General features: G+C 39.4%; 2 protein-coding genes and 1 long non-coding RNA gene across 9 annotated transcripts; 1 reads left to right on the forward strand and 2 right to left on the reverse strand.

Moving 5' to 3' along the window:
• Nucleotides 1–2,447: 2,447 nt before the first annotated feature.
• LYPD6 (LY6/PLAUR domain containing 6) lies at nucleotides 2,448–129,984 on the forward strand. 7 transcript variants are annotated; one of them, XM_008531806.2, is made up of 6 exons: nucleotides 2,570–2,831; nucleotides 26,196–26,287; nucleotides 98,743–98,918; nucleotides 106,118–106,216; nucleotides 124,927–125,082; nucleotides 127,019–129,984. In XM_008531806.2, the coding sequence occupies exons 1-6, from the start codon at nucleotides 2,784–2,786 to the stop codon at nucleotides 127,036–127,038; spliced, it is 591 nt and encodes a 196-aa protein (XP_008530028.2). In that variant the 5' UTR covers nucleotides 2,570–2,783; the 3' UTR covers nucleotides 127,039–129,984. The 7 variants fall into 7 exon arrangements, 6 of the variants coding, with proteins under 6 accessions (XP_008530050.1, XP_008530028.2, XP_070435806.1 ...); XM_008531799.2 differs by having other exon boundaries at nucleotides 2,580–2,831; nucleotides 124,927–125,057; XR_546813.2 differs by having other exon boundaries at nucleotides 2,677–2,831; nucleotides 124,927–125,153.
• Nucleotides 119,864–145,494, reverse strand: LOC139076604 (uncharacterized). The gene is made up of 3 exons (XR_011528343.1): nucleotides 145,409–145,494; nucleotides 121,089–121,163; nucleotides 119,864–120,943 (listed from the first exon to the last, which is right to left on the reverse strand). It is a non-coding gene; the product is annotated as an uncharacterized lncRNA (long non-coding RNA).
• Nucleotides 145,495–199,253: 53,759 nt separating this feature from the next.
• MMADHC (metabolism of cobalamin associated D) lies at nucleotides 199,254–216,229 on the reverse strand. The gene is made up of 8 exons (XM_008531790.2): nucleotides 216,044–216,229; nucleotides 215,484–215,543; nucleotides 210,341–210,485; nucleotides 207,757–207,974; nucleotides 205,173–205,278; nucleotides 204,459–204,589; nucleotides 200,693–200,779; nucleotides 199,254–199,777 (listed from the first exon to the last, which is right to left on the reverse strand). Exons 2-8 carry the CDS (start codon nucleotides 215,490–215,492, stop codon nucleotides 199,583–199,585), a joined length of 891 nt encoding a protein of 296 aa, XP_008530012.1. The 5' UTR covers nucleotides 215,493–215,543; nucleotides 216,044–216,229; the 3' UTR covers nucleotides 199,254–199,582.
• Nucleotides 216,230–288,358: the final 72,129 nt, after the last annotated feature.

Raw genomic sequence — 288,358 nt, forward strand, 5'->3', positions numbered from 1 at the left:
GTGTGCTCCAGGAACATAAATATGATATATGTTTTCTTCATTGTGGCTGGCACATAATAGGAGTTGGATTAATGGTCGTTGAATAAATAAAGTGCTTGCTATTGGAGTAGAGAGAAGAGGAGTTGCTAAGCCTGCCCCTGTCAGTTTTGAAGACTTCATAAAAAAGGTAATATTTGAAGTAAGTCTTGAAGCAAGGGGAGGAACTTGCTGTTAGGGGTGGGGGTAGGGCTGGTGACGAAGAGAAGGGCAGCATTCCAGCACTGTACACTCTTAGCCATGGACATGTGAAGTCACATAACATGTGTGGGAAGGACAAAAAGTTGCAGTGGGGCAGGATCATCCTGCCTAGGGAAGTGTCGGGGCAGGAGATGAGGCCAACGTGGAAGCCTGGGGTCAGGCTGGGAGGGAAAGGCCTTGCCAGCCAGGCTAGGTCTGAACTTCATAGCAATGGAGTTACAGGGACTGAAGGATTTTAAGCTTTTAAGGGACATGATCACTTTTGTCATTCTTAAAGAGAGATCGCAGCATGGTGGCTGACTGATTAGTAGAGCAGTTAAGGCTGTTGCTGATGCCTGGGTAAGAGATGATAAGGGTGTGGCAGCAGCAGTAGACATGTTGAGGAGGGACTGACCTGAAAGCTATTCTAGGAGACAGAATTTATGTGACTTGGTGATTGATAAGATTCGGAGGGTAAAGAAGGAGTATTTAATATTTTAGCTCTTCTGATGCCTGAAGAGTATTGTATGTTGGGAGTTAATGTATTTAAAAATTTTTTTCTTGATCAATATGTATTACATGTTCTCTAGAAAATACATAAAGCATAAAGAAGGAAACAAAAAATCATCTATAATCCCAGCACACAGAGATAAACACTGCTGAAATTCGGAGTGCATATCTTTCTATCCTTGTTTTAAAATACATTTTGGAAAAGAGATCCCAAGGGTTCTATCTCCACCCGGAACTCAGAGCCTCATGAACTGCATTAATATATTGAACTGCATTTTGAACCCAAATCATAAGTTTTAACTAAACTATGAGCTGAGGCAATTAAAAAAAAAATCAAGTGAACTAGGAACACGGATGGGAACTTCAGAAGGAGGAATTTCTTCCCTGGAGACGGGATAAGTGGCAGCGCTGACACTTATTAATAAGTACCAGACTCTAACTCTCAGAGGTAGCCTGCCCAGTCCCTGAGGGGCATTTCCAGGTTCAGTTTGATTAATTCCTGTTCAATTCATTCAACATGCTGAGCCCTGCAGGAAGACAGCACCACAAGGAGCGCCTCCCGTGTTCCAAGGTTCTAAAGGAGCGCTGATTATTTTTGCCCACTTGAACCTGGAGCTTGTGTAAACCTGTGTACATAAACGAAGTAAGAAAAAACTTGCTGAGGTTCAGGAGGTGTTAATCAAAAATATGTTGTCGGAGGCCCTTCCAAACAGAGAGAATGGGAAGGAAGTTAAAAAAAGAAAAATAATAAGGATGCTTTTATGTTGAAAGGGGGTAAGGAAGAGCAGAGGCAGGAAGACTCAGAGGGGGCTTGCCTGAAAAGAAGCTCGAAGAATAGAAAGTCCAAGGAGGAGAGAGAGGGGCCTCAAGGATGAACAAACAGAGCCACAGGGGCAGACGGTCCTCGAGCGGGTAGCCCTGCAGGTCAGGTGCGGGCGCAGGCGGGGCTGCGGAGGCGAGCTCCCGGCTCCCGGGCTCACCCGCGGAGTTCCTCCTCCAGACCTCCCCGGGGACCTTTCCTGGTCAACCCGCTCCTCGCCAGCGCCGGCGGGGCTCCGAGTGGAGGCGGGTGGGGGCGTGCTTCTCTTCCACTCTGAGGCTCCGGATTGATACAAGTCCAGGAGAGTCACACATGATTTACAATAAGGAAGAGAAAATCAATACCTCTTGAGAGGTTGGGGGGCGGGGGGCTTCACTGGGGGGAGGGTATGGTAGAGGGTGGGAGAATTATGTCCACTAAAACCCACACCGGATTCCCACTTTCTCACGGAGATCTGCCTCCCAGACTCTCTCCCCTGCTCCATCGTCTGGCCCGCAGTCTGGGTCTTCTACTGCAAACGTCCAGTGGTCCAGGTCTGCCCTGGGTTCGGAGCTCGCCCTGCTCTTCAGCTACTGTTCCTAAGTGCAGCGAGCTTCGCGCGGCCATAGGGGTGGCGGGGAGTAAGATCTGACCGGGGCCATTCCACACTGCCAGGCTTTCCATCCCTCTGCTGCTAGCCAAGGTGAGGCGAGCGGCTCAGGGGGTCGCTAGCAGGAAGGAATCGTTGCAACCTGAGCAAACACTGCTCGTTTTGAACGCTCACTGGGAACGAGCTTCAAGGGCAGGTCTCAAATCCTCCCTGTTCCGCCCGCCGGACTCGGCTGACTCACCCCGCCGGCCAGAGCGCGGGCCCAGGCGCCCCACCTAAGGCCAGGCGGTCCGCTCCAGCGGGCCAGAGTTTGCAGACTTGGCGCTCAGGCTGACTCTCCCGGAGTTGGGTCTTGCGCGCCGGGCCAATGAGCGCGCCCGGCGGAGGGCTCGGCTCCCCCCGCGCGCGCTGATTGGTCCGCGGCCCGCGAGGCCGGGCTGGCCGGCCGCGGCTGCGGGCGGTGGCGAGTGCCCGGCGCGGGTGGGAGTGGCGCGCGCGCCCCTCACCGCCCCCCGCCCGTCCCGCCGCGTCCTCTCCCTCCCTCCGCCCTCCCGGCGCTCCCTCGCTCCCTCCCCGCACTCCCCGGCTCCGGCGCGCGCTGGCGGGGCTCCGCATTGCACACTCTGGGGGCGCCGCAGTGTTCGTGGGATGGGGCAGCGGGCTGCCGCTGGCGGCCGGAATCCGCGTGCAGCCCGGGTGAGTAGAGGCGGGCTTCCCGGGAGAGCACAAAAGGAGAGCCGGTTGGTGCCAGCAGCCCGAACTGATGCGGGGGCCTGGGCCAACCGGGCAGTGGGCTGAGTCCTTGGAACTACCCAGTGTTTGGACAGCCCCCCGGGGGGAGCGGAGCTGGGGTCCTCGCCTCCGCATCCCGCTCCGGTGTTCTGCCTCCGAGTAGGCAGCCAGCACTGCGCGCAGCGTGGGCAGGTCCAGAGGGGCGTGTGTGTGCGTGTGTGTAGCGCTGGCGCTCAGGGGGTGGGATGGAAATGTCTGGAGCTGCCAAGTTCAGCGCTGGAGGAGTCTTTCCCAAGAGTAATTCAGCACCTTCCCAGGGCCAAGCGTGCGTCCACCAGGAAGTCCAGCCTGAGGGAGTTCCCGGGCGGGGAGTGGCGGCGCCCCACATGTTGCTGCGGGGCAGGCGCGGGGCGGGCGGTGGCCGTGGCCTGGCTGCGCCCACCCGGAGCCGGTGCCCCAGGTGCGGTGAGCGGGGGCGCCTCCAGCCATTGCGAGAAGGCGCCAGGCCCACTGACCACCCACCTGGGCGCCTCGGCGAGGGGGCCGTCCGTCCACCCAGCCAGGGCTTCGCCTGGGCTTGACTGGGCGACTGCTTTTCTCTCTGCTAACAGCAGTTCGGTTGATTTACATTTGGATAAACAGTCAATTTCAGCCTAAAACTCTCTATTTGTGGGTCTGACTCACTCTGACCCCCACCACAGTCTCACCATCTCTCCGCCCCTCCCCTCCCCCGCCCGCAGTATCGACCCTACTCCTCTCTGCGCGGTTCAAAACTTGGTGGTTGAACGTGATTGCATCCGGCATGGTCCCTGGCATCTTAAGTATCATAGTCATTTGCCATTTCCTAGGGGACTATAGGACTTGTTATAATTTGAGGGGGGCGGGGCCGGGGGACTTTGGTAGCAATCTACTGGTGGAATAGCACTGGCCTCCCAGAGCGTATGACAAAAAGAATGTTAAGCTTCTCTTCTCCCTCTGGTAACCTACCCAAGGTGTGACCTCCAAAATTCAGTTTTCTTTGTGGGAGGCTAGGGAGCTTAGATTCTCCAGGGGGAAGCTTATTTCTTGTTAAATTGACTTACGTGGCATACACTGTGTTCTGCTCTGCTCTGGCCAGCCATTGCAGATGCCGTGATGTTATTAGAGCAGTTCTCTTAAAGCCATTACATTTTCTGTCGAGTGAGAGGCCTCGAGGAAGCTGCTTAAAATTTTGAAGCTGCACCTTATTTCTCTAGAAGGCATTAATGGTTACTGTATATGTGCTCACGTGTATCAAGTTTGCAAAAGATATTTGTGCAATCGTCCATGAAATGGCTCAATGCACATTTATGTTAAACCCATTTAAATGTAAAGCATCTATCTGTTTTCAATTTTAGTTTCCACCTTGACCAAAGGCACCAGACTGAGACAGGACTTGAAAGAGGCTTCCTTGTTTAAACAGAGGTTTTATAGAACTCCAGTCCTGAGAGCACACAGTAAGCTTTCTGAGCTTGTAGGCACGCAAAGGCTGTTAAAAATTGTGACTTGGTTTCTCAGGGTAAAAATATCCGAAATGCTTCCAGACCAAAAAGGTAGATAAGATTCATGGGCTTATATTTTGAAGCTGTTGACAGTCTTTGTAAGATGAATGTTTATATCAACAGAATGCATAAATGGGGCTGATAACAGGCAAATAATGCCAAGTAAAAAACCATACCATATATTGCATCATGCTGTTCAGTTTACAGGGCACATTAAACTGCTGCTAAATCTGTTATTAAAGTGTCTGTGAGGAAGTCAGATTTTTATCACCCCCATTTTACAGATGGAGTAACTGAAGCTTTCAGAGATTAAGTGAGTTTTCCAAGGTGAATAACAGAGTTCAAGTTTTTTTCCCAGTTTTTCCCTCCCTTGCTCCCTCCTCCCTCCCTCCCTTCATTCCTTCTTGCTGGGCTACATTCTTTGGTGTTTTCCTACTTCTAATTTCTGCACTCTTTTTACTATCAACTCATGGCTTCAGGACCATTCTGTACCAATCCCGAAAGGCTTTGCTCTCTACCAAGTATCACTTAGCTCCCACTAAGGTGTGGGCTGATAAAGATTTAAGGAGAAAGCTAATAATGGTTTTAAGGAACTACCCTTTTCAAAGGGGTATATTATTTTTATTAATGAGTTGTTAAATGTACAAGCAATCGAAACCCTAAAGAATGAGGTCCTAATGGTAGTATTTCAGGAAAGTCAAGTGACTAATAATGGCAGAGATGTTTGAAACATCGTGAGTCTCCCACTTTATGAGCAGAAACTCCTCATAAAGTCTGTAGACAATTACAACGAAGCCCTAATAAATGATTATTTCATTAGTGCCATTCTTATTTTAAAAAGAATTGGCAAAACAGGTTACTTAAATAAACCCAGAACCACTCTGGAAAAAAAAATACCCACTTATCAAAAGTCCTGAAATCCTTGTTAGCTTGTTTACAAATGCAACAGAAGACAGTGATTAAAGAGAAATCATGTTTTTACCTGTATTGCTAGCAATAAGGAGTTTACAGGTATCTGCCTATCTGATTATTAAAAATCCATCATTTGCACATCTGTTTTTGGAAAATTATTGTTCATAGTGTTTATTTGTGACGTTGCATAATATTTATTAAGATAGAGTTAATTTTATTTGCATTAAATAGGTAGTATTGAGTTTACTAGTAATAAATCTTGGTTAAGTATGTGGGCTTTGGGTTCAAGTTCTGGCTTCACATACCCTGTGAGGCTTCAGAAAGTGATTGTACCTCTCTGTGCTTTGGTTTCCTTATGTGTGAAGCATGGGTAATAATGATACCTACCTCATGCAGTGTTTCAATTTATCCATGCAACCATATTTAGTAAGCACCTACTATGTGCCAGTACTGCTCTAGGTGCTAGGGATACATGGACAAACTCCTTGCCAGTGCAGTTTATCTAAGAGTTAATGACATGTTGCATGTAAAGTGCTTAGCATAGAACATGACCCCTAGTAAATGCCCCATGATTGTTGGCTGTTGGTATCATACATTCATTCAGAGAATGTTCACTAAGTGCCTAGCAGAAGCAATGTGGATTGGAGCATATAATGATACATATTTCAATGATACGTATTTCAGTTCAGTTAAATATTCCAGTGGGAGGGGGAACTCCAAGGAAAGACATCAAGTACACAATCAGTTCTCTAAAAGAGACTTCAGTGCAGATGTGTTACGGAAAAAAAATGGAAGGAAATACTTAAAAAATCAAATTACCCATAAGAAAGTGGGGAGTATTTCCCACTTATGGCAACTTATGATGAGAAAAAGAAAGATCTTGTATTCAAGCTCTTTGAAACACTAAATATATAGCAAAAAAATAAAGGGAAGAAAAAGAATGCTTACTTAGATACATGTAGTGGAAAAGGAATATTTGAATTTAATATTTGAATATTAAATTGAGCCCATGAAGGGTGACAGATCCCAGGCACGCTGAAAATGAGATAAAAAGTGAATATGAAAAAAATCTTTGCAATGGATTCCCAGAACAATACTGAAAGATTCTTAAATACTGTGAAATGAGAATTGTGGAAGCACTTGGCTTACCTTATACCAAATATATACTCAGAGATACAAAGAGAACATAGTGTAAATGAATTCTTTGCTTCTGCTTTTGCCATGTGTTATTCCTACACCCAGGCTTTTCAAGAAATAAACACGTTGGAGATAATACATCAGGAAATGGCCAGTGTGCAGGATATTCCAGACCTAATCAACAGACTAGATACTAAATTCCTAAGACCAGATGGCCATTACCGCAGTGTGTTGAAGAACCTTTGTCTGTAAGTGACAGCTCTCTGGGGCGTTGGCTGGCAGCCTTGGGGGGCTTCTGTCAAGGGAAGGGTTTCAGGGAGGACCCTGGAGCCATCAAACCAGATCCAGGTCCCAGTGGACAAGTGGGTGATTATTATTCAAAGCAAACACAGTTTAAAGCAGATACAATTTATTTTGTAGAAAGGGGCAATAGTATATTAGAGTTAAAGAAGGAAGTATGTGTGTGGCTACAGTGTTGTAGAAAATGTGTTATTTTTAAACTTTCAAAAAGCCTGACCAGGTTTCAAATCCCAGTTCCCTCCCTATTTATGAACGTTTTGTTTGGCCAAGGAACAAAGAGTGGAGATAAATAGATGTTTCTCTGAGTGGACAAAGAGGCTCTTTGGGCAAGTAGTTTGAGGATGGTTTTATTTAAACTTTTATAAATGTTTACAGATGGTATGCAGTTCTTACGGGTAAGTAAAAACCAAGCTGATAAAGTTGAACCACAGGAATAACTTAAAAGACAACCTAAATGGGAAGAAAAATAACAGAAGATTAAAGTCAAAATGGAAGATTAAAGATAAGTGTCCTTGGGAAAAGCAATCCCAAGCACATTTATAGGAGATGGTTTTAAATTCTCTTCTCATCAGCAGTCAACATAGCTGGATAATATTCTCTCGGTTTGGATCCCGGGTGTGGACATGGCACTGCTTGTCAAGCCATGCTGTGATAGGTGTCCCGCATATAAAGTAAAGGAAGATGGGCACGGATGTTAGCTCAGGGCCAGTTTTCCTCAGCAAAAAGAGGAGGATTGGCAGCAGTTAGCTCAGGGCTAATCTTCCTCAAAAAAAAAAGGAGTAGGACATAAAATTATGTATTAGTGTGATGCCGTTTTAAAAAAGTGTAGTTGTCAGGGCCACCCTGTGGCTGAGTGGTTAAGTTGGTGTGCTCCGCTTTTGGGCCCAGGGTTTCTCTGGTTCGAATCCTGGGCATGGATGTGGCACCGCTTGTCAGGCCGTGCTGAGGCGGCATCTCACATAGCACAACCAGAGGGACCTACAGCTAGAATATACAACTATGTACTAGGGGGATTTGGGAAGAATAAAAAAAAAAAAAAAAGAACAATATTGGCAACAGATGTTAGTTCAGGTGCCAATCTTTAAGAAAAAAATGTAAAAAAACGTGTAGTTGAGTAAGTTTATATAAATCCTCTCTACCTACCTGTTCATCCATCTATATAGAAAGAAATGAATCAACATATTGACAGTGACTGTCTCTGGGTGTTATGGGATTGCAAATGGTTTTATTGTCTTTTACTTCAATATTTCACAAATTTCCTACAATGAACATGTATTGCTCTTATAAAAAAGCTGTTATGAAAATAAGATGTATTATAACCTTAGATTTCATATAGTCTTACTCTGAGAAAGGCTCTTTTGATTGTCATTTCTATGTCTTCTGCAATTCTGTAGTTGAAAATTTTGCCTTCTTTTCACCCCTGAAGTCCCTCTATGTAAAAGGCAGCATATTTAAATAATTTTTTTGTATTTGGTCTTAGGGAAAAATGTGGCTGAAGATGAAGGCTGGTGCTTTCTTTAGTGAGAACTGGGAAATAGAAAGGGATTCCATTTTTGCAATAACTATCAGGATATGAAGAAGCAAGTTAATGGAAGCACTGCTGAGTCCTTCCTAGTGTGTAAGCCCCGTGAGGACAGGGACCAAGTCTCTTTCTTTTCTTTTTGGCTCCACAATGCTTGCCTTGGTGCCTAGCACATAGCAGTCTCCCAGTACATACTGTTGAATGTTTTGAATGGAATGAAAGGGCTGAAAGCTCCTACAGAGTCGCAGAAATTGAAATAAGAAGAGATCCTAGGGCCCATTTTGTCCTTGAGGTTGTATGATTCACTGAAGTCTTAGCTATGATCTGTAAGTCATCCTGAGATTCCTTGTTGCATATAACCCCTGGGCTGCAAAAGTGGTATGTGTTGGTCATCTAGGATCCTCTGGCTTATTCTTGACTTTTGACCCAGGTCCTGCCGCTTGCTTCCCTCTCTTATTTCATGTTGTTCCTGTGTTTTTAGACTGGAGTTTTGTTTCTTTCCTTGGCTCTGGACTTTATCTTTATCTTGGGTCTGGGCTTGAATTCACCACCTTCCTTTCCTGCTTTAGTGCATATGATCCCAGTGAGCTCTGGCCCTTCCTGATAAGCTAGAATCTTTGCAAGATAAAAATATGTACCCAAACTATTAAATATTAACAATTGACTATTAGCACCAGATCCCTAGAAGAAACCTAGGAATCCTTGTATGTTGTTCTCCAACATCAGCTTAATAAGGTGCTTATGCAGTAGTATACTTGGTATTGTCAGAAAGAATCTTAGCAGAAGGATGGATGATTTTATCTTGTTATTATGTAAAATTTGGTGTATATGTGACTGCATGCAACTTTTATTCCTCAAAAAAGACAGACGTGAAGGACCCAGATAGGAGCCCTCAAATGATTAAATCAAGCCTCAGGATTGTGGATGAGGATTTGGGGGAGGTGGCCATTATCTGATGACAGAATATAAAGTTTTCTAGTTTGGAAAAATAAAAGCTCAAGGGATAGGACCGTTGTCTGTCCGTTATGAAGGTTACTGCAGAGCCTGCTAAAGGATCTTCTTGGATTCAGCTGCTCTAACTCCAAGACTACCATTGGTCACCTGTGGCACCCGTGTAACCAGAAGGCTATAGGACAGGAACCACTGCTTGCCATCCTTTGTAGGAGTCCTTGTAGCAGTCCACATAGCACAGCTCAGGTGTGAGGAGGTGAGATCCACACTGACAGGTGCGGGAGCCATCCTGGCTTAGAAGCCTCATGCCCCCAGAAGCTGATATCTCTTGTGACAACTCCACAGACAAGCTTCCAGGATCCCATAAGGGATGTACCCAGTTTCCAGAATCAGGACCCTCCGAGAAGCCCTGAGTATGAGTTCCCCATCAGGTAATTTTAGTTTTCTCTCAATCTACCAATTAAGGATCATAGTTATAACTCGCGACTAGTTACCGTTAACTAGTAACCTAGTTGACATTTTTACCCTTATCAGGTTGCTACAGAAGAAGAGCTAGGCAGATACCAGAAGTCAAATTTTCACGCACACAGTTACAAATAGAGTGAACTTGGATTATTTTTCATGAAAATAAAAAACTAGAACTAGAACTCATCTGTTGGTGTTTGAAAGCAAGGAGTTTTAGACAGAAAGTAATAAGCTCAAAGACTATGTAATACCCCTGTCTCCTGTCCTGCATTCCCACCTGCTCATCCTTACTCTCTTTTTTGCCAAGAGGGGATGCAGGCTAAAATTAAAAATAGGTTCAAAAACATTTTGGTGTATACATGAATGATTACCATATAATGGGTTGTTAGGTGAAATGAAAGTATTGGGTGTGAATCTTCATGTTTTGATAGACCTTTTAGAAGCCATAGATGTAAGAAACCATAAACCCAGGATTATTCCCCTATCTCTGCCATTTTTTTTGAAATCATGATTGTTACTTGAATTATCAAAACAAGTATCTTTAAGCATTCTAAATGCTTAAAGAACAACACAGTTAATGTGTTTGAGTGGTGGGATTTGGGGTGAACATTTTCAAAAACGTATTTCTTAGTATTTTTATACCCTAAAAAGCAGGAGAAATAAACCTCACATTATTCTCGTCTCGCTTTTTTCCTTTTTAGTACCCAATAGTATAATAAATTAGCAAATGTGCACATTATTTAAGTTTCCATCAAGACATCTAGAAAAACTAGTTCCTTTATGCCATTAAAGCAATTTAGATAATGTATGCACTTACTTGCACTTATAAAAAGAGCATTTATTGCTCTCTGCTTTTTATTTGCAGGATTCTGCCTGTTTGTGAGGGAATATGTCAGTTTTCCATTGGCAGAGAGGCTGTGTGGAAGAAAGGATAGAGGCCTGGGCTCTCCCGTGTTGTAATCCTGGCCCCACCAGTTGCCAACCGTATGACCTTGGGCAAGTTATTTAGTTTCCTCCAGTTTAACTGGTTGCCATTAACTAGCTGGCTGACCTTTAGCAAATTAGTCACCCACTGTCTGGGCTTCATTTGCTTCCACTATAAAATCAAGAGGCTGCACTAATTTAAATTCCCAGATGAGTAGGAACCAACATATATTTTTTGACATTTAAAACTACCCATTAAATGCTGATCTAATAAAATAGTTTTGAGCAACTGAAAGTGTGGCATAATGTTGGTATTTAGACCAAACTAAATTAAAAGACAGAGTTCTTGACTTCTAAGAGCATGAGATCCATAATAAATAATTGAAAAGATGGAGCACATCTCCCTGGAATCTTGTTGTGTAGATTTTCACTGTTCTTTGACTTGATTATCCATGTGGAATACATTTAATTTCTTAGAATTTTTCTGTCTTGAAGAGAGAAAAAATCAACTTTCAAGTGTTCTAAAAATATTACCACTTAAAAATACTGACTTGAATAGAGGTAATATTCTGCATTTACGTGGTGTCTTTCCGTACAAGATCAAAGGAAGGGTATTAGAAGTACATGGTTTTTCTTTTCTGTATAACTTCATAGAAGAATTTTCTTTTATGGAGTTCTTTTAATTCATATTCCCAATCACCCAACCGAGTGAATTCACAGAAACTTTTGTAGGCGTTCTGACTCGTTCTTCGTCAGGAGTGTCCTTCCATCCATTATTTCCCAATTGATAATCCTTTTTATTCTTCAAGGCCTAGTTCAAATGCAGCCTCCCCAAGGAAGCCTTTTCTCCTGATTCCCTGGTCCATGTAAATTTTACTCGTTTACTTATACCTGCATTTTGTACTGACATACTGTTTTTTACATCCTAGCTTATTGTTTACGTAATGTCTTATTTCTCTTGAATGCTAGCATGAGTGTATTGTCTTGCACAGAGTAAGCTCTCAATAAATATGTTGAATAGAATTACAACTTTCATAGAGAAAAAGCTGTGAAGATTGGGGAGAAGGGGGGAAAACCATAAAAGATTGGTTTACATGGAAGGGATAAGTTTTGTATATTATGACAACTGCTGCCTAATTTTAGTCTTTGGATGCCCATGAAGAACAAATAGATACCACACACTGTGACTATTATCCTCAGAGACACTTCTCTACTTTGGTTTCCTTAGGAATACCTTCTAGGTACTGAGAGTCTTTACGGAACAGACCCTAAGCCCCACATCACCATGACCTAGGACTTGGGAAAGTTAGCTCTGCCATCTTCGCAGGTGGAAGTAAAAAGGTGGCTGCTTCACATTTTCATAGTAAGCTGTCCTGTGCTTTTAAAAGTGTATAGATAATTTCTATTAAAAAAAAGAGAAAAAGTTCAAAGAAGAAAATAATCATTCCCCTTTTTATCACTGATATTTAAGTATTCATATGTAATTTCTTTAGTACCTTGATAGTCTTCTTTTTCTCGAGTTTCCATGGTGACTACCTAGCTATGTATATAGCTCATTTCAGTGTGTTTGATACTTATCCTAATAGAATAAAATAGAGGACTATATATCAAACTTGCTGTATGTAGATAAAGATATACAAAGTCCTTCTGTGATATTGGAAAACTCTTTCAGGAGCCGACTCCCATATGGCCCCCTTCTAGTAGAAGTGAATAACACATAGAAGTTAGGGCTGGTGCTTTTTAAACAGAGAACTAGACAAGGTTAGATCTGTTTAATCTCTAATAGCCAATGTTCTTCTTCCTGTTCCATTGTCATAGACTGGAATCACAGCCAGCTGAGTTAAAATGTTATTTTTTTATTGCAGTAAGATTGGTTTAGAACATATAAATTTCAGGTGTACATCGTTACATTTTGATTTCTGTGTAGATTACAGCATGTTCACCACCCAAGGATTAATTACCATCCATCACCACACACGTGTGCCTAATCACCCCTTTCACCCTCCTCCCTGCCCCCTTCCCCTCTGGTAACCACCAATCCAATCTCTGTCTCTATGTGATTGTTTGTTGTGTTTTTATCTTTTACTTATGAGAGAAATCATGTGATATTTGACTTTCTCCCTCTGACTTGATTTGCTTAGCATAATACCCTTAAGGTCCATCCATGTTGTCACAAATGGCCGGATTTCATCGTTTCTTATGGCTGAGTAGTAGTCCATTGTGTATATGTACCACATCTTCTTTATCCATTTGTCCCTTGATGGGCACCTAGGTTGCTTCCAAGTCTTGGCTATTGTGAATAATGCTGCAGTGAACATAGAGGTGCATGTATCTTTACGCATTCATGTTTAGGTGTTCTTTGGATAAATACCCAGCAGTGGAATAGCTGGATCATAGGGTATTTCTATTAATTTTTTGAGGAATCTCCATACTGTTTTCCATAGTGTCTGCACCAGTTTGCACTCTCGCCAGCAGTGTATGAGAGTTCCGTTTTCTCCACATCCTCTCCAACAATCATTATTTCCTGTCTTGTTGCTTATAGCCATTGTGACTGGAGTAAGGTGCTATCTCATTGTAGATTTGATTTGCGTTTCCCTGATAGTTAGTGATGTTGAACATCTTTTCATGTGCCTGTTTGCCATCTGTATATCTTCTTTGGAGAAATGTCTGTTCAGATCTTTTGCCCAATCTTTAATTGGCTTGTTAGTTTTTTTGTTGTTGAAATGTATCAGTTCTTTATATATTTTGGATATTAACCCCTTATCAAATGTATGGTTTGCAAATATCTTCTCCCAGTTGTTAGGTTGTCTTTTTGTTTTGTTTATGGTTTCCTTTGCTGTGCAGAAGCTTTTTAGTTTGATGTAGTCCCATTTGTTCATTTTTTCTTTTGTTTCCCTTGCCCAGTCAGACGTGGTATTTGAAAATATGCTGCTAAGACCAACGTCGAAGAGTGTACTGCCTATGTTTTCATCTAGAAGTTTAATGGTTTCAGGTCTTACATTCAAGTCTTTACTCCATTTTGAGTTATTTTTTGTGTATCGTGTAAGATAACAGTCTACTTTCATTCTTTTGCATGTGGCTGTCCAGTTTTCCCAACACCGTTTGTTGAAGAGACTTTTCTTTCTCCATTGTATGTTCTTGGCTTCCTTGTCAAAAATTAGCTGTCTGTAGATGTGTGGGTTTATTTCTGGGCTCTTGATTCTGTTCTATTGACTTGTGTCTGTTTTTGTGGTAGTACCATGCTGTTTTGGTTACTATAGCTTTGTAGTATATTTTGAAATCAGGGAGTGTGATACCTCCAGCTTTGTTCTTTTTTCTCAGGATTCCTTTGGCTATTCGGGGTCTCTTGTTGTTCCATATAAATTTTAGGATTCTTTGTTCTATTTCTGTGAAAAACATTGTTGGAACTTTGATAGGGATTGCATTGAATCTGTAGATTGCTGTAGGAAGTATGGGCATTTTAACTATGTTAATTTCCAATCCAAGAGCATGGAATATCTTTCCATTTCTTTGTGTTGTCTTTGGTTTCTTTCAACAATGTTTTATAGTTTTCAGTGTACAGATCTTTCGCCTCTTTGGTTAAGTTTATTCCTAAGTATTTTATTCTTTTTGTTGCAATTGTAAGTGGGATTGTATTCTTAATTTCTCTTTCTGCTACTTCATTGTTAGTGTATAGAAACACAACTGATTTTTGTATGTTGATTTTGTGTCCTGCAACTTTACTGTATTCATTTATTATTTCTAAAAGCTTTTTGGTACATTCATTAGGGTTTTCTATATATAAAATCATGTCGTCTTCAAATAGTGGCAATTTCACTTCTTGCTTTCCAATCTGGATGCTTTTTATTTCTTTTTCTTGCCTGATTCCTCTGGTTAATACTTCCAATACTATGTTAAAAGAGTGGTGAAAGTGGACATCCTTGTCTGGTTCCTGTTCTTAGAGGGATAGCTTTCAGTGTTTCTCCATTGAGAATGATATTAGCTGTGGGTTTCTCATATATGGCCTTTATTGTGTTGAGGCATTTTCCGTCTATACCCATTTTATTCAGAGTTTTTATCATAAATGGATGCTGTATGTTGTCAAATGCTTTCTCTGCATCTGCAAGATGATCATGTGATTTTTATTCTTCATTTTGTTAATGTGGTATATCATGTTGATTGATTTGCAGAAGGTGAACCATCCCTGCATCCCTGGAATAAATCCCACTTGATCATGGTGTGTGATCTTTTCAATGTATTATTTCATTTGCTAGTATTTTGTTGAGGACTTTTGCATCAATGTTCATCAGTGATATTGGCACGTAATTTTCTTTTTTTGTGTTGTCCTTGTCTGGTTTTGGTAGCAGGTAATGTTGGCTTTGTAGGATGAATTAGGAAGCTTCCCCTCCTCTTTCATCTTTTGGAAGAGTTTGAGGATAGGTATTAAGTCTTCTTTGAATGTTTGGTAGAATTCACCAGGGAAGCCATCTGGTCCTGGACTTTTATTTTTTGGGAGGTTTTTGATTACTGTTTTGATCTCCTTACTGGTGATTGGTCTATTCAAATTCTCTATTTCTTCTTGATTCAGTTTTGGAAGGTTGTATGATTCTAAGAATTTATCTGTTTCTTCTAGGTTATCCAATTTCTTGGCGTATAGCTTTTTGTAGTATTCTCTTATAATCTTTTCTATTTCTCAGGTGTCTGTCGTAATTTCTTCTCTTTCATTTCTGATTTTATTTATTTGAAACTTCTCTCTTTTTTTCTTGGTAAGTCTAGCTAAAGGTTTGTCAATTTTGTTTATCTTTTCAAAGAATCAGCTTTGGTTTCATTGATTTTTTTCTTTTTGTTTTTTAGTCTCTATCTCATTTATTTCTACTCTGATTTTTATTATTTCCTTCCTTCTACTGATTTTGGGCTTTGTTTGTTCTTCTTTTTCCAGTTCCTTTAGGTGCATTGTTAGATTGTTTATTTGAGATTTTTCTTATTAGTTGAAGTGGGCCTGCATTGCTATAAACTTTGCTCTTAGAACCATTCTTACTGTATCCTATGAATTTTGGCATGTCATATTTTCATTTTCATTTGTCTCCATTTTGATTTTGCCTTTGTTTTTTTCATTGACCCAGTCATTGTTCAGTAGCATTTTGTTTAATCTCTACATATTTGTGGTTTTTCTGATTTTCTTCCTCTAGTTGATTTCTAGTTTTATGCCTTTGTGGTCTGAAAAGATGCTTGGTATTATTTCCATCTTCTTAATTTATTGAGACTTGTTTTGTGGCCTAGTATGTGCTTAATCCTGGAGAATGTTCCATGTGCATTTGAAAACAATGTGTATTCTGTGGCTTTGGTTGGAATGTGCTGTATATATCTACTAATATCTACTAAGTCCATCTGGTCTAAGGTGTCATTTAAGGCCAGTGTTTCCTTGTTTATCTTCTATTTGGATGATCTATCCATTTGTGTAATGGAGTGTTAAAGTCCCCTACTATTATTGTTACTGTCTAATTCTCCTTTTATGTCTGTTAATAATTGTTTTATATATTTAGATGCACCTATGTTGGGTGCATAGATGTTTACAAGTGCTATATCCTCTTGTTGGATTGTTCCCTTTACCATTATATAGTGGCCTTCTTTGTCCTTTGTTACACTTTTTGTTTTAAGGTCTACTTTGTCTGATATAAGTATTGCTACCACGGTTTTCTTTTCATTGCCATTTGCATGGAGTATCATTTTCCATCCCTTCACTTTCAATTTGTGAGTGTCTTTAGGTCTGAATTGTGTCTCTTGTATGCAGCATATATATGGGTCTTTTTTTTAACCAATCAGCCACCCTATGCCACTTTTTTTTTTTAAGATTGGCAGCTGCACTAATATCTGTTGCCAATCTTTTTTTTTCTCCCTTCTTCTTCTTCTTCTTCCCAAAGCCCCCCTAGTACACACTTGTATATTCTAGTTGCAGGTCCTTCTAGTTGTGCTGTGTGAGACACTGCCTCAGCATGGCCTGACGAGCAGTGCTAGGTCAATGCCCAGCATCTGAACCAGTGAATCTGTGGGCTGCTGAAGCTGAGTGCATGAACTTAACCCCTCTGCCACGGGGCTGGCCCCAATCCTTTACCTTTTGATTGGAGCATTTAGTCCATGACATTTAAAGTAGGTATTGATAAGTATGTACTTAGTGCCATTTTGTTACTTTTTTTTCTGGGTCTTTTAGTAGTTCTTTTTGTTCCTTTCTTCTCTTGCTCTCTTCCCTTGTAGTTTGATGGCTGTCTGTAGTATTATGTTTGGGTTCCTTTCTCTTGATTTTTTGTGCATTTATTATAGTTTTTGGTTTGTGATTACCATGAGGTTCATATGTAATAACCTGTGTGTATAGCAATGTATATTAAGTTGATGGTCTCTTTAGTTTGACTTCTTTCTAAAAGCTCTACTCTTTTACTCCCCTCCTTCTATGTTTTATGTTTTTGGTATCATATCTAACATCTTTTTTTTTGGTGTGTGTATCTGTTACCCTCTTATCATGGAAATAGGTAATTTTAATACTTTTGTCTTTTTGACCTTCTTATTATCTTCATAGATGGTTGATCTACCTTTACTGTATTTTTGCCTTTACCAGTGATTTTGTGGCTTTTTTTTTTAAAAAATCATTTTCTTATTCCTATTTGTGGTCTTCTCTTTCCCACTTAAATAACTCCATTTAGCATTTCTTGTAAGACTGGTTTCTTGGTGATAAACTCCTTTAATTTTGCTTGTCTGGGAAACTCTTTCTCTTTCCTTCCATTCTGAATGATAACCTTGCCAGGTAGAGTATTCTTGGCTGTAGGTTTTTTCCTTTCAGCACGTTAATTATATCGTGCCACTCCCTTTGAGCTTGTAAGGTTTCAGCTGAGAAGTCAGCTGATAGCCTTAAATGGTTTCCTCTGTATGTAACTTATTTCCTTTCTCTTGTGACTTTTAGGATTCTCTCTTTATCTTTAATTCTTGACATTTTACTTACAGTGTTTCTTGGTGTGGGCCACTTTGGGTTTATCTTGTTTGGTGCTCTTTGTGCTTCCTGTACTTGGATGTCTGTTTCCTTCCTTAGGTTAGGAAAGTTTTCAGCTATTATTTCTTCAAATAGATCCTCTGCCCCTTTGTCTCTTTCTTCTCCTTCTGGGACACGTGTGATACAAATGTTAGTGCACTTGATGTTGTCCCAGAGGTCGCTTAGAATGTTCTTGTTCTTTTTAATTCCTTTTTCTTTTATCTGTTCAGCTTATGCGATTTCCTCTAGTATTCCGTCCAACTCCCTAATCTGTTCTTCTGTATCATCTACTCTGCTATTGAGTCCATCTAGTGAATTTTTCATTTCCAGTATTGTATTCTTCATTTCTGATTCGTTCTTTTTTATATTTTCCAATTGTTTGTTGAAGTTCTCACTGAGTTCATCCATTCTCCCAAAATCAGTGAACAACTTTATAACCTTTTGTTTGAACTCTTTGTCAGGTAGATTATTTCTGTTTTATTTAGTTCTTTTTCTGGGGTTTTGTCCTGTTCCCTTATTTGGAACATATTCCTTTGCCTCCTCATTTTGCCTCTTTCTCTGTGCTTATATCTATGTATTAGGTAGGTCAGCTACATCTCCTGATCCTGGAGAGGTGACCTTATGTAAGAAATTCCTTATGAGGCCCAACAGTGTGCTTCCCTCTTGTCACCAGTTGCAGATGTTTCAGGAGTGTCCTGTGTGGGCTACATATATCCTTCTGTTGTGACAGGGTTGCTCTTGCTGCAAGTGCCCAGGGAGGCTAGGCTCTCCCTCTGGCTGGCTGGCTGTAATGCTCAGCTGTGTGTGGCTGCTATGGACCCTTCAGTAGCTTTACTGGGCATGGGGAGCCTCAGCACAGTTGGCTGCAAGGTCTAATAGCACATTCCTGTTTCAGTTTTTCTGTTAAGTGAGTAGGCCCCCAGCATGGTTTGTTGCTAGGCTCAGGGGCTTATAATTGCTGTAGGCCTTCAGCCTGCAAGGCTCTTGTCAGCTCTCTCAGGATTGCAGCTGAGTGGGGCTGGCCCTGGCACTCAGTGGGAGCACCCAATTGTTTCATGCTTTGGAAGGTGGAGCCGATCCCCTATGTGGCTGTATGAGACGCATAAGTCTTCTACAGTTGACCTCCACCTGCAGGGCCACAAACACTGTCAACACAGTCCTGCCCCATGTACTCACCCTGACGCCCTGAAGTGGATCCCGTCACCTCACTGCAGAGGCCCCACACACTCCACCAATGCCCCACACACTCCACCCGCTCCTTGTGTATACCTTGACCCTCGGAGGCAGATCCACTTGCCGGGATGCAGAGGATCCAGGCACCCAGACTATGCAGGCCTATAGGTTGCTCGAGGGCTTGCTGTTGGGTGGGGACAGTCCCTAGGGCAGGCTGCCTGCCCTGGCTGACCTGGATGAAATCAGTGCTCTGGTGGGTGGGGCAGACGCCTGTGCCAACAGGCCAGGGGAAGAATTCCAATGGCTTCTGCCAGCATCTGTGTCAGCACGCCTGTACTAGGTCACAGTAATGGCTGCTGCCAATGGTCAGTCCCTGGAGAGGTCTCACCTCTCACCAAGATGCACCCAGAGCCTATCAGGTGAGTCTCTTTTCACCAAAGGACTGTGCACTTTTCTTTCTGGTGATTTTAGGTTGCTTTCCAAAAAAGGTGAATTTGTGTGTGGGCCCTTTAAGAGCTGGCTTGTTTCCCCTTATGTCCAATCGCTTTTCTGGGGGCATTCCCCATTGTTAGTAGCCAGCGAAGCCAGATATTATGACACTTGTCTCAGTAGTGCTGAGTCCAAAGGATGCTTATAGTGGTAGCGCTCCCCTGCTCAGGTACCCCACTGCTCCAGGGAAGACTGCATACCTTAGGATTGCTCCTGGCTAGCAGTGAAGCACTGTGGCTTGTGAAGATGGCTTTTTTTCCTCTCCAGAAAGGAATTTCTCCCTCTTCCACCTCAATCAGGACTGTCCCTTGTTGCGGGGGTTCTTTCCATTCAGTTTTCAGTTCTCTCTCAGGGGTAATTGTTCCAAGAGTAGTTGTCAATTTGTTGAGTCCATGGGGGGAGGTGAGTTCAGAGTCCGCCTACACTGTCATCTTGACACCAACCCCCTAAAATATTGTTTTAAGGAGCACCAGTTGAGATGTGGCTGGATCAGTATCAGCTCCACCCAATTCTGAGAAACAACTAAGGGTTCACCTTCTACTGTTGCCAGTGTGGTTATTCTTGGTTTAGGCAAACTAGGCAAGTGAAAATCAACAGGATGCAAGAGATATTTTTCCCACGAAAGCTATTCAGAGGCTAAACTTTGTAAATGAAGGATGATATGTATCATATAATGGAATAGAACTGTAAAGAAATCCACTGTTTTTATGGTATTTTCTTCTCTGCTTGTAAACTATCTGGGGGAGACCTTTGCTAGAAGGGTTAGTTTTCAACTAGGCCAAGCAAATTCAAGAAATGTAGAGTGGTATAGCGCCTAGAAGACATTGCAGACATGCAGGGAAACTTATTTCCTATAGTTTCTGGGAAGTTCTGACGTTGCATGAGGGTTTCAAATATCTCCAGGAGAAGGAGTGTGCTAAGTAAGGTTGAACATGGAAAATGGAAAGGAAAAGAGTTCAAGAAAGAAGGACTAAAGTAAGGAAAGGGTCACTTACTTTATAATGGATTTAAGAAAACTTTCCAATCCTATCTGATTCAGATCTTACCTGGGGAACCCCTAAAATGAACAGAAATCAATTTGGGGAGAACCACAGAGCTCTATTTACCTTAAATTATGTGCCCTGTTCCTGCCACTGCCTCCATTCTAGCCGCTCCCTTGGTAAGGCATTGTCTCAACTCTAGAGTCTAAAAGATCATGGTTGAAAGGCTTCCCTTAGGGGGAAAGGTATGCTTGCAATGAATGAATCCCAGCTGGTTAACAGCTGCATATTAATCAAGTAGGCAAGTAAAAGTTGAGGGAATATAAGAATTCAAGGGGATTGAGACAGACTCAGAAGAGGCAACTATTTTGTGGTGAGATATGAGTGGAAAGGGAAAATCTTGGGGTCATTGCTTATTTCCCACTTTTTAATCTAAACTCTCATCATGCTACTTGCTGAATTATCAATCACCAATTAATTACTGGATTTGGGCCAAGCCAGTTAACTTCTTTGAATGTCCGTTTCCTCATTTGTAAAACGATTGTAAAAAATCAGCACTTCTAGAGCAGGATCTGCAAGAAGAACTGCTGGTTCTGTGGATGTTGAAGGGAGAAAAAAAGTGTCTGTGGTCGAAGATGTTTGGGAAACAATAGGTTAAATAATAATTTTTTTTTCTTTTAATGGCAGGACTTCTCGGAACTTTTAGTAACTGAATGTTCATTCTAAATATCTGTGAGGAGGTGGACTATTCAGTGAATCCCAAACCTGTTTGACAGTAGAACTCATTTTGAAGGTGCTTCTCGAGGGTCAGTGTTCTGTGCACAAAATATTGGACTTGCTGATGTCTGAGGTCGTTCCGGGTTTTAAATTCTGTGAATCTACAATTAGGGAATCTGTCTCTCTTCCTGTTTCTTTTCTAGCTACCCTCTTGCTTATGATCTAGAAGCTCTTGTGTTGTCTATAACCTTTTTGATCAAAAATGTACTCTTGTTAGAAAATCTCTGCGTCTGCTTTAAGAGAAGAAAACATTAAGATAGTGCAAACCTGCAAGCTGTGCATTTTCCCCTTTATTTTTATGTTTTAGACTACATCAAGTCACAGGCAGTCAAAGCACAAATAATGAATTCCCCAAACACACACACACACCACCTAACAAAAATATTGAAACATTTATATTAATAGAAGGGATAATATTTCAGAAAAGAACAATTTATAAAAGACCCAGATTTTATTCTGACAGAGGCATTTCTGAGCAAAGCAGTGCAATTAATCAAGAGCTATAGCATAACAATGACAAAGATGAATACTGAATATATAGAAAATGTGCACTATTCTTTCCTTCATCTTCAGGATTACAGAAGACGTTTATTACACCTTGTGCCACCAACACCCATCTTGGATTTTCTGTGTGGCTCCTGCCAGATTACCCCTGTGCTTGACGAGATGCTGGTAAAAGCTGGGTATTCTTGGGAGGGAGTCGAGGCAGGTATAGACGTCTGGGACACAGCGTGGCTAAGTCTGGATTGTGCCTCCTCCTCCTGAGATAGCTCCGCTTCCAGAGGTCATTGGGGGTGGGGGAATACAGAGTGGTCATCTGTAATCTCTTAGGTTAGAAAGAGAAAGGATTGACACTGGCTGTTTTTCATAATATTATCATTGCGTTTTATGAATTCTCTGAAATTAGAGTAATCTGAGTCTCTACAGGTAACCTACAGGTAATCTACAGCAGACAATTTACAGCGGGCTGTGAATTTGATTTCCTTTATATCTTTTTAAAGAAATAATTTATTAGGTAATGTGAGGATACAAAAGCCAAAATATAATAATTTCCCTTTTAGAATTAAATTAATACCTTATGCTATTTCTAAGGTGATTTATCCTCCCCCCTTATTTAAAATTAAGAATCTTTGTCAAATGTTCTGTTATTTGAATTCAAGCTTATCTCTGATGAAACATCAATATTCCTGTTTAGTTTTTCTTGTCTTGTTAAAAAGATTGGAATTAGGGCTGGCCCTGTGGCCTACTGGTTAAAGTTCTGTGTGTTCCGCTTCCACGGCCTGAGTTCGCAGGTTAAGATCCTGGACGTGGACCTACTCCACTCATCAGCCACACTGTGGAGGCATCCCACATACAAAAAAACAGAGGAAGATTGGCACAGATGTTAGCTCAGGGCTAATCTTCCTCAAGCCAAAAAAAAAAAAAGGAATTAGTTGTATACATTCAATTATATTTTTAAACTCTAACTTGAATTTTGAAATTTGGTGAACAATTGCTAACTATATTTTTCCCAAGTGATAAAAGATGTTTTGTAATATTGTCTTGATTCAGAGGTCACGTGTGTCCTCACCTCCTTGAGTTGTCTTGACGAGGGTTCCAAACCACGCTGTGCCCTAGTTTTTGAATTCAGCTCTCTCATCTTTAGAGGCCGCCTTTTCTGTTCCCTTAAACGTATGAACGGTGTGTTAGTTCATCACTCTTTGCCAGCCCTGGCACAGAGTAGGTGCTCGGTAGATATTTGATGAGCGGAGATTCTCTCTTCTCAGTCAGTGTTTGCTGAATAAATGAGAAGATTAGTTAATGAGCAGTACTTCCTATAATTCTCACCACTGTCATGCCAGTAATGTAACCATTACCTGGCATACAAGACTATTTTTCTTAACAATTAAAAGTAAGTTTTTAATAACCCCCACACATGATGCTAATTAGTGTTTAATGTTTAGTTTCCTGTTTCTAAAGATACACAGATAAAAGAATTCTACTTAGATATTTCTGTACAGATTTTAAAAACATAACAGATGATCCATGTGATTGGTTCTGTGCTGCAGAAGCTCAATAAACTTTGGAAGAGACCTGAGTCCTCTCCTGTCAGACTGAGATGCTCTCTATGGGACTGAACCTCGGTGCCGTAAAACCACTAGGCAGGGTTTGTTTTGGCATGTTACAGCATTGCCCCTTGGGAACGCTCAATCATTTTATGGAAGAAGGATTTCCGTAAAGCTTTCTGCATAATTTTCAAGTCATCTTACGTGAATCTAGTTTGCGTTTGGCTGTACTTGATTGTTGATGTTTTATAGGCAACACTCTGGATGTGTAGAAAGACTGAGTCTTCCCAGCCATTTTTCAGACTTATTGACCGGGAAGTCTCCTTTATTAAAGACCAGTTGTTTGGGACATGACTGGGTTTACACCCTTCTCTTTTCACAGGGCGGAGAGAAAAGGCTCCTCCTTTTCCTGTTGCGTTCCTGCGGTTTCCATAATTTCCTAACAACACCAACATCATTGTTTGACAATGTGGAGTTGATTTATTAAAAGCACCTGTCCATTTAATAATCCACCTAATGGCAAAAGAGTTCAAACGTCTTGTTTTGGGGTTTGGCATGTTGATTTTCTTTGCTGTAATTTACCCAGTAAATGACAGTACTGAGATTTCCTTTCTCATCTTTTTTGGCCAAGTATTTGTGTCATTTTTTTGGCAGGACTTGAGAAACTATCTCTTATTGATGATTTTGAGAATTGTTCATACTTGAATAGAGATTATGAGCTTAAGTTTAAATAGCTTTGAAATCTTTAAAAAATAGTTACATCTTTTAATATTGCATCAACACTGTCTACGTTTAACTTGCCTAACAATTTGAATGACCTAATATTTTACATTTGCCAATGCAAACAGCAACAATCAAGCAACAAGTACTTTTTTCTGGGCCCTATCCAGAGGTGTAAAAAGGAAGGGTAAGACATGGCAACTGTCCTCATGGAACTTGGAATTGGCTTCCCTCTCTGTTTCTCTCTTTAAATCTTTGAGGACCAACTTGTGCCAATCACAGTTCAAGGTAGAAAAACAATAGTGAATGGAAGCAGCAAAAGTCTGGGGATAAAGCAGTGAAAAAGACTCACAAAGATCCCTGTCCTCATGGAACCTACATTCTAAAGGGGTGGAGGCAGAAAATAAATGAATAAGAAAATATGCATATGTTAGATGGTGATAAACACTATGGAGAAACTAAAGTGGGGAGGAGGGAGAGAGAGTGTCAGAGGTGGGTGAGAGGCAGTTGGTAACTTTAAATATGGTGGTCCTGGAGACCCCACTGTGAAGGTGTCACATGAGCACCTGGACAAGGTAAGGGAGAGGGCCATGGGGACCTCTGCAGGAAGAGCCTTCCAGGCAGAAATACAAAGGTGCTACAGTGGCATCGTGTCACACTTGCTCTCAAAACAGCAAGGAGACCAGTGGCAGGAGTGGAGTAAGCCAGGGGAGAGTAGTAAAAGGTCAAAAACATAAGGGGGCAGGCTGTCCATCACGCAGGGCTTAGAGGTTATGGTAAAGACGTCCTTCCTTCCTCCCTTCCTCCTTTCCTCCGTTCCTCCCTTCCTCCCTCCCTCCCTTCCTCCCTTCTTCCATCCTTCTTTTCTTCCTTCCTTTCTTCCTTCTTTCCTTCCTTCGGAGAACCTGAATGATTTGGGGAGCCACTGGAAGAATTTGCACCAAGGAATGACCTGGTTAAATGTATAATTTAAAAGATTACTGGCCACTGTGAGGACAAATAATAGGAGGGAGCAGGCAAGGTTGAAGGGGGCTGTTGTGATAATCCAGATGATGTTGTCTTAGACCCAGGTGGTTGCGGTGGAGATGGTAAGAAGGGGCATTGTTTGTCTATTTGGAAACAGTGGAGGAGACAGCATTTCCCAAAGGGTACGATATGGGGCATAAATGAGAAAGCAGAGTCACAGATGGTTCCAAGGGTTGGGGTCTGCTACCTGGAAGAGTGGGGTTGTCTTTTACTGAGATGGGAAGGCTGAGTAGGGGCAGATTTGGAAGAGGATCAGATCAGCTTCAGACACCTTGCATTTGCGATGTCTCTTGGGCTTCCAGATGGAGATATGGAGTAAATGGTTGGGAATACGAATATCAGTTCAGGGAAGATATAATTTGGGGATCTTTATTATCTCTGTAAAAGAAATGAAATGGGAGCAGATCCACAGGTGTGAGGAGATCAGATCAGCATCAGCATGTCAGAGCAGAGTGAGGACAGTTAAGTTGTAGTCGTATGGGTCCTTTAGTATTTGCTATAAATGCAGAGAAGTCGGAACTTGTGGACTACAAGAGATGCAGCAACTTTCATGGAAAGTGTGAGAGTTGGACTGGTCTTTGCAGATGGGTAATATTTGGAGGGGTAGAAATAATGGTGGGGAGGCATTTTGGTTAAAAGGCACCAGAATTAAACACTCCGCAGTCTCTTAGGAGGAAGGTAGTGAGAGAGAACGTTCCAAGATCACGGCAAAATTTTCTCACACATGGATGGAGTAGGACTTCCAGTTTCTGTTCAGTCTGTTTCCTAGGATGATATGCAAATGTAGTGAGACTTGGGTCCCATTAAAATCTTGAACATTTCCCAACACTTTGCTAACAGCTTTTCTTTCTTATCCTTGCAGCTGGTGCTGCCTTATATTTTATAGTAACTTGAAACTGACATGTGGGGAATTTTAAGTACATGTGTTATCAAAACAGATGTTTCACAGACTTTATAGAGGAGGTCATCTCATCTTTCAGAAAGCAGCCTGGAATTTGAATTTAGTTCCTCTCATAATTTTATGTTTTCTAAAGTAACTATGTGGGAAATGTAAAATTTATTAGCAACTTTTTCTTGTTCTTGGATTTTCGAGAAATGGCAATTTCAGTAAACCTGAAAAAAAAATTATATGTTGTGCTACCTAGAGGAAGATTATTGAATAGCTTTACTTTCCTGGTGATAAATCTAAGGCACGTAAGTATTTTAATGCTTTCCCTGGGACTTTGGAGTCGTATTTTATACAGAAAAAAAAACCCCACGTTCTTTTTTGGTGCAAAGTGAAAATTAAAGCAAAAATGAACTTCATAAAATAATACAAAGGATGCCGTCTATAGAACAAATGGTTAGAGAGATTTTTCCTCGTGTTCTCTCTCCCCCTCCTTTTTACTAGAATCCAGATGAGAATCCAGTCTTGTTTTTATTCTGTGTAAAAGTTTCTCATGGAGTTTCAAAAGCTCCAGGATTTTGGCAGAACTCCCTGAGGTAAGAGCAAATGATGTTTTTCTTTGTTCGTTTTACTTAAAGAGTGCTTTTATAACGATGTGGTGTTAATTGTTTGGCATAATCAGGTGTGACATTTCCATATCCCTATTTTTTTCGTTGGGTTTCAAGGAGGTACAGAGTACATTTCCAGCAGGCCTTGTCAGTTTATCGGTCAAGACCCCCAGGTGTTGGCTAGAGAGCAGCAGTCAGTGGGCAGCACGGTGGGCCCTCTAGCCCTATCCAGTAGAACTTTCTAGTCTCTTCTGTGGTGACAGAAATATTCTGTATTTGCACTGGCCAATAGAGTAGGCACTAGGTACATGTGCTATTGAGTTCTTGAAATATGGCTGGTGCAGCTGAGGAACTGGATTTTTAATTTTATTTAATTTTAATTTACTTAAATTTAAGTGGCCACTTGTGGCTGGTATCTACTGTATTGGACAGTGCAGCCTAGGCTGACAGCTCGTCTTGGGCTTTCTGGAGCACGGGGTGGGCAGATGCCCACCCTGCCCTTGCTGGGGCCTCTCCACTACCCTGATGAGTGTCCACAAGCAATCTTTCACATATGGACACAGCAGTCACAGTTATTTCTAGTGACTGGAGATAGTACAGGACTTTGTGAAATATCTCCCTCCTGTCCTTCGTGGGGGTGGGGAGAAGGAATATAACAAGGAAGAATGATGTTAAATGAGATGAGGTCATTGTTGTGGTCTTAAAGACCCTTGATATTAAAAAATAGCCTGCTTAAATATTTGAATATTTTATTACTGATTATGAAAGACACTTGTGCTAGGGAATAGATTTTTTGAGGTAACATTGTGAGATAATCATTTTACTAATGTCTTGTAAGTAGGAATTCTGTGAGGGACCCAATTTCTTACCCTGAAGAGGATTGCTTGTGAATAAGAAGCACTCTTAAGGTTTTATTAATTTCTTAAATTTGAGTGGATTATTGAAGGCCTGCTATGTGTTTTTGCATAAATACCGACAGTGTGTGTATTGCTCTGTGATGAGGATTATTAAGGAGAGGGATAAATAGCACAGGATATTAAAATGACTGAGATAGGGCCGCTGGAAGGCCAGGAAGAAGGGTTGAGTGTGTGACCAGGACAGACAGTGGGCCCAGCCTCAGACTTCTCAGTTGGAACGTTGGAGTTATTGAGTGTGCCACATTAAAATTACACTGCAGGATCCTGGTGGGTGCTAGAAGGTAGAGAAAGGAAGCCTTTTGCCTCTCAACAATCAGTTTTTACATCTGAAGAATTCCACACACTAGCAGCCTTACTGCTGCCGTGATGAGCCGTCCACCTCCTGTCTTAGGAGCAGTCCCCACTGAATTTGTGGAGAAAGGTGTTTAAAAAGATTTGTTGATTGATATTTCTGTGGTCCTTCTGCCACTCTCATTCGTAAAACTAAATGGAGCTCATGTGCCAGGGACTATGCTTCACTTGCCATCTAAACGAGGAGGAAAAAAATGTGTACATGGAAGAAGAAAACTAACAATAAAAACGCTGTGAGATAGATCCCAAATGAGTGGTGCAGACAGTAAATGCCTTATCCCGTAGTTGTCTTAAACACATAAAGGGCCGTCAGGTGGAGGAGGTATTAGACTCACTCTCTGGGGCTCCAGAAGGCAAAACTGGCGGTATTTTCTTTAATTGAAGGAATGGTTTTTGAAGGCCTATTTGTGCAGAGTGCTCTGGGCAGGGAGAGCACAGGGTGAGCGGCAGATGAGGATGTGACAGTGGCTGCAAGTTGTGGGGAGATTTGTTTCAGTCAATGGAAGGGCAAGCTTCGGAACATAGAAGAGGCTGCTGCGAGGGCGTTAGCTCCCTTCACTGGAGGTCCCCACGGAGACTCCTGGACTCTGAATGGGAAAGAGAAGACTCAAACTGGTGGAGCAGGGGTCAGCAAATTACTGACCGTGGGCCAAATCCGGCTCCCTGCCTCCTTTTGTAAATAAAGTTTTATCAGAACCCAGGCATGCCCAGTTGTTTAACTCTTGTGCATGGCTGCTGTCACACTCCAGTGGTAGAGGTGAGCAGTTATGATGAGACCTTCCGGCCCACAAAGCCTGATTTATTTACTGTCTGGCTCTTTATAGAAAAAGTTTGCTGGGCCTTAAAGAGGATGGATCCAGTGATATGTAAAATCCTTTCTAATTCTTTGAATGTAAGGGATTCCAAAAAGAAACAAGCCTTGTGGGAAGTGTGGAGAAGGGTTCCTGTGAGAGATGGCCTCTCAGTTGGCCCTTGAAGGAAACTGGCTGGTCCTGGCAGAGGAGGCCTTTCCACGTGACCACTTGGGCACATCTCATGGGGGTTAAGTCAGTGTTCCTTGGATACAGTGTACAAACTCATTCCAACATTCATTTATTAATTTGTTCATTCAGTCAGTCATTCTTTATGCCTCCAGCATGTTGTTAGCCAAGGTGGACAATAATCTGAAACACTTCTCTGCCTGCTCTTGGTAAAGTAAGTGCAAATTCTGGCATGAGCTGTTGGCATTTTGATAATAACTTTGCCAGTATGGAAATGCTCATTAAATTCAGTGTTTATAATTGACTTTTATGGAGTTATTTTATTTTAAGTATAATAGTCTTACCTAGACACAACTTAGAATTTATTCATGTGTTCGGTTTAATTGTAGGATGTAAGAAATGATTGTTCCACAATGCATACCTCACTGTATTTGCAGTGTTAAGGATAGGATGCACATTACTATTCATGCCTTTTTAATTGATTAGCCTTTAAGGCTTCTGAAAGCCTTTAAAAGTTGTTTTGTCAACATTAGACCAGCTGCTGTGTAATTATGGTAGCTCTTCTTGCAGTTAAATTCTTTTAATAACGTGTTCAATCTGCCGATGCCAAAGTGCTTTGAACCTGTGATATATACTATAGAGAGCTTTTGTTTTTACTTACAGATGGTTGGTGCTATTTTCTGGGCAACTCTCTAGAATTTTCACAGAAATTTTAAAGATGAATTACTTCAAAATGGGAGGCAAATGAATTTGAACATCAGGTTACTCCTCCCTCTATAAAAATTGTTCTTATGTGACTTGAATTTTGAACTTGACTCATAACAATCTAAATATGCTCATTAAAAAAAAAAATTCTCTACCTTGAAACCTTTTAAAGCCTCTTTTCTCTGACTCTCCAGCTTGTAAATCAGAACTTTTTGGCACCAGTCAGATGATGGCAAAAGCAGTGGGGTTGGTGATAAAGACTCTGTTTAATGAGGAACCAGGCTTGGTGGTTCTGCCTTGCGTGCAGGGGGCTGAAGCTTTGCTTAGAAAACCAAATGCTACTTTAGCAGTGTATTTTGCTCTTTTTTTTTGCTGAGAAAGATTTGCCTTGAGCTAACATCTGTTGCCAGTCTTCCTCTTTGTGCTTAAGGAAGTTTTGCCCTGAGCTAACATCTGTGCCAATCTTCCTCTTTTTGCTTAAGGAAGTTTTGCCCTGAGCTAACATCTGTGCCACTCTTCCTCTGTTTTGTGTGTGGGTCGCTGCCACAGCATGGCTGCCAATGAGTGATATAGGTCTGCTCCCTGGAACCAAACCTGGGCCACTGAAGCGGACCATCCAGAACTTAACCACTAGGCCACGTGGCCAGCCCCTGCTATTTTTTAAAGTTCTCTCCTGAAGTCTGGCATGAGAAAGTATACCTAGGGGTAGGGACTGGTATTAGAAAGATGCAAACAGAAGATCCTGTGCTTCTTTCCTCCCCTGCCCCCTCAAACCCTGCCATACATACACACATAACGCACACAAACATACAGACTTCATGCAGCATTTTTAGGGACCGGTTGCACTGGTGCTTAAGGCAAGTAGGAGGTGGGAATGGTGATAATGGTGGCTGTGGAGGTTGCTCCTGGTAGCTCTGGCTGTTTGGGTAACTTCCTCCTTATAGCATTTTAAGAGAGAAAGGCAAAGCCGTTTAAACTAGAGACACAGAGCATCAGCACCTGGAGGAACAAGAGTCTGTATGGGTCTCCAGCTGGCTCTTTATGGCCCCTTTATCCAATTTGTATTAAGGAATGCATCTATGTTGTTGGAAAGCCATGAAGTGAATCCCTCAACCACCTGTGCTCACCTTTTCTCACCTCTTTGTGGTGTAAGGGGGCTGGGAGAGAAATTGGCCTTTTACTGGGTGAAAAAGCCAATCTGCTTCAAGTTTGAATGGAAGTTCAGGAATATTAATGATCTGCAAAATCTGGGGAAGAAGCTAACTGTGACAGCATTGGCTTATATAATGGCAGGGCCAGCCGAAAATTGTGCGTCTTGTTCTCGCTCACTCACAACGTGCAGGTTTGTTTGCTTTAGGAACTCTTGAGCCCTGAGAACTGAGCATTTGAGAGATTGGAGGAATCATGGACGTGTAGGAAGAGAGTACTTGTGTGTTATGAAGTAGCTGTTGAGACGCTGTTATGAAGAGAACTTGAATTTACTTAAAGTTACCTAAATTAATTATATTTTTTTCTGTGGCACAAAACTTGTTTCTGGTAAATGACTTAATCTTTTCAAAGTTATATTAAATGTTAATTCAGTTTTTTAATATTTTTGGCTGGCAGAATAGTCCACGTGGGTGTGACCAAGAAAACTAGCGTGACTCTCAGTGTTCTATCTCTAAATATCAAAACTTGTTAATATCATTATACAGTTTTTTGTTAACATAATCTTTTTGCTAGGGTACATAGTTTACATTGATATGATAAGAATTAAATCTGCCTTCAAGTGTCAATTCTAATTGCTTGCTTGAGACCTGACCTTCTAATCAATCTTATCACATAAACATTTTATATGCTTTCACATATAATGCTTATCACATTAGCATTTTATATGCTTTCTCAAAGTCTTGTATGTAGTTTTAGAAAATTGTAAACTTTCAAAATTGCTCTAAAGGCTGCAAAATTGTTTTTGTTACTCTCTCACAGTAATCTGACATCTCGAGATTGCGTTGAATCAGGGAGAGGAGATGTTGACTTTAACCTTCGGTACTAAGAAAAGACCTGATAGTCATAAACCTACATACATATGTATACATGTATCCATACATATGAGTAATCAGTTCCCAAAGAACCTCACTATCCACGAGACAAAGGACTTGTGCACGCTCAGATGGTGGAGCGTCTGGGAGGTCTGCTTCTCAAACTAGCCATCCCTCTAAGTCTTCTGTTATATTCAAAAGTACTCAGGCATAAACTCTTTTTATTTTTTTTATTGAGTATTTAGATTCTTATATATAAGGAGCAAAAACTCAACTCAATTTAGGAAGATTTATATTTAAAGGATTGTCTCATGCGTGGAGCAGAATGGATCTTTTTCTTCCCCCTAACTGATTCTCTTTGGATTCTGTAAGGATTGGCCTTTGCACTCTGGGTCTGTGAGTTTAATTAATAGTAGATTTTTATGGTGATGGTCTGTGCCAACCCTCCTGTACATGGTTAAGTGTAGAACAATGGAGGGAAGAATCAGGCATTGAAACCGCAGAGCTATAGTTGGGCCTCACTAGCAGAGACTTGAATGCATCCAGTACTCTCTTCCCATCTCTTGGTTTCTCTCAGCTTGTTGGTTTTGTTCTTTCTTACTGCAGACCCAGGTGTGGACGAAGTGGGAAGAATGCCCTCAAATGCTCCTGAGACGTACACATCTCATAGTTTATGCCACTACATAGGACTTACTCATTCTCTCTCTGGTCCCAGACTCAGCAGTCCTGGGGAAGAGAGCTGATTGGCCTAACCTGGGACAGATATCCACTTGGGCCAATAAGCAGTGGCTGAGGCGGGTAGGAACACATTATACTAGTCACTGGTGGCCCCTTTCCTGTGTCTCAGTAAAAGGAGAATCTTTAGGCTGGAGAAACTTGGTACCCCTGAGATGTTTTCCTTTTCCATACATGGACACATCACTTCTCTCTTCCCAGCCGTGACTACTCAGCCTGTTCCAGATACTTTCTTTTTTCCTATCACTTCTATGTTGCATGCCATTGCTTTTCACGATTTGGTAAAGAACTTGAGGCAAGACAGGAGGACAGGAGGAGAGTTCCTGGGTCTGTGATTTAGAGCAGGTGTCTTCTGATCGTTTCCCTTGGGCCCTAGTGCTGCTCATCTTCCTTTTCATAATTTGGGGAGAAGTCACAGCTCGGGAGAATGCCAATGAAAAGGTCAAATGATGAAGCTTGCAGTCTGCTTTTGGCCCAGGAGATAATGTCTTTTTCTAAAGGCTAAATGTTTTCTCAGGATGAATGGATCAGTCATGAGTCCAAAATTTCATGACTACCTTAGGAGATATTTGATTCTTTATGTATGCATAACATATGTATAATAGCTGGAGAAAATGTACTTCTGATTTTTATTTCCTATTTTGTTTTCATTATCCAAATTCCTTTGTACAAACTTTTTAGGCTAAAAAAGTTTTCTAAACCCATTTAACATATAACTCTTCAAAAATTTACTAGGATTCTATGTGTGTTCACTTAAATAGGAATCATTCTTTTACCCCCAAGTTAATAGTGCTAACTCGCTGCTGTTCTGCTTCTGACAGCCATTCAGATGTGATGGATTCCGAAAGGAGATGCAGTTGATTTCTAAATCTTGTATTTTCTGCTGCTGCCTCGTTATCCCACTCTGATTGGCATTTAACCATTGAATTAGTTTTTTCTGCTCCTAAGGAGAGCTTCAAGAGTTTTAACTTCAAGTGTTTGTATTACAATGTGATGTTTGCATTATAATTGACACTGACTAAGCACTTTTTGCTGGAAAAGGCATTGTCTCTTAGGGTTGAGGGAGGATTTGGACACACAGTTACCTGATGCTCTCTTTCAGGGTTCAATTTAGTGTGCTTCTGGGTGGCTCTTATAGGTGAACACATTCATAGCAGTCTCATCTGGCACATGTTAACGTGCTTACTTTATTTCTCCCGTCAATGGTGATCGTATTCCCGAGAGCTGTTTCTCTGGGCTTGTTGACTGATAGGGCTGTAAATATATTCCTGAAGGGTGAAACTGTAGCAGCTTCAGCACACATGAAACAAAAACAAATGTCCCACTGTTTTAGTGTTACAAATTGTAATCCCACTGCAGCATGAAATTTAACGTGGTGATAGTTCAATTTCTACGCTTTCTGTTTTTTGACATGATGGCAGGATAAATTGGATTAAAAAAAATTAATCAAACATGTTTTGCTGACCATATTGTGTGCATGGTTCATTCTTTGCCCCCTAAATTATGGAGTATATTATATTTCAAAAATAGCACTACCTTTAAAAGTTCCTACCTGTAATTATTGGTAGTAAATAAGCAAAAATTGTTTTCTGGACCTATAAAGGATTTTGAAGAAAGGAATATATCTTTGTCTTAAAGAGACCAAGTAATGCCCTTGATGTTTCCTCTTCTATTATCATATTCATTCACTCAGCCAACAAACATCAGTTATATATCTGGCCTGTTCTACTTCTGGAAAATTAAAACTTAGTAGCAGGATATAGACATATAACAAATTTACAAGGAAGAGTGTAGAAGTCATGATTGAATGTGCAGTGAGACACAAAGGAGGGAGTGACCAATTTAGAAAACTGGAAGATGACAGCTGAAGTGGGCCAGCTGAGCAAGATCTGTGTACCTGGGGAGGACAAGAAGGAAGAAGGAAGAATGTGAACCAGGATACACAGCATAAACACAGCATGGTCAATTGGAGGGAGTCACATGTTTGAATAAGGTTAAGGTAAAACGTATAAGGATGCATGTAGCTACAAGTTGGACACAAAAAGGTAGGCCAGAGACTTAACCATATATATATATATATATATATATATATATATATATATATACACACACACACACACACACACTGTATATATAAATATATATGTATATGCCATATATATATCTTATTTGGACACACACATATATGTATGTATATACATATACCCATATACATGCATGTACATATATGTACATAGGTATATATGTATTTATGTGTGTGTCTATATCCAACTAAGGAATATGAATTTTATTTTAGATACTAGTATTTTTCAATCTTTTTGTTAACTGTTCTTAAATTTAAGAGGAGTAGGAATACTCCTGTGATTCAATCTGGGGAAGTATAAGAATCTTGTAGGATGGAGAAAAGGGTACATTAATAATTTGGAAAACCCACAAGATGATTGTGCTAAGTCCCTATATCTACCCCATTGAGAATTATAGCTAAAGGCAATGGAAGCCACTGAAGAGTTTTAAGTGGGGGCTTATATTGTCTTTAATATCAGTGACCTTGTAAGAGTACTGTCATGATCCCCCATACAACTTTCAGCACCCAATTAGAAAACTCATTTGTTGTCCTGTTGGCACAAACACATTTTAAAGACTAATAGGAAAGGAGTATTTGGGGACAGAACATCAAAAAGATAGAACAGAAAATGGAAGCTATTATTCGTAGCTTTATATCTTTGATTTCCGTGATGCAAGTCTTTTCTAGGACCCCTTGGGGGTGCCCAGGCCAAGTGGGAGAGCAGTGGAAGGAGAGTATGGCAGGTGTAGTGCCTGATGCATAGCAGGCATGCAGTGATTGTCAGTGCCCTGTCCTCCTCTTTCAAGCTCTAGCCCTTCTTTGAAAATCAAGACCCGTCAGATTTTCTGTTACTGGTTAATGTGAAGAGTGACTGGGAGAGGGGGTTGAAACTGAGAAGAAAATAATGACTCAGTATTAGGCCTGTATAATGTTAGAACAGAAAGGGAATTTAAGATTATCTAGTACCCCCGACCTCTCACTTCACAGATGGGGAAACCAAGCCCCTGAGAGACTGAACAACGTGTCCAAAAATCGTAAAGCTAATAAATGTCGGGGAAGGACCAGAGCCCAGCTCCCCTGACTCCGAATATTAGATCTTTGTAGTCATTTCTTCGTGCTTTTCTTTTTTGCTAAACCATCAGAGTTAGCTCCATTAGAGGTTCTGATGAGTGTGTCTGAGACGTATCCCTCCATAAACTATCCCCTCTTGTCTTTTAAAGATTGGCACCTGAGCTAACATCTGTTGCCAATCTTTTTTTTTCCTTCTTCTTTTTCTCCCCAAAGCCCCCCAGGACATAGTTGTATATTCTAGTTGTGAGTGCCTCTGGTGGTGCCATGTGGGACACCACCTCAGCATGAGTTGATGAGTGGTCCACGCCCAGGAGCCAAACCAGTGAAACCCTGGGCCAGCAAAGTGGAGTGCATGAACTTAACCACTTGGCCATGGGGCCGGCTCCTCCCCTCGTTCTTAGTGGCATCAGTATCCACCAGTTGCCTGAGCTAGTCATTTGAACATCACTTCTGTCTCCCTCTTTTTTTTTTTTCTTTTGTGAAGAAGAGTTGCCCTGAGCTAACATCTGTTGCCAATCCTCCTCCTTTTTGGCTTGAAGAAGATTAGCCCTGAGCTAACATCTGTGCCAGTGTTCCTCTACTTTGTATGTGGGACACCTCCACAGCATGGCTGATGAGTGGAGTAGGTCTGCACCTGGATCTGAACCTGTGAACCCTGGGCTGCCAAAGCAGAGTGGAACTTTAACCACTCTGCCGTGGGGCTGGCCCCCTGTCTCCCTCTTGTATTCAGTTGATCACTTGGTCTTGTTGATTTCACTTTGGAAATGTGTCTCAAACCCATCTTTGCTTTCATTGCCTGCATTCTTTCCTTAATTTAGTCTTTTTTCCTTTTTTCTCTGCACTTTTGAAATAGCCTTAAATTGGGGTCTGCCTTCTGCAATCCACTCTCCTCACTGCCTTGGGAGATTTCTTTGTAAAACATAAATCTGAATGACGGGTTCAGCAGCCTTCAGTGGCTTTTCATCTGTGAAGTCCCTCTCCCATCACAGTATGGCCTCAATGTCCCTCTTCAACATTTTCTTCTGTCCATTTTCTCCTCCCTTCATCTCTAGGTTCTGATCACACCAGTCCATTCAGTATTCCCAACTTTTCCATGTGTTTTCCTGGGATGCCCTTCATACCACAAGTTTATGCACGTATCAATGCCCAATTCTATGCGTGTATCACTTTCTCTGTGAGGCCTTCACTTCCTTTCTTGGTTGAGATAAATGGATCCATCCTCTGTTACCCCCGAGCACTTTATTTATACTTCTCCAATAGCCTTAAGTGGTGTCGTCCCATGTGCACTAGAATTAGTTTTCTTTTTTTTAAATACATCTGTTTTATCCGATAGTCTGTGAACTTGAGCTCAGCATTTGTGTCAGATTCATTCCTTTGACACCTATGGTAGGCTGAATAATGGTCTCACAAAAATGTCCACATCCTCATCCCTGGGACCTGTGAATATTACCTTACATGGCCAAAGGGATTTTGTAGATGTGATTAAGTTAAGGATCCAGAAATAGGGCTATTATCTTGGTTATGCTGGTGGGCCCAGTGTAATCACAGGGTCCTTATGATAGAGAGGCAGAAGAATCAGGGGCAAAGAACACGATGTGAAGAGAGAAAGAGGGGAGAGAGGAGACAGTCAACAGAAGCACAGGCTGGTTGTGCTTTGAAAATGGAGGAAGGGGCCACGAGCAAAGGAATGCAGGTTGCCACTGGAAGCTAGAAAAGGCAAGGAAATGGATTCTCTCCTAGAGCCTCCAGAAGAAATGCAGCTCTGCCGACACTGGATTTTAGCCCAGCGAGACCCATTTCAAACTGCTGACGTCGAGAACTGTGAGATAAGAAATATGTGTCGTTTTAAGCTACTAAGTTTGTGGTAATTTGTTATAGCAGCCGCAGGAAACTAACACACCACTTAACACATACCTGACATGGAGAAGGGCTCAGTGTATCTGCATCTTATCTGATTAAGTGGAGAATTATTCCTGATCCTCAAGAAGTGACCCTCGTAATTATGGTGGCCAATGTTTTGTGAACCTTTTGCTGTGTGCCAGTCACCGTGCTAGGCACTTTATGCGTGATCCTCATAATCACGCTAAGGCCAAGTGCTTTTATTATCCCCACATAGTCAATGAAGAAACTGACACACAGAGTGTTTTAATAATTTGCCCCAAATTACACTGTCATAGTTAATGGCACTAGGACTTGAAGTGAGCACTGTGGCTCCTGGGTCTTGGTTATACCACCATCTTGTCTAATCCTGTCCTCATATCACGTATGCAGAATCTACGTGTGCTATCCTAGCATGATATGGCATGAAGAAAACCGGAAGAACTAGATTTAAATATTGATATCTTCAGTAATCAATGGGCTCTGTAAATGTGGGCATGTCAGCTAACCTAGTTTGTGTGCTTGTTCTTGTCAAATCTTTCTTTTCCTGCTTATGTTATGGGGTCGATGTGAGAACTGAATGATAAACCATGTATGAAAGTGCTTTGACAAGTATCAGGCACTACACGTATGCTGTTTATCATAATGTATTTGGTTGCCTGTGTATCGTCCACCGATTCCCCTGTACCAGTATTATCTGGCTGATTAGCTATGAGGTCTGACTCATTTGGCAAGTGGATGCTTAATAGTACTTGATAAATGCATTTGATAAAAAAAAGCTCTTTTGCCTTTTTGGTTATCATTGTTATATTTTGGCTCACTGATACCTGAGAGCTCATAGTTTGTTCTCCTGCTAGAACTTCATTTTGTTTCCTTCTTTAAGTGGATCTTTCTCATTGCCCTCATGAGGGAATATTTGTATCTTGTAGCCTAGGAAAGGTAGGACTCACAGAAGACTTGCGGTGATTTCAGCAGCTTTTCAGTGGGGTTTTTTTGCATAAGAGAACAATTAATCCCTAGAGAATGCTTGTCGTTTGCAGTGGAGAATCTTAGGTTGGTGATGAGTTGCAAATCCTGGGGAGTCCTGACTCAAGAAGATGGGGAGTTTAGAAAGAAAGCCAATGAAGTGAATTTTATTCTCTTTCTCCCTGTGCTGCCTTAGCCTGCAACATTACTTGTTCCTTTAAGATACTTTAATTGCTAATTGTTTGCCATTTGATTTTGAGATTAGTTGAGATCACCAGGATGATGGAAGACTAACACCTGACCTGACCAGACCTGAACTGATTGGCAGGTTCTCAACTTTTTGAAGTATTAATGAGCAGCAGGATGGCTGGTTTTGGTTGAGATGACACCTGATTTTTTGTCGCACCTTGTTTTGATTTATTGTTTCTTTTGTTTACCTGTCAGATATTCCCGCCCATAACATAGGGTCTGCAGAGCACAAGTGTTTTATGCAGTATCAAAGCAAGCCAAGCTGTCCTGAGTGATAGAATATCCAAACATAGAATGAGACTGTGATAGGCATCCTTATGGATACATTTTTGTTCTTCTCTTTGATTATTTCCTTGGGATAGGTTCTTAGACATAGGATTATTCGACCAAGGGTATGAACTTAAAACAAAAACAAAATTAAAACTGAACCAAACAAAGAACAATTTAATACGTATTAACAGATTGCTTTCTCTAAAGAGTGTACTAGTTTACACTCCTGCTAGTATATGTGAGAATCCTTACCTCACTGCAACCTCGTCAGTGCTCACTGATTCAGTAAATATTTTTGGAGATCTCACAATCTTCCAGGTTCAGACATTTTTCAGGGTTTCAGAAGCGCCCCCGGTGATTCGAAGTGTGGCCGGCTGAGAACTGCTGGTTTAGTTGATGGGAGAAAGATAAGACTGGAGGTTTTTCTCTCATCACTTCTTTGTGGTTTGAGTCTCTCTCACTATCCCCTTAAAGTAGAATCAATGAGTCTCATTAAGTCATTCCTGTTTTGTTTTGTTTTTTACATAGGACATGCTATTCCTAATGAGCAGCTCCTTCATACTCTAACACCATCATAAAGCAACAGTTCTCAGTGGTGTCAACTATAGGCTTATTAATGTAACCCTTTGCCCATCAGTACTGTCCAGTGTTCAGATGGATGAACTGCTGGGTGCTGCTACCTTTCAACTGAACAGCATCTTCTTGTTTGCAAAGTGCTTCACTAATATTATTTCACTTATCTATGGCACTAACCTTGTCAACCTGACATTTTCATTCTTTCTGCAGAAAAGGAAAAAGAACACAATTAATAAGTAGCTGTTCTCTAAGGTCAGACCACTAGTATCATGTATTAGGAGCTGACTCAGCCCACGTCTTCTGACTTCAAGATCAAGATTCTAAACCTGGGTCATAACCTGCCTTTGGGATTTCTCTAGTTCTGCTCTTGTTTTAATTCACAAATGGATCTGGTTATTAGATCGTTATTAGGGTTATTTCATTTAGTCTTTGCAGATTCTACCGTGCCTTTCTTATACTCATTTTCTTGTCTATATGCTCATTTAGAATTCTAATCATCTAGAGTAGTGTTTCTCAACTTCTTTTTTCATTATCTCTCCCTCCCTCAGGAAAAAACCCTTTAATTTAATTTAAATTCTTCTTAATGAGAGAAATTAAATCCTGAGGAATAAGATCTTGTCAAGTATGTTTGAGCTTTGGAGAGCTACAAACTATTGTTATGTGTAAGATTTTGTTTTGCCTCCTAACAACCAATTTTCATCTTTTTAGGGGCTCAAAAATGCTGTTAGTGGACAAACCAGTTTAGATGACCTTAACCCAAGTTGTCGGGGCAAAGAGGTGGGTTGCAGGACTTAACAGATGGAGCTGGCATCTACGTGTAGCTAGTGGGACACGTGTGAAACTGACATTACTGTATAGCTGACGGCTGTTTAGAAACCTATCAACCAACTAATTACTTACAAAGAAGCAGTGCTTTAGTGTGAATTGCTGATTACTTAAATATGCCTTCCACATAGTCAAACCAGCTGGAATTTCAAACTTGCCTTTCTTTTCCATATCCTGTATAGATCATGTATATTGTGCCTACCCCCTCTGCTCACTGCCTGATTGTTTTGAGCTTTGTATGGGCTCTTCTCTACTTGTTATCACAGCTCTAGGCTGAACTTTTAGATTTATTAGTTTCAGATTTGTGGCAGTTGCACATGCTTCCATTTATAATTTTAGAGAAATAAATGCTGGCACATTCAGAGCAGAAAAACATTGTGTTGGTAGATAAGGGCCATCCATACTAGGTTTGACTCGCTGCCACCAACTCTGACATCCTCTGACCCTTGGCACGGAAAGAATGTAAATGAGCAGGAGTCAAGGGCCCCAGGTAGCTTCTGTTTGTTTTTGCAAGAGAGCCAGATCTAAGTGATTTGAGAGGATGCCAGATTTTATAAACACAGAGCCAAAGTAAAGAACAAGGATGGCAGGGAGGGGCCCAGGAATTGGGGAGGTGTACTTGCATTGAGTAGAGAGCGGCAGAAAATGAGGCTTTCGTTCATTTCTATGGGTAGAATTTTTAAGATTAACATGCTAATTTCTTTATTGAAGTCAAGCAAGATTTTAAGTCATTTATCAGGGCTCATAGAGTGCCTATTTATAGAAGTCAGAATAAAAGTAAATGAACCATGAATGCTAACATGCGTCCAGCAAATTTAATAAGATTTAAAAGTTAAATACACCAGTGGAGCCTGCAGTTTTCTCCAGAGCCCCATTACAAGTTTCAACCTTATTTCCCTTTTTCCCCCCTTCATTTTACACAATGTCTTGTGTGGATTCTTTTAGCCTCAGTGTTTAGAATACTAAAATGATTTAAAAGCTTGTATTTAGAAGGAATTTCATTTTTAGTTAAACATTTAGTTGATGATGGCTTCCTATTCAACCTGCTGAAAAATGGAAGTTTTATTTTATTTTTTTTCAGGCAGCTAGACTTTCAGTAGGGATAAAGGAGATTGTATTAGTTATCTTTGTTGTATAACAAACTACCACAAGTGGGTAACTTAAAACAACAAATATTTATTATCTCACATTTTCTGTGGGGTATGGCTTGGATAGGTTTTTGTTTCAGGGTCTATTACAAGGCTGCAATCGATTGTTAACCAGGGCTGGGGTCTTATCTGAAGGCCCAACTGGGGAAGGATCCACTTCCAAGCTCACATGGTTGTTGCATAATTCCGTTTCTTGAGGACTTTTGGATTGAGGGCCTCAGTTCCCAGTGGCTTTAGAAGCCACCCTTAGTTCCTTGTTATGTGGGCCTCTCCAGCTTGGCAATTTGCTTCATCAAAGCCAGCAAGAGATACTGTCTGCTATAAAGACATTCCATCACCTTTGCCATAGTCTTTTGGTTAGGAACAAATCAGTAGGCCAGCCCACATTAAAAGGGAAGAGATTACATAGGGCATTAATACTGGATGGGGCCACCTCTGAACCCCATGCCAAAGAGATGCGTGGCTCCCTTACAACAAGCCTTTAGGGTCTTGGGCTCTTTGAGGGAAAGGACCTTGTCTTTTCTGAGTTAAAATATTTACAGAGCCTTTGCCAGGGGATGGCCAGCACTGTCTGCTGAACCACGTTCTGCAGCCCTGGGCCAGCACTGTACAGGGGAGGACAAGACCACTCTAAATAAATGCGTATAGAGGACCACCTCCTTGAGGTCTCTCAGGCAAGAGAAAGAAAAGCCCCAGAGCTCTCTCAAAACAATGGCAGAAAACACACCTTTCTCTTCTCCTTTTCAAAGCTGTAACAGAAGGATGAGAATAAATTCTGGTTCTGGAGATTCTGGCTTCTTCTCTCATTGATTTCCTGCTGGGTGTTCCAGGACAAGATATCCAGAAGGCCTGTTTTGAATGGCAGACCCTATGAATACAAATATAGGAAAGACATTGTCTCTTCCCTTAAGAAATTTACAGTCTTGTGGACAAGACACAGTTGGAAGCGAACGATTATCAGATGGCATCAAAGGCCTATGAAAAATTATACAGAAGGGACTGGGAGCAGAGAGGCTATAAACATAATCCCAAGGTGCAGGTGGGTGGGTATTAGGTGACATTCAAGGAAGCCTTTCGAGAAGGGGTGGTGCTGATCTGAATTAGTTGAGATAACCTTTGAAGAAATGGGGGCAGGCTTTTCAGGGAGGGTGGGGCATCAGGTGTGAAGGCTCAGAGGCAGGGACCTCAGGAAACTGCAAGTTGTTCATTGTGGATGGAGTTTAGGGGTCCACTGGGAAGTGGTAAAAGATGCGGCTGGCAAGGAAGACAAGAGTCTTAACCATCATCAGAGTTCTTGGATGTTGTTCCAGGGAGTTTGGACTTTACCTTGAAAGAATCAGGGGATAATCAACCAGATTCGTGTTTTAGAAATAGAGAAGGATTGGAGGGGTGTTAGGAGACAAGAAGGCCAAATAGGATGAAGTGATGGGGGTCTAAAATAAATGTCAGAATGGAGAGGAAAGGATGTATTCAAGAAATACTAAGGGTGTGGAATCATTAAGACATGGAGATTGTGCTGATTGTGGAGGATGAAGCAGAGGAAGAAGTGAAGCTTGCCTCAGATTTCTGACTTAGGTGACTGCGTGGATGGTGGGTTGATTCATCAGTCTAGAAAGTATGGGAAAAGCAATGATTTTGAGTTCACTTTTGTAATTATTTATTATAAGGGCCTTGTGGGAGATCCAAGTAGAGATGAACAATCTTCCAGGGTATACAGGTCAGGAGCTCAGAAAAGAGATCTGGCCAGGTGACTTAGATTTCAGAGTTATTTTCCCAGAGGTGGTAGTTAAAGCCAAGAACATGGAGGAGATCACCAAGAGAGTATACAGACCCAGAATAGAAAAGAGCTGAGGGTGGCCTCCAGTGACATGTGCAATTAGAGGGAGGAGGAACTGTAAGAGAGGAGGAGAAGGAAGTGGTGTGGTACTCAAATTCCTGTGGTTGTGGGCCACAGAAACCAACACAAGTGAGCTCGAGCAAAAAAATATCTTTACAATTTATGAGAAGGCTAATGAAGTATCTGAGGCAGTTGGGGTTCTGGAACTAGGGACTACAAAGTGACTAGGAGCACAGCAGAACTCTGTCACTCTTAATTTCACATATCTCAGCAAACTTGTTTCTTTTTTCTATCTGAACACCATCTTCCTTTGCTGCTCTGTGCAAGTGATAAACCAGTGGCTCCTAAGTTTAAATCTTCCCCAAGGAGGAGACCACCAGTCTGATTGGCTGCCCCTCAAGCCCAGTTTCAGTTTTCTAGAATAGTTAATCTAGTTTTTCTATTTTAGGCAGGTGCCCACGGGGCCGTGCTAACATGTGCCCACTCCTGCCAGAGTCAGCCTTCAGAGAAAGAGGAGTGTGGTAAAAATCGTATATACCGTGGTCTGCCCAAAAGCCAGGAAGACAACTAGCAGGAGGTGGGGTCAGGAGGGCCAGACAAGGAGAGAGTTCCAAGGAGGAGGAAGTGGTCCATGGTGTTAGATGCCACTGACCCCGCGGAGAGGGAGAGTTGAGGAAGAGGAATGCCTTTGAGTAGCTAAATCTGTGAAAATAAGAGGGAAATCTTTTGTTAGTTGGTTGGTTTTTATTTAGATGGGGAAGGCATAAATATACTTCTCTGTGGAGAAGAGGCAGAAAACCATTCAACTGGGATTGAGGAAGTGGGAGGGGATGCAAGTAGAGGGAGGAGCCCAGAGAGGAAGGGGGCCATTGCTCTCACTGAGGTAGGAGGGAAAGAGGGATACAATGTGGACAATTTGGAGGGTGGTGGGAAAAGGGTACACTGCCAAGAAATTAAGTCCAGGTCCTCCAACCAGGAATTATTCACACTCTACAAAATGCCAGCTGCTTCTCTCATTCCTTCAATAGATTGAATGTCTTTGCTGACAAATGCATTTGGTATTTCACACACCAGGGGATTGACACCGAGAGCTGTGGCCAGGAGTCCCCAATGGACCAGAGTCCCTATCCGGTGCTAACGCATCTCCATGCCTAAGTAAGCCCATGAGTATCTCATGAGGAGCGAAGATTAAAATGTGAGTGCAGCTGATGGAAATATGGGTCAAGGGCTGGGTGCAGCTGTACAAGTTAAAAAACTTAAAGTGTGTCTTTCCCCTGTCTCCTCACGGGGGTTTTCCTCCTCACTGGGCTGCGTCTTGGTTGCATGAGAACAGCGCAGGGCTGCGATCCTGTCTTAGATGGGCTTGCTTCCAAGTTCCAAAACAGTCACTGACAAAGAATATAGCTGAGGATGACTGACCCTGCCTGGGACTTGCCCTCCCACCTCTTGCTTCACCTACCAGAGGATCTGGAAGGTTTTTCCATGCATCTTAAGCCAGGCTACATGAAATTTACTAAAATAGGGATTCAAGGGAAATTAAGGGAGAGAAAGGAAGACAAAGTAGACTTATGTTATATGTCATTAAATATTTTAAAGAAACTTTTTTTCTAGGAAGTATTTCGGTTTAGTTCATCAAAAAGAGGATGAGATGATGGTGATTTAACTCAAATTACTTTCTTATCCTCTGCTTCCCTCCACCCTCCCAACACTTCAAACTGAAGAGTGAGCAATTCTTTTTCTCTTTTATGTCTAGGAAGCAAAACTATGGCTTGTGGCAACAGTCACCAACATTTTTTTGAATGCCTTCCCTGTGTCAGGAATCGTGCCATCAAAACCCCTGCGTTTCACTTAGGTGGCATCAGCAGGTCTTACCAGCTGATATGCTTAGCAGATTTTTTTTTTTTTTGAGGAAGATTAGCCCTGAGCTAACATCTGCCACCAATCCTCCTCTTTTTGCTGAGGAAGACTGGCCCTGAGCTAACATCCGTGCCCATCTTCCTCTACTTTATATATGGGACGCCTGCCACAGCATGGCTTGACAAGTGGTGCACAGGTCCACACCTGAGATCTGAACCGGCAAACCCCAGGCCACTGAAGCGGAAAGTGGGCACTTAACCGCTATGCCACTGGGCTTGCCCTATACGCTTAGCAGATTTTTAACTGTGGTGCCAAAGGGTGCAGAGCCCTAGGCTCTCTAGTAGCAGGGAAGCTTGGTAAGACTTGTTTTGTCAATTCTTCCAGACTTTGGTAAAGTCTCCAAAATACTCCCTAATTTTAAGTTTAGGATTTTAAGTTTAAAATTCCTCTTCTTGATCCTGGGGAGGGGTGTTGGACCATCAAGGGAGCAAAAAAAGTCCCTGGGCTTCTGCCTCTGCCCCCTGCCACCCACTCAAAAGCTTCAGAAATTCCAAACTCTGAGGGAGATGTCTCTTTGGATGTCAGGTGGCAGAATAAGCTCTCCGGAGGGGCTAATGCATTCTAGGGATTTGGCTTCCTGGGCTGTTTATTGGAGTTGGTTCTTATTCTGGACAGAGGGAGAAAATCAGGTACTGAGCCTTGGAAGTAGAAACTTGATAGCCTTCCTCCAGGGTGAAGTTAGAATGTTGAATAGGTGCAGATGAGCCTTAATCCAGTTTTAAGCTGCCCCACTGTAGCCCATCCTATTTAATTCCTAATACTTGTAACACAACTCCCCTGGTAAGACCTTAAGCCTGATAAAGTCCCTTTCCTCTGTTAAGACTGTAACTATAGACTTTGCTTATGCTGTCACATTTTTGTCACTTTGAAGTCTCTGAATTGAAAGAGTACTCCTTGACTGAATTTGCCTAGCAGATCAGTTAGCCAGATTGTCTCAAAGCCTGTGAGTAGAAGAAGTACTAGTCCCTGTGTCATCTTAAGTACTGAGGGACAATTCATGAGGGCAACTTAATCTGGAGTACTTTGTGGATTTCGTTCTCATTTGTTAATTAATAAACTCTTCTGGGGAGTTGAGACTCTAGAACTGAACACCTGGCTTCAGGTGACTCCAGGATGTTACTGTCTTAAAGCTGGGTCTAATCATTAATTTGCAGGAGCATTTGAAGAGTTTAATTTAGTTGAAGCATTTTTTTTTGGTCTTTATAAGCCTATTTATATGAAGTTCAAAAACAGGCAAAACTAATCCATTGTAATAAAGGCCAGAATAGTGGTTGCGTCTGGAGAAGATGGGGACAGGGCGGGGCCGTGAGCTTTCTGGAGTGCTGGAAATGCTCCATGTCTTGCTCTGGGTGGGAGTTACACAGAGACATGCATCTGTAAAAGTTCATAGAAGTATACATCAGTGAAAAAGAAAAAAATTTCTCATCTAGGAGTGTCTACCATCATTCTCCAAGATCACAGATTTTGTTACAGATCCTTAGTGTAAACCTTTGGAGGGTTGCAAGATTGGGGACAAGAGTGAAAGCAGTGACAGTGGCTTGGGAGGCTGATGCAATGGTCCAGTAAGAGACAGTGAGCCTTGGATTAGACCCTGGTCGGGGAGAAAAGGAGATGGAGGGATGAGTAGGGTGTGGGAGAAGGAAGTATTGAGGATAACTCCCAAGAGTCCAGAACAGCAGTGTGGATGGAGGGGTCATTGCTTGGAGATCAAGAATTCAGCTGGAGACATGTTAAGTTTCAGATGCCAGCCTTAGAGATGACAAGTAGATAATTAAATAAATGATTCTGGAGTCATAAAATAGGTTTGGGCTGAAGTGATAAATTTGGGAGTTGCTGGTGTAGTATTTAAAGCAATGAGAATGCATGAGATCACTTTGGTCGAGAGCATAGAAATGGAAGAAAAGATATTCCAGGACTCTGCCCTGGGGGATTGCCGCATTTAGAGGTCAGGCAGGGGAGGAGTCGGAGTCGGAACAGAACGCTAAAAAGGAGTGCTCGGGAGGTAGGAGGACAGCAAGGAGACTGTGATGCCACCGCATCCAAGGCAAGAGTGTTTCTAGAAGCAGGGAGTGAATGCTGGTGAAAGTCAAGTAAGCTGAGGACTGAAATCCTCATTTGGATGTAGTAGCATGGAGGCCATGGTTCACCTCAGCAAGAATGGTTTATGTGGAGGTGTGGTGGCAGAGGCCACACTAGTGTGAGGCAAAAACAGATTTTGTTTTCCCTGAAGGATATTTATTGCTGTAGCTGTGTATTCAAAACATCAATCCTTATGTAACATTTAATTGTGTAACGTTTAAATTGAAGTTTAATTCTAGAGCACAATGTAAAAGGGATTGATTGGGGTACCAGTTTCTTAGTTATTTTAGTCAAAGAAATTGAATTTAGAAAGTACTGTGGGAAATTATTTTTGAGTCCATATATTTACTCAGTAGGGTTTTTAAAGAGATCATTTTCACAGCCCATTCCTGCCCCCACCCAGAAATGAACTGCATGATACTTGATTCATGTTGCTTTAAAGGGCAAAGTATTGAGTGAACTTTCTTGGGAAATTTACAATTTCTCTGGGTGATATTGAGGCTAAATATACCCCCTGGCTAAATGACCAGCCTCTTTTCTGAAACCTATTATAGAAATCCCGGTAATTGAAAGAAACCAGCACAGTTGGTGCTCATGTCACATTATTTCAGAAGTCAAACATACTGTTTTGTTCACTTAAATAAATAGGTTGAGAAAAAAAAAAAAGTACTATGGCCAGGTCTTCAGTGTAGGAAGTGTTTGTGAATTTGATGTGTCATATTGCTTTGGTCAATAACATTGAAAAGTACAGAGTAGAAGTGTGATTCTTACATCCTGGAGAGTCGTGGTGACACCTGGCCTAGGATTCTGAGTGCTTCACTATATTGGCATGAAGGCAACCGTTTGAGTATTACTTAGAGCCCAGCAAGAACTGGATGCCCAAGGGATATTAAATGTTGAATAATATTACACTGAATGGAAAATCCATCCCTGACAATCTCCTTTCTCTTGCTTTCTGTTTGAGTTTCAGGCTCTTAAGAGAAATGATCTGTATTAAATTTCATATTCTTATTCCACTTAGGAGGTACTGCTAAGAATTGCAAGGTCAAATCTATAGTGAGGTTCTTTATATACTGGTGCCAAGGGAGAGAGAATTAACGTCTGTTTAATGGGAAGGTGGTACATCTTAGGCTTTTACTATGGATGGTTAACATTTTTAGGATGAGATTTGATTTCACAGCATAGTCATATTTAAAAATATTTATATATATATATAGTTGTTTGTTCTTTTTTCCATGTGCTGGAGATGACTAAGGAGAGAAGTAGTAAAGAGCTCAATTGGTTTTGGCACTGTGCCCAGGCTTCAGGGGCAGTTGAATGTCCATCTTGGTCCAGGTGAACTTGAGTCTTCAAGGATCTAGAGAGACTTTGGGGGACTCATCAGAAAAGCTGTTTCACAGACCTCAGGGCTTACTTTAGATTAGAATCACAAGGCCTTTGTGCATCTTTCTTAGATGCGGCTGGGATATGTGTGAATTCATTTTGGAGGTGGCCTAAACAGAACTTGCCTTGATTTCTTGAAGATTTTCATTAGCATGAAAGGCCCTTGTAAGTGCCCATGCATATGCCATGTGTATTTTTGACTTCCAGGTATATCAAACTAAATCATTCTGGGGAATGTGAGGCTGTCATGGAGCTGTTGGAGGCAGATGTGGTGTGAGTGGGGAGAAACTTGAGTGAGAGGTTTCTTTTCCTCTGAAGATCAGTTGATGATAAGAATGATGCGTACTGTTTTTTGTTCGCTTGCTAAAGATGTGATCCTGTTCTCTGTCTTGGTATGATAAAAGTAAAGCCCAGAAAATTCGTATATCTTCTTTGACCCCGGTCCCAACCATCTGAAACAAGATTTAGAACATACCTTTTCTAAACAGAATCAGGAAAGTGGAGTTCTGCTCTTTGTTCTTGATCCACCCTTTTGTTTCCCTGCCTCTTCCCCCAGGCTTTGTTGTAGGCCCATTGCTATAACTGATGCCAAGACAATTGGAATTCTCTCCCACGTGCCAACAAGGGACCATATTGTTATTATTATTGCTGTTATTATTCTTATTGTTACTGTTATTTCAGAGAGGCAGGGAGTTGGTAGGGGTGACTCCAAGAGGACAGTGTGGCTGGGATGCAGGGAAGCCCTAGGACTGAGATCTGAGAGATTATACAGGATATTATTACTGAGAACAATGCCATAAATGTGCAAAGCATACAGAATTGGGCATCTGGTTCCAAAAATGCTACCACTGCAAAATTACAATAGCAGCATTTTCTTAGCACATAAGCCAAGTGTTATTTTAGCTGAGAGGAGGCAGCTGAACTGGAGATAGTGAACACACCTAAACAAATGTGGCCTGGGATGGAGCTGCAGAAACACAAAAGGGCTGCGTGCTGGCGTGGAAACCGCCTGAGGGCTGAAATAACAGAAACTAAAGTTAACAGTGTCCGCCTGCGACGTGTGGTTTGCCCTGGGTCTGTTTTGGAGGCCTTAGGAAAACAGCCCTGCAGATAAATTCTCCAGATTTGCAATCCGAAACCTGTACAAAAGAAACAGCTCTCTGTAACTTGGCAATTGAAGAGCTTTTTGGCTGTTAACTCATATTATGCAATCTCTTTGTATGCCTGCATTTCATCTGAATACCATTAAAATAAATAGAGTGGTCCCTCACCTACTCCACACCAACCCCAGCGCTTTTTTGCTCCATTGCCTCTGAACTCTTCTGCTTAGGAGGTGGGGCCCTTATAATCTGGAAAAGCCACTAGAGGAACCGTTAAAGAACACGGGCTTAAGTCAGATGAACCTGAACCCCCATCTGTAAAATGCTACTAATAACTACTTGGCAGAGCTGTTCTGAGAATTAAATGCAATTAATCATATTATTTAGTTGTAATCTGAAAATATATTATCATTAGATGCCATACATATGTAAAGGGTCTAATAATAATACGTTACCAGGTGCTCACCGTGTCCCACCCACTGTCCTGCCGGCTTTGTGTGCAGTATCTCTTTTGGGATAAGCAACTTAGTCCAAGATCACACCACTCATTAGGAGCAGAACTGAGATTTGCCATCCTTAGGACTGACAGCAGAACCTCCAAGTAACGATTGCTACTGTCCCCTCATTTGGAATCTGGCATTTGATAGTTTAAGTACAGAGTAAATTCATTTAATTAAATATAGGGCAGTCCAAAGCGTGTGTGTTTTTTTCTCTTGGTTTTGTACAAACCTGCCCACAGTGCCGTCCCCAAACACCATACCTTCTCATCTCCTTTGTCACACTGGTGCCAGGAGATGGCCTTAAATCAGACTTATACGGTACATGGTTATGCATATATGAACCATCCACTCCAAGATTCTACTGTCTTAACTGGGTTTAAGGCCACTGCTGCTAAGAAAATCGATGGGCCCTGGTTTAGAACTTTGTCTAACAAGAAAGATGAAGAGTCTGTTCTACTTTGAACTAGGCAAGTGATTTTTCTATAGCAAAGTAGATGACTTGATTTTATTTTCTTTTCTGTGTTCCTTTTTTGGAAAATGTGCTGAATCATGTGGCCTCTGGAGTCTGTTGGCAGGTTTTGGTTTGAGAAGACTAGGCAGAAATCTGCCTGCTTTGCTTAACGACCTGAGGAAACCACAGCTGCTGAACAGGTCCTGGGGTACAGTGGGCCCTGTGCACAGGAGCAGTTTTATCAGACTTTAAGGAGTGCAGGCCACAACAGCATTTCTCCTAGACGTGGGCTCCAACCTTTTGAAGACACAGTGGCTCTCACAGGGCCAATAATGATGTCAGCATAGAACAGCAAAGCAAGGGAAGCTGTGTTACGGCTCCTCCGGTCCTGCCAGTCTTTGTGTCATCACCCCTTTGTTTGCTGGCTTTGTTGTTCTTCTCGCCTGGGAGCCTCCCTCAGCCTCTACGTTCTTTCGTCATATACGCACTGAGTCTGCCACGTGCCACACCCTGGGCTGGACCCTGGGGACTCAGTCGAACACAGTTCATGTCTACCTTTCGTCTCTTCTTTTTTCTGTGTACCTTCTAAAGCTGGGGACGTCTTGTTTTAACCATTCTTGGGAATGGCTCTCCTAGCTATCTCTAATTCATAGTAACAGTCAAAGGATCTTCTATGACCAAGCTTTTAATAATAGTACTTGTCCTGTCATTTCATTTTAGTTCTCTTGTTTTTAAGTGTTCAATTTAGCAGCAATATTTTAACTTCTAATATTCATAAATTTATTAACAAACTTTTTTTTAACAAATATTTTTTGAATGCCTGTTATCTGCAACATACAATGTGGTGCCTGTTTTTAGTGAATAGTGATTTTGATGTACACAGATCTTTTAAATGAGAGTTTGCAGAAGTTAAAAGGGAAGCCTTGCACGTAGTGATTTGCCTTGCATTGAATGAGCCGGCCACCTTATTTCGTCCCCTCCTGTGACATAGCCCCTTAGCTTGCCCTGCAGTTGCCGCGTGAAACCTCTGACCAGCCCCCAGGGAGTGATGCATGCAGACGATATTTAAAGCCATCGGCCTGGAAGAGATCACCAAGGCATGAGTGAGAATTAGAAAAGAGAAGAGGTTTAAGTACTAGCATTTGAAAAACTCAGTATCATGAATCTGGAACAAGGAGGAGGAAAACAGAGAAGCAAAATGAGAAAAAACTACCATTGAGAAAGAAAGAAAACCAGGACAGAGAGGTGTCAGAGCAGCCAAGGGAAGGGAAGGTTATGAAGAAGATGTGATGCGTTGTGTCAAATGCTGTGCATAGGTCAGGTAAAATGACAACTGAGAACTGACTATCGATGCAGCACACTGGAGGTCATTGGTGGCCTTGATGAGAACTGTTTTGGTGGAATGATGGGGCAAATGCTTGTTTGGAGGGAGTTTAAGACAGAATGGAGGGAAAGGAACTGGAGACAAGTATAAACAACTCTTAAAGAGTTTTGCTGTAAAAGGAAGAAAAGAAATAGGCTGGGACTGACAGCGGGACTGGAGTCAAGAGGACTCAATTTGGTGGTGGTTTTGTTTCTTTTTGATTTTCGATGGGTCAAACAGCAGTCTGTTTGTCTGTTGCTAGTACTGATCTGGTAGGGAGCAAAAAATTGCAGTATCAACAGGAGAATTGCTGGAGTGTTATTGAGTGGGTGGGAAGAGATAGGATCTCCTGGAGAGGTTGCTCTGTGGTAGGAGTATGGATGTTTCATCCCTGGAGCAGAAGAGAGGCAAAGTGTATGGGCAGAGATTCTGGCAGGTGAGGAGAGGTGGTGGTGAGAGTGTGTGGAAGTTCTTTTCTGATTTCTTCAGATTTCTCGTGGAAATGAAAAACAGGTCACCAATAGACAGTGATGCTTGGGTAGAGAATGGCAGAAGTTTGAGGAGAAAAGAGAAAGGAGATGTAACATTGTCATCCAGGAGAACAGGAGTGTGAATGGACTAATGTCTAATACTGTGGACTAATTGCTAATGCTGGTGATGTATTATCAGTATTAACATACATTTGTCAGTGCTGTTCCATTTACCAGGTGCTTTCTCATGTGCTGATTGTCCCAACAACCCTATGAGGTGGCAGAGAGAGTTGGATGTCCTAAAATGACACAGCTTGAAGTCCAAGTGTGGGACTCAGATCCAGGTCTTCTGAATTGCAGTCTAGAATTCTTTTCCTCTGATAAGCTTCTCTTTTTTAATGAGTGTTAATTAGTGATGATTTCCAGTTATGGAAGTTCTTCACAGCATCCCTCTCTGTCCTTCTGTGTTTTATTACTCTGAATAGTCCTAGAGAGGAGAGACCAGATTAAACATTCTTTGTCCATCACTATTAAGTGTTGAGTTTCATCATCTTCAGTCGTGGTCCAGTGTACAGCAAATTTAATAGTGAGAAAATCCTTGCAGAGTTTAAAAATGAAACCTACTTAACTTAATAGGAAAAGCATAGCCTTGTTAATGGAAATTCTGGTTGCTTTCCAGATCATAAATATATGTTTAGAAATACTTTGGTTTACATGGAAAGTTATAATTTCCTTAAGTGCAAAGTATTATTATAAATAGGACTGAGGTATGAAATTATTCTTACTCTGCAGTGACATCTCATATGATGCTAATTGTACCATATGCATAAGTAATGTTGGGGTAAAATATCTCTCATTTTCCTTTAGGTATGATTAGAATTTCTAAGATGGAATTGATTGTTTTCCTATTATATTAGAAGTGGTTTAATCAATTTCAACTGCTACAGCTCCTCCTCAAAATGCTAACTCTTAAAAGAAACTCTTCAGCACACTCCACCTTCTGAACATTTGCTCACTTCTTTTTACCCTCTTTTAGACGTGATTCTGTGACCCTAAATCATGGTTGTGAAACTCACATTGACATCAGTCAGCATCTCGTGCAGTGTTATTGAGTATGCCAGAAATGAGTAGAATTTCTAAATCTTTCAACAGCTTGATTCAAATCTTGTATAAGATTTAGTTAGTGTCAGAACAACTTAACTATGCATGAATTTTGGTCTTACATAAAAACTATAGAAATTGTAACCATTTCCAAATGTCTCTAGAAGAGTAATAGATACTCAAATTGATAGCCTGTTAAAATGCTGTTACTTCAATAATTTAAGAGAAAATTGGGAAACGATTGTGCACTGAGCTCCTCTAGAATTCTTTAAGGTAGACTAGGTTTTCTTATTTTGTTAATAATTTACATATGGTTTTGTCTGAATACAGAGCAATAAGCCTTAACTAGAGTCTCTGATGATTTTTTTAAAATATTCTCCAAGGAAAAGGATAAGAATAAAAAACTTTGAATGTCAATATCCAGTTTATAAGAAAATATTCTAATGAGTACTTTTTTGGGTATTTTTTATTGTGGTAAAATACACATAACATAAAGTTGATCATTTTAACTATTTTAAAGCATACAATTCAGTGGCATTAATTACATCCACACTACTTTAATTAATTACAAGTAGTGATCTACTATGCTCCTTCCAAAACTTTTCCATTATCCCAAGCCCAATAAGTGCTTTTTAAATTACAAGAAAATATTGGAAGTTTTCTGTACCAGCTGACTCACCTTGAATAATGCCTCAAGTTTTCATAGGTCAGTGAATGTGTTTTGGATCAAAAACTACCCGATATTAGTGTTCATTTTGTAAAATACTCATTCCTTACTAGGCTGGGCTTAACCACAGCTTTGGCCTTGCTGATTATTGTTAAAATTCAGTTTTTCAGGTAACGTGATTGCTTTCATGAGCCTTCTCTTAGTCCTTTTATCAAAGTACCAGAGAATTAAAGTTGACATCTGTTAGTTTAACATCAAAGAGATTTGACGATCATGTGTGTTGCCACATGTACAGTCCAAAGATTAAAGTCAGTTTAGTTTAAAGGGACCCCAAATAACAGATGACTAAAGGAAGCAGCACATGGAAACTAGAAGGAGAGAAACATTCATCTTAGTCATTATGGTTCAAAGCCTTCCATGAACTGTATAAATACCATAGAAAGGAGTCAGTTTGGTAAATTACAGAGAACTGAGCATACTTTGAGTGAATTTATAACTTTTCAGTTTAAGGCATTATTGCATTTGCTTTGAGATAACAGTGGTGATGATTTCCTAGTAACTGGATATAGACCAGTAAACAGTACAACTGAATTTCCCCATGTACCATGTATTTACTATGGCCTACACTTCTTTCTCAACCTATAGAACATATTCATCCTTAAGGATCTAAATGAAGCGCCATTTCTTTTGTGAAGCTTTTCCCAATTCCCACAGACCGTCACTGAATCTTCCTTTATGGTCCAATAGTACTCTGCGAAAACATCCACATTGTACCAAACATCACATTAAATTTTCATTTTCTAAACACTATAAGCTTCTCAGGGGTAGGGGCTACATCTTATTTCTGCCTATATTCCCAACGCAATTACTGGCACTGGAACGGTGGAAACTTGTTAAATATTTGTTGACTGACTGACTGACTGAATGCATGAACTAATCAATCTAAGCATCCATACTGGAGTTTTCATTTTCTGACAGCATCTCAGTTATAAGATGTTCATATTTTATTTACTAAGGCAATTGGCAAAATGTATATAGGGTCCAATTTTATGTGTTTGAGATAGCATACATTTCCATTTGTGACATAAACTGAAGACAAAGTATTCTGATCACAAACTCCTGGATATTTGCCTATGAGTGTAGAAAACTCAAAATGGCAACCTCTATAGAAATTCCTGGATGATTATATTTGTCATGAGAATTGAGAAGGGACTACTGGGAGATTTCGCCTCCATGTCCTCTGTAGCAGAGTAAAATCTCTATCATCTGCTTTGTTCCTATGTAAAGGCCCAGCACTGGTCCCAGTCACGGACACTGGTCGGGGAAACATTCCACTTGATATGATGTTTGCCACAGTTGGGTGCTGGTATACAGAGGAAAGAGCACAAAGGGAATAGTCTGTCTCGAGGTGTCCCCATGGATCTCTGTGACTAGACTTCTCTCATTCCATTTGTAATTTACTCGCAGCATCCTTCTACCTTCAAGTGGCTTCATGGGGCCCATCCTTTCATTTTCTTTCTCTTCCCTTTGCTTTTTTCTTCTTCTTTTCTTTTCTTTCTTTCTTTCATTTTTTTTGCTGAGGAAGATTTTCCCTGAGCTAACATCTCTGCCAGTCTTCCTCTACTTTGTATGTGGGTCATCAGCACAGCATGGCTTGAGGAGTGGTGTAGGTCTGTGCCCAGGATCCAAACCCATGAACCCAGGCTGCCAAAGTGAAGCATGTGAACTTAACCACTTGGCCACAGGGCTGACCCTGTTTGTTTTTCTTTTGATCCCTCCTTTTCCCTGAAGGAGAGCTCATGAAGTTCTAGGTGGCAGAGTGTGAGTAAGTGAAGATGGATATTATAAGTGCCTCATTTTATTCCTGTGTATAAATTCACAGGCTCTTTCTGCTTGCAGCATTCAGAGCAGAAACATCTGAAAAGCGTATTTCTTTCACTAAGCCCCCAAGAGAACAAATCCAGCAGGGACATACTGGATTTATCTGAGTTGAACAGTGTTAGCCAGAGACAAGCCCTAGTGTGCAAAAAAAAATTGGCAATTTGGATAATTAGCAGCAGAGTCCTAATATGGGTCATGTCTGCGTAGGGCTACCTTGGTGACCTTTTTGTTAAGAATTCAGGGACTTAAGCTGATCTTCTCAGCCAGTCAGTTGGGGAGATTTATTTTCTTGGAGTGACATGACCAGTGAATTCAGTGAAGGCAGTTAGACTGGTTCTGTACAATTTTACTGAAGTTTTTCCTTTCCCATGATTAGCAAAGAGAGAAATCAAGCCTTATTTGTTCTCTTTCCGGAAGAGAACAGCTATAGGAAAGAAGGAGGGGGAGAGGGTCCGCTTTTCTTTGGCACTGAAAAAAATGCACGTTTGTCTTTATATATACAGAGAGACAGAACGAACACAAGAACGACCTGCTTTGGAGAGTGGGGTGGACTTGGGGCTCCCTTTCCATGAATTGGGCAAGTAAGGCAGCTCTTGGGTCTAGAACATTGCCACTGTTCTCCAGGCCACTCTTCCCTGGGTGCCACTCAATGAATACATCTTGGCAAAAGTTCAAGAATTTTCCCCCTAAACCTGTAATTAACTATTATAATCGCCTATGTTTGCCAAAATGAAAATGTCCTTAAAACCTAAGCCATATATTTGAACCTTTGAATCTTCTGTAAAAAGATAAATAGCATGTGGGGGAAGTTACCCTTTCTTGAAGAATGAAGACTAACCTGAACTTAGTTATAATTATAAGGAAAGGAGAATCTTCAGAACAGTAATGGCAGGGTAATAGATTTTGCTTCCTGTTGCACTTAGATGTAGAGTTTTTTGTTTCCATTACAGCTGCCTAGGAATTTCCCCCTCTAGATTTCTCATTTACCATGTACTTTAAATTTTAATAATGCTTACTGCCATGGAAGGTCCTGATTTCTGCTTCTCACTGATCTCATCGTCTTGCCTTCAGCTGCTAGAAGCTCTTCTCTCCAAAAAAAAAGCCTAAATGCAGTGCATAGCCTTCAGCAGTGAGGGTGGAAACAGGTCCTTTATTACCAGACTCAGAGTGGGGGCCTGAATACCTGCTTCCCAGGTAGAAACTGCAGGCTTCGCTTACAGGCATATTCCCAACTGCTGAAAACAAGGAACTGGTTAGTGCAGGATGCTACTGGCAGTGAAGAACTGTGACTTCTCATTTAGCAAAGAAAATAGACATTTTAGAACAAATCTGAAGGCTAATGGAATTTCTGAAAAGGGAGAGAGTGGAAGTAAGGTGCACTGGTGGGAGGTTCTGGCAGACCAGACTGATGTCCGCTCTCTGCATGGCAGCTTTGCAGCCAAGCAGCAGATGGCTGCATGTGATCCTCATGTACACTGGCTACCTGTTGAGTATAAACAGTGAAATAAATTGAGAACATGGAAAGATGGGTTGTATCAAGACATGGAGCATCTTCCACTCACCTGTGCATGTAGTGCAGAAAATCAAGACTTATCCACCAGCCATCATGATCCTGGTTATGGAAACATAGCCCTCTGCCCTCACCCTCATCATAAATCACAGGAATGGTGTTTCCTGACAAGGCGAGGGACTGCAGTAGTAATTGATGAGACCAAATGGAAAAATGTCAGTGCACTCAGTGTGACAGTGACACTGTCCCTCCAGCAGCATTGAGGGGCCTCTTCCAGAGAGTCAGCTCCTTCCTTAGTTTGAGGTTCTCTATTTTTGTGTTAACTCTCAGTTCCCATATGAATATCTGAACAAAATGTTTCTTCCAAATGAGTAGAATCGAGGGCAGATGTAGGGATTGAGTGTGGAAAGTAGGAGAGGGAAGAAAACGTAGTAATGCTTCTAGTTCTGTGAATTTAGTCCTCTTCATGCAGAAGCCAAATCATTTTGAGTCATAGAGGTCCTTGGTTGGGTTCCAGGTGGAAGGAAGCAAACTGGCCTCTAATTCCATTCCCTTTCTCACCTTGCTCTTTATTAAAGTAGCGCTGCCCAGAATAAGTTAATTTCACTGACCAGTATAAGTTAATTCATTCTTTCATTTATTTAATTTATGTTCACATAAGATTTACTACATGGGAGGCACTGTGTTAGATGCTGGCAATGCAAAGATAAATAGGACAGATTGCAGGTTGGAGGAGCTCCTGGTCGGGTGTGGAGGCAGGCCTGCTGATAATGGCTACAGCCCTGCACACTCCGAAAGTAGTGTTAAGGAAGCTGGGTTCTCAAGGGGGCAGCTGTTTGAGCTGAGATGGAGGGATGAGCATTCACTGGGCAGATAATGAGGATGAGACACTCCCAGCAAGGGAAACAGGGAGTAGAGGGTAAATGTGAGGATGTAGAGGGAGCTGTAAGTATAAACAATGAAATAAACTGAGAAAATGGGAAGACATCCTTTATCAAGACATGGAGCAACCTGCCAGTTGTCTTTGCATGTAGTGCACAAAACCAAGGTTCATCCATTCGTCACCCTTGAGCCATGGAAGCTGGGGACAAGTTCACAAATGTCCTTGGTGCTACATTAAGGAATTTGAATTCCCTCTAAATATTTGATAGGGAGTGTTGAAGGATTTGTAGTTGAGAATCACATGTCCATATTTTTATTTTTGAAAGTGTTCAGTTATAAATGACTGAACCTAACTTAAACTACTTTATGTCAAAAGAGGATTTTTTTTCCTTTCACGTAAGTGGGAGGTCTGAGAGGTCTTCTGGCTTCAGGTACAGTGGAATCAAGGTGTTAAAGTGATGTCATTGGGACTCTGTTCTCTCTAAGTCTTTGTGTTTTACTCTCTCCCTTTATATATGTCTCTCTGTCTCTCTGAGCCTTTCTCTCTGCAAGTCTCTGTGTCATTTTTACTCTAGATTCTTTTTCAGCACCTCCTTTATATGAATTGGCTTGATTCTTAGGAGGCTTTCTTCACATGTTAACAAAGGTGGCCACTGACTTCTTAAGTTTTATATATATATATATATATATATATATATATATATATATATATAGTAGCAATATAGGGCAAAGTGCTTTGGGGCAAAGTGCCTGGTTGGCTTTGGTTGACCACATGCTCATTGCTGAACCAATCTTTGAAGCTAAGGAGATAGTTCCATCTAGGCCAGGGTCAGATGCCACCCCCTTTACAGGTGTTGGGGAATTAACCTCCCTAAACTACTTGGGATAGGCTTCCCTCTTGGCCCAGGGTTCTATCAGCCACAAAAAAAGGCAATGGGAAAGTAACACAAATTCTAGCTACCGCATTCCACTACAGTATGGAGGAAGAATGGAGGGCAACACAGGGAAAAGAGTAAAATTGAAATACTCTCTTTCTTCTAAAAGTTCCTAATAATGACTTCAATTTTATTTAAATAATTAAGTATGCTGAACTATCTTTCTCTCACCTTATTTTTTTCTAAAGCTGATTTACAGAGAGAAAGGGGATTAAAGGTTTGAGTGAATTTCTGTGGAGATGGACGATAGTGTGAATTGATACTCATAGTGTACCACGATACACAAAACGATAGGATTAACCTGGTGCAGGTTCCTGAATGTGAATCATTTCACATGATTTCAGAAAACATATTGTTTTATCTGAAAACAGATGAATATCTTATGGAGTAGAATGCAATCGATACTTTTTAAGAAATGAAATATGAGTCATCAAGGAAATTTCTACTTTCTATTTTGGGCTGAATCTCAGGCCCCCTTGGATAGGCACTTGCTCTACTGTGAAATTGGGGACAGTTGAGAGGAGAAGGTTGGGAAGCACTGGGCTCCATCTTCCTGAGGTGAGGAAGGCCACACGCAGAGAAGTCCTCATGCATAAATGATGTGTCAGGAAAACACACACGGAATTCTCCCAACTCAACAGCAGGGGTGAGGGGGTGGAGAGGTGGGGGAGTCACGGGTGTGATGGGAGGGAGGAGGGAGAAAGGAGGGAGAATGGTGTAATTCTTGCCTGAATGCTTGGGTTTCTTTTTACAAAACAGATAACTACATTTGAAATCTATTCTTCACGTATTCTTAGCTTCACTGGAGTCTGCTACCTTAAATACCTTTTCCCCTTCTCTATATTCTTATTTTATGAGCTGCTCAACCAAACTTGTTTTCAGTAACATTCAAGTTAGTGTTACTATGACTTATATTAAAAGGAAGATTAGAAATTCTCAAGAACCTGGTGAACTTAACCCTTCCGAATGCTAGGTACACTATCTCTCTTCTTTTCTGGAAGCACTGGAAGAGTTCTAGAAGGTTCCTTATCCAACAGAATGGGTTAGTACTGTATTGCACACACTGTTGAGCTTTACAGTGGGCATTGTCAGATCAAGTTACAGCATAAGACTTAAAGGTCGATTATACCATGGTTTTAGGGGGAGAAGAAAGTGGCTGGGAGGTAAAAAATACCCTAAGCCTTAGCTTTTAAAGACTTAGGAAGTTGTAGTTGCCTTGTGACATTTGAGCCATCACTTTTCTTAACTTCCATTCTGATAACAATCTCCTTAAACTTTTCCTAGGAAGCTCTTTCCTGGCAGAAACACTGTCCTGTGTATGCCTGAGAGAGAAGGGCCACTTATACAGGGTGGGGGACTGTGGGTGGTACCCCTGTCTCTTTGAGATGATTTGCTGATGTTTTCCTGGGTTTACTAAAATCAAGACACCTGAAGAAGTTAAAATTTCAAGACATAAAAATGTTATAGTCACAGCTAGGCATGAAACTGGCTTCAGGGGGATGAGAAACAAATTAGAGAAATATGAAAATTAGGAACAGAGAAGCCAAAATGGCCCCGTGCATTAATGAATGGCCTGAGGGAACGTCTGTGCTTGTCTGCTTCTTGGCTTACAAACTGAACCCAGGCACATTTTCATCACAATGGTTCCGTTTGAATAGCAAGAAAGGTCACCTGGATTAAGGGTTTTGACCTGTCACTGCAGTGGGGCTTTGGTTTGCTATCTTTGTTTTTGGTCTTTAAAGTCTTTTTGTTCAATGCAAAATTGATCTCTCCCTGAGCCAGGCTGGAGTGGAGGTGGACCAGTGTCATGTTTCAGTTTCATCCCTCCGCCTGCTCCTGACTACCTCTGTCCTGTTAGGACAGGAGCCCCAAGCCCTGTCTCTGAGCTGCAGAGCAGGGGATCACTCTAGTACTGGACAGCTGCATTCACGTCGCTGGTATGGTGGCTCCTCTTGAGATCACCATAGTGGATCCCATGCTTATCTCTGGCTCTTGACTCTTGAGCACTCAGCCTCCTGGCATTTTCCCAGGTGGAATAATATATGTGGAAACACTTTGAAAAGCATTATATGCTGCTTGTTAATTAAATGCAATTGATTATGTTAATTTGCTTTGAATTCCTTGTCAGTAGACATTCTATCCAGGTAGCTCACCTATGTTTTAGACCTTGAGTAATTTTCAGAATGTTCTATGTTGAAGACCTGAAAGAAGCTGTGGCCGATTTTGAAGCTCTTTAGCCTGACTAATAGAAATGGCAAGCAATAGGATATATTGGAGTATATGAGGAAGACATTTGGTGTAAACCTATTTCGGCCTGACTTTGTTTTTTCCCAAAAGGGCCTGACTGTGGCCATTGAGCATGCATTGTATATCTGCTTTAACATTTACTATGGCAAGAACAAATGGCCTTAAGATAAAGGTGCAACTTCCCCCCCACATTGGCATTTCCTTAGGGATAAGCATCTTTCCTTAGACTAGGAACTGATTGCTATGCTCACCTTTGACCACCCAGCTCACCTGTGAAAACCCAGCTCAAGACAGCAGACCTGCCGCCCTGCTGTGTTCACCAAGACAGCAGACCTACCTGTTGTTTCCATCAATCGCTGTGCCGACAGAGCAGTCACGTGACTATTGTAAAAGGGACATTTCAATCACATGTGAAGCATCCTGTTTGGGGGTATATAACCACTCTGTGCACCCCACTTCTTTGGTGCCCTTTCTTCCTTCGGGAAGAAAGGTCCTGGGCCATGGTCCTCAGATTTTAGCTCAGTGTCATTGTGCAGGTGTGTCTGACTTCAAAGCCAAAGCTTTCTATTATGCTCTGCTGCTATGTATTTACAAAGAAGAATCCTGGAGTGATCAGTAGTAACCCACTCTCAGCAGGAGACAACATTTTTGAGCATTCTCTTGGATGTGACACCACCTTTATTCATTGAATGATTGATTGATTGATTCTTTCTTGCTGTATACCAGGCACTGAAATGGACTCTGGAGTTTTAAAGGTGAGTAAAACTTGCCCTTGCCCCTGAGACTCTCAGGGACCAGTGGGGGGACCCCTTGTTCAGTGTCACTCAGTTAGTGTCGGGGGTAGAAAGTGCTTAAAACCGTATTTGAGCCTTCTCTTATATCAAACTTTTTTTTTCCTGATTATGAAGAACAGTTCTTGCCCTAAAGTAACTTGACTTAGGGGACGGCATAGACTGTTATGGATCTTTGTATGTTTGTATGGGGCTTTTAAAAAAAAAATAATTTTGTTACTGAAGCTGTTACTGGCGCTTTACATTGAGGTCGGATTCCACAAAAGGAGCTAAGGTGCGTGATTATATTTTACATTTATATGGCCCCTCACAACCTATAAAATGCTTTCCAGATACGTTATTTGGTTTAATCCTTATAACGGCAGATATTTGATTCCTGTTCCCCAGAAGTGACTCCCAGAGGCCACTCAAGAGTGTGTGATGAGCCAGATGCAACCCTGTGTCCTCTGCCTGTGACACACCATGTTTTCAGTGAGAGGAAGAGGTGTTGCTGGGAGAATGAAACTTTCTGAAAGCAGAGAAGGTGTAGGTGATAGAAGGAAATGTGGTATAAATATCCTGACTTGTTTGTGGGGAAGTAGAGGAGAATGGTGTGCCTTTAGCAGGACAAATGGTTTGACTGACTGGAGTGAAGGAACTGGGCAGAGGGAAGCCATAAATGGAGGTGTCTCAGTCAGCTCGGGCTGATGTAACAAAATACCACAGACTGGGGGAATTAAACAACGGAAATGTATTTCTCAAAGTTCTTGAGGCTGGGAAATCCCAGATCAAGATGCCAGCTGATTTGGTTCTTGGTGAAAGCCCTCCTCCTAGCTTGTAGGTGGCCACCTTCTCGCTGTGTCCCCACATGGGAGAGAGAGGAGAGCGAGCTCTGTGGTGTCTCTTCTTATAAGGATGCTAATCCCATCAGAGGGCCCCACCCTCAAGACCTCATCTAAACCTAAATACCTCCCAAAGGCCCATCTCCAAATACCATCACATTGGGGGTGGGACTTCAACATATGACTTTGGGGGGACACAATTCAGTCCATAGCAGTGGGTGTGATGGCAGAGAGGTTAGAACTTATAGAGGAGGAGCGCTCTCTCTGACAGTCAGGGCACGGTATGTGAGCGTCTAAGTGTCGGTGTAAAAGGCACAATCAGTGTGGTTGCAGGATACAATTTCTCAGTGGTTGTTTGGACTGAAAGTAAGAGGAGGGTGGAATTTCTGAGTGCTCTGCGTACCTCAACCTTTTTCTCAACATCTCAGAAATTCACATGGTGTATTATCAATCCCCCTGAGGAGGAGGGAAGCTGTGATCACATAGTAGTGTGTGTTGTTCCCATCTGTATAAGCAGGGTGCTGCCATACAGAGCTGTTGTGTTATTTATTTATTTTTTGAGGCTACACAAAGGTCTTGACTGTTCTTTTGAAATCCCTTAGGTCCAAATTTGACTGCCTGGGAAAGTTCCCTGTCAATTGAAAGGATACTGCTTTATGTAGGAGCCCACTAGAAAAAATAATCTTTGCACATTGGCTCAAGTGCATGATGAAAACTGTATGGTCTTTTGTTCTTTCAATAAACCCAGCTGATGCAGGTATGGCCTTGCATAAGTCGTTTCTTACTTCTGAAGTTAGGATGATTCAGAGATAACTATGAAAGCCCTTTTTCATGGTAATTATAATCAGAGTTCTGAATACATTTACGCATCTATGACTTTTCAGCTTTACACTTAAATAGCTGTCATCAGAAGTATTTTGAGGGCTGATTTAGCTTGAAGAGTTTCCATTTAAAACCCATTCTTGTGTTCCTGGCATTTTCAGCAGCAAGGCGAGTGAAGTCAGTCTGGTCATAGATGACTATGGTGAGTGGATGAATTCAAAGCTCTTCACTGAGTGAAGGTAACATGGTTATTTCCTCCTCACAACTAGAGAAGCATAAATTTTCAAAATAAATAGCCTTGTACTTGCTCCTTCAGCATATTAGAAGGTACTAAATAACTAGTTTATCAAGAATGAAGGCCCACTGAATTCCTGGGCACAGAGGATGGAGGGTGGGCAGGGCAACCTCCCCAGGAAGGAGTTGGAGCCGAGTGTGGTCCTGCTCACATTGTGTGGGCAGCTGTCCGGCAGCAGACCCAGGGGTGCGTTAGGGAGCTGCCTTTTTGGACACGGTGCTACTCGAACATCAGAGGATTTTATGCACAAATCTGAGGAAGATTAAGGGATCTGGGTTGCACTGTACTGTGAGAGAAGATGAGATTAGCTTTCCCCAGCTAGAAAGACTGGATACGTTTTTAAGAAGTGTTTTAACCACAGGGATTTCTAAGTTCTCTTGGAATCTATTACCATCTATTAGCTCCTGGGGCTTTGAAGTACTGACTGCTAAAGACATGGCAGTAATGGTGATTTGCTTTCCTTTGTGGTGGGGTTTGAATAGCAAGGTGCCAAATGGGACTGGAACGGCTTCTGCAGAACTGATGATGGAGGTAGGGAGATATTACACAAAGCCTGCCTACAAATTGAGTGGCTCGACAGTCTAGAATAAAAAGTGTGGTAATCAGCTTACACTGTCACGTTTCTATCAGGAGTACTTAAGACCTTCTGTTTGGAAAGTCAGAAGCAAATATTTTTGCTTCATCTCTTAATTCACGATGAGGTCGTCTCTTCTCACTGTACAGCTGTACTGAGAAAATCAGCCGATATTCTTTTTCCTCTCCTTGAAGGTGGCTTTAAAGCCATTAGTGATTCTATGAGCTTCTCTTCACTCTGGGTCCCTGAGGTTATACTTTTGCTACAGCTAGACAGAGTTGTCAACAGGTGACCTCTGAACTTCTGGAAAGAATAATAGCGATCATTATGTGTCAGACATGTGCTGTGGGCTTTCATTCTCTACCTTATTTAAACTTCCCAAAAAAGAATATGAAGACCCTCTGACTTGGCATCCATTTAAAATATATTTTAAAACTAAATTTATATCCTTCAATTTGTATTTCATAATTTTGATCCCTTATTGATAATGAAATTTATTTTTTCCTGATTATATAAAAATCATCTGAAATTCATGCTTCTGTGATAACCACAAATAACATTTTGGTGCTCATCCTTTCTTTTCTCTCTCTCTTTTTCTAGACAGACACACTAGTGTGTGTTTATATGTGTGTGTGAATAATTCTTGACAAATTAGATCACATTATACATTCTGTATTTGTTATGGATACCTTTTAAAAATTACATTGTTTGTTCCTTCCCTCCCTTTATAGCCATGACTCACCCACTCTCTCATCAACCAGTATTGAACAACCTAGTTTATATATCTCCGCATTTCTCTCCGTGTGTTATATAACTACCTTCAAATATATGTCTTTATATTTTGTTTTCTGCAAAAAACCATCCTCTCAAGCAGTGTTAGTCATGTGCTTAGGATTCATTATTCACAATTCTAAATGGTACACAAGACATTCCCCAAATGGAGGATTATTGTAGCATATATTCTCTGAATCTTAACTTTGTCTTGCTGAACAAGTACATCATAGATTTCCCTTCTGGAGATGGCATAGAGCTAGCTTGCTCTGTTTAATGACTTCATAATGGGATCTGGGGTAGGAGCCCCACTATTTCTTTTTTCCATATGCATAGTCAGTTGTACATGTGCCATTTATCAGTGAGCTGTTCTCTCCACACTTTCTTGCCTAGAAGCTTCTAGTCTATGAGTATTGCCAATGATCAAGTTAGTTTCACTCCAGAAATGATACTGAGATTCATTTCTGGGCTCTCACTGCGTTCTGTTATTTATTCCCATGCTATGTTTTGATTCAAATGGATTTAAGTCTGGTATGGCCCTCTCCTCATTATTCATTTTCAAAAATTTCTTGCCAGTTTTTGGACATTTAGTCTTGCCTAAACATTTATTATATCCACTTTAAAAACTGGGGATTCTAATTGGCATTGCATTAAATGTGTGTATGAATTTTGAATTTATAGGATTATCTCTAAGTTTTCTTTTCATTTTTGATGCTATTATATTTTTAAAAATTTCCATTGCAAATATGGAGAAAAGCTCTAAACTTTTCCAGCCATCTGATGAAACTCCTTCATTGATCATAGTAGTTTTTATTTTTAAACTGGAGTTGGAATTTCTAGGTATATAAATGTATCGTTAGCAAAAGGGGAAAATTTTATCTTCCCATTTACTCTATTTATATTAACTATTTCCTTTTCCTCAGTTCACTGTTTAACTGTAATGATAATAGCAAGCATCCCATCTTATTCCTGGCATTTGATTTTTTGGAATGTTTGCAGTTGATTTTCGGTAAATAGATATTTTCACATTCAAGAGGTTTCTTTCTACTTGTGTTTTACTTGGAGTTTTATTAAAAATGGCTATTGAATTTTACCCAATGCTTTTTTAGAATCTGTTGATGTAACCAACCATTTTTCCTCTATGCATTTGTTGCTATCATGGATGATGTTAATGGGTTTGCTAGTGTGGAAACTACCTTTCCAAAGTAAACCCTACTTGATCATTGGCAATATTCATTTCATCTACTTTTGGATTTTACTTGCTAATATTTAATTTAGAATTTTTGCAAAATTTATAAGTGGAATTGCTCTGTCATTTCTTTTATTGTACTGCCTTTATCAGATTTGGTTTTAAGTCTAAACCAGTTTTATAAAATGGATTTAGGGGCTTTCTCTATGTTTCTATAGACTTGAATAATTTAAATAACATATTTCTATTCTTTCTAAGTTATATAGAACTCACTGTAAAATCATCTGCTTCTGTTCTTTTTTAATGATAAGAATTTAACCGCTTTCCCAATCTCTCTGACGGTAATTGGACTATTCAATTTTCTATGTGCTGAGTCAGTTTTGTTAATTTATATCTTGCAGGAATTCATACCAAGAACTTTAGAATGCTTCTGTTTCTTTCACTCCTTCCTCCCTCCAGTCTTGCTCCTTCCTAGCTCCTGTTTTCTTTACTTCTTGACTATTACTATACTCTTGCAATCTTTTTCTTATTTCAGAAATCTTTAACATTTAATTTACACTTTCTCAGTCATGTATCATTATCCATTTAGATTTCACAATATATTTGCCAGATATGCTTCTCACCCATTTTTCCTCCTTCCCCTTGTCCTTTATCTTGAGGTCTCTGCACTGATTCATTCTTGGTGCATTAGGGTCTTTCTCAATATTTTTTATATGTGGTTTTACTATTACATGTGCTTTATAATAAGCATGACGTTTATTTGTTTTTGAATCTTTGCATTTCTCCAAAGATTTTCTTTCTAGCTGTATGACCCTCGGAAAGTTATTTAACTTCTCTGGGCCTAGTCTCCTTATCTGTCAAATAAGGATAATAATAATACAAATGTTCTAAAGACTAAATGAGTTAGTATAAGCATTCTGGTTATCTATGTCTATATAATGAACTACTCCTAAACAACACTGTAAATAGCAATTTATTATTATCTTTCATGGTTCTGTGGGTTGGTTGGGCTTAGCTGGGCACTTCTTATTTGGGAGCTCTCAAATAATTCTTGTTGGAGTCAGATAACAGCAGGGGCTGGAATCATCTGAAAGTTCTGCTGGGCTAGATGTCTAAGACGGCTTTTCACTTACACGTCTCAGTTCTCCTCCATATAGCCTCTCTTTCCGTCAGAGTAGCCTGGATTTCTTACATGGAAACCCAGAGCTCCAAGAGGCAGAAAACTGAAAGTCTCCATAATGTCTTGACTTAGAACTGGTACAGCGACACTTCTACCAGATTCTGTGAGGGGTGAGACTAGATTCCATCTGGAGCTGGAGGAGTGACATGAATAGAGAGGGAGGGAGGGAAGGAACTAAGTGCAGCCACCGTCGCAGACAAACCGTCACAGTAAGTGAAATGCTTAGAATAGAATCTGGCACTGAGTAAGTGCAATATAAGTGTTAACGCAACAATGCTATTGTTGTTATTAAATTACTTTTCGTATTTCCTTTGAGAGTTGAATGACATCTTGTATGGGAACAGAATTCTGGGAACGTGATTCTTTTCTCTCAGTGGTGGGCAGATGAAGTCTGATACCAGTCTAATTCTTTTTCCTTTGTAGGTAACTTGTTTTTGTCTAGAAGCTTTCAGGATTTTTTATTAAAATCAGAAATAAGACAGCTATAACCACTTTTTAAAAGACTTGTGGAGGTTCTAGAAAATATAAATAAAGGAAAGAAAGGAATAAATATTGAAAAAGAAAAGATAAAATTTCCTTTTTGCTTATGATTGTTTTTAGAGAATCCAGGAGACTATATTAAGAAAAAAAAACTGGAATTAAGGAGGGAATATGGTAAGATGAGCAATTACAAGATAAACACATAAAAACAATAGCTTTTCTCTATTCTAGCGAGTACCAGAGTTTGCACTGATATATGTCTTTTATAATCATTCTTAACTGAGAACTGGACAAGCTCTTTGAGCCTGCCAACTGAAATCTTTTTGCAAAGTAGAGAAATTTTCCTCTATAATTTCTTCAGTTTTTGCCTCTCCTCCATCTGCTCCTTTTTCTCTGCGTGTTCTTGTTTGTATGACTGTGATATGCCAACTGCCTTTTCTTGGGAAGGTTTGTCCTTTTGTTATGAGGTTCTGATTTTCCTATTTTGGAAGCTTGTCCTTTATTTTATGATCTGATGGGGATGGCAGGAGGTGGCTGTGTGTGCGTTTTTATTTTGTCTTATGGCTGCCCTGGAAGTGCTTCCAGTGGGATATCAGAGGGAGGCCGCTTTCTTCTCATCAGAACACTCTCTTTTGCTACTAAGGAAGCTGTGGGTGGTACAGAGAGGTTTCCCTGGGGACATCAAAAGAGGACAGACAGACGGCCAGCTGGACCCGCCCCAGGCTCATAGGGTTGTTGCTGTTCCAAGTGTTTCAGTATCTTGACCTGAACTCTGAGGGTGAACAAAGCAATGAGGAAGCTGCGGAAACCAAGAGGACCCAACCCCAGAGAATAATAAGCAGAAGACAGGCAGTGCTGCTCAAATAGAATGGATAGATGAGAAAGATGATAATTCTAAAAAAAAAAAAAAAAAAATTCCACTGCCAATAAAAAGTTTCCTAGAATTTAAACAAGGTGCTTTTTAATATTCAGTAGATGGGAAGGATACCCAAGAAATTGCTAACAGAGAGGGAGCAATGGGATGGCTGGGAGACCAGGGTGAGAGATAACTTCCTTTTCATCGACATTTGCCCCTACGTCAAAACGACACATCAAATATGCTTGCAGTTATGCAGTTGAATGGAGAATGGAATGGGCTATAAAAAAAGGAAGTAGTGGTGCTAGGATAGGGTGAAAATTTTCTGTTTCTGAATTATAGGAGAATATAACATTTAATTTGGAAGGAAAAATGTATTTTTATTTTCATTATCTTCTGATGAAACCACAAGAGTATTCATGGCACCTGTGACTTTGTTATCAATTGAAATAAAAAATATTTTCACATAACATTAGAGTTGTTGCATACATCTTAAAATATCATTTATGCTCATCTCTGCTTGAAATTATCATTGTTATTAGTATTACCACTAGAGCTTGATATTTAATGTCATAATAAAGACGCATATATTGCTGTATCATGAGTTTGTGTATTTTGGTATTTTGATATTGGTATTTAAATATAGTCAGTTTCCTTTGTAATCCTATCTATTTCACTTTATGCATTTAAAAATACTGTTTTGGGAAAGGGTCCATAAGTTTCACTAGATTGCTGAGGGGTCCATGTCCCAAAAATAGTCAAGAACCTATGGGTTATAGGGACTATTGGGGTAAACTACTGGCTTGGGAGATGAAATGGAAAAAATAATTCAAAATAGAGAGCAAAAATATATAAATAAATAAGAGGTCAAAATCATTAGAGGGACCTTAAGAAACTTGGAGGATAGTCTAACACTTTCAAAACAGGCAGAACAGAATCCTTCATCATAAGGGGACAAATCTCAATAAAGGGTGGTTGGGAACATTATGTCTATTTTGGCTTTTGTCGTTGGTTTATTTGTATGTCCTTTTAAAGAAAAACACAACATTGGCAAACCTTCATTGGACCACAGTTTTTGTTTTCAAGTTGAATTTTACTGGTCCACAAAACTCCCCAGTCTCAGAATCACTGATGCTGGTCAAACCCCTTATTGTACAGGTGGAGAAGCCAGCGTGATTGTCCGCGGTGGGCAGCTCATTAGATCAAGAACCAGGACTGGAGCATCCTTGCCCTCTATCTCCAGGCTGCTCGCAGCCCACCTCAGCTGAAGATGGCTCTGGTAGTGCTGGTAGGGAGGTCCCAGGACAACGCCCGACACTTTTATACCTGAAAGAACACGCAGTGATCCGTCCCTGCAGCACGTGGGAGCAGCATGTCCTCTGCCTGAGCTCTTCTTGCTGTTTGCTTCACCCTCAGGGGTACCTGGCTTTTAGCATTTTTACTGGGGTAACAAAGAAACAGATTTTAAAACTCTCGTATGGTGTCCTGCTGATTGTAAGTCTCAGGCGCTGTTTGTGTAGCAAAAGGAGAGCAACGTCAGTGCTTGAGATACTGATTGTGTGTAAGGAGACAACAAAAGGCTGTGTGTGTGATTGGTGTGTGATAGTTCATAATTCTCTTTCTGGAGGAGAGCGGAACAAATCTTGTTTAAACAAATCTTATTTAAACCCTGGGATTAGGTATTCATGTGAATTTTTTGAAGGAAACTGGCCATTGTAATCTTATTTTATTAGCTCTTCATTAAATATCATATTTAAACTTTCCAGTAACACAATTGTTAATAGTGTTTGCTGCTTAATTATAACACCATTTTTAAAAAGTATCAAAGCCTCCTTAATTTCATGTTTTGAAAAAAGTGAAGGATTCAGAGAGTTTGCTTTTGGATGTTAGCATCTGTTCTAAGATTTGGGGCCTTCCCCAGAATATGGAAACAAACAAATAAAATAAATAGTAATGCATAAATAGTACTGTCTACATGTATGAGATGGGTTTCTGTTTGCAGACATCTGGAGCTGTCCTCACTCAGGGGCTTAACTACAGGGATTTATTTTTTTCAATAACAAGGAGACTGGAAGTAGGCAGTCCAGGGCAGACATGACAGCTCCAAGAGACCAGTCCCATTCCATCTTTCCTCTCCTCATGCTCCCCCAAATGACAGCCACACCTCCGAGCTTCTTGTCTATACCGCAGGCAGCAAGAAAGGTGAAGGGCAAAGAAAGGAAAGTAAAAGCCAAATCTGAGCCAGTTGCATTCCTAGAAGCCCTACTGTGGCTTTCACTTACATCTCATTAGCCAGGAATGTGTCACATGGTCACCCTAGTGTAGGGAATTATGGGAAGTATATTTTGAGTCAGGCTGGATGCCACCCTGAGCAAAATTGAACTTCTGTTTGTTACGTAGAAGGAGTAATTGGATTTTGGATCTGCAGCCTAGCACAAACTGCTTCACCATCCTGCTTTGTCTTCATTCCAGCTATTTCCTGCTCCTCTGTCAAGTCTCTGTGTCTCCTCCTCCAGGAAGCCTGCTGGGAGCCTCAGGAGGGGTTAAGTGGTCATTCTTTGAGCTTTGATGGCACCCTTTAGAGGTATAGTTAACATAACACCTAACTTATCCCTGTCATCTGGAACCATCTGCTTTATTTAAGTGCCTCCTCATTACACTTCTAAGTGCGAGGAGAGTAGGGTTTCCCTCCAGGTTTTACTACCAGCTCCTAAAACAGTACTTGGCACGCAGTAGGTGCTTAGTTAAAGTTTGTTGAACTAACTGTTGAAGATGAGTTAAACTTAAAGAAATTCAGGGATGTCAGAGCACTTTTAGTTTTTTTAAATTCTTTTTTGTTTTTCCCTTTTTTGAGGTACAGAGTACACATTTATAAGTATGTTACCAAACCAGGTTCGTTTTGCCTGCTGCATGATTATGCCAATCACTGAGAAGATGAATTTGCAAAGAGAAAGGATTTAGTCACAAGGCAGCCAAGCAAGGAGTCAAGAGAACCAATTTCACATCTGCCTTCCCCGAAAATGGGGACTAGGGCTATTTATGGGATAAAGGGGTGGGGTGGTATGAAGTGGGCACAGATGATTGGAGGTAAGGAGAAGTGAGGTAATTGATGATCTGTGCAAGCGTAGTCAAGCTTCATGGCTCTTCATAAGATGCACACTCACAAAATGGCGGTGTTATCATGATCTGAGGGTGGAGTTTTCATCTCCTTAAAGTCAAAGAGTCACTTATTGGTCATCTGTGCAAGCCCAGTTGATGAGTTGGTGGTCTCAACTGGCCTGAACTGAACAAGGAGTTGACTCTTAGTTCCTGAACAAAACTTATGCACCCCACCTATTAGGATGATGACCCAAGCATCAAAGATGTTACCTATAGGGTGGACTTTAGTAACGTATTATCTAACTACTTTTGCAAAAAGACAACTAACTGAATGTAGTTAAAGCAAGCAGGCCCACGGTTTCTAGTGCATCTATTGGATACATTTTTAGATGTTTTTAATCTTTAGATGTTTAGATGTTGTAAAACATACTGGTTGTTGATGCCAGTGTGTGTGGGTATTTGTATATGTGTATCTGTGTGTGTGTCTGATCTGCATCTGGGTGTAGTTGTTAAATACACCAGTTATTTCCTATGGCACCAGTGCTTTGACAACTGTGAACCAAGTAGGCATTAGAGACCAAGTGGTCTCAGACATAGAATTCCAGTGTTGTGACAAAGGTGCTGCTTACCCCCCAGGGATAATGGAAGACGAATGAGGCTGTTTATCTGAAAAGTGTTTTGAACTCTTACCTCTCCATGAGAAAGGCCCTATATTAATCCCTGGTACAGTTAATCCTCTATTCCCCCTGTCAATAGGAAAAACAGAGTGCAGATTGTCTAAAGGTCATTGATTCTTGATTTTGGAACTGAATGATAATGTATTTGTATGTTGGCAGGAGACCAGCCTCCTGTGTGGGTAAAATGAGGCTATTGTTAATGCGACTCGGTATTTCATGAATTTGCATTATCAGCTTTTGTCTAAACCTTATCAAGGGCAGGTGACGTGGAATGCATTTGTATTAAGAAGGGCCGAGGCATGTGTGATACATTTGTATCTATGGCTGTGTCAAGGCCCATCTATTGTTTTCTGACTAGATCATAAGAAAGCTATATATATGGATCTCAGCAGCTTTGTAAGTGTTTTCACTGGGTTACATTTCAATGTTTTACTGAAATGCTTATGTGAAGAGTATCTCCAGATCTTTAGCAGAACTTCCAGATGAAGTCATTAACCATTAGGGTTAATGAATGAATGGTTGGTCTAAGATCCCAGTGTCCCAAAGTGGGGTCCTGGACCAGCAGCATAAGCATCACCCAGGAACCTCTTAAAGATGCAAAGTCTCAGGCCCCACCGCAGACCTGCTCAATCAGAAACTCCGGCAGTGGGCCCAACTATCTGTGTTTTAACAAGCCTTCTGGGTAATTCTGATGCAGGGTCAAATTTGAGAGCCTAAGGACATAAAATCAAGATGTTTTCAAAGTGTCTTACATCATGTCTCTCAGGATCCACTACCAGGTAAAAAAGTCTCCTTTAATAAACAGGCATGAAATCTTTTTCTAGACAACAAGAATGACATCAACCTTCATGTTTCCATTTTTGCCTCTTCCTTCAGGAAACTTGGAGCTATGTTACTTGCTCAGTCATAGTCAATGCATTTGCCTGGGCTTTTTATTTCCTTCCTTTCCATGAATTTTATTTACTTCTTTTATTTAACAGCTTTACTATGAGTCTTTTATTATAGGTCTTCTCAAATCCATTTTGCTAGTAAGTGGGTTGGCAGTGTGGGTAGGATATAATTTGAAATAAATTGACTCACTCACATAATGATTGACAGAAGTATTTGACTAAGAAATGAACTAGATAGTAGGGGAAGCTAGCATGGAATTAAACATATCTTGCAGAAAACAACATGCATGCCCTTGAATACTTATACATGGTAAGAAAATGCAAACAGTATAGAAAGATATAAAAGGAAAGTAAAAACTTCTCTTACTGAAGGCCTTCTCCCCAAAGATAATCATTAACAATTTCTTGGCTATCTTTTCAGAAAATAAAGGTTATGCATAGAGCCCACATATATAAGTACATGTATATATGCATTTCCGTTTTAGAAAACACAAAAAGGGAGCCAGCCCAGTGGTGGGTGTAGTGGTTGGGTTCGCTTGCTCTGCCTCGGCAGCCTGGGATTCGTGGGTTAGGATCCCGGATGTGGACCTACGCACTGCTCATCAGACTGTTCTGTGGCGGCATCCCACATACAAAATAGAGGAAGATTGGCACACATGTTAGCTCAAGGCCAATCTTTTTCACCAAAAATCAAACAAATAAACAAATAAGAGAACACAAAAAGGACCACAGTGTACATTCTCATCTGCATCTTGCTTTTTTTTTTTCTTCATAATATATCATATGGGTCTCCTTTTTTTTTAAAAGCTACACAATGTTCCTTTTTATGGTTGTACTTCAATTTATAAACCTACCTCTTATTACTAGATATTTAGGTTATTAGGAACATTTTCGCCTATATTATCTTGGCACACTTTTAAAATATATCTCTGGGAAAATTGTTGGAAATGGAACTTTTGGATTAAAAAGTGTGCACATTAAAAAAATTGATAGATACTGCTTAATTACCTTCCAAAAACCATAAACTAATTTACTTCTCAAATGAGATTGTCTTTTTTCCCCACACACTCGCTAACATAGGGTATTATCAAATGAAAACATTTTTACCCATTTTATAGGTGAGCAAATAATATTGTTTTGAATCATTGTTTCGATTCACCTTCTTTTAGTTTTCTGATAAGATTGAGCATTTAGAAAAGATTTATTAGCCAATTTTAATTTCTTTTTTGGTGAACTGCTTTTTAGAGATGTTGTTTTTCCTTGTTTTTCTTGACCTAATTCTAAAGTTTACATGCCTGGAGATGCTTAGAATCACCAGAGAAGGTAGGTTTTTTTTTTTTTAATGAGGAAGATTGGCCACGAGCTAACATCTGTTGCCAATCTTCTACTTTTTGCTTGAGGAAGATTGTCCCTGAGCTAACATCTGTGCCAGTCTTTCTCTGTTTTATGTGGGATGCCGCTACAGTGTGGCTTGACGAGTGGTGCTAGGCCCACACCTGGGATCTGAACCTGTGAACCCTGGGCTGCTGAATCTGAGCAAACTTAACCCCTATGCCACCAGGACTGCACCTGATTTTTTTTTTTTAATACAGATTTTTCTGATTCTACCTTAGACTTCCTGAGTCTGTTTCTCTAATAGTCCATTTTTTGAGATACTGTTGATAATCAGTCAGATTGGACCATGGTCTGTGAGCACTGTCAACACAGTGTCCAAGAGAGGTCTCTCACACCCATAGTGTCTCTGCTCTTTTTTCCAGTTAACAGGAAATAAGTATTCAGTATTGCATTGTGGGCACTATTATTATTGGGAACCAAAATACTCTGTCAACTTTTGCTTTTTTTAAGCTAAAAAATTATATGTAAAAAGTGATCTTCATATTAGGATCCAAACTGTCTTTTGTGGTGGGAATGAAAAAAGAAGATAGAGAATAAGTATTTAGAGGAGAATTTCTATTTGTAAATGATGTGCCACTGAAATTTGCTTCTTTCATAATTGTTAACTAGTCATGCTCCTCATACTGCTGTCTGAGCTGGGAAGCTCAGACCTGCCTTTTAAGACTAATCATGGTAACAATATTTTGCTAGGTTTCTGGTATTTTTAATTTCCCCTGCATTGCTTTTGTTTTTGATAATGTCATACTCATCTCAGAAAATCTCTCCATGGCTGGCATTTTCCCTTTTCCCAGACTTTATAAAGGATTAATGTATCATTAAGCATCATCCACCATTTGACCTTATGCTCACACAAGGCAAGTTGAGGATATTTAGAACTCTCCAGCTGGGTCCTCTGGATATCCTCCATTACTTACTAATCCTGAACCCCAACATCCTTACCACGCAGGCTTTCCTTGCCCAGGCGAGACTGGCGTGGGGGAAATAGGAAGTTGAATTTGTGTGTTACTAGACACATTTTCTTCCTTCTCATTTGTCACAACATTAGACAGGAAAACAGATGAAGAGAACAAACCAGTCCAGAATTTCTCATGTATAAAGAAAAATGAAACTTGATTAGAAATTTTAAAAAAGCATGGGAAAAAAAGAAAAATTTCATCTTTTTATTATGTTACAAACCTACCAAACCGTAGTTTCTATGGCCCAAATTCTTTCAGTTGTTCATCTCCCACTTATTTTCCTTTCTTACCTCATTTCTCTAAAATTTGCACTTTCCATTTGTTCTTGAAATCAGTTAACAGTTAATCTATTCCCTGGCATTAGGGCTTCCTCTGGGAGTTTACCAATTGATTGGCCTTTTAATCCAGCTGTTAAAATTCTCCCAATACTCACTGACACAGAGCAGTTTCAATTTGTGTGTTTTAAAGTGTTGGCCAGGGTCATTAGGAAAGTGAAGTTCACATACCTGCTTTTGGGACTGGAATAGTACCAGGCAACTGACTGGCAATGTCATCGTGGGCTTGGAGGGGAAGAAGGGAAGAGGTATTTGGAACAGTTGCCAAGTCCACTCTCATTCTGGGCTCCATCCACGTGCCACACCTTACAGCACAATGAAACACACTTCGGCCCAGGTTAATGCAGATGTGCCTAAGTTAGGGACAGGGGCTGAAGGGTGGCTAGTTGTATCTTTACAATGTATAGACATGTCTTCAGCAATCCCAGAATCCATGGCCAAGTTTTCCTGGAACTAGCTGGTGGTGTATTTGTGGATCTTTACAAGTTTCTATTGCTGGAAATAGGACGTAAAAAGCAATGGAACTTTGATAGGGTAGATGTTCAGTTAAGAAAATTGTATTACACTTTTTGTTTTCTTTCCTCAAATTAATTTGTGTTTTATGCCACTATTCAGAAAAAGAAATCTCAGAGTGTGGGAATGAGGTACAATTTTGAAGTGATTTTATTAAAGCAGTTACTAAATATTATTAATACTTAAAAAAATGCTCAGTATTCATATTTCCTAAATCCTCACTTTCTACAATTTTATAATAAAAATATTTCTTATCCATTGAAATCTTTCAAATAGCCAAATTATGGTTTAAGGCTTTCTTGAAATTGTATTTTTTTGTTGTTGTTTAAAAGATGTTAATTTTCTTTGAGAAATCAAGATGTTTGCCTTTAGTAGAGAATAAATGTATTAATAAAATCTACTTCTCAAATAATATAACATTGTACTTTTTACATTTCTGTCTTTCCTGCTTAATTATGATTTTCTTGATGATAATGCTGGCTCTTTTTCTACTCTGAACCTCCATACTTAGCACAGAGCTTGGCTCATGATTGGTCCTCAGTAAATATATTTTTTTTTTGAAGATTTTATTTTTTCCTTTTTCTCCCCAAAGCCCCCCAGTACATAGTTGTATATTCTTCGTTGTGGGTCCTTCTAGTTGTGGCATGTGGGACGCTGCCTCACTGTGGTTTCATGAGCAGATCATGTCCATGCCCAGGATTCGAACCAACGAAACACTGGGCCGCCTGCAGTGGAGCGCGCGAACTTAACCACTCGGCCACGGGGCCAGCCCCCTCAGTAAATATTTGTGGAACAAGACAATGAATTAGTTGCCTCTGTGGTGAGGTGAATACAGTCTGTGGTGTCACGGAGTTATGAAATACCCATGAAGTGAGAGGACAAAATTTAGTTTCTTAAAGGAGAGAGTAGCGCAGCCTCTGAGAAGCATCATCGTGTGCTGAGCCTCGAGCATTCAACCCTGCTGGTGGGTCCATGGGGGTTATGGTCCGGGTCGCTGAGGTGTTGGAAAGTGGTGGACATAAGCTGGCAGGCGTGAACCACAGCAGCCAGTGGGTTTCCTTCGTGTGCCCTCCTGTTGGGTATTGTTTTAATTTTGAATCAGTTTATAACCTTTACCATGCAGCAATCTTACAGTAAAAATCTGGATTTCAGATCTTGCCTCACTAACCCTCACAGCAGCATTCTGCTGGAGCTGGGTAGTGGAGTTCGTTATAGATGGACACACTCTAGACTCTGTCACTGTCTAGTGGGAAAGAGACACTTTGTGGGATGCATGTCGTATGGGACAAATACATGGAACCTTACAACTCGGCGTAGGATGTGGAGGAATCTGCGCTCCGTAGTCAGGCAGATTTCCTTGAACTGTTCATGCAAAAACAGCAATAGTGAAAACAGGGCCAGGCCAAAGTCTGGTGTTTATACTGACTGCCAAACCTCAGTCCCTAGAGAGAGAGCAGAGAGGGAGGGCATTCTAGACAGAGGGAGTAGTGTGGATTTTCCTAGGCTTGGATGCAGAAGGAAGCATGTCCATTAATGTAGTGTCTGTGGAGCACACAGCAGGCAGGAGGTTGCTGGGAGGAAGGAGGAGATGAGCCTAGAGAGATGGTACAGGCTGATTATGAAGGACTGTGAAGCAGATGCTGAGACAGGATTAGATGTGCAAGAGACTTACTGAACACCTGTAAAGGAAACGGGGCTGGAGCTGGGGGAGGCTGGAGAGCTGTCAGATGCAGTACAGGCCTGACCCTTGTGAAGGAACAAAGGAAGGGAGAGAGAGAGGAAGGAAGGAATAATGGAAGGAAGGAAGGGAGGGAGGGAGAAAGGGAGGAAAGGATAGATCTTAGACTACAGTACAATTCCAAGAAATTTTAGCAAGGAAGATGCAGAGTCCTTGAGACAAAGTCCCCTATCAGAGGAGTCCCATGTCTTCCCAGAATGAGCCTGCTTTAGTGTCCCTGCCATGCTCAGTCATTGGCTAGGAGAAGCCTTTGGAAGTGTGGCCTCGGTGTGAACATGGTCATGGATTTTGGAGGACAGTAACTAGGGCCATAGGTTAATTGTGCTACCCACAGTCAGAAATCATGAGGCTTAGACATTCTCTTGGCTGCTACAGTCTGCCCTTTATGCCACACAGACTCCTTCTCCACACAAGTTCAAGGAGTAGCACCTACATGGTTCCTGTGGGCTGCTCTTCCTGAGAGGGAACTCAGACGACAAAGGTTAGTGGGACAAACTATTCCGTCCTCGTTGCAGTGGATTTGGGGGCTGCAACTGGTACTTATCCTCTCCTTCCTAAAATAGCCATTCTGAGTTCCTCACATCCTTGATTATCTCCTTGGTAGGTCTTGATGGTTTACCTAATGGTATGACCCAAATCTGCTTTCCTGAGGGGTATGGAATCTTGGTACTCATGCCCTTCTCAGGCTAAGATTGCTGCATGTGTCTGTTCACAGTCACAGTGGTGTAAGGGAGTCCCAGGAAGCACCCATGTGGATCACTTATGTTTCATATGGGTTCCTCCTTGCCTTCATTGTGTAAAAGCAGTCCTGCCTCTTCTTCCTATTTAGGGCCAGTTATCCCTGCCTGTGTGGCATGTGTTGGTCCTTGGGCACGAACAGCCAACGTGCCCTGGTGGCATCTGAAACTTGTAGTTCAGCAGGACCCTTGCTGTGTCCCTTGGCAAGAGTGTGTCCCCTTGGAGACCAGGACCTCCAACAATACAGAGCTCAGAGTTGCCTGGGTCTTTGGGAGGGACAGTAAGAGGGGCCACTCCTGCTTCCACCTCTTGGTTTTTGGACCCATGTGTTCTTCCTGTTTGGCACACAGCATCATATGGAGGACTCTGATCTAATGCATATGCTGCATCCCAAAGGATGGCACCCTGTCTTTTCAAAGCATTGCCTCTGGGTTGGTGCTTCGGCTGCACCTTTGGAAGGCTATTCCAGCATTTGGTGAGGCCAGCTGCTTCTGAGTGATGCAGTCTGTGATACAACAGTGGATCCCATGGTCTTGGGCCCAGTGCTCTACATTGTTTCTGTGAAATGGGTCCTGATCAGATGCTGTGCTGTGCAGGATTCCTTGCCTGTGGATGAGACATTCCATAAGCCCCCAGATAACAGTGCTGGCTGAGGTTCTGTTGGGTATGAATGCCTACATGAATGAACAGGTCCAATAGAACCCACCTCATAATGGGCAATTCTGGATACATGACTTGTTATCACACGAGCAAGCATTTTGTCTTTAGCAGGGCTCGATAAAATGCAAGGGGCTGTTTCTTGAAAGGGTTACACTTCTCTACTGCAGATGGCATGGCCCTGATCCAGAATCCCAGGGTCCTATTTTCTGATTCTCCCACGAGGGCTTGCCATAACTCTATACTACCTTGTAGATACCGATAAAGAATTTAAACTATATCTTGCGAGCAGTGGGAAACACAGTTTCTAACTGTTGACCTATGTGATTAGATCTCTGTTTTTGAAAACTGTAAGACATAAAGGTTGGGAGGAAAAGAAACTGGAGGAAAAGAAACTAGAGGAAGGCAGACCAGCTTTGAAGCTATTGCAATAGTCCAAGCAAACATTAAGACCTGAACTGAAGTTCTGGCCATAGGCCTAATAAAGACAATGTATTCATGAAAAGTATTTAGGAAGTAGGATCAGTAAAACTGGGGGAAGTTGCACGTCAGGAGAAAAAAAATGTTCAGAACAATTCTGGGGTTTTGGGATGCGCTGAGTAACCAAAAAGCTTTTCATGTGGTATATTTTTGTCGTTGCACTTTAGAGTAAAGAGTCTGCAAGGACTGTACCACTGAAAGAACCTTTAACTGTGCTGAGCCAAAATGTTAATAAGCTACATTTAATCAGCTGGATCTTGAACTGAACCCCAATATTAATTATCATTGAATCAGTTTTTTCTTCCAAAAATACTGAGCTGAGATAAATCAGAAATATAGTGAACCAGAATATCAAATGTTGTTTTCATCTGTTTTATTTACTCTATAACCCCAGCACCTAGAACAATACCCAGTATGTATTAGACACGATAAATATTTATTAGAATTAATTCTCCCAACTAAACCAATAATTAATTTGGAGTTTATGATGGTTTTCTTGTCTTTATTTATTTTTTTTTTTGCCACATTTAGAGCATGACTTGTTAGTGGGAGATGTTGAACTTGCAGTGTAAATGAAGACTGGAAAAGACATACCTGTTCGCAAGTCTCATGATAAGTAGAGATGGGTTGTATTAAGTCATGGAAAACTCATATATTTCCTCATTTTACCTGGACTTGATATTTTGCCTTCATCAAATCCTACAGGAGGAAAGGACCAAGAGAGATTCTTCTCTTTCCCTCTTGATTGCAAGCAGAGGAAAACAAAAGATCCTGGGAAATACTTACCTCATGACTTTATGACCCAGTTCCAGGGAAGGGAAACCTTCAGCATTCTTCCTAGTCTAACCAGTGCAAGCCAGGGTGCTTTCATTTCCTTTTTTCTGCATGTCTAGGAGTTTATTCTCAGAAAATAATGGGGAATAGACCATGTGATGTAGTAGCAAGGATGCTACACGCACATTGTTTAGAATCCAAAAATTTGGAACCCTCTGAAATTGGTAATAATGGAGAATTGATAGAGGGGAACATAGCCCTTCAGAATTACCCACATTTTGATCTTAAAAGATTTTGTAGTTAAAGCAAACTGAGTTATGTAGAGACCAATTCTCAACATATAATAGAAACACTTCTTTTCTCTAATTCTCTCAAGACTTGGACTGTTTTTCATATCTCCATCCACAATCTTCCCATTGACTTTAGTGACTTGAAAAGAAACCAGTAGATTCAGAGAAGCCTTAGGAAAAATGGCTGGTTGGCCAGGTGGGTCTTCCAGAGTCCCTGGTTTCCGTGTCTGCTTGTCTCTTCATCCTCCTCATTTGGGGTCCAGTGTTCACGTTTCCTTTACGCTTCTTAAAACTAAAATGACCACTTTCCCCTAAAGTGATACAGTCTTAGTATGTCCAGGATACTTGGAGCAAGGATACAGGATACTCCTCTCAAAGGCAATTCTTTTGTATGCTGTAACTTCTAAATTACTGATGGCTCTTTGAAGCAGGGCGTATGGAGCCAGACTGCCTGAATTCAAATGTCCACTCCCACATGTTCCACCCACGTGACCTTGGAGCAGTTGAGTTATCCTTTCTCTTCCTTAGTTTACTCCTCTATAAAACTGGGATTAAAAAAAAAAATCATAAGCTAATTGACAGAATCATATATGAGCTAACATTTTCAGGCATCAAGTAAAAAAGAAAGAAAGGTGGGGGTAGAGTGGTTCTTTGTGGTACTCCTGAAAATATGATACCTAGGTCTACTTCACTTCGTTTTTATCCCCTTTCATCCAGCACTAATGATCTGGCCAAGAGTGCCTTCCATAGAAGCAGTTATACGATATTTTCTGATTTGATTTAATTAAAACTTATGTGTTGGTTTTTAGCTGGGTAATAATCATTCTACTTCACCCTAACCTAATTGGTCCTGAGGTTACAACTTCAAATGACTCTCTTTCATTTATTTATGATTAATTTAGAACTCTTCTATCCAATACTGTAGACACTCTTCACATGTAACTATTTGGTTTAAATTACAATTAAATTCAGTTCCTCAGTCACACATTTCCATTGCTCAATAGCCATATGTGGCCAGTGGCTCCCAAATTGAACAGCACAATATAGAACATTTCCATCCTTGCAGAAAGTCCTATTGAACAGTGCTGACTTAGACCCTTGCTTTACATAGAATTTATGTAGCATTTATCATCACACACAGGCTGGCTGGAAACCTCAGGTCCTTATAAGCATGAAAACAGGAATTGGAGCAACCAGTCATCCTGTATCCAATCCCAGTCCTTTTAAGATCTTTGATCCAGTTCCTTTGCCTCTTGTACGATAATTCTCTACAATACATGCTTTTTTTCTTTTTTTTTGCCACCCATATGAAAAAGACCTGGCAGCATGCAGTGCAGCTGCATAAATTTATGGTTTTGATGTTGGAACTATGTTATCCTAACTTTGTGGAGTGAAATCAGGATAAATGTATTACTATTCTTCCTGTTTATTCCCAACTCCGATACTTGTGTTTATTTCCTTTCAGTTTATTCTCAGCCCTGCTTTCCTTCTATGAATAACGTCAGAACGAGTGACTAGAAAGTCAGAGAAGATGGAAAATTTGCCACCTCTGAAGAGATGGGGATCACTTCACAACCAAGGTTTAGCCTGACGATCATAGTCACTCGCAGTGGAAATCGCAGTGTGGGGTCCCAGTGAATTGAAGAAATCTCCGTGTGTCAGTGCAGATGAGGAGACTGAACTGTGGGAGAGTTTTGTTACTCAAGTTCACTTGGCTCTTTGTAGCAGAGCAAGAGTTTAAGCTCAGGTCTGCAGTCTGCGAAAGCCATTCTCTTCCTGTCACTCCACACTGCCTCTGAAAATGTTGGCGTTGTTTCCTTTCTCAAAAACTCACCCATCTCTCTGGCTACCTTCAGAGTAATGGTTGTGAGCGTGTGTTTGTCCCAGGAGAGGCCTCAAGACATTTCCTCTTCTGTTGTCATAAAAGTTAAGTGTGCCAGGTTGGAAAGGTAGAGTGCGCTTCACCCTGGAGCATTTCAAGGGCTCCATGGGACAGTCACTTCATCAAGAGGATGAAAACCATTTTGGGGAAGTTATTACAAAGAAGCTGTCAGGTTGGAGCCAGAGCATCATAGAAACCAGGTGTGAAGCTGTGGTCATTTTATAGGTCACGGCCCGCCCACTTCCTTTCCTCAGTACTCTGAGGAGCTCAGGAAGGATGGATAGAGGAGATCTAGTGAAATAAATTACACTGATTGTGTGGGACTGCTTCATGGTCCCTTATCTGAGTGCTGTGGGGAATTTTTCAGTGCAGTTTGCTGGTGCCCGTGGATGAACAGAATGCATTTCACGGCTGTTTCCTTCCACCAGCAACTTGCAGAAGCATAATAAAGTTTCCCAAACTTTGCTGCAAATTAGAATCACCTGAAGGGCTTTTAAATCCCAATACCAAGGTCACACCCCATACCAGTGAAATCGCAGTGGGTGAGAGCCAGCATCAGTAGTTTGGAAGGATCTCTGGTGACTGTAATGTGCAGCAAATTTGGAAACCTTGGCCCATTTTTGACAACCCCCTTCGCTCTCTTACTTACCCTCTCTCCTTTTATCATCCTTTCCCCTGCTCTTCATCTCTCCAGGTTTTCACCTAAACTGTTGTTCCCCAAGGAGGGCCAGCCTGTCTTCCTGGGAAGTACCAGCAAAGCCATCTTTCTGCCCTGCCCATAACACAAACAAAAGAAATGGTCTTTGAGGCCCCTTCCCTCCAGCAGGAGACACTGTCCCCGTCTTGGTGTCTTTCTAGTGCTCACTGACTGCCCTGAACTCTCTTCTGGGTCTGGCTCTTCCTCCATGGGATGCTGTCTGCCTGCTAGGTCAGGGCTTCCCAAAGTGGGGTCTGCTGCTCCTGGGCAGCAGCAGATGAGTCCTCTGGCACCTGCCAGTTCTGTAGGACATTTAAAAATATGTGTCTTCATTTCTTGGTGCCCCAGTATTCTGATCTGTAAAATAAGGTAGTAATGATGCCTATTTCATAGTGTTGTGGAGATTAAAGTACTTAGAGAGGGCCTCACCCGTGTTGTGTTGAACCTATGAAATTGCTATTTTTGTACGTCAAAATGATAGAATAGTGGCAATTTCATATGGTTCACCCCTTTCGTAAGTGCCCAATAAATATTAGTCATTTCTGTTATTTTCTATTTTATTTAATTAATGGACAGTCATGCATTGCTTCACAATGGGGATGTGTTCTTAGAAATGTGTCCTTGGGCGATTTCGTCATCGTGCGAACATCATCGAGTGAACACAAACCTAGATGGTCTAGCCTACTGCACACCTAGGCCAGATGGTGCTAACCTTAGGGGACCACTGTTGTATATGCCGTCTGTGGGTGACTGAAACATCATTATGCAGCACATGACTTGTTTAATTTGAATGTAATTTCATTGATATTTGGTAATTTTTTTTACTTTAAAGCTATTACACGAGCTTTAAGGAAATGAGCTTAATCCTAGTTTTCTGTATATGTGAGTAGCATTATAATTAGGATTAATTAGTTGACAGTGGGGGTCTGAGAGGTCCTGTCTGAGACTTTTTTCTCTTTAAAGGAGAAAGCATTTTTCAAATTTGAGAAATCCTGCCCTGCGCCCTCCCCAGTCTGCCTCACTTAATCCACCTGCCCTGTGTTTGTATCCTCACTGCAGGATGGTGATCTTAGTTTGGGATCAGCTGGAAATTCTGACAAGCAACCTGGGCTTTTGCTTTCTCCTCACAGAACACGGCGCTCCGTAGGTGCCTTCCTGAAGACCTTCCACACCTCCTTTCCGGACTGGAGAGCAGATGGTTCCGAACCGGCGTCTTGACTCAAATGAGTAACCAGATGCCTTGCTAGGCCACTCAGGGCTGATTTTGAGAATTATATTAGCTGGCAGTTATGTGCTAGGTGATTTCCCCTATTTTACTGATGGGGAAACTGAGGCACAGAGAAGTTAAGAAACCTACCCAAGGTTAATCAGCTGTCAGTAGCAGTCAGAATGCTAACCTGGGCTAGCTCCAGAGCCAGTGCTCTTAGCAACTGAACCATACTGCTTTCCAGGCATTCTCTCTTTGTCCTCAGAACCATCCTAGGAGGGAGGTACAGGGTCTGGGGTCTCCCTGACTCTGGAGCCGACACTTAATGCCCTCTTTGCTCTGTTGCCTGGGGCCTGGTGAGCCCTGCTGGGTGTGGTCTTGTCACTGCCCTTAGAGTGGCCTCCTTTCCAGTCCCACTGCATTCACCTCTCTTTTAGGTGATAAGATGAAGTGGTTTCTCTGACCCTTCTTAACATAGTTAAAAATCACATGCTATCTAAAGTTAGGGCCTTTCTCTTGACTGTAGTTGCCCTAAAGGCACCGTGGCATTCTCTGAGTGGTCCTGAGTGGTTTGCCCACAGGCAGTGCTGGAGGCGGGTCCAGGGGGATGGAGTTATTTGCTCGATTGGTAGTTTTTCCAGCTTTAGTTCCGCTTCTCCAGTTTTGATAAGGCCTGCCTTTGTTAGTGTGCTGGCTTTCCCTCATTTGTTTTTTTTTGCCTTTCCATGAGAGTAGAATGACATGTATTTTTATTTATTAACTTAACCCTTCTCAGAGAAAAAGCAAGAACATTATCACTAATAATAAGAATTGTTTTTGCTTTACTATGGCCAAGGGTGGCTGATCCAGGTTTTTAGAGAAGAGCTGTCCTTAAGGAAAAGAATACATGAATTACACTCCTCGAATTAGGAACCGGCCTTGGCAGGGGCCCATGCAATCAGCAACCCCGAAGCTTCCCTACCGTAACTTCATGATGAATGTGCCTCTGGCTGTGACACTTTGGAATTTTAAACATCTCTTGTTTTGTCTAATCCCTCTTATTTCCAGTGTCCTGGTACTGGTATACTTATTTAACTATTTGTATGAACCTAGACGTTTATCTTGATCTTTATATAATGTAATGGATCATCCCTGTCTCCATTTCTCCCTGTATTCCTTCTTCCAGATAAGCTGCCCTGGTTATAGGAAGGAATGTGGACCCCTAGTGGGTTTCATTGATAATGCCTTGTGATCTCCCCGGAGGGCCTGTGGAGGGTTGGTGCAGTCATTGTGTCATGAAGCTCCTCTACCTGGCGTCTTATGAATATGTAGCCTTGGTTGTAAGGACAGCAGGGCAGCATCACACCATGATCGCTCTTGACTAACCAACTCAAAGATGCATCATCTCTCCCCCATAGACTAGGCAAGTCAGCATTGCCTCCCGTGTACTTAGCGGCCTTTTTGGTGGTCTTTAAGAATTGCATAAATGATTTTACTAGAGTTCGAGAATTTGGGTAAGCTGGAACTATTAACAATAACAGGTATAACAGATAATGTTATCTGTACCTGCCTCATGGAGGATGATGAATGAATGAATGAGCGAGTGAACGAATGAAACAGAAAGCAAGGACACTTGAGGAACAGAAATAGGAAAACTCAGTAATCAGGTGCTGGGGAGAGGCATCTCATGTGGCTTTTTCAGCATCAGCAGTCAGGAGTCAGTTTAGATACCTACATTTTCTTATCTACAAGAGGCTACTCAGTAATTTTTTCCCTAAGAAAGGAATTCATTTAGATGAGAAAATAAAAAGTTTCTGTTACCAAGGACAATCTTCTTTTATTAATAACTTTATTAATAACTTCTACATCTTTTTCTGCCTGAATGAATGCTATGTAAAATCTTATAATGTGTTTTGCTACAATAATAGACTTCTTTAATAACCGTTATTTATGGAGACTTATAAATGAAGATGGTGCATTACAAAGGAAGAATTCCTACCTCAGTGATGCAGAGTTAGGAGGTCATCTGATCCATTTCTTTGCCTTCAAAGCTAGGGTGAGGAAATCCTTCCTTCCTAAAATAATTGTGCTAATTTGTTAAATGTGCTTGAAAAGTGAAGTTATAGTTTAGACTGTGAGTTTTAGCAGACCTCAATACCCTTTCACAAAAATGCAACTGTGATGGTCTTTGAGCTATCAGAAGACATATTGTGTGTAGCTCGAGGTATTGGTTGATCAGAAATTTGGAAGAGAGTGCATGGGTAGATTTGTCTTTGAAAATATATTCTTTATGAAATGAGAAATGTCGGTTAAGATTTAGTAGTTAGGTACTAAGGAACCCAGTGATTTGAAAAAATACAGCCGTAGGGTTTTTACATAAGCTATTTTTTTGATATTGCCTATTTGATTCTCTTTTCATTTTTTCCACAAGAAGAGAGGGCACAGGCTGGCTATCCTACCCTGTAAGAAATTCAGAAAGGGCTCTTCACACCTATGAAACTAACAATTACAGTTTTCTTGAACTTGAATGAATATAAATGGCTATATGGAAACAGCCTTCAAGGCCTTTTGACAAAAACTTGGTTAGGATTCTTTAAACCATGGACAAAACCCTGCTCCATGCAAGATAGGAAATAATATTTAATGTGGATTGGTTCTTCTCAGTCCTGGATGAGAATCAAGATTAGTTAAGTGATTGTTAGTAGTTAAAGGTAAGCCACAGTCTTCATATTCTCCAGCCACTTCCTGACAGCCGCCAGTGCAGCTGGTTGCCTTTGAGGTGAAGACGAGAATTGTTTGAAGAGAAAGAGCAATGATTTGTAAGCTGCAGTGGGAAGGAGAAGAACTCTGGCCTTCTCCTGCCCCCAGGATCCATGGGGCTCAGGAGAAGGAGCTCCCTCCACTGTAGACAGTCCAAAGGGAGGTGGTGTTTTCATTGTGAGCTGGGCCACAGTCAACACACAAAGTGATGGAAGGAATATTTCATGAAGAAGTTAGAGATGTCAGGGTCATGTGTTTACATTTGGCTTCCAGAGAACGAAGTGAGGGGAGGCAGGAGGGGCAGAGAGCACTTAAGAACATGGCTGAGCATGGCAGTGGCCAAAGGGGACCGGAAAGGGTGATATGGAAGAATTAACAGGCCTCAAGGCCTCAAAAAGAATCTTCACATCAGGTCTCTAAAACCAAAACGAAGTGGACCAAAACACCATACAATGGTCCCTGCCCATAAAACTTGGTTCAATAGTGCAGAATATCTCCATGGATTCACCGCAGGCAGTGTCTGCTTTATAATTGATTAAAGCATAATTATTCCTAGCACTTCTTCCTTGTTTCTGAAGGTTTGGAAACACTCTGAATTTGCAGAGGAAAGATGAATGCACCACTCCGGATATGGAGAAGACTACCTCTGTACAGTTCCGAGATAACTCTTCTTTGATCAAGAGATAGAAGGCCTATACCTAATAATCTCAATGTCGGATTTGGAACTGCGTTATTTTGAACATAAGAGCAAATCTATTTACGATTTAACATACTTATAACTATCGTAATGTTTCTGAGTACCTTTTGTAATTCTATACTTTTGGAAGGTCTCTAGGATGAAAATTCCTGAAAAAAATATTAAATGAAAACATGGCATTCTTAAACATATAGGTCTTTAATAAAAGACACAAAAGCAAAAATTTCCCCAAACTGCCACTCCCTTCCAAGTAAATAAAAAATGGCAGCTGTAACTGAAATGTACCCGGTGTCCCATTCCTGTCTGGAGAGTTCTTTGACTCCATCCCCTCGCAGCTGTTTGCACTTCAAAATGCCTTCTCATCAATTCTCTTGAACCTTCAGATTGACAGAGGAAGCAAACAAGCATACAGCCAACAAGCAGAATAGAGTTTATACAACATCTTTTAGAAATGTGACTATACTGCTAGGCATACTCACCAGACATCATTTATCCTTCAGGAATTGAAGCATTTTTGATGCAATTGACCTTTAAATCAGATTGATGCAAGGTAGAAAGGCAGCTTTTCTCTATAACTCTCGCCTTGCCAAGGGGTTCAGAAAAAGAAATACGCATTTTTTTAAAAGCATTGATTTTTATGCAAATAGGTCCTCAATTCAGACTGGGAATATGTGAACATCTCTCTCTCCATAGGTTATGGAATGAAACCTCTGTGTCTACGACATCTGGAGAGGTAATCTCCAACTAGTTCTCTATTATTGACATTTTTAAAACCAACTCTAGCCTTTTAGTTGATAAAGAAGTATTAATGTAAAAGGCATATTTGTTACAAAGGAAAATTTGAGCAGGTGACTGGACCGTTTTTGGAAGACTCTTGCATTGGTCAAAGCTCTTGGTTGCAAGGGACAGAAAGCCAACTCAAAGTAGCTTGGGCAAAAGGGCTATTTATTAGATGGAGACTGAGGCTTCTAAGGGAAGAGAGAAAAATTGGCCAAAAAGACAAAAGTAGCACATTGCTGGGCCCTTCTCTCCATCTCTCATCTCTCTCTCTCTCAGCCAGCAAGCTTATTCTCTTCTTCCTCCTTCACATGGGAAGAACATGGCATACAAATTTCCTGAGTTTCACATCTTGGTGGCTTCTGTACCAGAGAGGACTGATTGCCACTTTCCAATTCTGACTTGAAAAATATCCAGAAAGAACTCTGATTTGCCTGGCTTGATCAGATATCCCAAAAACAGTGGCCTATAAAATGGACTATGTGAGAGCATGGCACTCCCTAATAGCAACATAGGATGTGTGGGAGTAGAAGATCCATTCCATAACGAGGGGCGAGCATGGGGCAGAAGTGATTCTAAATGCCCACTAGAACGACGTTTTCATTGTTTAAACCTTATCTTTTGATTTGAAAATTTTTAATGGAGTGATGTTCCATTTTTAGAGAGGAGAATCATGTCAGTAGGTAACTTCTCCACCTTCTGGCATTTGCAGAAATACTCATGTGAGCTACTGTTAGCTTCTTTTGCACTTTCAGGTTAATGAGGTTGTTTCAAACTCAGTGTTGTTTTTGTGGTGGATATCTGTGTGATTTTGCTAGCCCAACATCCAGTATTGCTTCACATGACAACACCTAGATTTTCCTTTGGGAAACCAATACCTCCCCTGTTCTCAAACCATGTGATTTCCATGAAATTTACACTCTGTGTTTGTTCCAGTGACATGCTAGTGACTGGCCAGCCCTGGCCAATTGAAATGCCACATTCCCCTGAACATTATGGTCCAAGGATGGACTTCCCACCTTTTTAAGGACTTTTTCTGGAATGGTTGGGAAAGAGACTCCCTGGGAATTCTTCTCAAGCTGCTGGTGGCAAGTTTGGGGAGCCCTGAACGAGAAAGGCAAAGAGAGGGGACAAAGCAGCTTTGAGGGATGGAAATTCCGGATAACAGGGTTGAAAGTCCAGCCATGTCCAAACTTGAGTCAGGTGAGACAGTAAAATTCTATCCCCTCCTTTCCCCTCAGTTTTGTTTACAGCCTGTTTAATTTGGATTTCTGTACCTTGCAACCAGTGTGAAAAATGGAATTATCTTCATGAGCAGAACTATAATTCCTAGTTAGCTCTCCTGCTCCACTTCCTTATATTCCAGATAACTATAGTTACATAACAAATCCCCACAAAATGGAGTGGCATAAAGCAGTAACAGTCATTTTATTTATTTCTCGTGCTTTCTGTGGGTCAGGAATGCAGGAAGGGCTTGGCTAGGCAGTCCTTGCTTGAAGTCTCCATGCAGTTGCAGTCAGACAGTGGCCAGAGCTGGAATAGAGGGGAGGGGAGAGGGGGCTGGAGCAGCTGGGGTCTCAGCTGTGAAGCCTCCGTAGCTCTGTGTGGCTCACTTGGGCTTCCTCACAGCATGGCCCTCCGGGCACTCAGACTGCTTATATGGCTTCAGTGTGAGTGTTCCAGAACACCAGCTATAAGTTGAGTCACCTTCTATGACCCAGCTTTGAAAGTCACACAGTGTTATTTCCTCCACGCTCTGGTCAGCTAGTCAATTAGGTTCGCCCAAAATCAAGAGGAAAGAATGTAGACCCCACCTCTCAATGGAGACATGTCAACAAATTTGCAGACATGTTTTAAAACCACCATATATTATGAGCAATTCTCAAATTGTGAGAAAGGTAGTGTGGTCAGAATGATATATTTAAATAGACACTTGTGTGGACGTGCCTTCAGTTTATACTTTTGGGAGCTGAATTAACTTTTTCAGGTCATTAAGGCATCACCAAGCCTAGTCTATACATATTGAAAATTAAGTCAAGATTTGTCATGATCTTCCAGGCTCCAGAATTCCATTTTGCTCTCATACTAGGCATTTCAAATTTCACTACGAATAGCAGGGAAAAATATTTAGCTTTGCATTTGTTCTCTATTTCATAATTGCTTATATATTGATTTAAGACTGAGGTGTGGTCATTTAGTCCTTGGTACCTCAGTCAATGTAGCTTCCAGAATTACTTAATTGTCTTCTAGTGACCAGTGTAAGGAGTTGGGAGTATCTAATTTTATGGACTCTACATGAAATAGTAATTAGGATGTGGATTTGTAAAACCTCACCTGGGTTGTGGTCCTCTCACTTTGCCTCTCTGAGTAGTGTAGAAATCCTCCTTTATCCTATCTTGTACCCTGGAGTGAAAATAAGAATGCAGCTCTTTTCAAGTTTCTCCCAAGTGGAGAAAGTCTAATAGATCTGAAACTAATTTTTTTTTTCTGTTTCAGAATGTAGCAAGTAATCCATTGGAATAAAACCAGCAGTTGAGTAACTCATGCAGAGGTAATTTAGAGCACAAATTAAATCTGTCAGAGTGGTATTAGATTTGCAAAAGCTCATAAATAACAAATGAAAGGTCACAGAGCTGTGAAAATGAGAGTGTACTTCTTCATAAAGAGAGCCATAGTTGGGGACGGAATCCTCAGTGCATATGCAAATAGCAGCGCATAAAATGGAAACGCAACATCTTTTCTAAATGTCTAGACCAGTCCAAAGGCACAGTGGACTCCAAGGAAAAGTCCTAGAAAAGACCCTTCTTATTATTTAAGCATGTCCAGCATCGTATTTGTGGGGTTTAGGGATTAAAGCTCCATCAACTGCTGAGAACCTGTACAGAAAAGATACATCCCTGTAAAATGGAGCCTGTAATTCAGTAACAACTAGTTTAATTGTGAATGCATGTCACTTATCTTTCATTTTTCAGTTCCTAGAAATTACTAATAGGTGAGTGGTGCTTCATGATTTACTACAGGAATGTAAGCAGTCAGGATATTAATAAATAGTCCTGCCCATCCTGTTTTTCTCATGGAAAAGAGAGGTGGAAAATATAGCCCAGGCTACTGTGAAGTAGACAAGTTCTTTTACTTTGCATTGCATGCAGATCTTTTTATTTAGTCTTCTTTGGGCTTAACTTGTATAAGGGAACAAAATCTATACTTATAAAAAGCAATGTGTGGGCTTCATCAAAATTAAAAGCTTGTGTGTGTCAAAGGACACCATCAAGAAAGTGAAAAGTCAACAGAGAGAAAGGGAGAGATCATTTGCAAATCATCTATCTGCAAACAGACAAGAGTCCAGGATACAGAAAGAAGTCTTATAACTCAGGCACTGCCCACCAGACCATGCTGAGGCGGCGTCCCACATAGTACAACCAGAAGGACCACAACTACAATATACAACTATGTACTGGGGGGCTTCAGGGAGAAGAAGGAAAAAAAAAAAAAAGATTGGCAACAGATGGCTCAGGTGCCAATCTTTGGGGAAAAAAAGTCAGGGCAGGCCTCTGGAATGTAAGGTCTGGAAGTGAATTCATTAAAAAAAAAAAAAAAATGAGCAACGGATTTGAATAGACATTACTCCAAAGAAGATAGACAAATAGCCAATAAGCACACGAAAAGATGTTCAGCATCATTAGTCACTTCAGAAATGCAAATCAAACTCACAGTGAGATACCACTCCACACTCACTAGGATGGCTATAATAAAAAAAATTTTAATGAAAATAAGCGTTGGTGACGATGTGGAGAAATTGGAACACTGATGTTTTGCTGATGGGAATGTAAAATGGTGCAGCCACAGTGGACAACTATTTGGCAGTTCCTCAAAAAGCTAAACCTAGAGTTACCAAAGGCCCAGCAATTCCACTCTTGGGTGTATACTCGAGAAAATGGAAAACTTAAGTCCTCCCAGAATTTGTACGTGAATGTTAATAGCAGCATTATTCACAATAGCTTAAAAGTGGGAACCACCCATAGGTTTATCAACTAACTGATGAATGAATAAACCAAGGTGGTATGTCCAAACAATGAAATCTTATTTGGCCATAAAAGGGAATGGTTTACTGATTCATGCTACAACATGGATGAACCTTGAAAACATTATACTGAGAGAAAGAAGCCGGACACAAAAGATCGTATGTTCTATGGTTCCATTTACACAAAATATTCCCAAAGGGCAAATCCGTAGAGACAGAAAGTAGATTAGTGTTTGCCAGGGAGTGGGGAGAGGAGGGAATTGGGATTGACTTAGTGGGTACAAGATTTCTTTTTGGGGTGAAGGAAGTGTCCTGGACTAGGTGATGGTTGCACAATGTTATGAATATACAAAAAAACCCACTGAATTGTATTATTTTAAAACGATAAATTTTATCTCAATAAAAATTTTTTTAAGTAATATAAAAATATCAGATCTTGAAAAAACAAAAAGCAATGTGATATTTACAAGGATTAATAACACATGCCCTAGAGACAAACCTTGAGTATTTTCTCAGGTTGCTGTGACGGGTCCCTTCTTTCTCTTTTTTGAACAGAGGTCCAGCCACACTGAGTTGCCCCTCCACTGTGGCTGCTGCAATGGAGGGGAGTGAGTTCTTTGTAGAGTGAACCTTGATCAATGGGAAACAAGAGACAGGAAGGCACCAGGCTTACAAGTTCTCCCTCCTTCCTTCTTCCATGGACTGCTCTAAGGTGCGGGTCTTCCTTGGAATCCTGTGTCTCGTTGTGGCTTCTTGTGAAGTGGTGAGCAGCGTAGTGACCTAGGATCACGTTGCTCTGTGTTTTCTAGCTTCATTCTACCTTTCTCTCCTTCTCCTCACCTTTACCCTCATTGTCTTGGGCTTGTTCCTCTCAAATGAAGTCTGAGTACCTTTAGTCTTTGCCCCAGATTCTGCTATGAAGAGCCTGGGCTATGACACTAAGGGAAGAGCTTGGTAAAAGAAGGCAAGAGACAACATTCTGTCCGATGTCGATTCTATTATTTTAGGAGAGACAGGGCATTTTTGAGCCTATACTCATTGGCCTTAGGAGAAAAGCTGACTTTTATTTGTGCATAAAAAGTAAAATTATTTGGGGCTGGCCCCGTGGCCGAGCGGTTAAGTTCGCGCGCTCCGCCGCAGGCGGCCCAGTGTTTCGTTGGTTCGAATCCTGGGCGCAGACATGACACTGCTCATCAAACCACGCTGAGGCAGCGTCCCACATGCCACAACTAGAAGGACCCACAACAAAGAATATACAACTATGTACCGGGGGGCTTTGGGGAGAAAAAGGAAAAAATAAAATCTTAAAAAAAAAAAAAAAAGTAAAATTATTTTGTCAAACTCATTCTTCGAAGAGCATTATTTTTCAAAAAAACATTTTCCTTTTTATAAAAGTAATACACGCTCATCCAAAATTTTTGAGCAAGCAAATTAAGCAAAAAGAACATTAAAATTATCTTAAATCCCATGGCATTTTGGTGTCTATCCTTTCAGTCATTTTTCTAATTATATATAAGCCTAGAAATACATACTTGTTTTTTTCCTGAAGAAGAGAATAATTTCATGAGTAAAATGTGTTGGGATAATAAAGTTTCAACGACTTTAAGAATTTGGAAATTCTCCGTTAAATACATAAAATTCATGATTAAAAATTGTTGAACCCCCTAGATTTGAAAATTGCACTAAACAAGTCAGGTCTGAAGAATCAGGCTTGCCCTTTGCTGTGGTAAGTAGAGCTGATCTCCTTTAGTGAAGGAAATGGTTGCTTTCACTTAATCCATGATTCTTCACCGTAAGTAGCGTGTGTGAGCATGCGCACACAGACGGGTACTCGGAAGGGATGTGAGGTGATGTGCTCGTGACCTCTGCTCTCCCAGCATCTTTTATGCAGGTAAAATCTACCTACAGCAGTGTGTAAGGATCATAGGGGTGGAACACAGGCCTGGTAGGGTAGCCTGCGGAGAGGGGAGAGTGTAAGAAGGGCAGCATCCATCTGTTTGCTTCATTGACGAGGGATAGCAGGATGTCACCTGGGCCTGCATGAGCCTCAGCAATATTAAAATGCTGGTGGCAGGAGGTCCCCTCCCCTTCCCTCCCACCGGCTTAGTCCCTGCGTGGCTGGTCAGGGGGCAGATGTTGGGGTGCAGGAGACATATGGATCATGATTTGTCATACTTGCTAGTTTTGGGAATTTTCATATTTTTCTGATTTAAGGAAAGTGAGCCATATGTTGTACCAAAGTTAATTACACCATGTTTTACTTTCACTTAGGAAACTATATTGACTGATTTTGAACAATAATACAGTCAGGCACTGCATAACGATGTTTTGGTCCACAGCAGACTGCATGTATGGCAGTGGTCCATAAGATTAGTACCATATGGCCTAGGTGTGTAGTAGGCTAGATCATCTAGGTTTGTGTAAGTATGCTCTATGATGTTTGCACAACAACGAAATCACCTAATGACTCATTTCTCAGAATGTATCTCTGTTGTTAAGTGATGCATGACTAGTAAAAATACTGGGAAATATTACAAGGCGTTTACTGTGTGACAGACGCTATTTCACTGTTTTAGTGCTTTACATATGTCAACTCATTTAATTCTCATCATAAACTTTTGAGGTAGGTAGTATTATGATCCTCATTTTTCAGATTAAAAAACTGAGGCTCCAAGTGGTTAAGTAACTGTTTTAAGATTGCACAGCAAGAAAGTGTTGGAGCAAGGCTTCAAACCCAAGCATCTAGCCCTTCACCTCTGTATGTTACTTAAACATATTAAACACAGGCTGTGAAAATGGAGGCTGCGTAGCCATGCCGCAGAGGTTGTAGTAAGGTTAATTTCAGATGACATTAAGTAATACATAATGTTTAGTGCAAGTATTGTGCCAAGGGAGACTTTTAAATCAATAACCAGAAGGAATACTGTGGTTGAGAAATGCTTTAATGAAAATGTGCCACTTACACTGTTTGATATATGTGAAGCACTGGTGTTGACATCACGTTTCACATTTAAAAAAACTTAGGTTGGCAACTAGTTGATACTGAATGTTACATTATATCAAAATAAAACCAGATAGCTTTCCTCACCACCCCTCTCAAACTGAGCCCTCCCTCAGATTGTCAGGAGATGGGGATGTTGCTACAATGCTCTCAGGTTTCCACAGAGCCTCACCTGACCAGAATGGATGTCCAAGGAAGCACTATTGCGTTCATTTAAGATGAGACAATGTTTGTCTCTGTCACTCAGCAAGGGAAAGATATCTTTGATATTTGTTTCTTTATTTTCTCATCATATTGTTCAACCAGATGCCCAGCACAGTGCCTGGCAGTCACAATTATTAAGTGAACAAGCAGCTTATTCTTTTCCTGAATGCAGATTTTGCTTGGAGGAACCAAACTGTAAACGGAAGATGGTGTTGTGAGCATGAAATTGGCAAGGTTGGCATCATCAAGCTGGTACAGGGCAATAAGAATTCTACTCTATTTCCTAACAGTTTGTCTAATTTTTTAAAAAATAATGAACACACCAATCCATCTGGAGCTAATGTTAGTGTATCGTGCATTGTTTGGTTTCAGTTAATCTTTTTCACAGTTTTTAATCAAGTTATCATAATATTATCCATTTAATATTTTTCTGTTTCATAATTTTGAAAAGTTGCTTGTATCTTGTAAATAGTTATGTCTATTTCTGAACTCCTTAGACTGTTCCATTTTCTGTATCCATTTTTACATTTTCTATCATTCTGTTTTGATTAATATTACTCTGTAGTATATTCTAATATCCAATTAGTCCATACTGATTTTCTCTCTTTATTTTGCTTTGTAATATATTTACTCTTGGCCTGTTGTTTTGACAAAATAATTTTAGAATTATTTATACTGTTTAAAAAAATCCCAGTAAATATTTGTATTAAAACTTATAAACAAAATGTCCAAATTATGTTTTTTCCTCCTGTTTAAAATGAAGTGAATGTCTAACTTGACCCCTTGCCTTGGCAATCGAATGATGATATTTGGAAAACAGCAGAACACAAGGAACAGACTATAGGAAAACAGTAAGAGGGCAAGCGAATAGAACGTAGAAATGAAGATAAAAGTCTACATCCTAAGTAAACTGGACAATTCAACCCAAGTAAAAAAGTTTACTGCCCTCGATTTTAATTGAAAAGGACAGAATTGGAATAACAGGTATAATGATGATTGCTTACTGCCACAGTGGTACCTTGATCTCATTTCATCACTTTTTGTGTATATACCTCAGAACGGTCTCTGGAAGAACACAGTATCACCTAGTGTTTAAAAAGGTGGACTCGATGGCCAGACGGCCTGAGTTTGAATCAACTCCCCTACTTATTTGCTAGACTTCAGTTTACTCAAAATGGGATATTGATAGTGCCTAGCTTGTATATATGTTTTTCACTCATAGGTTTGGTAGGAGGACAGAATGATACGTACAAAGGACTTCAATAGTACCCAGCCAATATGTTGTGTTAAGGAGATTTTGAGCTATAAAGGTACTTTTTGGTTTGGGAGAAGCCAATTTCCCTACATTTTGGATTTTTTTCCAAGTCTGAAAGCCTACCCTGTACAACTCTGGATGGGCAACATGGCCCCGTAAGGCTGCACTTGTGTATCTGGCCTTCACCCTTATCAAGGGAATGCTTGTGAGCTGTGGTACCTGACTTATTTATGGTTGCATTCTGGCAGCCATCGCCTGGCTTCCTGGCAAAAATAGCTGGATTTCATTAAAATTCAATCTCTCTTGATACCATCTCTGCTGAATATTAGAGGGGACTGCTACCAGTGGAGCTTGAGCAACCTGATTAAGAATAGATTTGGGCTGGAATTTTCTAAGTGCTCTGAAATTACCCTTTATAAAGTTTCTCTCCATGTCTGCCCGCTTCCTCGTGCCCTCGGCTCCCTGTCCCTCCCCAACCCACTCCACCAACACGGGGTCTCAGCCAAGTCTCCCATAGCTTTCTCGAGTTGGACACTGAGATGAATCTTGCTTCATATTTCAGGTTCGAGTTCTCTCTCGTCGTCCTGAGTCCCCGCTTCTGGGCGCCCTGTATGAGTGACATGGAATCTGGCCCTGCCCTGGCCTGGCTCCTGCTTCTGAGCCTGCTGGCTGATTGTCTGAAAGCCACTCAATCCCGAGACTTCACAGTGAAAGACATTATCTACCTCCATCCTTCAAGTAAGACCATTCTCTTCGCTGCAGAAATGTCACTTTACTTTGAATAAGACATGAGTTGAAAAATGGCCAGGAGAAGGCAGCCTTCACTGTGGGGGAAGTCTCTGGTGATTTAATTGAGGGGTGCAGGCGCTACCAAAGATGCTGTGTATTTTACCCTCCCCTTTTTATAGGGTGTTTATTTTAAGGCAAATTATTAGGCTTTTTTTTCCTGTTCCCTACACAATTGCTCTGATTCTGACCACCCTTCCCTTTGACTTGTGCCAGCCAGTCAGTTATCAAAATGAACCACCATGTCCCAGAGGAAGGTGTAAAAGATCAGCCCTTTATAGGGAAGATAATAGCTGGTCTTCCTGTCACTGCATCTAATTCTCAGTTTCAACATAATTGCCTCCCACGACTTCCTATCCCCTATCCCTTTGGGTTTCCTGCATTTAAGAATTGTCTAGGGAGTGCCTAATAATGTAGATGCCCAAATCCCTTCTCTAGAGTGTCTGATTGCATATATCTGGAGCTGTCCCCATGTATTTTTGCTTTCGGCGAGAATTTCAGGGGCTTCTGCTGCTGATATTCAAAGGATCACATTTTGGAAAACACAGCAGTTTTACTGCCTCTTTAGGTTCCCATCTCTGTATTTATTTCGTCTCTTTTATTTTTATTTGAATCCTCTTCTGGATTGCCCCGTGGTGGTGAGAACTGGTAACCGTGTGTGTGCTGACCTTTAGCATTAGCCCCGACTGTGGTGCTGACTCTTCTGAAATGTTCTGTGCAGCAAACATTGTTTGAGTGTCTACTGTGTGTCAAGGATTGCGATAGATATGGAAAGTATAAAGGCAAATAAAACATAGCCCTTGCTTTTGAGGATCTTACAGATTACAAAGCCAAGGCAGCCACTTGGACTCCTTCCATGCCACACTGTTAGAATATTTAACATCTACAAGTTCTGGTTCAGAGGAGAGGTGGTCCGAGGAATACACAGGGGCTTGGAGTCCACCCAACCTTGGGTCAGCAACTAGCTCAGCTGCTTCCTAGCCTTTTGACTTGAAATCGATTCCCTAACCTTATGAAGATTAAATAAAATAATGCATACAAAGCCCTTAGCACTGAGTGGGAGCCATAGTAAACGCTCAATAAATGTTAGTGGAATCTTTTTAAGTCATTGCGCACATTTCTAAGGTGGATGAAATCATACATACCCTGTAGCGTTATTTTGTGGACTAGAACTAATATCTGTAAAATACTAGGCACGTACATAATAGGTGATCGGGTGCTTGTTGTTTATTATGTTCCTGTTGTAATTGGCTTAGACAAACTGAGGGCGCTGAAAACCTGTCGCTTTAATTTTTTCACTCCAGATATACTTTTGACAGGCAGCAAAAGCTCCTTTAGACTTATTGCTGTCGTACGCATTCACCAGGATAGGCTGGTGCCTACTGGCTAATTGTGCGGAAAGATTATCTGGCTGCTTGTTTTTGCAGGCCTGTTTAGTTTGAGTAACATTCATGAAAACAAGGAGCTTTGATACTTGCTTGTTTCCCAGGATTGCATTGTTCTTTTCTCCAAACAACACTGCTTTTTTATCAGGTGTGGTGAACACAAACCTGGATTTCAGTCTCTTAGGTTTGGTTGCTGGAACTTCCGGCTTCTGTGGGATATTTTGCCCTCTTCAGTGACAGACTCAGTAGTCCCTGGGCGGCAAAACTGGCCCTGCCTGGCCTTCTCTGAGCCAGTGATTGAATACACAGAGTGGCAAGGAAATCAAGGGGATTGAATGGAAGTGAACAAGAACAAAACAAACACACATACGACTTCTGCCTCAGTGGTGTGGTGGGTCAGTGCCCGGGTTGAGTGGGCCCCCAGTTGTAAAGTCCGTTTCAGAATGGGATCTTTGAAGGATGAACTCTGTCAGGCTAGAGGGGCAATCACTTCTGCTCTTTAGAAGTTAGTGGAAAAGTTCTGTTCATGTAATCTATGTTAATTAAACAGAGCCATGGCTTGATTAAAAAGAACTCTCCACATGGAAAGAATTGATGGAGTTTTCTGACATGATCTTGAAATAGGGAGAAGGATAGAAGTCGTTCCTAAGCTAGATTGTACGTAGACAATTCACCAGGAGGTCTGGGCTAAGTTCTCTTTCAGAGTGTCCACTACTGGTCCTGAGGGGTCTAAGTTCTTGCTGGACTGAAGTTACTATCCATGGTTCCTACTTGACCAGAACTTTGTTTATTCTGCCCACTTTAAAGCAGAGTTAGCTTTACATTTCTCTGCCCTATTTCAAAAGTTTTTGCTGTTTGTTTGCTTGTTTTTACACTTTGACTCTTTAAGCAGTCATGGTCTTCTGCCCTTGAGCAGCACTCACTAGACCATGTTCAGATGGAGCGATCTTTCTACAAATAAGCAGCTTTCTGTAGAACACAGACTATAAAAAATATATGAAGGAAATGTGGAATTATTTTGATTTTGAATTGTTAATATAATTGCCTCACTTTGTAGATGGAGGCACAAACAGCTTTCTTGGGGTTGGCGAGTGAGCCAGATGTCTTTAATGTTAGATACAGCCCGGAACCTGCCCAAGGAGAGATGTGGTGATGCTGGAGACGTAAGAAGAAACGCAAGGTTTCTATGCCAGACAAACATAACCTCATTTCTCATGGGCCGCACACAGCCCTCGGAGATAATAAGTAGGGTGAGATTGGAACCCGGGTTGGGAAAGTTCAGCCTCCCATGACTAATCTTCTTTGCTCTCTGGTTCCCTGATCTTTGAAGTTTCTAAGCCTTTCAAAGAAATAAACTTGATGGCTTTCAAACTTGAGGCACTGTCCTCAATAACATGATTTTCTATCATTTGTATTCTTTTCTTTTTTCTTGTGAAAAATGGTGACTTTCTTCCTAGTCATGATTAAAGTACTATAGACTAATAAAAACCTTCAAAACAGGAGTTAGTATTACAAGAAATGAAGCTACTTATTTGATTGTTAGACATCACACAAGATAGCAGAATTCAACATCCCAAGCGGCTTCACGTTGTTCTTGGCCTCCATTTCTTTCCCTGTAATAGAAACCTGTCCTGAAGAATCTAACTTTTCTTTGGTTGAATATTCTGAGTTTTTCCTTAATCAAGTGGACCAAAGACTATATCGCTGCAGGGGGAGCTTGCTTGTGCCCAGACAGAGGGCCGAGGAAATTTTTTCACAATTCTATACTACGTCAATCTTAGGGAATGAGGGCATTTTCTAGAAAGGTACTAAGAAATGCGTTTCTGTCAGAAATATGTTCATGGTAATAAAGTTGTACTGACAATATTTTGTTGCCAAGTGGACTGAGAAGGAAGATCAATTTATTAGATTTCTAGAAATTTTATATTTGTATCCAGTTTCCAAAAGCAATGGAAATTAATTTGGCAAGAATGAAAAAAGTTTGGATGCATTACACATCAGCATACCTTTCAAAACAAGATTCTTTTCTCACCACAGTTTTGGTGACTGAAGGCCTTTGTCCAGGCAAAAGTTCCAAGCGATGGAAACAGAGAGGAAATCTTTTCCGATGCCTTACAAATGCATTACGGTCGGTTGAACTACGACTGACCATGAGAGTTAATGGACAGATTATGTTACAGGAAGTAACTGGCACTTTGGGATTTCTTTTTTTCTTTACAATCATCTTCTCTTGAGGGACCAAGGACTTATGCACTGAAATACAGAGTACTAACTCTGTGATCAAGAGCCAAATTAGATTCATTCACAGCTGGGGCCACAACGATTTGAAACTCTACTTGCTCTGTAGTGCTTTGAAGTAACAAAGAGCAAAATAGCACATCTCTTAGGAACCTCTTTCTGTTCTTTTTAAAAAAAACTTCTTTATCAGATGCAGTATCAATTAGCAAGTTACTGGAGATAGTTGTTCATCTGTAGACCGTATTGTTGGCTAAATATTTCCAGAGGTAAGAATTTAACCATTATTTGGTATTTTTCTATAATTACTGACTTAAAGCTGAGTCTGTTTACAGAGATTTGTCACCGAAAAGGGTTTGATTATTCACGCATCAGGGCTACCTGCCCAGATGTAAATACAAGTTCCCACAGGCAAATATTAAACGGTTGTCCAACATGCACACAGATATGAAGTTGTAGATTAAAACTCACCAAAAATGAGATTATTTAGTTAATTGCCAATGATACAAACTGATAAACACATCCAGGCATAAATGTTTTGAAACAAAGGATTATTTTGCTACCATAGTTTTTTAGCTCGTATATCTGTTTAAATTTTGAAATACTTTGAGTTAATTTCAGAGTTCAGGCCTACTTGTATAAGAAATGACAGTATTTGATGTAATATGCCACTAGTCTTGTAAAAGATAATTCTGAAGAGTCTATTAAATGATCCAAATTTGGGAACACTAGAACTTATTAATGCTAGGTTCTCCATAAGTTTATTCTTGGAATGGCTGGATCGTCAATCTTCATTCAAAGTTCTTAATTTATTTCTTTGATGGGACAGTTTCCAGGAATAACGAATCCAACATTCCAGCTGGAAGTTTTACTGGCTGCAGTGACAGAAAAAATTGGATGCTCCGGTGAATTAATCATGCAATCTGAAGTGGTACGGCTAGCTTGCAGTCATAAACCCTGGCGAATATGATCATTTTTTGAGAAATGCTGTTCTTTGACAAGTTTTTTACATCGTTTTTTCAAAACTCCTACTTTGATAATTCTACCAACTATTTTAAAGTTCTATCTTTTAAACGTATTTGTATATTAACTATTTTAAAATTGATTGTGAAGCTATATTGTAATGTATCCTATCATGATAATTTCTTAAAAATTTCATATGGTTTTTCTCATAATGTTATTTATGAAAGCAAGCTAATTAAAATGTCCATGAGAATATTGAATGGCTTTAGAATAGAAGAACTTGTTTGTTTTGAATTCTTCAGGCATGTACTGACCTAAACTAGAATATTTTAACTCAAATGTAACCCATCTATCTGGGTGGTGGGATGGGGAGATATGAAAATTATTTTTGTGTAGTTTTACAAAATAGTTTACTTCTGTTTTATTATAATTCCATGGGAAGGAGAGCATGTTTAGCCCTGGTGAAATTTCCTCGTTGGTAAGAAGCAGTTGGATGGCTATGTCTCAGCTGCTTTCCATTCCTTATTTTCTAAAACGACCCATGTACTCACCATCATTCTGTTTATGAATTTGAGTCATCAACTACTTGGAGGAACATAGAACTCTCAAATGGACCCAGAAAAAGGTCCAGTTAGCTGTCTTTTTTAGACAGTTTTTGACTTTTGCTCATGTTAGGATATTATCAGAGTCGGCTCTATGAAATATTTGAAGAAAGTGCACGGATGGGCAGCTGTTCGAGGCAAGGTGAAAATCAAAGTTATATCTGGCCCATAATTCTGGCCTTAAGCTGCTGCCTCCTCCTTCATTTATTTTTGATAACATACTTAATTGGTTCCATGTGGGCAAAGCAATTTACCCTGAGATGATTATTTCCACCAGTGGGAAATGCAGGCTCAGCCATCTGTGAGGGCAAACACTTGGCTCCTGCAGATGAAGTGTCTGAGTGTTTGCAGCTTTCAAAGAAGCCAGGTAATTTTACAAATTAAAAAAAAAACCCAAAAACACAAGTTCTGTTTATGAAAGGCAAAACTCTAAGCAGCAAAGCAAGCAAATGATTAGTGCTAAGCAGCCAGTAACACAGCCTTCTCACTGTTGGTGAGAAGGCCTGACATTCCCTGTGGATCCTTGTCCTTAAATGCCAAGGAGGCCTGGTGTGCTGGGCCCTCTCTAGAGCATGACTCATGGGATGCCTCCCACCTGAGCGTAGATGCAGGGTGAGGAATACAAGAACCTGGAGGACGGTCTCGTAGGAAGGCAGGAAGAGATGACTCGGGTGAGGAGAGCAGGGGATCAATAGGAGGGCTTTTTGGAATTATGCATCCCTTGGGCTGGAGCTGGGACCCTGTAGTGCATCCACATCCCCACGTGTCCTCAGCATGCTACCCCATTGGACACTGGACATTGGACATGGGCCTGAGAGGCCCCTTAAGAGGGTCACCTCTGCACAGACAGCATGTATTTTAGCAATGAAGACTCTCCTCTTAGCTGATACTTACCATTCCCAGGAATTCTTAACCATGTCACATCTGACCGATAAAAATATTAGATTGAACCAAAGAAATTGCCAATTTTGTAGGTAAAGAATGGTCAAACATCAGAAGATTTTTAATGATTGAACCTATTATTTATATTTACATGTTGACATGCCTACATAAGTTGACACAAAAATAAATTGTTGGAAAGCCAGAGTGCCTTTTTTAGTTGAAATTTGTATTGAGATAATTGTAGATTCAAAAGTAAGAAATAATGTAGACAGATTCTGTGTATATTTTACCCAATTTCTGCCAGTGGGAACATTTTGAAAGACTGTAGAATAATAACATAACCAGGTTATTGACATTGATATGTCAATCCACCAGTCTTATTCAGACCTCCCCAGTTTTACATGTGTTCATTTGTGTGTATTTTGTGTGTGTGTATTTATTTCTACATGATTTTATCACATGTAGGTTTGTGTATCCACTACCAAGTCAAGACACTAAACAGTTTCAGCAACACAAGGATTCCTCCTGTTGGCCTCACACCCACCTCCCTCTAATCCTCCCTATTACCATTCCCATCCTTAACACCTGGAAACCACTAATCTTTCCTCCATTTCTAAAATTTCCTCATTTTAAAAATATTACCTAAATGGAATCATGTTACAGCATATAACCTTTTGGGACTGACTTTTTTCATTCAGCATAATTCCCTGGAAATTCATCCATGTTGTTAAATGTATTAATAGTTCATTTTTATTGCTGACTAGTATTCCATAGTATGGATATACCACAGTTTGTTTAACCATACACCCTTTAAAGGACGTCTGGGTGGTTTTCAGTTTTTGGCTATTATGAATAAAGTTGCTGTAAAGATTTGTACAGATTTTTTGTGTGAGTTTTCATTTTTCAGGGGTAAATGCCCAAGAGTGCAATTGCTGAATCATATGGTAGTTGCATGTTTAGTTTTTTAAGAAACTGCCAGGCTATCTTGAGAATCCTTTTAAAAAAATGAAAATGTCTCACTTCACAATTCAAGATTCTGTGCTCAGTCTAAAACGTTAATCTTTTCTCTTGATCCTTTTTGTAGCCACACCATATCCTGGTGGATTTAAGTGTTTCACCTGTGAAAAGGCGGCAGACAATTATGAGTGCAACCGATGGGCTCCAGACATCTATTGTCCTCGAGGTAAACTCTCAGTAGACAGATTGGGGTCCCCAGAGCTGTCCGTGAGTGAAAAGCCCTGCTGACTCTGACACATGCAGAGAGAGAGGCATGCTTGCCATCTCAACCGCTTCTCTTGTCTAAAGCTAAGAGTAGATCTTTCATACCACACCAATAACTTATCATCAGAGACTCAGAGACATGAACTGATCCATAGGATTGCCCCCTTTCTCGTGAAGCATTGTTGGAGCTCCAAAAGAGGTGAGATACTTCCCAGCCCCAGTCCCAGCCAAATGCAGGACAAGAAGAGAACAATCGGCCTGTAATCCACTCTTGGAAGCGTTAGTCACTGCATAGTAACTTCCTTTATGTAAAGTATAAATCGATGTTCATATAAAGACTCCATTTATTACATAGCTTGCCAGAGGCTTCTTCTATCCTGAGACTGCATGAAAGCTAGAATTCTGAATGTCATCACTGCACAATAAAAACCCTGAGCTTTTTAAACTATTAAGTTCTCTTTGAAGGGTGATGGATGCCCATCGAAGCATGAAATTTCAACTCAAAGGCCCATTTCAAAATGAAGGAGATGCTTCGTATTCATATCATATCTCATTTATCCTATTGAATTAAAAAGGAGGTTATATTTGGCTATGGAGTCACTGTTAATTGGCTGTTTTATTTTTGGAGAAAAGTCGCTTCATTTGATGGGGAGATGATTTGGACAGAGCATTTTATTGACAAATGTTTGAGCAAGTGGTGAGATGGGCTTCGCTGCTGATCTAATTCAGTTGTTCAAATGACTGAACACACCAACACCAAATCTGTTTTTTTCAACGTAATGCAAGAGCTCATCCTCAGCCCAGTGAAAGGCACTTTGTGTCTCCCGGATGACTGGATATTGGGAGAGCATGGAAACTGCAATTAAGAGACAAGTGTCATCTACCTAAGCCAGTACTATTTAACCCCATGAGTCCCCACCTAGGTTACCCAGTAGGAACACCTGTGGGTCTTTTCAGAATCACTGGAACCTGTGCCTGCCTATACCAGTGGTTCTCTGACTTGAGCATGATCATCATTCTCTGGAGGACTTATTAAAACACAAATTTCTGCCTCCCTCTGCCCTCCCTTCTTCCAAGTTTCTGATTCAGCAAGTCTGAGATTGGGCCTGAGAATTTGAGTTTCTCAAGCATTCCCAAGTGACGCAGATGCTGCTGGTGTGCACATCATGTATTAAGAACCACAGCTCTACACAAATTGAGCCAGCATCTCTGAGATGAGGGCCCTGCATGCGTGTTTTTAAATATCCCAGGTGATTCTAATGAACAGTCACAGGCAAGAACACCTGGGAGCTTGTCTCCCCAGTACTAGAAAGTGAAATGTAGTGTTGTCATTGCTAGATTCCTCTTGTTTACTTGGAGGTAGACATGCTAATGGGAAAGATCAAAGGGAAGAGAAAAATATGGAGAAACTAAAGATTGGCTTAGTCACAAGCTAGATATCCAGCCATCTGGGTAATCAAAGATAAGTCCTGTCCACATTGCCTTCTGCAGTCACGTGCTCATTTCAGAATGAGCCAGAGTTTTCTAACATCATCACTGCAGAACGAACGTTTTGGTAGGTTGCTGATGGACCTGGTTAAACCACTGCTTCTCAAACTTGACGGAACATTGAAATGAAGGGGTGAAATTTTAAAACACTGATGCCTGGGTCCATTCCCAGAGATTCATATTTAAATGGCATGGGGTGCAGCCAGGCATAAGGATTTTTACAAGCTCCCCAGGTGGTTTTAATATGCAGCAAAATTTGAGAACCACTGTAAACAGTGATTCTGGACAAAAACAGGATAATTTGCTTGTATAGCCAATAACCTTTGTGCTGGTTCCTGCTGGGACAAAGCTGGCAGATTTGCTTTTGAAACTGTTGCCACTGGCCAGAGCTGCTGTACAGGAAACGGGGCAGTGTTCTCTCAGTGTTGCCCTAGCAGAGATGATGCAGAGGAAAGGGAGCATTGTGACTCGGTGCTCTCTTGGACTTTGGGTCATAATTCTTAGAGGTCCAGTCCAAGTCTGGTGGTCCACAAGTATGTCTCTGTCACAAAGAAAAACCAGCGGCCAGTAGCACTCAGCTTGAATTCCTCTCAGAAAAAGAGAAAGTTCCATCTTTCTTTTCTTCTTTTTTTTTTTTTTGAGTAAGTTCCATCTTGATGCTTTCATTTGAGGTCAAATCTATCCTTCTAGTGTACAGATACCTAACAGTATCAGAGATCTTGACACAATTTCTTCTTTTCCCTTTTATTTTCCTCCCACTTTTATCTTTTTGTCCTTAAATTTTTAAAGATAAATGGAAAGTTATGCCCTCAGGTTCATGACACAGAACAACCATGCCAGGCCCTTTGGGGGACCATGCAGTGAAAGATCAGAATCTGGTTTCTTCTTTCAAGGAACAGGCAGTTTAGCTGGGGAGATAAGATCTGAACATATCAAGTGTCAAAATAGCAGGACACAGGCAAGCGCCAGATGAAACATGGCATTAAATGCTGTGGCAGTTTAAGGGAAGAATTGCTACTTGGGGGCTGAGGTGGCCAGTGACAGTATCATGGGCTGGAAAGATGGCAGCAGCCCAACAAGTGGTCAATAGAGGTAAAGGTTGAAGAGGGTGTGTCTTCCAGGAAGTCACTCAGAACAAAGGCATGGAGACAGGGTTCCCCAAGTTTAGTGGATTTGGAGAGACCTGAACTGGGTAGGGCAACTAGTTTATGTCGAACAATAGTAGGGGTAGAGTCATGGAGCCAGGTTGTTTTGTGGGGCCTTGGACATCAGGTAAGGAGTGAGGACTAAAGCGAGAAGAGATGAAGCCATGCTCAGTTTCTTTCTTGACCAGCCACGTTTCTCATGAGCCACCTTGCCTTTCCTCTGGGTTTTCTCCAGATTGTACGAATAATGAAAATAATGCCATTGTTATTAGATTAAAATATAAAATGTTTCTAATTGCTGAAATCTACTGACTAACCCTATATTTGTTTTTCCTGTTTGTTATTAGTTCATTTGAAGCAGCTATAGGATTACCAACAGGCTTAGGAAGGGCAGCTCAGTAGCTGCTATGGAAAGACATCCAGCTTTCTGGGACATCCCTGGTTTTTTGTTTATTTTGTGATATATATAGGTTTTAATTATCATATGACATGAAAGTAACTTGTTGAAAGTGAAAAAAATCATTTCATGTATTTAACTTTATCTCTATGGAATAAGCTCACATCCCAAGTTGCTTAGGGGATGGCCTGAATTTCAAGAATCTTCAAAAGCTAACTTCAGTCATGTGGATGCACACAGAGACTTAGTGGCTGAGGCTAAGCTTGCTTACAGGTTCAACAGTGTTGTTGTGAATCATCATTTGGTCAAATAAGCATCAAGAAAGCCTTGCCCTAACTAGAATTGCTCTGACCAGCAGTGGTGGCTTCAGCCAGCCACTTCTAGGTAACTCAGGTTCCCCATCACTCTTAGTTTCAAAATATGTTTGTAAGTACTTCCTCCTTTATCACACTGTTATTGCCTCTGGCACTTACAGATTCATGGTACCATACTCCCTCCCTAGAAATGAGAATTTAAGATGCCCTCCATAATGGACTCTCATTGCTTCACTTGCTGGGCTTCCATTTCATCTTTGGTCCCTGAGCACTTCCTTTGCAATAACCTTAATTTCATCAACCACCCATTATAAATCTGTGCAGTTTTCTTGACTTTGTGAACCAGAATGGGAAAGGATCTTGAAATCATATTATATGAGGGAGCACTTGAAGGGACTCATGAAGGAAAACAAGAGTTGAGTGTCACATGCTCAGATCCATGTGGTTTTGCCTGTGACTTTTCTCTGTGCTACAAGATTAAAAGCTCCTTGAGAGAGGGACTGTATAAGTGTTAAGAGTCTGTGGAATTAAATGTCAAGTCAAAAACATTACAGTTTTTTAAAAGGCTTATTCTTAGGAGGATACCTAAGCCGCCAAGGATTTTATGTTCCTTCTTAATTATGAAGTGCAGATGCCTCCCTCTGAGGCAGAACCTTCTTTCAAAGTTATTGCTGATATAAAATCAGACCAAGAGAAATCTTAAGATAGAGGGACACGTATCCTTTTGGTTCTAGCTTCTGTGCTGCTCACTATTTTTCTGTGAAAGTGAAGAAAAAGCTGGGCATGTCCCTTGACGACTGTTTCTATATACATTATCTGGTGTAAGCAGGAAATATAAATGTGATCCCCAGCTCAACTGAAGACAAGCCCCGTGGTTACAAATTGTCAGGAAAGCCTTCTTTATTGTTGACTTTTTGTCAGACAGAGCCCAGGCTGAGACAGACAACCTTTTTGTTTTACTTTACCTAAAGCTGGATTTTTTTTCCTTTTAGGCAATCTTACACTTAGGATATAAGCCCTTCAGGGTTTCTACCACTATACAGGGATCTCTACTCTAGCTGTAAACCCCGTAAGGACCCAAGGCCTTGCATCTTCTTATAGTTTATCTATTAACAGTCCCCCCGACCCCCAGGGTGAAAAAATCAATACCTTACCCAGTGTTGGCCCCTGGGATTTCCCTTACTTTCTGGAGAGTTCATCTGTACATTTACAAAAGGTATGGGTTATATGTCATCCAATACTTGTGGCTGCTGTGTAATGACATATGTTCAGATGATATTGCTAAATGATAGTCTTAGACTTCCTCCTTTTTTTAAAATAAGTTTGTTAAAGTTTGACATACATACCAGAAAGTGAACAGATCATAAGTGCACAGCTTGTTGAATTTCCACAAAGTGAACAAGCTGTGTGTCTGTCAGCTGTGTTGAGCAATAGAACCCCAGAAGGCTACCGGGATCCCCGAGTCATTACACTGAACCTCCCAAAGGTAACACAATTGTGACTGCTGTCACTGAGCTTTATATAAATGGAACCATGCAGAATGAACTCCTTTCTTTCCCACATTCTATATGTGAAATTCAGCCACGGCTTTGTGAATAGCAAAGTCATTCTTTCTCACAGATGTATAGTAGATCATTATGTAAGTACAGTAAAATTAATCCATCCCACTGTTGATGGACCTTGGGGTTGTTTCCAGGTTTTGAATGCTCTGAGCATCCTTGTGCATGTCTTTTGGTCACGTGTGTACGCATTTCTGCTCGGTCTGTCCCAGGGAGCAGGGTTGCCGGGCATGCAGCACATAACGCTTTGGCTTTACCGGATCCTGCCTACCTGTTTTCCAGACTTGCTGTGCCAATTTATACTCTCCCCAGCAGTGGCTGAGAGTGCCAGTTACTAGACAACCTTGTCAACACTTAGTATTGACAGAAACACTAGAAGCTAGAAGTTAATGGAATGACATTTTTAAAGTGGTGAAAGTAAATGACTGCCAGCCTAGAATTCTTTACTGAGACTGTCAGCCTCCTTTCTCTGTACTTTCCTTCTCTCCAGCTGCCCTACAAGCTCTGAGTTCCTGTTTGTGCCTCCCAATCCCCTTGAGACTGACAGAGGCCCAGCTCAGCTTCTCTGCCCCTTCACCCAGCTTTCTGCCTGGCTTCTTCGCCCCTCCACTTGTGCTCCTTTTGAATCAGCAGGTGCCTCGAGGGAAGAACAGCTAGAGAATGCCAAGCTCAACTCAATGCGTTCATTTCGCTGGTATCTTGCTCCACCAATCCTATTTGCCCTGGTGGCTCGCCTATGCTTTCACACAGATTTTTGTTGTTATTTTTATTTTATCGGACTATTTTAATTTTGTTCTACCATTTCTTGGTAAGAAGGTATACGCCACTCCATCTCAGCTGGCATTGTAATTCTCAGATTTACTCTTTAATTAGAATTTTTCCAGCAGTTTTTTAACCAAAAGTACTACTAGCAACCTAAACAAGATTTTTTTTTTGTACTCTGAGAGCATCTAACCTACTCCAGTTCACAGTGTTTTTGTCCAGGTATTTTCTGTTAGCACAGTGGCCTCAGGTAGGAAGCAGCCATTTGATGGTTTTGCCTTACCGCTTTTAATTACTGTCCACTGTAAAGTCTGGTTTACTTGCACTGCATTTACATGCTTTCCCATCCACCTTTTTGGCCTTTGTCTGGTAATAAGCACATTACTTTCTGAATTTCAGTGATTTGCTTTAAAAGAGAGTTTCCTCAAGTGAGTGTGTCACCTGTCCTTAAGAGGTGTGGACGGTCTTTTTTTAAAAAGAGGGAAGTATCTGTTTGGCAATTTCTTCACGAGACGCTGACTGCAGGCTAAAGGAGAGCAGTCATGACTCAATCAGGATGATGAGTATTTAGTTATTTTTAATTTCTGCCTTGAAAAATTTCTTACTTAGGACAAGAAGGGAAAAAAGTATTTTTTTAGGGGTCTCCGGAGAGTAATTGATAGGACTAAGAAAGCCAAGAGATTAATCTGATGCCTGGGTACCAGAGACCATGTGATAATTCCTTATTAGGGTACGCTTTAAATAATTCAGCTTAACTGCAGCTCATTTTGTAGTTCATCCTTTTCATAAGTCTGTTTTCTTTCATCTTGGATTCTTTTTTCTTTCACTTTCATTTAACTGAACTTATAATTGAAATATAACATACATACAGAATAGTGAACAGCATGATGAACTTTCACAAATTGAGCACACCATGAAAGCAGTGCTCAGATTAAGAAATTGACCACTTTCAGCAGCTCAGAAGCTTCTCGCATGTCTGTTTTCTGTCACTGTCCCTACCACCAAGGATATTGTTATGGACTGAATTGTGTCCTCCCACCCCAAATTTCTATGTTGAAGTCCTAACCTCCAGTACCACTAAAAGTGACTGTATATGAATAGAGGGGCTTTGAAGAGATAATTGAGGTTAAATTATGTCATTAGGGTGGATTCTAATCCAGTATGACTGGTGTCTTTATAAGAAGAAGAAAGTAGGACACAGACGTACACAGAGGAAAGACCATGTAAAGAAACAGGGAGAAGATACCCATGTGCAAGCCAAGGAGAGAGGTCTCAGAAGAACTTAACCTTGCTGACACCTTGGCCTTGGACTTCCAGCCTCCAGAACTGTGAAAAAAAAATTTCTGCTGTTTAAGCCACCCAGTCTATGCTACTTTGTTAAGGCAGCCCCAGCCAGCTAATATGGTTATTCTCATGATTCCCAATAGCATAGATTAGTTTTGCCTCTTATTGGGTTCTTTAATAGAAATGGAATCATACAGTATATACTATTTTGTATCTGACTTCTTTCACTCAATATTATGGGAGATTCATCCATTCTGTTAGACCTACTTGTAGTCCACTCATTCTCATTGCTGTGTGAATATATGCCATAATTTATTTATTCATTCTACCACTGGGCATTTTTATAGTTTCCAGGATTTTTTTGGTATAGATAGTTCTTCTATGAATGTTATAGTACTTATCATTTCTGTTGGAGATATATTTAGGGATGAAATTGCTGATTCATAGAATATGTTTAGGTTTAGATTTAGTAGATCCTGGCAAACAATTTTCCAAAGTAGTTATACTAGGTGAAAGTTGCACTTCTGGTTGAGATATAGTGTTATTTCACTTTCAAATTTGATTATACCATTCAAAATTCCAGAAATGGAAGAGATGTTATAGATTTCATAGAACTAAACTAAAGTGCTTTAATTTGGTTCAACTTTGAGTTGAAGAGCTCAGATAAATGTATCCTCACCCATCCATCTCTATTCTTAATGTATTAAGTGCCTGCTATATTGTGCAAAGCCCTGTTCTATATACTGGAGAGAAGGCAGACATGAACAAGAATGGGCCTTATTCTCAAGAAGATTATAATCTAGAACAGTGGATCTTAACTGGGGGTGATTTTTTTTCCCCAAGGGACATCTGGGGACATTTTTGGTTGTCACAATTGTGGGTGCTAATGGCATTTAGTGGGAAGAGGCCATAGATGCTGCTAAATATCCTAACTGCACAGGTCGGTCCTGAAAAACAATTATCTAGCCCCAAATGTCAGAAGTGCTGAGGGCTTCTGAAATGATGAAGTAGATGTACTTTTCTGTTCCTCCTGCTAAGAACAACTAAAACTCCTGAACATTATATACATTAAAGAAAGAAAAAAAGACTCTGAAAGATGGATAGAAAAAAGCAGAATAGCTAAGGACCTCAAGATCCATGGAATGATTCAGTGGGGAATTCTCTGGGTTTTCTTTTTGCCTTATATATTCCAGACTTAGAGATGAAGACACTGGCAACCTGGAAAGGCCACAGGCACCAAGAAAATAAATTTCAACAAAAATTTTCTTTCTGTAGCCAAAAGACCAAGAAGGAGGCAGCCTAGAAAGACAGAAAACTAGGCAATAACCGCCCTACCCCAGCCAAACACCACAGAAAAAAATTGTAACCCCACCCATGCCAGCAGAGGCTTGATAGAGGGCCTAGACTTCTACCCTCAACAGGCTGTAATGAAACACACCAACCTTCCCTGGGGTGGTGTCAGAGAAGGATGAGTAGGAAACTTTTTTTGCCCCTGGATGGGAATGAGGCCTGCCCCAAATGGTGTCAGTAGAGACCATGTTGGGGGCCTGGACTTCTACCTCCATCCAACAATAATGAGGTGGTTCTCCCTGGCACTGCTGAGATTGTGTTGGAGAAGGCCTCATGGAGAGTCAGAACTTCACCAGTGCCCAGTGGTAATGAGGCCACACACACGCCTTGTGGCATCAGTAGAGGCCACGTGGGGATCATTAACAAGGCACTTCTACCACTCTCAGCCAGGATGGTATCATAGGAAACCTAGCAGGGAACTGGAAATCCCACTTCCACCCAGAAATCATGAGGGGATCCCTCTCAGGTGTGAAAGGGGACAGAGTGGAGAACCTGGTCTTCTACCTCGACCTAGCAGTAATGAGGCAGCACCCCTTCCTTCCCCTTCTGGGACTGTGTCAGAGGAAGTCAGCTAAAATGGAAGGTTTAAATAAGATCAAGAATGTCATTGCATAATACCAAAATGTCTAGGTTTAATCAAAAATCATTTGTCATACCAGGAAGATCTCAAACAGAATGAAAAATGGCAATTAATAGATACCAACACTGAGATAAAAAGATGTTAGAATTACCTAACAAGGATTCAAAGAAACCATATAAAAATGTTTCAATGAGTAATTACAAATACACTTGAACAAACAAATGAAACAGTAAAATATCAGCAAAGAAATAGAAAATATAAGAAGAACCAAATAGAAATTTCAGAACTCTAAAATACAGTAATGGAAATAAAAACTCAATAGCAGAATGGAAGAGATAGAGGAAAGAATCAGTGAACTGGAAGGTGGAACAATAGAAATTACTAAATCTGAAAAACAGAAAAACTAGACTGAAAAAAAAATGAACTCAGCTTCAGGGATCTGTGGGGATACAACAAAAGATTTAATAGAGTGTCATTGGAGTCTCAAGAGTAGAAAGAGGGCAGAGCTGAAAAAATTACTCAAAGAAATAAAGGATGAAACTTTCCAAATTTGGCAAAAGATAAACTTGCAGATTCAAGAAGCTGTGTGAATCCCAAAGGGGATAAAACTGACTAGAGAAATCCACACAAAGACACATAATCGTCAAACTTCTGAAACTAAAAACCAAGAAAAAATATTGAAACAGCAAGAGAGAAAGAACACCTTATAGGAGAAAAATTATTTGAACAACAAAAAAGTTCTTATCAGAAACCATGGAAGACAGAAAGAAATGGCACAGCATTTTTCAGGTGTTGGAAGAAAAAAAGTCAATGTAGAATCCCACATCCAGAGAAAATATCCTTTAGGAAGGAAGTGGGAAACAAAGACATTCTCAGATGAAGGAAAACTAAGAGAATTTGCCACCAGCAGACTTACCCTACAATGGCTAAAGTAAATTCTCTGTGCAGAAAAGAAATGATAAAAGAAGGAACCTTGGAACATCAGAAAGGAAGAAAGAACACGGTAAGCAAAAATATGTCTTTTACAAAACGATACAACTGTCCTTCTCTTGAGTTTTCTAAGTTATGTTTGATGGTAAAGCAAAAATTATAATGCTGTCTCATGTGGTTCTGAATGTATATAGAGGACTATTTAAAATAATGTTATGGTAAACAAGTGAGGTTAATAGGACATAAAGAGAAAGATTTCTACACTTCCCTTGAAGAGATAAGATGATGATTTCAACAGACTGATAAGTTATGCATATAATTTAATACCTAGAGCAACTGCTAAAGAGAATTTTTACAAAGAGATATACTCAGAAACACTACAGATAAATCAAAATGGAATTCTAAGAAATATTTAAGTAACCAACAAGAATGCAGGAAAAACAAAATAGAGTGACAAAAAAATAGAACAAACATAAAACAAAAATTAAAATGGTAGAATTAAGCCTTACCATATAAATAATTACACTAAACATAAAATTTAAAGAAATGGTTTGGCAGAGTGTTTTAAAACACATGACTCAACTATATGCCATCTGCAAGAAACTCACTTCAAATGTAATGCTGTAGGCAAATTGAAAGTAAAAGGATGGAAAAAATATATCTTGTAAACATTAATCAAAAGCCTTCAGAATAAAAAAAAATTACTAGAGGCAGAGAGGAACATTATATAATGATAAAAGGATCAACCACCAAGAAGACATAGCAGTCTTAAATGTGTATGCACCAAGTAACAGACCTGAAAAATATGTGAAAAAGAATGATAGAAATGAAAGGAGAAACAGATGAATCTACAATTTTAGTTGGAGACTTCAGCAAAACTCAACAATTAGATAGACGGCTAAACAGAAAACCCACAAGGATATAAAAGAACTCAACAATATAAGCAACCAACAGGATCTAATTGACATTTATAGACTACTCCACCCAATGACAGCAGAATACACGTTCTTTTCAAGTGTCCATGGAACATATACCAGAATAAACCCTATTTTTGGCCATAAAACAAACCTTAACAAAATTTTAAAAATTGAAATCATACAGAGTGTGCTCTCTGACACAATGGGATCAAACTGGAAATCAATAACAGAAAGATAACAGGAAGATCATCAAACTCTTGGAAACTAAACAACACACTTCTAAGTAATCCATGAATCAAACATGAAGTCTTAAGGGAAATATAAAAAGACAGTGAACCAAATGAAAATGAAAATATAACATATCAAAATTTGTGGGAGACAGCAAAAGCCATGCTGAGAGAGAAATTTACAGCACTAAATGCATACGTTATAAAAGAGGAAAATCAATAATCTAAGCTCCCTAATAATCCAATAATCCCTAATACTCTTTTTTTCTATTTTTAGAAAAAAGGACATCTGAAATAAACACAACAAAACTAAGCAGAATAAAGAAAATAATAAAGATGAGCAAAAATAAATGGAAAAATGTAGGATAATAAAGGAATACTGTGAACAATTTTACAAACGTAAGTTTGACAACTTAGATGAAATAGACCATACCTCAAAAAACGCAAGCTACCAAAATTCGCCCAACATTAAATAGATAAATGTGAATAGCTCTATAGCTATTAAGAAAAATAGATTTGTAATTTAAAATCTCCCAAAGAAGAAATCTCCAGGCCAGATGATTTCACTGGAGAATTCTATCCCGTTTTTAAAGAAGAATTAACATGAGTTCTATACAATATCTTCCATAAAATAGAAGAGAAGGGAACATTTTTCAATTCATTTTATGAATCTGGAATTATTTGAATCCCAAACCAGACAAAGACAGTATAGAAAAAACCCTACAGTCACAAACATCCTTAATAAAATATTATAAAATAGACTTTAGCAATATATAAAAATAATTATGCACCATGAAAAAGTTGGGCTTATTCCAGGGATGCAAGGATGGTTCAATATTTGAAAATCTATCAATGTAATCCACAGCATTAAAGATTAAAAAATCACATTTTCTTATCAACTGATACAGAAAAAGCATTTGGCAAAATTCAACACCATTCATGATTAAAAACTCTTAGCAAAATAGGAATAGAGAAGAACTTCCTCAACTAGAGAACATTAAAAACCTATGCCTGATATTATACTTAATAGTGAAAAACTGAATGCTTTCCTGTTAAGATCGAGAACTAGGCAAGTATGTTGCATTGACCACTCTAATCCAATGTACTGCTGAAAGTTCTACCCAGTACAATAAGGCAAGAAAAGGAAATAAAAGGCATACAGGTTGTAAAGGAAGAAAGAAAACTGCCCCTTATCACAGATGACATGATTTTCTATGTAGAAAATCCCAACAAATCTACAAAAAACTCCTAGAACTAGTAAGTTCAGCAAGGTCATAAGCTATTAAGATAAACTCACAAAACTCAACTGTCTTTATATATAGATTACCAATTAATGTGGTCCCTGAAGTTAAAATATAATATCATTTATAATTGTTCATAAAAATTAAATACTTAGAATAAATCTAACAAAGCATGTACAGGACTTGTATGCTGAAAACTACAAACACTAATGAAAGAAATCAAAGAAAACCAAATAATTGGAGAGATTTACTATGTTCATAAGTGGAAAGACTCAGTGTAGTAAAGATGTCAATATTCTCCAAATTGATATGCAAGTTTAACATAATTCCTGTCAAAATCTCAGCAAGACTGTTGTAGATATAGACAAAATTATTGTACAATTCATATGGAAAGGTAAGAAACTAGAATAGCTAAAATGATTTTGAAAAAGAGGAATAAAGTGGGAGGAATCAATCTCTCTTTCAAGATTTATGCTACGGCTACAGGAATCAAGACTGGTATTGGCAAAGAGAGAGAAACATAAATCAGTGGCGCAAAATAGAGAACTCAGAAAGAGACACTCAAAAATATGCCAAATTTAATTTTGGCAAGGACGCAAATGCAATCCAATGGAGGACAGATGGCCTTTTCAACAAATCGTGCTAGAGTAATTGGATGTCCATGGGTAAGAAATGAACTTCGGCCTAAGTCTTAGACCTTTGTCAAAAGTTAACTTGAAATGAATCACAGACTTCAATGTTAAATATAAAACTATATAAGATTTAGGAAAAAAACACTGGAGGAAATCTTTGGGATCTAGGGCTAAGCAAAGATTTCTTAGACTTGATAGAAAAAGCATGATCCAGAAAAGGAAAACCGATAAATTGGACTTCATCAAAATTAAACACTTTTGTGCTGCATAAGACCTTGTTGAAAGAATGAAAAGGCAAACTACAAACTGAGAAAGAATGTTTGCAAATCACATATCTGACAAAGGCCTAGTATCTAAAATGTATAAAAAGATTTCTCAAAACTCAACATTTAAAAAAACAAAGTAATTAGGAAAAGGGCAAAAAAAAAAAAAAAAAATGAAGAGTCTTCACCAAAGAAGATAAATTGATGGCAAATAAGCATATGAAAAGATATTCAACATCATTACCTATTAGAAAAATGCAAATTAAAAACACGAGATGTCACTATACATCTGTCAGAATGACTAAAATAAAAAATATAGCAACACCAGCAAATGTTGGTAAGAATTAGGAGAACCTAGATTACTCATACATTGCTGATGGGAGTGTAAAATGATACAGCCACTCTGGAAAACAGTATGGCAGTTTCTTAAAGAACTAAACATGCCACTACTACACAACCCAGTAATTCCAATTCTGAGCATTTATCCCAGAGAAATGAAAACTTATGTTTACACAAAAACCTCTATACAAATGTTGATAGCAACTTTATTAATAATATTTCCAACCTAGATATCCTTTCAATGGGTGAATGATTAAACCAACTTTGGTACATGCATACCATGGAATACTCCTCAGCAAGAAAAATTTACAAACTGTTGATACACACAACAACCTGGATAACTCAAGTGAATTAGGCTGAGTGAAAATACACAATCCCAAAAGTTTACGTACTGTATGGTTCTATTTCCATAACATCCTTGATATAACAAAGTTATAGAAATGGTGCACAGATTAGTGGCTACCTGAAGGGTTAAGGAGGGAGTGGAGGCAGGAAAGAGGGGGATGTGAGTATAAAATGTCAGTATCCTGATTGTGATATTGTACTATAGTTTTACAATATGTTGCCATTTGGGGAAGTTGGGTAAAAGGTACATGGGATTTTTCTGTATTATTTCTTACAAATGCATGTGTATCTATAATTATCTCAAAATAAAAAGTTTAATTAAAAAACAAACAAAATCAGCCAGTAAAAAATATATGCCAATTGTGCCAAGGTTGAGAAACCCTTATCTAGAAGAAAAATCAAATAAGAAAGCTAAGAAAGGCTGTCAACCTGGTTGGGAGGCAAATCAAAGAAGATATCATGGAATTCATCATATTTGGATTGAGCCTTGAAGAACATCAAGTTTCTAGGAGCAGAAGATAGGAAAAAATCTTGTGTTGTAAAGAATGGTCAGAAGTTATGGCATGGTGGCTCAAGGTATCTAGTAGGCATTGACGAGGTAGTCTGGGACCTAGATCAACGAGAACCTTCAATAATAACTGCTGAGTTTCAAATGCCAAGCTCTGAGTTATAAATGTAATTGTTGCTTCTACCAGGGAAGCACTGTTGTTCCCATACTCTTGACAAACAGCTTCAGGGGCAAAGAGAAAACAACAGATCATCTACTGGCCATTCTGGTAGGCCAAATAAACCTAGCAGTGTGGAGTCAGGGCTCCTTGACAGCTCGGTGGTCTTCATGCTTTCATAGGCAGTGAGTGAGTGGCATGATCTGACCTTGGTTTCAGTCATCTATCTGGTGGTTGTTGGTTGTTGGCACCTGCATTAGAAAGGAGAGAGGTCAGAGACAAAGAACACAAGAAGTGATGACAAAGTGCACAGGTCCTGCACTGAGGAAATGGAAAATGGAGCAGAAAATATTAGATGGATAATGGAGACATTTCAGAGGACTTGGAGACACTCACCTTGGGAAGAGAAGTCTCAGCCGATTCTGAAGTTTCTAGTCCAAGATGGAGGTGCCACATCTCAGATGTCCCTTCCTGAGATAGAAACACAGGAAGATAAACAGGTAAGATGGGGAGGAAGGTAATGTGATTGGTTTGAGACACATGAGGTGTCCTCGAGGTCCTGCTGGCAATGTCCAGGAGACTTCTCAGTTGGAAATTTGGTTTTATAGCTCAAGAGTGAGAATCAGACTGAAGATGTTTCAGTGGAGATTGGATGAGGTGACTTGAGTGAGAAGAGGTTCAAGAACAGAACATGGGGGAATATCTACCTTCAGGTTAGGGAAAGTTTTGGAAGAGAAGAGATCAGAGATGCAGAAAATGAAACTCTGAAGTCCAGGGAGGAGAATCCCACAGAGAAGATTATATATAGTAGATCCCAAAGCTGCAAAGAAATCCTTCGGGATCAGATATGGCAGAAGGGCATTGATTCGACACTTAGAAGACCTGGAAGGAGCTTAACAGGATGTGAAGGGCTGAGTGCACAGTAGGGAATCAGGCAGGGCGTGTGCTGGCAGATGCCACTAGCCTTTTATTTTTCAATATAATTTGTAATATTATGATTAAACTTATTTTCCTCCCATTAACTTTCTTGCACATGGTGAATTGAATACATACATATGTATGTATATATACATACATTATACGTATAGTTTGTAAAGGAACTAGAACTAATGGAGCCACAGAGAATAACTGAGTGTTGAGAAAGCCTTTTTTTAAAGAGTTAGTCATTTTTAGTTCAAATCATTTTGTGTATATTTTGTTTAAATACAGTTTCTGTTATTGGAAACTGAATATTGGTGGGTAAATGGAAATTAAAAGCTTTGAATCTTTTCTTGATTTCAGAACTAAGTTATGGTATTTCCGTGTGTGTGTGTCTGTGAATCTCATGAAAATTATATTTTGTGTTATCCAATAGTTGATTAAATGCTCTTACCCAGTTCTGATTTTAGCTGAATGCCTGTGAATCTCACAGTAAAAGAGTTTTGTTTCACAACCTCTGGGAATACCATGCAGTTGCAGAATATGAGATTTTAGAGGCTGAAACTAACCTGGTAGAAATTCAAATCCATCTTTTATCTTTTAGATAAAAGCCTTTGAAATCCTTTTAGTGTGAAGTTATCAGCAGGCTTGATTCTCATATAACCTCATTACTAACCCAAGGATTATTCAAAATGCATGGAGAGCAAGGCTCTGTCGCTGAACCTCGGTTTTTGTCAATTCTGCAGTCCAGTGATAAGCCACATGTGTCCACCTAGTTCTGCTTGGGAAGTCCAAGATTTGGGTGCCTGCTTGCCCCCATCCCCTTGGAGATCACAATACAAACTCAAAGCTGTCTTAAGTTGTGCGCTAAAGAAACCTGTTCAACTTTGAGCATTTCCAAAACTTATTTAAACACAGAACCTTTGTCCACATTAACATTTCATAACTCACATGAGAATTTTGTAAGATGAGAGGTGGAATGGATACTTTTAAGGGATTTCTGCTTCAGATCTAAGGTCTCTACTGCTGGAAGTAATGGGTATTCTCAATATATCTTTGTTTTATGGATTGTACTTGGTTGAAGTATAAGAAAAATTCTTATTCAGCCTCATCACTGATTGCCTTTCTCCCCCTAGAATGGCAAGAATTGGCTTATTAGGTACTGGGCTCATACTTATTTTCCTGAAAAAAAAAGATTTATATTTGTCTCTACTTTCATTCTATGGAATAGCTTCCAATTAATAAATTAAAAGAGTTTGATATGGACATAAAAGTATGAATAAAAAGTAGTTGTATCAAAGTTCAGCAATTATTTTAAGGCTTACTTAAAACAAGAGAATTCAATACTTGGGGGACAAACCTAATTTCCAAAACTGAAACCATGTAATGATTTACTTATTCCATAAATGTGTGATCTTATCTGCTCAGATTTACATTTGGAGCAATAAAGCCTCGGGCAGCTGCTCCTGGTTGTCTGCAGGAAGAGGAGACAGGAGATAAGGACATTCCTGTTTTTATTGCTTTCTTGAGCATCTCAAGTTGGGATGGGGGTGGGAACGGCGCACCTCTCATGGCCATAAACTTCCGAGTCTGATAGTAAAGAAGCAAACCAGTTCTCTCCGGAAGACATGGCACATCTCTCCGGGCACTGACCTCCATTTGTTAAAACCTGCCAAAGGCTTAAAAATATAAAGAAATCAGAGGAGAGCTACCACCTCCTCTTCATCAGAAAAACAGTCCCTCCAATTTTAAAATATTTTAGAGCTTTGGGAGAATCATTGCCGGGTGCAAAACTTTCAACTTTTCTTGTGAGCTCATAGGGTGACCTTACTTACCCTTCTCCCAAAGAGCTCTCTAGGATCCTGAGCAAGCTAGGGACTGCCTTATTCTGGTCCCAATGACAAAATTCTGGTTGAGGTGCAGTGTGGAGACAGCATTTGGGGGAGGACATTGATGCAGACTCAGTCCAGGTACACCCACCAGTAGTGCCGCCATTGGGAAAGTCCCTGCCCTTAGCAAGACTGTCGGAGGCCACTCGGGTTCCTGACAAGTCAGGGTGTCTAGGAAGATTATTAAAATGCCGGAATTTTCATGACTCCCAAGATGTGTCACTGTGGTCTATATTAGCTCAGTCTCAGGGTCTAAAATTCTCAAGCTTTTTTTCTTTGGACATTAGTATTTTGGTTCAATGCTGTCAAAATTATGACAGAATCTGATGAGGAGTAACTTTTATTGCCTAATAAATAATAGCATAGAAGGTCATAATTCCATATTAGCCACTAAATATCCAGAATGTATAAAGCATGCAAAGTTGAGTCTAAGATATGGATGAAAAACAGCTCAGTGACATTTCTTAAGAATTATTCATTTTCTTTTTCAATCTGAAAGTGGAGCAGGAACGTTCTCCTAAATCCCAGGCTTAGAAAGCTGAACACCACCTAGAGGCCTTAAAGAATTACACTGACAAAGCCATTTTTCTTTAGTCTTTAAATTACAAATTTAAAAAAAAATTCTCTGTGGAATTTTGTAGTAAATCTCAAGTTTTCAGACTTCTAAGACTTAGAGGGACCCTAGAAACTCACATCCTGGTCTTCATGTGCCATCCTAGAAAGACCCTGAAATTATGCTCAGGAGAGATGATGCGCCTTAATTTTGGAACGCCTTCATTGTTGGGTTAGCTTTCTTCTGTAATGAATTCTTGGATCCAGCTATGCTCATTGACAAGAAGTTCTTTCTTTTGGATAAAGTCATTTTCTCCAGATAAAATGAATCTATTTTTAATTCTTCTGGCCTTACTTGGGAATAGCTGTTTCCAAAACACACACACACACACACACACACACACATCCCAGCCTCTACTATAGTCTTTTATCTCCTTGAAAATCATTGTTACCTGCCTAACTTCTTTTCTTTTAACCCTGTGTTCTTTGTACTTTTTCACCTCCTCATCTTCCTGAAAATTGCTATGACTCTCACCTACTAAATTATCCCTCCAAACCTCTCCTTCCGTAAAAATAAAAATCAATACAGTGGCAAAATTTGTTGAAAGGCAAAGAGTGATACCGCTGTATCTTGATTTATGGGGATTAGGACAGGCAGAGAGGCCACTGTGCTTCAGAAGGCCCTCCTCCTACCAGGGTGAAGTGGATCTCTCCAAGGATATCTCTGGGATTGGACACGAACTCAACCCAGTGTACATCCCATGTGCTGTTTGATCTTTTCAGGACAGTGGTGTTGACAATCCTGTCATTTCCCTTTCAGGCGGGTTGGGCTAACATTTCCCATCTCCATTAAAATGTATTTTATCTGTTGACAGAGACCAGATACTGCTACACTCAGCACACAATGGAAGTCACAGGAAACAGCATCTCTGTCACCAAACGCTGCGTTCCACTGGAAGACTGCTTGTCCACTGGCTGCAGAGACTCTGAGCGTGAAGGCCACAAGGTCTGGGCAACAAAGCAAGTGACCGGTACAACATAGTCAGCCTTCCTCCGCTCCAGACGCCTGCCAGTGTTCATGAGCAAATTCTTACTCCCCCATGTAGGCTGGCTTTTGTCTGTCTTTGTACCATTATGAGAAGATGCTTCCTTTCCTGTTTGCTCTAAAAGAATAAAAATTTATAAGAGGGCATAGGACAACCAGTATAAGTTATGTAAACACAACACCAAGAGGGGATTGAAAATTATTGTAAGCCCTTTCCTCACTCAGAAGAAAGTAATAGAACTACCAGAAGGAAGAGGAGCAAGGGATCAATGGTAAAGCATTGCAGATGTACCAACAATTCATTCATCTGGGAATGGCCACAGCAATTTAGCTTTGATAACTGTCTATAAAGTGAGGCTTGTGTCTTTATTGGGATGCTGATTTGGGGAAGGTATCCCTTGGCTACTGAATCATTTGAGTAGGTGATGAGAGAACCATCTCCTTGTGGGTTTGCTTCCCTTAAACTCCATCTGGTGCCTGTATAGAAGCACTCAGTGTGAAAGGAACTTCGAGGGCAGCCTCAAAGGAGAATAGAAAGAAGCAGAGAGTGGTGGTCCGACTCATGCTTGGAGTGGGGAATGCGCTGACTCTCCTGCTGGTTGTGCAGAGCTGGCTGTACATATGATCTTGTACATCAGGACTTGGTCTTTACTTGGAATCTGCCTGCGTCTCCCCATCAGGCTGCCTTCCTGGTGGTTGGGAGCAACTCCCATTCTCAGTACCCTGGAATGGCACTGTTAGTACGGGCTTCTTTCTCTTAAGAAGACACCCAATTTTCAAGCAACTTGTCAAATACATTAAGAATTACATTTTAAAATATAATCTGCCTACTTGTTCCTGGCTTGAAATATTAAAAGAAAACCCAAGGGCTTTACCAACCTGCCCCTGTGCCACCCCCACACCTCGCTCCCCCCCCCACCCCCCCAGCAAGTTAGGCTTGGCTCTCAGGCATTATTGTGGCTACCTTACCAAGGAGGAAGTTATAGATCAAAGAAGTGACATCATGTGCTCAGGTCACACAGCTGGTAAGTGACAGAGACAGACTTCAAACTCACTTCTGACCTCGGTTTTCTCTCCTCAACATTATGATGTCTTCCTAACCTGTGTCAACTGCGATCAGACTCAGATCTCTGCAGGATAATGACTATAGGATACGAACCATTATAAAGCTCTTCAAACATTACTGTGCAAATGAATCACTTGGGGATCTTGTTAAAATGCAGACTCTAATTCACTAAGTTTGGGGCCAGCTTTGAGATCCTGCATTTCTAATAAGCTCCCAGATGATGCTGAAGCTGCTGATCTGTACTTCCTGTAGCCATGGCCTAAAATAATATCTGTCAGTAATCCTTTGGTTTTCTTTCCTTCTTATGATCCATGAATAAAGTAGTATAAAGCAAGAGTAATTGCATTAATGAAAACCCTTCAAACTTTAACTCGTCAATAAGAATGGAGATAATTATGCAGATAGTTCTAATGATAGTAAATATCGAAGTTTAAATTAGTTGGGTTGTTGCCACTTGACTTTCACTGTGAAAAGTTGGCAAGTGAAAGTTTATCCTCTTAACAGCTTCCTCAAGTAGTTGGAAAGAGCCTCTTTGAGAAAGGTAGGGTATTACAATCCCCATTTCACAGATGGAATAGCTGAGACCTAGAAAGGTTGGAAAACTGTATTAACCACATGGTGGGATGTCAAAAACAGAACCCATGTCCCTTGAATCTTAGTCCAGGGTGTTTCATTTTGACCACATTGTTTCCAGGTGAAATTTCATCCCACCCCCTTAAATGCAGGGTAGGTGTCTGTTGTAGGACAGGTAATTTTCATTTGTCTTGCTGTGAGGGAGACAGTTCCTTCAGAAATTCCTGCCTCCTTCCAAGACCTGCCAGCTGCTCATCACCTTTTTGTTCTTCCTTTCTTTCAGGTCTGCACTTCCTGTTGTGAAGGAAATATCTGTAACTTGCCGCTTCCCCGAAATGAAACTGACGCCACATTTGCCACAACATCACCCATAAATCAGACAAACGGACACCCACACTGCATGTCAGTGATAGTGTCCTGCTTGTGGGTGTGGTTGGGACTCACATTATAGCAGCTCAAAGGCGTCATGTATAGTAGCGATCCCTGGGGATCTCAATGGTCCATAGTCATGCATGAGTCGTTGGCCTGACAATAGTTACACACGTGAAACCACAATACTCACAGATGTCTTCACGGCCAAGCATTTCCACTTGTCATGAGGAACAAGCATTGCTTCAGTGTAGTCATTTCAAGTTCAAGACCTCATCAAAGCCAGCCTGCCCCCAAACAAACCCTGCGTTCTATACCACAAACCTTTGTATTCACACTGGGAAATAGTTCTGCATTTATTGAGCTCTGGGGCTCTTAATCTGGAATGTGTGTGTGAGCTACAGGAGGTCCTGGGACCCTCTGAGATGTTAGGCAATATGTTATATGGACATGCGTAGATGTGTGTTTTTCAGGAGAAAGGTAAAGGACCACTGGTTTAAATATAATTATGAATTCATTTATAGCTTTAGAATTTTAAGACTTTAATTCAAAAATGAATGGACTATTTCCGGTGAGATTCTGAATGAGTCTTGAAAAAGTAGTAAGCAATTGTCCAATTTAATTTTCCCAACATTTTTCTTGCAGTAGTGGGAATCATATTCCCTCTGCTCTGTGTGGGAGATAAAAAGGCAATACATACAAGTTTGTTGTATGGGGAGAGCGGTGGATGAAGAAGGGTTTTTCCCAACTTAACGGAACTAGCATCCATAAACTAGCTATATCTCTTCATATAACTGGTGAGATTGGCCTTGATTTGGCACCTAATTGTGCTTCGTGAGATCTTGGATTTTACCTGCACCAATGGGTATCCAAAGAGTCCCAAAGCGGGCTGGGGTTGTTCTCTTCAGTCATGGGGTTCTGTTCAGACATAACTAATCTTGAGAGAGATTGGATTTCAGAATGAGAGGAAAGAGATGTGTGCAGGTTGATCCTAGTTCATGGTGAGGGCCCAGTAAGTAGCTTAGCTAGATCATCTTCCATCTGCACTTCATACTGCCAAAGAGCCCTCCATTCCTCCTCTTTCAAATCCCCAGTGACTTTAGGGGGAAGATTCAGCATTAAGCTGATAGGGAAAGAAGACATAATATCCTAGGATGAGCAGTAAGTGGACCAGTGGAGTGATCGTGAGACTAGTAAGGAGACCCAATGGGAAGTTTTTATTCTTTTAAATGATTGCTTTTCAAGTAGATAGTAAAATTTTCACCATCCTTCCTATATTTTGGGCACCCCAAGTTATGTTTTTTTCTTCTTCCTTGTAAATCATTTATACAATATTTATTTTTGTATGGCATAAACTAAAATATATTGTAAAAAATTCTTTATTCTGACAAAACGATCAAATTAGAATACTTATTTTTCAACAGTGGTAGAGATTGTAATATATGGTTGTTGAAAGTTATCTATAATACTTGCACCAGTGTTGAAAAAAGTTAACTTATGTTGTGAGCAAGAGTAAGGTGTTGGCCTCAAGGTTTTTGCCCATGGTTTCCCCGTGGTGTTGTCTCAGAAGATTTCAGGTGGTGACCGTCACTACTATGAGTTTCTCTGTAGGGTTATGGGGCATATTTGCATGAAATTTGGTAGAGCCATTGCTCATAAAGTGGAGAGTGTTGTCAGGGTCCATCTACCCTACCCAGGAAAATGTCTCTGGCTCATAAAATGAGACCCCCTCAGGGACCAAATATGAACTGACAGTGGTAACTCTGCTGCGGAATAATCTAAATTGCATCAAATGGCCTTAAATCAGTTTTGTAGGCTTGTCAATATGTTGCTTATAATTGGAGTGGGGGAAGGAGGGAGAGAGAAAGCAAGACATTTATTAAGCACCTCTTATGTGCCAGGCACTATGCTAAGCACTTTACATAAGTTTGGTCATATAATCCCTGCAAGCCCCCTGAAAGGAGTATTACTAGTATTTACACTTTACAGATGAAGGTACTGAGGCTCAAAGGAGCTCAATAACATGAAGCCTTTTCCTTCCGATTTCGGTTATATTGGGTGAGGTGGGATTAAAGAGGAAGGGAAGGTGGAATTACCACCCCTAGGAAAACTGCCAAGCCTGACCAAGAAATTTGTCCATCTTATCACGTGGAGTTTGTCTGGTCCTGCCTCTGCAGGATGCCATTTGCATGTGTCCCCAGATGGTGTTTTTCTTTGGGGGGTGGAGGTATGGCTTCCTCATTCATTCCTCTTGCTAAAAGAGGAGACAGGTTAATCCTACATCTAAAGATGCTATAAAGACAATGAAAATTTGATGTTGTACATATCTACAAGTACCATTTTTTGCATGGTCACTCTCCACTGACACCTTCCAAGTACTGCATGCGATTTGAGTAAGAGAAAAAGTCCAAATGTTGGTTCTTAACGAAAAAGCGACTACTCCAAAGCCTCCCTGGCTGGTGTGCAGGGACCAGGTCTACAATGGTGCGAACTCATCTGCCACCCAGGGAGTCACTGCACATTCCACACGGATGTGGCTATGTGCACCCCGTGTGCCTGTCAGAATGACTAGTATTTCATTCTCTTGAAAGAAAATGGTTTGTTCGCCATCCACAGCCTCACGGAGCCAAGGAAGGGCCATTCAGGTGGAAGGCCCAGGACTGGTCATCCATCTGACTTTTCCACCACATTAAACTTTACATTACATCCCACCACTAGTGACGCGGCCTGAAGTGCAAAGAGCCGCGATATGTATATTAACCTATGTGCCACTTATTTATTTTTAGACTCCTCACGGTGTTCATGTCAATATGGGATTAATGCCTAAATTGTGTAAATATTGTACATTTTGTAAATCAATGAATAAAAGTTTTAAGTGTATCTCACCAGGCTCCTCCCTGCAAATGCACATGTCAATCAATGATTAAGGCACCCAGTTAGCTTCAGGGCTCTTAGCGTCCCAGGGAACTTCCTTCCAGGAGTTCACTTTCTAGTGGTACAGACAAGAAATACGTGCATGAAAAGATATAAGACAGTTCACCCATGCCAAATGATTCATAGAGACAGTAAGTCCTGCAGAAAATCAAGGAAGGAAAGATTACCAGACTTTTCAACCAGGTATGCGGTTTCCCTAGAACATTTTCTTTGTTAAATCAGGAAACAAAAAGATGATGTGAGTGTGTGTATCTGTATATCCAAATACTACCACATCAGTTCTTTATTTTTATATTTTATTCTCTTCTTGGGGTGAATTATGTTAGTGATGATACAATAGGAAGCATTTTCCCTTGGTGGTTTCTTCTGCAATAGGCAACAAATATTTGAGTAGTATAAATGTCATTTTCATCTACGCAATGAATTTATTGTATTCTTCTTAGTAAAATGATAGACATTGAAAGTGACCTTGAAAATCCTCCAGCTTGTTTGTCATTCATAGTTATTTAATGCCCTATATTTTGAAATTCTCAGGGAAATACATGTTTTCTCCAAAGTTAGAGGTTTTCTTTAGGATCTGGATCAGTGACATGGTTGGTCCTCATTAAAGTGTTGTACATAGATGAAGATAGCTCTTATCACTAACTTCTATGAATAGCTCTGTGAGTTTCACACTTAATGTAAACGGCACTGTGAGTAGACTGTGCTTTTAGAAAACCTGATTTTGAAAACACAGACTTACACAGTGACCCAATTTTGGGGGTTATAAAGGATCCTTCACTTTATAAAGGCATTTTATATCTCTTTTCTAGCACATTTATAAGCTTTTATTTATAAACAACATTTAGAGCATACCAGGTATGTAAAGCCAGATGTGGTACCTTGCCTACATTATGGTAACTTTTATGTGACTACTTAAAGCACTTTCACAAATCTTTTTAATAAATTACTTTTAATTTATCTACTAGGAGTGAAATATGTGAAAACTCCTTTAAGCATGTGTTACTAATCCACATTACTGTAATTGGGAAAACTTGACCTTAGAGATTCAGCTATTTTTCTAAGCTTGCGTAGCAACTTGGGAGCAGGACTAAGGCATGACGGTGAAGCCTCATGACTTTAGCCTGGAGTGTCTCCACTGTTATCTACTGGGAAAACAGGTCTTTTTTTTTTTTAATGTAATAATTTTTAATATATTTTGGTGTTACAAAACCAGTGCAGATTTCCAAAATGCCTTTCAAATCAAGCCTTCATTTTCAGCATTCACTCTCTTTAGCTAATTTTAAAAGTATAGCTTTTCCCATTAGCACATTACTCTTGTCTTGCTCTTACTTTTGGCAAATTCTAACTCCAATGTAGTTGCTGGAACTGGATAGGGGAAGAAATCTCTATGTAGCTATATTTTAAGCTCACGAGAGACCTAAAATCCAGATGTTAAGAAATGATTTCTGAGGGAGTCTCTGTGCTCCTCTCCTACTAGCAACTTCTGATTCTTGTATATGATTTTATTTTCCAGGCACTTTCATTTATATATTGCTTTAGTTGATCAACATGGCGCCATTTACAGCTTTCACAGCTAAAGCTTTGGAATGGTTAAGGGGGGTCCCACTGGTGGTTTATACTACAAGGACTTTGATTCCTGTTCCAGGACTCTTTGTTCCATACACAGTTGTCACCAGGGTGACACGCATGATGGCTCCATCCTTCTTGGCACTTTTACTAAAAAGCCATTTCTCAGGTCACAGAGTTAGAGGTGAATGGGGCCTTAGAAAATTTCTAGTCCACTCCATTTTATACAGGAGGAAAAAGAACCCCAGAGAACCCAGACCATTTGTCTCTGAGAAAGGCACATTGCTTGTGTTAAAGAAAAGAAAAAATTCATCAAAATGTCCCTTCTTTGATGCTCAATGTAATTAAGACACGGGTTATAGACAATAGTTCAAAAGTTTCCTCTTCCTTCACACTCACTGTGGGACTGGCAGTACCATGAGACCATCAGCAGAGGAAGGGCAGAAGATAAATTTGGAGAGGGCAAACTTAAGCCAAGAAAGCAAGCTAGCCTGATGGAAACATAGTTGTTCATTCTAACTTGAGAAGAAAGATACTAAATTAAGTGGAAATAATCATTTTCAGAGTCATAGGCTAAAAAAGCAGAATGATTTGTCTAAATTAGAGATTGTCAGTTTTTCAGAAATGGTTTTCTCAGGGTTTATGGCACGTCCAATGTCAGAAACCAGCCTCAAAAGCTGTATTTGGGTCTGGAATTCAGGCTTCCTCTGAAGTCCTCCTATGGAAGTGACCGGGATCATTTTGTCAAAGTGGGGAAAGTGTGTATGAAAAGCAGCTCTGTTGACTTTAAGCAAAATGAACAAAACAGCACCAGAATATAGGCATGATGCAAAAGGAAGGCTAAAAATGTCAGACCCTCAATAAAGCCATTCATCTTTGAGAAGAATCCAGAATCGACTTACTGTCTGACTCCTATTCTCTCTACAGAGGAACGTGACTGTTTAGGTCACAGGGAGTCTGCACTCAGAGTCTGAGTACACCCCACACCCCGTCTGCCCTCTCCTGGGTGTTCGCTGCGTGATGGCTACTGGTTCAGCTTCATGGCTGCCTGCTAGCGTGGCTTTGCCTCCACCCCAGCCTCTCCCAGCAATAAAACAACGAGGGCCTGCATTACACAGTGCCATGTGAAGATGAGTGGTTTGAGGACAGGGATCAGGCTTGAGGGGCTTTGGGTGAAAGGGTGCTGAGTAGACCTCAGTGGTCTGAGAACACATTTGGGCTCACTCGTGACTCACTCAGCCTGGCTTGGCCCTGGCATATGTCAGAACTGGGCTTATCCCTTCCTTTAAAGTCTTTCTAAACACTCAAAGGGTTGGGCCCCTCCCTGACTTTAATATCGTATTTAAATAATTAATGACCCTGCATATGTTTTGCCACTGACCTAAATACCAAGTGTATTATGTAGAGATGCACCCTCCTTGATGCAAGAGATCCTGAGACCAATGTGAAATGCACAATCAGACCTCCCAGGAACTCTCTTTCTTCAAAGTGAGATAATCTAAAGAACTGAAAGGCCTATTTGGAGTATTAAAAGTCTGCGAGAAAAGCATAGCTGGTGTGGTTAGGCGAGGCTAAGGTTGAACATGTTGAAAACAGCTGACATGAGTATCTAGTCAAATTAGCCAGCCCATTGCCACCTTCATTTTATAGGGAGGGGACAGTGAAGGCCTCTCTGCATAGCCACCTCAGGAGCTCCAAGCTACCGAGGCAGCCAGCTAGGAACCTGTTTTGTGCTAGGGTCCCCAAGTCCCCCATTCAGTGGTCCTATCCACTGAACAAACGGAGTAGACAAATCCCGCCTGAAGTTCTCAGGAGACTCAGAGATGAAGGGAACTCACCCTTTCATACACAGAGGTGAACACTGGACTCAGCTGGGAAATGCTTCTTTTGAGCATGACCCTGGATAACTTCACTTTATTATTTTCAACCTGGGGCACTTTATTCCTGGTACTTACATAAAGGGAATGATAAAGCTGAAAGACCAGGGCAAAGTTTGGAAGGCCTGAGAGAGCAAGTTGCACGAAAGATTGTAGATCACTGCATTTAACAACATTCATCTGACTTAGAGAGCAGTGCAGAGAGCAGTAGTGACAGTAGCTGAAGACACACCGCCCGCCACCCATCTCTGCTGGAGAACAGTGACAAAGGCCTCTGCAGGGAGGGCAGGGGTGGCTGGCTGGCTGGAGTTCCCCTATATGAACTAGGCAATGATAGAAGGCCAACATTACTGAGATTAGTGCAGATGTCACAGAAAGAGCAAGGGCCTGTTGAAACTCAAACATATGCAAGAATTAAATCTCTCAGACCTGGGGGAAGCAGGAATGCCTGGCGGTACTTGAGGGAAGAGGGTGGAACGGAGGGAAGTAGATGCTCCTGTCCTAATTCTGCACCCTCACCCTGAGGCCTGGGATTTGATATCCTGAGACCAAACCTCAGTGTATCCATGTCACCGAGAGCCCACAACAGTGGGTCTCAATGCCAACTACACATTAGAATCACCTGGAGTCTTTCTAAAAATTATAATGACCAGGCCCCATGTCCAGTCATTCTAATATGGTTGGTCTGGGGTGCTTTCAAACAGCAAATGGTTAGGAAAGCTCCCCCTGCCCACCGTGACTCCAATGGGCAGCCATTAGCTCACAGATATGAAAGGTTAAACACTGATCAGGGATGATCAATAAATAATCACAGAAGCAGCAAAGACCAATCTAGAAAAATAAATCATGGACAAGTCCATTGGTAACTAACCTTCAAGTTATAGTCATCTACCGCTAATTGCCAGCTTCTCCCAAGACTGACCTGATAACTTTCCTAAAACTCAATGTCATGACCCTTTGATGCCCATCCCTCCCTACAAGCTAAGTCTTTTCATCAGCCAAACACCTGCTCATTCTTCATGTCTTAAATTCATTTTCCCTGGGGAGTCTTCTCTCACCTCTAAAATAAAGTGGAGCCCTCCTTAGATTAACTGCTGTAGAACTCTCAACTACTCCCTCATGATGCTTTACTCACTTATAATAATTTAATTAGTTATTATTATGACTCCCCACTATACTGTAAGCTCCAGGATGATGGGTAATATCTCCTTTTTATTCCCTGCTCCATTCCAGGTATCTGGTACTCAGAGGACACAGAATAGACATTTATTAATTTACCAGGCCAAACTGATATAACAGGATCTTGCCTATATCACATTCCCTGTGGATGTAGTTCCTATAAAAAAACTAATCGTGGCCAAGTGCATGCATAGGAGGGTTAGTCTCCACTAGCTGATCCTGTCTAGTTATGACAGCGACCTAGCCCAGAAGGAAGAAGTAATTCATTTAAACTAGGAGCAACCGACCTTAGAGGTAGACTGCGGGGATTAGAGATGTTTATTTCCCTCTAGTGCAAAGACCTTGACCAAGAGGTCCTTGCCTTACCAGGACCGATCTGTAGAACCCACTTCAGTTCTTAGCTTCTACCAACATGTTGCTTTATCAATGGCTTGAACTTGGAAATTGCAGGTACTTGGGGCTGGAGGGCTTTACGAAGTACTTAGTCCAACCCCTCTGTCCACTGTCTTCAACACTACAACTTTCCCCTCATTCTACACAGATGGCACGCCTCCTACTTGATACGGAAAATAGAAATGAGAACACTTCCACTTACTGCCACCAGACTGTGCACCTCCTTCCACCTGCACTGACGCTCTTTCTGACCCTCCACGGATGTGGATGAGGTTAATTTCTCCTGTGCCCAGGACCCCCTTCCTTCCGCCCTCCTCCGGGACCTCACTGTATAGATCGTTCTCCACCCCCAAATCTTCAGCTTCTTCCACTCAGCTATGTCTCTCTCATCCACATCTCTCTCATCCAAATATCATTAAAAAAAAAGCGAATCTATTTGAACCCTACGGCCCCCTCCAGCTACCCACTCTCTATTTACTACACTCCACAGCCAACCTTGAAAAGTGGCTATGCTCTTTGTCTTCATTTCCTACCACCCACTCACTCCTCACCCCACTGCAATCTGTCTTCTGACCCCACAGGGCATTCATTTAATTCACTAATGGAGGACAAGCTGCTCAGCCCAGTGTCACTTCTCAGTCCTCTTCTCACTGCTCCCTCCTTGTTGAATCACTTTTCTTGGCTTCCGTGAACCACTCTCTCTGAGGAGCTTCCCTACTTACCTTTGTTTTCTAACTTTCCTTTGATGGACTATCCTCCTCTACACAAATTTAAATGTCCACGTTCCTCAAGGTTTGGCACTAAGCCTCCTTCTCACTCTGTAATCTCTCCTAGGTGATTCCTCCTGCTAGTTATTAATATTTCCAGCCATTTGCCAGTGGCTGCCAAATGTCTATCTTCCCCTCAGACTCCTCCTGTGTGTTCTAGAGTGCTCTCCCCAAATTACCATCCCAACGTATCGCTTGTTTGTTACCTCAGCTCAAGAGCAAGCAAAACCAAACGTGTCGTCTACTCTGAAGCTAGCCTCCCTCCAGTGAACAGCATTGACACCATCCAGAAACGTGGAGTCATTCTTGACACTCCTACCTCACCACCAAAATTTAATGCAATGCCAAGGCCTATCTATTTTATTTCTTCCAAATCTTTCTACGTCTTTCTATGTCCACTTTCACCACTTAGGACTAAGCTATGATCACATGTTTCCTAGCATCCTAATCAGTCTCTCTTATCCTTTCTTGCCCCATTTCAATCCATCTTTCACAGCCAGAAATAGTTTTAAAAATGCAAATCAGATTATGTCACCCATCTGCTTAATACTTTTCAAAGGTTTCACGTTCTTCACGGGGTGGAAAAACGATGTCCTTTCCACGGCCTAGAAAGTGCCCCTGATCTGGTCATAGGCTTCCCCCAGCCTCGTTACTGTCACACTCCCTATGGCTGTCATCCATATGCCGACTCTGCTTTTCTCTTAATTCTTTGAGCTCTCTGCTCCCTCCAGGCCCAGCTCTTCGCACATGTTCTTTCCTCTGCCAGATGTACTCTTCACCCCCGCTCACCTTTGACCTGGTTACCTCATTTTTATCCTCCGTATCTCAGCTCATATATCACTTCCTCAAGGACATCTTCCTTGAAACCTCCAGATTAGATCAAGTCCCCATGCTCTCCATGCTCGTGGCATCCAGAACTTTTCTTTCTGAGTGCTTTTCAGTTTGTCGTGTGTGTGTGTGTGTGTGTGTGTGACTGTAACATCAGTGTCTGTTGGTCTCCCCTTCATGGAGCAGGGACAATTGTCAGTTTGCTCACCACGTTCAGTAATGTTGTGATACACCACCCAGATCTCCCTTCAGGAATGAAAGACTTAGATCCTCAACCACCGGGAGCATCGCCACCCACAGTCCTCAGCCAGCTGTCCTCCTCATGAATTGATGGGGCTGAAGAGAGCTGCCTCACGCAAGGTCATGCCCACTTCCCAGGACAGCCTGCATCAAGTCACTGACCAAAGTGGGGACACAAAGGACCAGCCCCCTTACCCCAAGTTGGTATAGCTTTGAAGGCATATCCCCAGCTGTGCGTGGGGTTGGCTGCAGCTTCATTGAGACTTTGTTGCAGGTACATTCTCTGCCCAGTCCTGCATTCATCAGCTTCCCTTCATGCATGTTGATCCCCAAAAGCACTCCCTAATCAATCCGCTACACACTAATCTCCATTTCAGAGTCTGCTTCCCAGGGATCCTGACCTGCAGCACTACCTTATTCCCAGCCCTGAGCACAGTGCCTGGAGTTCCATAGGTGCTCAGTTAGCATTTGTTCAATAAATACATGAAATGCAGAAAAAAGATTAAGGGATAATCTCAAAGCATCACAGCTGGGTAGTGACAGAATAAGAGTTAAAAACAAGCCTTCCCTTCTGCCAGGCCTGGCCTACTTCTGATACATTTTCACATATTAAATTTGCAACAAGAAATGTGTAATGTCAAATGCTGCAAAACTAGCATCTCTTGCTGGTCACGTAATAAATTGTTAAAGCTTTTTTGCAAAGCAATTTGGCAGGATGTGTTGAGGGCTATGAGAATGGACATATCCAGACCCAAAAATCCTACTTCTTAAATGGCTTGAAATATGGAAACACTGCTTTGAACAAATTTGTTCCTTGCAGCATTATTTGTAATTCAAAAAAATAATAAAAATTCTCGACAACCTAAACGTGCAAGAGTAGGGAACAGTCAAGTCAACAACAGCACATCCACTTGGTACAGGATCATCAACAATGATTTCTCTGAAGACATTTTCAATGTCAAATGAAAATAGCAGCACTAAAGCCACATGTTCGATGTGTTATACTATCTGGGAATTAAATATATACATTGAAAAATACTTGGAGGAAATAAACCAAAATACTCTCATTGCATATGTTATGCATATGCAACGTTTTCTTTTCCCTTTAAAAATTTTTTTTCCCAATTTCTATGTAATGTGGTTCTATTACTTTTATAATGAAAACTATAAATATAGTAAACAGTTAAGCCTATATATGGTTAAAGTCACAGTTGTTATTAATTTGGAGGCTCCTCTTGGTGTCGTGTTAACACGGGGTGAGCCTTGGAGTCCTCTAGCCTGATTCTCAGCCCTGCCTGCCAGCTGCGGTCCCTGGGGTGCTTAAAATCTCCCGATGCTGGGGTCTGACCCCAGAGATTTGGATTGTGCTGATCTTATATGAGAAGATCTGGAGAGCATGCTTTTTAAAAAATTCCTTTGTTTTTAGCTGTTTACTTAAAAATAATTCCAAACTTACAGAAAAATTTCAAGAAAATTCATTGTCTTAAATGTTAATTTGATTTATCATTCTCTTTTTAATAATATAACATGTTTTATCTTCAAATCATTTTAAGGAAGGTTGCATACATCATGCCTTTTTACCCCTTAACACTTCAGCATTTCCTAAGACAAAGGTCTTCTCTACCGTAACCACAGTGCAGCCATCAAAGTCACGAAATTTAACATTGATAAAGTATTTTATAAGCCATGTTCTAATTCTAAAATGAGGATTTGACAAAGAAAGCAGTTATTATGGAGGAATTGGCTGCCTTCTAATTGTAACGATGGCAACAAAAGCCAAAAGCTACAAAGCAGCAGGAACCAGCCCTTATACAAGGAGCCGGCCTTGTCCTGTCTCCTGCTTTTTCCACCCTCCCTTCAATTTTGCGAGCTCCCCTATATCCTTCTAACCAATCCTCTTTTATTCCAAAAAAGTCCTTAAGTTAGCTGAGATCAGTTTCTGTTGCTTGCCACCGAGGAATCATGCCGCTTCAGCGTGGCAGACCTGGGATTGTTCAGAGAATACTTGAGTCCTTTAGGAGTTTCTTTAGGCCTTTGTGGGCTGTTCATGGACATTTCTCCATCTCCTTTTTAGCCCACAAAATGCTCCATGATAAAGAGACTGGTGGAAGACAAGTGTTCTACTATCCACAAGAGATCACATCTGACCAGAGCTCCAGGGATCAAACCTTGACTTAAGAAAAATCCTGACAGGCTGGGGCTCTGAGTGAGCAGAAAGCGTGGCTGAAAGCCCGCTTCTCCTAACACCTGCGAGAGCCACGGCCCAGGAGCTCGTCCAGAGACAGGAACTTTAAAGTGCACTGCACGTTTGCTGTGCCTGGAGAGCCTGCCAGATGGGAGCCTAGCAGAGACTTGTCAAGTCTGGGCCTGTCACTGACACCCCCTCAGGTCTGAGTTGGAGGGAAAGGGGTGTCTCTGGGCCCAGGAGACCCACCCTGGCCTCCAGGAGGGATGTCAGGGCCCGCCTTTGTCTGGATTCCAGCAGTTAGGTACGCAGGTGGAGGACTCCTGCCTGCTCTGTGATAAGGGAATGTAGGACCAGGGAATTTCTGTCTCAGCATGTCTGCTCAGCTTCGGGAGTTGTGAGCTGCATATTTCCCTGGAGGAAGAAAGATGCTGAAAAATGCATTTCTTGCCTCTCTGCTTCTCACTCTCCAACCTGTGTTGGTTAAATATGTAGGAATGTGGTGCTAAGAAGGGAGAGAGGTTTTAATGCTTCCATTGAATTTTAAAGCAATAGGAGGTTTCTCCCTCCTGTCTTCCTCCTGATCTCTTTCTCTCAAAAGTTTGCAAACCACTAGTCTAGAACCACCCAGAAGACTCACTAAATAGAACGAAGGCTTAGACTCAACTCTGACTGTAAATAGAATGTAATTGAGAGGGTAGATGTGTGCTTTTTGCAGTTGGCTTAACACGTTATTAAAGCAGTGGTGCATCTTACAATCATTGCTACAAATCCAGAAAATACAGTGTATGTTGCAGTGAAAGGAAGACTCATGAAATGGAAGGAACATCAGCTTTGGCTCAATAGGCTTGGACTCAAGTCAACGCTCAGCAACCAAAAAGCTAAGTGACCTCAGGCAAAGTTCTTCATATTATTTTGAGAATCAAGAGATCATGGAAAGCTCTTAGTGTTAAACCTAGCACACAGTGAACTCACAATGAAAGTTATTAGATTTGTGTATGTGTTGATGTCTCCTAACTGGCTTCTTGAAGACAAGAAACATCACCTCTGAACCTCCTGCATCTAGCACATATTTGGTACATAGTAATTACCTATTAAAGTTTTGTTGACTTGAGCTGAATAAACCTGTAGTAGCATTGCTATTTAGGTTGGAAGTTCGCAAACTATTTGACTTATTTCAAATAGAAGGGAAATGGATTCGAATAGAAGGGGACCCAGCCTGGCTCTTCTAGTGTTGATTGATCATCCCTAACCTTTCTCTTATTGCAAAAGAAGTGACCTAGTATCAATGATGGTGAACTGCCTTGGAGACAGGGCTGGGGAACCTTTAATGTTACACAAGAATCATGATGCCAGGGTTTCTGCCCAATGAGAAATCTATTTTCTGCCCAGATCAAATAGAGGTCTAAAATGCCTTTCATGAGAAGAGAGTGCAGAAAGCTTAGATCCCATGGAAAAATCATAAAAGGCTGAGAAAAATCAGATACAAATACAGAGCCTCAATAGAGCCGGAGCATAATCCATGCACACCAGCCCTGCAGAACATGGCAAAGCCTTTGTTAAAAATCAATGGATCAAAGCTTTCAGACTGTTCTTTGATCAAATGGATAAGCAAAGATTTAAAAGGGAATTAAAAATGGACATCCCAGCTCAGGCCGATCCTAGTGGGACCAGAACAAGGTAGGATAAGGAGAAGCATGTCTGAACCAAACCAGTTACAATGAACAAATTAGTAATTTAAGTAAAAAAAAAAAAAAGTAGTAAACTGCACAAAGTACTGCATCCTAGCATTATTATTTCCTTATGTCCCCCTAAGGATGTCTTTAGCACTGCCAATGCCCAGACCATGCATGTCTGGGCCCATGGTGATAAAAAGCAAAAGTTGGAAATCCAACAATCTAGCAATATCCAGTTAGTTTCTCAGTCTTTTTCTGGTTTTGGGTGAGGGTATGTTGTCTTAGGCTATCTGGCCAATATCTGGCCACAGTGTTGTGATGAGAAAAAGGGCATTCTGAGTTGTTGCGTAGGCATTTTACATTATGACAATCCTGCTCACATCCAGAGTCTGGACATTTAGATCAGGACCCAAGCTTAGGATTCCCACCATAAGTTCCTGCCTTGCTTTTCCTGGGGCACCTTTTAAAATGACCACTCAGAGTTCAGCTTGCTGTCCTGCTCTCTCTCTCGTTCTTGCATGTGACCTGGGACAGAGGAGTGCCCTTCCCTGGGCGCCTTACACCCCCATTCTGGGATCTCTAAGAATAAACCTTGTGACTCTACTTACTTTGTGTGAATGTATTGAAACTATTTTTTCAATCAGTGGCCCTGGAGATTTCACTTTTCCAAAGTGGGAGCTTGGATGTGGAGGGAGCTATCTGCTGACCCTGTGTGGCTGGCTTGTACCTCTTCATTCAGCAGGTCATAATCTGCATATTCTTCACACATCAGCTCCAGGTTTTCCAACACAAGTGTTTTGACTGTGCCTAGTATCAGATGTATACAAAGGAGTCCTACTAACTGGGCCCATCAGCTCAAATCAAAAGGACTCATAGCACATTGATCACACCCAAGGGCCAGGGAAAAAGGAAATGTTTGTATGTTAAGCTGGAGAAGAGGAGGACATTCCTTATGCTCCTGAGGAGAGAAAAACTTAATGCTTAATGAAATGATGCATTGTTAGACTAAAGAAAAGCAAGAGTTTTCACTCGCCACAAAACAGTAGAGTAATGCATTGGATAAAGCATTCAATTGGATCACAATTACCACTTTCTTGTGAATTTAGTACACCTGTTGAGAGGAAATATGTACAGTTAGAGCAAGAATTGGAGTTGATCTTATGGGATGCAGCAAAAGCAGTTTTAAATGGAAATTTATAGAAATACAGGCCCACCTCAACAAACAAGAAAAATCTCAAATAAGTAATCTTAAACGACACCTACCAGAACTAGAAAAAGAACAAACAAAGCCCAAAGTCAGCAGAAGGAGGGAAATAATAAAAATTAGAGAAGAAATAAATGAAACAGAGACTGAAAAACTAATAGAAACGATCAATGAAACTAAGAGCTGATTCTTTGAGAAGATAAAATTTTAAAACCCTTAGTCAGACTCAATGAGGAAAAAAGACAGAAAGTTCAAATAAATAAAATTATAAATGAAAGAGGAGAAATTACAAAGGTTACCACAGAAGCACAAAGGATTATAAGAGAATACTATGAAAAGCTATATGCCAACAAATCGGATAACCAAGAAGAAATGGATAAATTCTTAGACTCACACAACCTCCCAAAACTGAACCAAGAAGAAAAAGAGAATCTGAATAGACCAATCACAAGTACAGAGATTGAAACTGTAATCAATAACCTCCCAAAAAATTACAATCCAAGACCAGATGACTTCTCTGGAGAATTCTACCAAACATTCAAAGAAGACTTAATACTTATCCTTCTCAAACCATTCCAAAAAATTGAAGAATACAAAATGCTTCCTAACTCATTCTATGAGGCCAATATTACCCTGATACCAAAACTAGACAAGGACAACACAAAGAAGGAAAATTACAGGTCAATATTGCTAATGAACATAGATGCAAAAATCCTCAATAAAATATTGGCAAACTAAATACAGCAATACATTAAAAGGATCATAAAGCATGATCAAGTGGGATTTATACCAGAGATGCAGGGATGGTTCAACATCTGCAAATCAATCAATGTGATACACCACATTAACAAAATGAGGAACAAAAACCACAGGATCATCTCAATAGATGCAGAGAAAACATTTGACAAAATCCAACATCCATTTATGATAAAAACTCTCAATAATGGATATAAAAGGAAAGTATCTCAAGATAATAAAGGCCTTATATGACAAGCTCACAGCCAACATCATATTTAATGATGGAAAACTGAAAGCCATCCCTCTGAGAACAGGAACATGACAAGGGTGCCCACTCTCACCACTCTTATTCAACATAGTACTGGAGGTTTTGGCTAGAACAATTAGGCAAGAAAAAGAAATAAAAGGTATCCAAATTAGAAAGGAAGAAGTGAAACTCTTGCTGTTTGCAGATGACATGATTCTATATGTAGAAAACCCTAAAGAATCCCCCAGAGAACTATTAGAAATAATCAACAACTACAGCAAAGTTGTAGGGTACAAAAGCAACTTATAAAAATCAGTTGCATTTCTCTTTTTTCCTGAGGAAGTTTCACCCTGAGCTAACATCTGTGCCAATCTTCCTCTATTTTGTATGTGGATTGCCACCACAGCATGGCTGCTGACGAGAGGTGTTGGTCCACGCCTGGGAACCAAACTCCGGCTGCTAAAGCAGAGCACAGCAAACTTAACCATTGGGCATGAGGTCAGTTCCCATCAGTTGCGTTTCTATAGACTAACAACAAACTAGCAGAGAGAAGTCAAGAAGACAATCTCATTTATAATCACAACAAAAAGAATAAAATATGCAGGAACAAATTTAACCAAGGAGGTGGAAGAGCTACACACTGAAAACTATAAGGCATATTGAAAGAAACTGAAGAAGGCATAAAGAAATGGAAAGATATTCCATACTCATGGATTGGAAGAAAAAACGTAGTTAAAATATCCATGTTACTTGTAGGTAGATTCAATGCAATCCCAATCAGAATCCCAATGACATTCTTCATGGAAATAGAACAAAGAATCCTAACATTTATATGGAAAAAGAAAACACCCCACATAGCCACAGTGATCCTGAGAAAAAAGAACGAAGCTGGAGGCATCACAATGCCTGACTTCAAAATATACTATAAAGCTATAATAATTAAAACAGCATGGTACTGGCACAAAAACAGACACATGGATCAATGGAACAGAATTGAAATCCCAGAAATAAAACTATACATCTATGGACAACTAATCTTCAACAAAGGAGCCAAGAATGTACAATGGAGAAAGGAAAGTCTCTTCAATAAATGATGTTGAGAAAACTCCACAGCCACATGCAAAAGAATGAAAGTAGACCATATCTTACACCATACAAAAAAATTAACTGAAAATGGATTAAAGACTTGAATGTAAGACCTGAAACCATAAAACTCCTAGAAGAAAATATAGGTGGCACACTCTGACTTTGGTCTTAGAAGCAACTTTTTGAATACCATGTCTACTCAGGCAACGGAAACAAAAGAAAAAATAAACAAATGGGACTACATCAAACTAAAAATCTTGTGCAAGCCAAAAGAAATCATGAATAAAACAAAAAGAGAACCCACCAACTGGGAGAAAATCTTTGCAAGTCATATATCTGACAAGGGGTTAATTTCAAAAATAGATAAAGAAATCATACAACTCAACAACATAAAAACAAACAACCCAATCAAAAAATGGGCAGAGGATATGAATAGACATTTTTCTAAAGAAGATATACAGATGGCCAACAGGCAGACAAAAAGATGTTCAACATCATTAATTATTAGGGAAATGCAAATCAAAACTACACTGAGATATCACCTTATACCTGTCAGAATGGCTACAGTTCCAAGACCAAAAATAACAAATATTGGAGAGGATGTGGAGAAAAGGGAACCCTCATACACTGCTGGTGGGAATGCAAACTGGTACAGCCACTATGGAAAACAGTACGGAGATTTCTTAAAAAATTAAAAATCGAAATACCATGTGATCCAGCTATCCCACTACTGGGTATTTATCCAAAAAAACTTGAAACCAACAATTCAAAGAGACTTATGCACCCCTATGTTCATTGCAGCATTATTCACAATAGCCAAGACGTGGAAGCCACCCAAGTGCCCACCGACTGATGAATGGATAAAATGTGGTATATATATATATATATATATACAATGGAATACTGCTCTGCCATAAAAAAGACAAAATTGTCCCATTTGCAACAATATAGATGAAGCTTAAGGGTGTTACGTTTAGCAAGATAAGCCAGAGAGAAAATGAAAAACACCATATGATTTCACTCATATGTGGAAGATAAACAAACACATGGACAAAGAGATTAGTGGTTACCAGAGGGAAAGGGCATTGGGGGGTGGGCGAAAGGGGTAAAGAGGCACATACGTGTGGTGACAGATAAAAACTAGACTATTGGTGGTGAACATGATGCAGTCTATATAGAAACTGATATATAATAATGTACACCTGAAATTATACAATATTATAAGCCATTATGAGCTCAATAGAATAGTTGGAAAAAACAAGAATTGAGGTTGAAAAGGGGATTACCTTTAGGTGTTTGGAGGCCAGTGATGCTGGACGCTCCACTACTACTCACGTCATATTCCGTATCACTGATGCCATGCCAAATGTTCTCTCCCTACCTGGGGGTCATTGATGACTTGGAAGCATTCTTGGGAGGCCATCATCATATATGAACATGGAATTCTCACTCTCTATGGCAGGAAACTGGCTTTGTCACCTGATGCCAAGATAATGACTTTGGGTCCTTCCAGAGCTCTGTTCATCCTGTGTTAATAACATGGTAAGTCCTAAGGAGTATAGCTTCCGTATTTATACCTACATTACCTTCCCTAATGGCCCTGTCAGAAAGGTGAGCTCAATAACATCAGTCCCATATGAAAGATGAGAATATTAAAACACAAAGGACATAAGTGGGGAAACACAAGATCGGGTCAGGTGCTGCAGAGAAAGGCATTAGGGTCTTAAAGGAACCATCCAATCCCTGAGGGTCATCATCTGATGAAGGAGTTGAAATTGAATTGGTAATTTTAACACCTTTCAGGCTGCCCTCTATACTAATACTTTGCAGTGTAACTCAAGGCACATATTTCTGTGTATATGAAAATATAGCTGAAATATGTTTCAAAAAAATACATGGATCTTCACACCATGCATTATATCTAATATTTTCTATATTCCATTCTATTCCAGTTCCCTATTATTTTATTTTATTTTATCTTATTTTATTTATTTATTTATTTTAGGAAGATTAGCCCTGTGCTAACATCTGCCACCAATCCTCCTCTTTTTTGCTGAGGAAGACTGGCCCTGAGCTAACATCCGTGCCCATCTTCCTCTACTTTATATGTGGGACACCTGCCACAGCATGGCTTGGCAAGCAGTGTGTAGGTCTGCACCCAGGATCCGAACCTGCGAACCCTGGGCTGCCAAAGCAGAACTTGCAAACTTAACCGCTGCACCACTGAGCTGGCCCCCTCCAGTTCACTATTTTTTAAAAAATCCTGATTGAGACCCACTACATTGATTTTAGGACCCACTTATGGGTTACAACTTACAGTTTGAAAAACAGTGAACTATGTGATCGCTCATGACCCTTTCAGAGTTTCTTTCCTACCATATACCAAGAGGCAAGAAGTCAGCGCTCAACGCCTGGTCTAGAGCCCACTCCCCTTCTCTGTTCAGGTGTTGTGACAGGGGAAGGATTTCTCCCTGAACTATGAGTTCCTTAGTCACAGTTGTACTAATTGAATCTGATGTAGTCCGGTAATCTTTCTGTGATCCCTTCTGTCGTTTTTTGACTTGTTGAATAATTTACTCCACAAAACTTTTGGTTTGGGAAGACAAATCGGGGTTTGAATCCAAGCTTCTCTAGTTAAACATACTCCCTAATCTTCAGTCTCCTTGCTTGTAACATGGGGATAAATGAGGTCATTGTGAGGATCAGCCATAAACTATGTAAGCCCGAACACAGTGCAGGCACGCTGTGACCATCAAATAAATGTACTTTCGAGATGGGTGTGCTGGGCCCCATGCCGGCACTGGTGTTACAAACCTGGAATGTGTCCTTGAGGGACTTCAGTGTTTTCCAATGTTTTTTCCTTCACTTTGTTAGTCTTTTTGGTTTGTGAACTGCTTTTTAAATTTAGCAATACATCCAACATTTTTCTGTCGGCAAGTAGAGTTGTAGGAGATAATTTTTAGTGGTTGGTTAGTATTACATTTTATGGTTATATCCTAATTTATTTCACCATTTACTCCTTTTTTTAAAAGATGTTTCCAGTTTCTTACTTTGAAAAATTTTTATGTAAAGATAATGCATGAGCATTGAAATATGAAGTAGTTAAGTAGAGAAGTTTTTAATTGGAAAAGTGAAATCTTTCTTTCTATTCCCACTTCTCATTCTGCACAATAACCTCCATCAATAATTTCTTGAGTTTGCTTTTATATATCTAATGCACACACATCAATTTTAAATATATCTATATAGTTATGTGAATAGTGTCATATGTACATGTAGAAAATAAGTTCTGCAAAACGCCTTTTAAAATTAGTACATCTGGGATCTCTTGTCGTCAGCACGTGTCGATGTGCTTCTTTCTTTAAGTGGCCGCATGCATTCCATTGTACGGATGGGCCATGGTTTATTTAACCTATTTCTTATTGATCCACATTCAGCATATCCTAAAAGTTGTTTCTAGATTTTGCTCTCATAAATGATTATGCAGTGAACACCTGTGTACACTCTTGAGATAACTCGAGGGCAACTAATAGAAGTGGAATGTTTTTATGCATTTAAAATTTTCATCCATATCGCCAAATTACCCTCCAGAAACTTATGCCAATTTAGGCTCATACCAACAGTGTAGGAGAGTGTCTGTATCTGCGTACCCTCTCTAAACTTGGTGTTATCAATATTTTACCTTTGTGATCTCTCTTTTGTTTCTCATTAGGAAATATTAACAAGAATATTAAATTAATTCAGTGGAGGAAAGTAAGAGATGTTCGGATAAGGGGGATTAATGACTTTGCTAATCCTGGAATAATTTGGGGGGTGAGTTGCTTGTGGGACAAGTCCCATTACTTTCCAGCAGAGATCTGACTGGCCATTGACTACCTAGAGGACACACTTTTCTGAAGGCTGGAGGCACCCACCGTGTGTGAGATCATGACTTAAATGGCATAAAACAAGCCCAGATACCATTTCTCCTCTCTGCCAAATATGACCTATGTTGACTCTGACGTGACTGATCTGACAGGTAAATCTAACACAACCACCCTTCGTTGCTTAGGACTTGGCTTATACAGAAAAGAACTTTGGGAGCACGGATGGAAATCAACACTCTTGCCTTTGGAGAACAGATGTTGAAATTTTGTTAAGAGTAGCTTACGGTCCTCTGGCAACTAAGATTAACTCACTTGCCATTTTCAAGCAGAAAAAATCAGCCCCCTCCCCAGACTCCACCCCACCCCCCACCCCCTGGAAGTCTGTAACCTTCTACTTTAGGCTTTCTTTTTTAAATCTACAAAGTAGGAATATCATGGTAGGGGCAATCAATGTTATTTTTAAATAATTGGATAAGACAGAATATCTATTTTCAAAGCCCAAATGTCAGTAATAATAAGAAAAAGAAGTAACAAAAATGGCTGAAGAAAGCTAGAGCAGATTCAAATGACCAATTGATATGTACAGAAGCAGGAAGATCCATATTACTGAAAAGTTGCAATGGACCCTAGAAATAATTACACCAAACATCCTCAGTTCATTTTATGGATGAGGTCATGGATACACAGAGATGTTAAGTGATTTAGCCCAAGTCATACAGTATGTTGGTGGCGCACTAGGACTCAACCCTAATCCCCACGTTTCCAAATTCAGTGCCCCTTCTGCTACACCACTGCCCCTCTTAGGACTGAAGAGATCAGGGGGATGATGGAGATGGGAAGTGGACACCAGGCAAAGAAGATTGCAGCTGTCCAGAGCCAAGGGTGGGGCACAGGAGAGAAGGAAAGGAAAGAAGAAAGGGGGTGGAGGGGAAGCCAAAAAGAGACAGCTGATGCCAAAGGCAGGTGATTTACTGCAAAAGAGCACATCCTACCTTAATTTCCAAAGAATCTGAGATGCTGTTTGTTACTAATATTTCAATAATATTAACTAATATTCAAAAATTAAAAGCAATCATTGTAGTTATGTTCTTCTGTTTTTTAAAATATGTATCTATGATGACGGCAAATAGGAATGGCATGTTGAATTCTCAGCAGTATATATATGGTCGGTATTGAAAAAGTTATTTTGATATACAGAACGTTCCTACGTGTGCTGAATAAAATGACGTACTGATTCTACTAAAATTAAATGGATACAAGACCCAGATCACTCCACGTTTCCAGTGTTTATAGGCCATTTTTATCACCTTCGCTAGTCAGTTTGTGTTTCCTCCAGAAAAGCACCCCGTTGCCATGAAACTCTGCTTTTTTCTCTCTGTAACTATGAACCCTTGTCTCGTTCCTCTGCAACAGGCTGACCACGGTCAGGCTCTGGGCTACACCCGCATTCAAGGAACATTTAATGAAAGACTTTCTATCTTCCTGGAGAGACCACAGAGGGTCACTAATGGCAAAATCAATAGGAAAAAAATTACTCTAATTTTGGAAATTCTAGTTTTTCCAGCTGGTAATACAGAAAAGATAGGAAACAATCTGCTCTGTTCGAACAGCAATGGTTCCTTGCAAGCTGGTAAGAATTTTCTTAAAGCTCTCCATGGGAAGTTAGGTGGAACACTGGAGCTTGCTCTGGACTAAGAAAATTCTGGACCTTTGAGATGAATTTAACAAAAGGAAAAAAAGACCCAGGAAGCTTCTTAGCAGCTTGTATACCAAAACCAGAATATTTGCTACAATTGGCCTTGCAGAAGAAAAGAGGCCAGCCCATGGCAAAGTTCCCTCTCACCTTCTACAGGGCACCTGCTGCTGATGCCAGAGGGGAGGCTCACCAGGAGCCTGGTGGCTATTGTGTGGCGTGCATTTTTAACTTATTCTAATTTTTTAACTCACCATTGGTCATCTTTCAGCAGGTTATGCCACGGTAACCAACAACCCTAAGATCTGAGCGGCTTCAAAAACAAAGCATTTTTTTATTTTTTGTTTTTCCCCCTGCTCATATTACATGTCTGCTGCCTGTTGGCTCCAAAGCTCTTTATTCTGGAATTCCAGCTAAAAGAGCAGCCTCTTTCTAGAACATGCTGTTCTCTTGGTAGCAGGAGCAAGACCCCTGGGGGAGAACAGCAACGCCTCTTCCAGCTTTCAGCGGGTGTCGACACACTTCCACTTCTGCTCACATTTCAGTGGCCAATGCAAGTCATGTGACCAACCTGCTGCCCAGACGGGAGGGCCGTGCCCTCAGGAAGGACTACACGACTACCACAGGGTCTGAAGCTCAACTGTATCTGTGGGTCCCAGAAACATTGTCTTCCTCAAAAATCAGAGTGGAGGTCATGCCTTTTCTCTCGTTGTGACCAGCAGTTCTCAAACCAAGGGGCATCAATATTAGATTAGGATTTTAAAACTAGGAATGGGTCAAGGTCAAGCTTGACGGGAGTGTGGTTTTCACCACCCATCTTTCCCTCATTATTTACAATGGGTAGGTCTAGTGTGGGTCATACGTTTTCCAAAATTGGACAAGATGGCAAAAACAGGAAAATGTCTATAGGATGTTTTCCGTAGGGCTGAGGCTTGACTTTTTTATGTGGAAAACTGTTCCATGGGGAATGCTGAGTGGAGGCTATAAAAGAAAAATCCAATTTTGAACTTCTGAGCCAACTTTCCCTACCTGTGTTTTTAGATAAAACAAGAAGGAAAGGCAAGCCTGAAGATCAGCTGATTTTTAAAAATTGAGTTTCCTTTTTTTTCCCCCATGAAAATCATCTTCAGACGTTAATGATTCTAAAAGGCAATTCCAGCTCCAGGCAAAAAGTTTTCAGTAGATGGTTTGCCTTGAATATTTCTTAGCGTCATCTTCAGGCGTGCGGTACCCTCATTCTGCCCTCTGCCAGCAGAGGGCCCCACTGCAGTACAGCGTCTGGACCACGAATCTACAAAATTCAGCAAAAGCGGAGGAAGGACGTACTTGGACTGGGAGCTGTGCCAGTGGAAGCTCCCCTAATGAGTACACACAGCCCCACCCTAAGGAGCCGGCATCTCAGAGGGGAGACAAACAAGGAAACAAGAAATTATACTAGCATGATAAACGCTGCAAGGTTGAGGTACACATAGAGAACTTTTCAAGTACAAAGGAGAGAGATGTAACTCCCTCGTGCAAAATGAGAGACTTCCTTGAGAGAATAATGTGTACAGTGAGAAATGAAGGATTTAGTGGAAGCAGCCAAGATGGCTGGGTGGAGAGGAGCGGAAATTCATTCAGGGGCTCCAACTGCAGACCCCTAAGTAGGAGAAGGGCCTTGCAGTTCAGTCTCTGTGCGACCCTGCCACTGCACGCTGTACTGAGTTTCTTATATTGGCGACTGCCACCTTGTTAACAGTCTTTACAAAACCCTATTCAGCTCCAGTATTAGGTGGTTTTTTTTTTTCAGTTTTAGTTTTCTTAAAAAAACAATTTGTAAACTGTTATAATTTATTTTTAATTTGAGAAAATAATTTAAACACCAAAAAGTTTTTTCATTGACAATAAGATAAGATAAATACCCATGCAGCTACCACCCAGAATTAACAAATATTATGTCATAGTTTCTCTAATCTTTTAAGAAATAAACTATTACCAATAAAGGAGAAGTTCCCTATAAATCTTCCCCTGGTCACATTTCTCTTCGTGCTTCTCCTCAGAGTTAACTGCTATGAATTTTGTGATTCTAGTCTTTGTTTTTGTGTTTTCTAAATATATATTAATAAATAACATAGATTATTTTATGTGTATGCAAATTTTATGTAAATGATTTACTGTACTATAAATAATTTCTGCAACTTGAATGTTTTTCAACATTATGTCTTCAAGATTACTTCTGTACTAATGAAGTCCATCAAATAAGTATACCAAAATTAATTTGGCAGTACCACTGCTCTGAAGATGGAAGTGGGCTTTGATTTTCGCTCTCACCAAGAGGACTGCAGTAAAAGCCTTTGTGGAAGTTTAGTTATTTATTCATTTATATTTATCTCTATATTTCACTTGGATATTACCTGAAAATGCAGTTGCTGGGTCATTGAGAACACATATTTGAAGTTTTACTAGACATTAATATCTCTTAAAATAAATTATTAGTTTCTAGTTAGTTTCTTCTTAGCCTTGATGAGGAAATTCCTTTTCTCTTGATCTTCAGTGACTGTTTGAAGGTCCCATATTAATTTAATTTGCAATTTCTCAAATGAGTGAAGATCTCTGCAGATATACTCTTCATCAAATGATTGGATATGTCCCTGCTCATCCCCCTTCCCTTTGGTTTTATGGACTTTGTTTCTCATATCTGTATATCAGACATTTTCTCCCCTCCACACTCTCATTAGACGACTTCACTTCTTTTTTAAGTGGCGAAAATAGAAATAATCAAAAAAGCACAACCTGGTATGCCACCTCCAGATTTACTAATGTCCCACTGTTTGTATATTCCACCTGCTTTCACCCCAGTTACAAAGGGAAAATGTCCCTGCTCCTACTTAAGGCCAGTACTTATAACCTGGCACAGTACTTGTAATCCAGTACGGTACTTGTAACCTGGATCCATTCCCATCATCTCTTCAAGTCCATTGTTCCTCCAATTTCCCCCTTACTTCCTATGTCAGGGGTCAGTGCACTTTTTCTGTAAAGGACCAGAGAGTAAGTATCTTAGGCTTTGCGGGCCTTATGATACCTGTCACTGTGTTCCAATGAAACTTTATTTTAAAAGGCAAGCAGAAGTCTGACTTGGCCAGCAGCAATAGTTTGTCCATCCCTGTCTTAAATCAGCAATAATTTCTCTGGCTCCACTGGAGTTTTCCCCTTCTGTTTCCAAGGATGCTGTAATACCTCCCCTCTTAACAAATGCCCGTTCAGCCATGGAGCTTGTCATCATTTCTCATCTGAATTAAAAGGCAGTGAGAATCTGTGTGACTGAGAAGGGAGTGAGGAGAACCAAGCCTCCTTTCTACTTCTGATTCACAAAGAAAAGAAGAAAACGTGAACCTAGATCCGTGTCGCTCTCTAGCTACTGCCTCACTTCTCTGCTTCCCTCTGCAGCAAAACTTCCTGAAGCTGGTCTGTAGTTGCTGTCCCCCTTCCCCGCTTCCCTTTCTCTCTTGAACCCACTCCTCCCACTGTTTTTGGTCCACTCTTATATCAAACCATTCTTTCCAAGGTCAGCAGCCTCCATCTTGCCAACTCCCAAGACCCGTTTCCAGTCTTCACCTTAATCTCTTGGCAGTATTTGGAACCCTCTCTTCTCCTGTCTTCTGGAACACTGTCCTTTTTGGATTTCCTCACTACCTCATTGTCTGCTCCGACTTCTCTCCTTGACTAAATGGCTGAATGCTCTAGGCTCAGGCCTTGGTCATCTTCTCCTCTCCATCTGCCCTCATTCCCTAATGATCTCATCCGATCACATGGCTTTCAATTCCAGCCCTGTGCTGATGACTATCAAATTCACATTTCCTGACTAAATCTCTCCCCTGAGCTACACACATGCACACACACAAATGCACACACACTTGCACACATACATATATGCATGCACCCCTTGGACTGGATGCCTAAAGGATAAAAATTTGAACATATCCAAACCAGAATCTACATTTCTACCTTCTCAACTGTCTTCTCCTCCAGATTTTTCCATCTCAGTAAATGGCACCACCACTCCTCCAGTTGCTCTGGTCCAGAATCAAGGTGTCATCTTTAGTACTTCGCTTCTCTCGAGTGCCACATCCACTTCATCAGCAAATCTTATCACCTCTGCCTTCAAAATTTATCCAGAATATGACTACTTCGAACCATCTGCATAGCTGCTGCCCGGCTCCACGCACCTCCTTCTCCTGCCTGAACCACTGCAATAGCCTGTAACTGGTTTCCCTCTTCTGCTTTTGTTCTTTTCCATAATTTTTCAACACAGTAGCCACGATGATCCTAAAAGATGTAAACCCAATCATGTCATTCCCCTTTTCAAAACCCTCCCAAACTCATACTGTGACCAGGGAACCAGGCAAGGAAAGGTTACTGAGAATCTGATCAATAGCTAACATGGCCTGTCAAATGTTTTCCAGACAGGGAGAAACTAAATGTTCTGTTTTTCAGAAGTTGATGTCCCCATTTCGCGGATGTTGCCATCGTGCACAAGAAACTTGCACACTTGCAGCAAAACCCTTTCAAAGGGCTCTGGCCCCAAGCATCAAAATTTGCCTTGAACTTGTTATGTAATGGCATGTTACCTTGAACTCATTATGAATGGTCTGCTTACTGATTCCACATGCGCTCTGATAAAGCACAGTTGTTACACAATTGTAGCAAATAACCCTGTTATCTCCTGCACTCTTGTGCATAAAGTCTCCACCGGCACAGAGGTGGGGGGACACTGCTTTGGGATCTATGCCCAGTGTTCTCCATTGCTTGTGCAAGCAATAACCTTTTCTTCAGCCACTTCAACCTTGGTTGTGCTTTTCAGCTCCAACTCACCAGGAGACGAACCCATTTGAGTTGGGTTACAATATTCCACTTGGAATAAAATCCAGCCCCTCCACTCTCTGCTCGCTGGCTGCCTGTCTTCCCTCTTCCCTGCTGTTTCTCCCTTGATTATTCTGCTCCACCCACGCTGGCCTTGGAGGACACTTCTACCTCGAAGTTTTTGACCGTGGGTCTCTATAATGCTCTCCCCTGACCTTCACATTGGCCTCCTATCTCACTTCTTTCGAGTCTTTCCTCAGATGTCACCTCCTCAGGGTTTTCTAGACCCCATCCCCACTTCGTCACTCACGTTTTATTTCCTTCATAGCACTTAATGCTAAATAGCAACATTTGCTTTTTATTTATTTTATTTTCCACTTAAAGTAAGCTCCTTGAGGGCAGGTTGTTTACTCAGTGCCAAGAATAGTGTCTAGTGGGGCCTGCCCCGTGGCGCAGTGGTTAAGTTTGCATGTTCTGCTTCAGCTGCCCCGGGTTCACTGGTTCTGATCCGGGGTGTGGACCTACGCACCACTTGGCCTTCAAATCACATTCTGTTGTCAGATGGAACTTCCTGTCTCCCTTTAGTTTACAATGTGTAGCCCTATTCAATGAATAGTTTTTGCCTTCCTCCCTACTCCCCTCATATTGGGAAACTAGGACTCAAAGGTAATGAGTAATTAGGCAGAGTTCATAATTTTCATTAAAATGTTTGTTTACCCACTTCTTGAAAGCTGCTTTCAAAAGGTTTTACTAAAGGTTTGCACTAAAAGGAAGTGAATTCTGAAGCTCACTTTTTTTATGATTCTAGGTGTGAACTGAACACACTTACATGGTGAGCATTTGAAATGACAGGCTGCACCTTCTGGGGAGATGGGCTGTGTTTCTGTCTGTCCCTCCTCACCCCATCCCCAACTACGAACATAGCAGCTCTGTCCTGTAAATATATATGACAAGCGGAGACATGGCCTTTCCAGGGCTTGACACTGAGGATTTTTGCAGCAGTGGGTGCATTTCTGCAGCTGGAGGACGCAGCTGAGGGAGAGGCAGCTCATTCAAGGGGAACAAGTTCTCTGTTGTAATGGGTCCGCAATGTAGACATGGGATCTGTCAAAGGAGCGTCTCTGTTCTCCCTGCTGACAGCTCGTGCTCGCTCCATGACATGTGTGCTGCAGAAACATGACCTGGAACTGATGTGTTCTGGCAGAAACAAGCTGGGAGATTTCAGCTTCTTTCTGTCTGCCTTTTTCTCTTCTCCCTGATGGTATTGAACTGTTGTAGGGGCGGGAGGCATGTCGCTGTCAGAAGGGGGTTCCCAGCCCCACCATCAAAGTCAGCTCTGGGGCCCACTAAATCCATGCGGAGGGTTTCCTGGGATTCTTGGAAGATGGTGCTGTTATCTGCAGGTGGAATTTTACTCAACGTTGAATAAAACTCTGGGATGGGATGTCTGCAAAATAGGGACTGAAAGAATAGAAAAACCAAAGCCAACTCTGTAGACACAAGTAAACGTGATAACCACGATAACAATAAAGTAACACAGAAAAAGGATACAATGACCTGGAGACTCAATCAATTTTGATGCTGGAAGATAAACAGTCTATTATGATCAGGCTTGATTGCCCATATTAATGAGATTTAACTCTCTCTGTATAGCTTTACAATTTCTTTTTGGGAGTGAGGAGAAATGACACTTTGCTTTTGAAAATTCTATCCAGTTTATCAAGCATTATATTAATCAATTCATTTGACAAATATTTAAAGGATTTTTAGTCTGTGTTAGGTCCTGAGGATGCAATGGCGTAAAGGAGAAGATGATTCCCACAGGGCTTACCTCTATCAAAGGCAGAGACTGATAAAAATAAGTACACAAATAAAATAATTACAAAATCTGATGAGTATAGGAGGGAAACCAGTGAAGGGCTGAGAAAGAGACTATGAATGACGGGGGAAGACTTGTGACGTGGATATTAAAGGCGAGATTCAAAGGATGCAAAAGGGATAGTCATGAGAGGAATGGGGAAGAGCATCCAGATAGAAGGAAGAGCAAATTCAAAAACCCTGTCATAGGAAGGAGTATGATTTGTTCAAGGAACTGGAAGAAAACCAGTGTGGGAAGGGTGGGAGGGGTCCAAGGGGGCTGGAGAAATGACCACGGGCAGAGCATGCAGGGCATGGTAAAGAGTTAGGGTTTCATTCTCAGTGTGATGGGAAGCCAATCAAGAGTTTTAAGCAGGGAAGTGGCATAATTCACAACACACGCACACGTTTTTAAAACAATCTCAAATTTAAAGTACAGCTTTTCCTCTGGAACTATTTGAGAGTAAGGTGCAATATGATACCCTATATTAGTTCTCTATTGTTGTATAATATATTACCCCCAAATTTAATGTCTTATCACAGCCTTCATTATCTCAGAGTTTCTGTGGGTCGGAATCTGGACGTGGCTTACCTGGCTCCTCTGCCTTACAGTCTCTCACAGGCTGCAAACAAGGTGCAGGCTGGGGCTGCAATCTCGTCTGAACGGCCTAGTGTAGGAGGATTCACTTCCAAGCTCGCTCAAGTGGTTGTTGGCAGGATTTGATTCCTCACACGCCACTGACCCAAGGCCTGCAGTTCCTTGCTAAGGATTCAGTCCTCACAGGCTGTGGGCGGGATGCCTCCCTCAGTTCCTTACCAGGTAATTCTCTCCACAGGGCCGCTCACAACGTGGCAGCTGACTTCTCTTAGAGTGAGTGAACAAGAAAAGGAGAAAGAGCACCCGAGATGGGAGCCACAATCTTTTTGTCAGCTAATCTCACAAGTGCTGTGCTATCACTTTTGCCATATTTTATTAATTAGAAGTGAATCCCTAGGAATAGGCCACACCCAATAGGAGGGGGTTATACAAGGGCTTGAATATCAAGAAGTGGGGATCATGGAAACCATCTTGGAGGCCACCTACCACACCGGCCATCACCCCAAACACCTTCCAACAAGAAGTTCTCCTACTAACCACAAAGCAATCACCGAAATTAGGAAATCAAATTGATACGTTACTATTATCTAATCCTCAGACCCTATTCAAGTTTTGCCAGTTGTCACAATAATGACCTTTATAACAGAAGGATCCAGTCCAGAATCATGCTTTGCTTTTAGTTGTCATGTCCCTTTAGTTTCCTTCAATCTGCTCCAGTTCCTCATTCTTTCCTGATGGTCATGATCTTGACACTCTGAAGATTGCAGGCTGGTTGCTTTCTAGACAGTCTTTCAGTTTGGGGTTTTCTGATGCTATTTTCTGATGGTTGGATTAAGGTTATGCGTCTTTGGCAGGAATATCATAGAAGTGAAGTATTTGCACCCTAGCAGGTGGCACACAGTTTTGATCAACTCATTCATTGCTGGTGATTTTATTTATTTATTTATTTTTTACTTTTTTGAGGAAGATTAGCCCTGAGCTATCTACTGCCAGTCCTCCTCTTTTTGCTGAGCTAGCCTGGCCCTGAGTTAACATTGTGGCCGTGGCCATCTTCCTCTACTTTTATGTGAGATGCCTACCACAGCATGGCATGCCAAGTGGTGCCATGTCCGCACCCAGGATCTGAACCAGCAAACCCCAGGGGGCTGAGAAGCGGAACGTGCGAACTTAACCGCTGCGCCACCGGGCTGGCCCCCATTGCTGGTGATTTTAACTTTGATCACTGGATTAAGGGGATGTCAGCCAGGCTCCTCCACTATAAAGTTACCTTTCCATCTCCTTCGTAATTAATAAATATTTTGTGGAGAGGTACTTTAAAACTATGTAAATTTCCCATTTCTCATGAAACATCCAATCTATTCATTGATTGACTTATATCAGTATGGACTGATAGGTTTTCATTTTACTCAATGGATAATTATTTATTATTAGCACTACTTATTTTGCTGCTAAATATTTCCAGATTTGACCAGTGGGAGACCCTTCAAGCTGGCTTCTATGTTCTTTTGACATGTCTCCATCATTTTTTGAGCACTTTGTTAGTTTCTGACACAAAACAGGTTCCCTGGCCATTTTGTACTTCCTCTACCCCAGACTTGGGATCATCCATTTTACTAAGGAGTCCTGGTTCCTTTTAGTGGAGAATGATATTTAGAAATCAAAATATGTGCTTATTGCTATTGGGGTATCACTACTCCCAGGCTTTCTCAATGGACAGAGGTAAGGAGGTATGTATGTATGTACATGTGGGTTTGCACACATTTACATCTATGTTTATTTTTATGTCTATTGATATATATTGGAAACCATGAATTCACACTACTGTCTCCAATTCTAATGCAGTACCACAGGGTAAATTCTATTTTTCTAACTTTCTGTATTTACAACTCCCTTCTCCTACAGTGAGAAACCTGGCTTCCATTATTCTTAATATATTTGCTTGTTTGATCAGTGTCCCTGCATGCAGTCAACCTCCCATCTCTGTTACCAATCCCCCCTCCCCCACCTCCCAGAATGGATGATCTCCTCACCTCACTCAGGCTCCAACAGCCATGCTGGACTATGACCATCTCCACTATCTCCTGTGTGGTTATCCTTCTCACCCATCCAGGCTTAGGCAATTGGCACCAAGTCATCTCCCCACGTGATGTCCTTGCCAGCCCTGCTTAGGTTTTGATCCCCAGTTCTGGGTCATTGTGACTGATACGCATCATACATGGATGCCTACCTTGTTTAGCACAAACAAATGACTTTCGGGCTGAACTGTTGAGGAAAGGTAGGGAAGCAAAGAAAGGAAAGAGAAAGAGGAAGGACCATGGTGTATTTTAAGCCAATATCCCGAATTATTAAATACAGTATGGGTTGGAGAGAGCAGGAACTGAAGCAGGAAGACCCATTGAGAAGCTACTAGAAAAGATCAGGTGAGAGATGACTTAAGGGGTGGCTTGACTTCAGGAGCTTACAGTGGAGTGAAAAAGAAGACATTTGGAGAGTTGAAATCACTTTCTCTTGGATTGCACTTGGGGGATGAGGGAAAAGTAGAAACCTAGGAGTGCTTGTTGGTCTCTAGCTTAAGAAATGGAAACATGATGTCCTTTACTAAGACAAGGGAGTTGGGGTTGAGGGTGCAGTGTGCTGAGGAAAATCAATCATTAGTTTTCAAACATGTCAAGGCTGAGATGTATGCGAGATATTTAAGAGGAGATGTTAAGTAGGCACATGGATATGGGAGAGGACTCAAAGCAGAAGTCTGGGCTGGCAATATGAATTTGAGAGTCATGAACACAGAGAAAGAGCTGAGGGAGGGAGAGCATTCAGGACTGACCCTTAGCTGCCAGGAAGAACAGACACACCTAGCAAAAGAGCTTGAAAAGGAGAGGCCAGTGGAGTAGCAGAAAAAACAGAAAAACAAAAGTGCTACCACAGAACCAAAAGAGAAGCATGCTTCAAGATGGTGCAAATAATTGGTTATATCAAATATAATTGAGAAGACAAACATTAGAATCCAAAATTCCATTGGCTTGTCAATAAGGAAGTCATCGGTTGATCTTGACAATATTAAATTCAGCGGAATGGCTGGGGAATAAACCATATTGTAGTGGATTAAGTAGTTAAAGAGATTCAAGGAAATGGAAATGTGGTATATAACAATGCTTTTGGGAGGTTTGCTCTGAATGACAGGAGAGATGGCAGCGTAGCTGGAAGAGCATTTGGGGTCAAGAATGAGTCATTTTAAGATGGGTGGTATTGAAATCTGTTTGTATGTGAGGACAGTGATCTCAGAGGAATAGACTGATAAGGCAGAGCGAAGGGGAATAACCCAAACTGAGAAATCCTTGAAGGTGATGCGGGTTGTTGTCATAGGACAAGCGAAAGATTGGCCTTTGATATGACTGGTCTCAGCGGTAAGGGGAAAAGAAAGGTATGTGGATGAACAGATATATTTGTGGTGTAGTAAATCGAACACTTAAAAAACATATTCTCATATATTTTTTCTTCTCTTTCATCACAGTTTTTCTTCCCTTGCTGACCTTCTACTATAAGACTTCAGCCCCGTAAACCTTGTTGCCCCAGGGAAGACGTGGAGGATAGGGCTTTGGGTAAAGTACAAAGAACACAAGAGGAGAAGAAAAAGATGTGCAAGAGTTCCTGCCAGGCAGAGGAGGGAAGTTCAAAGAGAGGAGACATCAGAGAGGAGAGGTGGTTTGAAAGGAAGAATCAGACGCACGAATCCTCTTGAGGTCTAACCTGAGAGTATGTTATGTTAGTAACTTCCAGATAGATTGGCAGTAAACAGAATCTGGACAGCTGGTATTTACCTTCTTGGAGGATTGCCTGAGGCGGCTGAAATCCTCTCAAATAAGCCCTATATCTGGCATCACATACAGCAAGGCACAGGAGTGGGAGAGAAATCAGGCTGAAAGAGATGCTTGAGAGCTACCTTATGGAGCCTCCCCACCAACACAAACCCACTCTCATGGGTGTGAGAAAGCAGCTGTTCCCAGCTCCCTGGAGGCATGGACGTACTGAGAGCAACAGAGGCCCAGAATAAGTCTGAGGTTGAGTTGAGAAGCCTGTGATGTGGCAAGAGACCAGGGCATCATCTGTGGATGCCACAGGACAGCCAAGAGCAGATTAGAATGAGCCAAACCCTAGCAGGGATTGATGAAGGCTCAAAGGCCAGCAAGTGGACCAGAAGCTTCTCCCCCACTGTTGTAAATGCACATGAGCTTCCACTATGTCCACATGTTACCCAGGGAGAAGAGAAAGACAACAGGAAATGGAAAACACCTTCTCCTTTGAAAGATTGAGTATTCACTCCAAAGAGAATATTTAACCAACGCCTATTTTAAATTAAGAAACTAAGTTACTTTTAATAAATCTGCTTTCATTTTCCCCAGGGAAATAGGAACACCAGAGAAAGATGAAGTCAGTAAGAGAAAATGAAAAGTCACCTTTTGCCCAAACATAGGTGGTAGTATGTATTTTAACAGCAATTTGGTAGGTTTGTTGGTGCAAAGATGAGTGAGTTTGCATCAAATGACTTCCATTTTGCTCAGGAAATATGAAGTGTGAGTGCTGGTTGAGACTGAGAGTCAAGAAAGAGATGTGGGAGTTTGAGAAAAGAGGAGAAGGTATAAAATTATCTCAGGGGGCTTCAAAATACACATTAGTATCTTAGTCTCTAAGAAGCCCTGTTTTATAAAAAAGACACCTGTTCACATTTACATACAAGCTGGAGCAGATCTAGGTTTGGTGGATCCTGAAGCTTGTACAATTTGAAGGCCCTCTTTAAGAAAAAGAGCTCAAAATTATGAGTACAAAATTTTGAACAGACCCTTGGAAAGAACTTGTGAAAATAAGGGTCTCTGAAGCTCTAGTGTTATTAATTTTACAGTAAATCTACCTCTGTCTACATGTTAGATGACCATATTTGCTTATGAGAAGACTTTCCCTCCCTACACCTACTACTACCCCCCAGAATGGGCTTACCTAACATCAAATTGGGAAGTGCTGCCATACACTGCTGTGGCTTCTCCCACTTCCCTTCTTGCATCTCTCACCTCAAACATAAATGCATGCTGCTCATTATTTTCCTAGAATACCAGCCTCATACCCACACTACCTCTCACCACAACTTAGCTTCCAACCTCTCTAGACGGGTGCCTTTCAAACTTAGACCACAACTCATAATGAGAATACATTTTATATTGTGACCTAATACCACACACATCACTGAAAAAAAGTTCCACAAAACACATCTTAATTTTTTTACATATAGTGTAGTCTAATATTTTCTAGCTGATAGATGGCATATTGAAAAACAATCCTGGTTGGGCTAGGCTAAAGTGATTCTTCCAGCCAGCAGATTGAGAAACACGTTCTGGCTTGTGCCGTCCCCCTAATGCTCTTTCATGCTGCCATTCTTTGCTTATGTGGCTCCCTCACTCTGGATCGCCCTTAACCTCTGCTATGATTTTAGAGATCATTTTCCTCCCTCCAGTTTCAAATAAAATTCTCCCTTTTATATAAAGCCATTCATTAAATCCTCTGTGCCCTCGTGCATTTTGCATTCATGCTGCTATGGCAAATATTTTATTCTGCTTTTAATTATAGTTAATTATTCAAAATTCAGTCCTCCTTGATTGTGAAGTCATTTAGGGCAAGACCTGTCTGATTCTGACATAGCCATTTGTATGAATCCTACAGCACTCAGCACCTAGGACCATGCAAATTTGTAAAGTAGGGGAAAATAATAGTGGCTCACAGGGTTGTTGTGAAGACCAGATGAGATAATACACTTAAATAATAATGATATAGCTAACCTTTATGATAACTTGTTTTACAGTTGAAGTAATTGACTTAAGGTCACACAAGTAGTTCCTGGTATAGCTAGGACACAAGCCAAGCCCCACGCTGTTAGCCACCTTGTTGTTCTGTCTTAGTTATGTGCTTCGCCCATAGGAAGCACTCAGTAATTGCTGACTGTTATTATCACTTAACAAAAGGGTGCTGCATCAAAATTGAATGAATGATTGGCAGAAGCTGTAGATTATCTGTAACAACCTTTGTGCCTAGGGATAATTCCATTCATCATTCTGCTATTAGTTTGCTATTTAATCTGCTGTTTTATTTTTCTGTGTGAGTGGCTGTGACTATATGATTAAAAATTGCCAGATCAGGAAAATGAATTTACTGTCTTCAGTAGTCTTAACGACCACATCAGATTAACTGCAAGACTGATTCAACTATGCACAAATTAGATATTAAGACAGATGAAAAGAATCCAATTTGACCAAAAAATGATTTTGAGACTGCATAGATCAAACTAATTTTCTTCCTTTGTGCAATTCAGCTCAATTCCAACTTCACATATACAGTGTAAGGCACTTCAGGGGATAGCAAGAAAAATAAGCAATACCCCTTGTTGCCAAGGAGTTCATAATCAAGGGTGAGTATCTTGGGGGTGGGGGTGGAGGGAATAAGATGTCTATACAAATAACCCTAATATAAGGCAGGGTAAAATCTGTTTCATGAGGTTTCAATGAATCCTGAGGTTCCAAGAGGAATGGATTGTTTCCTCGGTGAGGGAATTGTGGAGAGGAGGAGAATGTTAAAAGACTGGAGACAGGCAAATGTGATTCTGGTTCTCAAAATGAAGAAGATGAGGCATTTCCCTCACTGCAGATCAGTGGAAATTTCATAGATTCTACGTAAGATTCTAGGATTACTTATTAACAGGATGGCGAGGACTGCTTATATATGAAAAGAATCTGGTGATTACTAAATATTATTGAAGAAATCATATCAAACTAGTCTTTTTTTCAGGAGGGTCATGATTATTAAATTGATACAAGTGAGAAATGTGATATGTATAAAGCAGCCAAATTTCAGGAGAGCTTTGGGGACAAAACAGAAGAAAAATGAGGTACATTAAAATTGATAAATTGAACAATTGTATCCAAAGGATGTTGATTGATAGACGCACGCTACCCTGAAGGACACTCTTTAGTTTCTTTCCATAGGCCTCTAACTTTACACTGTTTGATTCATATTTCAACAGAAACTTGAATAAAGATGTAGAAGACGTGTTCACTAATCTGCACATGACCCGGAGCTGGGAAGAACGGCAAATAAACAGTGACAAAATCAAGATCTAAAACCATCTTCATTAGGTTGCAATGATGGTCTAAATCTACCAAGATACAGCTCAGTAGTCTTCACCTTGGTCCAAAAAGCCAAGAGTTCATAAAAAAGGTGGTAGAGATGTGACTTCGCAGCAGCAAAACAAGCTTCTAGTTCGAATTAGTTGACTGTGATGAGTCAACAGGATTACACGGTCACTGAAACCATCACCACCATCACCACCACCACCACCACCTCCACCACCACCACCACCACCACCTCCACCACCACCACCACCTCCACCACCACCACCTCCACCACCACCACCACCACCACCACCACCTCCACCACCACCACCACCACCACCACCACCTCCACCACCACCACCACCTCCACCACCACCACCACCACCACCACCATCACCTCAACCACCATTACAACAACAACTTGATGAGCTCTTAGGCTGTGTTTATGGAAAGACCATCTCTGGATGGGAGGAGGTAGTTCCACCAATCACATCACACTTAAAGCAACGTGTGCAGTTCTGTGTGCCACATGCATAATCTGGAGAATGTTCACGGGGAGAGAAATTACATGGGGGAAGAAACCCAAAAATGTCTTATATTCAGAAAATTTCAAGGCCCTGGAGTTGGTTAGCCTAGAGTAGAGAAGTCTTAGCAGGAATAAGATAAAAGTTTCTAAGTGGTCCAAGGGCTGTCATATGAGAAAAGCAATTGAACTTCTTTTATAGAGCTTCAAAAGGCAGGACTAAAACAGTAACATTAATTAGAGGACTATAGATTTCAGCTTATTAAAGACTTTGCACATAGCTACAGTTGTTTAAGAATGGAAAGCGTGACTCCTGCTGTAGTGTTTCCTATAGCCAGGGTGTTCAAGTACGGGCTGATCACATTGGAGATTTTGCCTAGGAGTTCAAGTGTCTGATAGGCTGTTTGAGTTTGGCATTTTTAATTCCCAGACTGGCATCACCGAGCATGGGGGAATCCTGGGGGTTTAGAGGAGAAGCTGGTGAGAGCATCTCATAATTAGATGATGCGACCACCAAGGGAGGCAGTTGAAGAGGAAAGGCAATGGGCTGACAGTTTTAAAGTAGCTGTAAGGCATTTACTGACCCCTGCTCAGGGCTTGGTGATGGGGTATAGGATGGGAGAAATGGAGACAGTGGTACCACTGGAGAGATTCCCTACTGTCACGGAGGATAAAGGGAAAGGCAGATTTTAGGAGAAAATAAATATGGAAGAAAGTTTGATAACCCAGGAGGCTGTCTGCAACAGAATGGAGATACAGGAAGTAGCTAGAGAGAGGGTGGAGAGATCTGAAGTGGGGGTGTTGTCGAATTGGAAAGCCTGAGGGTCCTGGAGCAGGAGGCAGAAGAGTTTGGGACTGGGACAGCAATAGAGATAAGGAGAATTAACACAGCACATGTTGGAAGCCAGTCTGTGTGTCATGCAGGCAAGAAGAGGAGTGGTGAGAGGCTGGTGCCTCTAGGACTCATCTCCTCTTGCGCCCCTGCTTTAACTCGCAGTTTCCACACAATGGGAAGGTGGGACTGCTTTGCAGCAGTTTGCAGAGTGCTCTGGACTCTTGGCCTGTGTAAATACTGGAACAGGAACCCGACTCCAGGGGCTGCCCTCCTTCTCTTACAGAATTCATATTTGCTATGCATGAACTTGCCATTCCTGGAAGGTTGATTCCCAAAGCAGATCACCTTCCGGCCATCTCCACCTGTCCCTTTGCCATTCTACTTTAAACAGACGTGAATCCACAATCTTAAATGCTGGACCTAAGGCAAATTTCTATGCCTGAAGCACAGATTCTGAACCAAAAAACTCCACAGGTAAACAGGAATTTTTTTTCTTTTCAATCATGAGAAATTTTGCTGCAGTAATAGTTGAATTTAGTAGCAAGTAAGGGATATTTGTATACCGTCCCTCTTAGAAGGGTCTCTAAGCACTTTAACATATTGTGGTCTTTAAGAAGGGCTTGTGTAGTGTGTGACTCTGCAAAACAGCCGAAGGCATGCTAGGAACCATCTGTAGATGGCATTTAAAGAGAAGTCGAATCTTCTCACATTTGATTTGGACTTCAATTCTTTTTAGCCTTAGGGCAGAATATGCCTTCTCTGCTAAATAGCCATATTTCGCTTGTCATGGAGTCTGAAATAAGATGACTTTGTGTACGACTGTGTAATGCAGTTGTCTTAGACTTTAATACATTTTCCTTAAAACACTATTTCTTACAGATTGTTCTCATCATTCCTATGGCAAATAGTCAAGTATAAAAGTATAGAATGATTGCATGAAGACTTTTTGTCATTTTAATTTATCTTCAAAAGATCTTCACATAAACACTCACAAGGGTATTCTGATTTTTGCATTGGGCAGGCAGGAATCACCATACCAGCGGTGGCTGTTAGGAAAAAAACATTTTTCCTAGTGTCATTTCGCCCCTGGCAGAGCAAGGACAATGCAAAAGATTACTTCCTGTCTCCCTTCCGCCAGTGCACTTTTCAGTGAAAGAAAATCATTTTCTCCTCTGAGTCATAGTTTCCCAGACTATGAACACTAATAGGTACAGACTGTGTGTATTCTGTATGCGCCATGTCTACAGCCTGGCCTGGAGCTTGGCGCACGGCAGGTCTTGAGTAATATTTATTTATGTTAAGGGAATCCTACTAGATCAGGTTCTACCCAGAGGAGCTTTTTTGATTAATCAAGAAACTATTTCCGTTATTAGATTTGTATGAAAACTAGACTCCTCATGAGACTTAAATGCCAGAGAAAGAAAATCTATCCTCTTACTTATTCAAAGTCACAGAGGCCTGACTCGGAATAAACCTAATAAATACTATCCCACAGAAAGTGCCTTTGTTGGTCGTTACTTTGAATCATCTTGTGACTGCTAGGGAACCCTAAGCCGCACATGTGGAAAGAACCTAATAAGATGGATAACAGGGGAGCAGAAAATCTGATTAGGCAGACAACCCAGCCTAATCAGAAAATAACCACATAGGCTGAACACAAACCTGCTGTTCTCAGCTGATTGCTGCTGGAAGGCTTTCCTCATGAGTTTTTTTTCCCCCCTACTTAATCGCCATCCCTTTTCTTTGTTTTTCATTCTCTCTCTCTCAGCATCCTGGTCTTAGGTTTCTAACTAAGTTGGCCCGTGATAATTATGATTTTGTTACAAGATGCAAATGCAATCCTGGCTGTGTATGGGGCTAAAAAAGACATCTGTGTAAATATGTTTGGATTTGTAATCTCATCCCACCCCCAGCCTACAACCTTTGATAGGATTAGCTGAAAGACTAGTGCCCAGGGATGGCTACATTGACTGAAAACCGTGTGAGCCCCTGGTGGGTTAATCAGACCCTTATAATCACGTCCCTGAGCATGAGAGGCATGTTCTTCAGAGTATGGTGGGGTGAGTGCTCTCTTTGTGCAGAGAAGGTAGCAATAACCATAGGCGAACTTCATGTCTTTCATCACTGGATCATTTTCCGAAATGAACCAAGTGCAAAGTGATCCGGAAAAGCTGGGAAATAAGCTGAGCTGTGGGTTAGACCATGGCCAGGGATGGGCAAGTGTTTAGTGTTCTGGTAAGTGGAGAAATCCTCTAGCTGAGACAAAGCTGTTGACCAGTCTTCTCCACCCAGAGGTGGTGGGGACAGGCTTGCCGGCACAGGTAGGTAGCACACACTCCTTGCTTAGTGCATCTTCCCCTGCCGTGGACAAACAAGAGGGCATTGGCTTTCCTGGCAATTGAGAGAACTTGGGTCACAAATCATATTTTTATGACTTTTCAGGCATGTCTCAACACCCAGCAAGTAGGAGAACGAATGCCATGATCCAGACATATCAAAGCCCCAAAGGTGTATTAATTGTAATATCCAATTAGCTGAGAGTTAGCCAAGAGGGATCAAGATCCTGAGTTACCTGGGCAACTGCCCCTTCTCTCAGGATGTACAGACGTGCTGACTGCAAGGCACATGTTCTAAGCTGCCTACCCGGGTCTGGCCCGCAGTCTTGTTAGAGAGCTGGCTATCACTGCCAACAGGATGCTGCATCCAGGGAAAACAAGATTGATGACTCTTACAATCACCTGGTGTGTTCTGACTTAGCTCACCGAAGGGGCTCTGTGTGACATTGGCCTCTTGATTGAAATCTTGTTTGCCGGGCAGATTCACCTTTATGGGACCTGAAGCTTATACTATTTCAAGGAGTCTCCTTAAGAAAAAGAACACAAAATAGGGTGCAGAAGTTTCTGATAAAAGTAAACATACACCTACTTGTAACCTAGCAATTTCACTCCCAGGTATACCCAAGTGAAGGTTAGCATATGTCTATAAAAAAGACTAATACAAGAATATCCATAGCAGCTTTATTTGTAATAGCCCCAAACTGGAAACAACCCTAATGCCCATCAACAGGCGAATGCATCAACAAATGAGCTATATCATACGATGGAGTACGACTCAGCTGCAAAAAAGAATAACTGCTGGTACATGGAATAACACAGATGAATTTTGCATTCATTATGCTAAGCAAAAGAAGCCAGACAAGTGATTCCGTTTATACAATGTTTTGGAATAGGCAAAATTAATCCATGGCACTATTAGAATGGATAAATTTTTTTAAAAAAATCTAGAACTCTGATGGGAAGGCAAAATGGAACAATCACTTTGGAACAATCACTTTGGAAAACTTTGACAATTTCTTATAAAGTTAAAAATTCCTTCCCACACAACCCAGCAACCTCGCTCCTTGATATTTACCCAAGTGAAATGAAACCTCTGTTCACACAAAATCCTGTACATGAATGTTTTATTTGTAACAGCCAAAACCTGAAAACAACCCAAATGTCCCTCAGCCGGGGAATGGGTAAGCAAACTGTGATATGCTAATATAATGGAACATAATCAGCAATAAAGAAGGAACCGATTACTGATACACACCACAAAGTGGGTGAAGTTTACATGCTCTATGTTAATGAAAGATACCACATCCAAAAGGTTATATGCATACTCTATGATTCCATTGGTATGATGTTCTAGATAAAACAAAATGGTTGCTAGAAGCTGAAGGTGCAGGAGCGGATGGCCACGAAGGCCATGGGGGAAACTTTGGGGGCATGGAAATGTTCTATATCCTGATTGTAATGGTGGTTACAGCACTCTGTTCACTTACCAAGACTCACAGAATTGTGGCCTTGCCTTTCTGGATGTTTCTACTTCAGCAGAAACTGTATGTGTTATAGAAACCATGAAGGAAACAGCTTGGGGAGAAAAATCAATGAATTAGACACAGGGAAATACCCACCATGAGACTTAGCCACCATGAGCATCCCCGTAAAACTTGCTACCATCTCTTAAAATCACACACTCTTAGGGCTGGCAATAGTAAGTAGCAATGTCCTTTTCTCTCTAGAAATTCTACTCACAACTTGGCAGCCTGGACATCTGCTTCTTCGATTATGCATATCACCCCTCTTGGCTGAGAGACATGACTCTAAGGGAGATAATTCCTCTTATTAGTCAGGTTTGACTAAGTTGAGAGACGAAATAGTCCCAAACATTCAGTGGCTCAACACTATAGAAGTTAGCTGGAGCTCAGTCACGTGGCTGCTCCAAACCAGAAGGGATGATGTAAAATGAAGTCTAGGCGTGTGCCAGGAGAAAGGATTTTGGTGGGCAGCTAGGCGTCTCTTTCACTCTCGGAAACTAACCAAAATAGAAAATGATAGCTTCAACCGCTTTGCTTATAAAGGATTTGGCTTTAATCTGGGCAGCTATTCACATCTCTACTATTTTTATCAGTGCTTTTGATAGAAAGATAAAGGATGAGGCAAAGACGACGAAAAACTGTAAGAGAAAGTTCAATAATGAAAGATTTTATAGTTATGGGCTTGAATGACACTGATAATTTGTGGTCTAATGATGATATATCTTTCTTTGTTTTCTGTGATCATAGATTATTGATAGAGGGTGAAAAACTATTGGTAACACTTTTTTTTTTTTCTGAGGAAGATTTGCCCTGAGCTAACATCTGTGCCAGTCTTCCCCTATTTTGTCTGTAGGTCACCACCACAGTGTGCCTGACAAGGGGTATAGGTCTGCTCCTGGGATCCAAACCCGTGAACCCGGGCTGCCAAAGCAGAGTGCTGTGAACTTTAACCACGACACCATGGGGCTGGCCCCAAAGCTAAATTTTTATTTGACACAATACTTAATGGGCAAATCAAGAACTATTAGGTGGAGCTGGTTTTGAGTTGATCTGAACTTAGATAGCAGAAGAGGATGAAATCTTCCAGACAGTAAGATGCTAATCTGTGAGATTCTTCTAGACTTTGCATATGGTTTTTTAAAATGTCAAATGCATTTCCGTGTGAGCAAGAGGGAGGCAATGGCACTGGGGAAAAGTACTCCAAAGGAGTGATGTAGATTTAAATACTCAGGCGTAATTTTGAACAATTCTAATGACAACTAGAGACAACATGGAGTAAACAATGTATAGTTGCAACAAAAGACCCACAAAATGTAGCCGCTCATTGGCAGGAGCAGTGGGAGCAATACACAGAGTATTATCCTATCTTTGCGCTAAAACATGGAAATCCATGGCTGGGGTCCTGGGAAGTGCTGGCTGCCAATCACTGAGAAAGACATAATGCCACCTGGGATGGCACAGTTCAGGACAAGTAGGTAAGCAAGGAGAGAAGAATATAGCTCTGGGAAGGGAAACTACAACAAAAGAAAGTAGAACTTTTTAGTCTTCAGGAGAAAGTGCTCAATAAATGTTTATTAAATAAATACATATATGAATCAAATCCTACAGGGTATAGAACATAGAATTATTCACTACATACTGGAAGGAGGGATTAAAGAGAGAAATTTAGCACAGTCACAAAAGATGAAGAAGTACTTTACACAATAGTAAACCTAAGGAACCTATTTCCTTATGAAAAATTAGTAGGACTGAGAGTGTATAAATAAATTCATGGAAAATATATCACTAATGGTTATTAAAGGAAGCAAGGGAAGCTTGAGGATTATTTTTTGAGACGGCTGTTAAAAGATAATGTAAGCTGGGAAAAGTTCTCCAAACTATGACTTTCTACATTGTCCCTCGATGTCACCGTCAGAAAGAGAATGATGGGATGAGCCGTGTGTTCACTATGCTTGTTCCTTTATAACCACAAGCATTTAAAGTAAAGCCAGACGTGAAAACAGGCAGTTGTCTCTCTTTAGCATTCCTGGGTTGAGACTGCCTGCTCAGAGATGCCGAGGAGTGCTCTGTGATTGATGACCACCCATCTAAAAAGACATCTGTGATAATGGAGGGGTGGGGCCGCTCAAGAATTGTCTCTGTGCCCATCTGTGTCACAAGACAGTCCAGGAACAATCTGGATGAAGCTTCTCCAGCCTGGGGGGCGGGGGGTGGTGGTGGTGGTGGTGATTAATTAATGTTCAGCAGATTGAGAGTAAGTGCACTAGTTATTTTTGGTTGCTCTGTCTTCTTGGAGTAGAGGGCTGCTAAGTGGGGAAGGAAGCAGGAGGTGGAGAAAAGAGAGGAGCAAAAAGCACTGGAGCCCCCTCTCCAGTACTCCAAGCTTTTGTGCCAGAGTGCTAGCCACTTGGGGCAAAGTGTTGCCATTTCTCACAAGCAGAAAAATGCACTTGAGCCCCTGGGGGGAACACACACCTCAATGTTGGAGGATCACAGCTGGAGGAGGGGAAGCCGGGGTGAGACTGTGAGAATAAGGGAATGGAGCTGGCCTATCTGTAGAGCTCTGGTGACATCCTTTGAAATCTGGTTTCCGTTCTGAGATTCCCTCTTTGATCTGAGTCGAAAAGTCTGGTCCCCACAATGCCCAAACCCCCTGTGCTGGGATATTGTGTCATTTATCCGGTTCCTCTTTTGGGCACCTTGTCTCAGACAAAGGTGTCGGCAATGACGACCAGCAGGCTGATCCCTGGGCCTTCCTGGCCATGTCGCTTGGACATAAGCATCACTTGGCTGCTATATCGTGTGGACAGATGTGCTTTTCCTCTTCCTGCTCTCAGGCTTATTTCTGTGTTCTCCGCCTTTCTCTCTGTGCACCTCTGTCTCCTGTTCCCTCTCTCCCCTTCTGCCTGCCCTCTCGCTATTGCTCATTCACGCAGGCCATTTTTCAGTCTACAAAATGTAGCAACACATTTATTACCCCTGGGTAACTCCACAGACAATCAAGAAAATGCATTTCAGCATTATGAAGTGTCAGGAACAATGAATGTATAGCAAAATAAATTACTCTATCAATGAAGGAAAACATTTCACTAATGTGGAATCTAGGAATATCTGAAGGTAACAATTTACTTGAATTAACAACGATTTGGGGAAAAAAAACAAACCCATGAGTCAAAACCTGATATTTATAAAGGGTTTTAGACTTGAGGAGGGCAGTTACTCAGCCAGCGGGTTTGTTAGGAGGGAGGGGACTGCCATCGCTGGAGGCCTGCTCATCCTCTATGTTAGATAGCCTTCCGTCACCCCAGCCTGGGTTGATGCGCTCTGAATTCTCATGGCCCAGGTGCATAACTTTACCTTGCACTTAGCACATTGTTTTGGATTGCCATTTCATGCACGTGCACCTCTGGCTAGATTGCAAGCATCTTGAGGAGTAGGTAGGACCTCAGCTGATGGAGCTCTGGCATCCTGGGTACCTGGCACAGAGTCTCCAACATGGTGGTTTGATAAATGAATGAATGAATATTTGATACCGACTCTAGAATCTTAATTGAGCTCTGTAAGATGACAGAGTACAAAATCGAGTGTATGGCTTCATGCCTCCTTGTGATCTGAGATGCAGGCCAGGCCAAGTGGTCTGCGAGATCAACTATCCATCATGGATTGCCTTTAGATGGCCTCTAGGCTATCTTCACATAGGATGGGTCTCAGCAGCAACCTTTTACCATGAGTTCATGCACCATCAGTGTGACATGGGTCACCTTCAAGTCTTTGCTTGCATCTCACCTTCTCCATGAGTCCCGCTCTGAGCACCCTGTTTACGGTTGCACCTGCCCCATGCACACCAGGACTTCTAATTCCTCTTACTCAGCTATTTTCTTCCATAGCTCCTACCACCTTTGAACAGATTATATAATTTATTTATTCATTCTGTTTATTGTTGGTCTTTCCCACTAGAATGTAAGCCCCACTCTGTGCCTGGCATATAGGAGGCATTCAATAAATCTGTGCTGAATGTGGCACTGGCCGGGAGATACATATTATAGCCTACACCAATGGGTTTTGTCAGTGTCCTTTGGAAAACAGAGTTCCACTGAGATATTTCTGGCTGAGGGAAGCTGAAAGGGAGGCTAAATGGGCTGGTCCAGGGATCCTCCCTTCACATAACCACTCTCTCTGTTTTATTCATTGAAGTTTTTGAGAATATTTCTTTTGAGAATGGAGTTGTCCTGCTTTTAAGAAAACCTGTTGGACTCAACTCTTTCCCTCTCCAGGAGGAAACTGAGAGCTGAGATTTTTTCCTCTGCTTGCTCCGTGCTGAGCAGGGGGAGGATCCACGCTGTCTACCAGCCCAAGCGGCCATCTCCATTTTCCCCCAGGTGGACAGACTATGCTGAACCTGTCAGAATTCCAACACCAGCAAGAAAGAGGCCAGTCTTCGGGGGAGCCGCCTTGGAAAAGTTGGGGTGCTGGATGCATAAACCAACACCTTCCTTCCCCTGGGTGAAGCTGGAAGTGATATATACATACAATGGAATACTACTCAGCCTTAAAAAAGAAGGAAATTCTGCAATATGTGACAACATGGATGAAACTTGAGGACATTATGCTAAGTGAAATAAGCCAGGCACAGAAAGACAGATATTGTATGATTCCACTTAAACGAAGTATCTAAAATAGTCAAACTCATAGAATCAAAGAGTGGAATGCTGATTGCTGGGGTCAGGGGGAGGAAGAAATAGGGAGTTATTAATCAAAGGATATACAGGTTCAATTAAGCAAGATGAATAAGTTCTAGAGATCAGCTGTACAACATTGAACCTGTAGTTAGCAAGACAGTATTGTATACTTAAAAATTTGTTAAGGGGGGGCCGGCCTGGTGGTCCAGCGGTTAAGTTCCCACATTCCGCTTCTTGGCAGCTGGGGTTCGCCAGTTCAGATCCCGGATGAGGACATGGCACCACCTGGCAAAAGCCATGCTGTGGTAGGAGTTCCATGTATAAAGCAGAGGAACATAGGCATGGATGTTAGCTCAGGGCCAGTCTTCCTCAGCAAAAAGAGGAGGATTGGCAGTAGTTAGCTCAGGGCTAATCTTCCTCAAAAAAAAAAAAAAATTTGTCAAGGGGGTAGATCTCATGTTAAGTGCTCCCATTACAGTAAAATAAATTTTTTTTTAAAGGAAATGTTTGACATCTACTGATTTATAGCAAAAAATACATTTTTCTGTATTTAAAGAAAAATGCACCATGGAGGACCTTTATTACCTATATCCTGAAATTTATGTAAAAGGAGAATGAGTTCTTATATATTGCTTACCAATGTCTACCACAGTTTTTCTAAGCTTTTCTCCTCAAATGTGTGGGTCCATGAACCAGAGACACAGCATCACTGGGAGCTTGTTAGAAGTGCAGAATCTCAGGCCCCGCTCCAGAGCGCCTGAGTCAAAATCTGCATTTTAACAAGATCCCCAGGTGATTCTAAGCCACCTGTAAGGACTGCGTCTTCAACGCTGTAATTAAGTCTTACTCTTCTTAGAGTGCTGTGAAGGTAGCGGGCAGCAGACGTCGCTTGTGCTGCCTTTCTTCAGGTAGAGTTAGTAATACGTGGGCCTGCTGATGAAGGTGAGTTGATAAAGCAGGTACAGAAGGGGGAAGCAGGTATGTGGACCCCCCACAGCTGAGATAATTAGACTTGAACAGCTGACTGAGTGCCCAGGACTGGATTATTTGGCTAAAGATCAGAGAGCGCAAATAATCGAAATACACTATATTCCCTGAACTCCATTTCAGCAAATATTTCCAACCTCTTCCTGTAATAAATCTTCTACCATTGCTGTTAGCAAGAGGCAAAATGAATGGAATTAAGTTTTGGCTCCTTTCTCTACTCCTTTGCCAAGCAGAATTACTAACAAGGGATGACACATCTCAAAAACAGGCAACAGAAAAAAAGAAGAGGAGAAAAAGAGACAGAGGAGCGGAGGGTCTGTATACTTCAAAAACGTGATAGCCCAGGGGTCAGCCCAGTGGCGCAGTGGTTATGTCCACACGTTTTGCTTCAGCGCCCCGGAGTTCACTGGTTCGGATCCTGGGTGTGGACCTACGCACAGCTTGACAAGCCATGCTGTGTAAGGCGTCCCACATATAAAGTAGAGGAAGATGGGCACGGATTTAGCTCAGGGCCAGTCTTCCTCAGCAAAAAGAGGATTGGCAGCAGACATTAGCTCAGGGCTAATCTTCCTCAAAAAAAAAAAAAAAAGAAAAAAACAAAAACATGATAGCTGAGCTACAGCCTCTGAAAAAGGAAAGGTTGACTGCACCTTAATTTGAAAGTGCACACACCCCCCCGAAAGTTAAATGTTGTTAATTACACTTGGAAAAAGAAGTTTGGTAAGGCAGCCTAGCTTTTACCCACAGTGTATTTTTAAGCTGTATGCAATCAAACAGAAAGATACTTTAATATTTCTTGAGCAATTGCAACAGATCCCATAAATACTTTGCTGCTTCCTCTTATCGTCTCTGTAACTGAGGGTTGTGGATCTTGACGAATGATTTGGCATCTTCCTATAGGATTCTGATCATATCATTTAGTAGCACTGTAGGAGGGCTCTTACGTGGTTTAGCTTTGAAACTACCCATTAAGAGATGAATAAAAAGTCAACAACATTATCCACATCATTAGCTTACGTAATAAAAAGTGATTAAATACAGCTAGCTTTCAAATGCATATAAAATAGATCTAGCTCAAAGTATAAATTTTTATAACACTTATGTTCTGCTTGGATTGAATTACCTTAAATAACAGAAAATCACCATCCTACCTCAGATAACAATCAATACTGAAGTCATTATTGGATTATGAAAATTTTGCCAAAATGGTTGGACAATCCTGTAATTTTCATTGCTAGTATTGTTACCCATCTCTTTGGATAACTCCCCCCGCCCCCAAAACTGACCAATTATATCTTCAGCAAACAGGAATTAGAACATGAGTTTTTAGGCTGCCGGAGGTGGGAGTGGGGTATGTGAGAAAGGGAAAGATAAACTTATTATTTAACAAACACGTTCTTTTTTTTTTTTTTTTTTAAGATTGGCCCTGCAGATAACATCTGTTGCCAATTTTTTAATTTATTTTTCTTCTCCTCCCCAAAGCCCCCCACTACATCATTGTATATTGTAGTTGTAGGTCCTTCTGGCTCTCCTATGTGCGATGCAGCCTCAGAATGGCTTGATGAGTGGTGCTAGGTCCGTGCCCAGGATCCAAAATGGTGAAACCCTGGGCTGCCAAAGCAGAGTACGTGAACTTAACCACACAGCCATGGGGCCAGGCCCCAGGAATACATATTTTTTTTGTATGACCAAAAGATTTGGTGAGTCAGATGTGGATGTTTTCCCTCCCTGATTTTAGGGACTACCAAAAGTTATGGGGAATTCCCACCTTGTTTCCACATTCCTGGTCCTCTCTGGATGGAGGTTCTGGAGAGGGAGGACCCAGGGGACTACAGGTTTGGAAAGTACACCTCTGGAACACCCTCTGGGTGGCTGAGTCGTGCCTTATTACTGAGCTACTTGGAAAGCCACCAAGTCTCAGTTTCCTAACCCTCATCAGGAACTGGTTTTAACATTGACAAACCATGTGCAACAACAGTCAACACTGATCACACCTCCTCATTCAAAGGTGGTGTCCGTGTTTAGGTTCTGTAATTTAATTTACTTATGGTACATTTTCACCATGGAATTATACCAAGTTTTCACAATCAGCATTTTTCAGTCTTTATCCTTACTGGCCTCCTAGCAGCATCCAAACCGTCCATCTCTGCTGATCATCCCTTTCTCTTAGAAACACTCTCTTTCCTTGGTTACCATGACATGGGATTATCCTGGTGCTCCTTCTGTTTCTCTGACCAACCTCATCTCTCTCTTTCTCCTTTAGTGGCTCATTCTCCTCAATCTGATTGTTCTTCAAGTTCACTATGGTCATCAGACTCATAGTCCTAGAGTGGTTCTGTTTATTTCTTGCTGTATTCTCTCCCTAATCAATCTTACTCCTCAGTGACTTCAGTGACTGTCGATATGATAATGACTCCTAAGTTATCTTCAGCTCAGAATGCTCTACTGGGCGGCAGTCTTGTATAGATAATTTTCTTCTCAATAGCTCTGCTCAAATTTTGACAAACACCATTTCCTCACAATGGATTCCTCTTCCATTCCATTTAAAGGCACCACAATTCAATAAAAGCCAGAAAACAAGGCATATTCCTTGACACCTGTCTCTTCCTCACTATCCATATTCGATCATCACCAAGTAATAATTTTATCTCTGAAATCTCTCTAACTACTCTATCACCATCCTAGTCCAAGTTCTTATCTCCCACCAGGATTATTTTGATTGAACCCTCTTCAAATGATTCTCCACACTGTAGCTAGAGTGATCTTTTAAAAATGAAAATCTAATCACGACTCTCCCTGTTTATTGGCTTCATATTGTTCTTAGGTTAAGGACCAAGCATCCTCAGCCCCGCCTACAAGGTTTATATAAACTCATCTCTGATGACTCAGCCCCTCATGTTTCCTCCTGAGTTACCTCTGGGCTTTACCACATTGGCCTTATATTTCAGTTCTTCATGTGTTCCAGCCTCCTTCTTTCCTCAGGCTTTTTTCCAAATAGTTTTTCTTCCTAGAACTCTGTTCTCTCCCTTGCTGTCTTCCTATAACATCTCTCAAGATTTTATCTTGGACTTGATCTCTTCCCTTTTTACTTTCTCACTCAGAGTATTTATCCACTCCTAGGGTCCCAGTAATCATTTCCATGCAGACAATACCTACATATACCTCTTTTTAACTTGGAAATGAAATTTTTAAGATGGATATTTATACCTGTGTGTTTTATAGATGTCTTCAAAATGTCCCAAACTCATCTTCCCCCCAAATCTGCTCCTCCTCATGTCCTCTATATCCTGGTAATTGTATCATGTCTTAAAGCCACTCACTTTTAAAAATAGCATATTTATTGTTATATAATTCACATATAAAATTTGTATTTTAAAGTGTGCAATTCAGTGGGTTTTGCTATATTCACAGAGTTGTGCAATCATCACCGCTATCTAATTTCAGAACAATTTCATCATTCCAGAAAGAAACCTCAAACCCATTAACAGTCATTGCCCACTCCTCCCTCCCTCCAGCCCCCGAAATCATTAATCTACTATCTGTCTCTATGGATTTGCCTATTCTAGACCCTTCAAATACATAGAATCTCCAATATGTAGCCTTTTGTGTCTGGTTTCTTTCATTCAGCATGTTTTCAAGGTTCATCCATGTTGTAGCATGAATTAGTGACTTACTCCTTTTTACAGCTGATTAATATTCCATTATATGGATATACCACATTTCTTTACTCATTCACCAGTTGGATATTTGAGTTGTTTCTACTTGGGGCTATTATGAATGATGCTACTGTAAACATTCCTCTACAAGTTTTTGTGTGGACCTATTTTTTAACTCTCTTGAGCATAGTCCTAGGAATGGAATTACTGGTCTTTCAAAACTTCTCCTCCTTTCCCTGTTTCTCCTTATTTTAGCTCTGCCTGCATCAAATTAACGAGTCAAATTAAAGCTCCAATTCTGTCATTCGAGTGGTCAAGAATCCCTCAGTGACTTCCCAATGCCAACTGAATTAAGTCAAACTCCTTGGAAGGACATTAGGGGCTCTCCATAGTACGGTCCTTACCTAATATTTTGGTCTGAACTCTAACTACTCTAGTGTAAAAGTGGACTTATTTGTAAAGTTTTCCCTGGACGACCCCAACCACACCCCAAATTAAAGCCAGAAGGACTTCCCTGATCCTTTCCTAGTGCTTCCATAAGCACATCCATTTGTCCTAGGGTGTAAGTCCTAGAACAGTGTGCAAGTCCTAGTACAGTGTATATAGTAGGTACTTGATATATAGGTATTGAATGAATGACAAAATGTATGAATGAATAAGTATTTGTTTTCATATCTCCTTCCCATGTGTTCACTGAATTCATTCAACACCACTTATGAGGCAGTAAACCTCCTGAGGGAAAGGGCTGTATCTCAGACACCTTTGAGTCCTCAGCTGGTAACACAGTATTTGGCATATACTAAGTTTTCAAAAAAAAAAAAAATGTTGAATGACTGAATCAATCAATCAATCAGAACCAAACTGTTCTCTTTCTTAGTCTTTTTTTTTTTTTAAGGATTGGCACCTGGGCTAACAACTGTTGCCAATCTTTTTTTTTTTTTCCTGCTTTATTTCCCAAACCCTGCCACCCCCCCCCCCCCGCCCCCACCAGTGCATAGTTGTATATCTTAGTTGCAGGTCCTTCTAGTTGTGGGATGTGGGACGCCACCTCAACGTGGCCTGACGAGCGGTGCCATGTCCGTGCCCAGGATCCGAACCTTGGGCCGCCGCAGCGGAGCACGTGAACTTAACTACTCGGCCACGGAGCCGGCCCCTTCCTTAGTCTTTGGACATGCTTTGAACTTCTTTACCGCCTTGTCCTTGAGAACACAATTCCTTCTGCTTGGAATGCCATCTCTCTCTCTTAAGAGACCCATGTCAAATAACACTTCCTCTATTATACTTTTTTTTTCTCCCTTATTCCAGCAAGAAATCATCTCACTTACACTCTTTTGCACTTTACAAGTAACTCTCTCATGGAAAAGCCTATCCTGCCTTTCCTCATGGATGACACCCTCATAAGTGTTACCCACACCTCCCTCAACTAGTCCTTCCCTCAATTATAAGTTACATGAGGAGGGAATACATATTATTCCTGGCAGAATGCTTTACACTTAAGTATATACTTAAGGACTGAATCAGAAAACAGTTTATTGATTTTTAATTGATTGGTTGAATTTAAGAGGATACAGTAGGACTCTGCTTTTCTCCACCTTCAGTTTTCCCATTTCAGTATATGATACTATTAAACCAAAACTTGGGAATAACCTTTGATTCTTCTCTTTTCTTTACCCACACATCCAACCTACCAGCAAGTTCCAGTGATTCTAACTCCAAAGTAGATCCTGAATCCCTCCATTTTTATTTATTACCTGGGCTACCACCCTTATCCAAGCTGCCATCATCTCTTACCTCAACTACTGCAACAACTTGGCAACCGGTCTCTTTACTTTCACTAGTGTATCTCTACAAGACTAAATTTGTATTTTAATATTCTTAAATTTATGCATGTAAAAACAGAATTATGGCTTCCTACTGCACTTAGATTAAATTCAAACTCCTACGTGTGGCTGGACCCTATCCTCCTGAGGTTCCCATCTCCTCCCATTCTCCTCATTGCTCTCCACCTGCCAATGTCACTGGCCTGGAGTACAGGTGGATTGTATTTTACTTCCCATTCTGCTAAAAACTGTGTAATTTTGGACAAGTCTCTTTACTTCTGGGACTCAATCACTTCTCTCTAAAATGAAGGGAGTAGACTAAATGGTTGTAAATGGTCCCTTTAATTTAATTACCTTTAGAGTTCCTGAGTCACTTGTCTCCACAGCCAGGATTGGTTATTAGTAGGAATCATTTTTAAAACTGCTAGACAACAACAACAAAATATATGTTGGTAATGCTACGCTGTAATAATTTATTATGCTCCAACAAATACATCTTCTGAGACCAGAAAGATGAAAGTGAGTGCTTCATAAAGTATATAAGTGGCTTATTTATTCTGCTTTCTTTTTAATAAATAATGATTTTAGACGGTCCCTAAAGTGACTGCTGCTAGGTCATACATGCCACGTGGATTTATTTTCTTGGCATATTACTTTACCAGAAAAGTTTATAGTTTTTCCTTTTATTAAACATCTTTTTCATTGGGAAGGAGGTGTATTAGTTTTCTATTACTGTTGTAACAAATTACCACAAGGCTGGTGGCTTAAAAAAATAGAAATTTATTATCTTACAGCTCTAGTGGTCAGAAGTCCACAATGGGTCTCACTGGGCTCAAATCAAGGTGTTAGCAGGGCTGGTTCCTTTGGATGCTCTGGGGGATGATCTGTTTCCTTGCCTTGTCGGGTTTCTAGAAGCTGACAGCATTCCTCGGCTTGTGGCCCCCTTCCATGTTCAAAGTCCACAATAGGGGGACTATTTCTGACTCTGTGTCATCTGACAGCAACTCCTCCACCTGCCTCTTCCACTTTTAAAGGCCTCAAGATTCCAACGGGCCCACTCGAATAATCTACTTATTTTAAGTCAGCCGGTTGGCAACCTTCATTCCATCTGAAACAATAAGTCCGCCTTGCCATGCAACATATTCACAGATTCTGGGATTAGGATGCGGGCATCTTGGCAGGACCATTATTCTGCCTACTATGGGGAGGGGGAAAGATGTTCATCAATGCCTCTTGTAGTTGTTGTGAGTTTTTTTCTCATCCCCATCTCTTCCCCCAAAGACAAATGACATGAATTTTGGAGGCTGGATAACAAATGCATAACAAAAATGACCAAGTTCAACACTCTTCTTTTAGAAATGTGTAAAATGAAGCCCAGAGAGGTAACACAACTTGCCCTGTGAGGTCTCTGGGACTGAAACTACGTTTACTAACAACGTTCGACCCAATGTTCTTGCCAATATAGTAGCCATAATGGCTGCTACTATTCAATTCAGATCCACTACAATTCTATTTTTATGTTTGACATTCAAATCTTGGTTTCACACGTGTTGTAACTCATTATTTAAAGTAACGTTTATTTACTCGTGCAAGTAGATAAAAAATCATTTTTTTTTGGTTGAATGAATGAATCAATCAAAACTGCATTATTCCCTGGTTCTTGGACATGCTCTGAAATGTACTATCTTTTAATACGTATTTGTAGAGCACCTGTCATGTCTATAACAACGGGCTAGTTAAGGAAGAGCATGTGAATAAATATAAAATGCTGCACCTTGATAATTCAGAACTCATGTTTTTTTTGTGTGTGGGACACAAGACAGTAAGACTTTAAAGAATTACATCATAATTCAAGGCAATCTAGGATTAGTTGCTAAATTAAATGCTTCAATCAAATGTTGGTACCGAAGTTCAGCAAAGGAGAACAATATGGACTATTTAGAAGAGGTGGTTCGTGAGCTGATCTTTCTTCTTGGAAAGGATGCAGATAGGAAATGCAGAGGAGGAGGACAATGCTATGAGAGGAAATAGTATGAGCAAAGGCCTGGAAGTTAAAGCTAACATGTTGTTTGGGGAGACAGTAAGAAGACTGTTGCGCCTAGAGAGAGAGATTCATAGAGGGAAATGATGGATGAGAAAGTTGGATGGAGAGCGTAGGACAGTTAGTGAACTCTGAATGCTGTAGTTTGAATTTATGAATACCAGAGTCAAGGAATGCTTGTTATTGTCAATTTTTGGAATGATTTTCAACTTTTCTCCAGAAAAAGCAAAATATCTTACTTTCATTGAGAAATTTCAGACTGACTCTTGGTTTTGACAAAATGATACACACAACATACACAAACACATATAAAACTATATACAGTATGAAAAGTACATCAAAAATAAAACCATACACTATCTAGATATTTTTCTAAGTGCCTACAGAATTCAGAAATGAGGTGAGGGGACGATGGATACTGCATATTTTCGGGAAGCTCTTCTGAGATCGCTCAACCCGTGCCTTCTCAATTCATGGAATCGATAACACTGAAGCCCTCCTTTGTACTGAATGTTGTACTCAAAAGAGGGGGATTGTTAGGGTCAGGAAAAATGATCTGGAGGTAGTAATGATTTGTGAATAAGAATATACCTGATGGACAAGGTAGGAGAAGCATTCCAATAAAAGGGAGCAGATATACCAAGGAAAAGCTTTAAGGTATGAAGAAATAAATTGCAGGGTGTCCTGAAGGCTATTAGAAGAATAATGTGAAAAGGTAGGCAGAAGGCAGATGCTGGAGGGCCTTATACGCCAGGCTGATTACTTTGGATGTCACTATTTAGGGTGGTGATTTCTAAACAGGTTCTACGGAGCTCTGGAAGTTCCCCTACTAAAGGGTCACTGTGAAGCATCATGAGGGAACGGAAAAGGCTTACAACACTGTCCCACTGTGCAACCAAGGCTTAATGGAAGAATTATATCTTATTTGTCTATGCTCTTACGTAAGTTTGCAAGGCTAAAACGATTAAAAACTACTGGATGCAGAAGGAAGCTACAGAAGGATTTTGAGTAAGACAAAATCAGGTGCCTTTTAGAAAAATCACTCTGAATCCAGAATAGAGTATTAGTTTCCAACCTGTTGCTTCTCAGCCTTCTGCAAACTCTGGCTTTTCCACTTCAAGCTGAAGTGGTGACTATTTTTCCAATCTTCTGACGACCCTCTTGCAACAGACCTTTACTTCCTAGCTTCTCCCTTGTTCAAGTGAGCCATATTTTCTATGTTAAACCCCTTAGTCCTGTAATACTTAGAGGGTCTCTTATCCTGACAGAACCCAGAGTGATACATAATCCAGTGGATGGGAAAGATCATTTTAGAACTCTTATTTATCTCTCTCCATATTATAGCATTTTATGACATAAATAATGGCCAAAGAATATACACAACTTAGAAATGAATCAATGTGCATATATTCAGGTGTGTGCTCAATGTTTTTCCTCATAGGGGTGTAAAGTTCTAAAAGTTTGAGGATATTGGCAGAGAAAATGGCCTTGGGAGGGGGACAAAACTGGAGGCAGACACTCAGTTAGGAGGCTGTTATAGAAGTCTTCCAGGAGAGAATTTATGAGGCTCTGAAGTGAGGCAGTGGCAGGGGCAGCCCTGATTTAAGTGGTATTTAGGATGTGAAATAAATAGGGAGCAGTAATTGATAGATCACCTCTGAGGAGGAAAGAGAAGGACACTTCAAAGATGACTCCTAGGTTTGCAGCTTAGTGCTCCCACTCACAAGGCAAGAGCTGCTGGTTGGGGTTTTTTTTTGTTTTTTCACTCAGCTCAACAATTTAGAAAAACAGCCATCCACCAAAGCCAAGTAGGATTCGTCTCAGGAATGCAAAGAATGATATAATATTAGGAAAACTGTCTTCCAAATCTATCTCATAAAAGCTCTAAGAGAAAATATGATTGTGGTAGATACAGCAAACTGTCCACCCAAATTTTGTGTTTCCCATTCCTTGTATTGAGTTGTTACTAGGAAGTGGCGCCCAGATGGGGCCATGTGACTGGTTGTTGCCAAAGGAATGGGGTGATGATGTGTGCCACCTCTGGGCCAAAGCTTTTAAAGAAGCTGGTGTGCTTCCTTCGCACTCTTTTCCCCCTTCCATCAGCAGAATTAGACAACAGGAGGGCCCCAGGAGCTAATGCAGCCACAAGATGGAAGGAGCCTGGGTCCCTGAATTACCTTACGGAAGAGAGTCACCTGCCTCAGTGTTATATAGCTGAGAAATAAGATTTTCATCATGTTAGACACCAAAATGCATATCAGCTCAATTCATTATAGCAGTTTAGTCTACTTTAAATATAATAAGGATTATTATAGTAGAAGCACCAAAGCATGCAATAACAGTGAATGATCACTGATGGTACAAACGTTTAGAAAAGATTAGTTACAGGCTTTCTTAATGTGGGCTCCACGGATCCCCCAGGGGGTCTATGCATAGAATAAATTTGGTTGGGAAGAATTCCATTTTTATTTCCACTAACAGTTAACTGAAACCTAGAATTTTTTTTCATTATGAATATAGGCAACAAATAAAGTGTTACTGGCAGTTCCTGTGACTTGTCACCAATAGAAAACACAGATCTTTTCCTATCATATCATGGTTGCTGCAGATATCTCATAATACCATTTATAGTTATAACTAATTCAAAATTACAGTGGTTATTATACTTGCTGCTAGATCTTGTAATTTAAAGAATAAAAAGCACATATATCCTATAACAAATTTAAAAAATATTTTGATAAGTGTATTTCAAAATAATCAAATTTTTAATAATATATGTATTTTATTTTTCTTTCTAATTCATTCATATGATAATTTTATAAATAGTAAAATTCTGGTTAACGTATTTATGATATTATTGATCTTCACTAAACCATATAAGCAGGTGCTTGTGTCAAATAATATATGAATAAAAATATTCCACTTTATTCATGAATCATGCTGGGGACTGCAATATTAACAATTTTAATTTCATTTAAATTTTATTAGTCCAGTCTAAAAATCGTGCCCTTTTTGTAAACCAGAACTCAAAGGCTTCTTGAACTCTTAGTTTCCAAAGACAGCAGAACACACGGAACCACCTGCCATATAATCTTGTACTATCAAGTCTTTCCATTTATGACTTCTTGGTACCTAAAAATAATCATTTCTCAAAATCTCTTTAAATCACATTTAATCAATAGCCCTTCTTTCAGTAAAATATCCAAAAGCTATTTACAAAAGTTAGAAGCTTGACCAAGAACCTTCACACGGTAATGTAGTATGAAAGATTGCGACTCTCATATAAAAAAGACCGAGCTTGAGTTCTTAGTCCATTACGTAAAGCTTAAATAATTTCTTATGTTTTTCTGAGTTTCAATTTCCTCCTCATGAATTGGCGATACCATCACTTCTTACCTCACAGTTTTTTTGAATATTAAATGAGATTCTTATGTAATTTCAAGATATAATGTCTGTGCAAAAAAAATGGTCAATTCTAATCCCTGACTGACTTATGGAGTCATCACAACAGACGTGAACAGTTTGACCTCTAGCACAATCTCCACATATGGAACTACTTTGCCCAAGGGCAGGACAACTTAAGACTTGGCTTTACACATAGCATCTGTTACTATAAATATTGATACTTTAAAAATCTCTATTTTTCTCACAGTGTATGTATGTATGTATCTTTATAAATTTTTGAGGTGGAATTCTGTTGGATCCATTATTTGCATGTTGGGTTTTGAGGTAATGCCAGCCTAACTCAAGGAAAACTATTTAAAATGCCAATAAAATGTCCCGGCAAATGTCTCCGGGCATGTAATGGCTGATTAAATCTAAAGCAGTGAATCCCATGATTACCTAAGTTAACACACTATGTATTAACAACTAGTGGGAGTATTCCATTTTTTTGTTTTGGATGTTATGAATTGTTTGTGATATTATTTTTTCTGTTCCAATGTTGTGGTTTGATTAAGTACTAAAGTGTTCTGATAAATACATCCCCTCTTGAAGTAGTCTGTATTATATTTTCAGGGATACATTTTTGGGGTAATTTTTATTTAGATGTCATCAAAATTTGTATACATTCAGAGATCAGATGACAATAGCAGCTAAAATTAACTGATCTTTTCCATAGAAAATGGCAGCAAATGACTCGCATATGTCATCTCCCCTAAACCTTACAACCTTCCATGAGATGGGTGTTATCAGAGACAGGAAGTAACTTGTCCAAAGTTGGAAAACTTGTAAATGGCAGAACTAAGATCCATACCCAGATCTTTTCCAAAGCCCCCTTTTTTTAACCATGATGCTATACAGCTCTTTGATTTTCTGATGAGTGTCTGGATATCTGAAATCAATGATATTTCATGGCATGTTGTAATGTTGAGAATTTCAGAAGCCTACATAGGTTGGAACTTTTAAAATGAGCATGAACATACTATAAGCTACCTGATTTCCTAGAACCAAATGGAAATGAATATAGTACATGACCAAACAGCAAATCACTAGAATACATGAGAAAGTAAAAGATAAGCAGAACATTACTCTTGAGAGCGTTGGTGAGGAAGTCTGTCAGCACCATTTCTAATGGGGCTCAACATCTTTATCGTCTTGATCCCACCCCTACCACAACCCCTCCCGAATTAGTTCAGTGAGATATAGATAGCATTCATTTCTATATCTTCAATCCTGATTATTCTCTGAATTCTAGATTCCCATCTTTAAGTACATGCTGGATATTTAGCACCATTTTGGCTTCAACACATCTAAATTTAAGAGGGCTAGAACCCACAAACTTGTTAGTGAGACCATGAGTAGAGGCATTAGACTCTGGAGACAATTTCTTCCGTTCTCCATCCTGGCTGTCACTCATTATCTGTGTAAGTGAACACATCATCTAACCTTGCTTTGCCTCAGGTTTCTCATCTGTGCAATGGAAATAATAATATGTATTTCATGGGGTTGTTATGAAGATTAAATGAATTACTACAAGTAAAGCACTTGGACAAGTACTGGGCACATAGTAAGCACCATGGAAATGTTGCCCATTGTTATTATTATTTCTTAATAATTCTTAAATTGCTAGATGTAGAGGATGTGGGAGCAAGGTAGAGGGAGCAGTCAGCTATTAACTCCTAATTCTTCCTTTGGAATATTTATCTCATTTTCACGGACACCACTCTAACTTAGGCTTCTATTACCTTTGCTCTTCTCCATTACAATAGCAGTTTTCTTGTTGCCAGTTATTTCTCTCCCAAAACTTATGCCCATTACCGCCAGAAGGTATATATATATATATTTTTGCTTAGGAAGATTTGCCCTGAGCTAACATCTGTGCCATTCCTCCTCTATTTTATATGTGGGTTGCCACCACAGCATGGCTGCTGACGAGTGTTATAAGTATAGGTCTGTACCCGGGAACTGAACCTGGGCTGCTGAAGCAGAGTGCACCAAACTTAACCACAAGGCCACGGGGCCAGCCCCCAGAAGATCTATCTTTTAAAATGTTGATTGAATAGAATTATTCTCCTACTCAAAAGCTTTCCGTGTCTAATGCTACAGCATACAGTGCAAATTCATCAATCTGGGGCTGTAAATCCCTTCCATCCCAACCTATTTTTCTAGCCTCATCTTCCTCCCTCACATGTCAACAAAGCTCTAGGCAAACCAGTCCACTTACTACTAGGTGCTGTTCTTCACACAACATTCTAGGGCCTGGAATATCCTCTTCTTGGTATTCAAATCTTACCTGTCATGGACCAGCTCAAATTTCATCTCCTCCAAAGACTCTAGACATGCCATAAGCTCTATGACTTGGAGCAGACATAAAGGGCATCAGAATAAACAGTCAAACTTGACTAATTCAGTCAGAGTGCACATATATTGGAGATGATTAAGTAAAAAGCAAAGGAAAGGTATAGGGTTTGAGAAATAATGAATTATAAAATTTTAAAACTATTCAATTATATTCATATTTATATAGTGACAGCCAGCAATGATTGAAGTAACTAGCAAACAGCTTGCTGTAACTCATTTTAATAAATAGATCTCATTTTGTATAACAGAATGCTTGAAATCATTGTTCAAGATCAAATTAATAGCCTTCATTATCTCATTTGTCCATTCTGCTATAATATGACAGTTGCATTCCTAAGAAAGCTTGCATGCTCAAAAAAAAAGTCAATGGGAAAAACAGGAATTTCAGATAACATTATCACTGAGTAAGGAATTTCAACAATAAAGGGTGATATCTTACAGCCATATAATTATAAAGCCTAAACATTACTGAGCAAATCCAGTATTTTATTATATTAAAAGTATTGGCTTTCTTTCTCTGTTACTTCTACAACCACCATTAGACAGAACTTCCTACCCTTTCTATCATCACTGATATGATAAATGAAGCAGAGCTGCTCAAATAAAGCAGGAGTACTGTGAGCAACCTGGTTTCCTCTTTGAGAATGGGGAGGGCTCCTAATTAAGACTGCATTACAAGGAGACAATCATGTAATGCAAGTTGATAGTATAAAAGCCCATACTGTACCTGAAAATTCTTTTTTTTCATAGAAAATAAAACATTAATTTCAAAACCACCTGGCTGAATTATTAGAAATTGTCAACTAGAGGAGAAGCAGTTCAAGAGATTAAGACCCAGGAAATCTGGATTCTAATGCAACCTTGGGCAAATCACTTAAGACACTAAAGGCTTGAGTTTCTCATCTAAAAACTAGAGAGTAGGACTAGATGATTTTGAAGACCCAAAAACACATCACTATTTCTATGCCTTTTTCTTTTCTCACCCACAAGGCTACAAATTATGTGTGTCAGGTTCTGTTACTCATTTACCATGACCTTAAAGTTCAATGAATGGGTCTATTCTTACATACCTTATTTTTCAAAGAATTAGAATATAAATTCTCATATTAAAATAATCATAAATTTTGAGTTTTCTTTTATGATTCAGAAGATACTTTGGATTTTGAATGCCCTGTTCCAAATACTGCAGAGTAACATGAAAAACTTTAATTGGTTCATTTTTTTCATATACCTTTCTCTGTACTTCACACAGTTGTATATTTTTAATGACTCTAATATTTCAGAGACGAAGTCCCTTTTATTGAGGATAGGAGGCATCAAATAATTGCTTAACAACTGGAAATTAATTTGAAATCTGCGACCATATCAGATCTTTTGGCTATATCCAGCATTCTGATGACTCCAGGATTTCTTCGCTTTTCTTGCTGGTGAGGATAAATTTGACCACTTTACACTGGCTCTCACTGCTGCCTCTTTCTTTAAGTATTAATAGCTAGAAGTCTTCTTCCCACCCATCTTTTGGGTTTCAAGCCACTAGATTTCACTGTGACAAACTGATACTTTTACAGGAACTTATAATTCAAAAAACAAAAAAAAAGATGTGTATAACTATTGAACAATTTGACTTAACTGCACTGAAGACTCATTTTCTATTTTAAAGATAATATAGTTTTATAGATCAAATAATGGAATTTGGGTAATAGCATTACAGAAAAAAAGCGAAGCAAAAAAGTCCTTTAGCAGTGTACAGAAACCTCTCTCTCTAAATAGAATAGTTCAAATTTCAGACTGGAAGAATTGATAAGATAGGATATTCTTTACAAAATCAGAAGCCCCACACCTTTTGCAAAACTAGAAGTTTCAAATTTGAGGAATTTCTAGGTAATTAGACGGTGACACCTATTGGCCAAATGTATCACTAGAGTGTATTTTTCAAACATCTATGAGCAGAGAGTTGAATAAAGTTGGCAAAGTCCCAAGTGCAAGATTAGGGATGTTTATCCATTTGAGATATTCACACTGTGGGTAATTTTTTTTTTCTTTCTGCTTTTTCTCCCCCCCCCCCCCCGCCCCAGTACATACCCAGTACATACTTGTATATTTTAGTTGTGGGTCCTCCTAGTTGTGGCATGTGGGATGCCACCTCAACGTGGCCTGATAAGCGGCGCCATGTCCATGCCTAGGATCCGAACCAGTGAAACCCTGGGCCGCCATAGCAGAGTGCACGAACTTAACCACTTGGCCACGGGGCTGGCCCATGTGGATAAATTTTAATGTAATATTTTAAATTAGATAACTGTACCTCACATATATAGCTATTTTGCTCTTAGAAGCCGTTTTGTTCACAGGTGTATATACGTGTGTGTGTGTGTATGGCATACGTATGTACGAGACAGGACACTCATTATTAGCATCAGCTTGTTCTGCACTATGAAATGGGCATAGTGGAAAGGCCAACAGCTAAAGGCAATCCCGGACTTCCAACAGCTCCTTCTGCTGGCTGGGACCAAACTGTCCAGTACCAACAACAGTAGAGATCTGCTTTCAGAAACGATTGTAGGGGGCCAGCTCCGTGGCCGAGTGGTGAAGTTCGTGCGCTCCGCTGCGGCGGCCCAGGGTTTGGATCCTGGGTGCAGACGTGGCACCGCTCATCAGGCCACGTTGAGGTGGCGTCCCACATCCCACAACTAGAAGGACCTGCAAGTAAGATACACAACTATGTACAGGGGTGGGTTTGGGGAGATAAAAGCAGGAAAAAAAAAAAGATTGGCAACAGTTGTTAGCCCAGGTGCCAATCTTTAAAAAAAAAAAAAGAAATGATTGTAAAGTAATGAGATTGATCTTTACATATAACTTATGGAATTAATTAATCTCAGTGCTTTTCAGTCATCCTTTATAATAATCATAATGTAAGAAAAGTGGTTATATTAACCTTCTACAGAGTCTTTAATTTGCCAGTGAAAACAAACAATTTTAAAATGGAAAACAGGATTAATCTGAGAAGCAGGCCAGGAGTTCTGAAAGCCCTAAATAGCATATTGTATCTTTTTCACTTTATTGCCACACCTCTAATTTGCTTGGAGGAACTTGTGCTAACTGTTATAAAGAAAACTTCCATAATAAAATCCATCAGGCTTTTGATAGTCTCTATTTTAATATTAGTTGTATCTCCATTGTAGATTCCTTAACCAACTTTCTAGCATATTCCAATATGCTAGAATGATTTCTGCCACCTGGAGCCATTATCATCTTGAACCACTGTAGAGCTTTGGGCTTATCTGCATAAAACTACATCGTGTGTGCATCTACAATTGATTCTAAGGGAACTATAAATAGAGAGCAATCTAAAAGCCAAGTGCTCATCCATTTGAGATTAATTGCCTCTTCCAGGTCACTAATTCATACCCCAGTGTCCCAGGAGAGTTAATTTATTTCCCATGAGTGACCATTTGACTCTGTGAAGGTATTTTAACTCACCCGGGCTTAACACAGGACAAATCTTATTACTCTAACTTAGTTACACTGCAATAAACATGGTTTCCCTTTCTCTTTCCCAGCTTGTTTACTCAGGGCCAGAACTAAGTCTTCCTTTCGACCCTACTCTTTCGACCCTACTAGTGATTTAACTCAGTTTAAACAGTTCCAAGCCCAGTAATTTACAATTAAGAGTGTGTGACATTAGAGATGGAATTTATAATATTTAAAATAACTTCAAGTAAGGGTAAATGAAGTCACATGTTCTATAAGCAAATGACAAATGGATCTCATGCCCTTCTGTAATCAAACAGGAATGTGAAGAATAAAATTCTTGTAAAAAATATTGTTGATTTCAATGTTAAGGATCTAATTTGGTCACAGTTTTAAAACAAACAGGAGAAATAAAAAGACAGCAATCAATGAACAGCAGCATGAACATTCAAAGGCAAAAATCTGAAATACAAACATGATGATGAGTCACAGAGGCATTTGTTTAACCTGAAAATGCTGATTTTTCAGGGTGTTCAAAGCTTATGCCCTTTTCAACTTCAGTAGGTATTTGTTTAAAAAATTTTAGTTTGGGGCCTGCCCAGTGGTGCAGTGGTTAAGTTCGCATGTTCCACTTTGGCGGCCCAAGGATCTCTGGTTCGGATCCCAGGTGTGGACCTATGCATCACTTATCAAGCCATCCTGTGGCAGGCGTCCCACATATAAAACAGAGGAAGATGGGCATGGATGTTAGCTCAGGGCTAATCGTCCTCAAAAAAAGAGAAAATTTTAGTTTGGTATTCTATTAAAGTCCTTCTACAACCTCACCATTAAAAATAACTATTGTTTGATAGCAATGTTGTCATTCACATAGGGTCACCAGATTTACCAAAGAAAAACAGAGAACACTCAGATAAATTTGACTTTTCAGATAAAAAGTGAGTAACTTTTTAGCCTAAGTATGTACCATGCAATATTTGGGAGACAAGCAGTATATATCATTAACTATACCATACCAATTGTGCTGCAATTGTAAAATAGGTTGAACTAATGTGAAACTAATTGGCGATCTCTCTACACAAGGTTTTTTGATTAAAATGGACACAAAGACCAAGTTCCAGTTTGAGCCCATCAAATCTGGATTACTGTTCTGAACTATCACTAAACTAGTCAGCATCTAGTTCACAACATCTATTCCTGCCCATCTGTGTTACAGGGATTATGCTGAAGCACTCTTCTGATAACAAAACTGGACCTCTGGCAGGCATTTTTCATGAAGTTTGTGATAAGGATGGCTTTTTACTACTCAGAAACTACTAAAAATTCAATTTATAGCAAAACAGCCTAGGCTATGAGTACACACCAGTGTTTAAAAAGGTAATGTCTATTTTTGTATCATTAAATTGCCACTCATTTTAAATACAGGAATACTGCTCTTTATATCAGAATATGTAAGAAGTTGTAATTTAAATATAATCTTACACAAACAAAATTAAAGCAATTAGAGCCTCTATTTTTATATAGGACAATCTGATCAAAGCAGACTACAGCATTGCAACCTTATCTGTTTAGTTTGTTTTCATTTTAAGGAAGCAAATTTAATGACTATGGCATTTCATGTAAACATACTGAAGTAAAATTGCAAATGTGACAAAAATGAAACATTTCATGAAATAATCAAATATGATGGAACTGTTATATTAATAATTAAAGAGAGAAAATCCACAAGGATGACTCAATGTTAGGAACTCTAAAAGAGAATGATTTATATATCCAAGGATTAAGAGGTTTTTGGAAAACTCCTTAGCTCTTGGCAAAATAGATCACATTATAAAAAATACAGTGTCTAATACAATAAGAAAAATGAAATGCTTTGTAAACTTGATGCTTTGTTTAATCTAAGAATTAATGTACGGTAGAAATTACACCTAAATATTTAAAAAGAAAAACCATAATTTTGTTCAAAAATTTTCTCAGGGTTAACTATAAATTTTAATTCCTTTTTTAAAAAGTGGATTCAGGTGCCCGCCTTGTGGCATAGTGGTTAAGTTCAGTGTGTTCTGCTTCGGTGGCCTGGGTTCATGGGTTTGGATCCTGGGCAAGGACCTATACCACTTGTAAGCAATGCTGTGGTGGGGACCCACGTATAACGTAGAGGAAGACTGGCACAGATGTTAGCTCAGGGTTAATCTTCCTCAGCAAAAAAAAAAAAAAAAAAAAAGTGGATTCAGTTTTAGGGGTCTTTTCTTGGTACCAGTTATCTTTGAATAGGTTCTACCACTATTTTAAGAGTAGATTTGGTTGCATTTTAAAAACTTTTTATTGAAGTATATTATACACACAAAACAGTGCACATAAGTGTACAACTTGAATTTGCACAACTAAATTACCCATGTGGTCAACACCCAAATTCAGGAAAAAGAACATTATCAACACCTCAGCAGCCTCCTTATCTTTCCTTCCAGTCACTCTCCTTCCCCTCCCAAGGATAAGCATCATTCGGACTTTCAGCAACAGTTTTGTTTGTGTACTTCATATTATTGGAACTATATAGTGTGTACTCTTTTTAAGTGTCTAGCTTCTTTCACACATTATGCTTATTAGTGTCATCATTTTGTTATAAGTAGTCATAAAGCATTCATTTTCATTATTATATAGCATCCTTTTACACGAATATGCCACAGCTGATACATCCATTCTAGTGTTGACGGGCATTTGAGTAGTGCCCTACTTTTGGCTATTATATATAGTGCTGATATAGACTTTTACAGGAGTACATGTTTTGGTGTACATATGTGTGCATTTTTGTTGAGTCTATATCTCAGTGGAATTGCTAGGTATGTTAAGCTTTAGAACTACCAAGAGTTTTCTGAAGTATTTATACCATTACATCTTCCATTGACAACCGCTGTAGTTGCTTTACGTCTCTGCCAACACTTGCTATCTTTTTTCTCATTTTAGCCATTCTAGGAACATGTAGTGCTGTGGTATTGTGGGTTTAATTTGCATTTCTGATAATGAATGAAGTGGAACACCTTTCCATGTCTTTGGTCATTTGGATATCTTTTTTTGTAAATGTTTAAGTCTTGTTTCTTTTTCTGTTGGTTTTTTTGCTTACTGATTTTATAAGTTCTTTACATATTTTGGATATAAGTCCTTTGTATATATTGTTGTATATTTCTGGATTTTTGGATATGTATATGTCTTCAATTCTGTTGGTTGCCTTCTTCCTGATGCTGAATTAAAAGTTTTTTTTTTTTTTTAAAGATTTTATTTTTCTCCTTTTTTTCTTCCCAAAGCCCCCCGGTACATAGTTGTGTATTCTTCGTTGTGGGTCCTTCTAGTTGTGGCATGTGGGATGCTGCCTCAGCGTGGTCTGATGAGCAGTGCCATGTCCGCGCCCAGGATTTGAACCAACGAAACACTGGGCCGCCTGCAGCGGAGCGCGCGAACTTAACCACTCAGCCACGGGGCCAGCCCCTGAATTAAAAGTTTTGATGAATTAAAAGTTCTTAATTTTAACACAATTAATCAATTTTTCCCCCTTGTATGGCTAGCGTTGTATCCTATTTTAAAAAAATCCTTGCCTACTCCAAGGTCACAAAGATCTTTTTTCCCCCTAAAAGCTTTGTTTAATCTTTCACATTTAGATTTGCAAACCATTTGGAAGTGATTTTGTGTGTGTTGGAAAGCAAAAGCAAAAATATATTCTTTTCCTGTATGAATATCCTTTGGCCCAGCAATACATATTGGAAACATCACCCTTCACTCACTGCACTGCATGTCACCTTCCTCATAAATCAAGTGACCGCTACGTTCAGGTCTGTTTCTTGGACTTTTTCTGTTCATTGGTCAGTTTGTTTACCATTGTGCCAATACCACTCTGTCTTACTTATGACAGCTTTATAGTAGCAACATGGTTTTAAATGATTATAACTTCCAACAATATGACTAGAAGTCAAATTCTCAAAGCCTGATTTTCAACATTCTGGATAATTAAGTTACAGTTTACACATATCCTATTGACGCAAAGTGAGGAGGGCAAAGAAAACTTAAAAGTTCAAAACATCCTGGCTAGTAATGAGAAGATGAGAAGATTATTGCTGTAAGTTTAGTGCTGTGTTTAAGTTTAGTAGAGAACTGGATCCCTCCTTTGCAGGTATGGGAGGAACAGCTTAAGATAACAAAAAACACAAAAGAATATAATCAAGCACCAAATTGTGTGGTGTAAACCAAGTGCTATACAAATGAAGGGAAAGAAAAGATCAGTAAAGGATGGAGTAGTTAGGATAGGCTTCACAAAGGAAGTGGGCCTTGAAAGAATCTTTGACTTGATTTGGGCCCAATTAGGTCATTCTTAATGCAGAACATTCGAGCCTTCATATTTGTTTCCTTTATCTCCTTAATACATTAAATTCATTATCATATTCTGCTTTTATCTTTTTTTTTAAAGATTGGCATAGTGAGCTAACATCTATTGCCAATCTTTTTTCTTCTTCTTTTCCTCCCCAATTCACCCAGTACACAGTTGTATATTCTAGTTGTAGCTATGTGGGATGCCACCTTAGCATGGCTTGAGGATCTGTGCCCAGGATCTGAACCCGTGAAACCCTGGGCTGCTGAAGGGGAGCTGCCCCCTGCTCCTATTTCTTTAGATGCCTCTTTAATCTACTGAGTTTCAAAATAGACGATGGTTTTAACCCTGAATGCACATCTGAAGCACCTGGGAAACTTTTAAAAAATACTGACGCCCGAGCCTCATTAGACTAATGAAATCGACCTGTGGGTGTGGGGGGGCCCAAATCATCAGTATGTTTAAATGCCCTCCCAGGTGATTCAAATGTACAGTTGAAGTTGAGGACCACTGAGTCAGAAGGTGCTTTCAGTCATGGTTCTCAACTTGGGGGAGGGTTGTCAGATAAAATATGGGACACCTGGTTAAATTTTTTTCAGCTAAACATTTGGCACACTACGGGAGATTTGGGAATGTCTGGCGATATTTTTATCATGACCAGGGGTTGCTACTGGCATCTAGAGAGGAGAGGCTAATGATGTTGTCAAACATACTACAACGCACAGGACAGCTCCCATAACAAATTATGTTTTTCAAAATGTCAATAGTGCCGAGTGGATAAATCCTGCCTTGGAGCAACAAAAGAACCAGTCATAAGAAGAGAAAATAGAGTTGGAACTAAAAGCAGAATACTTTTCAAATGTAAGGATTATATCAATGTTACAAGTGACAGAAGCCTAAAAAAGAAATGAAAGTTTTAAACTCGAAGTCAGAGAACTACTGTTTGAAGTACAGCATCTATAATTGAAGTTTTAGATACGTTTCAGTAAATTTTCAAAGAAATTTAGAGCATGCAGAGTTCAATGGAATGAATTCTGAAGCTTCTTTATCTATGAAATGTGGCAGCAGTATTAGTTAACTCAGAAGGTCTTGCAGCTTAAATTCTGCAACTCTTTGATATTTTTAATCACTTAATAAGCTTGATAATGACCATGAAGAGCCAATATAGAAATATACACATATATTGGAATCACAGTCAAGTTCCAGCGCTGGGTCTTAACACTAGCTGCGTGACCTGATGCATGCTCCTATATGTTTCCTGTTTGTCTACTATAAAATGAGGGATGTGGGTCAGATGATCTGAAAGTTCCCTTCCAGTATTTAACTTCTAAACAATATTCCTAAGTTCTTGTCAAAATACAAATTCCACAAAGAAAAAAAAACATTTTTCAGTGACAGGTCTAATATCAATCTCAATGGATCAGCATTATTTTAAAAGGTAGCAAATTTACATTTAAGATGGATAATTTTACAAATTCTTTCTTTATGGATCCTGATCAAGTGAATATGATGAAACTGACACCTGCAGTGTTTTCTTACTGCAGTACATAACAGTAAACCACTTTCTACTACTGTCAGTAATGGTCCCCTGGGTTATGTTTGCCAAACCTGAATCTTGCTATAACATTTCAGAAAAAAAAATTTAATTGGCAGTTACTGCTTTTCACTCCTGGGTTTTGGAAATCCTGTTAGAAAGCAAGATGATAAAAGGAGCCGCAACACGATGTACCCTAACCTCCCTACAACACAGTAAATACCACAGGTGCCTAGAGAGAGTAAGTATCCTTTTCAACCAGTGGATGTCACTTCAGAACTGTTAAAGCAAAAGTTGAAATTAAGAGAACATGGCTCAAAGAACAGCGCAAGGTAGGAAATGCCTGAATAAGCAATATGCACATTAGAAACAGTAAGAGTAGTTAGTGCAAGGCGGTGGACCAAATAATTCTTTTTTGTGGGAGCTGTCCTTTGCATTGTAGGATGTTTAGCAGCATCCCTGGCCTCTATCTACCTGATGCCTATAGCACCCCTCTTAAGCTGTGACAATCAAAAAATATCTCCCAACATCGCCAAGTTTCCCCGGGGGGGGGGGGGTGGGGGGCGGGCACAAAACTGCCCCAGTTCAGAACCACTGAGAAGGCAAAAGCTATGCAAACAATCTATAATAATGCACGATAATAAGGGTTAATCTCGCATTGTTGAGTGAAAGAAGCCAGACACAAAAACGAACACATTATATATGGTTTCATGACAAAATCAATTTATGCTATAGAAAATCAGGACAGTAGTTACCCTTGGGAGGACCAAGTAAGGGGAGAAAGTGCCTGGAAGGAAGCAGGACGAGCCTCCGAGGTACCAGTAATGTTCTGTCTTGATCTGCACGCTGGCTACAGAGATGAAAATTTATTGAGCACTTATGCCAAGTGCACTTTTCTGCATATATACTTCAATAATTTTTTTTAAATGCTATGGAAATCATTACTTCATCTTCTTCATGATAAATGAAAACTGTGTAGCTCTTACTCTTTGAATCACTTATTATCAAGCTACACGTGAACTAGACAAAGTTTTAAACCAAATTGTCAACTAAACTAAAAACTTGGTTATTTCCATGTGTTCCTTTTAAAAACAGGAATTTAATTAAAAAAATCCATTTCAATTAATTCATTTGGTAGAAGTTACCTGTTCTCTTGACATTTAGCTCTAATCCTATTGGCAAAAGCCTCACAAGTCAAAGAAGATTCTTTTTAAGTTTAAAGGGCTGTAAAAACAAACTCTATCACTAATGAGGCATTTCTGTAAACTATGGCAGTTTCCATCTATTGCTAAAATTGGAGAAATATGATTTCGCAGCTGAAGCATAGTTTTGTCTGAAAATAAACTATCTTTATCTGTTTCAACCCAGGAGTTAAGAATTATTTTTCAGTATGTGTAACAATGAGATTCATATGCTTTTATACATAAAGATGTAGTATATCCTTATTCTTCTTTTCCTACACATACATTATTTAAAAGTAATACTCAGATTGGTACCAGAACACTTAACAGGTAATAAAGAAAATTTTACAAAGTTCAATCTACACTGAAGCTAAAATTCTCAATCACATTTATTTAAAAAACCACTTTAAAAAGATTAATATTGTAGTTTCTTAGGAATTTTTAAGAACTGTATTTTAAAAATACTGCAATAAAAAACACATAGCATCATAGCCAAATGAGTGATTTATTTTTGGAGAAAATAATCAAAACTGAGCCTTTTCCAATAAAGGGGAGAAATAACAATATGAGATCATACCCTGGTTACATGTTAATTACCACATTCTGTACAATGTGGATGTGTTCAATATGTATTCAATGATAATATGAATGAACATTTGAGACTTAAAAATCACAAACCATTTGCCAAGGTTAATTCATAAATGTTGAAATAAATACCTAGAAATAAGTAAATTTTAAAAACTGAAGCCTTTGACAGTGTTTATAGACCAATCCAAATGTTGTACAAATAGTACAGCAAAAAATTAACATTACTGCTAGTTTCCACTTAATTTCTTCATAATATAGCTGTCTGGTGTTGCATTAGTGAAGATACTTCCTACAACCACATGAGTGCCCCAGAGACTATGACGAATTACTTTACAGCAGCCAAGATCATCGACAGAAAATCCTAAATGTCGATAACGTTCATCTGTTTCAAAAAGAGTGTTGTTTGTATATGGTCCAAAAAACTGGAGGAAATAAAAAATGAAGTCATATTTTCATCAGTGAGAAAGACAAAGGAATAATAATTTTTATGCAAACATGAGCACCTATTTTAATACTCTAAATATTTAATAAAATCAAAAGAGCTGAAAAGGTCAAACGCAACATCTAAACTGCTCTAACACCTCTCCTGCTAATACAAGTCAAAGATCTAGCAAATTTCATGTTATCTAGAACCAAATGCGTGACGTTAAATGACCTTTACAGATGGAATAAACTTTAGACAGTCATCTATGGTTCACCTTCATCATTTTCGAGATAAGGAAACTAAAGCTCAGAGTAAGTTTTGTATTTCTAGTCTATACTCTCTCTTACTTGACTTTGAGAAGAAACAGTATACATTCCTATATTAAGATTCAAAATTTTATTACTATTTGTAACTGAAAGATATACCCAGAATTTAAGATGTGACCACAATAGTGGTTCAGTTATTTTCTTCAAAGTACAACTTTATAAATGTTAGTTTCCAAAAAGTTACTTCTCTAAGTATTCTTTTACCATCCATATTTTCTTAATTCTAAAAATAATTGTTTCTTCCTTAAAGAAACTATTGATTGGTAATTCTTAACTAACAAACAGTAAACACACTAATTCAATGTAAATCAAATAATATCTACTAGTGAGGATGGAAAATAAAAACTGTTTTTATCATTTTTAATAAAAAAATTTAAAGTGGTAGAGAAACTTAACTGTGAGTGATAGAGGTCAAAGTTGTGAATGCAAATGACTCATAGTGGTACTTCTTTGGGTAAAATTGTGAAGTTTTAAAAAAGTCTTAAATGATCTATTTTTACCAAGGTTATAATCAACAATTTTATAATAAAAACCATTCCTACTTCAAATTATATAAACTGGCTTTCAAAATATATTTAATTACTCACTGCCAAACCAGATGACGGGTCAATAAAGTCAGCCCAATAGCCTTCAGCTCGAAGAGCATAGCAAATTTCCTTAGCACCACTGATGAACTGTGCAGAAAAAGACAAACCCCACGCTAAAGACAGGGCCACCACAGGTTGTTTTATTTTTTAGTAATTCTTTGAATAAATATCTTCTGCTTCAGATAGAGAACTCAATAAAGATCAATAAAAAATTAAAACTAATGATAAATTAGACCATAAAGTAATAAGATTATTTTCACCAGTCCAAAGGATTAATGGTTCATATAACACTTTCACTTCTTTCAAAAAGTCTAAATTGTATATTTTTTCTTCTAAATTATTTCCTATTTTAGGAACTATTTCTAATCAGTTCTATGCTATTAACTCCAAATTTGTCATGAATTATAAACTCTAGTTGCTATTTGGTATCATTATGGAGATATTAGAAATAAGGTAAGAAAGAGAAAACAAAATATTCATAATGCAAAGATTTGAACCATTCATTAGTTTGAATGAAAGTTGTTTAAAAACATATACTTGCTTATGTGTCCTTCAAAAACACATCTATCAACTCACACAGTCAATGAAATATTTCTGAAAAGGCACATAAAAATAATAGAAAATTGGATAGGTGGGGTACAGGGCTGGACAGGATACTTACTTTTCACTATATACCCCTCTGTATCTTTTGTATAGGGCATAATCATTACATACTATATGTATATATCACCTATTCAAAATCTTGGTCTTACCATCCTAATTCCTGTGATGTCTTTATTGCTTTATCAGAAGTCTAAGCAGCGAAAAAGACAGTAACAAATATTAAGACCAGATTAGAATGTTAAAAAAAGGACAGATCATCAATGTCTAAAAACAAGAGCACAGTTCCACTTTTGGCCATAACAGAGTAATAAGTATCACCTTTGCCATCTGCAGAAAACTATATAACTGACCAAAATATGAGGCAACTGTTTTTAGACCCTGAAAAACAGTCAGACAAAACTGTAATCTTTGATAGAAGGGAAACAAATGAGGTGATCCTTATATTTCCACCAGCTTTCTGTCTGGGGACACTTTCTTGTCGCCGGGCAAAGAAGTGAAGCCCAAGCAAAGTGATGGTGTCACCGAGCTGAGGAGGTAGAAAGCAAGAGTTCTGAATGGCTAAAGCACCTGGAATTTGCAGGGCAGAGTACTGGAGAAGAGGAAGATACACAAACAGGGCTCCTGACTAGTTTGCAGAGCAATTTGCTGTGCTTCAGTAGTCAAGGACTGAACTGTGCATACAGAAGGTAGATTCCACCAGGCCCAGTAGAGTGTGCCTGCTGCAGGGCTGAGAGCTGAACAGTGATATTAAGGGTCATGCAGTGCTAGGTAACATGGATTTATGGCCCACTCAGAGTGATGAGACCTTGCTGAGCACTTCTGGTATTCAGCTGAGATCCCTAAAATGTCAAGCCTTAGGAATATGGGCCATATCCTAAAGAAGGGGTTAGCAAGCTACATACATAGTGTGAGGGCCAAATCCAGTTGGCTGCCTGCTTGTGTAAACACAGTTTCATTGGAACTTAGCCATGCCTGTTTATTTATATATCGTCTATGGTTGCTTTAACAATACAAGGGTAGAGTTAAACAGTTGAGACCGTATGACCTACAAAGCCTACAAATTTACTATTTGGCTCTTTACAGAAAAAGTTTGCTAACTCTCACTATAGAAGTACACAACTTAAGCTAACATTTTCTCCCAAGACTTTCTTGTAAATTAATGAAAAACATTAAGATAATACTGTATCCTTAAGGTTATCGTCATACTTAAAATTACACTTATTGCTGTATTTCATTAATCCTCAGAATTCCTAAAAATAGGAAAACTACTGAATATGGTCTGGAAAAGTCATTAGAATATTTATCATTTCATGAACAGATGCAGCATACACAAAAACTACAAGGAGAATAAAACAATGCAATCAAATATCTGCAAAGACTAACTAAAAGAATCCCAAATTATCACACACAAAAAATCAGTTTAAGTATTTCTCTTAAGATTTCTGTTCATCGACAGCAAACACTGACATCTGCTGGAAAAAAACTAGAACAGATTTAAACCATAAAACAAAATATCTACTTGGACAGTAAGCTACATGTGGCTCTAAAATAAGCACTAATATCTGGTTTCTTTCTACAAATAATAAAATAGCTTCAGTCATTATAAAACTAAAAATCACATGATAAAGCATGCTGCCATTTCAAATCCTGAAATTGGTTACAGAAAACTGATAACTATACTAGGCTCAGGATCAAATGAGGATCCGACCCTTTCAACTCATCAAAAATTAGGACCACTAATGCAACACACATGTGAGAGCTGTCTAATGACTAAATGATAGTGATAAGTATTATTTCCTAAGCAATGTCTTAATATGTAAATAGAATATGTTTACTGACTTACTGCCTATTTAAATTTCAACTCTCTAAATTCAGATCTCTTTAAAATCAGAGACAATGTCTTAGGCCTCTCTGTAACTTCCTTGTTAATTAGCATATAACTTGCTCATGATTGTTAACTACTACATGAAATTTATTAGCAAAGCTGTATGTGGGACATTTAAGTATGAAGTCATTATCATAAAATACTCTGTTGAGTATGTAAGATATATTTTTACAAATGGAGAGAACCACACACCCAACTCTAAAGAAAATATAGAATAATTCCTGATATTATCCTGCACAGAAATTAGTAAAAGGAATTTTTTCAACTATAGTTAGCCAAGGTGCCCAAGTGAGTTCATCTTAACCTGTCACACAGGGAAAGGGATATTCTTTTCTATCTTGTAGACAAAGAAATTGTTATAACCCAACATCAAACTCTTACAGAAAAAATTATAGAATTTTTAAATATAACACTTGAAGTTACCACTTATTTCTCAGGTTGGAAAAAATGAAAGGAAATGCTAATATCTAGGGTAAGCTAGAGTGACAGCATATATACTAGGATAATCTTTTTGGTGGGCAAATTGGCAGTGTGTATCAAAATTTAAAACGAATATACCCCTAGACTCAGCAATTCCCTATTTAGAAATTTACAGACGTAAGTGTGTGCATAAAAATTCACAGCCTGCAATAGTAAAAGTTTGATTTTCAACTTATAAACTACTAAGGAAGTTTTAAAATAATTTAAAAAATTTATGGTTTGCCCATGCAATGGAATACTATGCAGATTTTATAAAGAATGAAATAAATCTATGTGCAATGCTTTGGAAAGGTGTCAAAACACATCTTCTGGTTAAAGGCAAAGGACAGGAAAAAAAATGTGAATATATAGTATTACATTATTATTGTACCGTACACTGTTACTGTTTACTTGCTGAAGGTTGGGATAATTTTCACTTTTTATTTGACATCCTCTAAAGACAGAGAGAGAAAGAGATATGGAGGGAGAGAAGAGGGTCAGAGAGAGGGGGAGAGAGAAAGAGGCATGAAGAGTTAACTTTATTTAAATTGCTGTTTTTTACTGTACTTTCCAAATTTCCTAAAACAGACATAAATTTGAAAAAATAGGAAATGAATGGAGAGAATCTAAGTTTTTCAAAGATACTAAAAAAAATTTGTGACATTTTTATTCTCAGAAAAGATGTAAGTTCTTTAGTCCTGCAATATGTTAGCAGAGAATTAATAAAGGCTAGAAAAGGCACCCATCATTTTAGAACATCGGTTCACTGGTCTTTAAATAAGATCATAAAATTAAATTGTCAGCAACTGACAGAATTACCTTTTCTAAGAGCATTTCTCTTTCATATTCTACCTCCTCGCTCCAGACAGTCATATCATTCTTAGTTTTCTGTGTTACAGTCAGAATCATTAGTTTGTTGGTGGCCACTTCTGGAAACAGTGATTCAAAATCTACCAATGAAATAAGAATAAAAATTTCAGGAGGAAAATAATTTTTTAAAGATGAAACAGTGCATAAAAATACTTCTTTTGAAAAATGACGATTAAGTTAAATTATTGTGGTACCAAGGTAGGTTTATAAATGCATATTATTTTTGAAAAGAATGAAATGAAGTTAGTTTTGGCTTACTTCTGTTCTTTTTGGATTAACTGAAATATTACTGCCAACAATTCTGAAGAGTAAGTAGGATTAAATGTTATTGGTCTTGTAACTTCCAAAAAAACAAAAAGTTCATTAAGATTTTTCTCAGTATTATGTAATAGCTCAAATTATAGCTCTAATAATCACTGAGGAGTGGAACGACTTCAGGGAAAAAGTTATTAAAAATTCTACTATTCTTTAATGCCAGCTTGAGGTCAGATGTCAGGGGACATTTGAAAGCCTTTATCTTGGCCATGCAATCACTTCCAGCCAGACACATTAAAATATTAAGTTACAAAATATTATGATTCTTATGGAGTACATTCAACAAATTAAAACATTAGTGACATTATCTACCATACACTACTGTAAAATGTGTAAAGCACAACATACCCTTTCGCAGCAATTCCGGACATGTTTGGATTGCACACTCTACTTTGGCACTTTCAAAGTAAGTTTCTGCACTGTTAATTTGTTGTTCAACAGGTGCATCATTACCCTAAGGGAAATAAGAAATATAAGCAAACAAAATCTGGAGTTCAAATAAAATATCTTGCATGTCATGAACATGTCTTCCCTAGAAAGTTCTAACTGGGGATAATAATCAGTGTTTTCTTATATACTCAAACTTTTATCTATGATGAATCTAAGATTTGAAAATTCTAAAAAAAAAGTTGAATAATAAAACCACAAACGTCTAAGACTTGATATGGATATAAGTTGGCTAAGAAACTGAATAAAATGCCATAATTGTGCCTACATTACCTCTTCTGATATTTTGTGATATCTAATTATCCTTTCTTTTCTTTTGTTCTATTACCTGTGTAATGGGGACAGTAACACTAATTTACAAAATAACATGATTAAATATACAGTCTCCTACAGGAAGAGCTTAGAGGCTTTTTATTCACCTGAAATGTACTAGGTACCTACTAAACATCAGACACTATGACAAGAACAGGTACTATAATGGTAAAAAATCCAGTCCTCACTCTTAGATATATCAGCTGGCAGAAGAAAAATAGCACAAATAAATGTAATCCAACATGAAAAGTGCTACAGAGTTATGAAGAATGTCTTCTGGCAGTATAAATGGGGATGAAACTTGCTTTGCTGGGAGAAATCAGGAAAAGGCTAAAATCATATTTGAGCCACATGTTAATTAATGTGTATTTTTTAATAGGTAAAAAAGAGGTGAATATAGGTTAGGAATTCAGGAGGAAAACAGTCCAGCAAGAGATAACAGTACAAAGCCATGCAATAGTCAAAGAGAATGGTGTATTAAAAAAAGTGAAAAGAACGCTGTGATTAGAGTGCAGAGGGAGTAGTGGGAGGTAAGGAGGGAAATATAAAAGATCAAAATTGTGACAAGCCACTTATGCCACATTAAAAAATTTTGACTTCAGTCTATTTGCAATGAGGAAAAGAAAAATCAGATATAAAAAGCTAATGCTAGTATTACTATGGAGGATGTATGGTTATGAGGAGGAGCAGGTGATAGACCAGTAATCGCCAATATTTATTGATCACTTAGTGTATTTAAGTGCTTTACATACATTTTCAAATTTAATCCTGTGAACAACTTTGTGGGCTAGGGATTATTATTATCCCCATTTTACATATAAAGAAACAGGCTCAGAAAGGTTAAGTAACTTTCTTAAGGTCACAAAATTAAGTAAATGGCAGGGCTAACCTTTGAACCCAGATTCATCCTATCTCCATACCCCATCATATTATGCCTCTAAGAATCCAGTTAAGAGAAGGAGGCATTCGACTGGCAGTATTAGTGAGAACTGAAAGGACATAAATGATTTAACAGCTACTTCAGAAACAGAAGCAATGCAATTTTGTCACTACTTACGGAAGTGTGATGGAGCGAGGGGTCAAGGTCGGCAATATAATTTTTATCTTGGGACAGTGGGAGGATGACTAAGTCATTTATACTATGGATAATATGGAAGTAAGGACAGGTCTTGAGAGAAAAAGGACTAATTTAGTATTAGACATGTAAAATCTGGGGACTTGTGAGACATCTAGATAAAGATATTCAGCAGATAGATAGAAACATAGAACCATAAATGTCAGAAATAGAAATACTAAATTGGGAATTATAAAAACATAGCCTGTGGAGGAATTCAAGGGGTTAAGTGACCTGGGAGTAATTCAAATGAGAAGATGGAGGACAGAAATGTACGGGAAATATCATGTAATTGGTAGAGCAGACAGAGGAGGAGACAAGAAGACTGAGAAGGAATCATCTGAGATAAAAAGTCAGGAGAGGTCAACTTTGCTCCAATGTTAGGTTATCCAATAGAACCCATAATAATTGTGAGGGGTTGTTAATTTTAATAATACTGCTTTGATCAAAAATTCAGCCTGAACCTATGCAGAAATGTGAAAAATGATAAGTATCAGGGGTCTAAATTGCATGTAACTTTTCACTTGAGTGAGCAAAGATGTAATACCAGTTTAAAAATTCATTTAAAAAAATTCCTCAGACGCTATTAAAAAAAAATCTACTTCTAAGTCTTCCTTTTCGGTTAAAAAAATCTATTTATGTGTCTTCCTTTTTTCATATATTAGAAGTATTTCTGAGATCTCAAAATTTTCTGAAGTTGTTAAAGATGGCTAGAGGAGTTTAAAACCTGTCAGAATTTTGTCTATATATAAATTATAATTACCACTTATAGAAGTGAAAAAATGAGAATTCCAAATTTCTAGTAATATAGAAATATTTTTGAAGAATTATTTAATTACCTAAGAGACTGTAATCTAAAGTTAAGTAAAAAGATTATATAGCAAACACTATGTAGAGGAAAATGCCAAGTTTTTAAAAGCTATATATGTAGTTTTTTTATACAATGGAATTAAATAGATTTGTTTTTTACTTTTTCAATGAAAGTAATATGCTCATAGTAATCAGAAATTAATATAGCACTAATAATTAGAAAAAGAATAAATGACATTAACAATTTACCTGAAATTCATTCACATATTGTGCCATCACAAACTCATGTCTTTCACTTGATAAAGGTTCTGCCAGAACATCAGGCAAAGTTTTATGAATCTGGCTTTTCTTCTGCGATGTGGTCCCATTGAGGTGACAATCAAAACCTATGTTTCCGGGAAGCTGGAATCTCTGATCCTGAGGTCCAAATGGTCCCATAGTTTCATCAGGCCATATTGTTCGAGAACCTGAAGAACAACAAAATGAATCGTTTTCTCCTTAATAGTTAACTGTATTGGTAGAGTGAAAGAATACTCTTCTTAAAATTATATATTTTTTTTACCCAAATGATAGATCTTTAAAATTTGCTGTCCTGTGTGAATATAAATTAGTTTGCTGTCATTTCCAAAATACTAATCAATGAAACCAGTTGTCAGCTCATAAACAAGTCCATTATTAGGGGAAGGATTCAATAAAATACTGTAATCCATACTATGTTAACACGTGATAGTCATTAAAAATAATATAGTAAATCTTTATGTACTAATATTGATGAAGTCTAGGACATAGTACATTAAAAGGAAAAGCTAAGTCAAAGAACAGCATGTGTAATGTTTATTTTACATCCTTATATTTATGTTTTTCAATACAGAAAGAAAGATCTAAAAGGAAAGATAACAAATTTAAGAGTGGTTACCCACAGGAGAGGCTTTTAGCTGCCATTACCTGGTGGCACAAAATATTAAAGGTCTGGAAAAAATTCTTGTATGGACCAATGTGACATAACGTCCCGTTTATCAGCCACAGCAGTTAACACAGGTTAAACACTTAGAAAAGAACAAACCATATTACTTCATTCCCTTAAAACTTGAAAATTTTTCTTTTTTAAAAACTAGCTTGTGAAAAATTTAAAAAGATCCAGAAAAAAATAAAGTAGAAAATTAAACAAAGAAATACTCAGAGTAGGAGTTTGGTTTAGAGCAAGGAAGGGACAACTGCTGCACGCCTTAGTTAGCAATAAAAATAAATATTTTTCAATGCCCTGCCAGAACTGACTGAAAATAGCCATGTCAATCAATATGGCTGCCTCATCACTACACCATAAATGCCACCACATCCCTTTTCCAGACTTGTTAATAACACAACACCCATCAATCATGGAACTCTTTCCTGCTGACCCAGATACTGACTCATAATTCTCAACCCAAACACTCTAGCCCAATACTTCTTAAATGTTTAAGTATTTAATAATCATCTGAGAGCTTGTTAAAATGCAGATTCTGATTTATTAAGTCTGGAGTGGGGCTCAAGATTCTTCATTTCTAACAAACTCCCAGAAGATGCCGACGCTACTGGTCTGCAGATCATATTAACAGGGCTCTAGATAGCCACTAATGACTGACTGGAGCCAGTTCAGAAGTTAAAACATATTAGCTATTTTTGAACAAAATGGGTTTTAAAGACTATTCATATCTGACAGTGTCTTTAAGAAAATAAATATCCCATATTAATAATGGATTTGAAGACATTTTCATGTTGACTGGTCATTTAGGTTTTCTCTTCCATGAATGGCCTGTACATATCCATTTTTAAATTTTTTGTTTGGTTTTCTATTGGGTTGTCTTTTTCCTATTGATCTATAAAAATTCTTTATACATTCGGGATATGAACTCTTTACATATTCTGAATGACAAATCTTCCTTTATGATACATATATGTTTAGCCTTCAGATGATGTAAATTGGGGAGTAATCAGAGATGGAGTTGTAAAATAAAACTAGGGCAAGATGGAAGGCTTTGAATGCCCAAGTGAACTTATTTACATTACACTCTAAGTAACATGTTGCACGAAAAAAGGATTCCACATGTAATCCCTTAAGGATACATTAGGGTAAGTTTCTAAGTGCACTTTCTTAATATTTTAGTGTGCTTATAAACTTTCAAGATAGGAATATGGCATTCTTCAAACTTACCTAACCAAAGAACTTAAAAACACATTTGTTTTAGACCTTGAACAATGATGCATAGTTTGAGGATAGTTTGGGAACTGCTACTGAAAGCACTGAGGGATAAGCAAGATAACTTGATAAACCCAGTTTATCAAGGAAGTGACATGATGATTAAAATATTTTAGTATGATTAATATGATAGTTATGTGAAATGGACTAGAAGAAGCAGACTTTACAGATAAGTACTACAAAGTACAAAAGTACAAAGTACAAGCAGATTACCTACTGTAGGTGAGTTACTGATTCAACAAACACTAAAACAGAAAAGGTGCCAGCTACATTTAAGAAATTTAGCAAAGAATGGCAAGAAGTAGTAACACAGTTTAACAGAATCAAACGAAGATTTGTTTCAGGTAGGACTGTGTATATCTGAAGATAGTTAGAAAGGAACTAAAGTTCAAGAAAATAAGTTTTAGAAGCCAACATTCATTCTTTCTTTCTTTTTTATACTGAAGCTTTCTGGTATAAATATTTAGGCAGAGCTCTGGTTTTATTTTCAATTGGATAAACGTAACTTTAGAAAATCTGTAAAACCTCAAGAAGAAACATGACAGAAACACAACTCAAGATATTTTGAAACAATTATAAGCAATAACTTTTACTTACATATATCTGGAGGTGCAGTGGCCACATGAGACTCGTCAGAACCTGAAGATCCTGCAGTTGAAAAGGCTTTGGGATTGACAACCCTTCTAACTAAAGAGCAAAATCCTGGGAGGTAGGAAACCAGCCTGGCTCTGTTACAGAGCACCTAAGAATGACACGAAAATTAAAATCATTTGTTTTGGATATAAACATTATACATACACAATCTCTGTCAAATCTTCACACTGCAATGTACCTTTAAAAACTAAAATTTATTCTACTATTGTTGAGCACCTACTATATGACAAGCATTATGTATATTTACAATTTTAAAAATAAACAGAATATTAAAAAAAAAAACAAGCAATAAATTACTTTGGGTAAAAGTGTATGCCTTTTCCAATAAAGGCTAGAATCAAGAGGACCACACTAGAGAAAACAGGAATCTCTAAAATTTGCCCTATTTAGCAACAACACCAAAATGGTAGCACAACTAGTAAGATTCTATCCTCAAAATAAAGAACTTTCAAAACCTCTCTTAGGACCAAAACTTTTTTACCTTCTAACTGTTCTCTTCTTTTATTGCTATAAATTGTGCTAATTGTCTCCCATGCCACCTTTATCTTTCCTCTTGGTTTTACAGCAATGTCTACCTTCCTTCATTTTAGCACATACATTTGTGATACATCTTCTGCTTCTATGTTCCTTTCCTACACTCTGAGGTCAGTTACAATGGACGAATGCGTAAAGATCCTTCATGCATAAGCTTTTAGCAAAATACATGGATCACAATAATTTAATGAACCGGTTGGCAAACTACAGCTGAATACAGCCTCATTCTTTTTTGGTAAATAAAGTTTTATTGTTAACACAGCTACACCCATTTGTTTATGTCTGCTTTCGTGCCATAATGGCAGAGTTAAGTAGTTGCACATAGACTCTATGGCCCACAAAGCCTAAAATATTTACTATCTGACCTTTTACTTAAAAAAAAAATCCAACTCTAATTTAGTGAAAAACATATAAGAACATAGACTGTATCATCTGTGAAATGCTATTAAAAGATTTGAACAATTAAGAAATCCCTTGGAGGAGCTGGCCCACTAGCATAGTGGTTACCTTTGCACACTCTGCTTTGCTGGCCCAGGGTTCACAGGTTTGGCTCCTGGGCGCCAACCTAGCACCACTCATCAAGCCATGCTGTGGTGGCATCCCACATAAAATAGAGGAAGATTGGCACAGATGTTAGCTCAGTGACAATCATCCTCAAGTAAAAGGAGGAAGATTGGCAACATGTTAGCTTAGGGCCAATCTTCCTCACAAAAAAAGAAATCCCTGGGGGAGTAGGAAAAGGTTTCACAGAGGATATACTAGGTTTTAAAGAAATAGTATAAATGTGCTGGAGAAAGGGGCATTACAATGACTGACTTTTAGGAACAAAGGCATAGAGTCCTAAAAGGTATATTCAAAAGAGTGACAGTCCAGTGAGGGTGGATATAAGGGAGTACAGCAAAAAACAGGCTTGAAAGTTAACTTGTGGGCAACTACAAAAGGCTTTATATTTGACACAGTCAGTTAAGGGCCTGTTAAATTAAGATAATAAGGCAGAATTTTAATCTGTAGGCAGGGAGGAGTAGAGTAAATTGATAAAGATAAGGAATGTTTCAAGGAATGTAGTGCTAAAGGTAGTATAAAGAATGGACTGGAGTGGGTTAGAGATGGGGTATGAAAACTAGTCACCCGGATGTTGAAACAGTCTATTTCCATTTGATACTTCTGAATCATTCTTTTTCCCTTACACATGGTATTCTAAAATCCAACCCATGTGTTCTTTCTGACTTTCTTTCTTCTTATAAGTAAAAGAGAACATCCTAACTGGTCCTTCTACCTTTCTCACATAATTTCTTACTAATTTTACTTCCCCTTCCCTTCCTCTACTCTTTAGTCACATAAAAATATCTACCCAACATTTGCCATCTTTCTCTGTCTTCTTTTATAATGCCACAAGATTTCTTCTGCTAAAATGCCCTTTTTTTCTCTCCTTCTAGGCCTGGCAAATCTGAACTCTTTCTTAAAGACCTGGATAAACAGAACATCCATCATGTGTCTCCAAAGTGCAAGGCTTGTCTCCAGAGCATTCTGCCCAACTGAATATTTAAGCATCTTCCCTTGGGGTGTGTACCCAATCTGCCCAAAGAGACAAAAATGGTGATTAGTAGGGTTTTTACCCACTAGACAAACTCAGACTTTTGGGTGTTTCTATAATATAAATTTACCTTTGCAACTGAGGACAACTAACAGAATATGCCTCAGGATCTAAAGGGAATTTAAAATTTTAAATTCCAAAAATATCTGAGCAAAGGCTCACAATATTAAGAGGCTCAGTAAGATTATCTGAAGGTGACAATACTCACTAAAAGCATACAATAGTAAATAAGCAATAGATGTTAGTGACTATGGCCCATGTCCTGTGCTAACTGCTTTACGTGCATTATTTTTACTTAATTTTCATAATAATTCTATATACCATTATTATTTTAAGTATGATTATTAAAATATGATTTGTGATCCTTCACATCCACATTACTTCTCAAACAAAACCAGATGGAAAAGGAAAATTAGCCAAATTATTTTAGAAATTGCCTAGTATTATTAATGATTATTTCAGAGCCTGAGAACCAAAGGCACTAGATTCTATTTTGACATTTTTTCTTGATAGTAAAACTTTTTTGGTAAGGAAGATTGGCCCAGAGCTAACATCCATTGCCAATGGTCCTCTTTTTGCGAAGACTTGCTGAGATAACATCTGTGTCAATCTTCCTCTATTTTGTATGTGGGACAGCTCCACAGCATGGCTTGATGAGTGGTGTGTAGGTCTATGCCTGGGATCTGAACCTGTGAACCCCAGGCCGCCAAAGCAGAGCATGTGAACTTCACCACTACACACTGGGCCGGCCCCTTGACAGTAAAACTTTTAACAAAAGTTGTATAACAAAATGTGAGTTTGTTTCCAGTCTAGGAAAATCTAATTACCAAGTTCCATTTTAGTGGCAAAATAAACTAGTATCTAGTCTGCCCACTGAAAAAGATAGGTGGTGACGGTACTAATTTGCTTCAAACTTTACCTTTTATCCTATATGATTCTCAAATTCTTTACTGTGGAAGTGGAATATTTTGTGCAAACTTGACAGATTTTATGATATTGGGTTAGCTGGTGAATAAAATAATTAAAAGTAACAGCCAATAAATAGCCAAAAATTAGAAGAGCCAGTTTATTTTACTTCGAGGATAAGTATTTTATACATGGCTAACTTCAAACAAACCTAGAATTCTACACTTGGGAAGATGACAGGCTATTAAGATTTAACTGTAATATTCTTATTGGTATATAAAGACAAACAGTCTTTTAGGTGCTGTCTTAGGAATAAGCCCTGCTTTTGGCCATGTGAGGAGAAAATTCGGTCTACACTAGAGACTGAAAAGTGATCATCTACAAAATGCATCGGTATCCACCTACAGAAATGTCTGTGTGGTACAAGAAATTTGAAATGGATATCAACACGGAGAAACTGTGAGATTTCACACAAAAGTTCCAGTTTTTTGGCTGCTCCTGAAACCTCAGAAGATCTGGCAGCACTGGATTCACATTCCCCAATGGCATGAGATAGCAATAAATCACTGTAGCTAAGGAAAGGCTGCCCACTTTACCTAAGACATGAGTATTCCAGTTTGTCAGTCTCCTCCAACACCTCTTAATTTACCTGCCCAGCCTCTGAAGCACGGCCATTTATGCCACGCTAACTAAACTGTTGAAGACACATCTATCTGCATAATTCACTACTAACATCCACTCTGAATTTACAGTGCATATAAACTAACACAAAATTTCTTAAAGTACATTTGAATATTAAAATTAAAATTTATTTTAATAGGAACTTCTCACAATGAAAGGATTTTTAAATATCTTTCACAACAGTCACCCTACTGAACTAATTTATTGATTTAAATCAAAATAAAGCCTGATCAAATATTAGCATTCTCTTCTTTTTTAACTAATAGAACACTACGTTACTTTGAGAGTACCACATACTTCTTTTACAACATTCCCTTTCTGTGCATGTTATGGCTACCGAAAAATTCACCTTAAAAAGTGGCCAAGACTAATGGTCAACTTTTACAACTTGTCCCTATAGTCACATCATTAAATTTAACTGCAGGAATACTATCCTGGCTAACTGTTGGCATGTTAATCTTCCTAACATACAGCTCTGAATAAACCCCCACGATTTAAAGAATAAAGCCTAAATTACAGAGTTCAGCATTCAGGGCTCTCGATTACTTGATCTCAACTCCAAAACCAACCTCATCTCCTGGAATCTCTTTTATACATCTTACATTCAGGCAGCCAGAACCGATTCTTGATTCAGAAAGGAGAGTGTCTTTGGATATACCTCCAGCTCTTCCCACTCAAACCTCAGATTATTGAAACCTCACCCCTCTTTTAAAACAAGTTAAATGCTTCTCCAATTAACTGATGCCAAACTCCTACTTTTCCTTCTTCACAAAGCTCTGAATCTGCAACGCATCTTTGCGTAGCCTTTAAAAAATTAAAGCTTTCAACTTCTTTTTCATGTAGCTGTTTTAATACACATCTTATGTCCCCTACTATGTGAACTCTTTATGGTAGGATGTGTCTTACTAATCACTGGACAGTCACATGCAATAAATCTTTCTGGTCTATGTGAATATTATTTCTTGCTCCCATTTCGTAGGATTTGGAAGGTTACTTCCTATACCGAAACTGCTACAAAACCTTCAGTTAACCAAAGGAATAAAAAACAGCTTAAAAATAGATCCTAAATATTTACTGATAGAATGCCTTTTAAAAATATTGAAAGGATGCTGGCACTGAACTTATTTCTAAAAATTGAATCTGGAGAACTAAGTACAGTGTACCGAAAAGAAGGTTTGTGTTCTACCTACTTTCAAAGCGTACCAACACAATTTCCCATCCTTCGCTTCCCTTAACATTTTTGACACACTAAGTCTAATCACGAGAAGTATTATACCACCACTGCCATCGTAATTAAGTCCGTCCCTCTATTTCCTAACAAGTTCCCCAACCATTTCACCATCCTGCTTCTTAAGAAGCTGCTTTACTTACATTGGCCATCGCTAGCGGAGAGGGCAGACACAAAATATCTTCCCTTCTGCAAAGTTACCCCTGGGAAGGGACAAAACAAAACAGGCTAGAACTGGATTACCCTCTGACAGCAGACAGCTCGGGGAGCGTCGGCTCTCTGCTCCTGTGCGCTCCTCCCCAACGACCCAACACAGTCAGAGCCTGCCCCAGACCCCACGGAGACCCGAATTCGCCCCCGCCGCCCCAGGGCCCCGAGCCTTCCCCGCGGAGGCCGGCAGCCCCGAGCCCTCCCGGGGTGCCCGCTGACAACAACGCGGCCCCGATCCGGGCGGGACAGGGGGCCGGCGGCCAGGGTACAGTCCTGAGGGCCGAAGTGGCTCTTTTAACCCAGGTCAGGGTTGCCTGACAACAGCCCCAGCAAAGTTCGAGCTGAGCTGAAGGGTGAGGAAGCGACAAAGTGCCTACAGAGTGACAGGACGACCGGGGATAGCGACAGGGGCCCTGTGAGCATAGGGGCAATACTGAGAGCTACGGCCCGAAGACGGGCACATTTGGAGGGGCTCACGCGGGCGGGAACCAACCGTATCAGTCACCAGCACCACCTCCAGCTGTCCCAGACCCTGACTCTTCCCGCCGTCAAAATGGCGGCGCCGACGGCAGCAGGGGTAGCGACAACGCTGGCAGTGACAAGGCTGAAGAAGTTGCTTCCGAGCGCATCGACGCGAAGGAGCGCCGAACCAATGATGCGCACGCGCACAGTAGGCCACACGCCGTGGGCGGAAAAAAGGTGACGTCGGGGTGAGTTGGCAGGATGGGGACGAGGGACCGTGAGCTGGGTTGGGCGGCTCGTTTGTTTTCGTTCCTTAAATCATTGATCCATTTGATAAATTCCTCCCACCCCCCAAGAGATACAATCTCCTATTCGTTGTATCATATCACTTGTTTTTCATGAATCACTGCGTTTGAGCGTAGAGCACTTATGTTTTTCTCTTTGTGTACCAGGTCCTTAAGAAGCTTAATAAATATATTTATCGAAAGACTTATTTATAAATAGTATATCATTTTTATTTATCAATTGTCTTTTTAAAATGTACTGAAGTCTGTACTTTATTCATACTGATGTTTCTAGTTGGGTCATGTTGGGCAGGTTACTTAGTCCCTTTATGCTTTAGTTTTCTCACTTCTAAAACGGGAATAATAATAGTGCCCACCTCATAGACTATTTGTGAAGATTAAACAAGTTTATATATAGCTAACACGTATATAGCAATACACACACACAGAGCCCAGAGCTTGGGAGTCACAGAAGGCTTCTGAGAAGGGACCACTGAGCTGAGTGTTGCGGTTACTTACAACTCATTATTTTTTCATGCTTCATAATTTCTCTTTATATTTGGCTTACTTGTCCTGGTTATATAACAAGATTTCTGGTTGAATGATGATTATAAGCTTTTTGAGACTAGGAACCATATGTTATTCATCTTTGCCATGATAGAAAATCATCTGTCAGGAACAGGTGGGAAATAAAAGGAGACAGTGATCAATGGTGTGGCGGGAGGCTGTCAGGAATAACTTCATAGAAGAAGTGATGCTTGAACTGTTTTGAAAGATGAGTAGGTGTTTGCCTGAATGCCAAGAAAAGATGTAGAGGGGTGAGGACATTTCGGGCAAAGGAGGCAGTATGAATAGAGGTATGGAATCCAAAACAGTATGAGCAGTTGGAGAGATCCACAGGCAATCAAGGGATTAAGTTGGAGGTAGAAAGGGGCCAGATCATAGTCAGCCTTCAGTACAATGATAAGGTAGATGTAATCCCGAAGCAATGAGAAGCAACTGGGCAGATTTAAGCAGACTCATGGTGTTATCAGATTTGTGTCTTGGGAGTATCCTCTGGCTGCAGTGTAGAGGATAGGTTGGAAGGGTATAGGAATGGAATTGGATCAACCGGATAGGAGACTATTGCTGGATCCATGGGAAAGAACATGAGAGCCTGAACTAAGGGCAGAGGGAAGTTGAGGAATCAACATAGCATAGCTGTCTGTTGGTTGCACGTGAGGTAAAAGGGACAAATTAAAGATGATTCCTAAATTTTTGACTTTGGATACTTGGTGAATGGAGTTGCTTGTGCTGAGATTGGGAATCCAATAATATGAATATTTGTGGAATGTATTCTCTATGGGGGCACTTGGGTAGAGATTTTCTGTTTATCTATTTTAATTCTCATAACAATCCAGAAAATGGACTTATTATTTTTCTCATGTTCAATATGAAGAAATTAAAGCACCAAGAGGTTAAAGTATATTACTCAAGCTTCCAGGGCTGGATTTAAATTTAGTTCTGTTAGGATCGAAACTAATGTTCTCTTTCCCACAGGTATTGTCTTCCAGGAGGAGAACTGGTTTTAGGAGAAAGAAAACGAGTTTGATTTGGGATACTTTGAGTTTTATGATGCCTGAGGGACATACATGTGGAGTTATCACTAAGACGTTTGAAAGTAAGCTTATTGCTCAGAAATGTGGTTTATGTGGGAGACAGAGACTTGAGGGTCATTGACATATGGGTAATAGTTAAAGCCGTAGGAACCCCTTAACCTGGATTCAATAATGGACTTTACAAGAAGGAAGGTCAGCTCCTGAAAATGTATGCAAATTTTTGTATATTTGTAAGTAAATCCGTTTTTTTTCCCCATAGGGAAAGGATGCATATCTTCTTCAGATTCTTAAAGGAGTTCATGACTCTGAAAAGAGCAAGAACCACTGGTGTCAAGTATAAAAGGAAAAGAGCCAAGGTCAGAATACTAGGAAATATTAATTAAAGGGGTAATAGAAGAAGAAAAACTAGCAATGGAGACTGAGAAGTTTCAGGCAAAGGGTGGAAGGAAATCCAGAGAGAGAGAGGAATATTCTAGACATCAAGGAGATAATTGCTCTGTATTATTTAGATGCTACAATAAGGTCTTATTGAGGACCCAAGGCAGTCCATCATATTTGATAAATAGGGCATTGGTGACTTTGCCAGAGGAGTTTCAGTGGAGTAGTGGGGGCACAGACTTTGATTACCGTAGTTATTCAAAGGATGAAACATAAACCTCTTGAGGACAGAGACGTTATCTCTTTGTTCACTGTATGCCTGGGACTTCACTGTATTTCTGCCACAGAGAGGTGATCAATAAATATTTCTAGAATGTTGAACTGGTGAAGACATGGTGACCATTAATAGCAAGTTACCATTAGTAACAGCTGCTTTTTGTTCTATTTCTGGGCTCCATACCTCCGTAACATCTATCTACCCAACAATTCGGCAGGGGGAGTAGTAGTGTCTACACTTCGTAAATGAAGAAACTGAGGCCCATTGAGGCTGAGTAAACTGCCTGATGCCACACAGCCCCATGTAGTGATAAATATGAGATTCAAACTCAGATTCTTCTGGCTCCAAAATCTCTATTCCTTCCACCACAACAAAACTAAGAAGAGAGAGAGGTGAATGGCTGTCTGTCAACTGTTATTCCAATTTCCGTTATCTTTTGACTTCCTCCTTTCACTCTTTCTTGGATTGTTCTTATTCTTCAGAGACAAAGTGAAGCCTTCATAGAGCTATAAAGGTTGATCAAAGTACCAGATTATGAGATTGTTCAGAGGCCAATATGTAATCCTTGGGGCTCTCTTCTCATCTTACTCTCACAGCTACCTACATTAATGCTTTTTGATAAACATATGGCTTCCTTTTTATTCTAGAAAAAACTAATTCTCAATGACAAAGGATGCATACTTAAGCAAATTAAGGAATATACAGTTGTCACTAAGTATTGCAGCTGGCTCTTTCTGTAAAGACAAGAGGATTATAAAACCAAAAGAGAGAAGAGGGAATATTTTCTGCTCAGGCAAGCATATCTAAAGCACATTATAAATTTGGAGACAATATTCTGTGTTATTTTAAGAAATGAAACTATTTCATGGAACTGTTACCTGGTTGCAACAAAACAACATTTAAAAGAAGGATAATAATAGAAATAAAAAAGGATATGGATAAAAGAAAAAGTATGTGAACACTTGACTTTTATTCTTTGACTTGGTCACGTAACAACTGTTGAGAATACATCTTTTTAAGTTGCCTGCATTAATGCTGCAATAGCTATTTAGTATTTGATACATTAAGCTAGGCATATACTCTGGTCTTTTCTAGAAAACTCAAGATTTTCCTGGAAACCCCTTGTATATTCTAGCCATCTATTGCTAGATAGCAGCATGTGAATGTAATAGAGAAATGTTGTAGAGTGAATGTTATGTGTCTCTCAGGCATAATGGTAGAGGGGTCCTCAATTTAATATTTTGGGTTTTAGCTTGAATATGATTCATACGGTGTATCAGTGGACTTTAAATATGATATTAGATACAACTATTACCTATCTGCTCTTCTCTCTGTCTCTCTCCTCGTCATTAAAATGGAGACAATAATATTATCTACCTCATAGATATTTTGAGGGTTATATGAGATAATCCATGTAAAGAGTTTGGCACAGTGGATGGCATTTAGAAGGTGACCAATAAATGTTAGCTGATATCATCTTCATCATCATCATCAACATTATCATTATCAGCATCATTGAACTCCATTCTTATAGGGAGGTGATAATGTGGTAAGGAGCTTTGGTTTCCATGTACATGCACAGTGCTAATAGGGGGTGATACTGCCCTGGGCCTTTCTGTCTCTTTGGTACCAGCGAATGGTTTGGTCTAGAAAGGAACAGCCATGGGTTTAGGCATGACTCCCATTAGGATGTTGGCCTGCTTTGTTCTAAGCTATTTGTCCTTGAGGAGACTGTGCCTATCTTTTGGGACTCACAGCATGTAGATAGAGCAGAAAACAGGATGAGGAGAATATTTAAGCAAAATCTGTTTAACCACTGAGCGGGAGCCATCTGTAAATCACATTTTGTAAACCCAGGATTCAGGCTGTGGTGGTCTGAATCATTTTTCACTTAAAGGAAGTGGAAAGGTTTAACATGAGGGTATAAAGCTACCTGGGAGCTTGTTAGAAATGCCTAATCTCTGGCTCCATCCCAAAACTACTGTCCCAGAATCTGTATTTTAAGAAGATCCCTAGTGATTCATATGCACAATAAAGTTCTTTTGAATGAGATTGACCAGGAGGTGGAAAAAGGATGGCAGTACTGGGGCTTGCATAATGTACCCCATATATATAGAATCAGAATCTACGAGGGGCTTAGGAATCTGCATTTGAACACGCTCCTCAGGGAATTTTTATGAACACTAGAGTTTGAGGACCAGAGGTAAAAAAGATAAAAACTGTGTTGGAGAGAAGTGCAATACACACTGTGAACACTAGCTGTCACTACTCTACAGTTTAAAAACGACGCTGATAGTTAATAGCCAAAAGAATTATTACAATAACATTTTTCTAAATTTGAAATGTAAAGATCCAGGGAAAATGAACTCCAAGTTAAACAGATTTGGACTATCTTGTGATTTTTATTGAAGATCTCTGGGACATATAAATGGCTTACAGAGAGCAGTGGTTGGAGATTTAGAGATTTGAGGTCTATGTGAGTAAACCTATGTCAGGGGCATAATGTCTCACTGTACTTGGGGAAATAAAGTGAACATCTGTGGTTAAAAACCAACTGGATTCTACAGGCTGCAAGTATGTAAGGTAGCTCAGTGACTCTTTCTGAGAATATCTTCATTTTCCCAGGCGTATGTCACGATGTTAGTTTTATACTGGGTTTGCCAGGTATTGAAGTTTCATGTGCAGCCTAGGGATTGAAAGTCTTGTGTAGTGTCCACATGAACATTTTCTTTATTTGTAGACACTGCACCATATTTGGAGACTTGAATTCAAATTTTGGCTTTTCCCTAGTGCTCCATGTGGATCATGATGACAATTCCTTAACATCTGTGAGCCTTGAAATGGGCATTAAAATACCCACACCAGGGTTGTCATGAGGAAGATCTGATAATATAATAAACATGAAATGGTTTATAAATTTTAAAACATTAAATAAATTCAAAGTACTATTTGACTGCTTCCAGTGTTGGCCCTTTACTTCGATATTGATCTTTGGAACCCGACCAAAGCACCATTTCTATAAAAATGACTCAAGTTCCTTTAGGAGCCTAGTTCTTTTTCTCAACTAGGTCTTTTGTTCCACCTCAAGTAGGGATGCCCAATAAAATACAGAACACTCAGGTAAATTGGAGTTTCAGATAAACAGTGAATTTTTTCTGGTGTAAGTATGTCTTAAATATGGCATGGCAACCTGGCAAATCTACGTCCAAGGCAGACTAAGAAAACTGTCCCATGTTCATGTTTCTACCCCCTAACCTCATCTAATTGCTCAAATCTTCTATTTTGCCTGGTGTGGAAAAAGTCTGACTCGAAGACAGTCATGTAGGTCTAAAAATGCTTTGAGAGAATTGTTGCTATCTGAAAGCTCGTATCTTCAAAAATTTTCACGCTTCCCAGCTAGCAATGGCTCCCTCGGTCTTACACTCTAAAGATTGCACGGAAGGAAATGGGCCCTTAGATAATTGATCCTTAGAATTATTTTTTGTTTCTAATATATTCTCTTATTCAGTTTATTTTTGATTATTCATTAACGTCTCTTTCTCCCTCCCACTGTGTGGTTGTGGAGCTAGAAGGAAGGAAATGGCGAATCTCCAAAATGAAATGATTCTAAAGTCCCTCAGATGTTGGTGTTATAAGCAATTCTGATGCATTTCTGATATAGCCCTTTCTTCCCAATTATATTTCATGCAGAAACTAATGCTATTAAAATGTATAGAGAGTCCACATCCCAATAATGGAGGAGAGCAGGGAGAAGGAAAGGTGGGAGTCGGATGTATGCTATGTGGAGAAAGAATGATCCTGGGGAACACTTGCATTTTCAGAGTACTTGGGGAAAGCCACGAAATGAGAGTGTAACGACAATAAAATAAATTCATAATTACACTTTCGTGGGTATGCCCTGTAGTAGCATGAGGAATCACACCGGGAATCCTGATGCAGTGAAGGGCCAAGTTTAACAGAACTTGGAGGGTGACTGCAGAAAAATATCACCTGTGGGCTCAATGTTACCCTGCCTCTGGACACCAGATGGCAATATACAGCCGTGTGAAGATTTTAGAATTTGTGGTGGGTATGCTGAGTTAGTCGGGGAAGAGTTGTGAGATGAGGTTTTGTTTCCTGCTGTTAACACAGAGCCCTTCAATTTATGGTAGAATATTCTTTCAGCTGTGATCTTATGAAACTTCAATAGGGACAGGAACCATGTCAGATTCACCTCTAGGGATTTCATTTTTTTTCCTTCCATTCTAGCACTGATTACTTCACACTTCTGAAAAGTACTTAATTAGTCTCATCAGGCATCCAAACTTGATACCTGCATCCAAATTTAGATACAGAGATGGTGAAGATGTTTATTTGGCATTTGGGGCCATTAAAGGGAGCCAGGAGAGGAGAGCAACATTGCGCTGAGGTGATTTGAGCCGCGTGTGAGGGTAAGGCTATATTCCTGGGCTGTGTGTTCCTGTCACTAAGAACATTTGCTAATCAGCTGACAAATTGCAGTGGGACTATCCCCTGGACATGCTGAAGGCCCAGTGCTCTGTCACTTGAGCAGAGCAGGCACTTCCCCAGTCCACAGGAGTATCAGTGGTTATACTATTCTTTGGTATAAGGTTCCCATTTTCTGTGGTTTGATGATTTTTGATGGCATCAGTGATACATGTTTATTAATTACTTATTAAAGAAGCTTCTGTCATTAAAAAATCAGTGGAATCTTGCATCAGGTAATTTTTTTTCTGTTTTATTTTTTACTGATATTTCTGAGTTCAAGGAAATTACGTGCGTAGCAAAGGATCTTTGAGACTGTTTTCTCTATTGTTTTGGGAATTCTCTGTACTCCCTCTTGTATTTCTGCCTTTTCTCCTTCCCAAGTAAAGCAGAATGATTTAGTTAGACTTTAGGGATGAAATTTATTAGGCCTATATTCTCAACAACAATCTGGGATTTAAGTTTATTTTCATGCCCCAGTTGGTATCCCTTTTGTCCCCTTTCCGTGCTCAGCTTTATCTTCTGCTGTCTTCTCACATTATCTGCCTTTAGCTAAGCAGACAATGCTTATTCCCACCTGAGTCTTTCTCATCTTGTTATCACTAGCTGGTTTGCCTCTTCTCCCTCCTTTGTCTATATATATGCAACTGGTTTTTCAGTATTCAGCTCCAAAGCATCTCCTCCATGAAGCTATCTCTGAGTAAGTGACACTAATCTGCTTTCCTAAGCTTGTATAATATTACTCAGATTGGCTCATGACTATAACCTAGTTTCAATTGCTTTCTAATTGGTTTACACACATGCATATGCATGCTCACAAACACACACACACACCCCTAACTAGATTGTGAGCTTTTTGAGGGCATGGACTATACCCCAATGACATCTAGCAGTATGGTGCATATTGTATATACATACTCAATAGATATTCATCTTTTGTCTGTCTCTGTGATCCCAGAGCCTGGAACATGGTAGGTGTTCAATAATCTTTACTGAAACAGCTGAGGAATTGATTTAAATTACTCTGCTGATGTACTAGATCTCTGATAACAGATTGTGACATCTAGTGTGGAAAACCTGTAGTTATCAGCGCAGACCTTGCAAGAATTTGCTTGAGCCTTATGTCTTCCATGACAAATTCCCAAGACCAGGACAATCCTTTTTCTCCTCCTGGTCCTGATTTCTTCTCTTGATTTTGAATGACTAAATGATCATATTTACCTTTATCATATCTACATTCGGCAAGTACCCAAGGTTCATATCTGTAGAGTTGAGTTAATAATGGTGTATACCTATTAGGGTTGTGAATATTAAATGACTTAATTTATATAAAGTACTTAAAACTTTTCCTGGCGTATAATAAGTGATTGATTGTGTTATTATTATTGATATAAGATTGTTCATTGTATTCTGGCATAGAGCCTGTCCTACCAACTAGATTATAAACTCCTCAGGGGCAGGCATCTTCCTTTTAATATCTTAGGACCTGTAATGATGCCCCTTTTTCATTCCAAATATTGGTAATAGGGGTCTTCTCTTTTTTTTTCCCCTGATCAGTCCAACTAGAGATTTATCAATTTCATTGATTTTTCTCCTAGTAATAGTTTTTGAGTTCATTGTTTTTATACTGTTTTTCTGTTTTCAATATTGTTGATTTCTGCTCCTTATTATATCCTTCCTCATGCTTGCTTTGAGTTTAATTTTCCGTTCTTTTTCTAGTTTCTTAAGGTAGAAGCTTAGATAAATGATTTGAGAACTTTCTTCTTTCTAATATAAGCATTTTCTATAATTTCCCCTCTAAACTCTGCTTTAGCTGCAGTCCATAAATGTTGATATGTTGTGCTTTTATTTTTATTCACTTCAAAATATTTTCTATTGTCCCTTGTTATTTCTTCTTTATTCATGAGTTATTTAGAAGTGTATTGTTTAATAATCAAATACTTGGGGATTTTCCAAATATCTCCTCTTGATTTCTAGTTGAACTCTTTTGTAGATATAGAACATACTTTATATGAGTTCATTTCTCTTAAATTTATTGAGTTATTTTATGGCCCTGAATATGATCTATTTTGGTGTTCAGTATGTGCTTGGAAAATGTGAGAATTCTGCTGTTACTGAGTATAGTGCTTTATAAATGTCATTGAAGTCAATTTAGTTGATAGCCTTGTTCCTATTTTCTATATCCTTCAGGCTTTCTGACTCCTTACACTATTAGTAACTGGAAGAGAGGTGTCAGTCTCCAAGTGTAACTCAGACTTGCCTATGTCTCTTTGCAGTTCTGTCAGTTTTACGTTTTCTATTTTGAAGTTCTTTTAGTAGACACATACACATTTAGGATTGTTGTATCTTCCTGATGAATTAACTCCTTTTATTATTATGAAATGTCTCTCTTTATTCATGATAATATTCCTTGTTATGAAGTATACTGTGTCTAATATTAATATTGTCACTCAAAATTTTCTTTTGATTAGTGTTAGCATGGTATATATTTTTCCATCCTTTTAGTTTTAAGCTACTTATATCTTTATATTTAAGGAATATTTCTTGTGGTCATTTTTTTGCTTCAATATGACAATCTCTGCCTTTTAATCAGAATGTTTAGACTATTTATATTTAATATCATTATTCAGATAGTTAGGTTTAAATTTACCATCTTGCTGTTTTCTATTTGCCCCACCTCTTTGTTCTTTTTTTCACTTCCCTTTACTTTTTTTGAGATTAAATGACAATTTTTTATAATTACGTCTTATTTACATTGTTGGATTATACCTCCGTATTTTGTTTTTTAATTAGTTTCTCTTGAGTTGACAATGTGTAACTTTAACTTATCACAATCTACCTTCAAAAAATATTGTACATTTTCATGTGTAGTATAAGAACCTTACAACAGTAAACTTCCATCTCTTTATCCTTTATGCTATTGTTGTCATATGTTTTACTGCTATATATACTATAAATAGCAAACTACACTGTTATTGTTTTTGCTTTAAATGGTCAATGATGTTTTGAAGATAGTTTAAAAAATGAGAAAATTGTTTTTTACATTCTTCTGCATATTTATCATTTCTGGCTTTCTTCAATCCTCTGTGAAAGTTTAACTTTCTATCTGGTGTTCTTTCAGCTCTGTCTAAGAAACTTCCTTTAACATTTTTGGAGTGCAGTTCTGTTGGTGATAAATTTTCTCTGTTTTGTTCATCTGGAAATGCATATTTATTTATTATTGAAAGATATTTTCCCTTGGTAAAGAGCTGTAGGTAGATAGTTTTATTTTTTCAGTACATTTGGCTTGCATTGATGAAGAATGTGCTGTCATTCTCTTTATTTCTCTGTATGTGATGTGTCACAATCTATCTTATCTTCCTGGATGTTTTAAGATTTTCTTTTTATCATTAGTTTTCAGCAATTTGATTATGTTGTGCTTTGATATTCAGTATCCTTCTGAGGATTCCACTTGATTCTCTCTGTATTTTTTCTTTTCATTCTGTCTTGTAGGAAGACAAACTATTCCGAGCCTTCTGTGAACCACATGGGTGTTCCTGACTACTTCTTTCTTGTGGTTCTTTCCCCAGCCTCGGGCCGTTTCCTCTCACCCACTCACAGATAGGTGGCCGAAGTCTCAAGTGCCCCACACTGCAGAGCTCTGGAGAGCTGTCTCTAGGCGGCTGCTTTCTCTGTGCTACTGTGCTCTGCAAGTTCTTCCTCTCTCCCTTTACCTGAATTCTGCTCTCTGCTTCTTCAACTCAGAGAACCTGCTCCACTCCATATTGTTGCCTCAAAACTGCCTCTAGGAAGTCAGCGGGGGATTCTTGAGGTCCCATTGTCTGTTTTCTTTCTCTCAAAGGTCACAATCTTAGAATGCCTCTTCTCTAATGTCTGTAAGCCATTGTTTCCTATATTTCGTCTGATTTTCCAGTTGTTTATTTTAAGGGGGTGATGATGGTGCTAAATCCATCCTTGTTTTCTCCATTTTGGCTTAAAGCAAAGTGTCAGTGGATATGCTGATGGAGCTTGAAGGTGATTCTGACTTCCTGACATGCGGCTACTAAAGACCAAATGAACACCCCACAGTTTATGATAGAAGAGAATAGCCAGGAAATTAATAAGACTAGCACATATATGAGCAGTTCAGTGATTCCCAGGTAATGATAAATAAAAGGATCACGGAGATCCTCTGAATTAGAAAGTTCTTTGAGTTGTGCGTCAACTATAGTGGAACAATATCATGAAATGTAGAGTCCTTTTCTTCTACAATCTCTGCAAAGTCTTAGAATTTTGGAAAGTATTGCTGTGCTTATTTCAGGGAGTAAGTGAAATCCAGAGAGGTCATTACTTTTCTCTCTGGCAGACAATTGTCAGGACAGGGCAAAGTAGAACTAATATGCCAACAGCCTTAATAATGTATGTGCTGGTATAGGTAAATGAAAAGCAACTAATCTTCTGACTTCAAATGAGAAGATTTGTTTAACTTCCTGCTGGATAAACACTTTATTGCCTTTCAATTCATTTTGTTTAAAAATAGCTCCTCCTAGAATTTTGCTTTGTATGTTGCTTCAGCTTTGGCATAAATCCCCAAAGATTCAGTGCAAAATTTAATATCTAAATCTCTCTTAAAAAGAGTACAGCATTTTTTATGAGCATAGTAATATCATTCAGAAGTGATATAAATGTATACACACATGAATATATGTATATAGCTTCAAACTCTGTAAAGGATTATAATTTTAACATTTTCTTTTTATTAGTCTTTTAAAGTGTCTTGAATTTTCAAATAAAATTACTCTCGATTGTTGTGCATTTCGAGTTATCTTTCCAGCCAATAATATGTAAATTCTTTGCTTCTTCAGCATTTGCTGTAATTTTCCGATGTTACATGGAATAATATTTTGGGAAGATTTTTGTTTTGTGGCAGTTTTAACTATCTTTAAAATTGGTTCAAATCCCCAGTTACAATATCTTAGTGTAAAATAATTTTTAAAATGTTCTGCAAAAAAAAAATTTCATAATTAATAGAAAAATTTTCTTATATTGGCTAATTGCAAGTTTTAACCATAATTCCTAATAAATTTCTCTTTGACATGAATTTATAAATGCTAATTATAATGAATCTGCTCCTCTAAATCAAAGAAGCTGTTAAAATCAAATGATTCAATTACAGATTTATTTTAAAAATGAATGAATAAGGAAAGCTTTTTATCTCCTTAAGATGCTATTGCTTCTTTTGTAGAATGTCGAGAAAGTAATCAGTCTTCTTTTGATTAGGCTTATACTTTCTGTTTCTTAAATTTCTGGAGACTTTCATTGCTAGGGAGAAGATTTGAAAGCTACAAGTGCAAGGAGAGATAACAGCTAAAGATTTCCAAAGAATTTGATGATAGAGAAACAGGAATGACTCAGATAGCGCTTGCACTCAATTCCAAGATGTGGGCTGCACTCCTACAGTCTTAGTATGAGCTGGTCCTGATAATTAAGTGTTGGATTCTAGGCTTGCACATAGGTAACGGTGAAGATGTTAGTGTGTTTAATAAAAACAAATACTCATAAATAGAAAGAACAGCCATATTTTCAATAGCTTTCATACTGACTTCTTTTTTTTTAATTTACTTTACTTGACCACCCAGCAGAAAATGTGGACAGATGATATGATCTTTTAATTATATTTAAAACTTATGTTTTCTTATAAGTTGTTTTATGATTCTTCTGTGAAGAGAATGCCATAAGCTGAATTGCAAAAAGTAGTTCAAAATTTTAACATTTACTTTCGAAGTACTTTCTTCACTCCTAAATTACTTCTGAGGAAACTTCTACATAAAATTAAGGTCAAACATTTTCATATTGCCTGAAGGTCAATATATAATCCCTCTGGAAATAAACACTTAGGTAACTGGTTTACCATTAAATATTTTCTTTAGCATCTCTTATATGCTCGACATTGTGCTGTAACTGTAGGAATACAGAGAAAGTATTAGCATTTACAAAGTCAATGAAAAGAGACATTTATGTCGAAATTATTTTTAAAATTATAACTTTCCACTCTGGAGGATGTCAATTTAATGCTTTGCAACTACTTGCCTTGAACATACTCAATCCACTTCTGGTCTCACCCACCTCCCAAGATGGCTATCTGATTAGGCCAGTTATCAAGGATTATATTTTTGTGACTGTGTAATTGCTGCTCTTGGATGAGTGAAGTAGTGTACCATGATCAGTTTTCTTCTCCTGAACATCATTTTGTTCTCCCTGAAGTTAGTAAGTGTCTGGTTTTACTGTTGTTTTTGTTCTTTTAGCTTTCTATCCTAGACCAAACTGTCCCCCCACTTGTGGAGATCCCCTCTCAAAACTTTTCACCTTAGGTTTCTATCAGGTAAATCTTCTCAAAGTAATCTCTCCTGATACCTTTTGCCTGCTCCAATCTTAGATCAGCTGCTCTCTAGCTCTGTTGCACACCTGTCATCCTGGGATTTTCCTTCACAAGCCTCCTCATTCATATATTATATCCCTTGTTCCTTGAGTTCCATATCTCTCTCTTTCTTGATTTACTCTCATCTATCGGAGGAGCATGTTCTCCAGTAGCTTTTTGAGAGGGCTTGGATGGTAAGTAAAATTTTTCATAATTTTGTACCTCTGAAAATGTCCTTATTCTACCTTCACATATTATTGTCATTTTTACCACATATAGAATTCTAGGTTACAAATAATTTCCCCTCAAAAAAATTTTTTTTTTTAAAGATTGGCACCTGGGCTAACAACTGTTGCCAATCTTCCTTTTTTTATTTTTTTTCAAAGATTGGCACCTGGGCTAACAACTGTTGCCAATCTTCCTTTTTTAATTTTTTTTCAAAGATTGGCACCTGGGCTAACAACTGTTGGCAATCTTTTTCTTTCTGCTTTATCTCCCCAACCCTCCCCCCCCCCCCCCCCCCCCGACACAGTTGTATATCTTAGTTGCACGTCCTTCTAGTTGTGGGATGTGGGACACCGCCTCAACGTGGCCTGACGAGCAGCGCCATGTCTGCACCGGGAATCTGAACCCTGGGCCGCCGCAGCGGAGCGTGCAAACTTAACCACTCGGCCATGGAGCTGGCCCCATCCCCTCAAAATTTTGAAGACATGCTTCCATTTTCCTTTGACTTCAGGGTTGGGATTGAAAAGATCTCTGTAATTGTAATTCTTGAAACTTTGTATGAAAATCCTTTCTCCCTCCTTTCTGGACCCTTATTGGATTGTTTAGTCCTTTTTCCTACTGTGTTCTAAAATTTTACAGTGATGGTGTTTGTTGTGTGGCCTCATTTCATTCATTATGCTTAGCACTCACTGGGCCCTTTTGATCTGGAAACTTGTGTCCTTTGACTCTGGTAAGTTTTCTTGAATTCTTTCTTTGATTAGTTTCTCCTCTCCATTTTCCCATTGTTCTTACTGAATGCTTATTATTCAAATGTTTGACTCCTTGTAAGGTTCTTCTAATTTTATTGTTTTTCTTCCCTATTTCCATTATGTGTCTTTTTGTCCTATTTTTGGACTATATCCCCAGTTTTTCTTCCAACCTTTTCTAAATTTTTTTTGTAGGCATGACACTGAATATCTATTTAGACTAAGAAAATTATAAATTTTTTTCGTAAGGAAGTTTTGCCCTGAGCTAATATCTGTTGCAATCTTCCTCTTCACTTGCTTAAGGAAGATTAACCCTGAGCTAACATCTGTGCCAGTCTCCCTCTATTTTTCCTACGTGGGATGCCTCCACAGTATGGCTGACGAGTGGAGTATATCCGTGTCCAGGATCCGAACCTGTGAACCCGGGCCACCGAAGTGGAGTGTGTGGAACTTTAATCACTTGGCCATGGGGCTCGCCCCAGAGAATTATAAACTTAAAAAAACTGACAAATCCTATAAAGGCAATTTATTTTTGCCATACTTTGCAATATTTGTTGGTAGTTTGAAATAATAGACTAAATTAATAAATATCGTAAAGAGAAGTCACATATATTTTTTAGACATTGCTTGTCACATCCAGTAGTCACTTTTTTATCTTCTTCTTACTCAGTTGCTCAGCAGCATTTGACGTAATTGACCACTGCCTAATTCTTGAAACAGTTACTTTCTTCTCTCAGCCTCAATGATACCATAATGTTTTGTTTTTTCTTCTACTGCACCAATTGATCCTGTTCATTATCTCTTGCTGGCTTTTCCTCCTCTATTAAATTTTTAGAAAATACAGTGTCCCAGCAATTTAATCCAAAGCTCCTTCTCTTTTCTTACTAACCCCCTGGGGAATTTTATTTTTCTTATAGCAGCTTTATTGGGCTATAATCCACATACCATGTAGTTCACACTTTTAAACTGTATAATTCAGTGTTTATTGTATATACACAAAGTTGTGCAACCATCACTTCTAATTTTAGAACATTTTAATCAACCCCAAAACAAACCACATACCTGTTAGCAGTCACTCCCCATTATTTCTTTCCCCAACCCATGGCAACCACTAATCTGCTTTGTTTCTCTATGAATTTGACTATTCTGGACACTTCAAATATAATCATATAATTCAGAAACTTCACAAAATTTGGAAATTAAACAATATACTTCTGAACCACCAACAGGTCGAAGAAGAAATCAAAAGGAGAATTAGAAAATATCTAGAGACAAATGAAAACACAGCATAGCAAAGCCTATGGGATGCAGCAAAAGAAGGACTAAGGGAAGCTATGAGTAAAAAGCCCACGTTAAACAAAAAGAAAGATCTCAAATAAATAATCTAACTTTACATCTCGAGGAAGTAGAAAAAGGAGAACAAACTAACCCCAAAGTTAGCAGAAGGAAGGAAATAATAAAAATTTGAGCAGAAATAAATGAAATAGAGAATAGAAAAACAATAGAAATAGAAAAAATAATGAAAATAAGTTAATTTTTTAAAAAGATGAACAAAATTGGCAAAGCTTTAGCTAGACTAGGAGAAAAGACTCAGATAAGTAAAATCAGAAATGAAAGAGGAGATATTACAATTGATACCACAGAAATAAAAAGGATCTTAAGAGACTATTATGAACAATTTATATACCAACAAATTGGATAACCTATAAGAAATGGGTAAATTCCTAGAAACACACAACCTACCAAGGCTGAATCATGAAGAAACATAAAATCTGAACAGACCAATAACAAGTGTGGAGGTTGAATCAGTAGTCAAAAACTTTCCAACAAAGAAAAGAAACCCAGGATGTGGTGGCTTCACTGGTGAATTCTACCATACACTTAAAGAAGAATTAACACCAATCCTTCTCAAACTCTTCCAAAATATTGAGGAGGGAAAAATACTTCTGAATTCATTACCAGCATTACTCTGATACCAAAATTAGGTAAAGACATCACAAGAAAAGAAAACTACAGGCCAGTATTCCTAATAAATGTAGATGCAAAAATCCTCGAAAAATCCTACCACAATGGGACTGGCTCAGTGGCATAGTGGTTAAGTTTGCACTCTTCACTTTGGCAGCCCATGGTTCACAGGTTTGGATCCTGGGCATGGACCTACACACCGCTCATCAAGCCATCCTGTGGCAGCATCCCACATACAAAATAGAGGAAGACTGGCACAGATGTTAGCTCAGGGACAATTTGCATCAAGCAAAAAGAGGAAGATTGGCAACAGATGTTAGCTCAAGGCCAATCTTCTTCACCAAGGGAAAAAAAAATGCTATCACAATGAATTCAACAGCAAATTACTAAGGTCATATACCATGATCAAGTGGGATTTATCTCTGGGTAGCAAGGATGTTTCAACATGTGAAAATCAATTAATGTGATACACCATATTAGCAGAATAAAGGATAAAAATCACATGATCATCTCAATAGAGGCAGAAAATGTGTTTGACCAAATTCAACACCCTTTCATGATAAAAACTCTCAACAAACTAGGAATAAAAGGAAATTGCCTAAACATAATAAAGACCATATATGAAAATCCCACAGCTAACATCAAACTGAGTTTTTCCTCTAAGATGAGGAACAAGGCAAAGTTGTCTGCTTTCACCACTTCTGTTCAACATACTACTGGAAGTCCTAGCAAGGAAAATTAGGCAAGAAAAAGAAGTAAAATGCATCCAAATCAGAAAGGAAGAAGTTAAATTTTCCCTGTTTGCAAGTGGCATGATCTTACATATAGAAAACTCTTAAAGACTCCATTAGAAAAATTGTTAGAACTAATGAACAAATTCAATAAAGGTTCAGGATACAAAATCAACATACAAAAATCAGTTGCATTGCTGTGCACTAACAACAAACTATCTGAAAAGGAAACTAGGAAAACAAACCCTTTACAATAGCAGCAAAAAGAATAAAATATTTAGGAATAAACAACTAGGGAGGTGAAAGACTTATACACTGAAAACTGAAAAAATTTGATGAAAGAAATTGAAATAGGCCAAACAAATGGAAAGGCATCCTATGTTCATAGAATGGAAGACTTCATATTGTTAAAATGTCCATGCCACCCAAAGTGATCTACAGAGTCAATGCAATCCCTGTCAAAATCCCAAAGGCATCTTTTACAGATATATAAAAAACAATTTAAACATTCTGATGAAACCATGCAGGACTCTGATTAACCAAATCAAACTTGCAAAAGAAAAACAAAGCTGGAGACGTCATACTTCCTGATTTCATAACATAATACAAAATTACAGTAATTAAAACAGTATAGTACTGGCCTAAAGAAAGACATGTAGACCAATGGAACAGAATAGAGTCCAGAAATAAATCCATCCATGTATAATCAACTAATTTTCGACAAAGGTGCCAAGAATATGCAATGAGGAAAGGATAGACTCTTCAGTAAATGGTGTTCAGAAAACTGAATATCCACATGCAAAAGAATGAAATTAGACATTTTTCTGACACCATACACAAAAATCAACTCAAAATGGATTAAAGACTTAAAAGTGAGACCTGAAACTGTAAAACTCCTAGAAGAATATATAGGGGGAAAGCTTCATGACATTGATCTTGGCAGTGATTTTTTGGACATGACACCAACAACACAGGCAGCGAAGGTAAAGATAGGCAAGTGGGACTACAAAAAACTAATAAGTTTCTGTACAGCAAAGGAAATAAGCAGAGTAAAAGGCAACATGCAGAATAGGAGAAAATATTTACAAATCATATATCGGACAAGGGGTTAATTTCCAAAATATAAAAGGAACTACTACAACTTAAAAGCAAAAAAACCCCTTAATAGTCCGATTAAAAATGCGCTAAAGATTTGAATAGGCATTTCTCCAGAGAAGACTTGCAAGGGGCCAACAACTGTGTGAAAAGATGCCCAATATTACTAATCATCAGGGAAATGCAAATTAAACCATGAGATATCACCTCACTCCTTAGAATAGCTGTTTTCAAAAAAACAAAAGACAACAAATGTTGGTGAGGACGTACAGAAATTGGAACCCTTTTACGCTGTTGGTGGGAATACAAAATGGTGCAGCTGATATGGAAAACAGTATGGAAGCTCCTCGAAATATTAAAAATAGAACTACCATATGATCCACCAATCCCACTTTTGAGTATTTATCCAAAAGAATTGAAATTAAGATCTCAAAGAGATATTAGCACACCCATGTTCATTGAAGCACTATATAATAGCCAAGATATGGAAACTACCTAGATGTGCATTGAGGCATGAATGGGTAAATAAAATGTGATATTAGTGGAATCAGTGGAATGGATTAGAATCAATAGAATATTAATTAGCCTTAAAAAAAGAAGGAAATTCTGAAATATGCAACAACAAGCATGAACATTGGAAATTATGCTAAGTGATATGAGCCAGTCACAAAAGGACAACTGCTGCATGATTCCACTTATATGAGGCATCTAGTAGTCAAACTCATAGAATCGGAGAGAGAAATATTGGGTGCTGGGGCAGGGTAGAGGGGGAAATTGCAAATTGCTAATCAATGGGCATAAAGTTTCAGTTATGCAAGATGAATAAATTCTAGAGATCTTCTATACAACACTGTGTCTATAGTTAACAGTACTGTATTGTACACTTAAAATTTTAAGAAAGTGAATTTCACGTTGTGTTCTTACCACAATAAAGTGAAATTAATAACAGAAGATCATGTGCAGACATACAGAGAGAGGAACAAGCAGAAAGGATTATTTTCTGATTTTGGAAAGTGTTGCAAACGTTTGATTCGGGGGTTCTTCTCATGAGAACCACTGGAAGAAACTTTGAGTTGGACTGGACTTTGATAAGTCACTTTTATTTACTTATTTTTCCTTCCAGTGAAACACTTGACAGGGAGAGGAGAGGAAAAGGAGGAGAAGAACTCGGCACCTAGGCTACTATTTAATAGGCCTCAGGCTGTCCTTGAAACCCCAGGATGAGAAGATACTTTACTTTTCCAGATGATCCTGTGTATCACTCAGAGTCCACCCAGAAAAATAAAAGTCACTCTAGGTCTCTCAGTAGATGAAGTTTAGTCCAGAGAACAGATTACACAGATGATGCCTAGAGAGCTTGAGGGACCACAGATGGGGCTTTCCTGTGGGAACAAGAACTGTGGAAAGAGGGGCTACCTGGCAAGAGCTGCAACTTCTGGAGACAGAGAAAGAAAGGGAAAAATTATCTGATTATTCCCTTCTTCTTGCCATTCATCTTCCAGTGGTGTCTCCCTTATGCTGAAGCCAGAGGGCAAAGAGCCGGAAGAGTGGTTCCCTGAGATCGAGAGCAGAGCAGAGCAGAGCAGGGCAGGGAAGAGCACAAACTGGCAGGAAAGAGGCATATGTAATAAGGTTTATAATATCTCGATTGTGTGAAATAATTTATTCCCCCATCCCTCTGACACATTCTGTAACACACACGCTCACTCACTAGCATTTTCAGTGCATGTGCACATGTCTTTGTATATGCACATCTTAGATCTTTGTTGAGTTTATGTCCTAGTCATGAGAAAAGCACGAGGTGGGTCATTTTAAGATTGTATGTAAAATGACAGCTAACACTCCTGTTTTCAATTGGCACTTATTTATGTAATGGCAAACATCTGGTCTTGTCCATCATTCCAGGTGTGAAGTTAGTCCAGTTGACTGCTTGGTGTTATGTACAGAAAACAGCTGGCTGGTTAACTGGAGTTTTGATTATGACTGAAATGGCTGGATGTTCGATGTCATGTAGACTGATGTTATGACTGGCTACAGGTGGAACAGAGCCAGTTACAGGGAAGACCAGCAACAAATTTGTGAAATAAAACTTTTGTGTGGAATTTCATTGGAAAAGATAATTATTTATTTCTAAAACTGATTCTGAGAAACACTGAGACCTAATTTAGTTTATCTCTGCTGTCCTTCTGTTCCCTTTTTAGCTCCTTGCACCCGGGTGTCCTCTGCTGTGGACCCAATATTCTCAGGCTACCATGGCCGTATATCCCTAAGGCCCCTGGCTCCTGGGACTTTTCTCCCTGCAAAGAACCTCCAGCTTCTCAACTTTTTAGGCTTTATGTCCCTCTCCCTCTTTGATCCTCTCATCAAATCTCATTTGTCCTATTATTCCGAGATTGTTCTCTGCTGAGCGGTAAGCTAGTCTCAGAATCTGGAGAACACTATGCTAAGTGAAATAAGCCAGACACAGAAAGACATATACTGTATAATCTCACTTATATGTGGAATTTTAAAAAGTCAAACTCAGAGAAGCAGAGAATAGAGTGGTGGTTTCCAGGGGCTGGGGAATGAGGGGAATGGGGAGAGGCTGGTCAAAGGGTATAAAATTTCAGTTATAAGGTGAATAAGTTCTGAGGATCTAATGTACAGCATGGTGATTATAGTTCATAACACTGTATTGTAAAATTGAAAGCTGCTAAGAGTAGATCTTAAGTGTTCTCACCATACACAAAACATAGTTAAGTATGTGGGGTGATGTATATGTTAATAAATGTGTTTGTAGTAATCATTTCACAATGTATACATATATTGTCACGTTGCATACCTTAAATAGTTACAATTTTAATTTGTCAATTATACGTCAATAAAGCTGGAAAAGAAGAATCTAATTCTCATGAAGACGTTTGTGGATGATAGAGTGTTAATATTTATCTCTTCATCTTTCATATGTGGACATGGTCTCAACTGAGACTGAAATTCAGGCACATCTGGCAAATTTTTATCTTGGCATTTGCCAGAAGCACGTTTGCAAAAACACTGAGGAATGTCTTGGGAGCCAGGCTGGATGAGCCCTCAGCAGAGAGCCTTGGCTGTCAGAGGGTGGGCTGGGTCAGCGTGCACTGTGGTTTCAGTCACCTGGAAGTGTCCCCTAGCCCTGCTGGGAACATATCTGAGCTCTGTGGAGAGCAGAGGGACCCTAACTAAAATTTTAAGGGGAGATAGAGAGGGAGGAGAGGTAGAAATGGGGAGGTGGGAAGAGAGAGAGAAAAAAGATGTAAGTTCTGGGATCAAAATGGAAGTGAGATGTTCTTTCCTGTGACACACTTCCTTGTATAGATTTGATTTCTGGAGGGCTCTATTAAGAACTGGGGTACTTGCAGGAATGGTGGCTGACCCCATCTAAGGTCGCTGCAGGAGCCAGCAGGAATATGGTCATTTAGGAGCAGGCCTGAGATACCCTCTGAGGACCCAGAAACATTGGAAAGGAGTTTGTATGGGGTGAAGAGTGAGGCAGTGGGGTGGGGGTTGCTGAAGTCCTGAGGGCCTGTGTAACACAAGTGGATGTTCAAGCCAGAAACATTTAAATTAGTCTTTTAAGTCAACTGCATTTTAACCCACTGTGTTAAGGTGTGAGAAAATTCAGGTTGTGCCTGTAACATAATTGCATTTTAACAGAGACTTTGAATGCTTTGAGTCCAATAAGTAGATTGATAGTGGCAGTTTCAGATGATACCAATGGTAACTTGGTGAAGGAAAAATACTTCTAGGTGGTATTTTAAGTATTCTTCAAATAATACTTAATAAATTTGCTGCTTACCCTGCTGGTTTTACTTGTTAGCTTGAGACATGAGGACTTGAATGTCACTATACCATTATTTACTGAGGCTTGGCTGGGAAGAGAAAGGTGTGAAATGCTAACACATTTGTGAAATCTAAGCAGTCTTTCTTTATTTGCTCACAACTAGCAATATTAAAATGGAAATTATTTTAGTTTATAGAAATGATTAAGGTAAAACCAATTAAATACTGGGTTTGCTGATTGGTCTTACTATATTAACTAATTCATTTAACAAAAATGTTCTCAGTGCCTACTATGTATCATGCAATTCTCTTGGCTCAGGGTAGACGCTGGAGAATTCAGCAGATTTAAAATTTTGTGCAGATGAATCATGTTTAGCTTCCCTTTTTGTCTAGCTGAGATACCAACTGAAGAAGATAAGACATCTGACAAGGCTGTGCCATATTTATAAACAAACAAACAAAGAAATCTCCCTAAGAAAGATTATACTGTAGTTCCCCCTTATCGGTGGTTTCACTTTCATTGTTTCAGTTACCCTTGGTCAACTAAGGTCCAAAAATAATGCTACATTGTAATGCCTACTCCATTCACCTTTCTTCATCTCACCACACAGGCATTGTGTCATCTCATACATCACAAGAAGAAAAACGATGAGGACAGTACAATAAGATATTTTGTGAGTGAGAGAGAGAGATCACATTCACATAACTTTTGTCACACTGTATTGTTATAATTGTTCTATTTTATTATTAGTTGTTGTTAATCTCCTACTGTGCCTAATTTATAAGTTAAACTGTATCATAGGTATGCATGTATAGGAAATAACAGTATATATAGAGTTTGGTACTCACCGCGGTTTCAGGTATCTACTGGGGGTACTGGCACATATCCCTCGCAGATAAGGGAGGATTTCTTTACATCATCAGAAACTATGTTTCTACTCCAAGATCTGGATATATGAGTGTATGTCAACTTTTAGTATGTGTGTGTGTGTATGTGTGGTGTTACTTGTACCCATATCCATCAGATCCTTGTATGACTAAAGAAAGATTTCAGAAATGCAAACACCAAATATACGGGTTTCATCTGTAGAAAACATTTCAACTTTTGTTTAAACCACCAAAATTCCAGTCAGCTGCTGGGAGAGAAAAATAAAGGCGAAGATCCTGTTTACAGGGCATCTAGAGTTCAGTCATCAAATGGTTTTGGTTAGGATGTAGTTTCTCTTCATGCTGATGTTTCTATAAGACATTTTCTGCAAGTTGGTAATTGCCCAACTGCCTAGTGTCTTTCTCTTTCTTGTGTTTTTATAGTATTTTTATACTGATTTAATTTTTGACAACCTTTACTGAAAACTTATTCATTTGCAGCTTTTCTGCCAATGTATAGAATTGCATTCTATAACAGGCAAAATTCTGATTTCTTTTGCTGTGTGGTTTCCCCGTTGCTTCTTTGGGGCTCTTTCTGCCCTTCTTTTACCTCTCCCGGCAAGGAGCTGGCATTAAATCTTTACTGCACTAAGTTATTAAGTATTTAAGCTTATAATAGACGTGCCCTGTCTACCTTGTCTATGTTTTCCTCGGGTGAGAGTGCATTAGAATGTTTATTCCTTGTAGCTACCGTGCCACAACTACAATAACTAGGTGATAAATCAGCTCATGCCAAGTTAATATCCTGCTCCATGGGAAGTGTGCTATTGGGTGAGGTGAGCCCCACCATGCCAAAGGTAGGGGAGTCAAGCTGTCTGCAAAAGGGTCAGAGCTTTCCCATATATGTGTGCCAGGACTCGCAGACAGGGAAACTGGCCTTAACAAGCTAGAGTGTATTCCCCATGCCTCTTGTGCTAAACATTCAGTGGCAATCTCTTTGACTGACTGCTCCAGAAATGGCAGTTTCTGAATCCTCTGTGGATTTGGATTCAAACCTATTGTCCTCTCTGCCTAAAAATAAGCACCCCTAGGTACTCATTGCTATAAGGAACCCAGTAGACTCATCTATGATTTATTTTTTTGCATATTCCCTGTATTTAAAAAATATATTTTCTGCCTAGAAGTAAAGCTACTCACAATATTTAGATGCATTTATGTTTTAGATGTAGGAAAACATCCCTCTGTGTGACTACGATTGTACATCCACTGTGTATTTATTCGATTTTAATCATCCTCTCTGAAGCTGAAAGTGGTCATTCTGGATCTCAGCTTAGGAAGTGCTTGCCCGCTTTTCAGTTGGAAAAATTATGTTTGAATTATGGGAGAATGAAAAAGAAACTCCCAGCTCACAGTTCTTCTTGGCTCCTTTCCTTTGGTGGAGAGGTGGGGGGGGGGGGGGGGGAACCCCACCAGAACCCAAAAACAAACCTCATGGACTATTCCTCTAACTTCTTTCCCTGGAGTCATTGAATATTAACTGAAATAAACCTATTTGTTCATTAAAGAAAACCATATTTATCTATTAAAAAAGTGTGTTTGTCCTATTTCTCTTATTTTTCTTTAATTCTAGAAGGTATTAGAAAATATGCGTATTATTTTTATCATATAGCTTGTGCATAACTCAAATAAAGCCCTTGCAAAACATTATTGTGTGCTAGCTTGTGGCCTAGTATAGAACTCAGTATTGTGCGTTCTTCAGGATGCAGTGGGTCAATGTTTATTTACAGTCACCACTTCTCTTTTTTGGTCCTCATTTCTGACAGCAGGTATTTTTTGTTAGACTTGAATTAGGTAACAAGTAGAAATGTTAACTCTCACCAAGTATTTTTGCTACAAGTGTTGTCTAATATTTGTGATTAGATACTTTATTTATACAGTGTTTTATAAAACTTTGTTATCTTCTTTGCATGTCGGTTCCTCTAGGTAAGTGTTAAAGCAGGTGCTATTGTTTCCATTTTACAGATGGCAAATTGTGGGCCAGAAATTATTCATGACTTGTTTGAGGGCACAGATTAGGTTAGTGGTAGAGTCTAGACTAGAATTGTTGCTTTTTACAAAGATTGGCCACCTTGACCAAGTATGTCAGAGGGTAGGCCTTGGACTTTGCCTCAGCTAGAGCTTGTCTGTTGCCCAAAGTACAATTGTCTTCTCTCTTCTGCCTCTTCATGAAGACAGGAATCTTGTCTATCTTGTTCACAATTTCAGTCTGGTAGCTGGAATGTAACAGTTACTCAATACCTATTTGTGAATGAATGAATAATTGAATGAGGTGAACGAATCAAGTACAGAAAGATGCTGATGTTCTGCTTTGAATAACAATGTACTATACCTCCTGTCCCCTTTCCCAGTGTTTCTGTTATATGCAGATACAAATTGTAATTGGAAACAGTGTAGTTTGACAATGACTTATTATTTAAGCACTTGGTATGGTTGTGAGGCAAAAAGAATTTCATTCAAAACCCCTGTTTCTTGACTTACTCCGTCACCCTAGAAAGTTAAATTAACTTCTTTGGGTCTTGATATCCATCTAAAATTTGTCTATAATCTGAGAATATTTTGTGGTCTTGTTTTTTGTCTGCCTTTGGGATTTACTTTAGAGGGCTGGGAATGATATCTTCATTACATTTTTTCAGTTTAACACATTGTGAGTCTTCACAGAGTTAGGTTCTCCCCCTGAAAAAGCTACCCCTGGGAAGATGTTGGGTACTTTTGAATATTACTTTTTCTTTTTTAGGGTCCCCGGGGAACCATTTAATGGACGTGCACCATCACACGCAAATCCCTGCTCAGCCACTATAAGTGCTTTTGGCAAAGACATCCCAAAAACCACACTCTGTCATAAAGTTTTTGTCTGGAATATTCTCTATTCTCATCCTATGTCTTTGGGATATTTCAGGAGGCAGGAGATCTCTTTTTGGAGTTTTTACTTGCATGATTAGTATGTTCTTGAAAGAGGGGAAGCAGCCAAGGACATGGTCTGCTGGCTCCTGAGACACCAAGGAGACAAGTAGGTACTAGATTATTCTTTCCATCATGTCTTTCTACCACTCTGAATGTGGTAGATATTGCAATAAATAAGACCTCTCAAGGAAGAGAAGACAATTATCCTTTTTTTCCCTCCCTCACCTTTCCACCCTATAAAAGTTTTGCAGACTCAATCCAAACTTGTTGGCTGGGAGCCTAAAGGGATTCCTCATCGTGTGGTAGGCTATTGTAGCATTTTTATGATAGCTAGTGTTTCTTTTGGTCTGAAACCCAGATATGTGAAATATAGGTCAGGAGTTGGAAATTAATGCCTGCTTGTCATGTGAGAAGAAATAATTGGCATGAAATGTAGTAAAGAATGCCTGCTATCCTGGCAGCATTGGGTCACTTTTTTGCTATTAGTTTTGGCTCTTATTCCCAGGAAAATAGTGGGCAGGTTCATAATTCTTAGACTATATCTTTATTAACTCTGTCAACTTATGGTGTCATGGGTCCCCAAGAGACAGTCAGCCTGGAACTATTTCCTCATGCCATTTCTATGTTGGGCACATGACCATACACACCGTCACAAATTAACACAGATAGAATAATGAGTTTCTTTTATCCTCTTGCTAGACCTTCTGGGGAAACATCTACATCCTTTGAGAAATTTGAGATCAGTGTACAAGTTATATACAGAGATTATCGTTTTGAATAAAGATTTTTATTTTACTCTTACATGGACAGTCCCTACTGGACTATGCACATATTGCAGAAAAACTCAATCTCCAAATGGCTTGGGTCCCAACCATTGATTTTGGAACAATGCACACATTTTCCTTTATCAAGAATGCTGTAAGTAGTGTTTTGGATTATAGGACTAGCCCACTTAAAAATCTATAGGGGAGGGGCTGGCCCCGTGGCTGAGTGGTTAAGTTCGCACACTCCACTGCAGGCAGCCCAGTGTTTCGTTGGTTCGAATCCTGGGCGCGGACATAGCACTGCTCATCAAACCATGCTGAGGCAGCGTCCCACATGCCACAACTAGAAGGACCCACAACAAAGAATATACAACTATCTACCAGGGGGCTTTGGGGAGAAAAGGGAAAAACTAAAATCTTTAAAAAAAAAAATCTATAGGGGAGTAGAAATACACTGTGTATTTTCAAAACACAGTTTTAATACTAGTCATTAGGCAAAATAGAAGAACAACAGAATTGCAGAAGAAATAGCTTTTGCTTTTCTTGGAAAGCTGGTGCTTATGGTTGAGTTAGGGGCAGGTGAGCCAAGCTTCCAGGTGTTCTAGAGTGGCTTTGGCCACACTTAAGGGTTTAAGAGTTGGAGGTCAGTCTTTCTCAAAGTCTGCCAAGGTTATAGTAAAAAAGCTGGACTCATTAGAAAAAACACCTAAAGCCCTTAACCCTGGCTCTTGGGTGAAATTTGAGCAGAACTCATAGCTTTTTAAATTACTCTCAGATAATTAATAGTTCTCCAGTTACTCTAAAGCTTCAAAGAGTGCAGTTCAGTACAACAATGTAAACCTATTGTGCTCTTTAAATTTTCTCTCATTCTACACCGAGGCCTGACCAAGGGTTAGAAAGCCTGGAGTGTGAGTGAGTGTGTGAGTGTGAGAGTGTGTGTGTGTGTGTGTGTGTGTAGGAAGTGGCGTCTCCTCTTCCAGTCTCTAGCTATGGTTTCTGGCCCCTTCAGCACTGGAGTGAGGTGGAGGAGGAGAGATAAGGGGACAGCAAAGATCTTACTCATGTGATTCGGATTTGACTTCATAGATGTTCAAAGCAGACTCTTTCATCGAGTGTTTTTAGGGTGATTCCCCTTCTGGGACCCTCAGCCACAACTCTAGTTCCTGTGAAATAGGTGAGGGCTTGCACAGCTGGTTGCTTTTGATACTGTCCTCAGGTCCTGGACTGCTGGTGGCCGTCCATCTCTTGAGTCACTTTCTTCTTCCAGGCAGTCCTTTCAAGATGCCTCTAGGTTTGCCCTCCTGTGTGGCTCACATCCGCTCTACAGAAAACCTGAGTCCCATCTTTCTCTCTGCATTACTCCTTCAGGTCAGCCTAACCCCAGCCTCTTATATCCGCACCCTAAACGCTCTTAAACTCTGGGAGATACTTTTCAAATTCTCCAAGAATTTGCTCTCACTTGGCTTAAAGCAAAGAAGTAGTCCTTTGCCTTTGGCGCAACCATACCTCCAATAACTCACACCAAAGGTTTCTTCTTCTCCATTTCTTCTAACTCAAGAGTTTTTACTGGTTGGAGGTTATTAATGCTGGCAGAAATAGTTCTACAATCTTAGCAATTCTGCACAGGACTCTTCTTCCCTCACTGTTATATAATACCCAGACCTTTGGAGCCCTGGCCAAAACTTAACTAGAACCTCATTTATCATTCTGTTGAATGTCCAATTTTACTTCAGTACATATAGTCTTCTTGTACTTTGCTATATGAGTCTTAATAATAAGTGCTCCAATTCAACTTCTTTATACACACAAGTAGTAGTATGAGAAAAATGGAAAGAAAGAAATTGGTAAAAAAGACACTTTTCTCTGAGATAAATCTGTCAGAGATATATGACAAGAGAAATACAAATGGCAAAAAAAAGCTAAAACCACAGTCTAGTGTGATCCTGAGAGTAGAAAAATGATGGTGGGGAAGGGAATTTTCTACTAGGAGGCACTGTCAAATGAGGACAGCTTGATGCCTACTTAGGGTGGTCCCTGGAGGGGATAAAAGGAACAGACATGGTGTGCAACTAAATATGGCACTTCCCATCCATCTGTTACTAATCTGGAAAAGTCTATATTCATAGAGAAAATTATTCTTCAAATGAATCACTTGATTCTTGTCTCCTTGTGCTAATATGATGCCATACTCCATTCTCTTCCATTAACCCATCATATACCCTGCTAGCTCCAATGTCACCCAGGAAAATCATTTATTCAAAACCTATTTGTGAAGCATCTGCAAAGTGGAAGGCACTGTGCTTGGTGTGTTGTGGACATAATATGTTATGGCATAGCCTACCCTCAAGGAGTATTTCAGTTGAGGTGGGTGATAAAAGACATGATCATATGAAGGGTTACATAGAATCATAGACCTGCTAGTTTTAGAAGGTTATTCAGTGTGCTTTTGTTATTTTATAGTTAAGAAAACTGAGACCCTGAGTGGTTAAGTGGCTTTAGAGTCATCTAGTTAGGTGATGGCAGAGCTAGAGGTAGAACCTAGTTCTCTTTGCTTCTGCTCAGTGTTGCTTCTAGTACAATATCCCACCTCTCTTCAAAGATAATACCTTGAAACAATGTTAGAAGGTATTGGACCATTTAGTCTCATAAAATGATTGTGTGCTGGAGACAGCTGTCATCAGCTCTCAGGAGATCTACTCCTGAGAGTAGATTGTGGGCACCTTTTCCACTCCAAGTTTTGAAATTAGCCATGCTATGGTAGGAGAATTTACACCACAGAAATTGGCACACAGTACGAATCAAGGATCCCCCTCTTTTCCAGGGAGAACCAGTTATTAAACATCTATTGGTAAACTACTGCTTATAAATAATAAATGTGATAACTCCTTCATAAAGGGATTGTCATATGAATTGATTTTATGGAGACATGGGATTTGACAGGCAGAGAGAAAATGAGGGAGGCTATTTGAGAGTGGAATTATGGAGGGATAGAGTTCTGGGATAGCAGATAGAATAGCTTGGTTGGGTGGGGAAAATGTTGGACAGGGGTCCCAAATCACATGCCTGCTGAGACCAGGCTGAATAAACAAAGGTTTAAATTAGGACGGGGTTATGAGTAATAGGGGGTGATGGAGTTGGCAGTAAGTAGAAAGTAAAGTCCTGCCTAAAGGTATTAGGAAAAAAAAACTCAGTGCATTCTACCCACTTTGAATTTCCCATAAGGAACTAATAGGTGTAAACCTAGGAAACAATTAGAATTAAATAGGCCCTCAGAAGCAACTATCATTTGCCTCCTTAAAATAGTACCAGTTTCCTTGGCATAATGAAGGCAAAGTTGAGCATCTAAATTTATTTCCCTCCTCCTTCTTACCTTGTTTCCATGTTCTCACTTGGAAATACCTGTAAATTATTTTTTTGTTTGTGTGCTTAAAAAATCATTAAATTGGTGTTTTCCTGCATTAGTGTGGATAATTTAGAGTTGAGTCTTTATTAGTAAAACCATTCTCAGCTTTATCATTATATTTCAAGGGGATAAAGATTCAGTTATGTTTCCAAAGGTGTTCATTCACGTATATAGTTTTCTAAAAAAAAAAAAAAAAAAAAACAAACCCACTATACAAAATGGGAAGTTCGGATATTTCAGGGAAATATCTAGAAACATAGTATTTAATTGATTTTCCTTTCAGAATGTTCTCAAATTAATTTAAAATAGCCTTTTAAATGTTTCTTTTTTACACTAATCTGTAAGGACAATTCCACATTGATCAGCGGCCACTTTTTTTGTGCAGTGAGAATTGCCCCCTTGAGAGAGATCTTTATTCCAACACATCAAATCAATAGGGGTTTATAAAAATGGAAAATCAATGGAATAAGTGATCATGACTCCAAAGGAAGAGTTTCTCTGAATAAGCATATCCCATAACTCATATCAAAAAGTCTTAATAAGTTCTTAAAATTCCGTAAGTATAATCATACTTCACAGAAGCCCAAAAAACTATCAAATAGCTCTTTCCAAATGTTTCACAAGCCCCTCCAATGATAGTGACATCCCTTGTGTCTGAGAAGGACCCCACCAATGTTTGCTGCCAGAAGTACACATCGTCTATTGTCTAAGAGATGGATTTGACTGAGATTCCCCCTGTGGTAAGCTGCTCAGAAATGGGGCAATGGTGGGGTGGAGATAGAGTGTGGCATTCAGGCATTGGAAAATAAGTGATAATCTAATCATGGCAATCTAATCTACAACTTTGATCTCCTTAGTCCATATGGACTAACTGATAGACCCAATAAGAGGAAGTTTCAGCTCCTGGCTTGCTTGCCATGGTAGCTCTGCCAGAGAGAGAAGTGAGAGAAAAGTAGGTACTTACTAAATGTTGCTGAAGAAGTCAGGAAAGGAGAGGTCAGGTGTTAGATTTCCTCACAATTTTAGATTGACTTCCACCTAGACTCTGGGCCTCAGCCCACAGCCCTAGGCTTCTCTCTGGATCTCCACGCAGACCAGGATAGCACCCAACAAATTCTGTGCAGCAGGCCAGGAAAATGTAGAAAATGCCATGCCAGTGAGCTAAGTTGCAGGCACCAAAGGACTTGTGGAATCTAGACATGTCTGAATTTCCCCCCAGAGAGGAAAGATCAGGCCTGAGGAGGAGTTCCAAAATGGACTTCCCCTTCAAAGGCTCCGAAACTTGTGGCTGGATGTATTTGAGAAGAATGGCCAGCCAGATAAAGGAGGTGCACCCAGAGGCCCAGGTGTGCCCGTGCAGCTAGGAGAAGGACTTACGGCACCATGAGTTTTTTGCTACGTTACACTGAAATGAAATTTTTTTGGCTGAGATGTGTACTATAAAGCTAAAATTCCAGCTTTCTTTTGGGCTGTCGGCATTTCCGATCCCAAAAAAATTTCAGCCTTTTGCTTCCTCTTCTCAGATTCCTTTTGTGTAACATTTCTACTCCTGGAATTTATCCTGTCACAAGACGTGACTTGATTTTAGCTCCTGTTCCTCTGGTTTGATTTGGTGCTTGGTGCCCTGAAGCATACACCGTCAGTGCCCTCTTCCTCCTATCCTTCTAATTCACTGGGCTCCTCCTGACTTGCATCTCCCAGTATTTGCATCTCGGTGTCTGATTTCTCCTTCCCCAGCACCTCAGAAAACCACTGTGCCTGTGATCCATGATCAGTAGGCCAGAAGTGCCGGGAATTAGCAAGCCCTGGGAGCAGCCCTCAACTGATGATCTCAGGAATTAGGGTACAAATACCCCAGCTCACTTGCCTCTTAGGTGCCGTAATTTGAAGGTGTATGTTTTGCACTGGCTCCTAGAGTTTCCTCAGTGAAGTTAAGTTCAAGTTACCAACAGTGGTAGTTGGATTGGTAAGGCACCCTTCTTTGTATCCTTTCTTTACTTCCACACCATTATTCCCAGCGTTTCCCAAAAAAACCATTTGCACTCAAATCCTCGTCTCAGGGTGTCCTCCTGGGAGAACACAAACTTAGGCATACCTCTAATGTTAGGGGGCTCTATCTCTACCCGCTTATCATTTCTGTCTTTTTATAACCTCTTGCCAAATCACACAGAATCTATTTCTACAAAAGAATGGGGAATGCTTGCTTCAGAGATTAAAAAACTCAAGTTACAAAAATATAAAAATCATTTATACTTATGCTAGATATTCCATTTGTTTTGAGTCATTCTACCAAATTAGAAGAAATAATTTAGGAAAACAAGGATAGTATAAAAGAGAGTAATATGGCTGAGGTCTAAGGGAAACCAAAGGGTACCAATACATTTTTAGGAATGATAGTAGCTGACCATTTATTGAATGCTTGTGTGCTGCTAAGCTATATATATCTATATATATGTCTATATATAGATATATAGATGTATGTATGTGGCTTATACACAAATGCACACACACACCTATAAAATTTATCCCTATAATAAACCTATGAGGTAGTATAATTATTCTCTTTTTACTGATGATGAATGTAAGTGGAGTTAAGTAATTTGTCCCAAATCAGTCAGTTTACAAGAGGCAAAATCCAAATTCAAACTCGGGTCTTACTTTTGCTAAAGTTCATTCTCTTAACTACTCTACTATCATCCTTAGAAGTTTTTTTTTAAGTAAGTGGGAGATGTATGATTGACCTTGTTGGCTGGTTCAGAAATGCAACTGATAAAATAAAAATTCTATAATAATACAATTATGTTTTTCTTAAAAAGGTGTGAGTTGGGTGTAAATTATGGGAGGAATTCAGATTTATGCTGTTGTATCTTTTAATTCTTCCAAGAGATTACTTATATTAATTCTTTTATAGCATTATGGTAATATGCATTATGGAAAACTATAAAAATAGGTCAAAGTTTTAGACATATTTCTGGTGGGGCATTTTGCTATTAGTCTAAAAAGATATAGCAGATTAGTATCTCTAAATCACATTGCAACTTGAGACTCAAATTTGATGATCCTGGGAAAGCTGAAATTCAGTTCTTTTTGAGATTAAGCTAAGGCTGCCAGTAATTTGTGGAAAACTGACATCTTGATAGACTTGAAAAAAAAAGGAAGAGAAAACAAATTGGATCATTCTATCAGGCTTCTCTGGGTTTAGAAATCTTAATTTAATGTGGACTTGGAGATGAGGTAAGATAGGAATAGAAAGAGAACATAGAAAAGAGAAGGAATTGACCAGGAATAGTGAATAAATTGTTTCAGTGGTCTTCCATCAGAATTCAAAGGTCTCTAACTTTTATTTGCTAAATTCTCTTACTTCTGAGTGTACTCTACCTAATAGTTTTAAATTGTTGTAATATTATAATATACTCTAGATTGTTGACATTTGAACATGAGAGTATATTCAGTCTGGCTAGCTGTACCAGTTTATTAAAATACTTTTTCTCTGCTAATATATGAGGTGTTATCAAGTAGAAGTATTTGACTTTTCAGTATGACCGTATGGTACGTTTGTTAAATAAGTGTGTCTTCAGGTGCAAGTATCAGAAGCCCTGAGTTAAAATTCCTCAGGATTGATGGAGTTTACTTTTCTTTTCTTTTTCTTTTTTTATTTGTTTTTTTTGAGGAAGATTAGCCCTGAGCTAACATCTGCTACCAATCCTCCTCTTTTTGCTGAGGAAGACTGGCCCTGAGCTAACAACCGTGCCCACCCTCGTCTACTTTACATGTGGGAGGCCTACCACAGCATGGCTTGCCAAGCTGTGCCATGTCTGCACCCAGGATCCGAACCGGTGAACCCCGGCCGGCAAAGTGGAAGTTAACCGCTGTGCCACCAGGCCAGCCCCCTGGAGTTTACTTTTCTTAAGTCACAAGAGGTCTGAAGGTTGGTGGCTGCTACTGTTGAGTGGTTCAGGAATGTGAGGGCCAGTGTCTGTGGTTCTTGATTGCAAGTAACAATTATAGCTTTATCATGTTTATGCTCAAGGTAGAAAGAAGGTAGAATGGTGAAAAAAAGCTTTTCCAGAACCGCCATGTAAGCTTTTCTTATGTCTCGTTAGCTATAACTGGGTTCTGTTTGCAAGCTTTAGCTGCAATGGAGACCAGAAAAAGTGAATATTCAGTTTTACTATCCGTATGTATGATGAAAGGTGAAAGGAAGAGGGGGTTGGGAATGTAGAATGAGCCACCCAAGAGTTCCCATGTAATGCCAGTGTGTAGGTAGGATCACTAAATGTCAAGTATAAGAAAACAGATTTCAGCAGGATATTCCAAGAAGGACTTACTAATCGTCTTGGCTGTCCAGAGGTTAAATGGGCTGCCCCAGTAGGTAACTCATTCCCTGTCATTGCATATATTTAAACATTAAGTGAATGAACATTTCACCAATCTCCCATGGAGAAGATTTAAGCATTAGGTGGATAAATGGTTGAACTAGATATCTTTTAAAGTTGTCTTCAAATCCTCAAGACTTGATGACACTCTGTAAGCACTCCAATTTCTTTTAATTTGAAAATTTTCTCTTTGTAGCTCACTTCCCTGTCATGTCCCCTGGCACAAATTTGCCTTACTTTTATCTTAACATTAATATCCAACAGTGAGATATCTAGATAGTCTCTTAGAAGAAAATATCTTTATTCCCAACTGTGTTCATATATTTAAAAAAATCATTTTCTTCCCCGAAGAAGTGTTGACAGAATTGATGCCAGGGGAGTTTTTTTTTTCTTTTATTATGGATGTGGTTTTTAATTTGATGCATCTTAAACCTTCAAAGGCTTCACTAAAGCTCTCACATGTTGTCCTTAAGATGCACAGTAGAAATGTCAGTTTCCGTGGCAATCTTGAAGCACTTCTCTTGTTTTTTGTTTGTTTCTTTTTGAAGTATACATTTACGAAAATAATCTCTTTGGGTTTGAGTTTATGTTCATGAAAGACGGAAATTGTTTGAAGAGAAAATCATATAAATAGTGAGTTGAAATTTTAAATTGGATAATATTGAAAGTTTTGAATTTTTTGCTGAATATAGGCCAAATTAAAATGTGAACTTTTTTTTATGCTAGGCCTTTTCATCTCTCATTTCTCTTAGTTTCCTTAAGAAAATTTTCTTTTTATAGGCCGCAAATACAGTGGTCATCCACTTTGAAAAATACTTCTAATGTATGAGTAGGTGGTCATATATCATGCATACCTTACACTACGTACATATTGAAAGCTGAGTTTGAAAATAAATCACAAGTATAGGAACAGATCTGCTTTCTAATTTTATTATATAGAATAAAACTGATTTCTTCTTTGATGAAAAGCTAAACCAAAGATGTTAGAAAAAATGCTGGAATTCACAGTATATTCAGCACTGAATTATATTTACCAATCCCTGGAATCAGATGAATATTTTCAAATATATCCTGTAAGTCTCAAGACAGAGAACTATTATTGTTATTCTATTTTTCTCAGAGAGCATCAGAAAAGATCAATTAAACAAGAGGGAGGAGAATAAAAAGATAAAATTAAAAAGAAAAAAGACCTTTCCACTTTGATTTGTCAAAAAAATCCAAGTGGAGTGAAAATTGAAATATGTTCTTCCCCTCGTGTCAGGAATGATAGAATTATTAACCCTCAGTGTTGGTGAGGGTATTGGAACAGGCCCTCTCGTTTATTTCTGGTGAAAATGTTAATTGGCCCAAATGATTTGGAGAGTAAATTCTGCAGTATCTGCCAAAAGCTCCCAAAATGTAATAGTCTTTGACTCAGAAATTCCACCTCTAGGAATTTATGCCTCTGAAATTCTTGTATAAGTTGCAAACTATAAGCAAAAGAATAGTAGTGTAGGATAGTCTGTAATAGTTAGAATTGTATGTAACCTAAATAAATAGCCATTGATATGGTGGTGGTTGAGAAAACTATGAGACATTCATAGAGTGACAAATTATGTAGAGTAAAAAAAATACAGTACTGAAAAGGAAATATTTATGGCATACCAAAAAAAGAAAACTTTAAGATATTATGTATAGCCCTATGCCATTTTTATTTTAAAATAGTTTATGATTATATACATTTTACACAATGTTTTAAAGGCTGTATCATTAATTATTAGAGTAGTCACAGTTTGGAAGAAGAGTTTAGCACGATTTTGTGGAACAATGTCTTAAAGGTTGAACTTGATTCAAGGACCATCTATATAGTGAACTCTATTAAGATTATTTTCTTCATGTTAGATCTCTTGAAAGCTATGCAGATTGTTCTAAGAATAGCGGTTTTATAGTCAGGATGTGAGGAGAAAGAACTGCCTGGGAAATTAGTAAAAAAAAATCAATTGGAAATTAATTTACTTCTATTTCTGGTCCTTCCACAGGCTACTTTTAATTTTGGCAAGTCAACTAAATTGAATGCTTTAGTTTGTCTCTCTGGAAAATGGGAAACTTAAAGATGAGTTAAAATCAAATAATATTAAGTGCTTCTGCACATAAATGTTGAGCAGTCTTTAGTTATCTCTTCATTTCCTTCGTTGTATTTTTTTTTTAACACAGGTATCTGTTATTTTAAATACACTATCTTTGCATTATTAAATCCATCAAACGACTTCTTATTATTAAATTTCTTGTTATTAGAAGCTTGTGTTAGAGAAAAATAGTTTTCTCTGTTTTTGAATATCCTGTCACAGCTATAGAGTGTACTTCCTTAGTGAAGGGTAGGAAAATTACACAGCACAATTTCCCTAATGGGGCTGTTCTTTTTTTGAGTCTTTATTAGCTCCTTCTTGCACACATTGTCTGGCATCTTGCAGGCTTCTATTTCTTTTGCACAAAGGCTCAGCTTAGGCCTATACTTCCTTTAGACTCTGATATTTAATAAAGCCCTTGCTGTATATTCCAGATCAGAAGGACATTGCTATTTGCTCTGGTTGAGCTGTTTTCTTATGATTCTTGCTTGTCAATTTTATGGATGAAACCAATGGCACAAAGGGGTGGTTGTGAACTTTTTTTTATGCTAGGCCTTTTCATCTCTCATTTCTCTTAGTTTCCTTAAGAAAATTTTCTTTTTATAGGCCACAAATACAGTGGTCATCCACTTTGAAAAATACTTCTAATGTATGAGTAGGTGGTCATATATCATGCATACCTTACACTACGTACATATTGAAAGCTGAGTTTGAAAATAAATCACAAGTATAGGAACAGATCTGCTTTCTAATTTCTTATATTCTATTTCGTGATACTCTTTTGGAAAAAGTGCTATGACATTTGCCCAACACATACATCAGTGCTTGGGCTATTATGTGTCACTTGCTGTTTATTTTGCTCAGTGGGGCTCTGGGTCAAGGCAGTCACCTCTAGGCTAGAACAGCATTAGAATATTTCTGGTTCAGCACTTGGTATCACTAGGTGTGACACAAAGCCATTAACGCAGATGTTGAAAGGATTTCTCAAGCTCTTGGAAGATCAAGGTCAGTGCCATTTAAACATGATTAATGGTCATTAATTAATTGGACTTAATTTTCTCTTTATATTCTTGTCAACTCTAGAGTTAAGATAATAAACAAATTTTAAACAAGCCTGTAAAAGAGTGAATTAGAATTAATTAAATTAGCAACACTATTCAGGATCATTAAGAATGAAAATCTCCAGAAGGACTCTGAGCATCTAGATCAATGCTGTCCAGTAGAAATATTATGTAGACCGCATATATAATTTTAAATTTTGTAGTCATCACCTTAAAAAATAAAAAGAAACAATTGGTATCACTTTTAAGAATATATTTTATTTTGCTCAATATAACCAAAATATTATCATTTCAACACATAATAAATTTAAAAAAATATTGAGATATTTTAAATTCTCTTTTTGTACTAAATCTTTGAAATCTGGTCTGTATTTTATACTTCAGCACATCTCAAATTCGAGCGCTCAGTAGCCATATGTGTCTAGAGGCTACTATATTAGACAGTGCGGGTCTCGATTTTTAAAGTTGAAGACTGAGCACTAGTTCATTTTTATTTTATTTTGATGAGAGACATAGAATGGTCAGTATGTTATTGTAATTAGAGTAATTGCTAAACATTTAGAATGGCAATCAAGTCTAAGGACATATAGTGAACCACCACTTAATCTTATTAAAGAAAGTGTAATGGATAAATTGCTGATTCAATGCCAAGGGGTAAAGTACAAGCTGCTAGTGTCTTCCATTATGCAACAAATAAAACTCTAACCCACAAATCTAAAGGGAAAAGTAAAACTAATGAGCTTTGGTTGGAATGAGACCAATGGCGGAACCAGTTTGACCACACAGGCATTTCCTGTAGTCTCCTAGGGAGATGGATTTAAGGGCCATACTCTTGGCCTGAGGGCAGGGAGCCAAAGGGAAAAGACCAAGATCTTCCAAATGTCAGTTTTTTTACATTGCTCATCTGTTAGTTTCTTAATGAAGCTTGATGAATTGACAGGCACACTGCCTGGTGAGATGCACAGTAGGGCTGTTATACTCTCATATTCCAGTTAATAGTAGGAAGATCTTGCATTTATGCAGTATTCAATTTTTCAAAGGGCATTTTCAGTTATTCTTCCACAAATTTTTAAGGTAAGTTTTACTAATTATGGCATATCAAGCAAACTAAGACCAAAAAGTTTCATTTCAGCAAATGATTATTAAGCAATTAATAAGCAAGGAATTATGTTGGCCTTCCAGAGATAATGGTAATTGTTACTTGAGAACTTAGATATATAATACCTCACATATCTAAATCTTGAAAATAACCATTGGAATCCTTTGATTTCAGGGTAGTATGTTCATTCACATCTGTTCCAGGCAAGTGCCAAGTCTATCCACTTCTTTATGCTGGTAAACTGGATTAGACCATGCAGGAGCTCTCAAGGAATCTTTCCTTCAGACCAAAATAGAGCCACCAAGCCACTCTCTTTATACTTCTTCTTATGGGTTCCTTTCAGTTTTTCCATTCAACTTTCCAAGGGAAAAGGGCCAGAAAATTGAGACAAAGTTACTTTTACTCTCTTCATTTTCCAGACAAAGATTTACTTGATCCTCAACACTCTTGGACCCATGTTGGAGCTCTACTTGCTGGAAGTGAAATTGTCATAAGTGTGTTGAAGTTGACGATGATGATGGTGGTGGAATGGGTGCACGACCTTGAATTCTTTCTAAATGGCAGCATGAGATAGGGCAGAGTGTGTCACTAAAGTATTTCCAATCTTGTATCTCTCTTCTTTAAGCCCATTGATTTAACATTCAAGTCTGGTGAACCAGAGATATTGCTCCCTCTTTCAAGAGAGATGAGTGGACTTGTTTGTGAGATCCTTTCTCCAGTCCTTGGCTTTGCTCCTATTTACTTTGAGCCAATATGATGGGCATTTTTACCCATATGGCTATTTACAAGTGTGCCATTTTTATTGCCCCTAGAAACTATTGAATTATGTCATGTAATTACTTTAATTACCAGTAAATTCATTCTGAAGTCATATAATACAATGGCCAATAATTCAACCCTTGTTTTATTTATTCTCTCATTTGTACCTAGCTATTGTTGAATCAAATTTACAGGCTTGGACTATTTATTTTATACCAGAGTTATTGTAACAGTTTTGACCAAACAATATAATATTAGTAGTGTAAAAATGCCTGAAATTTGTTCTCTAATCTTTTACAGTTTAATGTCACAAGAATTTATCTTCTTTTCAGATCAATTCTTTGTCCTTATATAATACATGAAAGTCCCTCCTTTTGTACAAAAATGTTGGATTTCCTCTTCTGATTCTGCTTGATACAAGTTAGAGGGCCCTTCTTCTGGGGCCTGGCTAGAGTTTCTGGAACAGAATATTTCTCTCCAGGTTTTCCCACTTTTCAAAGTTGGTAGAGATCATCAGGAATCACCACACCAATCCTGGTCGTAAGGAGACGTTATTATCAAAGAAGTTTGCCTTTGAAGGGAAGGAAAGCAATGGAGAGATGCCTCGAGAGTTAAAGTTTTTGGAAGGTTGTATTGTTTGACTTTGGTGTTTATTTTTAAAGTAAAGAGACTTCACATGGTTGTGATCAGAAAGAAAAGTTCCAGTAAAGAAAGGGAGATAGTTTTATCGTGTTTATCTTCAGTAATCTAAATGAGGATGGTAGTGAGATTAAGATGATAAAGACGTTTCTTGATAAAAAATCAAAGTGATAGAAGAAAGGAAGAAGAAGAGAAAAAATGATGGAGCTTATTTCAGACTCCCATGGTCTAAGTAGGGTAAAAGATATGGTCATAGTTAAGAGTGGGTTTGGGGAAGTAGTTTCAAAAAAAGTGGAGAAAATATAGAATCTCTCTGCTTTGGAGGTTTGGTAGTGGTTTTGAACTCTGGCTTCACATTAGAGTCACCTGGGAGCTTTTAAAAACACCTAATGCCAGGACCTCACCTCAGATTAATTAATCAGAATCTCTGAGAGGTGGGACCTAGGCATGGTAGTTTTTAAAAGCTCCAGAACTTTCTAATATGCAGCCAGGGTTGAGAATCTGCTAGGGTGGTATTGTACTAGGGTGGTATTTCCCACTCTAGACCTATTAAATTAGAAGTTTTGGGTATGGGAACAGGATCAATAGTTTTTGAAAGCTCTCCAGATAGTTACACTGGGTAGCCAGTTCTGCACATCATTGCACTGGGGCACCAAGGTTAGAGATGAAAAAAGCATGAATGGTGGGAGGTGAAAGGATTTGCCTCCGAAACTCAGGATATTCCTTTACGTTCTTTTGGCTTTGCTCTTACTTGATTTTTGCTTTCTCAGTGTTGATGCTTCACTTCTTCCCTTGATTCCCATCATGACCACCCCTGTCTGGACCCAGACACAAATATATTCTGTGTTACATACCTCTAGGTCTAGGCCTGCCCCACGCAGTCCCATATCCCATTTGAAGCTTTATGAAGGGCTGATGGCTCCAACAAGGCCGTTGTCTAATTCTCACCTTCGCTTCTTTACTTCATTTACTTTACTTCTGGCTTTCTGTCTTCTCAAACTAGAGACGACTAATGTGGTGATTGTCTATTCTACCGAGGTACCAGTTGATATGGAGGTAGTTGTTTTATAATTCAACATGTTTTTGTGACTTATGGACTGTCTTATGTGAATTTCACCCATAAAAGGAAATTTCTGGATAGACTGCAATGCAGTCTATGTTTGCTGATGTTTATTAGTCCATTATTTTTAAGTAAAATCTAGAAATGGAAAACTTAAGTAAAATTTTAGGAGAAAAAACTACCTGCTTTCTCCTTTTCACTTACTCTATTTTTCTTGGAGGTTCATAAATAATATATTGGGTGTGTGAGGAGTGGCTCAGGCTTCCTATGGTTCTTTTTCTAGCATTTTCCACTCTTGTAGGCCTCTTATTCTATGCCTTTTTCAGTGAAGACAAACAATAAGAATTTTGCATGCCCAATGGGGGTTTATTCATACAAAAATACTCAGATTTCATAAGATCTTTTCTGACAAATTTTATAATCCCAAAACCAGAATTTCTTAAAATAGCAGTTTTTCTGGAAGAATGCTATTAAATGCAGCTGCTCCCAAGTGTGCCAGTCATGAATAGTGATTCCAAGGTTGGCTCTGGAGAAGATAGACTGGGTTTACAGCTTACTATCTGAGTGGACTTGAACAGTTCACTAAATATGCCGAGGCTTTTTTCCATTATCAGCAAAATGGGTATGATAATAGCTCTTATAAGGATGAAATTTGATACTTCAGGTAAAGCACTTAATATTTAGCAAAAACTCAAGAAGTATTACCTTTCATTATTTCACTTTTTTCTTGACCACTTCTACCAGAGGTGAAATTCTGAAGGGGTGTAGGTACTAAGTGCTAATTGATTTGCTTAATTGTTAGAGTTTGTTAAAAGAGATTATTTGGAAAAAAGGTCAATATTTTGGAGCTAGGATCTGATTCATCAGTATATCTGTATTTTCTTTGTCAATTTTGGGGTCTGTTTTTAATATGAGTCATTGTGGTTTGTCTATATTTTTCCCTCGTGAACAGTTATTTAATTATGGCCTCAGAACCAACTTTATTGTATTCTGACGTTTGGAAATTTTTAGGATTTGATGTTCTCACAGGAGAGAGGATTTTGAATTATTTAACCACTTTCTTTTTGAGCTTCCTATCCACAGATGGGTACACTTAAACTAGGAATACACTAGCATGAAAGGGGCTAGAATAATGACAGTCAGCCTAAGAAACTAGCAATAATGCTTGATAGTGTTTTTATACTTCACTTCCAAATGGATTTGGAGTGTCTTATGCTACACTGTATTTACTTGGAAGCTTAATAAAGAACCACCTCAAGAAATTTATATCTTTTCAGCATATATATATATATTTTCTTGGACCCAAGATATAGCACTTAAGTTAAACTCTATTCTCTTTATGTGCATACTTAGACATTGAAGCATAGACCATTTATTCTTATGGGTCAAGACCCTGTAAAAATTAATGAGATGTGTCAGAATAGTGCCTTTGGGGATGACAAAACTGGTGGTGCTGTTCCAGATGGACGGCAAGGCAAGTTCTGCCAGTGGGGGCATTACAAACCCAGTTCAGTAGGAAAAGCTTCTCAGGCCTGGAGAGCTCTTGTTATGGTCTGTCCGTAAGAACAAACTCAGTACATTTTTAACCATAAGCTGGGATAGATAAAGATAAAAGATTATGTTAAAAAATATTTTTAGACCTACAGCCTTCCAAGCCCCTCTTCTAGGTGGGTTATGCTTTTAGGAATATCAAACTACAAAATTTAGATATAAGGAATGAGTGATTTGCTTTACCAAAGGAGTTTTTGTTCATTGAAATATTTATGTAGGAATCTTTTAAATCAAGACTTACAAACCCAATTGCTTACAGGGGTAGCAGGGATATATAAAAGAGTAAAGTGGGTTGGATGGAGAACTAGAAAATTCAATCCACTGGCTAGAACTTAGTCTTTTAAATTCATTCACCCAAGTCTTTACTGGTATGGTAAAAACAGTGCACTCAGAATTTGCAAATTTGAGTTTTAGTTTGGGCTCTTCCAGTTATTGGTTCCATAACAGACATCACTATCATCATCAACAAAACAGGGGGTTGAAATAAATGATCTGTAACGTGAGTTCCAGCTTTGCGTGGTGGAAGTTTGTGGATATCAATCACTTCGGCCCTCCATCCTATAGAGTTCTAAGTCATAGAGGAGAGTGATAAGGAGCCAAATGCAAACAAAATGTCAGTTTTATTCAGAACTGTCTGAAAATGGCTAGAATTGTGGAGGACTGAAGGGCTTTCTCTCTCTCTCTTCTTGTAAAGACCTCAAAGAACTATTCCCTTAGCCTTACTTGTCCCCCAGACCCGCCCCCCAACCCTGTACCAAAAAAGCTAAAGTTGATAAGGTAAAGAGGCCCTGCTTGGAGACTGTAAGTATAAAGCCTGTAAAACTTGAATAGAGGTAGGTAGAAGAAAAAGCCAGAAAAAGGAAATTGTGCTGTGTTTGAAGAATGATCTTTTACTCTTAACCCTACCCAGAAGTAGAACATCGATTACCTAATGCATATTGGACTCACGCTTGTCTCTCAAATTAGACATGATGGGGGCCAGTATTTTCCAATATTAAATTGAAGCATTTGACTGTGCCCCTCCCCCCCAGCTTCATACACACATACTAGTCAGGATTCTTAGTTGCAGAAAACAGAAGCCAGTCTACCTAGTCTAAGCACAAATAATTTAAGTGAGAAGATAGCTTAGAGAATTGTTGCGCGGGATGAATCAGCTCTCAAGAATGATTTCAAAAGCCCCTGGCTGCTCAGGTTGCTGCTGCCCCTGCTTGATAAGGAGGCTGCCACCAGCCTGGCTACCACGTCCAGACCTTACCACTCCTAGTAATTGACCATCAACAAGTTGCCAAATCAGAGAGCTACTTTGACAGCTGCCAGCTCCAGAACATGCTTTCTTTGCTGTGGTTCCTGTCAGCCTTGTATTCTACCTCTCTCTCCCCAGGTAGCTCAGTGTGAAACAAAGTTGTATGCCAGTGCATTAGATGAGCAGAACCTAGATCTCATCCAGAACCCTAACTACAAGAGAGTCTGGGAAATGTAGATTTTAGTTTTTCAACACTTAACATTGTTAGAAAGCATTTGGAATGAGGGTTGTATGAACCAATCCATCATCCAGTAGATCATGTTGCCTTACAGCCTTCTGTCTCAGAAAGATCACAGATTGGGCAGGAGGGAGCTGGTACTTGGTGTGTCTAGCAAAGCAATAGGCTTAAAGCCAGCCTTAGAAGTTCTTTAAAGTTTTAGCATAGTATTAAGAATCAAGACAAGAAGACAGATGATGTAGTTTTCTCTTAAAGTCTGGGCAAGATTAAAGCCTTTAAGGCTTGGCCAAAATGCTTGCTGCCCAATTAGAATGCAGTTGTAATGGAAAGGCAGAGAGGAGTGAGACTGAGAGAGGCAAAGAAAGGTAAATGTCAGAATTCTGGTTTTTTCCTTTACCATTAGAACCATCCAGATAAATAGGAGGAAGCCTAAGGACAGAAGGGGTCTTTTGCCCCCTTCTTGATTAGGGATCTGGGATTCAATTTTCTGGCAGCTTCCTCTATTACCCAGTAAACCCTTTGGGGCAGCATGAATAAACAGAGAGCCGGAGTTAAGCATTTCTAAGACACGGAGTCTCCGTGTATTATGTGTGTGAGAACTAGAAATCGCTGTATGACTCTGAGTGAGAAGATGTGGAAGGCAGGTGAGTTGAATATCAGCAGACATGCCTTGTTGACTAGAGTTACAGGGATGAGTGACCCTTCAGCAGAGCTGAGAGCTAACAACCTAGGCCATGGGATGGAATGGAAAATGTGGAGACATTCAGAGGGGTCCAGGTCAGAGAGGCCTTCCTCCATGAATTCTTCTCTAACCACCTCTTCCTCCCCTATCATCACCTGGCACTTCAAGTAGAGCTAATTTCTTCCTCTGTCAACCTCCCATAGTCCATTGTGCATCCTTCTGTAATGCCACCTCAAATGCTATTGTAATTAATAGTTTGCATATTATCTTTTTCACTAGATTGGGAACTCTCCAAGACGTGGGACTTTTAATATCAATACCCCTAGTTCTCTGCATATTTCTTTCCATATAGTAGAGGCTCAGTTAACATCTGTTTAATGTGTTAAGACATATTCTTTATCCCATGGGCCATTATACTTGACCTAATTGTGCCACAATTCCATGTAGGTTATATTTTCAGGGTAGGATATGAAATATGATTATGAACCTTGTATTATGGGCATGAAATCTTGTAATGTAGGTGCAGAACCAGGAAATAAGAGTGTAGAAGGGAAAAGAATAGGAATTCAGAGTGGCAAAAAAATAAGTAAAGAGAAGAACTAAATATATAGAGGAAGTATGACTTTTCTTACTGTCTCAAACATTTTTAAAAGTGAGAAGTGAAATTATCTTTCTTTTTTATTTTAAATTATGTAAATTATATAGTTAATATATAAATGCATTCTAATTGTACTATTTAAACTCTATACAAAAAAGCTAAAATCCCTTCTTGGCCTTTGTGGTAGGCTGAATAATGGCTTCCTGACAGATGTGCATGTCCTGATCCCTGAATCCTATGGATCGTTACCTTTCAAGGTAAAAGGAACTTGGTTGAAGATCTTGAGATGGGGAGATAATTTTGAATTATCCAGGTGGGCCCAAGGTAGTGACAAGGTAAGTGAGTAGTAGATATAATGATGGAAGCAAGACATTGGATCAATCCAAGGAAGAGGTCACATGCCAAGGAATGCAGCTGGCTTCTAGAAACCGAAAAAGGCAAGGAAATAGATTGTCCCCTCAAAGCCCCCAGAAGGAACCAGCCCTACCAAAATTTTGACTTTAGTCCAGTGAGACTGATTTTAGACTTCCGACCTCTAGAACTGTAGGATAATAAATGCATGTTTATTTTAAGCCATTAAGTTTGTGGTAATTTGTTATAGTATCAGTAGGAAACTAATACAGCCTCTCAATCTCATGCCCTCTACCAGAGGTAACCAATGTTATCAATACGGTTTGTATCTTTCCAGACCTTCTTTTACGTCTGCATTAATGTATATAACTGTGTGTGTGTTGTCGGGGAAGTGGGAGAATCCCCCTCACCCTTTTCCTTCACGCTCTTATGGCTGGTCAGATAATTAAAAAGGCAGGTTAGCAGGAGAAAATCAAACAAAGTTTGATAGCATGTATACATGGGAGAAGCTCAGGGAAAACTGAGTAACTCAGCCAACTGGCCGTGGCTGCCTGTTTAAGTATCTTCAGCTACAGACAAGGAGGACGTTTGGGGTAGTGATTTGGGGCTTCAAAGGGAAGGAAGGCAACCCACATGAAAATGGAAAAGCAAGTGTTTGGTAAATAGAACTTTGATAAGAGTGGGCTTAGCAAGGGTCCTCCCAGTCTACCGGAACCCAAAGTTATCTATGGTGATGGCCTGTCCTGGGGACAAACCTTTATTTTAAATTTCTTTTAGGCAGTTGGGGGGAAAGGTCGAATGTTCTTCCTGAGTCTGAGTCTTTATTGTCTTCAGCTCAAAATAATCTGCATACCAGAGTGGCACATCTTGGGGCAGCCTGACCTGAACCCCATCAGTGTAAATAGTGTGGTTTTGAATGTTTTTAAAATTTCACTGCATATTTTTTATTCTGTAATTTGCTCTTTTCACTTATCAGTGTGTCTTGGAACTCTTTTCTATCAGTGTATGTTAATGTACTTCTTTCCTTGAGACTATTCTTTGACTTTTCCATTCTACGGATCTTTCATAATTTACACTACCATTCCACTACATTATTTTATACATTAAAATGTTGAAATTTACCTTTCTGGCATATAAAGAGGAAACATAGCTGGTTGAAAAGCATAGTCAAGTTCCTGCTTCAGGATATTAAAAAACCCTCAAATTTAGCTGGATATGATCATCATTGGAAATAACTTCATTTCTCTCAAGTGAATGATTATAGCTGAATGCGCCTTGGAGACAATGATATTAATGAATCCTGCTTGATCCAAGATTCTTATTTGTGACTTTTTTCTTTTCAAATCTTACAGTTTTGTGAACAACTGTGTGTTTCGTTCTCAGATTATAGCTTTAACAGATCAAAAAATGATAGTGAAAAAAAAATCCCAACTTGCAAAGTAGTCTTTTTTGATGCAGACTTGTCAGAATAGGTTACAACACATAATGAGATGTCACAGCCTGGTGAGACATGCAAAGCAGGTTTAAAAAATTGCCAATACTGCATAGGGACTTTAATACTGAGGACGGTAAATATGCGGAAGAAAAAAATCCATTTGCTGCCATTCTATTAAAATGTCTGGAAATATGTAGTTATCAGAGCACCAGTAAGTGTCCCCTGTAGGGCAAGTTCTTAAAAAAAAAAAAGCACTATGATTTTATAGAATCTCTTCGGAAACTGAATGTACTTTGCTCCCGAAGACCTGCTCAAAGCACTTGCTGTATGTCAGTAGAAAACGTTTGGCTATCACCTTGGTATTAAATATAAATGTAGTCTAAAGGTTTAATGGATTAAAACTGTGCTTTTAATTTGAAATGGAATTTCCACCCTCCTGGCTTAGGTAGTTAGGATTCTGTGGGTTTGCTTTTCCTTCCAGCCTGGTTTATAGGCATAATAAAGAAAAGGCAGCTATGGGGACAGAATGCAAGTGTGTCAAATTGAGAAGACAGGCCTCCTTTTGGTGAAAGGAGAGGGGAAAAAACATCCTATTAACTCCAACTTGTTAAAATTTACCAAGTCTCCATAGTTTATTAGCCTTTTTTCCCCCTCTTCACACCAAAAAAGTAGATAAAAGGTAAGCAGCAACAACAAGAGACATTATATGCAGAGGTGAACATGATATGACAAGGTCTTCTTTTAATAACAAACAGTGTTAGCTCTCTAGGAGGCAGACAGTATGAAGTGCAACACAAACTGTAATTATGCTCTCAGTGGGAAACCTGTATTTAGAGTGACAGTGAGAGTGTCTCTAAAAACCTGTTAGGTTAAGGCTGCTAGTCTTAATTATATGTATTAGGAGTTTGTGTCTTCACTTTTTTCCTTTTAAAATTCAAAGAAGAAACCTAATTATAACTTGGACCCTAGTAAATTGGGCCATATTTAAACAATGAACATTTGGCAATCTCATCATGTGCCACGATGCGTCTGACTGGTGCAGCTGCTATGGAAGCCAAACTGGCTCCCCCAAATAATTTGTTTTTGCTGCCTCTATGACAGGGGAAAAACAAACAAAAGCCAAACAAGGGAAATAATGAAATTATGCTTTTTTTTTTTCAGTCAGTGACACCCAAGCCTCCTAGAGGAGAGATCATTCCTTGAGTAGATTCTTACATATAGAATTACAGGTTGTTTGTATGTTGTTAACATATATTTTAGCTAGACCATGGTTGGATAAATCTTCTTCATTTGATTTTTGCCTCTTTTGACCTTAGGTGTAATAGTAGCTTACAAGTGCTCCTGGTTGACTCTACTTAAATTTCATGCGGCTCAAAATTTTAGGTTCTGCCTGGTATGCAGCAGAGTGTGTTATAGCTGAGCAACACACTTCAGAGTTATAGTGACTGGTCTTGCTGTATTCATTATAAAGATAGCCCCCCAAAATGGATCTGACTACATTTGACATTTTCATGTAAGCTTTATACTTCACTTGGTCTATTCTATACTAGTTTCCTAATTTCTTGTGCTTCTGCACAATATTCTCTGAACTTCAGGATAGAAAAACTTAATCATTCTGTTAAGATTAGATTATAATCGTATGAGTAAGTATATGAATGGGGGATGGTGACCTACTCTTATTGGGCTCACTTACCGTTAAGATGACACTTTATAATTTCGCTAGGATTACAAAATTACGGGGTGAACTGAACAGAATTGATGTGTTGAGTTTAATGGGCAAAAGTCATGCTGATATGACTGAGCTAATGAATCAAGCTGTATAAAAGTGAACTTAATTCCTTTTGATACTATTCTTCTCTATGGCTCTATTCCTCAAAGTTCTTTTATTTTTGGTGAGGAAAATTGGCCCTGAGCTAACATCTGTTGCCAATCTTCCTCTTTTTGCTTGAGAAAGATTGCTCTTGAGCTAACATCTGTGCCAATCTTCTTCTATTTGTATGTGGGATGCCCCACAGCGCGGCTTGATAAGTGGTGTGTAGGTCTGCACCCGGGATCTGAACCTTTGAACCCCAGGCCGCCAAAGTGAAGCACACAAACTTAACCACTACACTACCACGCCAGCCCCTCTATTCCTCAAAGTTCTTATGGGTTCTATGGCCCAAGCAATTTGAAGATAGTCTGCACAAACTAATGGTGACTGAATGATTAGATCCTGCATCATTTATTTTCTCTATGGTCCCAAGCAGAAATGGAACTCAGAACTAACACATTTTCTTCTCTTTGGAATTTATATCTAACTAAATTGAATTTCTATCATCTGCCCTCAAATAACTACCAAAGTAGAATAAGAGTGGTTCTGAAAGGATTTAAATGCTGAAAAATTTGGAAACCATTTGCATATTTATTGGTACCTCCATTGAAGTTTGTACCTTGGATAACCCAACTTTCAATTTTATTGAAATCCTGATTTAGTCTTCATTATTGCTGGCCTGAGGAAAGCAATCACTGGGTCTAAAGTTAATAGTTTTATAGTAGAATCTCATAGAGTTTTACAGTGATAGGGATCTGTAGTCTGAAGAATGACATTTTTCTAATTAAGCAGCAATTGAATAAACACAATAAAAATCAAGGATGAACTATTCATTAATTTTGATATGTTTAGTTCAATTTAGATTAAACTTCATAGAGTTTTTGTTATTTCTCTGTTGAATAATTTATAAAAATAATGAATAACATGAATCAGTGGGACAGTTTTCTATATTTTACCAAAATAAATTGATGAAAAATAGAGCAAGGTTTACAGAAGGGGCATGAAGCTTTATTGAATGTTACTGAGAACAAACATTAGGCAATGAGAAGAATCTGTCATATGCTCCATCCCCAAAATGTGATCAGTTCAAGTGAATACCAGTTCAAGTATCATTACATGATAGTTGCCATAATAGTAGAAATGGTGGGTGGCAAAAATATAAGAGAACAAGGCCCCATTGCTTTGAACATGACTTTTTAAATTGTCACTAAAAGGAGTTAGAATGTTTGAACATATAATAGCCATACAAAGTAGTAAAGTAACTTAAATGTCCCAAAATTGGGCCATGTAATATTAAAAGTAAATCCTCAGATCCGGATAACAGGTTTCCTCCTTTTTATATGAATGAAATGATAGAAAAGATAGTATCTGGAAAACCTAAATAAAGAATGCACGGTAGGAGCACGGAGATCTTAGAACTAAAATTCAATGCGTTTGTTTCCCATTTCCTATGTATGTCCGTTCTTGAAAAAGCTGAATGACCAGCCATCCTGTGCATTCTCAAAGAGTATGTTACTATATACTTTCAGAGTTAAAAGGAGACCTGAATGACTATCTCATCAATTTCCCATGCTTCAAGCAGAGTCACATATAAATTAGTTCATACCAGTGAGATATTACCCAATTCTGAATTTTTTCTAGCAAAACCCTTCCTCCTGTCACCTCACTTCTAGTGAGTTTAGCAAATCTCACAGTAAGGAAAACTTTCATCAATAGCTTCCATTTCAAATAGGACAATTTTCTGGTTCTGTTCACCACAGAAATGAATGATAGCTGCTCCAAGAATGTTTGAGATTCTTGACCACTTTAACAACTGTATTCATTTAGGAGATTCTGTTTTATTCTCCTTTTCTCTTCCTTTCTGTCAAAAGCATTAAGTGTCATCTACCTTTTTATTTTGCTTTAAGTTAAGTGTATTAATCTTGTTTGAATTTGAGAAAATTAGGACAGTGTTTGAGATGTGACTTTCTAGAATATTTTATATTTGAGCTTGGGAACCATTGTTTTATGTGTAGTAAGATTTTGAGTTCTTGAAAGTTACCAGTAAAGCTTATATCTTATTCTTTTCTTACTCAAATAACTTGATTTTCCCTAATATTTCCCATAACTACATAATATGTATGTAGTTTTGATTATCTTACGCATACTATCAATATAAATAGGATATATATTTTCAATATAAGTAAAAACAGACTGGTATTTGTCTCTAAAGAACTGTCTGAACTAAATACATTTGTATAATCATAGGTTCAAGTGATTAAATGCAAGAATATTGATCTTTAATATGTAAATAGATTATATTTTACAACAGTAAATTAATAATCAGCAAATTTTTATCTCATGTATTTCTACTCAGTTTTAGAATGTAAATGATGCCAAGGAATTTAATCTTAAAATATTGTAATTCATCTAATTGAGGAAAAAATTATTTTTCATGTTATACAAGGAAATCAAACAAAAAAATTGTTATAATATATCTCACATCTAATAGGGTTTTGTTTACTTTATTATTATTTTTTATAAGAGAAGTTTGGATGACACTTTGCCATGAAATGGAACTGTTTAGACTGGTCCTTTGGTTTAGTGTGATAGATAATACAATGCGTTTCTCTCCTTACTGTAGGAAGATCTATGTCTGATGTTTTATCTGTTTTATCTTGCTATAAAAAGATTCAACCTATCCAATTTGTTAATTTTTTGAAGACTGCGTTATGGCAGCTTATTCATTTGAGTCTTACCCTATAACTTAAGCAGCCAATTCAATTTGCATGGAAAGGGCATAAGGGCAGAGAAGAGTTGTGAAAATTCTCTTTAAAGGAAGACTAGTGAAACTGGAATCATCATTTTTCCTGATTTATCTCAGTCACTTTCAATATGGGAATATTAATGCTCTTTTTCTCTGTTCACTCTAAAATTATGTTTTAAGAATAAATCCAAATCTAGATTTAGGATGATGTTTTAGTTTTGAAGAGCAGGTCTGTGTTTTCCATCTCAGACATCATGTTTATAAGAAATCTGGGCAGTGCCACTTGAATAGAGGAATTTCTTGACTCCAAAACTTATGAGACTTCTGTCTATTAGGAGAAAAATATGGAACTTTCTTTCTTTAAGACATGTTTTTATTGGGACAGCCTGTTTGCCATTGCTGCTTAAAATTGATCCCCAAAGAGTAAAACCTCAATGAATCATTGCATTGCTTGCCTTGGAGCAAGGCCAGGAGCTGTAAGTTTTCAAGATAAACAGTGCTCAGGCCGAAGAATGGCACTGAAGATTTCTCAGGTGGCGTGTTCTCACTTCCCCTCTGTCGTGTACTGTATTATACAGTGTCTTACAGATAAGGCTTGAGGGAAAGCCAGTGTGAAATGAGTTTATTTCATGATACTTATTTCCTGGCTGTTTTATCAAAATGTTTCTGGAATAACCCAAAGAACATGGTTTTGAATTCACTGACACTCACAGATTAAAGCCTGTTTTCATGTTCATCTCCACATTTTAAGCAGGAGCCCTGATGCCTGTTTTGTTCACTGCTGTATCCTGACTCCTAGCATAGAGCCTTGTCCAGACCAGGTGCTTAGTAAATGTTGATTGAATATATGTTGAACGAATGAATTCAGGTTCACATCAATTGAAATTTGATTATAAATGTAAATCTAGGATACTGTAAATGCAACCAAATTATACCAGACTGGAACTTTTGGTCTTCATAATTGGCCTTGTTTTTGCCTTCTGAATAACCATACTATGCAGTCTACTCATTCTTGTTCATTCACTCATTCATTCATCCAAAAGATCTTTATTGACTACTTTGTCCATAATTGACGTTATGCTAGGAGTTAAGATACAGCAGTAAGATATATCAGGACTCTGAGATATATTAGGATGCATGAGACACTTGCCCTGCTCTCTTTGTTCTTGCATTCTGTATTTGGTTTCAGGCAAGCCCAAAAATATTTACAGAGTAAGGTCAATAATGTGGAGACTAAAATGGTCAGATAGGGTGAAATTAAGCAGTGCTAAGGGATAAAAGAGGCTTTACAGAGGCAGCTAGGACTCAAGGATAGGTGGGATTTCAGAAGGTAAAACTGGTGACAGAGAGCTCCCCAGTGCTGCACGAATAGCATGTATGTGTGTATATTCATGCATCACTTAATGACGGGATGCGTTCTGAGAAATGCATCGTTAGGCGATTTCATTGTTGTGCGAACACTATAAGGTGCACTTACACAAACCTAGATGGGTAGCCTACTAAACGCCTAGGCTATATGATACTAATCTTGTGGGGCCACCATTGTGTATTCGGTCTGTTGCTGATGGAAATGTCATTATGCAGCGTATGACTATATGTGAGTGTTTGCGTGCACACATTTGCACACTTGACTAGAGAGAAGAAGAGGAATGGGGCAAAAAAGAGAGATAGGTGGCCCAAGAAAAATTAAAAAATTTTTTGGCCTTATCTGCACTCTTTATTACTCTATTCCTGTATCTGCTGAGATTGGAGACATCTGGGGTGAGTAATTTCATGTTTGCATTCTACATTGTTCTTTGTCAGTATGTGCTCATGATCAGGTTCCTGGAACTTATAATGGCAAACTTGCTCTGGTTGAGAGTGCAGCTAACTGGTATAATACTGGATTGTTTGAGAGACCAAGGTTAAAGGCATTCAGTTGTTTCTGCTTTCTCATATCACCAAAATCAACTATTAATTGGAACCTAGTTCAGTTCTCTGAGCAGAAATTAACAGAAGGTAATGTTTATGCTTTTAAGAGCTAATACAGTAACAAGCAAACATCATACATTCCCTGAACTTTCATGTAAGAGTAAAATTTAACTTATTTGTCCATTCGGTTTTTTTCAAATCCATTTTACTAATATGTATTCATGGGTCACTTGTTTTAGGAATCTTATTGACGTTTTCTTTATTATTCAAAACTATAGCTCATTTTCATTCTCAAGTGTTCTCCCAATATTCAGGAACCTTTCTGTAAAATGAGTTGACCTAGATCCGGCATTTCAAAGGGGACTATATGTAGACTTAGTGCAGTCCGTATATCCTATGGAATTACATGAAAGCTTACATGCACACAATCAGTTCTCGTTATTCATCAATTCTATATATGTAAATTTCCTACTCAGTAAAATATTTTGTAACCCCCCAATCAGTACTCGCAGTACTTTCACAATCATTCACAGACATGCACAGAACAGTGAAAAATTTGAATTTGCCCAACACACTCCCAGTTGAGGTCATCAAGGCAATGCTCTGCCTTCTTGTTCCAGCTCTTGTACTGTAAATGAATGTCCTTTTCACAGTCTTTTTGGTGCCACCTTTTTCACATATTTGTGCTTTTTATTGGTGGTTTCGCTGTTTGAACTAGGCCCTCAAGCCTCGCTCTAAAGTGTTGTCTAGAGTTCCTAAGTGCGAGAAGGCTGTGATGTGTCTTATGGAGAAAATATGTATGTTAGAAAGCTTCATTCTGGCGTGAGTTATAGTGCTGCTGGCTGTGAGTTCAATGTTAATGAATCAACAATATATACTAAATAAGGTATCTTTAAATAGAAACACACATAAATGAGGTTATGTATTGATTGGTTGCTGATAATGTTTCCAGAGGCTCGCAGGAACATAGCCCTGTATTTCCCTGAGGAATAATGGTTCAGTATTCACTTATTCAGTGTACCTGGTGACTTTACAGAACATAACTGCAGTGAATAACAAGAATTGACATGCGTATGTTGTTCTGAGACAGGGGCCATAATGCTCATCAGATTCCCAATGGGTACTGCAGTCTCCTCAAAGGATAAGAACCCTTGCTTCTCTTTAGGAGTCCTTCCCATTCTAATATTGTTGGACTCCTAGGCCTGCCCTGTAGGAACTGGAGCTAGTATGCTGACATTGAAGTATTAAAGAAGGAGAGCAACACAGACACCTGAAAACCAGAGACTCACATCTTCACCTTGTCATTTACTGAGTAATCTCACCATTACTGGCTTTTGCAGTCAGGTAGAACTAGTTTGAATCATAATTTTCTACTTTACTAGCTATGTGATTTTGGGCAAAAATGTTTAACCTCTCTAAGTTTCATTTTTCTTATGTTAAGTGGATACAGATAATACCCATCTTGGAGGGTTATTTTAAAGATTAAATTAGATGGTGAGTTTAAAGAACCATGTAAAGTACCTGAGAACACTCAAAACCATTATTATAAATGTTATTATAGTGTATACTCAATAGAACATTGTTAATTCCTTTCTTTTTCTTCTCCCCACTTGGGATTAGTATGAAATCCATTTTCTAATACCTGGATGAATTAGTAAATTCACTATGGAATGGCCTCTTTCCTGCAGTAACTTGGGGAGAAAGCAGGACGTGCTCCCAGGGCCTCTAGTTTTCTTCCTCCTGATTCCTCCGGTCTGGAGCTCTCCTGCAGAGGTGATGGATGACCGGAGCTCTGGGTGACACTGGTGGGGAGCAGTCAGCTGTGTTTTGGTTATGAAGGGAATCACCTGTCCCCAACTCCAGACCAAGGATAGAGGGCTCATGCATCAGCGCTCTCCCAGGTGCCTGGCTCCCAAAGGGAAGATGGTGTTAAATCCAGCAGTTCAGAGGCCAAGTGCCTGCTTCATGTCCACCTCAAGGGGACTCTTAGGATTTCACTTTCCTAATTTGAAAACCTGAAACTCTATTTTTCCTCAAGTATTTCTTAGACTAATCATTTCCCTTAGCTTCTGGGAATTCCCCTGACTTATCTTAAATATGTAAAATAATGTAAGTATGATGACACGTTATTGAAGAATGAGGTGTTCTACAATAATGGATTTTCCAGGTGAAATTGGCCCCTTGCTGTGTTTTGCTTTCATAATTTCATAGAAATGATCGTAAGTTGTATTAGACATTTTTTTTGACTTCTTAGATGTGTTTATATAAAGTGGATAATTTAAACTTTTCTTGATTACTTATGAATCAACTGCTGTACTGTTACAGAACATAGCAACTCCCTCAGAGCCTGCTAATGCAAGCAGATGAATTGTCCACATATATTAATAATCCCAGTCTCCTTTCTTTGTGGTCTTTTTTGTGTTGTTGGATTTGTGTTACCAGGTGATGTAAGTAGGTGAGGAATGGCACTGTAGTTCACACTCTAGAATTAGTTATGGTATAAATGATAACTAACTTCTAACACAATCTCAACCATTTGCATCCATATTTGTTAACTAAATGTGTTGACATTGCTATATTATTTGTGAATACTGTGAGGTATTATGGCATTATAGTAGTATGTTTGATATTTATACTTACTATAATGTAACATATTTGAGTGGACTACTATATACACAAGACTTCCATACATATCTTCCCCTCTCTCCTATGAATTCTTGCTCTAGATGAGCCAATGAAATAGGCCTATTTTTTTGTGGCCTAAGATAAAGCTGGGTACAGAGGAGTTTGAAACCCCAAGATAGCCCCATATTACTGTGAGTTGGACATTTTAGTCACAATTATGTTTCCTCAGAGTGCAGTGTTTATTTACCAATTCCCGTCTATTTCTAGGCCTCTGAAGTTGACCCTTAGGTACCACCATCTACTGACTAAAGGTGGCATTCTACCCAAGAGCTTGTAGAATGATCTCACTCCTTTTAGCTCTGGCAAAATTAACCTACTGTCTGCAACATAATCTCACTCAATTAAAAAAAAAAAAGCAGACAGGCGCTGACCCCATGGCTGAGTGGTTAAGTTTGCACGCTCTGCTGCAGCAGCCCAGGGTTTTGCTGGTTCGGATCCTGGGCAGGGACATGGCACCAACTCATCAGGCCATGCTGAGGCGGCGTCCCACGTGCCACAACTAGAAGGACCCACAACTAAAGTATCCAACTGTGTACTAGGGGGATTTGGGGAGAAAAACGCAGAAAGAAAAAAAAAAAAACCAAACAACCAGAATGTAAATATAAACAATAGCTGGCTTTACTCTCCAGTGTCTCTGTTTTGCTCTGGATAGAAATGACCCAACTCAAAGCCCCTGTGCTTATTTATTTACTTTGGTACTCATTGAGGGGGTGCATGAAGCTGGGGCCTGCAGTGAGCCCCTCAGTTTCTCTATCCACAACACCCAAAGTGGCCGTCTCTGCATAATTTGAAAACTACACATTCAGTAAAATAGAGACAAAGAAATGTAGTTGCTGTGAAATAAAATGACTGTCACAAAGGAAGAGATCAAATGTGAGAGAAGGTGCTTTTAATGTAAAAAACACAACTAGGGTGCCGTTCTTTTTCAAAGCAACCTAAGTGGAGAGTGCAAATGTAATGCATGATAATGAGGGTGCCCAATTTTGGAAAGTGGTTTTTAAAATACTGCAGCAGAATGCTATCTAGAGTCTCTTAGGAAAAAGCAAAATCTCATCAGGGACCTTTTCAAGCATCATTTTCTCCTGTTTTAAATGATCTCACGTGAACTTGCTGTTAGTCGACTTGGCATAGCATTCTATTATTCATTATTTTTGACCGCTTGCAAGAATAAAAGGCCTGTTATTAGTGATTTGCCAATTGTTGCAAGACTTAATCTAGGTACTTAACAGAGCTCTTTGCCTCATGTTTATTTTGTTGTATGAAGTTGTATGATCTAAGGGATTTCATAGCCCCCTGATGCTCAGCTGAGACAACCTCTTCTCAAGTGATTAGATTAGTCTGGAAGAAGCGATTGACTCTGGGTACCAGTCCTCTGAGCATATTGCAGTTTCTCTGGAGAAGACTTTTGTCCTCATCCGGGAGATTTTGGCTTTGGGATAAAGAAGGTTCTTTTGTTCCATAGGTGAAAACGCAACCTTCTAAGGGTACAGTTAAGGAGATGTGCTCTCAATAAGGTCATTATTTGTCAACCACTGAGCACCTCACTGCTGGATATAAACTGTATATTACACTGCTGTGTATATTACACTATTGTAATATTACACTATTGTGTAATATACAATTCGTGCAATGGTATTACTTTTTTAAAGTCCCCAAATTTCCAGCCAAGGGATTGTGGTTGCACAGTGCTAGTAGAATACAATCAGTGACATAAGAGGTAGAAGCTGCTCCTTGAGTGCAGATGAGGAAGAAATCTGGATCATGAGACAACAGGACAGGCTCCGTGAAAGAATCCCATGTGCAAATAGGATGAGTATAATATTAATGTGCAGGAATTATAAGGGATTGTAGGTTGGGATCTATAGATGGCAAAAAGAGCATGAGGAATGTAACAGAAGAAAGGTAGGATATATTTCTGCAGAAGCTTAAATATCAGAAGTAACCTAACTATAGATTGTGCTAAAAGGATTTGAGTTGATCTTCTTTATAATAATGCATTGCCATGGTTCATGTGTCAGTGGGTTTTGTGGACTTGGAAGAACTGTTTGATAGCACCATATTGACAAGATGGATTCTTATAATTCTTATGGAACAGCTTTGATCCTAATGGACTATCACAGTAATGGCACAGCCGTATTTCAGGGTATATGCTAGTTGTGATTGTTCTTGATCATTTGTCTGATGTATAACAACCCTTTTGAAGCATTGAATTATGATTATGCATATACATATTTACATAGTATTTGTAAAGAAAAAAAACCTGATAGATCACGTAAAGAATATTTTGGATCTGAATCAAGTCTTTTATTTATTTATTTATTTATTTATTTTTTAAGGAAGATTAGCCCTGAGCTAACATCTGCTGCCAATCCTCCTCTTTTTGCTGAGGAAGACTCGCCCTGAGCTAACATCCATGCTCATCTTCCTCTACTTGATGTCTGGGACGACTGCCACAGCATGGCTTGGCAAGCGGTGCATAGGTCCTCACCCGGGATCTGAATTGGCAAACCCTGGGTCACTGAAGCAGAACGTGAGAACTTAACCGCTGTGCCACTGGGCCAGCCCCCAAGTCTTTTATTTTAAATCATGTTATTTTGGAGTTGAGATTTTTGTATTTTAGAAGTTTCATTATTTCCAAACAGATTTGGGATAAAAAATATTCTACCGTGATATGGCACAGGCTGAGATGAAAAAGAAAACAACACAAGAAAAACCAGAAAGTTATCCTTTTGGGCTGTATTAGAGAATATGTTAGTAGGGAAATATAGTAGGTATGTGGGTATAAGGATCAGATTAAATTTGTGATGAAAAATAAAACACATAAAAATTCACATGAGAAAGGGAAGTTTATACACGACTGTATGGGAAATAGCATATATTGTCTTTCCACCCTCTTTCCTCTGGACCTGCATGTTTTCAAGAATAGCTTGTAGAGTGGAGTGAGTTTCATGGAGAATTCGAACAACTTGGCATTTTTCAGGATACATTTTGAGTTTAAGTGATCTGCTTTTCTCTTTTCTGGAGAGAGAGGAGGTAGGAGAGTAGAGAAGGCAGGGAAAGAGGGACGAAGAGAGGGAGGGACAAGGGACTGAGGGGTTGGTTTGTCACTATCTATTATTGAGCATCCATTTTGGACAGTTGCATGGCAGTCTCCACCTGCCTCTTTCCAGCCCTCTGGCTTTGGGCAAGTTACCTAAATTCTCTACAACTCTATTTCCTCTTCTGCAAAAGGGAGATAAAATGCTTGTGTGACAGGGTTGTTGGAACGATCAAATGTGATCATGTATGTAAAGTGTGTAGCTCTACGTCTAGTACATATACCCACTCACTGTAGGCATTTGTCGCATACCCTTTATGAGCAAGGAGCTTTGACTTACGCCTCTTACTTAATTCTCCTAACAGTCCTGTGAATATTAGTATGACTTTCAATTTACAGATAAAAATCTTGAAACTTAAGGGAGTAAAGTGGTTTTTACAGGTTTAAGCAAACCTGAGAGTAATAGCTGGGAGTTCACTTAGACCTGACAGTTTGAAGCCCACAATGCACTGTCGCATGAAATTGTCATTCTCTCCCTCTCTTGTCTCTTCTCTCCATCCCCCTCTCCTTCTCCCTGCAGTGCTACCTTCTCCAAGGTAGAGTCTTTGTTTTAAAAAGTTCGTAACAATGACATATAAATCAGATGGAATGAAGCAGTATTTTCATTCTAGTGAATTGAAGTAAATATGATGACATCATTCTATCTTCAAATGCCATTAATTCCTTTCCATAATATACCCCATTCTTTATTTTTTAAAAAAATATGTACTCAAGTAATGCATATTAATTGTAGAAACATTAGAAATTATAAATAAACATAAAGCGTGTGAATACTCAATATTCAAAGACAATCACAAGTTACATTTTGGTGCATATCTTCAATTCATACCTGACTATTTTTTCCTCTTATAGTAGTATCATAGTACAATTTGGTTTGCTGTTTTTAATTAATGATCATTCAAAAAGATCTTTCTTGGTAAATGTACGTTTACATAATCATTTCTATCAGCTATGTAGCATTCCATTGTATAAAAGTACATGATTAAAACAACTGTTATTATTGGATACTTATATTGTTTCCAATTTTTTACCTTTATAAACTATAGAGTCTTGCATAAACATCTTTGTGCCCTTGGCCAATTGTATTCTTGTATAATTCCCTAGAAGTAGAACGTATCAGTTGGTATTTATACACTTCTCTGGCTCTTAATATATATTGCCAAATTCCCTCCCTTAAAAAGGGACTAATTTACACTCTCTCCAGCAATGTTTGAGAATGCCCATTTCCACACTCCCACACTAACGGTTATCATGCCTTTTAATCTTTGAGAACTCCATTAGACAAAAAAAATAGTGACTTTATTGCTTTTCTTTGCATTCTTGTGTCTATCCATTCTATAAAATAATCACATTTCTAAGGCTATTATCTAAACAAAATGAAAACTTCCTTAGGTCAAAGACAAGTCTCCTCATACTTAAATATTTATAGCTGCCATCCTCCTAAAATGGAATAAATCCCCAAAGAGGCATTTGAGACACTGCTTGGCAGGAAACCAATAGATTAACAGTGTATCACCTTATTAAGAATATCCTTGAATTTTGTTTTCAGACCTAAAGCTCATTGTTCTCAGAACTCTGCTAAGTAAGCTCATCCTAACTGAGAGTGAAAACCACTCCTTCAGGCAGAATCCCAAACAGGAGAGGAGAGGTTACGACAGCTAAGCCTGGGCATCGCCTCACTTTTGTGTCTAGCTTGGACCTTTGTCTCCTTCAGTCTTTGTCCCTCTGTGGTCAGTGCCAGAGTAGCCAGGGTGTAGTGCCGATGTCTCCTCAAGGCTCAGTGGGAAAACAGGGAGAACCATGCAAAATATGTTTGGTAGGTTTGTTTTGAGAAATATTGAACAGAATTGATAGTCTGACCCTTCGTGGATGTGTGTCCTTATTAAAATAAAACTACCTAAACAATATACAACTACTGCTTTGTTTTAAACAAAATTCTTATCATATTTTTCCACAAAGAAAAGCACTGGAGTAGTATTGTCTTTCCATATACTCTAGACCAGTTTGCAAAATGATTATTTATGCTATGCTGTCTGGGTTACGCCGTTCACACACACGCACACATATACACACACAAACACTCATGCACATCTCACTAGACGCTGAAAAATAATGGCATCCAGGCATCACTAAGAAGATAATGTTTTTAGGGTCTGCTAATTCCTTATACAATTATTCTCAATTTGGTAACTGAGCAAGTCTAAACTATGTTTGGCTCCACATCATTTTCCACTTAATTTTATCCTTCCTCTGTATTATTTAAACCATCATATAATTTTGAACTTCATATCAAAAATTAATTTACGTTTGAATCAGTTGCACTTTATTTATTAAGAAGCATATACTTTTTAAAGAGACTTCCTTAAAATAGGAAGTTTCATTTAGCTAAATGAAAGGAAACAAAGATAATCAACTCAAATCTGTGATTATAGCCTAGGATCTCCCATTATCTAAGAGCATTCCTTGACTAAACCAGATACATTTTAATGATTGGTCAAACTAGGTTCAAGAGAAAGGTACTGCTCTGTGATTAAAAGGAAACTTAATGATTGAGGTGCCATTGGGAACATCACAGAATCCCTAACAAAGTTCACTTTGTGCATTGATCGCAGGATGCTTGGCATTCTCTGGTGCTTCCCATACTTCACAAGTTGAAAGCAAAGTGAAATTCACTCAGCAATCTTTGGCACCATGCCCTGGGAGTGAAATAGCTTAAATCTTTGTGAATCACCCAAAAAGAATCAGAATGTGAATGTGATGATAGATGTTGGTGGTTTGTTTTTGTTTTTAATATATGTAAAAAAGTCACCTCTTCCAAATGCCCCCTATGTGAATATTCAAAATCCCTATATGAATGTTCAAAATGAACTGGAGGAACTCTATAATGTGTTCACGTAAGGAAGTCAAGAATTATAAAACTCTTAGGATTTGTGAAGGACCAAAATGTCTTAAAGCCACAGAGTGATGCCCCGGATTTACTGAAGAATCTGAGAAGGGATGCAAGGAATAATATGAGCTAACACTTATATGGTGTTTATTATGTGCCAAATACTGTTTTAAGTGCTTTATATGTATTAACTTTTTCAACCCTACAAATAGCCCCATGAGGTAGTTATTTTATTTTATTGAAGAGAATGTTAAGGCACAGAGAGGTTAAAGGTCTTACCAAAGGTCACACAGATGGTAAGTGGCAGAGCTGTAATTTGAATTTTCTTCTGATTCAGGATGGTACACCAAGATGGCTAGGTGAAAACAGAGCACTGCCAGGCAGCCCCAAGGAAACGTACACCTCCACAGGAAGTTTTATTATTGGCTTCTGTGGAAGTGGTAAGTTTGCAAATATCATCACAGAATTAAAAGCATTCTTAAGAGCTAGTGTTGCAGCTTTGCATTTCGGGGAGGAACTGCTTTGTCTTCCAAGGTCTGAATCTTCCACTAAATTTCTGTGGAACCTGGGTCAAAACATGTTATTTTCTGGGGCTCAATTTCCTCTTTTGTAAAGCAAAAGGGATGGATGACATATCCAAAAAGAGATTCTATAATTCTTTTATGAGACAAACACTTAAGCTCATTGTGGTCTGGTGAAGAATCTTTCTGTCTATAAAGACACAGGGGGACACAGTGGTAGTGTTCTCTGACATTAAGTGGATTCAGTGAAAGGTCTCGATCATATTTAAAGATAATTCAGCATCTTTGCCTTCTCTGAATTCCTCCCCTGTGAAACAGGCTAAGGCAGGCAGGAAAGTGGCAATTTTAAGTTTAGGATAGAGTGGAGCAAACCTTTCCATTAGCAGACATTTGGTCCTGTCCAAAATGTCCATTAGACATTTGGTACATAAGACATTTGGTCCACTCCAAAAAGGTCCTTGACATTTGGTCCTGTTGAAAATGTGTGAGCATATTTGGTCTATGCCAGATGGTTTTGGACAGGACAAAATATCAAGGACCTTTTGGTATAGATCAAATGTCTTATGGATGTTTTGAACGGGACCAAATGTCCTGCAAGGAGCCCTTCTTTTTGGCTTGGAGATAAGCTTCAGCGATGGGGGTATTGATACTGGCAACAGATGACATATTCCAATCGGAAATTCAGATCAAATGATTCCACCCTTCAGAGCATTCCTCAACATTGGCCTTTCCAGCAGCAGGAATCTACAAACAGAGCCCAGCAGTTAGTTTCAATCAGCCGGCTTTGCTGGTGTTGCTGCTCCAATCTTAGATTTACAAAGCCATTTTCAATGAAGACAATAAAAGCCTCCTTTCCCTCCTGTGTTGCATTATGTTCTGACACTTTATCAAAGCACACAGACAGAAGGTTGTTCTTAACCATATATAAAGCGGAACAACCTCACAAATCATGCTTTAATATTGCACTGTGGAAGCACCAAGGTTAAAAGGTAAATCTATGGTGTAACCATATTGATTAATTGATGTAAGGAAGGTCAGGCTAATCTTTACCTTGCTTGAAAGACTCTAGTTCTACATGTCAGGTTTGTGGAAATGATTCCTGTGTAAAAAGATTAAAAAAAAAAGAAGAAGTGGAGCCATAATGCAAAGAAAGTGGGGGAAATCTCATCAAATGATCTCTCAGTAAAAGGTTAGTAAAAGGAGCCCTAATGCAAAGAATATGGGGAAATCTCATCAAACAATCACTCAGAAAGTTAAAGCACTAAAATGGGGAATGGAAGGTGGACGTTATTTAGATTTCCCTGTGTTTTTAATGGGCTTCATTAGAAACATCTTCATCAGGAAAACAATCACAGGAGAAGTAAAGGCAGTGACTTTAAATAACAGCCTTAGCCCTCCCCCAAAAAGACCAGAAAAGAGAGCTCCATACTCCTCTTTCCAACAAGGCTGAAATCTGTTGAAGCAGAAGATCTAACTTCTGTGACACTCAGGTCCCGCCCAGGTTAAAAACAGACACATGAACCCTCTCACAAGGTGGCTTCTGTATCCCAGGGCATGATAGGAAGTGGGAATTATCCCCTCCAAGTAAAGATGCAGGGACATCTAAGGACAGCTTGCCCAAATACACTTCTGGCCCAAGAGAGAGAATGGTGTTTGAGAGCTAAAATTTAGGATCCTGAGAAAACAGAGAGATGTAAGTACAAATGAGGAAGGACTGGGGGCTAAGTCTGTGTAAGTATGGAGGGAGAAAAAGGACATCTAAGCATCAGGGCAGGATCTAAGCATCTAAGCATCTAAGGACAGGATGCTGACCCTGAATTACAGCGCTGTTGAATGAAAAGAAGGGCCTGGGCTGGGGATGGGAGGGGGTGGAAATGGGAGTGAATGTTGGAAATTTTTCTCACTATGCTCACACCGGAGAAGACCTTTAGGAAGTGTGAGGACCTGAATAGGTTCTGTGATGTAGTCACAAGCAAACTAAGAAACCTCAGAGGCTTATTAGAATGGAAGTTTATTTTTGGTTCATGCAAAATCCATGCAGCTGAGTGATACTCTTGCATCTTAGCTATGGCATTTGGAACATGTGGCCTCACCACAGCAATGAGGAGATGCCTGAAAGATGGCAGGAGATGTTTTGAAGGACAGATCTGGAAGTAGATTACATCATCTTTCTTATATACACTGTCCTGGTGCACTGATTAAAACCCTCAGCTAGATGCAAGGGAGACTGGGAAACATGCCATAAAAGGTTACTTATCTAGGTTTACCTTAGAACACTAGGGATTTAGGTTTTCAGAAAGAAAAATTTCCAAAGACTTCATTGTTAGTATTGGAAGGAGTTAGCATGGGATGTTTGCAGAACTACATTGCTATTCTCTCTGACACTGAAGTTTGGCGATTGGACTCATTTCTTTTTGAATTCTACTCTTTATATAATTTTATGCTTTTGCAACTGTATGGGTTTTTTATTTGTAGGGAAAACATAAAAAGTAAGTTAGATATTTGGAATTATTTTCTTATCAAACTGACTTAATTATCCTTTCACTCACTGACCATAGCTATTTCCTATTAGTAGGTAGGAAACATTTTATGTTAAGGAAGCACACACACAAAAAAGGATAGAATAAAAAATTAAATATAGTTTATTCACAAATTTATCCATTTTGTAGCCTAAGGTCAACATTATTAATAATAAACAGCTAAAAACATAAATCATAATTTAATACTAATCCATATGTAAAATATAAGATCTAACCTTAACATCATAATCACTGGAATTCTGATAGGTTGTATGTGACACATGTTGAAGTTTTGTGTTATTTGCTTCAGTATATGTTAATAGATGGTAATTGTATGCTTTTCATTTGGACAGCCCTTATCCAAAAGCGATTTAACATTCTCACATCTAATGGCTCGCACATGGCTATTGATCATTTGGATCAGAGTTCAATTTGAACTGCTGCTGGTTAGATTAGAAATTGTAATCATGGGAAAAGATAAATTACAAGGTCTCTGCAGATCAGTTCTGTTTTCAGATTAGATGCAATTTTAGACATGAAACATCAAATAGGGGAGGTTAGAGAAGATCTGTGATGGTGTTGTTATGTGGGTTTTCTAAGAAATACATCCAGGGATCCTAGTACCCCTTCCACCTTTGCATCAGGAATCTGAAATTTATAGGGAATGACATTATATTACAATAAGATGGTGAAAAACATCCATAAATTATTTGTGAATTATAACTCTAAGGACTAAAGGCAAGAAAGGGATGCTTATTTTGTAAACATAAATTTTGGTGTAATAAGTCAAATGCTGTATTAAATTATGTAATTTGTAATATAGAGAGATTTGGTGTGGATTAGAGGACATCTAAATGAAGATTAATTTAGATGAAGCAGACCTCTAGTGACTTCAGTATTAAAAGGATGATAGCTCTGCTTTAAAAAAATTCTTTTTTGGAGGTCTAATTATAAAAGCATACATTCTTATTGTAGAAAATTTGAAAAATTCAGAAAATTCTATTCAAGAAAACAAAGGACGCTCACTCTCCTAAAATCCAGACGTATTGCTATTAACATGTTGAGATATCTCATTCAAGTCCTTTCCTTTGAATTTTTATCATTAAATATTTCATATATATAGAAATATAGAAAATGATATAACAAAATCACACACACCCACCACCCAGATTTAAGTATGTTAACTTTTTGCTATAGTTACTTCAGATGTCTCTTATTCACAAAGAAATATATTAATATAGAGACAGATACTTCACTTTTTTCTTCTCCCTCCTTTTTCCATAATTAACTATTATTGTGACATTTCTCTTTTATAATTTTACAGTGTATGATCCATAAAGAAGATATAGAATCATTTTTATGTTTAAAGAGTATGTAAATGTTATCATCATCATTGTCCTCATCACCATCATCATCATAATGGTGAGCACTTATTAAGCACTTAATGTCTTTCAGGCACTGGTCTAAAGCATATTACAGACATCAACCTTAGAAAGTGGGTGCTATTATTATCCTCATTTTACAAACAAAGAAACTGAGTCACAGAGAGGTTAATTAACTTGCAAAAGGTCATACTTCTACTCTTTTCTAACGTGCTTTTTTCATGGAACACTGTGTTTTGAGATTTATCCATGTTGATACATATGGCTCTAGTTCATTCATTTTAGCTGCTGTGTAGTATTCCACTATATGAATGTCATAGTTTATTCCCCTCTTGGTAGACAGAACTTTGAATTGAATGTCCTTTATGGATCCCTTGTGCATATTTGTGGGAGTTTCTTTAGGGGAGTTACATAAAAGTTTAAGTACTTGGTTATAAATTATGTACATTTTAAATTCTCTCCAATTATGGAAAATTTTATGTATTGATCTCATAGCTATCTCATTGCTGTGCTAAACTTTGTTATTAATTCTAATTATTTGTGTTTTTTTCCATGCTGACAATTATATTTTTTGTGAGTAGTGACAGTTCTTTTCCTTCTGTTGCAATTTTACATATTTTATTTCTTTCTCTTCTTTTGCTGTATTGGCCAGGGCACCCAGTTCACTGTGGAAGAGGGATGGTGACAGAGAATGCTTGTATATTTCCCAACTGTGAAGGGAATGCTTTATGAGGCGTGTGTTGCTGGTTTGCAGTAAGTACCCTGTATCAGACTGAGGAAGCTTCTGCTAATCCTAGTTTCCTAAGAGATTGGTTAGATTTTATTGAATGCTTTTCTATACCTTTTGAGAGGATTATATAGTTTTTCTCTTTTAATCTGTTAATGTGGAAAATTACTATAATTTCTAAAATTCAATTATCCATTTATTCCTAGAGCAATATTTAGTTGTGATATATTACTTTTTATGACATTGTTGGTTTTGTTTTCTAATATTCCATTCAGGGTTTTACATCTACCTCCAACAATGAGATTTGTCTATGATTTTCCTATGATACATTGTTGATCTCAAGGTTTTTAACTTTATGGAATGAGTTGGTAACTTTCCTTATTTTTTTTTTTCTATTTCTTGGGAACAGTTTGTATAATATTAACATGTTCTGTTCTTTGAATATGTGGTAGAACTTGCCTATAAAGGGCAAGGTTTTGAGAGAGATAATAGTGGAGATTTTTAATTAGTGATTCTATTTCTTAAGTGCTTATAAGGCTATTAATGTTTTCTATTTATTATTGAATTAGCAATAGTAAGTTATACCTTTTTAGTTAATTTTCTATTTTGTCTGAGTTTTCAAATTTATTGGCAGAAAGTTTTTCATAGAGTTCTCTTTCTGATTTAAAAAAGGTTTACTACATTTGTCATTATTCTCCCTTTTTTATTCCTAACATTGTGTATCTTTTCTCTTTTATTCTTAATTAATCTTGCCAAAAGATTGTCTATTTTATTATTCTCAGATATGGCAACTACTAAGAGCCTATTTGTATGATTAAAAACTCCTTAGATATGGTGAGCTGAGGCTTGACTTTAGCCTAAACTAAAACTTCTAAATTTTGGAATTGTTTGTTACACAGCCATAGGTAGCCATACACCTAGAACAAATTCTAGGTAGCCATACACCTAGAACAAGTAGCTGTTGTGAAAAGCCCTCCACCCTCTTGCATTCCCCCAAAGAAAACTGTCTTTAACAGGATAAATATGCATATGATAAGCGGAGATACCCAAGTCATTAAGAGATTATTGGATGCCAGCTCTGAGGTAATACTATTCCCTGAAGGAGCCAGAATGCCAGTGTGGTACCCCAATCAAAGTGAGACCATGTGGATGCTGGGTAATAAATGGGCTGTTGACCCAAGTCCATCTAACAGTGTGCCCAGTGAGTCTGAAATTATCCCATAGATATTTTCTGACTTTCTTTTGGGGAGGTCAATGTGTATTTTTAAAGGCTGGTAAATCAATGGATAAATGTAAATATATTACATAGTGTTATAAAAGTATATTATTTAAAGGCATAAAGAATGTAATAACATAACCAAGATCAAAGGGAGAAGAGGGCAGTTACAAGGAAATAGAATGATAGAAATTTCTTCATTTACAACAGGAAGTAGATATTGATTACAGAAATAGAAGATTAAGCTAGTTATATGTTGTTAGATTAAAAATAAAAGCTAATACTTACATAGTGCTTGCCTGGCTCTGTTATAAATGGTTTACATATATTTACTCATTTAGTCTTCACAACAATCCTTCGATGTAGGTGTTATTACTTATTCTTATTTTATAGATGAGGAAACTGAGTCAGAGAGAACCTAAATATAATTAGCCCAAAGTCATACAATAAGTATACGGACAGTTATAATGGTAGCTATTACAAGAAGCCAAAACAGACTACAGATCTCTCAAACTGAGTTCTTGGGTTTGGATAGTTCTATGCCATAATGTGGGCAATCAGACAACTTTCTCTGGAGAATCCTGAGGCTGCATAGTCTCCAGCCTTACTCTTTCTTTCCTGGTAGTTTGGAGCCAACATCCCAGAGATATTGTGTAGATTACTGTCCATTTCTTATGGGAGAGCATATTTCTTTCTGCGCATTCTTAAATGGGCCCCATGTTTCAGGGTGGAGAATTACTTAGGGCTGAGGAGTGGGGGTCCTGATGTCTATTTTGGGGAGGAGACTAAAGGAATAATTCCTTTGGTGTGTGGGTCAGAAGGACAAAGCCATGATGATATCAAATGATGTTGAGTTTGTGACCACACCTTCATCACTGCCCTGTCTAAAGAAGGGAATTATTCCCTTTCCTCTCAGAGTTTTAAGAAACTTCAGAGTTATGGTGAAGTAAACTCTTTGCTTTCCACTCCTGACATTAAAACAGTAAAGAATAATATGCTCAGGTGCTAATCCTTGGATTGATCTTTTAAATGTCTCTCTAATTGAAGTAAGAGGATATTAACCCTGGAAAAAATGTCATGGACAGCAAAGCGTTCTTGGCTTTGCAGTTCACAGAATGAGTTGGTGCCAATTATAGGTTTTTTTTTTCAATAGTGTTCAATGTAATGAAAGCTAAAAGAACCTACCAACTCAATGTGCTTTTTCAACACATTAACTCAGCGAGTAGAATTAATTTCAAGTTCATTTCTGCAGGGATCATTTACGGTGTTAATTTGTGAGTTTGGATAGTGCCTGCTTTTTTTTTTTCTTTTTCGCATTGCAGTTTTTGGTCACCATGTGATTTAATTAATTTTGTCACATAATTGTTGCTAACCTGTCTTTTTTTTTTTTTTTTCCTAAGGAAATGGCTGTTTTTTGTCATCACTTGCTGGGCTAGATCAGGTCCTCTTCTATGACTTTTTAAAGACCTCTGTTCACACAGCTGCTTTGGCAAGTCAGGAATCAAACTGACAGCCCATTGGAAAGGCATACCCTGTCACAAGTCTAAAGAGAAACAGAGTGACAGTTCCCAGGCTCAAGTGCAAGGCGTGCCGCTCAATCTTCTTTGGCTGGCTAGGATCTTGGTTGATGCAGGGCGCCGATGCCAGACAGCAGAGGGCCTGGAGTAACAAAAACAAGGCCCCGCAAGGTAATTGGGACTGACAGACTGTTTGCCTATCCCACAGACGTCTTTGCAACACGCCGCCAAATTTAATATATCGTATGAGAGTCTGAGCACACACATTTTTGCTCTGTTAAAATTGTGAAACTTCCATTATTATTATTATTGTTTAATTTCTGAATCTTTGGCACAAGTTTCTCAATCCACTCTTTCTCTGGATTTATGACCCAAGGAATGACATGGAAATCATCTTGAGTTTTTTTTTCTTGTGTTATAGCTCATCCTGAACCATCAAGGCAGGAAACACAGGCAGAAATCCAAACTTCATTAGAGCTGAAGAGATGAAAGTACAATTGAATATCTTTGAGGGATCATTCACAATCAATGTTTTTAACTTCTATTATTTCTGTACCTGCTGCTAAATGAGAAGGGCAGACTGCAAACTTTGGAATTAGCTGGGGCCGTATAATCTTCTCCAAGATGAGGATATCAGATCTCAAAAATAAATGGAAAGAATGATTTTTCAGAGGGAATAGTCTGGGTAAAGAATAATGCTATTTGTACCAGTAGCAGCGGGCAAGTCACACAGGATTGAACCCCTTTATCCTCCCCTCAAATCGCACTCTGTGGAGGTAGTTCAGTGAATCTCTGGAATGACAGGTGTGTTAATCCATTCGAGCTGCTATAACAAAATATCACAGCCTAGATAGTTTACAAACAATAGAAATTTATTTCTGAAGTTCGGGAGGCTGGGAAGTCCAAGATTGATGCTGGCAGATTTGATGTCTGGTGAGAGCCTGCCTCTTAGACTCTGTCTTTTCTATATAATCTCACATGGCAGAAGGGCTAAGGATCTCTCTGTGGTCTCTTATAATGGCGCTAATTCCATTCATAAGAGTTTCACCTAATACCTAATACCATGGCTTTGGGGGTTATGATTTCAACATATGAATTTAGGGGGGACATAAATATTCAATTTTTTGCAACAGGTTTCCTGGGTCGCTCAGATTTTTTTTTTTTTAAGTTAGAGTTTATTTTTACCCACCAAAATATATAATGAGTCAGAATCCAGGATTGGATCTTAAATGGTTGTGAATATGGAGCCCCAGGAGAATTGGAACTTGACTTTTAAAAAAGGAGAGTAGCCTATAGAAATCACAGTTTTCTAGTTCTGTTGCTGACACAATTTGTCCCAGAAAAAAGAAGGCATCTACCACAAATATGGCAGCTGACCTTCAGAATGGTGAGAGAAGGTGTGAGGAATCCACCTGGCAATTAGATGTCTATTCAGAAAGGTGGCCATGCAGACATGTCATTCCATTAATCTGGAACTCTTCATAGTAGTGTAGTCAACAGCCATTTCCTTTACTTCTTTCTTACCACAGTAAATTAGTTCCATTTAGCAGTCTAAAATCGTGGTGTTGATAAGCTGCTGCATTCTTTCTGGAGATTCTAGAGGAGGTTCTGTTTGCCGCTCCTTTGAGTTATTGGCAGAATTCAGGTCCTTGTGGTTGTAGGAGTGAAATCCCGCTTTCCTTGTGTGCCGTCAGTTGAGGGCCATTCTAATGGCGACTCATATTCCTTGACTCTTGGCTCCCTTATCTTCAAAGCCTGCAATGGTGGGTCTAGTCCTTCTGCTTGGAATCTCTCTTCCTTCTTCTGTCTCATCTCTCTAACTCAGTTTAGAAAAATTCTAAACTGCTTTGAGTTTACTTTGCTTTGAGTACTGATGAAATTAGATTTGACCCATCCAGATAATCCAGGATAATCTCCCCATCTCAAGGTCTGTACCCTTAATGACACTCATGAGGTCCCTTTTCCACAAAGGTAACATATTCATAGGTTTTGAGTGATTAGAGAGTGGATATCTTAGGGAGTGGGGGGCATTATTCTGCCTCTAATATTTATCTTTTCACATTAAAGAAGGCACATTATGATCAGGCCTTTTAATTTTTATCTTGGAGTTCTCATTCTCTGTTTCATTTTCTATCCCCAGCACATCCAACGTATCAA

Source organism: Equus przewalskii, chromosome 17 (genome assembly GCF_037783145.1).
Source record: "Equus przewalskii isolate Varuska chromosome 17, EquPr2, whole genome shotgun sequence".
Classification (NCBI taxonomy): Eukaryota; Metazoa; Chordata; class Mammalia; order Perissodactyla; family Equidae; genus Equus; species Equus przewalskii.

What these genes read in the sequence shown, in the direction of transcription:
- LYPD6 (XM_008531799.2), top strand. Translation starts at nt 2,784, where the DNA reads ATGGGGCAGCGGGCTGCCGCTGGCGGCCGGAATCCGCGTGCAGCCCGG. An exon ending in TTTTGGCAGAACTCCCTGAG is followed by an intron (nt 26,288 to 98,742) that starts GTAAGAGCAAAT and finishes TTCATATTTCAG; the next exon opens with GTTCGAGTTCTCTCTCGTCG. An exon ending in TATCTACCTCCATCCTTCAA is followed by an intron (nt 98,919 to 106,117) that starts GTAAGACCATTC and finishes TCCTTTTTGTAG; the next exon opens with CCACACCATATCCTGGTGGA.
- MMADHC (XM_008531790.2), bottom strand. An exon ending in CACTGCACCTCCAGATATAT is followed by an intron (nt 207,975 to 210,340) that starts GTAAGTAAAAGT and finishes GTTGTTCTTCAG; the next exon opens with GTTCTCGAACAATATGGCCT. An exon ending in AATATGTGAATGAATTTCAG is followed by an intron (nt 205,279 to 207,756) that starts GTAAATTGTTAA and finishes TATTTCCCTTAG; the next exon opens with GGTAATGATGCACCTGTTGA.